We start from the raw sequence: 265,127 nt of genomic DNA on the forward strand, positions 1-265,127 counted from the left end.
ACATTTCATGACCTATTAGAAGATTGTGAGCCCAGGAAGTATGTACCTGCAGAAATCTCAAATTGTGACTCGCAGTGGAGGTGGAATTCAATTATGATTAAGAATATAGGTAAATGTTTCATTTTTTTTTTAAAGATGAAAACTAAGCCCCGGAAGCTTGAGTCATCTGGAGATGAACCAGTCGCAGCAAAGCAGTCTTGGTAATGGAGAAGATCATGTCAGCGCTGAGAAAAGCAGGGAGGGAGGCCTGAGCAAGGAAGCTTGGAGAAGCCTCTGGAGGATGCCCGGCCAGGGCTGAATGCTCAGAAATGGAAGGGAAAGCTCAGGAGATTATCACTGAATCAGTAAGTACAAGTATACAGGGCAGTATGGCTTGAGCAAACCAAAATGATCTTACTTCTTCTGTGATCTGAAGATGAGAGAATCTATAGGTGCAGGGTAAGGCAGTTTTACAAATAGAATAATTTTGGCCTGAGGAAGAAAAAGAAAAAGCATTTCAAGAATGGAAGCAGATGTATAGTCATGGACCAGACTGATTAGTAAAACATAAAAGGCAGATTAAAATTTAGTTTAATGAATTAAACTCAAGAGGAGAACAGAAGCTGCATACCTGTAACAGCCCTGTAATATTGTTACTCTGTTATTTTAGGTTAAAGCCAAGAATAAACTAAGGATGACAACAACAAAAAATAACATTTTGTTTTGTTCAGACAGGAAAAACATGGAAGGGATGCCTCTGCTTGAGATAAAATGGATGACTAAACAAAACTAATTCCCTTTTTTTTGGTCTTCTCTATTAGGTAAAAATAAGCCATTAAATGTAAGGGATAAAATAAACTTTCAAAGAGTTAACTGAAAAGATAGGTGAAGAAGCTTGTAAGAAAATATGTCCTAGCTGTCTAAAGCTTAACTTCTTCTTGCCTAGTAAATTTCTGTCTCAGCAAGGAGAGTTTACCAGTAAGGACTCTCAGCTAGAATCAGCATAGAGGGAGACGAACACTAAAAAACTGGAGGTGGACAGATGGAGTTCCAGTTTTTGCCTTAGTCTGAAACCAAGGCAAGAAACTTTTCACAGATACTGAACAAAATGAATAAACCTATTATTAAAATCACATCTGGGTACTTAGAAAAGGAAGACACAATTTTGTAGACATGAACCACAATTCACTAAGTAGTCATTTCCTTTGTTTTTTGACAATATTACAGTAGAGCAAAGACATCCAATAGATAAAGCTCATCTGCTGTCTGTTTGGAGCTGCATCTAGAAGTAAGGGGTCACTTTTTCCTAATCCTTCAGCTAAGGTGAGAGTGGAGGTACCTTTTTCTAATTCCTACAAAAGTGCCATGTACCCATGTACACAGGCTGCTACCCTGGGACAACAGATAAAAATAGGACAAGATAACATGTGGGTCCTCAACTGATAAGAATGTTCATCAGTAGCATTCAAATCCAGTGTCGGTTGGCAGAGGAAGGTACCTGAGAATGAGAACTTAAATGATGGCATGGCATATGGACCGGATTTACAGAGGTCATGAAATTGAGAGGTAGAATTACTCAGTTATATCAATGATACCCAACATGTCAACAAGCTAAGAGGTCTAATTTAACACAATAAAATTCAGTAGAATCACAGGTAAAGTGCTGAACACTGCATTGAGTGTAGTTGTCTAGTTCAGTGTTCTCCAACTAAACTTTTAACACTTTAAGGTTTTATTTGGTAGATTGTAATGTGGAGTCATCTGGGTAATACTGCTGCCATAGAAGCTCCAAGGATATACTTAGGGAAATACCGTAATTACAACAAAGCCATTAAACATCTGTCTACCTTGTCACTTGGGTGAAACCTTGAATTCAATTCTTGGCATCAGGGTTTGAGAGAGATGGTGGCAAAGTAAATCTCCTGAGAGCTTTCCTAATGGATGAAGAAAAGCTGATGGAGTTAATATGTACCCAGGTAAATTGAAGTATTCTCCTGTGGAATCAAGGCTAGGTGTATCCTGTAGATTCCAGAGAGCAGAATAGCAGATCTGTTGAGACTTACTGTAATGGGGTGGGCGGGGGCGGAGGGGCGGGGGGGCTTTGCACAAAGTGAATGTCATCTAGAGGCCAATTTGCAGGTCACTCAAAAGCAAAATTGTGTGGGGTGTGAGGGTAAAGGAGCAAATGACAGTCAGTACTACCTCCTTTGAAGAATTCTCAATCCTGGTTATACATTGTGATCATCTGGGAAGAGATTTTAAAATGCGGATGCTGATGCTCAGACCCTAACCTCAGAGATTCGGATTTGTTGTTCTTGTGTGGAGGTCCCCATTGGAAAGAATTTATTATAGCTCCCCTGCTGATTCTAAAGTTCTAGGTTGGAGAATCACTGAACTAGACTACTACTTGCTGAGAGGTTACGTAAATTAAACCAGATGTTTTTTCTAAAGTCTCTTTCAAATTTGAGAAGATAAATGGAAATTAACACTTATGGATTACATAATACAGCTAGACACTTTCACAATTTATTCTAATAATTGAATTAGTATATGTAAATCTCTTAGCACAGCGACTGTCTGATATGGTGTAGTTAACTCTCAATAAACATTAGCTATTTTTATTGTATCCTCTCCATAACTGTTCAAACAAGGTATTATATTGTTACACTATAGATGAGGAAACTGAGGCTCTGATGTTAGTTTTCCAAGGCCCACAGTAGTAAAAGCAAAGTTTGGATTTGAACCAAAAATTAGTTCCAGTTTCCAGAGCCCTATTCTGTCCTCGACAGGCCTTCCCTAAAGCATCAAGAGGTTTATGCAAATTAGTGATTTACCTGAGCGAACATCTAAAAAATTTAATAGTACCACTTCCTCTTGACCTGTTTGTAAGGAGTTCCTCTTAAATGCAATTTCTGAAAAAGAGAAGCATAAGCTAAGACATCCATATTTTTTTCCTTATTGGCCAAACAGAAGTGAGAACCTCTGAGGACAGGGGAATTGGATGGAGGTGCCCTTCAGAACTCATGGAGAAAAGCACTGCTCCCAGTAAAATATCTCCCATTCTAATGAATGGGTAAGTATCCTACAAATCTTTCACTTCTGTACAATCTAGGTCTGGTAGGTTACATGCACACACTGGGTGGAGGTGGAGGGGGCAAAGTAGTCCTGAGGTGATGGCCCTGATCCTACCTGACATCTCCTTGGGGCCTGGTTGGACCTGGCTGAGCGTGTTTGAGCACAGTGGCTGATTTTTGGAAAACAGGAGGACTCTTCTTCAAGAGGCTGTGGCTACCAAGGTTGCAAATGCTCCACCTGAACTTGGGTGCATGAGGGATCTCTCTCTCTCTCTCACACACACACACACACACACACACACCCCACCGCGTAAGATAAATTTCCGTTTGTGAGCTGCCTACATTAAATGCTTTGCTGACCTTCTATGATTAAAATCTGTTCCGTTTGCAGGGTTCGGTGCGCTTGGATTTAGTGTATTTTGTTGGTACAGTAAAAAAGAGAACTGCTTCTCTATAGGTGACCCCCCCCGCCCCCCCCCCGGCAAAGGCTTCCCTCCCACTACTCTTTGAGAAGAGAGTAAAACCGAATTCGAGAGAAAAGAAGCAGTAACTATTCGGGAGGAGGCAGACTGGAGTGGGCACCAGCCCTGGTAGTAAGAGTCTTAACGTCTTCCACGCTTTCCTCTCCCAGAGTAGTGTGGAAGCATCAGCTCCTCCCCCTGGGCCTCCAAAAGTTACCTTTCCTTTGGGTGTGATTCTCGAACCCGAAGCGTCTGAGTCCTAAGAAACTACAACAAGTTAGAGCCAAAGAGGCCTGGCGGGCGGGGGTGCGGGTGGAGTCCGGGCCGGGTGGCGTGGAAGGCCGAGCACAGCTGCGAGCAGCGAGTCCAGGGAGAGGAGGAGCGGGAGAAAGCGGGGCGGGCCTGCGGTCGGGGTTCGGCCGGGGGAGGGGGTCCCCGTTTCCCTCTCCTCATCCTCGCCTCCTCGGGCTCTGGTGACGTTGCGGTTTCCTCCCCCCTCCAGCGGAGCCTCAGCGCCCGCCGCGTCCCTCCCTCCGCCCCTTTCGCCCACACCTACCCGCCCGCGCCGGCCCGGTTCTTAGTAGCGCCGCCCGAGGCTGCAGCAGCGCATCCCGGGGCGCGGCGCCCACCAGCACCCATGGCGCGGCGAGGGCGCAGAGGGCTCGGTTCGGAGGGGGCCGGGAGCCCGGGCGCCCTGGAGTGAGGAGGACCGGGAGCTGGCTCTGGAGGCTGCGGAGGCGACGCCGGAGAGAACGAAGCCTCGGCTGGGAGCGGTAAGTGGAGGGGCGCGCAAGGGACGAGCTGGGGCGCGCGGCGCAACTTTCTTCTGGAGTTTCGGGCGGGTAGCCTTCGGGGCTGTCCCGGCGCGGGCGGGAGACGGAGAGCCACGTCCCCGGCTGAGAGCGGAACCCCGCGGGCTGCGCGCCCGGGCCCGGCTCGGCTAGGCTCCGAGAGAGCGCCTGACGCGTGAAGCCTGAGCCACGGGCTTCCCGGCGGCAGAGCAGCCTCGAGGGGCAGCTTTTCGCCCCTCCCCACCCCCTTGAACGCTGAGCACCGAGCCGGGAACACGGTGAGAACCTGGAGATCGCATTCCGTGCGTCGGATCTGGCCGGCCCAGCTGCGATTTCCTCGACGGTCCTTGGGGCCTCGGCTTCACTCTGCGGGGTTGGGTGGCACACCCTCGCGTCCTTCTTTCCCTCCGCACACCAGCCATTTGGGGGCTGGGAAGGTGGCGGCGGCGTGTGTGCCGATCCTGGCGCTGGCAACCCTACTTTGCAGCTGCGGAAGCCGAGGAAGAGCTCCCCAAGCCTCTCCCAGACGCTGGATTCCAGCACTCCTGGGCTCCGCCGGCACTCGGAGAAATTGTTAGTAAACCTCATCCCCGAGGCACTCCCGGGGAGGGGAGGGGGCGGGAGCTTGACTCACAGACTGGGAAGCTCTGAAAGCGATGCCACATGGGCTCAAGATCTGTCGGGGCTGGAATCTGAGCTAAGTTTGTGACCTGAGAACTTTTTCGTTTATATCGCTCCTTTAAGGCAGCAGCCTCCTCTTAAGCCGGCTGGCATTCAGATGGAAACCGAAGCCTTTGGTTAAAATCAGGAGGTGAACCTCACTTACCTGAAATTCTTTAGGTCAGGCAATGACGCTTTTAGTTCTAGGAATCTTCGTGTAATAAAGTTCTTTTAAAAAATTTTTTCGTTGGTCATGGTTTAGAAAGTCATGGTTTAGCATTGTTAATTAAATGCGTGAAAGATCTTCTCACTTACACATATTTTCAGTATTTTTCACATTATAGAATTTATACTTTCAGTAATTCCTTCAAGTTTTTTTAAAATTTCTCGGCCGGATGCAGTGGCTCACGCCTGTAATCCCAGCACTTTGGGAGGCCGAGGCAGGCGGATCACGAGGTCAGGAGATCGAGACCATCCTGGCTAACACAGTGAAACCCCGTCTCTACTAAAAATACAAAAAATTAGCCGGGCGTGGTGGCGGGCGCCTGTGGTCCCAGCTACTTGGGAGGCTGAGGCAGGAGAATGGCGTGAACTCGGGAGGCGGAGCTTGCAGTGAGCCGAGATTGCACCACTGCACTCCAGCCTGGGCGACAGAGCGAGACTCCATCTCAAAAAAAAAAAAAAAAAATTCTCAATGATAATCTCTATGTGAAATAGTGATACACAATGTTGTATAGAGTCTTCTAACCATATTACTAAATGGGATCACAAAAAACCTAATGTGCATGGAAGAAAATAAAATATAGGATTATCTGAGTATTTGTTTCATGCAAATACTTAGATTTCTGTATTGTGACCTCTTCCTTTGACGGTCACGATACAGATATAAGTTCTTTTTTGAAGTATGTAGGTAAAGTCTGTTCTAGTAAAAATGGAGAAGGTAACAGATTGAATTTGATGTCCCCATCACCTAGTGACCCCTCTGTGTGGGTTCAGCAAAAAGTGCAGGATAGTGCTGGTTACCTAGGTTGCATACAGAGGTATATGAGATCAGCCTTAGCTCTCTTGGAGCTGCTAATGCAGAACCTGAGAAACATCAATAAGCAGCACTTCCCAAGTTTGAGCTTGTGAAGAGTTATTTTTCATTGACTAATATATGACGTCAGTATCAGTTTTTATGAAGTTTTAGTTAAATAAAAACACTGGCCTACAAAGTACATTTTGACAGTTTAAAAACTACTGAAAGTACAGTCACCAAGTGAAGGAGAATTAAAAAAAAAAAAAAAAGGGGGCGCCGGGTGCGGTGGCTCACGCCTGTAATCCCAGCACTTTGGTAGGCAGAGGCAGGTGGATCACGAGGTCAAGAGTTCGAGACCAGCTTGGCCAATATGGTGAAACCCTGTCTCTACTAAAAATACAAAAAAAAAACAAAAAAAATTGGCTGGGCGTGGTGTCGCGCGCCGGTAGTCCCAGCTGCTTGGGAGGCTACGGCAGAAGAATCTTTTGAACTCGGGAAGTGGAGGTTGCAGTGAGCCGAGATCGTGCCACTGCACTCCAGCCTGAGCGACAGAAGAAGACTCCGTCTGAAAAGAAACTTTGACCAAGAGATACTTTGATAACAGTATAGGCAGTTGCCATGATGGGGTTATTAGGTTCCATTCTCGATCCTGCTAGATAGAGGCTGTCCCTCCTGATCTTGGGGACCTGTTGAAAAAGCACTGGGTGAGACATCAGCTAGGTTTGCTATGTGAGATCAGGACCATCTTAGTGACTAATGTTTGTGTGTACATCTGCTTTAGTATTTACGAAATTAGTTCAGAAACAGGCTAATACAGTTCCTTTTGATGAGATTTTATGGGCTCTCCGGTTCAATATCTGACAGTGCTGCCCTGAGAGGAGCCGGTGGTCATCCATGAGATGAAGCTCTTAACTTCGCAGATGCTTCCCAGTGCCTCGTTATAGTCTCTTTTTAATTTCTGAAAAAGTGCTTTAAGATCACTGATGAAAGTGCATTTTGCAATTAATAAAATGTTTATACATTTCTTAATGTTATTTGTGATACAATATTTTGGTATTTATTTATACTTGCCTTGGATCACACTGTGTTGCATGAAATAAATTGCATGATTTAAAAAAAAAAGAAATTGCATGATTTTCACTCAATAGTATTATTTCAATAAATAATTGTAGAGAAAAAAGGAAAAAATATTTAAATTTGGGTTTTAGTATATTGGTAATCTTTGTTTTCAAAAAGGAACTCCCAAAAGACTGGCATTTTGTGATTGTAGCATATATTAAATATTACATAACCTGAAACTTTCAAAGGATTTTTACCTTTACCGATTGTGTTGCATACTTCTGCCATGTGTAGGCAAGCTCCAGCCTGTTGAGGGTGTGGATTCCAGATCCTCTTTCAGAAGAAACTCCCAAAAGACTAGCATTTTGTGGTTGTAGCATATATTAAATATTACATAACCATTAGCATACTTGAATCATAAATACAGTAAATATTATCCTTTTTCACCACCCCACTGCCCCTTCCCCAAATAAAAAAAGAGAAATACTGTTATTGACTTAGGATGTGTTTGTGGCAGGCCTTTGAGGAGAGCCAGAATCTGTGGTAGAGGGAACTTCATTATAGTGGATACTATTATTCTGTTTTCTGAGGGGGCTGGATCTTTACTATTCTGAAGGAGTGGGTAGGGCACCTGAAGAGATTCAGTGACATAACCCTACTAAAAGAATGTGCCTGAGAAGAGGATAGGACAGTTCTTAAGTGCTTACTCCATTTCCTATTGTTTATAACAGAATACTTGAATCTGGATAGCTTATGAAGAAAAGGAATTTATTTCTTACAGTTATGGAGCCTAAGTCCGAGGTTGAGGGGCTGCATCTGGGGAGGGCTTTCTTGCTAGTGGGGACTCTACAGAGTTCCGAGGTGATCCAGGGCCTCACATGGTGAGGGAGTTGTTCATGCTAGCTCAGGTTTCTCTTCCTATGAAACTATCAGTCTCATTCCTGTGATTACCCATGAATCCATTAACCTATTAATCCATGAATGGATTAATCATTCATGAGGGTAGAGGCTCATGACCCAATCGCCTCTAGGTCCTACCTTTCAATACTGCCACATCCACATTGGAGGTAAAGTTTCAACATGAGTTTTAGAGGTGACAATTATCCAAACCATAGCAAATATGTTAAGGTTTTCTCGTGGGATTATGTTATCTTCCCCTATAGTGATTGCCAGAATAAAACTCTCTGGGAGCACCAAATTACCAGCAAATGTTTGGGTGACACAGCAAAATTCTTTATACTGCAAGCTGGTGTCCAACATGGCAATGAGGCAAGTTATATATAAGCCCAGAGTACTGAAAAGGAAAATTATTTTCCTATGAAATTCATATGGTGAATTAGAATGGGAAGTAGAGATTAAAATCCCAAACTCTTGAGGTGTACTGATCGATGCTACCATTTGATGACAACAATAATTAAGAATGTATGTTTCACAAAGTCTTCTCAACTCTAATGCCCCATTCTAATAGGAAATATGCTTTTAAAAATTTAACTGTTCATTAAGTGGATAGTATGTTTAATTGAAGTAATTTTTCTTTAAAGAAAAATCTTTCTTCCTAGCTACTTGGGAGGCTGAGATGGGAGGATCACTTGAGCCCAGGAGTTCGAGGCTGCAGTGAGCTATGGTCACACCACTGCACTCCAGCCTGGGTGACAGAGCAAGATCCTGCCTCAAAGTCTTTTTTATGTGTATGGTAAATAAATGTATCCCAAATTTCTATCATCTCACTTTAGTGTTTCACAACTTCTAGTTATGTGTAGAAGAGTGGCTTGATTAGCTGATGCTGAAGTCTTGCAGAAAAGATCAAAAGAGAAATAGAAGGTATTATGCATAGGATAGAGGGACCATTACTATTAATAAACTCTCGCTTATGAATTCATATGCATTTAGATAAGTGCAGTAAAGGAAAATCCCTGAACATACAGCTACATAAATACTTGCATTTTGAAATTGCCCAGTACTTTTAACTTTTTTTTCAAAGAATTCAAATATTTTAATACTTTAGCCTAGTAGAAATGGACAGTGATATAGAGCTAGTGTCTTACCCTCATTTTAGGGGTATGGAAATGGAAATACTAAAGGTAAAAGACTTGTCTTTCATTTTCAAGTCATTAGTGGTATACCTTAAATAGAAGATTAACTTAAATTACAGATTTAATTCTACTTTTATCCTTTGTGACTCCAAATTCATATTATTAAAGACTCTAACATTTTATTCTCCTATTGTCTACTTTATTATCCATTTTACTACTCACTACTCCCCATGAACTGTCAGCTCCCTAAAATGCTTATGTGTTTCCTAGACTAATGTAACTGGCTATTTACAGACCCCCTTTCTGCAGCCCCCTCCTCTTCCACTTCTGTCTATCTCTTCTCATGCCTTCTGAGGATTCCATTGTGGGGCCACTTCTAACTCCTGCAAAGCCCTGGGCTGATTGCTCAGTTCTCATTAGCTGGCTTCAGGATTTTTACCTTTACCGATTGTATTGCTTACTTCTGCCATGTGTAGGCAAGTTCCAGCCTGTTGAGGGTGTGGATTCCAGATCCTCTTTCAGATGCCCAGAAGAGTATAAACCTGCTGGAGGAAAAGTGTTCAGAGAGCCTGTTAGAGATCACAAAGAAGAAGGGAATGATTTTAATTTGGAAAGAGAAGAAAAGATTATTGAGGCGATCTGTTTATTTCTTCAATGGAGTAGTTTGTTCAATCTTTAATTCAGAATAACATATGAAATTTAATGTGTACTGATTACCGCTGGATTTCCTTCTGTTTGCTTCAGCTCCCTTGGAATATTTCACAAACACGATTTTGGTAGTGTTGTCATCAAATTTTAGTAAATAAGTCCTGAAAGAACAGAATTTGCCTTTCAGTAATATGTAGAAGCTATGAACAATACTGACAAATAAGCATAATTTGCTTTGGCATTTTATATTTGGGAATAGTTATACCTATTAGGTAAGTGTAGTCTTGTTAGAGAAAATATAACAAAAGACATATAGGCAGTTGGCTTTCAATGTCATGTATGTGACATATCCATTGTAGATTATTTATGTTCATCTGCTTTGTCCAAGACAGAGTCAGAAAGAGTTTTCAACTGAATGTATGTGTCTGCATGCAACCCCCACCTTTTGAGTTTTATTTCTGGACTTAATAGTTTCTCTCCTGTTAGTGCAAACGATAGCAGAATAATCATACATAAATCCCCAGTTTGTGTTTAAATTAGCATTCATGCTCTTTTAGTAGAAATTGAATAGGTATACAGTCAGTTTAAGAAGCTGTCCTTTAAATCTTTCCATTTGAAATATTCATAGAGTTTTAAAGTTGTGTTTGTTGCTTAAGTCAGGGCTTTTGCATTTTTTTATCATGTATAACAATAACAAACTTAGCTACCAAATAATAGGCATTTAATGCATACAAACATTATACCGCAACAAAGTTGAATCAGCATTTCCTAACTCTTAAAAAGGAATTTGTAAAGGAAATAGGCTCACCAAGCTTGTGGGTCTGTTATGTTTTTATTGATGAAGTACGAAGGCAATGTATCAGCCTTATTGTTGCTGTCAAATGGCTGTTGCAAGAATGATGATGTTTGTTAGCAGTTCCTGAAGTAGGTAGCAACATTAGTGTTCTGTAAGTTTCTTTTTGTAAAACGCAGTAATCTGCAGATGACATCGTGAATCCATATACATTGCTCATTTAAGGAAATAACTGACTAGAAATGGACACTTGTTTATAGAGTAGTCCTTTAGACTGGGGTACTGAAAGGGATTTCTAGAATTTTTCAATTTTAGAAATGAGAAATCACAGTTTCTGTCACTGAGAAAATTGCCTCAGTGATAAATACTCAGGATTTCATGATAAAAATCAGTAAGTCATTTAAAAATACCTTATGCCAAGGCGCACTCAATATCCGACATGGTGTAGAGCAGTAGTGAAGACCAAGGTACCTGGCTGTAATACAACCTTGTTTACCTTCTACACAGTTCTGACTAAACTTTTATTCTTGAAGCTGTGCTATTTTTGTCATTTTAATATATGTGAGGACAGACTATATCCAATGGATTTCTAGAATTTCACAAATTCTGGGGAAAAATCTTTTCCTGGGGCCTTTGCAGTTTGATGATATCATTCCAGGTGGTATGAATGGGGGCAGGCTCACCAACCCCATGGATAATCAGGCTTGGGCCAGCTGGATTTTGGAATCACCTGCAGTGTTTACATTTCTCCCAAGGAGGGTAGGGACCTGTCAGGAAGGAAAAAAGTAGCCTGAAAGGGAACGTTGAACAGCTGTTTTCCATCTTCCCTGAAGAAAAGTAGGGGGAAATTAACTTAAAGCAAGCATCAAGAAGGATTTATGGTAAATACAGGGAAGTTTTTCTGAATGCTTTTATCCTTTAGGATGGATTTCTGAAAAAGACCTTTGAATTATTTTCTGTTTAGAAAGGTTTAAATGGGGTTGCCTTGAAGGGATGTTAAATTTATCTTCTGGGACTCTAATTTATGACTTATACTCATTTGAAGTTGAAAATCTTAGAAATTAGAAATGATTTAAATATGTGAATATAGAAGAAAATATTTTAATGTTTTACATAAAAGATGACTTTACATTTTCTACTTGGTATTTTTATAAGAACAAAGTATTTATTGACTGGTTAAATATCGATCATATATAAGATCAATCTTTCATTGAGGTAAACATTGCAAAACTCCTCCATCCCCTGCTTAATCTGTTTTCTCCCAAACAGGTCATTTTTCCTCCATATTTCTCTTTTTTGTTTTTAAAAATTTTAAAGAAACACTTCATTAACAATAAATATTATCTATATTCCAGGTATACAACCTGATTATTTAATATTCATATGCATCCTGTAGTGATTGTCACAATCAAATTAATTAACACATCCATCACCACCTTACTGTACCTTAAGTCCCCACCCACATTTCTTTTTTATTCTAGATGACCTTGTTTTTTCTAAGTCTTGTCTTTTACCTTTCTCTACATCATTTTCTATGGTAGAACCAGACTGGTAGTGAAAGGGAAAGGATCTCAGTGGTTGCATGAATGTAGGGGGCATTCATCAGTCATGTGATTAAAATGCTTCTTATTGTAGTGTTTATGGTTAAAAACAATAATGGTGTTTTTATAAATAGAATGCTAACTTTATTTTATTTTTTTAGGAAGATGCAATCTCCAGCAGAATCAATCCCATGGTTTTAGACCTGTGGTTCTGTTTTTTCTCAATATCAAGATTAGGCTTATTGAAATTAAGATAGAAGTACCTTAAAAGCAAGTTCATTTTGATGCAGCATAAGGTGTTGGAAAATGCACTCTGAGCTGATAATGGGTCAGTGGGCTTGAAGGATGCCAAGAAATGGAGCTCAGCAAAGTTAATGTCTTAGGCATTTCGAGTTCTGCTTCAGGTTAGTCTTATAGACTATAGTTTTAAAGCAATTTCAAAATACTTTTCAACATTACCTTTCTCAAAAGAAACTGATTCTTGGGAACATTGAAAACCTCCAAAGTTATCTTAAGTAAGAATGTCTTTTGCTGGCCCCTTTGGTTTCCAGATTACTCTTTGTTCTCTTCCTCCTCTATCTTTACTTTAATTCTTCCGTAAGTTAGAGCTTTTGGTTTTAATGAGAACCCAAGAGAAATAGGGAGCAAAATAGGAATTGATCTGTTGCTGTTATGCAAGTTCAGTTTATTCCTTCTTAAACTATTGTGTGAAAATTTAAGATCCACCTTTTTTTCTAAGGAAACAAGTATTGTTCAGGGTGGATTCATCCCATTATCTATGTGCTTTGTTACAGTCCCAAGATATTCACCATTAAAATTTTTAGACTTCATGTGGCTTGCATAGAATTATTCTGTATAAAATTTAAATTAAGAAATGTCATTTGAGTGTCTGCTATGGTAACTTTAAAAGTTGAATTTCACCTCAACTTGTTAAATTTCATCTTGCAAATTTCAGATTGTTGGACCACTTCCAGTATCTCTTAAGAAAGGTTATGTATGGCAGTATTTGGACTACAAATTGCCATAAAATGATAAACCTTGCACATAAGGAAGTGGAGTTAGTGGTATTAGAGTGGTTATATTACAGATCCTTCTTTGTGTGCTTACACCTTTTTTTCTTGTTGGTGAAGCCACTGATGTTTGGTTCAGTGATTGCAAGTTTTAGAAAACATAAATCTGTGTTACTTGGGAATGAATGTTTTGATATATAACTTTTCCCAATGTACTTTTGAACTTGGAGAGTCAGATGAAAGGACATTTTACTTTAGTGATAGACATACTGAAAGGATTTAGTCATTGAGTAAGTATTTGCCAGGTACTTCTGTGTTTGAGGGGATGTCTAGGTGGAGGGAAGAGGGGAAGGCATGCAAGATAAATATAACATAGTTTCCAGCCTTGAGGAGCTATAAAATCTGGTTGGAGAAGAATAACTGAATATGAAACTTTGTGAGAACAATTAGGTGCCGAATGGACATAAATGCAGTAGGACTGCAGGAAGGAAGAGGTTCCAAGAACAGAAGTGGGAGAATGAACTGGGTCTCAGAGGATTTTATACAAAAAAGAGGAAAGGAGAAAGCGCTACAAGCAGATCAGCCAGCAGAGCAAAGGCACAAGAAGAGAAGCAAGCAGATATGGAGCAGCTGCCAGGTCAAGGAGAACTTCAGGGAAAAGTCTTGGGAATTCACTTATCTCCATTGATGACATTCTCTTTTTCTCCTTCCTTTCTTTGTATATTCTTTATTATTTTCCACAAGGGTGTTTGACACTACAAGAAAGACAAAGAAGTCTCAGACCCTGCCTCCCAGTTTATACCTGAGTTGGTGATCAAATCCCTTTTGGATCCAGAGAGGATTGAAATAATAAATGTGAGACAGGAAGATAACATGTATATTCACATAACTCAGTGTGCACATAGTTAGTACTAAGTGTATAGCAGAGACAGTGAAATCTGTACACATTCTTACCGACCCTTTTTTAAAGCCCAATTCAGATACTACCTCCTCAGTGCATCCTTCCTTCTTCACCTTAGCCAGAAGTGTCAGCTCTTCTGTAAATTTCAATTGTACTTTGTCATTCTTATGCAAATTTAATTTTATTTTAGTGTTTGTATAAATATTTATTCTATCATTTTATAAGATGATATAAGCACCTTCATGGCTGGCACCGTCCCTGAATTCTCAAAGAATATTGAGCAATGCATACATGGGTTCCCAGGGGAGATTGCTTATGGACGGAGTTGCCAAGAAGGCTTCGTTAAAGAGTGTTGTATTCTTTGAATGAGAAAAGTACCACGTTGGGTGTGGAGCAGATAAGAGAGAGTAATATAGGGAATAAAGGAACGAAATGTGAGTCATGCTGAAGCAAAGATGGGCAGGTAAGTCTGAAGGGGGAGTTTATGTAGAGAGGAAATGAGGGATGAGATTGAGAAGACAGGCCAGAGCTAGATTATGAAAGCTCTTGGACAACAGTGTTGCTCATTTTGCTGAGGGAAATACAGGCTCTTGAGTAGAGAAATGATATGAAAATGGTGGCTTTATGATTTGTAAAGATAGTTATTTCCTGGGTAATTTGCTCAGACTGCCTGAATTTATGTCTTCTTCATATTCTATGGGACCTTGGGTAGCTTAATTATTCTGTGCCTCAGGTTCCATCACCTCAAAAGGTGAAGATACAAATTATACAAGTAACTGCATTATGGGGCTGTGGTAAGGATTAAATTAGTCAATCTACGTGAAATATATAGCATAGTTCTTGGCACTTGGCAAGCACAATAAAGGCACTTTATTGTTCATTGGTGTAGATACTGTAAGAATTACAATGCTTACTTTACAAATGAGAAAATTCTAGAGCTAGGACTCTATTAGTTATCTGCTGTAACAAAGTACTGCAAACAAGGTGGCTTAAACAATAGGAGTTTATTGTCTTACAGTGGTGGAGGCTAGAAGTTTAAAATCTAAAAATCTGTCAGCAGACTGTTTCCTTTTGAGGCTGTGAAGGAGAACCTGTACCAAGCCTTTTACCAAGTTTCTGGTGGCTTCTCCCAATCTTTGGCATGCTCATCTTGTAGATGCTTCACTCCAATCTCTATTTTCATCTTCACATGGCATTCTGTGTGTGTGTGTGTGTGTGTGTGTGCGTGTGTGTGTGTGTGTGTCTCCAAATTTCCACTCTTTATAAAGACAGTGGTCATATTGGAGTAGGGGTCTGCCCTATTCCAATATGACCTCATCTTAACTAATTAAATCTGCATGACCCTCTTTCCAAATAAGGTCTCATTTAGAGGTTTGGGCGTTAGGACTTCAACATATGAATTTTTGTGGAACAAAATTTAACCTATAACAGACTGTAAGTCAAATATTTCGAGCCTACCATAACATGGCCATGATATGCCAAAAGGATTGTAGAAAAGAGGAGGAATCTGTAGGTTTATATGATAATCAGTTAATGAGCTTGTTGTCTCTTCTGTCTTCTTTCTGCCTGGGCCTACACCATTCCCCTATGTAGCCCCATTAATGGACATTGCCATAAGGGCTTTGGGATTTTGCTGTGCCCTCTGTTTCCTGAAAAGATATTTTGTTTTCTTCCTTCTTTCCAGCATGACATTCCCTGTGACTTATTTCTGTCTAGGATTAGAGATAAGGACATTAAGATAAATGAGACATTATACTTATACCACATACTTTCTGTCTTCTCTAAATTTGGATGATACGTCACTGTCCAAATGTATAGGTGACAAAGGAAGAACTGAATGCTTGTGGAAAGGGGCAAAAACTCTTGAAGTATCAATGGTAAGGATTTTACTGAGGAGTTAGTTGGAGATGATAAGTGAGTAGGTATGCAGCTGTGTGGCAAGAGAGAAATTGTTCCCCGCCCTACCCCCAGGCTTATGGTAGGAATTGAGGTAAGTGAACAAATAGGATCAAGGTTCCTTAAGTCACTGAGAAAGTTAGAAATATCCCCAGAGTGATAGAAATTACCAGTGAAGGTTTAAAAGAGTATATGGACAAATGGTGATTTCAAATGATAAAAGTGCCAGGAAAGTCACACCCAGAGTCATTTAGAGAATTAGGCTGTCTCAGGAATTGAAGAGGCTGTCTCCATGTTGCTTGTGAATTGGTAGGATGTGAGATTTGGCCTGCATGGGAGAGCGCAACTGGAGACAAGCTGTTATTGAAAGACTCAGTTGTTTCATAAAATCTGTAATTTGGAAGGATCTTAAGTGTTCCCCAACCCCACCTTATTTAAATTCCGAATCACCTGACAGGTGATCATCTAGTTTCTACATTCATTTAGGGCTAGACATAAGAAGAGAGTTTGAAAAATAAGCTTAGTACAAATGGGAGATTTTTTTCCAGCATAGACAAAGAGGAATTCCATTAGGTTTGATCAGAAGAGAAGTAGCTAGGGGGAATCTGGCTGTGAATAGACATGGGGTAAAAATGGGTAGGGTGGATATGAAAGTTTGGGTGGAGAAATATGCAAGCGAGAGAGAAGTATATGCCTAGATTAGGAGATGCCAAAAATGAGGCTAACACTATCAGAGCAGGATGCTAAGACAAAATGAAATAAGGACAACTTATTCACCTAGATAAGGATATAGACTCCGCATTAAACATTCATGAACTTGTGCATGCACACAGACATGGGCATTAAATATCTGGCCATATGTCAGGCCCTCAATTGGAGTTTTAAATTTTTTAAAATAATCATACGTATTAAACACCTTTCATATGCCAGTCATTGCTCTGGACAGCTTGCTTATATTATCATTCATCTTCCTTACAGTCCTGGGAGATAGATATTTCTATCCCCAATTTACAGATGTGGAACTGAGTTGGAATATTTCTGCAGGAGCATGTTATTTGTCCTGTGTATCCATGGCCATCAATTCAGAAATTATTCTCTTGTTCTACATAGTATATGTAGTCTCCAACAGTCTACTAGAGCTTTACTTTTCCTCAAAAATTATTTCCTGACTAGTAACATTTCATAGACTTAAATATACACCATAGTAAGTTTTTTTAGCAGAAAATAATAGCAATTGTATAGATGTAGAAGAAATAATAATTAGAGAGTATTCTTTTGAATTCTCTAGATAAAAGTTAATAGTACAGAAAGATTGTTTAAATTTGCAAATAGTAACACTAATCAAGTCCTTATACCGAACCATTAAATAATAATTACAATCCTTGGGAATGTGATTAGACATGGGGACATGAGGGAATCACTTTAAATTTCAAAACAGAGCAACCTAAATAAAAGTCAGCACAGAAACAGTCATTCAGCAGAAAGGAAGGCTTGGCTGGTCTGGACATAGACTAGGGAGAGTGTGAGGTGCCTAATCCCATGTAAGATGGGCCGAAAATTTTGAGGTGGCATTTAGAAAAAGACCCATAGAGGACTCATGAAAACTATCCTTGGAATGTCAGAAAATAATGAGAGACATTCAGGCAGTGGTCTGCGATTAGATGCATGTTAGGCATGCTAATAATGGGATGGCGAAAGTTGGGGGTAAACAAGTCACCTAGACCTAGCAGCCTGAGGTGGACTTAGTGGGAGCTTTGTGCCTTGGGGGAGGCTGGGAAGGCACTGGCCGTGATCACGGCTCTCTCAGAGTAACCTTCAGAGTTCAAACATTGTAGTACATTTTATCTGCATATGATTTGTCTTCCTACAAAAATTTTTATTGTTTCTTTTCATGTAATTGTATTTATGTAGCTGTATAACTATGTGTTTAGTTATCTCTGAGGATTTAAAAGTCTACGTCTTGACACAGTTAAATTTATCCAATTAATATATATATTTTTTAAGTGTTTACTAAGTGCTAGGTACACTTTTATGTGCTGGAGATATAGCAGAAAGCAAAGTGCCCTCCCGAAGCTTACATTCTAGATGGGAGAGGCAAGCACACAAAATAAATAAGTAAATTATATAGTAGATTAGAAGGTCATAAATGCCATGAAGAGAAATAAAACCCAGGAGGGAATTAGAGAATGGTGATGGTTGGACGTGGTAATGATGTCATTTAAATAAGGTAGTCATTGCGGACCTCACTGAGAGAGTGACATTTGAGCAAAACCTTAAAGGGGATGAGGGAGCAAGCCACATGGATATCCTAGGGCAAGCATTCGAGGCAGAGGGAACAAATGTGCAGGCGCTGAGGAGGGAGCACACCTCATGTGTACAGGAATAATAAAGAGACCAGCGTGGCTGGAGCAGAGAGAGACTGGACAGTCAGACATGAAGGCAGAGAGGCAGTATGGCCAGGTTGCTTAGTGCCTTGAGAGCAATGCTTAGGAGTTTGATGCTTATCTGTATGAGGTGGGAAGCCATTAGAGTGTTTTAAATAGAGCAGTGACATACTCTGAATTAGGATTGAACAGGATCACTCTGGCTTCTATGTGGAGAATGATCTTAGGGAGGTAAGAGTGAAGGCAGGTAGACAAATTTGGAGGCTGTTGGAGGCAAGACATGGTGTGGGTGTATGGTGGTGGTTAAAAGTGGCTGGATTCTGTAGGGATTTAGAGTAGAGCCAACAGAATATGCTGATAGTTTGGATATGGAGAGTGAAATAGGGAAGGGAGAAAAGGAGGGGGTGGGGTCGAGTCCAATTACTGGCAGGATTAGTTGCCAGTAACTGAGATGGGGAAGTCTAAGAAGGCAGTGCCTACGTCTTTGGGTTAACTACATCTATGTATCATTGTTTTACAAACCAAGTCTGTGGTATTCTGAGGTGATTATGATTCATAGGAGGACATTTGAAAAGTATGCTGGGATTTTAATGCCAAAGAACTCACAGGTTTTCATCTGTGAGACAAAAGTGAGAATCAAAAAAGTACATATAAAAATGTTTGGAAATGTTAAAGACAGCAAAAAAAAAAAAAAAGTAAATTTTACCACTGATGAGTACTTGAAGTCTGGAAAAATGAGGAATGCTTGTATATAAGTAAAGACTGTAGAAGAACTTCATGTGTAGTAATAAAAGCACCACTCCATATATACTCATCCAATGTATACAATTTTTATTTCAATCAAATGTACTGCAGCTACAGGTTTAATGCCCATAACTTACTTTCCAATGAACTTCCTTTTAGCCCTTTGCTTACCATCTGTATATTTCATTTTTGGAATATTCCCAAAGCCTTTAAAAATATATGTCAGTCCAGTATATTCTGCTTTGTCTTTTGCTTCAACAGCAACATTCTTTGTCATTTTTCTGGGCGTAAGTCAGAGAAAAATAGCAAAAGTTGACTAAAGAGAAAGATGTGGTGAAACTACCACATTTTCTCTTATAATGGAACAAAGTTTTATGGCAAGCCACTCATAATTCTAACAGGAACTTAGATGATTTAACTAAAAGGAAGATAAAGGGCATATGGATGGGGAAGCAGTCCCCAAGACCACCATCAGCCTTGGCAATTCACTAGAAGGACTTATAACATTTGTTATCGTCTGGTTATGCTTTAACACAGCCAAAGGATACAGATTAAACTTAGCAAAGGGCAAAGGCACATGGGGCAAAGCCCAGGAGAAAAAAACAGGCATAAGCTTCTAGGTGTCCACTCCTACTGGAGTTGTACTCACAGCAACAATGTGTGCCAACACATGCAAAGCGTTGCTGGCCAGGGAAGCTCACCTGAGCCTTGGTGTCCTGGGCTTTTATTGTAGTTAGATGTGACTGACTTCAGCTACTCACACTCCAGCCTCTCCAGAGCAAAGATAGGAGTTTATCATAAATCACCTAGTTAACTAAACTGTTACTGCCATGTAACCCAAGGCCTCGAGTGTATAAAAAACTCTTTATCAGGCAAAATATTCCAAGGGCTCGTCTCTCATGAGCTGGTAAAGGGCCAGTCCTGAAGACTTCTCTTGGGAATGTGTATGGTTTGAGCAACTCAGGTCTGCTAATATAACTCTTTCCCATATAACATAGTAGATCCTTGAACATTGTATTAGTGCTTCTTAGAGGCATTATTACTATTAGAGAGTAAACTTATAGTATCTTATCCTAGAAGATATGATATAAGGGCATACCAAAAATATACATAATGTCAAGAACGGTTTAGCTAAATTCATAAATGAGTGAACCAGATTAGATTGCATAAGTGAGGTTAGTAGTACTTTTTCTGTGGGGCACTTCCCCTGAAAATGTATAATCAGTGTCATGACTCATCCATAGGAGTTTGCAGACAAAGAGCTAGAGGAACGGAGAAACTAACCCACAAGTATATGTGATATTTATTGGATTCAGGAAAGAGGTCAAAAGGAGGAAAGTTACCCTGGAGGTTGATGTTGAATTCTGGAACAGTCTCAGGAGTCTGTTGAAAAACTGCAGAGTAATGAAACAGTACTTATGAAAAAAAGCATGACTTTGGTGAGAAAATTGGAATGGAAGAAAAAGGATAGGGAAGAAATGAAGATGATTTCCAAATAATTGGTTTGAGAAAATGTAGTGAAGAAGAAGTTAAGAAAGTTCTGATTGGAAGAATTTAGTTTTAGGTGTGTAAATGAGCACCTTAGACAGCAGGTTATGAGGAAGAACGTGGGAGTGAGCAAATGACCACGTGTGGCCATACAGTCATATTCTTGTGGGAAGTCCCAGGATTGAGACACTGCAGGCAGCTCGCAGGGAGAAAGGAAGTGAGGCATAATGGCTAAAATCTTGACTGTGACTCAGACACACCTGAAGTCAAAAATAAACCTGACCACTCATTGAACAACGCTGGGTAAGTTATTTCACCATTCTAAATCTCACTTTCCTCGTCTATTTCCAAAAAATTACCCATAAAATAATTTTGGGGATTAAATATGATAGTGAAATACACATTCTTTGCACAGTAAAAGCAGTAAAAATTTTCTGGGAAAAAAGCGTAAGAAGGATTTTCCACAGAGGTATTAAGAGAAGCAGGAGAATACGGTATCCCAGAAACTAACTTCCCAAAGTGTCAGGGAAGAGGAAGAGTGTGGTGTATTATCCTAGGTGGTGAGATTCTGGAGAGTGAGTACTAGGAAAGGGATACTGGGTTTTTCTAATGGGAATTTGAAAAAGGGCTTGGCCTGAGCAGCTTTAATTAGTATATTAGGGTTCTCCAGAGAAACAGAACCAGTAGATCCATGTCTACACCTACATCTGTTTATCTATATCTAGAATTGGCTAGATTATGGGAATTGGCCATTATGGGAATTGGCTTTTGCAGTTATGGAGGCTGAGAGGTCCCACAGTCTGCCATCTGCACTCTGGAGATCCAGGAAAACAGGTGGAATAGGTCCAGCCCAAATCTAAAGGCCTGAGAACTGGGAACACTGTTGGTGTAAATCCCAGCCAAAGAACAGGAGAAGACCAGTGTTCCAGCCCAAGCAGTTAGGCCGAGAGAAAATCTTCCCTCTCTTTTTGTTCTATTTGGGCCCACCCACATTGGGAGGGCAGTCTGCTTTACTCAGTTTAGTCTCTTCTGGAAACACCCTCATAGACATATCCAGAAAAGATGTTTAACCAAATACTTGTGTACCCTATGATTCTGTCAAGTTGACACATAAAATTAACCATCACAACTGGTAAGAAAAGAAGTCACATATGTAAACATCAAAGGGGGAGAATTGGTGATACAGAATTAAAGATATTTAATTTACAGATTCAAGGAGTTACATTGCCAGTTGAAAGATAATATACATTGGCATTTGTGGAAAGTGGAAAATATATTTTGATTAAACATCAAAATTTTAAAAAATTATATTTAACTTTATAAGTAATTTTTTTCATCTGTTGCATTTCATCAGGACCTATATTTCTGCATTTAGGATTTTTCGTGACTGTGTAAGCAAGTTTTTATCAGTATGGTGAATCAGTTAGCTTTATCTATATATAGACTTTGGTTGATGAAGAAATAGATTGGTAATTGCTTTTTTCCTCAGATCTGTTTGGTTACTTGGAATATTTAGCTGAAAGTTATAAATGTGCAGTTGAGCAGGAAGAAGAAGAAAACTTTTGGCATCAAATATTCTATATTTCTCAATTTCTCCTGAAGAGACTGCAAGGTTGAGAATAAACAATGCATTGTACATATTTTTAAAATAGCATTCTCTGAGTGATAGTTTTGTGAGCGTTTCCTCCTGGGGTCATGGTGCACTTCCCCTCAGTTGGACTGACCTTGATGTTCTCATTGAGAAGATGATGATGGCTGCTAGTATTTATTGAGCACTTTCTAAATCCTAGGCACCATTTTAATGCTTTAAGTATATCAGCTAGTTTAAGCCTCACAGAAACCCTATGAGGGAGGTACTATTATTTTATCCATTTTACAGAGGAGGAAACAGGAATATAGGTAAGGATGTGATGTGCTAGGATTCAAACCCAGGAAGTCTGGCTCCAGCTTACACCCTCAACCACTGATAGTGTTTTGAGGTGAATGATAACTAGCTTTTTTTTTTTTTTAAACACTTACTGTGAAGTGGTGAGGACTTTAAAGGTGCTACCTCATTTAATCTCCCAACCAGTCAGTGAGACAAATAGCATTTTATTTTAAATGAAGAAATAGGTTTAGATAGCTTGTCCAAAGTCATACAGTGACAAACAACTGTGACCCCATGCCAGCCCTCTTAACCATCTCACCAGTCTGCCTTCAGGAATCTATTGCAGGAAGAAAAATTTTACTTTGGTTTTCAGGAGCATTTTGTGGTTTGGTTTAACTGTTATTTGAAACTGTATAGGGTTGGGATTTAGCTGTTGGCTTCATTATTTTTATTCATCCTTTTGTTTAGTCAGTAACGCCACAAAAGTGTTTTCATGGTTAAAGCTATTGCTGAGAGAGCCATAGCTTGCCCTTCAGACCATTACAGAAAATCTTTTTAGAGAAACTTTTTAAAAAAATATTGCAAATTTTCTTTAGTGGCCAAGTTCAATAGGTTAAATAAATTGCTTTAGACTAAGGGAGACTGACTATTCATCTTTATTTTCAGGCAGAGTAATACAGTACTACAGTTTAAAAAAAAAGCCTCAGAGACATCATTTTCTTATATTTTTATTTATAGTTATTTAGGGAAGGTATAGATTTTCTTGCTCACTTTGTATGTTCAATGCCTAACATAGTTCCGGGATTTTATTTTATTTTATTTTATTTATTTATTTATTTATTTATTTATTTTTGAGACTGTCACCCAGACTGGAGTGCAGTTGGGCAATCTTGGCTCACTGCAACTTCCGCCTCCCAGCTTCAAGCGATCCTCCCACCTCAGCCTCCCAAGTAGCTGGGACCCCAGGTACATGCCACAACACCCAAATAATTTTTGTATTTTTTTGTAGAGACAGGGTTTCACCATGTTGCCCAGGCTGGTCTCCGACTCCTGGGCTCAAGCGCTGCAACTGCCTCAGCCTCCCAACTGCTGGGATAACAGGCATGAGCCGCTGTGCCTGGCCCATAATTCCTGGATTTAATAGTTTTTCAATACATAGTAGAATTTATTGGTATTTATAAGAAATTCTTATCCCCAGCTTGGGTAAGGAATTGATATTCCAATACTGGATCACAATGCACTGCAAAGCATAACAGGCAAATATTACTACTCTTTAAGCAATTCAGCATAAAAAATACACTTAATTATGCTCAATATTAACTTCTTCTGAAAATAATATCACAATAAAAAATTCTGAAAATAATTTAGGATAGTGTATTCTAAAACCATCATTAAGAAAATCAACTAAAATTGTAATAAAGAAATACTAACCAGAAGATCTTCAATTGTTAGACTGCTAGATAAGCTAGAATTTATTTATAGCTTATCTTAGAAAGTATAACCATTTCATTTTCTCTTTTGGCCTTCTGTAAGCAAAATTAGATGCCCCAGTACTCTCATAAGTGACTTTTGTACACTTGTATCTCTACCCTAGTTTCCCTTTGCCTCCATGAAAATAATACAGATTTTACCTTTTTTTCTACATATGAAATGATAACCAATCTCTGAAAAGCTGGATACTAATGGTTTGTAGTTTAGTAGTAACATGCACCAGGCTAACCTCTACCACTAAATTATGAATTTAGTTTGATAGCCACTACATTTCTCACTCAGGTGGTCTCTGGTTTATGGGGGGGTAAGCCTTCAGACTTGACATCAGAAAATGTTTGTGAGCATTTTAAACATATTTTACATGAATTATTCTAATATAAGGAAGTTATACAGTTATCATCACTGGTATAACAAAGAAAGTGGGCTTCACATTATATAATGAAAAAATGTAGTATCTTCGTGAAAACCTTTCAGGGGACAATGATAGAAATGTTCTTTGACTGTACAGAGCAGCAGTTAATAAAAGCCTGACCTAAAGTGTTTTTTTAATGTTGTATTTTAAGGCGGTGAACACTGTTATTATACATGGTATGGTTTTGCTGTGTGGCCTCAGGTTTCTAATTACTCCTTCAGCAGCATGTGCAAATTTTTGGAGGTTCCATATACGATCATTTCATATTGTGGATTTTTGTTTGGAAATTGCCTTTTAGGGAGCAAAAGTATTCTTGATTTTGATTAAGAGCTCTTGGTTTTGGCCAGGCACGGTGGCTCATGCCTGTAATCCCAGCACTTTCAGAGGCTGAGGTGGGCAGATCACGAGGTCAGGAGATCGAGACCATCCTGGCTAACATGGTGAAAGCCCGTCTCTACTAAAAATACAAAAAATTAGCCGGGCGTGGTGGCAGGCGCCTGTAGTCCCAGCTACTCGGGAGGCTGAGGCAGGAGAATGGCATGAACCCAGGAGGCGGAGCTTGCAGTGAAACGAGATTGCTCCACTGCACTCCAGCCTGGGCAACAGAGCGAGACTCTGTCTCAAAAAAAAAAAAAAAGAGCTCTCAGTTTTAAGATTTTCCTTTTTGTCTGATTCCACAGGCTTTACACATCAGGGAGTGTAATTTTAGGGAATGATTCTGCAGTACTGAAGCCATAGGTTTTCTTAGAATTTGACATATTTAAGAATAAGGTTAGATTTATTTCACTACAAAAATTTACCAAGGACATGTAAGGTTTTATTTTGGTATTGAGGAAACATTCTTCAAAAAATTATTTTAATTATGCATTTAATAAAACTGAAATCGAAAAGTGAGGAGACCTTTTAAAATATATGCATTTTATTACTATAGTTAAAATATGTGGCAACAGTGAAATAGTACATGAGACCACAGCAAGGTGTTCCCCAAGGCACTTGGAAGGTTTCTCTGAGAGTTAAATCCTAAAATGGATCAGAGAAGGCAATGCAGCCCTGTCTAGTATATCCTAATGCTCTCAGGCAATCAGGGTTTTCCTAAAATTTCACTGGAGGCCTGAAGGAGGAGGGAACTTGGACTTAAATGGAAGCATGAGCAAGCGAGTCACAGTGCCTAACCTTGGCAACATCTGCCTGTTTTCCACGGGAAAGGGTGCGACGTCAGGAACATTGGTCGGGTCTGCCTGTTCAATCTTGCCATGGATATGGGCACACTGGTTCTAGTGTGGGGGTTATTCCTAATCATGTAACTAACTATGGGGCCCATCCATTAAATTGAGCAAACTGGAGCAGCTGCTCTTAGGCTGAGCTTGGCAGGTGTGGTGGCAGGAGCTATGGGGGATGTACATTTCACTCTTGTTTTCTAAATATGATTACAACTCAGTTTTTAAAATTTTGTCTTTAACGATACCCCAAGGACATCTGTGACAGCTGCTGGCAATTTCAGCAGTCTCCTTCAAATGAAGTTATGGTTCAGCAGCCTCCTTCAAATGAAGTTATGGTGGCGATCTTAACTGGTCGAGTTGCCCCAAGTTCAGGGCCTTTCCCATTGCCTTTGTTCTGATTCTTTCCTTGTTCACCAGACAATTATCTAATAATTCACTTCCTGTGTTGGTTTCCTGTGAAGCCAGAAAATATTTCCCAATCTGCTTGACGGTAAACGAATATGCTGACATTCTGGTTTTTCGTATGTGAGAGGTAGGGAAGCCTAACATTAAGTAGCATCTCATCTCCAGGATGATCAACTGAGATACTGATGGCAGTGATGGAGCCAGGACCAGATCCTGGACTGAGGTTAACCTAACTGCCTTGCAGTGGCAGCAGATGTCCCCTAAATTTTAATGTACTCCTTCCATAATATAAATGTGTTACTAAGAAACAGCTTTCCAGCCAGAGACTGTGTTTCCCAGCCGCTGTTAGATCAGCAGGCCTTTCTCCTGACAGAATAAAGTAAGAAGTGGTTGCCTTTTGTATATGAAGAATTACATTACTGACCTTAGAAAGAAAATTTAGTTAATAGCTCATTTAATCTATTATTCTTTTCTTTGGGGCAAAACCTCTAACAAATACTTGAAAAATTTAAAGGGTCGTATACTTTCCTTTCCAGTGAGTGATGAGCTTACTATGAGTGATGTGTTGAAGAGTCAGAAGCATTGTGTTCCAATCTCAACTAAGTCTCTAATAAGCAGTATGATCTGGCCCTAGTCAGTTACCATCTGTGGTTCTTATATTTTTACCTGTAAAGTATGAAGATTTAGTTTCTTTCAAATAAAATATTTTATCAATAGGTTAATATAATCTTGCAGGTCTGAAACATCTTTTTATAAATATTATTGAGCTCTTCATGTCAGGTTCTATGCTAAGTGCATCACACGTGTCTAATCACCCCATGAAGCATATTTCATTTTGTGGATGACAGAAGGGAGGTTTTGAGAGTGGACGTCAGTTGATCAAAGCTAGGAGGCAGCAGAGCTGAGATTTATGCTCTTGTCTGCCCAACTCCATGCCCCATACTGTTAATCATTATGTTGTGTTCCTCAAATTTGGCACATATTATAAGAGGGTTTTTAAATCCATCTTAATTTGGGGCATGTTTTACTTTCTACAGGGTGATTTCTTTCTTCCATCCTTATACTTTCTCTGTTTTCTGAAGCCTGTAGAATTGAAAGAACTTTTGTACTACCATTTGTTTCATTCTATAAACAGTCCCAGATCATTTGAAACCCAAATCTTTTTTGAAACTTGATGTACTAGTTTAGTGTTCAGTTTTTTCTTCTCAGCATACTCTTCTGTGCTTTCTTTGTGTAAGGATGGCAAAAAAAATGGAACTTTTAATGTTATTGAACATTCTCACAAATTAGTTTGGTTAAAGGAAAGAATCTTGGCTTAGGATTTAGGAGGTGCAAGTTCTAGGTCTTTCTCTGAAATTTATTGTGGAACAAATAATACTATTTTGCTATATTAAGTTATTGAAGAGTAAAAGATCAAATATGTGAAAAGCATTTAGGATCACAGAAACAAAGTTTTTCTGTGTGACTGCTGAATCATAACAGCTGCAGTGGATTGTTGGAACCAGAATTACAGCAAAATAATTTGGGGCCTATTGTTGCTTTATGAAGATCTGCTTAAGGTAATTATAATTCATAATTCACGTGGCTTGGCCTGCACGTAATGCTAAACTTGGACTGCTGAATATATATAGGCAGAGAGATGATCAAATTGCTATCTGAATTATAGTAGTAACAGCGTGACTTTTTTTTTTTTAAAGACAAGGTCTCACTGTGTCACCCAGGCTAGAGTGCAGTGGCACAATTATAGCTCACTGCACCCTCGAACTCCTGGGCTCAAGCAATCCTCCTGCCTCAGCCTCCCGAGTAGCTGGAACTACCAGCACATGCCACCACATCTGGCTAATTTTTTTATTATTTTATTTTTGTGGATATGGAGTCTCACTATGCTGACCAGGCTGGTCTCAAACTCCTGACCTCAACTGATCCTCCTACCTCATAGATTTAGGAATGTTTTACTATCCAAGTTGTGTGACATAAGACAAATGAATGGGAAGAACAAGTGGATCATGAAAGTTGTAGAGTTAGAAGAGGAAAAAGAGAATTTCAGGGGACGTGATGCTCAATAGAATCATTCAGAAACAGCCTGAGGATTGAATTGCAGATAAACTACTTATTAGTAGCATCAGCTGCTGAGAGTCGATGGTAATTTTGCCATGTTGAAAATGCTATGCTCTTGAACTGGGCCAAGTGCAACTTAAAGATTTAAAGGGGCTGGAAGTGCTCTACTGTTTCTGAAACACAATGAAGTAGGGGGTGATCATGATCACCCCCTTGAGAGATCATGCACAAACATTTCGAAGTTCAGACTCATTTCTCCAGGACAGAAGGCACATTTCTAGATAGTGTGTGTGTTTGTGTTTGTTTCATAGTGTTGAAAGTGGGAGGGCTGGCCGGGCGCGGTGGCTCACGCCTGTAATCCCAGCACTTTGGGAGGCTGAGGCGGGTGGATCACGAGGTCAGGAGATCGAGACCATCCTGGCTAACCCCGTCTCTACTAAAAATACAAAATATTAGCCAGGCATGGTGGTGGGTGCCTGTAGTCCCAGCTACTTGGGAGGCTGAGGCAGGAGAATGGCGTGAACCCAGGAGGCAGAGCTTGCAGTGAGCTGAAATCAGGCCACTACACTCCAGCCTGGGCGACAGAGCGAGACTCCGTCTGAAAAAAAAAAGAAAGTGGGAGGGTTGGGGCTGACCATTCCTGTAAACTCATTAGCTTTTAATGCCCTTTGTTTCAGTAAGCATTTTTGGCATCTCTCAAACTATAGTTATTCAGATACCACCATCCATTTACTTTTTTTTACTTTTAAATTTAAATATATTTTAACAGGAGTTTTGCATATCTGTTGAAATCTCAGGTTTGATGTGGTATAGTTTTTCATAATGCACATTAAAATAAGTACGTAAAATTAATGTAAAGCCTGTCCATTTTTGGTCCACCTAAAATTATCTTGAAACACTCATTTAATTTTGGCTCTTCTCTTTGTACAGTGAGCACACACAATGTCTAGAGTGGAAGGTGAAAGAGAAAACGGAATAACTGGAAATAGAGATTTTTCAGTGAAATTTTCTAGACAGATTTAAAACGATGGATGGGTATTACTTCCTCTTTTAGGTTACCAGCCTAAAACAAGTTTGTGTTAGATTTTAGTTAGGTTTAATTTCTTTTCTTTTTAAACTAGTGGATAGTTTTTAGGCTACATAAGTTTCTAGGCTTCATACGTGTTTTCTCCCATTAGTTTCCTAGAGGGACTTTTTTTCTGGAAAGTTCCAAACTTGCCTTGGCTTTAAATAAGGGGGAACAAAGTTTCTCCATGCTTATTTTAGTGATGAGGTCTGCTGTACCAACTCCTAAGCCCAGGGGTTTAGTTCAGCGCAGCCAGCATGCTGCCTTTTAAATGCCAGATTCAGTGCTAAGCTCCATGATACATAGAGGAAGAAGGTTCTCACCTTCTGTGAGGCATTGCATGTAAACAACCGAAACAGTCCAGTGTGATATAGGTATGTGCCAGATACAGGAGAGATCAACTCTTTGGGTGAATCAACAAAAGCCTTAATAGCTGGGAGAGCACTGGGGGCTGAGCACACCGAGTGGGGCATGGGGAAGTTAGTACACCATTTGTGGTATTGAGAATGCCATGGTTCTCTCTCCTCAGTCTTCACAGATGATTGTTCTGCAGAATATCTGTGGGTTCTGCATTGGCTAACGTGGTATTCTGACAGAAATTAATATTTTAAATGTACAGTAATGCACAACCTTGCTGCTCTGACTCCCTTGCACGAATTCGAAGTAATAGCTAGAGAACCTTCAATAACAGTTGGCATGTTGAGATGGCATCCTTCCCAAAACAACATCTTAATGAGGTTCTATGCTTCAGGATCAGCTTTTCTGGTTTAAATATATTCAGGCATATCCTACGTAACTGGAAGCAATGTGGCAGAAGCGGCAGGGGTCATATTGTGAGTTTTGCTGAGTTAGGCATGTTGGCCCCGCAGTGTGAGGGACTCTTTGGAGCAGTCCTGAATATACAGTGATTCTGTGCCTGGGTGGGAGTGTTGTTGCATAGGGGAGGACAAAGAACATGATGAATTAACCTTACCCACGTTTGGGGAAGTTTGTACAGAATGTGAGATGGAAAAATTCTAGTTTCCATGTATTAATACCTTCTTACCCATATGCTCATAGCCGGAGCCACTCCCCTATCCACCTGAGCTCCCACACATTCAAAAGCCAGTAGTTGAGGGATCTTCCATTGCATGTACGTTGGGTGTATGTGGGGGTTTCAATTAAAGGAGAAAGTGTCTAAAACCCCCACAATGCTGATTGCGTTGATGACGGTATTCAGACTTAGACTTTTAGGGACTTAATATATACAGGATTTTTTTTTTTTAATCGTTAGCGGTATATTATTCTCTTTCTTTTTTTTTTTTTGAGATAGAGTTTCTCTCTGTCACCCAGCCTGGAGTGCAGTGGCGGATCTCGGCTGACTGCAACCTCCACCTCCCCAAGCGATTCCTGCCTCAACCTCCCGAGTAGCTGGGATTACAGGCACCCCCCACTGCGCCCGGCTAATTTTTGTATTTTTAGTAGAGACAGGGTTTCACCATTTTGGCCACGATGGTCTTCAAATCCTGACCTCAAGTGGTCCGCCCGCCTCCGCCTCCCAAAGTCCTGGGATTACAGGCATGAGCCACCGTGCCTGGCCGGTATATTGTTCTCTAAATGGAGCAAGGAATAAGCCCCTGGGGGGACTGAGCATTACCTCAGACCCAGCCATTTCTGTGTGCTGCCAGAGACCACACCCCTCCTCAGGCATAACCACAGAAGACTATTTCTTTTGGCTGGGTCTCTGACCTTGAAGGATCCAGCCTGCCAGCCGCCTTGAGACTTTGGGTGCTAGACATAATACTGGCAGAGTCCAAGAGTTATTTCTATTTCATATGTTTTATTTAGTATGGCTATATTAATTTTTTATTCATCAGAAGTTCTGCTCTTGAAATAAATGTAAAATGTTTTACAAAACCACTGCCATCGAGTTTCATATATAGGTAGAAATATAAAAAACTCCAGAATAAGGTAGCACCCTCAAATGATGTCTCATTGCCCTTTTCTTGGAAACACACACAGCAAGTTGAAAATGTGGATTGATCTTCCATATCTGTTAAATTATTAGTTTTTCTTCTTCTGAATATGATGAGGCAGTTTTTCCTTGGAAAAACAGTTTGTGTTCAGCTTGGGAGGTTGATTTTCCACCATCAGTTTCTCCCTTTAATAATTGAAAACCACTGTTCATTATTTACATAAAACTGTCTTTTTCTGGTCTGCTTTCTATAACCTTTCCCCTCTTAAGAATTTTAAGAATTCCCTGACTTTCCTCTGGGGGATTTTCTGCCTGCTTTATCCCAGATGTGGGACATTGACTAGGCTGAGGTTTTGGGGATTTTTTTTTTTTTTTTTTTTAGTGTTTCTACATTTGAAAGACGTTCTTTTAACCAGTGCACAAATCTGCCACTGAAAAAAGGGGCTTTGAAGAAAAATCAAGTAGTTAAGAAAATATGTGAACTTTGTTTACATTTCTCACTTATGGAATGACACCAAAATCCCATATGCCAAATGAAAAAGTAGACAGTACTTTCAGATAATAAGGGGAAAATGCACCCGTGTTATTTCAGCCTTTTAATTCTGGGATTTTATTCTCTGAATGAAAGCATGTCAGTTTCTGGTCCCAGTGGCACTGTGTTTGGTCTTCACTACATGCTTGCTGATGTCAGCCCAGGAAATACATGGGCTTGGCAGATGTTTACATGGCCTTTGTCTTCTCTCTTTCCACCTTCTGCTCACGTAAAGAGGATATTTAACCTTATTCATAATATTTTGTCTGCTTACAGATGTATTGATCCTAATCCCTGGTTCAGAAATGTTAGGAAAAGGAGATAAGTTACAGTGAAAGAGGCTGTAGTAAGAAATACAGGATTTTCTGTTTTTTTGTAACGTCTACTCAGATTCCCAGAAGATTGTTCATTACCAGCTTTTGGTTATTGTGGTTTATGTATTAATGTCTAAAAAAATATACAATGTAATGTTTTTTGCATGATACTATGTGAGAAGAATACCAAGAATAATTTTTTCCTTACTTGAACAAATATTATACATTTTCCCTAAGTCCAAAATTCTGTTTTCCATCATGAATACAATTCTGATGTAGTATGTTTAACTCTATAAAATCAGAACTTGTTTTAGTAATTTTCTTCCTAATTAAAATTTTTTGTTGTATTTTTAAAAATCTGAATTCATAAGCTTTATTTTCAAATATGGTTTCTACCTCTCATATGTTTCCACACCTGTGCCTTGTTCCCTTGGCTGACAGACGCTTTTTTTCCTTTTTATCTCACGTAGGATCTTTCGAAGATGGTTTGGCTGCCTTGGAGATTTGGAGATCTGATGCCACGATGAGGACTCACACACGGGGGGCTCCCAGTGTGTTTTTCATATATTTGCTTTGCTTTGTGTCAGCCTACATCACCGACGAGAACCCAGAAGTCATGATTCCCTTCACCAATGCCAACTACGACAGCCATCCCATGCTGTACTTCTCCAGGGCAGAAGTGGCAGAGCTGCAGCGCAGGGCTGCCAGCTCGCACGAGCACATTGCAGCCCGCCTCACGGAGGCTGTGCACACGATGCTGTCCAGCCCCTTGGAATACCTCCCTCCCTGGGATCCCAAGGACTACAGTGCCCGCTGGAATGAAATTTATGGAAACAACTTGGGTGCCTTGGCAATGTTCTGTGTGCTGTATCCTGAGAACATTGAAGCCCGAGACATGGCCAAAGACTACATGGAGAGGATGGCAGCGCAGCCTAGTTGGTAGATTTTTGTCTTGTTCTTCTTACTGTAGTAACTGCATTAGAAAGAAACAAATCCATATAAAATCTCAGCGGCCAGATCTTCATATACCTCTTTGTGTATGTGTGTGTGGGGAGATGTTATTTGTTATTTGTGTTGCCAGTCTTATGAATGGCCCTTAGTTTCAAAAGATGTAGTAACTTCCATGTTTAAAGTTAGAAGGAAAATATTTAGATGCAGCCTAATCTAAAGAAAAAATAATTTGCTGAATTGAGTAAAGAGTATCATCGTGATTGCTGAGAATTCTTTCCTCCATATTCAACATGCGTATATTACTATCATCTGGTGTTAGGTTTGATTGACCCCAAGTGGTTAAAACTTTTTGCAGCAAGACATTTCAAGTAATTAAGACTTACTTGCATTTTATGATCGTAAGGAACTAAATGTGAATGGGATGGGACTGACTGGCAATTTATAAATACATCCCCTCCAATAACCAGCAGATTTCTGAGACCTGTAGGAAAACCAACATTATTGTGTAATTGTGTGAGGAATTCTAATTACATAATAATTTAGTTTCAGAAGTTTAAGATTTGAGAACAAATTCCTGTCTTTGATTAGCTTAAATTTATTTTATTAATTTATAATTAATGCTTCATATGCTTCCAAACAGATATGGGATGAGTTGATTAAACAAGGGATTCTACAGATGTTTTTACTCATGCAATTTTTAAATACACATTTATGGTTCAGTTGCAATAAAAGAATTTACAGATTGTATGAATTTTTTTTTTTAAATTATGTAAGCTGCCTCTTGTCATAGGGCTAGAGAGAGCTCATTTTAAATGCTTAGAAAAAATCAGTGAATGCACCTAATGCTATGATGAATTACATCTTAATGTATCATAGGGGTGAAGGATGGTGGTTTGCAAGCTTTCCGATAAATTTCTGGAATTTTGTAATGAAAAGTATTATGCAAGAGTTGGCATTAAATCCATATCAGAGCTGATATTTTAGGCCTGTTGCTAAGTACATGTAGTCATTTTGAAGTTTATAATATCGTAGGTTGAAAACAATTTTTTATTTGATTTATTTTAAAGCTTAGCCATGTATGTAGTTGTTTCTGACTTTGACTGACATTAACTGATCTTATTTTATTCTTGACACCAAGAAAGAAAAGATGTATGAAAACTTATCTGATATTTGAATTACCAGACTACATTATCAAATGCTACAGTAACTTACTAATTGATTTGTTCAATTAGTTTAAAATGGCAACCATATTTACATTATTTAGAAAGAAACCTTTGTCATCTAGAAGGGTACTTTATCTTTAAAGTCCTTTTTGTTTTAGATGAGTAGATTTTGGCAAATTAAGAAATTGATGTAAATGTTCCAGAGATAGTGCCTGTAGAGAACGGTGTATTTAATCTCACAAGAAAGTAATGGACTGTGAAATACCATTTTTGATGGAGATTGTTTAGCACAATACAGTAACATGAGAATTGTACAAGACTAGTACAGTTTTCTCATTATAATGTAAAATATTCGGGTATATAAATACCAATGAATGAATGCTGCCATTAGGATGAGACTCCTTCTATGATAAGAGAAATAAATAACTTAAAAGAATATTATAATTTTTACATAGTTTCCACAAGTCCAGATTTATTGATCACTGGAGGTGTATAGAAATTTACTAGGGGTCTAGTACTTTATTCATGGCAATATTGATAGAAATAGGTATAACTCTAGGCCATTATCTAGTAAACTAAAAGCCAATTTTTGACTTAATAGAGCTGAACAGTTGACTTCTTTCTCTTGACCTTCAAGGTAAAATCTTGAGAATTTACCTTTACATCTGGTTTCTAGTTCCAAAAGTGAACTTGGCTTAGAAAGTTGAGCTACTTGAACATTTTGTTTTGGCAGGTACTGTTATTAAGTTGTGTTGTTTAATAACTTCACAGAAATTTTAACTTCTTAAAAACTACCACACCCAACCCCTAGACTTTTAAACTTTCATTTAGATTTATGGTTGAACACAATTACAATACAATTATATGTTGTAATAATTTAAAACAATGTTCAGTGATTTTACAGTTCAACTACCTCTGTTTCAATTGTTCCATTAAATCATGTTCTCACTACCTACCAAGAAGTATACAATGAGTATTGTCATTGTCTTAGGATATAATTCACCTATATTTGATTTCAGAAAAAACAAAAACAAAAAACTAGCTGTTATTTACAAAAGAGATCCATAATTAATATTATGAAAGTAAAAAAAAAACTTTCTACAATAGCTTAATCAGGCTGAATGCATTTGCCATTTTCTTTGAAGAGCATTTCTACTCTTTTGAAAACCAGTTACTAAGTTATGTTCATTCACTGATTCATTTGATCAACAAACATTTATTGAGCATCTACTGTGTATCATGCACTATGCTAGGGTGCTGGGGATTCAAGGATGAAGAAATAGCCCAGTAACTTTATAATTTTTACCTAGGGCAAAGGGTGCAAACATTGGGTTCTTAAAGCCTAAGCTAGGGATATTTTCTCTGCTCAGAATTGAGTATGTGGATCATTTCATAAGGAGTTTCCTTAGTTTTCATTCATGACTTAAACATTTGTATCATGCTGCACTCTAGTATGGTAAAAAAGCACCAACTCTGGAGAAACACCAACACTGCCTTTGAATCCCAGCTCCCTCACTCTTCAGCTGTGTTTTCTTAATTAACTTTCCAGATTAATTTTCTTTATTTGCGTGAGCATTAGTGTCCTGATGTATAATGTGGCAGTAACAACACTATCTACCTTATAGGGTTGCTAGGAAGATTAAGCGCAATAATCAATGTAAAGTACTTAGCACAGTTCTTGTCACGTAGTAAGCCCTCAGTAAATGAGAATGACAATAATGGTAATTATTGATGCTGTTCTTTTACCTACCTAGTACTTAGACCCTGTTTAGTTTATAATTTGGTATATGTAGGCTCCAAGGAAATAGTATCCATTTGAGATTTTACTAATCTTAATTGCTCTCAAAACTAGAACATCTGTTTAACTCATAAAATTTTCCCCTTGGCTTTTTCCATTAAAACATTCATTGATGCTCCCCTGGGCCCTTTTTAAAATGTATACAAGAATCTGATGTTAACATCAATGAAGAAAGTTTAGTGGAAATTAACAATGATGTGTCATTTGTCTGGTATTAAAAAGAAGTGCCTATGAGATATACATGCATACAAATTTATTAATGGGGTTTATTTGAATAGTAAATAAAGAGGTTAAAGTTCACCTCTATAGATTCACTTAAGAATCCTGAAGCAGAAAGGTTAAAAGGAAAATATTCAATTGTACTCTGTGCATCTAATAGCCTACAAAGTAGAACGGGAATCTCATAGATTTATAGTGATAATGGTGATTGAAAAATAACAGCATGCATTTTTATTGTGTGTGTCTCTGAGTATCCAGACAATTGGGCACCGCAGAATGATGAGACTAATCTATGTGCTTTATCTACTTTTTCAGAGGTGCTCGCACCCTATCTCAGAAGCTCTCCCCCGTTTCTCTCCCTTTTGCTAAGGAACACACATTCTTCATTACAGTAAAAGTAACAGAGTAATTTAAGCTTGTGCTGAACTTAGTTTTAAAAGTAAAATATAAAAAGATATTATTTTAATCCAATATATAATGGCAAAATATTCTTCATTAAAAATTACAATGGCAAAGATATCACCAATAATGTCTTTGTTTTTGCCCTTTTAATTAAGTCTTTTTCCCTTTATAAATCTTGCCTTCCAAATGAAAGCTAGGATTTAAGTTGCAGTTGGCTCTGTGTTATATAAAAGCTTTATTAGAGCTTAAAATGCACTACTTTTAGAAAGCTTTAATGAACTAAGATCATAAATCTAGGGCTGGTAACAATGGAAATATTTTATCATAGTTGAAGTGAGTTTACTTTTTTTGAAATAGTATCACCTGGGTATAAAACATACAAGTTCTGTATATGCCAACTGGCATAGGGGGCTATCCTCATTATTAATGGTTGCTTTCTGCATTCAATCCTTATATAGTTAAAAAAAAAAAAGCAGAATTCTAAATAACTGAAAATCATCCATCAGTTTTTCTTTTCTCAAGAGCCTAAATGATAAGGTAGGAAAATAATAAAAACAGTGCTTAGTAGAGATTTTAAAGAGATTTTTAAAAAATCAGTTTTCAGGATTTTGGGGGGTCAGCACATATTATTCTACTTTTCTAAAATTTTCATGACTTATTTCTACTGTAACTTTTCCCCTAGAAGATTAAGGAAGCATAAAATATTGTGCTTCAAATTAGAAGTAGCTGAGAAAGAAAAGAGGGGGGAAAGACTGGAGACATTGACTAGACAAGGAATGCGACAGTTGCTAAAAGGCATCTAAAACGCACCATGAGTGGGCCACAAGTGGACACTGAGGAGTTTGGTTGGTTGATTGGTTGGTTGGTTGGTTGGTTGGTTTTAGTAGCAAAGAAAGTAGGCTTAGTCAATTTTGAAGTTTACAGTGACCATAGGATCAGTTACTCTGTAGAACTGACTACTCTTGGCCCAAGGATCAGAAGGAAGTTTCCCATAGGGCTTTTATGAAGAACCCTCGCAGCCTTCTCATCCTTGCAGTGCATGTATGATGAATTGCACAGTGTTATTTCTTTACACCAGACTGACCTGAGAGCAGGACCATGCCTCTTTTGCTCATATGTGTATCCCTCGATGGAGGATCTCCAAAGCAAAGTTTACTAAAACCTTGATCAGGGAGGGAGTGGAGGTGGTGAAAAGGGTGGATATATGGGGTATCCCAGGCTACTTTTTTCCTAATCTAGCTTAATCCTTTGGTAGAATTTTACATGTGTAGAAAAATGAAAAGACTGCATGTCCACCAGGTAGCCTCCCTATGCATTATGAATATTAGCCAAGCTCTTGGTAGATGGATTGCTATGAGCTTAGCATTACACTCCTCAGCAAATTCTTAGTGATTTTCCGGAGCTAAAAACAAAACAAACAAAATGTACTCAAATAATTATTGGAAAACATTACAGATCCTGAATCACTTAAGAAAGGTGCAGTTAAGTTTACCATATTTCACTTAATAATATGGGAAGATGAATGCATTTAAAAGAGATTTAGGATAGGATTGTAACTAAGAGCACTTATTGTTCAAGCCCTGGTTGATAACATAGAATTATCCAGCATCCATTTCCAAGCAGCAGGCTTTTCGCAGCTCCTTGCCTTAATTTGTAAACCCTGAGGAACAGGTCTGCCCCAGTGGTCTTTGGATCTGTCCTCGCATCTTGGCTCTGCCGTTGTGTTAGCCACATGTCCTTTGACAGGTTCCTAACACTCTGTAAACTTGGTTCTTCGTCTGTAAAATATGGATTATTCCTCCCGCACAAGGTCATCCCAAGGATTGAATGAAGTAATGCATATAAAGCTCTTAGCATTATGTGCCTGGCACATAGTTTTACTAAAAAGTTTGTTATTATTACACAGAAATAGGTACGAATATATAACTTTATTCTTGCTAAGCTTCTTGGTACACAGTACTCCATTTTACCTATGTTGTCACTCTGGAGTTGTGTTTTTGAAAAGTATTTGTTGTGACTCATTAGTTCTCTCTTTCTTTATAGTATTTTTCCTTACTTATCATCAGACAGAAAATAAATCACAGAGGAAAGAAATTACTTCACTCTTGCATTGGAGCCAGTTAACTACAGGAAATCAGGAGAACTGGTGAGGGAAACAAAGAAAGTTGAACTTTTGGACAGAGAAGTAATTGTATTTTTTTTTTTTTTTTGCAACAGACTGAGTATTAAATTCTTGCCTGTGATTGCAAACTTCTGGATGGTGTCATCTGAGGGTGTATTTGCAAAAATAAAATATAATTATAAAATATAAAGAGAGGAAAAAAGAAAAATCTCCAGCATATTGAAATGAACCAGTTTCATTGCTGTACGCATGAAAATGAGGAGTGTGCCTGCCTTGCTCAGCATTGCCTGCTGGGCTTCAAGTGCAGTTCTCTGCAGCTGTTTCTCGGGTTTTTTACTTCTCAAAATTGCAACTTAAGACTGAGAATCAAAAGCCAGGAGGATGTAGCTGGGCCTCAACATGTGGAGCCACAGCCCTGTGAGTAAAAAGATCAGGTTTTCTTCTCATGACCTTACAGTGAGGAAGGCTGGGCAGCTTAGCCCAGAATACACCTGGAATCCATTAAAGTGGACTCGTGGAGACAAATGCTGGGCTGTCAGAAAACCCAGCCCCTAATTCCCCTGGCTTTTTCTCATTCATGTTTTTTCCTTTCTCTTACCCTTCCCCCTTGCTCTTTCTGCCTCTTTTTCTCTGTTCTTTTCATTCTGTTACCTAAGGGAAGCTATTCCCTTTTATCCTGCTGCAGAGACTTAAAAATATTATAGAAGGGTAAAACAACTTATGAGGCTTTTTACAACGATCAGATTCTTTAAAATTTACAGAAACACACAGCTATTGGGAATTCACTTCTTGAATGCCGTTTATTAAGCAGGTTGTTGCCATCAGTGTTACAAATGGATTATTGGGCAGGAATCAAGGTCAGGTGCCCTGTGGTGGGAGGAAGCAGATGAAGAGGACCCGAGGGAGAGGCATAGGCAGGTGTACAGATTAGCTGAGCAGCCCAGTTACAGTGCCACTGGACAGTTGTGTGATGCACAGTCACACCCTAAATAGGATGTTCTGCTCACTAAATTGTTATCGCTCAACTAATTGAAACTCTTCCCTATCTATTTCAAATGCAGGTGAAGATAAAGTTATTCTAATAATGCTTCTTTCTAACAATAACTTTAAAAATGTTATGACAGTTATAAATCATACATGATTGAACGGAAATCCGAAGTTAATTTTCTTTGTGAGATATGTTTATTGACTCTAAGATTCAGTATTGGTATGACCCTCAAGTCATCTCTGCGATGAATGACTCACTTTTGCTCGCCTACCTCTCACCCTTTCAGTGTCATTTGATACCTTTTTAAATGCAACATGGGCCGGCTTTCAGAGTTGTCAGAGGGAACTGTGCTCAAGGCCAGAGGAGTTCTCATCCCTCTTTAATTGGGGTATAAATCAGTGCCCCCACCCCATATGAACAAAGGCAACATGAATATATTGAGTTTCATGTAGTCTTTACAATCTGGGTCTTAAATTTTTCTAATATAAAAATCTGGCAAGCATGATGTTTGAATTTTGTGGATGTCTTGCCTCATTATCATAAGAGAAAATGTTAGTTGGCAAGTGCCGCATGTATGTCTGTATTCTCTTTCATTGATACTTCATAATCACTTTTTAAAAGTTGGCTTTATCTTTTGGATAAAATATTCACACCTAACACCACTTAAGATGTAGGGTCTTGCTGACATTAAGTTCATACTAATGATAACTTGAGAGTAATAATGACATGAGTATGCTCATGGAGTCCTTTATAAAGCCGGGTAGTTCCTTTTACCTTAGGTATCTTAAGAATGGCATTTTTACTTCTTCGTCTCCTTCTGCCATGTCCATTAAGGGAACACATTTCAGCCACACTTACCACAGTCTCTCTCATTTATCTTTCCTTTTCCTTTCCAGTGTCAACATGCGAGTTCTGGACAGCACAGGAGGAGATACAATAGTTGGGGGCCAGATCATTGCTTATCCCACATAAGCCTGTGGTTTAGAAAGCTTTGTGTTTAGAATGGCTTGGAAGGGATGACTCAGGAAAAAAAAAACTGGTTAGAAGCTTATAATATTAGTGTAGGAGGGAAATGAAGACCACAGTTAAAACAGTGAGGGTGGGGAGAAGAAAGTATAAATTTAAGAGACATGTAAGACTGAAAATCTACACAGAGATTGATCAGATATAGGACACTGTTTCTTAAAGTGTGAGTCTTTCAGCATATTGGGTATCCTTAAAAAGACAGATTCCTGGGTTTTGCCCAGACTCACTGAATCATATCTTCTTGGAGTAGGCCACAGAACCTGCATTTTTTAACAAGTCCTCTATATGATTCTTAGATGTACTAAAATTTAAATTGTAAGGGAGAGGGAGGCATAAATGATGGCCCTGGGTGACTGGTTGCATATTGATACCCAAATGAGATGGAGAATATGGGGAGGAGAGAGTGGTTTGTGGGAGAGAAAAGATGGTTCACTTTTTTACATGTCTTTTTGTGTCACTCTATTTCTTCTATCTACTTTATTTGTCTCACTTTGTTGATATTGCCAACTGTATGGACAGATGACTTTCAAAGTTCTGTCCCTATTACATTGCAAGGGCTCATAGATACCCTTAGCAGGTATCTTGGTGTATCGTTATTACTGTAACTTTTACGACCTCCTGGCCATATCTGCTTATTCTTACAAATTCACTATCTTCCACTTCTACTTGTTCTGTGGCTTCTGCACTGCTGCTACTATGCTAATTATTTACCCATAGTCATTTTTCTCTTCCCTCCCCTTGCTCTGTTCTTCACTCTTGCTACTCTATGAATGCATTTTGCTGTTGGTGATTCTGTCATTTTTGAATGTAAGTGAGCTCTTCAGGAAAAAGTACTTTTGATAAATAAAAAAGATCAATCTATTGTCACCCATCCAGAGCTTAGAGATTTTTTACATTTTTTCTAGAATTTTGTGATTTTTATTGTTTTAAAGCTTTTCACTGATAGGTATTTGTGTGTGGTCTTCCCAGTGGTCCAGTTGGACCATGTGGCACTGGTATTTTCAACTCTGCCTTCAATTTGGGCAGTAATGAGTTTGCAGACCAGCCCTGAGCTGGCCTTTCTGCCTACAGACTCATTTATACCTTGTCTTCCATCCTTCTCTCCAACCCTATCCAGACTGTATGATCCACCTTAACTTCTTCCACCATTACATGTTCTCTAGCCCCTCATCCATCCCAATTCTTATAGTTACTTTTTATTTAATTCATTGATTTGCAGTCATAACTGGGTTGCCTGGTTTTCTGACCAGGAGTGTACATCTTCTAGATTCGGCTCCAGAGAAACTTCTTTCTAGAAAACTTCCAGACTCCATCTTCTATACCCACCCTCCAGTGTGATTCATATGTTCCAAGGAACCCATGCAAAACTGTTATAGGTTGTTTTGCCTGCACTGCAATTCTTGGTTTATTTGTCTCCCCTACTGGCACATAAGCTTATTGAGGGTAGCCCCAGCATTTTTGGGGGTTCTAAGAGCCATATATGGTATACCTGCCACAAAGACACTAATTAATTATATTGAATGAATGAATGGATGGATGAATGAATGAATGACCTGTCTTATTTTTATTGAGAGTCTAAGCTTACTGAGAGCAGAAGTCCTGGATGTGTATACAACTTTGAAACTGATTTGGTGCCCTGCATACTGTGGCTGCTCATATTTATCTGGTCTCACTTTCACTCTGAAGACCTGCCTGTCATCAGCCATTTGTCTGTCAGCCTATAATCACAGAGACATTGTACCTTTGACCTACTTGGAGGCTAGTAGAAAGAATGTCAGGATATGACATCTTGGTGCATAGCTCAGCAGAGAATCTCAGATTACCTGGTCTTTGAAGTATTCCTCCTGCACCTGGCCTTCTCTCCTCCCTGATCCCTCGAATTTTGGTGTTCATCTTCTTACATGCATGTAATGTCCATATGTGCTCCTTATCAGGTAACTACAACAGAGTTTTGTTTTTATTCACTTTAAACCACTTGCTTCAGTCTTTGAAATGAATGGTGGTGCTGTTAAGCAAGGGGAAGCGATTGTTTGTTGGAGTTAAGAGCAAGGACTGTGGAGCCAGTCTGCCAGTGTTCCAATTACATGTATGAGCTGTGTGACCTTGAGAATGTTACTTGGCTTCTCTGTGACTCAGTTTCCTCATTTGTAATTTGGGGATATGTATGATATATACTTCATACTATGGAGGATTAGTTAATGAAACAGTACATAGCATAATGTGTTAACTATTATTGTTATCTTTATTACTTCACTTATATTTTGTGTTTTTATAAATTGATGCCAAAGGCGATTTTCATTTATCGATAAATGTATGCACATATTCACTTTATATAAGTTTATTGTATTTGGTTTTTTGTTTGTTTGTTTGTTTGTTTGTTTTTTGGAGACGGAGTCTCGCTCTGTCGCCCAGGCTGGAGTGCAGTGGTGCAATCTCGGCTCACTGCAAGCTCCGCCTCCCGGGTTCATGCCATTCTCCTGCCTCAGCCTCCCGAGTCGGCTGGGACTACAGGCGCCCACCACCATGCCTGGCTAATTTTTTGTATTTTTTTAATTAGAAACGGGGTTTCACCATGTTAGCCAGGATGGTCTCGATCTCCTGACCTGGTGATCCACCCACCTCGGCCTCCTAAAGTGCTGGGATTACAGGCATGAGCCACCGCACCCGGCCAATATAAGTTTATTGTATACTTGCTCTGTTCTAGGTATTTTGTTAGGCATTGGAGATACAAAAATTTCAAGTCGTGTTATGTATCTGTTTTGCCTGGAGTTGTTGGTCTATGGAAGATATAAATACTAATACTATTAGCATATTAATACTAGTAGTGGGATAAATGCTGTGACTGGGAAACTACAGTGTGTAATGGGAAGATCTAGGAATACTTTGCCCAACATTGGAGCGTCAGGGAAGGCTTTTCTGCTGAGGTTTGAAGGACAGATAGGAACCAGCCATGTGAAGGGGAAAAAGGAGCTGTGCTTGACTGTTCAAGCACAAGTAGCTGCTGTACAAAGGCCTGGAGATAAAAGAAAGCAGAGTGCTTTTGAGGAACTGAAAATTTAGTGTAGGGAGGAAACTAGCAAGTGTTGAGGCTTTGGGTAGAGATACAGATGCTGCCAGGCCTTCTCTACCATATAAAGGAGCTTGGACTTTTTTTTTTTACAAGTACCGTGAAGCCACTGAAAGGTGTAACAGGGCAGTGACATGATCAGATTTATGTATGTACGTTAACCTTTTCATTGAAAAATAAAAGTAGAATATTAATGAATAAATGTGTAGCTTGATAAAGTATTTTAAAGCAAACACCCTGGTAAGTACAACACAGGTCAAGAAATAGAACTTTGCCAGTCACTCCCTGAAGCCCCTTCATGGGCCCCATCCCAGTCCCAGTTCCCTCCCTTCCCACAAAGACTACCCTGATGCCCTGGTGCCTATAGTCGTCATGTTCTTGTGTTCCCTTATAGTTCATCCAAATGTGCATCTCTAGGCATTATCGTTTAATCTTGCTCATTTTTAAAATGTCTTTTAAGGCCTTAAAAAAAATCTACAGGCCGAGCATGGTGGCTCACGCCTGTAATCTCAGCACTTTGGGAGGCAGAGGCAGGCGGATCACAAGGTCAGGAGATCGAGACCATCCTGGCTAACACGGTGAAACCCCGTCTCTACTAAAAATACAAAAAAATTAGCCGGGCATGGTGACACGTGCCTGTAGTCCCAGCTGCTGGGGAGGCTGAGGCAGGAGAATGGCGTGAACCCGGGAGGCAGAGCTTGCAGTGAGCCGAGATCACTCCGCTGTACTCCAGCCTGGGCGCCAGAGCGAGACTCCATCTCAAAAAAAAAAAAAAAATCTGCAGTTTCCCTTGCATTCCTTTATTTTCTTCATACTTTACCTGTGGAAGAACCTGAGTACTTTGACCTGCATAACTTCCCACAGTCTGGATGTTATTGATTGTGTGGTAAAGTTCAATGAATAACTCTGTCCTTGGTTTTTCCTGCAAACTGACAGCTAAATGCCAAGGCTTTATTCAACTCAGTTTTGATCACTCATATGCAAGCATAGGTGGTGGCTGTTCTCTCATCAGGAGACATGAAATGGACTGCTGGTTTCTCATGTGACTAATTTGTCTTTTAAGAAGAATCTCGTTAGGGAGGCTGAGGCAGGAGAATCACTTGAACCCGGGAGATGGAGGTTCTAGTGAGCTGAGATTGTGCCATTGCACTCCAGCCTGGGCAACAAGAGTGAAACTCTGTCTCAAAAAAAAGAAGAAGAAGAATTTCACTGTGGGAGTAGATTGCCGATGTCAAACCAGGAAGTCAAGTAGGCCTTTGGTGTTTATCTAAATGAAAACCTAGAATAGGAAATAATTGATAAGTTCCAGTAATAAATAATTAGCATTCATAAGACTTGACAATTGTATTTGAGGGCCAAAGGAGACAAAGAATTTTCTTTATGGGATGGTGGGATCTCTCAGTGGGCTTCTAACACTTGGAGCTATTGAGGAATGCTAATAAAGGTTTGGATTTGGACATACAGAATTGAAGTGCCTGTGGGCCCAAGAGGAGATACCCAATTTATATCTCTCAAGCTTTATTTTTAGCTGCTTCCTGTTTGCCAGTGGTACATTGTAACTTAAGAATGTGTGTGTGTATGTGTGTGTGTGTGTGTGTGTTGTGTGTGTGTGTGTGTGTGTGTGTGTCTCAGTCATAAGAAAAAAATGTATTCAATATGAAATATGCTTTCAGGTACAATATATATCCTTTCTGTTGATGATAGAAAAATGTAGAAAGAAAGTCCAAAGAAGATCATATTTAGTTCAAGTTATCCTACTACAATAAATAAATGAAGAATAGCTGGAAGAATGAGAAGTCAAGGTGCTGATACAGCACTGCAGCCACGTGGGTGTCCTCAAATCACTTTCTGGAGCTGAAGCCAAAGAAACATTGTGTAGGCTGCACTCTGGGAGGAGGGCCTCAGCTTGAGTGAGTCGTGCTGCTGCTTCTCAAGCCGAAAAAGAAAAAAGGTTCCTGATGAAGTGTAGATAGCTATTAGGGCTTGTAACAACTTAGTGAGCAATTTTTAGTTCATATCTGTGATTCATTTACAGTGAATTCACTATTACAAGAAAAAATCAGGAAATGAAGAGATAATAAATAAAATCTGTATGTATTGCTAATATTTTATATTAACTTCAGCATCTTCCCATTCTAAATCATAATTTCTAGAAACCACATGAAGTTTACTATTTTACCTTTTTCCAAGAGCCTGTTGATATGAGAAATATTTTAAAGTATTACTGAATCCAGTTTGAATCTTTTTCCCTCTGCTTTTCTACTATAACCTGTCACTTGGTCAGAGAAGTTGGGACAATATGATTACATTCAGCATTTGGGATCAACTTTTATTTTCAGTATGACAGTAACTCTAGATCTAAAACTGGGGAATGTGTTTAGTGCCTGGGGCATATTGAAATTAGCTCACAAGTTTGGCTCATAATTTAAATGTATTTATTCTGTTTTTTTTGGCAACATAGGAGATAACTATACCCCACAACATCTTTTACGATTCACAAAGAAAAGTTCTAAATTGACTTTTGTCCACTCTACTGCCAAATTACTTTTATTTTTTTATTTTTCATTTTTTATTTTTATTTTTATTTTTTTTGAGACAGAGTCTCGCTGTAGCCCAGGCTGGAGTGCAGTAGCGCAATCTCGGCTCACTGCAGGCTCCGCCCCCCAGGGTTCAGGCCATTCTCCTGCCTCAGCCTCCCGAGTAGCTGGGACTACAGGCGCCCGCCACCTCGCCCGGCTAATTTTTTGTATTTTTAGTAGAGACGGGGTTTCACTGTGTTAGCCAGGATGGTCTCGATCTCCTGACCTCGTGATCCACCCGCCTCGGCGTCCCAAAGTGCTGGGATTACAGGCATGAGCCACCGCGCCCGGCCGCCAAATTACTTTTAAAAGACATATTCTTTGAAACTGTATTCCCAGGACAAAAAATAAATATTATGGGTTCAGGGTGTTGTCACAGGCATTATTTCATTATTTCTCTTGAATGTAAATGGCTTCAAAGCCAAACAAAATTGTTTTGGAGGTCAAGGGATGTTTTTCTTGTTTTTTTTTTTTTCCACACCATGACAAATTATGTTTTCCTTCCTGAATTGACTGAGCCCATTTAGTGTCTTCATGCCTGCCCCCTTCATACAGCACCATCTGCCCTCTACTTTGAACATTCTGAACTTCTCTGATCTCCTGGGTTCCTTCCTGATGATCTCACGGTGAGAATTTTGTCTTAGTCCTGGCTCCAGAACCTCTGCTGGGAAGTGCCTGGGCAGCCTGGATTTCAACACAGCTCCTCCCACTGAAGCAGCCCTCCATGCCAGCAGCATGCCTCTGATGGGTGGCTTATTTTGGATCACATTTACCCTCTAAGACAGTGTCTGAAACTTTTTCACTGTGACCTACAGTAACCAACAACCGAATACAGACATAACTTTTTTTATTTGTTTCTAGTTTTTAATTTTATTTTTGTTTCTAATTTTATTACATTATTTATTTTTATTTCAACTTTTAGATTTAGGGGGTACATGTGCAGTTACATAGTATGTATATTGTGTGATGCTGCGATTTGGGGTTCGATTGATCCTGACACCCAGGTAGTAAGCATAATACTCAATAGGAAGTTTCTCAACTCTTGTTTCCCTCCCTCCCTCCCCCATCTAGTAGTCCCCACTGTCTTTTTGTTCCTATATGTCCATGTGTACCCAATGTTTAGTTCCCACTTACTAGTAAGAACATGCGGTATTGTGGTATTTGGTTTTCTGCGTCTGGATTACTTTGCTTAGGATAATGGCCTCTAGCTCCATGTTGCTGCAACGGATGTGATTTCATTCTTTTCTATGCCTGCCTAGTATTCCATAATGTATATGTACCACATTTTCTTTATCCACCATTGATGGGCACCTAGGTTGATTCTGTGTTTTTGCTGTTGTAAATAGTAGTGCAGTGGACACACAAGCTGATGCACACATAACTTCAACTTTACATATATAAATATATAAATAAATGTTTCATCAAATAGCCCTTGCACTTAAATTTTGCCTTGTCCTCATTTTCTATTTCCTTCCATTAAAAATATGCTGATTACAACCCATTATATTCATTTCACAGCATATTTATAGTTTGAAAGCCCTGCCTAACATTCTGATAAATACAAAATTTTTCCAGAGAATCCCTTCCCAATATCCTTTCTTGGACATCTCCACTGAGGAGACCATTCCACTCTTTAAGATGCCCTCTTTATTCTATAATTCTAGTGTTTAGAGTGCTTATTCTCAAAATGTATTGGGAAGCATCTTTATTTCATTAAGAAACAGTACAGGCCTGTGATTAATGATTACATGTCAGGTTTCCAGGGCTGAATGGAATAAACTGTGCAGAGCATTATTTCCTACTGCACCCAGAGTAAAATCAGCCACAGTTCATTCACTGTTTTAAAAAGGCCTCTGGATTTTATGAAGCTCTGCATAATTTCAGCAAAACCTTTAAAAAGCAAATTATCAAAGAAAATTTTTGATAAAACATTAAAAGCAGGAATAGTGGGTAAATATATTAACCTTACTCTAAGAGACAGCAAAATATCATTTCACATATGCTAGCTCCTCCAGGCCTACCTCATTTTGGATTTGACATTTTCTCACCATGAGGGCAGCAAAAATTGGCGATTTGACTATGATTTTTGCCATTGTGAAAAAGTGTCCCTCATTATTTTGAAACTTCATTCCTCAAGTAATTCTTTGCTCTTTTGCCTGCCATGTTCTCAGAATATTAGGCAAGCGCTCTTTCAAGTAAATGGGAGTAACTGAGTGTTCAGGCAGCGACGGGAAGATGATGGGGAGGGTACGAGATGGCAGCAATGGCTGATCAGGTTTTTTAGTGTCGGTGTATTTGTTGCTAGGGCTGCTGTAACAAAATACCATAGACTAGGTGGCTTAAACCAACAGAAATTTATTCTCTCTCAGTTCTGGAGGCCAGAAGTCTGAAATCAAGATATCAATAGGCTTCATTCCTTCTGGAGGCTCTCTGAAGGAGAGACTATCCCAAGCTGCTCTCCTAGCTTCTGGTGGTTGTAGGCAATCTTTGGTGTCCTTGGCTTGCAGATGCATCATCTGTCTCTCACTCTGACACAGTTAAGTTATTTTCATTACAATATAGATCTGTTTTATTTTATAAATATGTGTAATTTTAATGAGGGGAATATCAAGTGTTTGCACATTTTTTTTTAGGCGGAGTTTCGCTCCTGTTGCCCAGGATGGAGTGCAATGGCGTGATCTCGGCTCACCACAACCTCCACCTCCCGGGTTCAAGTGATTCTCCTGCCTCAGCCTCCCGAGTAGCTGGGATTACAGGCATGCGCCACCACGCCCAGCTAATGTTGTATTTTTAGCAGAGATGGGGTTTCTGCATGTTGGTCAGGCTGGTCTCGAACTCCCGACCTCAGGTGATCCGCCTGCCTCAACCTCCCAAAGTGCTGGGATTACAGGTGTGAGCCACCACACCCAGCCTGTTTGCATATTTTAACAAGGCAAAAGTTATTGACAACTGAACTATATTGTATACTGTAATGACCTTTCAATGTGTGTACAACTCTTTGTTTTCTCTTAGATTCATAATAGCTTTTTGTTTTATTTGGTAAGTTTTTTATATGCTTATCTCTAATGACTAGCCAGACTCTCACCCAGTTGTGTAAGTTTTCTATCTATTCAAACAAGACATTCTTAATAAGACATTTTTTAAAAATAATTCATCTTTTTGAAGAAGTAATGCTGCAGCTTTTTGACATGCTAGGATGTGGATTGCTTGCAGCCAAGTCTGCTGTACAGCCATCTTTTTTCTTTTTTCTCTTGAATTGGATTCCTTGTGCCATGTCTTCTTTTTGATATACATCCTAATATAGGTGGAGATATTTTCCACTGGCTTCCAGAGAAAGCATTTATGAGAGGTAAATTTTGAGACCTTGGATGTCTGCCTGTGTTTTTTCTTCCCTCAGGTTTAAAGGGTAGCTTGGCTGGATATGAAATTATAGTCTGGAAATTGTCTCTCTGAGTTTTGGAGTCATTGTTTTATTGTATACTAGTGTCCAGTGTTGCTGTTGAGATATCTGACCCCACTCTTCCTGATGCTTTGAATGAAACCTGATATTCCACTCTGAAGCATTTAGGATCTTTTTTATGTTACCAGTGTTTTGAAATTACGGGATGATGTATCTTGTTTTGAGATGAGTCTGTGAACTGTGCACTTCATGGATTCTTTCAATATGGAAACTTATTCCCTTTAGTTCTAGCAGTTTTCCTTGATATATTTGGATCTCTTTTTGTTTCCCTTTTTTTTCTTTTTTCTTTCTTTTTTTTTTTTTTCCTCTCTTCTTTTTCACGTGTTTAACCTCTTGGGCCAGTCCTCTTTTTTTTTTCCTCTCCTGTTTTCTATTTTATTTTCTTACTTTTTTTTTGCATTTTCAAGGTTTCTTCAACTTTTCCCCCAGCCCTTTTATTGCACTTACTTTCCTGCTATTTTGTTTTCCATTTCAAGAGCTTCTTTTGTCTTGAAATTTCTTTCTACCTGCATGATTTAATTTCTCCCAAGCTGCATTAATCACTTTGTTCATTTGGGTCTCTTTTGTCCTATTATGGGATTTCATCAAATCTCTGGTAGTCCTTGACTGCCTAAAAATGCATACAAATGCTGTAACAAATTACCACATACTCAGTGGCTTAAAACAGCACAGATTGATCTTACGGTTTTGTAGAAGTGTAACACAGGGCTAAAATCAAAGTGTTAGCAGGGCTACATTTTATTCTGGAAGCTCTAGGGCAGAATACTTTTCTTTGCCTTTTTCTAGGTTTTGGAGTTCACATATATTCCTTTGCTTGTGGCTCCCTGCCTCCACCTTCAAAGCTAGCAACCTTGCATCTCTTTGATTCTTCCTCCTGGTCACATCTCTCTCCGACCACAGCCAAGAAAGGTTCTTTGCTTTTAAGGACCCATGTGACTAGATTGGGACCACCTGGGTAATCTAGAATAATCTCTCATCACAAGGCTTTTAATCATATCTACAAAGTCCGTTTGCCCCAGTGGAAGGTAATGTGTGCATAGATTCTTGGGGGACTGTTATTTTGCCTGTCACAGGTTCTAAACAGCTAATTGGCCATTGTGTGTGTGTGTGTGTGTGTGTGGAGTTTTTTGACTGCACTATAAGGTTGATAGTTTGATTAAATCTTTTTCATTGGGAAATACTTGGTGTTCAGAATCTTTAGATTTTTATTCTTCATTATAGACTTCTTGCCCTCCGGAGTCATGTTATATTTAAAATAGATGGCATATTTTTGATGTTGTGTGTTATAAAATTTATATTAAATTTTATAAGATAAATAAATGTGTCAACTACATACAATTATTATAACTGCTCAGTTCTTGCCCAAGCCAACATTTAAATATTATATTTTCTTCTCTGACAGGACTGGCCACTGTCCATCATCCTGGCTGCTCTTGCATGTTTATTTTTTTTTCTTAAAATCGTACTGACTACTGACAATTGCTAACTGGCAGTTGATGGCTTCTCACATGATCACTGGATGCTTGCATAGACATTGACTGAGTGATGACATCAACAAGTTGTCCAGCTGAACTTTTTGAAACATATTTTACACATACAGTTGTAAAACATGTTAGACATTTAAAATATCAAGCTCCTTTTTAAAATGGGTAAATATCATTAAATTATACTTTTCATGAACAATATAGGCAGACCTGGTTATTCCCTCCTATTGCCTTTCCAGGTTTTAAAATTTCTCCATTATAATATATTCTTTCAGAATTTGTCATTAGAATTTGATATGTAAGTGTATTTTTAACTGTAGTCCTTTGAGCTATGCCATTCTACCAAAATAGAGGTCTTGTTCCTAAATTTGAATAATTTTTACTTATCATGTTTCTTCCTCTCACCTTTTGTAGGTTGAATATTAGGGCAAAGTATACTTACTCAGTTACAAGAGGTTACAATTATAAATGTTGTTTGATTCCATTTAAATAGATTATGTTTGGGTGGCATGCTTGGATATTTGGGTAATAATACTTTATGTCATCGAAGTAAACATTGAGATAATGACATGGAAGCCTTTTCCAATTTAACAGTACTACTCTACATTTTATTTTAATTAACTTGTTATATTCCGACACTTCAATTCTTTTTATTTACAAATCATCTAGAATACTAGTTTCTGCTTTGGCATAATTGACTCCTCAGTATTCTGTTTGAGTGGGGCCAAGTTGACTTAAATTTTATATATTTTAGAATTTAATATTTGGGATATTGAATTCATGGCATTAAAATGAAATTAAGTGGTAATGTGCTGCTATATTAAATCCAGTGATTTAATTAATATAGTAATATAGATTGTGAGAGGAAATGGTTTTTTACATTTCAGAGCTCATAAGTTATTTTCCCTGAAAATGTCTTAATATACAATGAGTTCCCTTTCTGTCATACCGTTCATCCTTCTAGCAATTGTTTCCAGAAAGGGAAAGTAGTTTTGTTCCCAAAGTAGATATTGAAAAAGGAAAGCTCATTGTCCATTTCTGTGTACTCTAGCCCTGGCCAGTGTCAAAGGTAAACAATACCGGACACTAAAGTGGCAAAGATAAGTTTTAATCAGTAGTAACTATTTTAATAAGGAAAAGAGTTCAGCATAAACTGAACTGAACGTCAATCTGTACAGAGGTGAATAGGCATTTTAAAGGGAGGAGGGCAAGCAGGGGCTTAGTAGAGCCAGGAAAGAGAAAAATTACAAAGGGCAGTCAATGCCCATGTGATTAGGCCAGCTAATCACATGTCTGCTAAGTGGCAATTATCGAAGATAGAATTCTATCCTCCCACGGAGACTGGGAGACAGAGACCCTATCCTCAAATGTTGACTGGAACAAACAAATTTTTTTGGAAGCCTTGAGTTTCTTAGGCAGACACTTTCAACGGGGAGAGGGTCATCTCAGGGATATGACCTTGAGCTATTAGAAACATGTTAGTGTTTACTCTTCATAGAATGAGGTTGAGGCCTAGCCAAGAAGGCACAGAGGAGCCTGGCTAGAGTTTGATCAAGAAGACAGTGTTTGTTACTACCTTAAGGGGCCCAAGGTTCTGAATATGCAAACCAGAACCACCATCCCCTGGACCAACTCTACCTTAGAGTAGTACATTAGGTGCGCAGGCTCATCAGGGAGGGAAAGAGTTGTTCAGGAATTCTTCATGATTGGTGTCTCTTGTTCCTTGGGTGGGCCCTGAGCAACCACATGAGCACAGAATGGCAGTATCTCTTCTTCTAATGTGCGCCCCTTTTCTCAGATCTCATGCCTTGCTCTGTCTTGGTGTCATGAAAATGACAAGGCTTAGAACCCTTGGAACCTTCTGCCTAGCTTTTGGTAGAGCCACTGACTCTGGCATGTTCTGACTCAGTTCTTATTGCAAACTTGGTGACTTTCTTTGAAAGCACTGTTCTTCCCCTCACTAAGAAGTAAAAACCATTCTAGATTCAGATAATTCAGATAATTCTGGATTCCATTCTCAGCTTCACCGTTTAACTCTGTGGCCTTGAACAAGTAATCTCCTATCCAAATTGCTTTTTCACAATCTATAAAATGGGGATGGAATACCTAATGTTGAGTCAAGAAGTTGAAATGACATAATGTATGTAGAGGCTTGGGCACATAACATGTGCTTAATAGGAAGTACACCCCCCTCTCCTTTCCCTCCCTGTGCATTTTGCTTCACAATGCCAGTGCTAACCTTTAGCCACCTGATCAAACACTTGGAATATGGACGCCAAGCCAGGCCAGAGATTAGCTGAACATTCCCCTTGGATTGATGACTACCCACTCAGAGCCTCCTAGATCAAGTCTCTATCTTTCAGGCTTACTCTGGTCCTCTTGGCAAATGTCTGCCAAGACCCAATGTGCTTTACGGATGAGGCCTCAGAGGTGAGAAATCCACTTCCCTTTAGCTACATTTATATGAATTCCATACCAAATTTAACATATTACTAACATTTAATATTCATGGTTAGTTTTCACATTTAAAATAGAGGGAAAAAAGAATCACTACTGCATTAGTCATGTTTTTAAAAGGAGTCGTAATACATGACTGTCTTAACTTATTGGAGGTTGTTTCCAAATACACAAAGGTGTTTGGTTGAAAGTTAAATAGTTTTCGATCAAGTTACTGTGTTCAGGAGACTTTTAGAATGAATAGACTAATTTACATTTTTAAAATAGAGTTGACCTAATTCTGGCCTATTTTAATGGTGTGGCCAAGTGCACGTGGACAGAGGTGTGGCATATGTACAGTAGACACAGCTGCAGCAAAGCTGGCAAATGGGAAGCTGGTGGTGCACTACCCTGGTACTTTTAGAGTTTGCAGTTTCTAAGGAGTTCACTGTTGTGTTCTGAATGTAAATTTATAATTTTTGTAAAGCTTGTTTCATTTTAACTTAAATTTGTAGTTCCATAACTATCTACTGTATAAAATCAGATTTTAAACATAAATCTTCTACTTTATGAATTTACTAAGTAAATATTTTATAGGTTGGTAAAACTATAGTAATTCTGAAAATGAGAAAAAGAAGATGGATCATTTTAATGGAGTTCTCCTCCTTTGTTGGAAAGGTCTGACAAATCATAAAGTCTCATTTAAATACACTTTCAAAAAATATGTAGATTTGCCCACACTGTGGATCAAATCATGATCTTTGGAGCACACCTACATATGGAAAAGCCTGCTATAAAATTGTTAGGTTCTGAAAAGTACTAGGAAATAGGATTAATTATAAGGGGAATTATGAGTTCTCCTATTGTTTCTAGTATTTGTGTCTTGTATACTGTTGATTAATTTAAATAAGTATGAGTGATCTCTTGGCACATCTTTGGTTTCAAAGACCTAATTTCTTTTTATTCTAAGTGTTTATTTTAGCAGTATTTGTGTAAATGAAATAGACAGTTGCTATGAACTGAATGGGACCCTCCTCAAAATTCATATTGAAGCCCTAACCCCTTATGTGGAAGTATTTAGAGAAAAGGGCCTATAGGAGAGAATTAGATTTAGATGGAGGTCCTAAAGGTGGGGCTCTTGTGATAGGATAAGTGCCCTGATAAGAAGAGGTGCCAGAGAGCTTGTACTCTTGTGCACTCTCTCTCACGCTTGCCCTATCCCCACACCACACATCTAGGAAAGGCCAGGTGAGCACCCAGTAAGATGGTGGCCCTCTAAAAGCCAGGAACAGAGCTCTCACCAAAACCTGACCATGCTGGCACCCTGTCAGACCTTCAGCTCCCAGAACTTATAAAAAAAAAAATTTCTGTTGTTTAAGCTACCCAGTCTACGGCATTTTGTTATGGCAGCCTGGGCTAAGACAACAGTATACAAATTTAAATAATATTCTGTGAACCTTGCAATGTTAAATTTTAATCTTTTCACAGGCAATTATTTTCTATAGACTGTCTATATCAAAACTATATGAAAATTTTAAAAATAGAAGCATTTAATCACTTGTAGTTCAAATCTATACCAATAAAAATAGATAGCAACATTGTTTTTAGGGTTCCTTTTAATGGTTATTTAATCAAATAAACTGTCACATTTGTAGTGATACAGACTTCTTCGATTGACTACTATTATACTCCATACATAATATTTTAAAAAGCATTTATGATAATACAAGCAGTCTATCCATTTAAAATTGGTACAAAAATTTGAATTAATGAGACTGCTCAACTTTGGAAAAATAGTTATGGCTCATTCTTCTTTCAGAATCACAACTTAATTAATAGACACAGCACATCATGACCAAACTCTATGCCTTTCCCCACCAACATTCCACCCTTACACTCAGAAAATCAATAGCTCTTTCCTGTGTTGAGATTAATTTATTTCACATAAATTCACCTTTGAAAATATTCAAAGCATCAGTTTTTAAACTTTTTTGGACTTGGAAGCACTTTGTACTCTTAAAAATTAATGAGGACATCAAACAGCTTTGTTTATTTGGGCTGTATCTATCAAAGTTTACCATATTAGAAATTAAAACTGAGAAGTTTGAAACATTTATTTGTTCATTTACTCTATTTATATATTTTTAAAGCTCATTTCATATTAACATAAACATATTTTTAGGAAAAAATAACTATATATACATGTATATATCTATTTTTTTTTTTTAGGGACAGGGTCTCACTGTGTCACCCAGGCTGGAGTGCAGTGGTGCAGTCATAGCTCACTGCAGCTTTGAACTCCTGGGCTCCAGCAATCTTCCTGCCTCAGCCTCCTAAGCTGGGACTTCAGGTGCATGCCACCAGGCCCAGCTAATTTTTAAAAAATTATTTTGTGTAGAGACAGTTTTGCTATGTGGAACTCCTGGGCTCAAGCGATCCTCCTACCTTAGCCTTCTAAAGCACTAGGATTACAGACATAAGCCACTGTACCCAGCCAAACTATATTTTTTAAAACAAAAAATAGAAGGAAGGTGTTCTTTTACATTTTTGCAAATCTTATATGTCTGCTTCTGCATTTGATTTGTTGCTATGTGTTTTTTTGGTTGAAGTATATGAAGAAAATCCAGCCTCACAGGAATATGTGATTGACAAGGTAGGAGTATTTTAATAATCTTTTCAAATAATTGTGAATATTCTTCTTTGACGCTACACTAAAACTTGACTGGTAGTGGTTCCATAAAAATTAATTGCAGTATAGAATCTGAAGCCATGTAAATGAACTCTTCATACTCTTTTACATTAAAATCCATTGGCATATTTTACACTTAGGAGTGGCTGTCTTATCCTTGCATGGTTTTATAACATCATGCCTTTGTTATTTTGCATGTTTGTTCACTGAGTTATTTCAGTCTACCGAATGTTGACACATTTAATTATACAATATAAAAATCATGTTTGTTGATGTTCTCACTGATTTCATCACAAAAATCTTTAAGTATTGGTAAGCTCTTAAGCTCTTGGTAGTGGATGCAAATTTTCCAAAATTCTTATTTCCGGTCGAAAGTTCCAAGTTTGTCATTGGCAACAAAGGCTTTCAGCTTTCCTTGAACTGGCAGGCCTTCCTTGTTTATTTTCAAGAAAATTTCTACGCTAACACCCAAATCAAAATAACTATAATTTGTCAGTTGATCATTCTGTCACGTAAAAATGATGTTTCATGAAAAAACCCAGCTAGCTCAGCTCTCAACTCAGTGCATGACTTCTTTTGTTTGTGACATTCTTGTACTTTGGTACTCCGTTTAATCACATAGGATATTAGAAAGATGTATACTCAAAGAGTTGAGATTTTATAAAGATTAATCATTTTTACCACTTCATCAAGGACATTTTTAAATAAAATTGGCTTTAAAAATTAAACAACAACAACAACAAAAACCTGAGTGCATGGCAGTGCAAAATCATACAAGGACTACTAGGGCAGTTTAGTGCCCCTGCTTGGATTCTTGCTAAGGTTACAGCAGTTTTACTTAATACTGCTTTTGTACCATCAGTGCAAATATCAACATATAACATCTTTACGTTATTATGAAAATGATTCTTATCTGTGAATTCTCTAAAATGTGATAGTCTCGGAAGCCCCTCCCTGGGCCTTACTTTGAGAACAGCTGCTCTAAGGGGTGAAAGTGTAGTTTACAAAAGAGGAATAGCGTAAATATTTCCTCAATTAACCTCCTCTTAACTAACTTGCTAGTGAACCTAGCTTCCATTCCTTGTGTAACACGGTAGCTGAATGTCAGGACTTCTAGGTTGCCCTTTACTTTACGTTTATTTCTGTTCCCCCCAGTAGAGTTACTGGCTGAGCAAGTGTCAGCTGTATTTGTTCTCAAATCAGGTAATACAGTTTCCCTAATACCTGTAATGAGACAGTTTTAAGAATATAAAGAGATAAAGTGTGAGTTCAAAAAGAAAAAGCTAATATTTCTAGAACCAACCTAAAAGCTTTGGAATAACTTACTGTAAAAAAATTGCTGTCATGATATAGTGTGATTGAGATTTGTAGAAGATTAGGGAAAAACTCATAAAAATCTAGAAGGCTTCTGCGTTCCCTCACAGGTATCTTTAATTTCTTCCTTTATAATAAAGAAAACAAAGCTGGAAATTGTGGTGATGTGTTATGTGTGTTCTTTGCAGGAAATAACAATGAAACTCCATCTGTAGACCCATATTCGGAGAATAGGTTTGGCTCACCTTCAAAAGATTGGTGAATCTGTGTACACATGGATATATTTTAAGTTGAAGCACAATTCATAAATTCATGTCTGTCTGGTTTTTTAAAAAATAATTTCCCACTTAACCACCATTCCCAGTGAACTGATATATTACTGGTCAGGATCACATTGAATAAGATAGTTTCTCAGTTTCCATCCATGAACTAAGAGCAAATTTCCATTGGTTTTTATGACTGTAAAATATAGTCTCTTCCATTATTTCACTTTGTATCTAAGGCTGGGTAAGAGCGTTTTGGTAAAAGATTTAGATAACTTTTTAGAAATACAGCTATTACAGGTCAGCTTTTCTAATATAGGGACAGACCTAAAGGTGCCATAAACTTTTTTCTTTTGGGGTGCCCATGTTTCATTGAATTGGAAACTGTTTGAAATAAACAAACTGCATGTTGGGGCTTGGACATTTTCACATAAATTTGCGTAACATTTCATGAAGGATGAGAATTATATCAAATGTTCTGGTTATCTATAAAAATAAGCTTATTGGTTAATCACACATGTGAGGGTTTGCTGGCTGGTAGCGATTCATTGGCATAACCTTTATCATGGGTCGGTGTATATAGTGCCATTTATAGATGCATCATGACATGGTACAATGACACAAGTTGGGAAACAAATGACCTGGCTTCCCTGCCTGGCCCACCAGTCACCATGAGTCAGTGAAGATGATATTCCCAACTCCCTGGCAATGAGTGTGCAGTATGAATTGTTTTTCTCCTAGAAGTAGAGAATTCATTCACACTCTTATAGCCTGTTTACAAACAGTACACACACTGGCAAGCTGACTGGCTAGAGCAAGGGAGCTTTGTCTGTTACTAAATTGCTAAGAAACTCATCAATCTTTTTAGCACCAAACACGGAATGGTAACCAAACGCTGAAATTATTACTAAATATAAAGGGATCTCTCCAAATTCCTGATTTCATAATGATCACATAATCACTGCCAGCAGTGTGGCTGACAGTGAGTTATAGGTTTGTTTCTTCACTTTTTCCTTCTTTCTGAAAATATTTATTGAACATCTGCTGTGTGCCACACTGTTCTATGATTGGGAATCCAATTGCGAATACAACAGTGAAGAAAAAAGTCCTGCCCTTGTAGAACTAAAATTCTAGGAGGGGAAACATATACATAGACATATTCATACATATATTTACTAAAGGGAAAAAAGAAAAGGGGAGTTGAATATTATTTTGGAAGGATGATGAAATTCTGATAGGGTGACCAGGGAAGGCCTCACCTAGGCCATTTCTTTAGCGTAAACTTCTAAAGGAAAAACATAATCTGGAAGAGGTAGTCTCTCAGAACATTTTAAAGTATTTTTAAACTGAGGTCTATAAGGTTTGTTTGAGAGAACTAATACATCTTAACTTTTACTAACTTTAACTGAAATCCAACATTTCTTCCAATCATGAGTAGAGATAACCAATCTTGATGGTATTGGGAGGATCTGTAACAAAGTCACAGATAGGTATCACAGATATTTTCATACCACATTACAGTTGTTATAGACATCTCAAAATTTATGCTTGTTACCACTTACAAATTATAGTAGTTATTATCCCCGCTATTAAATGTTGTTATTTCATGCCTTAATTTTAAAAAGCCTGTATTATTATTTTTTAAATATGTGTATTGATAATTATATTTCAAAATAATAGATTTCCATGTATCCTTACATATTATGTCTTATGAATTTTAAAACATGTTGAGAAAGAGGTCAAGGCTTCGCTAGATTGCCAAAAGAGGTTCATGGCATAGAAATGTTAAGCTTTAGCTTCATCCCTAATTAAGTGCTTTCTTCTACCTCCCACAGGTACGGCACACGTTTGATTTGTTTCCCTCACTCAGAGATTACTCAAATACATCCTGAACAGATGGGAAGGGTTTTCTGGGTAATTCCTTAGAATTCTGATTGTGAAAGTTCCTTTGTTTGCTTCCTGCTTAATGCAAGCCACACACTAATTTGCAGAATAATATAGCTAGTCAAACAGAAATTTGGCTTCCTGGAAAATGACAACGTAATTCTTAACAGAAGATCAACTTTTAGACTTCTTAGAAAGGTATTTGAAGGACCTTTAAGGCAGTGCAGTTCAGTTTATGGGAAAGAGGGATGTAAAAATTCTGAGTTAGAATCAGCTCCCACTCACATTTGCCACGCTTCCCGCCATGGTGATGACCAAGTGGGTCTGTGCAGATTGAGAGGTCATGGATTATGGACCACGATACCTTCGCATTGACCAGCTATGGGAAATAAGAGGAAATACATATGTTCAACTGTCTTAGCAAGGTGGCCATAAGAATAGAACTGAGAGCATCTTATTCAAGTGAAAAGGAGGAGTAGGGTGAGCACTGGTTAAATGGGTACTCCAGAGAATTTTGCCCTGCCAACTCATGTTCTATGCTTTAGATCTCTTCTATTTAGATCTCTTCTAATACTACAAGAAGTAGTATTCTACTACTTCTTGTCATGAATAAAAAATCAAAAGTAAAAATTCTCCACATCTTGATGTTGCCAGAATCCTGAGAGAGAAAACTGTTTACTGTATAATTTTCACATTTTAGACAATGCTTGTTTCTAATGTGGAGGGAAGCCAGTTGTGTGTCATTAAGCCCTTGGATTATATCTTCAATTGTGCCCTTTAGTTCTGAGAAATAGACACTTTAGAAGTGTGATGAAAGCTGTGAGTCTGATGAACTCATTTCCATGATTTATTTTCCTTTACAGGTTGGTGAAAGATGCTCCTTGGGATGAGGTCCCGCTTGCTCACTCCCTGGTTGGTTTTGCCACTGCTTATGACTTCTTGTACAACTACCTGAGCAAGACACAACAGGAGAAGTTTCTTGAAGTGATTGCCAATGCCTCAGAGTATATGTATGAAACTTCATACAGGAGAGGATGGGGATTTCAATACCTGCACAATCATCAGCCCACCAACTGTATGGCTTTGCTCACAGGAAGCCTAGTCCTGATGAATCAAGGTGTGTGTGGACACAGCCAAGGTGATACCTGAGCTGACAGAAGTCATAGTTGCCATGTTGTGAGCAAAGCATTTTTATAACCATTCTTAGTACATGTTCATACTTGGATCCTAACTAAACCCATGAGATGAAGTAGTCCCTACAGTATCTCTTAGTTAATTGAGGGACATCTCCTCCTTATTTTCTGCTAGTATGTTAGCCGGCACATTATCTAATTATGGCTTATGATTATCCCAGAACAAATCCTCACAGCTCAGGGTCAGCGATAAATATTCATTTTTCCAGAGAATTTTGACAGTGAAGACAGCCATCCTGGAATAAGTGAAATTTTGAAAAGCTAAACAGATGGTTGGTTATTTGAAATGAAGATTTCCAGCACACAGGTGTGAATCATAACAGCACTACTATTTTTCCCTCTTAATATTTAAAACAACCAAACTGGATTATTTACATCCAAATTGGAAGCAATTTTTGTGGATTGTGCAGCTACTTTGCTTTAACATATTGCATAATTGCCAATAATACATTTTCTTTGTTCTTTTAACTCTAAATTACAACTTCTATAGAAATCTATAAATGACTGATTAAGATTGTGTTTAAGAAAAGCAGCTCTAAGATCACAGGGAATTATCAGAATATTAAATATATAATTGGAGCTTGGAAATCTAACAGAATTTAACTCGATTATATTCCTCATAAGAATTATTAATCATTTTGTTGATTATCCAACATCAGATTTTGCCCAAATCTAGCTTTCTCCCTTGTCACATCAACCAACCTTCACTTTTAATTAGATCTTAGAGGAAAAGAAACTAACATTAACTGAGCATATGCCATGTGCTAGTCTTTTGCCATATTTTATTCAGTTCTCACATCAACCATATAAGGCAGCTGGGATTTGGATCCACTTCTGGTCATCCATAAAGTTCAATCTCTTTCTACTATATTTTGTTATCTCTGTCAGAAGGGAAATTCCATTTATAATAACTTAAGCAAAATTTAATTATGGCAGTGAGTTTTCATGCTAGCTCCCCTTGTCCCCTACTCTCACAAAAACATAAAGAAAATTAAAACCTCAGGTCAGGCGTGGTGGCTCATGCCTGTAATCCCAGCACTTTGGAAGGCCAAAGCGGGTGGATCACTTGAAGACAGGAGTTCGAGGCCAGCGTGGCCAGCGTGGGGAAATCCTGTCTCTACTAAAAATACAAAAATTAGCTGGGCGTGGTGGTGTGTGCCTGTAATCCCAGCTACTCAGGAGGCTGAGGCAGGAGAATCACTTGAACCTGGGAGGCGGAGGTTGCAGTGAGCCAAGATCCCACCACTGCACTCCAACCTTGGCAACAGAGTCTTAAATAAATAATAAATAATAAATAAATAATAAATAAATAAATAGAAAGGAAAAGAAAAGAAAATTAAAACATCAAAATGCAAAAATGTGAGAATCCACTAACAAACCATTTATAAACCCCCAGGCCTGTGAAAAGACACCATCAGGAAATGGTGAAAGGATCCCTTAGGTGAGCCAAATTTCTGCTTCAGGTCTTAAATTTAATCTACTATAGTTTTATCTCCTTAAATAAATTTTTATTTATTTAAGGGAAGGAGTAGAGTTTATTTCTTCAGTCTTTGTAAATAACATTATTCCAAATAATAAGCAGTGACCCAAAATACTGGTTTGGATTGAATCAAAATATGTCATTTTGCCCTGGCAGGAATTTTCCTATGCATTTATTTTCTGATTAAAGTTATGGTGTCCCTGGCAGACACTCTTCCAGAGCCCCCACATAAGTACACACATTTATGACAAGACGACAGAAGGAGGTAGAAATCAGTTGGAAAGAAGACAGGTGTGAAATGTTTAAATGATTACACCGTAGTTACAGTAACCCCAGAGAGTGAAATAAAAGATACCATGAAAAGCGTTATGGTTAAATATAAAATGAGTATATTAACTTGGAATTCAAGACAGCAGTGTTCTTTCAGTAATTTTCTTCATGTAACTTTGAAGATGGATAGGAGAACTTATGGGGAAATTAAAGAACATTCCAGGCAAGGTATTCGGGTGGCAGAAAAAAAATATAGGGCATAGCTTCAGTTAACAATATCAGTACCTCGTATTCACAGAGAGTTGCAGTTTACAAAGTGTTTTGGTAGACATTGCCTCATATCTTCTGAAGAGGGTTGTTGTAAGGAACAAATAAAGAAATTTAGGTAATGTGGTATCCTGGGAACAGTGACCTGATTTTAGGCATCAGTAACATTGATATCTGGTGGGAGATGGAAGACACAAAGGAAAAGGATGAAGATAATTAGAATTTTAAACCAGAATGGTAGAGAATGGAAATTGAAAACTATCCAGAATATTGACACATCAGGTATGATGCTGGGTGGCAGAAGAGGCCAGGGTATGATGAACAGTCACCTCTGCATACCCAAGCCTGACAGCTGAGTTGTCCCCATTAGTCAGGAGCCAAGTCTTAGCCTGGGACCTGTGTTTAGGCCCAGAGCTGGTCGGACCTGGGCCTCTGGAAGCCCCACACCTGCCACATAGTAGGCCATGGTAGCGTGGTCAACATGTTTGTGGAAGTAAATCAATGTGGCTACATCCACACCAGGAGGCATTGGGCTTAATTTTATTCTCAAGGGTTGCATGTTTTAAAGCGAAACCTTAAATCTAAAGACCTAGGTTGAGATTAAAGTTGTGTTCATTTTTAGTCATGTGCCAGAGGTCTTGAACAAGTCAGCCTTTCTGTTTTGGGGCAATAATACATAATTGGGTTGTTAAAAGGATTAAGATTCTGTTCAGTGCTATGTAAGTTATAAATGTTACAGAAATATGAGGAGTTGTTATTGTCAACTAAGTGCAACAATTCTAGAAAGCTAGCATTTCTGAGTTAAAAGGTTTTATAACTTGTTATAGACTTAATTTTCAGTGGGGAGATTAAAATGTGACAGATGGAAGAATTGCTTGGACAAAATCATGTAGCTCATTTTTTGGCAGATTCAGGATTCCTAGTTAATTTTTTCATTATTAGTTTGCCTTTCCAGTGGTTTCTCAGCCCCACTGTGCTGCCTTTTCAGATCCTCTGGAATCTAAAGCACATAAAGGATAAGAGGTTGCCTTCTAATGACAATACAAATTGAAGACTGTCCGTTTAGCATTTATAATATGTGCGGGCTATTACAAATTCTATAAAATAATGATGCAAGTTTCGTGAAGAGATAAACTTTTAAAAATATTTTCAAGTATTATATTTTTAGGAACACTGAATAAAAATCTTAATATACAAATCCTCTCTTGCCAACGTAAAGTTATATGCATTTGTGATCTTACATGTGATAGAGTTTATTAAAGACTGGAAAGTGACTGATACTTATTTAAGGGTTTCTCTTCATTTATAGAGTCAAGAACTGTTTTTTTTTTTTGAGACGGAGTCTCGCTTTGTCGCTCAGGCTGGATCTCCACTCACTACAAGCTCCGCCTCCGGGGTTCACACCATTCTCCTGCCTCAGTGCCCCAAGTAGCTGGGACTACAGGCATCTGCCACCAAACCCGGCTAATTTTTTGTAATTTTAGTGGAGACAGCATTTCACCACATTAGCCAGGAAGAACTTCTTAACTTATATCATGGACCATCGCAAACCTGGATTACAAGATGTTATTTGTACACTGACAAGTTGGAGTTTTACAAAATGCGATTTGTAATATAAACTAGTTAGATAACTCAGAGGGTTTTATTGGCCATATTTTTGTTTATGCTTTGTCACAGGCTTTAGTCATTGCTTCCATGTGTTTTCATCCTTCAGGATATCTTCAAGAAGCCTACTTATGGACCAAACAAGTTCTGACCATCATGGAGAAATCTCTGGTCTTGCTCAGGGAGGTGACGGATGGCTCCCTCTATGAAGGAGTTGCGTATGGCAGCTACACCACTAGATCACTCTTCCAATACATGTTTCTCGTCCAGAGGCACTTCAACATCAACCACTTTGGCCATCCGTGGCTTAAACAACACTTTGCATTTATGTATAGAACCATCCTGCCAGGTATATAGTGAGGAGTCAGAAGTGTGAAAACATTAAACTATTGTAATTTTTTCTGATTATGAAAATGAGCTAGACTAGGCAGAGAAATTAGGTCCTTAGAGTTTGTCATATTGAAATTAAATAGATTTTTTTAATCAAAGAAAAATTGAATTCAAGAGTTGCATATAGCCAGAACATTTTGGAGGCTAATGTGTTTATGATTTAGGTATTATAAAGTTTGGAGGGTTATGGATTAAATACAATTTCTAGGCCCCTCAGTACTTTTTTTTAATATATCCAAACTTGAGTAATATATGAACTCATCTTCATCATTGCAAGCAAAATATAAACATTTGCGATTACCTGTCAGTTTTCCTTTATATGTGATCCCTGATCAATCCTATTTTAATTTTTGGTTTTCAGTCTTTTCTTTCAAACTACACAGACATGATTCAAAATGAAAGATTGCACCTACACATTTAAGTTGGATCTTTAGTATTTTAATATTTTATTGAAGTAAATAGTATAGTATAGAAAAGTAAACAAAAAATAATTGCTGTAAAACTTGTAATTTCTTTATTGCTGTGTCGTTTAGCCTTCTAAGAGAACTAGCTAAAAAATATATATACATGATTTAATAATGTATTCATTTCTAGAGAACTTTGTAACCTTTTTTAATTTCTAAAACAGGACTAAGATGTTAGAACAAGTTATAAAGGAAAATTTTATCAGGATACATTCCCCCCCTTCCTCTACCTTCCCCAAGGAAATGCAATTTTTAGATGGTGATTCTAGACCTACAACAAGTAATACAGTATTTAAATCTTTTGGCTCTGGTAGTATAGATACAGATTAATAGAATCTCCATTATTGGACTAGTTCAAAAAATATTGCAGCACATAAGAACCATTTTAAGATTTAGTTTAGACTTACATTCAAAAAAATATTGCTTTGTTGCTTTTTCTTAGACATGCAGGAGAGGCCTGTTTTGCAATTCGTCTTAGTAAACAAAGGCTACCTGAAGCAAGGGACCTTTAAGAGGTTTCAGTGCTTTGTAATTTAAGCTGAGATCTAAAGGCTTACTACATCAGGAATTGTGTTTGCCGTGAGCTGTGTCTGTGGCTACTTCCTAAAGTGGAAAAGACAGTATGAACATGTCTAAGAGCAGCATTTATATGTTTGTGTTAATTAAACAAACTTTTATTGAACATCTGTATGCCAGGCACTGTACTAGGCAGAGGATTCAAAGAGGAATAAAACACATCTCCTGCTTTCAAGGAATTCACAGACTAGTAGAAGATTCAGAAAATATCATTTTAAAATAAGGTATACTTACAAGATCGTTTACTAAATTATTAGGAACAAAAATATTAGCTGTAAATTACATAAATATAATTGTGGTAACATTTTAGAAGAGGTTCTATGTTAAAGCAATCTGTTTTCAACTACATTTCTCTTTTGTTTTCCTACAGTTGATACTCTAGTAGCAATTTTTTTGTCTGGCTGAGTTTTCTCCATGCTGCATCTTTTTTCATGAACACATGGAGCATATCCAGTCTTAGCTGCTTTTATTTTTCTTCCCTATTCCAAAAATGATATGTGGCTTTATGATCCTTGCATTTTCTCTTCTTTAACTTCCAGCAGTACATACTGGCAGGAGCTACTCCGGGAATTAAATTTTCTTCCTGTAGAAACTCAGTCTCTCCCCTGAACTTTATATATAGTATAACTTATACTTTATTGAAGCCAAATTGAAGCATGTTATTTTATTATCTTGGCCTAGAATGCATGTTGAGTTGTGGGAGAGCTAGTGTTCATTCCAGGTCCAGGAACCCAAACTGCACAAGAGGATGTCCCATGTATATATGCAAATATAATCATGTATAGCATGAACATTGGAAAATGAGAAAGGCACGGAATAGGTGTAGCACTAATGTTACCAAGGACAGGTTACCACATAATAAATACAAGCTTGCACACAACATATGTGGAAGACCTTTTGAGGGATTCTGATTAACTGGTCTGGAATAAAATGTGAGGATTGTGATTTTTCTTTTATTTTATCCCTTCCATTACACAATTCTAACTTGCAACTAGATTTGAAAAATCATTGTTTAGACCTATATAGGAGTATGAAGTTTTCAATGTATCTTAACTCTTTCCAACTTACTTTCCTAGGGTTTCAAAGGACTGTGGCTATTGCAGACTCAAATTACAACTGGTTTTATGGTCCAGAAAGCCAATTAGTGTTCCTTGATAAATTTGTCATGCGTAACGGCAGTGGTAACTGGCTAGCTGACCAAATCAGAAGGAACCGTGTGGTGGAAGGTCCAGGAACACCATCCAAAGGGCAGCGCTGGTGCACTCTGCACACAGAATTTCTCTGGTATGACACATTGGGCTAGCTTTAAAGAGAAATGGTACCCAAGGGTACTATTCATGCTATGCACTTGTTTTTTTTGCATTTAAAAAGAAAAACTAAAACACTTTTTAAATCTTTTCTCCATGCCACCTGAATATATGAAGTTTCAATTCAACTCATATCACTGTTTTTGAAACTCTTAGAAACTTTACTTTTTAAAAAAAAATTTCAACTTTTAGATATAGGGGTACATGTGCAGTATACCCAGGTAGTGAGCATAGTACCTAATAGGTAGTGTTAGAAACATTTCTTTATGTTTAACATCTAATTACTGTTTTCAGTTTTTGGTTCTCATATTAGAGATGTCCTACACTTGCACTATTTCATAAATAAGCATGTTTTGATTTTACATCATTTTTTGAAATCATATAAAACAAAACACAAAATTTAGACTAGGTTATTCTGATAATCACACCAAAAAAAGGTAGTAAACTATTTTGTTCTGGTAAGTGGAGCATTATAATCTTCTAATAGCAAAGCTGTTACTAAATTTTCAAAAGTGTTTAAAAGTGTTTGACAGTATTTGACAGCTTCACTTTGATAATAAAAGGACCGTGTAAATTTTTTTGCCTTAATCTTTTAAGCCCAGAAGGAGAAGCTTGGGTCTCCTTTTTAAAGTATTGCCAAATATGTTGTTGGCATCCAATAAGTTAAAATCAAAATTACAGGGAACTGATTAATCATTAATCCCTGATGTCTTTTCAAGCTGTTGAAATTTCCATTCAACTCCAAAACAAGCTTTCTTGTAGTTTGCTTCTCTTTATTCTTTTTTTTCAAAATATAAAAAATTAAGGAGGAAAAAATATTAGTAAAATGGTGTCTATAGTTTAACCAACAATTTAAGATTATTTTCATAGATAAACTAAATATATTAAGATGCAACCATCCTTGAGTTCTCTTACGAGTATGACGTAATTACTTAATAGTGTAACCCATAAATAAGTTACTCACAAATATTCAACCAAGAGAGTTCTATAAAGCTAACTACAGGATTAATACAATAGGTCAGATTAATGCTAAGTCTAACTTAAAAATCTGCTTTTATGGCAATATGCAAACTGACCAAAAACTGAGAGTAAGATGGCCAATTCAGCTTATATCTACACTTGTTAAATCACATTAATTAAGCCAACATTATACTAGACCTAAGTAGAAATATAATTTCTGATGTCTTGAAACTGAGACTCTAGAACAACAGATGAAACAGTCAATATCAAACACCAATAAGATTAACTCTAGGTGATTGATTCACTTTAGGGAAAAGTACATAGTGCCAAATATAAACATTTATCATAAATGAAAATAAGAAGTCATTTATTGTCCAAGAAGCATGGCAGTCATCTGCAGATTAAAACAAAACCAAACCTTTGGACCTGGCTAGTCGGTGGTAGGCACAATTATAAATCCCTCAATATAAGACAGTTTGCTGAAACTTCATCCATTTATATTCTGAGATGTGGTGTTGGCGATACATTTTATCTAATATGTGAAGTTTTCCTCTATTTCAGTTTATTTTTTCAAGGAAAAAAATCTTGAGGGAGAACACTTTTCAATACCAAACATTCAATAATATCAGTTACTGCAGAACTATACTTCATTACAACTCAAGGCTTGTTAGAGTCCAGATTCTAACATGGCATTTCTAGAAGAGGAGCCCCTCAACCAGAAATTTGGATGAAGTGCTTAAATCCACGAGGCCCAGTAGTTTGAATGGTCACTCTGACATCATCAAGTGAAGATGGTCCATGTAGAGATTAGAGCAGAAATCATTTCGGGCCCAAACCCAAGGATCACAAATGATAAATATTCCTCTTCCAGTCACCAAGGGTTTCCCTTTGTGCATACTGATTGTCCTTGGATATTTTCAGAAATGTCCCTAATACACCCCGCACTGCCAGTGCTCTGGGTAGCATTTGTGTGTCGCATCTTCCGCATTACCATGTTATGTGTTATTTTCACTGCCATCAGAAAACCATTTAATTTTAAAAAATTAATTTCAGGTATGATGCCAGCTTGAAATCGGTTCCTCCTCCAGACTTTGGCACCCCTACACTGCATTATTTTGAAGACTGGGGTGTCGTGACTTATGGAAGTTCACTACCTGCAGAAATCAATAGATCTTTCCTTTCCTTCAAGTCTGGAAAACTAGGGGGACGTGCAATATATGACATTGTCCACAGAAACAAATACAAAGATTGGATCAAAGGATGGAGAAATTTTAATGCAGGGCATGAACATCCTGATCAAAACTCATTTACTTTTGCTCCCAATGGTGTGCCTTTCATTACTGAGGCTCTGTACGGGCCAAAGTACACCTTCTTCAACAATGTTTTGATGTTTTCCCCAGCTGTGTCAAAGAGCTGCTTTTCTCCCTGGGAGGGTCAGGTCACAGAAGACTGCTCATCAAAATGGTCTAAATACAAGCATGACCTGGCAGCTAGTTGTCAGGGGAGGGTGGTTGCAGCAGAGGAGAAAAATGGGGTGGTTTTCATCCGAGGAGAAGGTGTGGGAGCTTATAACCCCCAGCTCAACCTGAAGAATGTTCAGAGGAATCTCATCCTCCTACATCCACAGCTGCTTCTCCTTGTAGACCAAATACACCTGGGAGAGGAGAGTCCCCTGGAGACAGCAGCGAGCTTCTTCCACAATGTGGATGTTCCTTTTGAGGAGACTGTGGTAGATGGTGTCCATGGGGCTTTCATGAGGCAGAGAGATGGACTCTATAAAATGTACTGGATGGACGATACTGGCTACAGTGAGAAAGCAACTTTTGCCTCAGTGACATATCCTCGGGGCTATCCCTACAACGGGACAAACTATGTGAATGTCACCATGCACCTCCGAAGTCCCATCACAAGGGCAGCTTACCTCTTCATAGGGCCATCTATAGATGTTCAGAGCTTCACCGTCCACGGAGACTCTCAGCAACTGGATGTGTTCGTAGCCACCAGCAAACATGCCTACGCCACATACCTGTGGACAGGTGAGGCCACAGGACAGTCTGCCTTTGCACAGGTCATTGCTGATCATCACAAAATTCTGTTTGACCAGAATTCAGCCATCAAGAGCAGCATTGTCCCTGAGGTGAAGGACTATGCTGCTATTGTGGAACAGAACTTGCAGCGTTTTAAACCAGTGTTTCAGCTGCTGGAGAAGCAGATACTGTCCCGAGTCCGGAACACAGCTAGCTTTAGGAAGACTGCTGAGCGCCTGCTGAGGTTTTCAGATAAGAGACAGACTGAGGAAGCCATTGACAGGATTTTTGCCATATCACAGCAACAGCAGCAGCAAACCAAGTCAAAGAAAAACCGAAGGGCAGGCAAACGCTATAAATTTGTGGATGCTGTCCCTGATATTTTTGCACAGATTGAAGTCAATGAGAAAAAGATTAGACAGAAAGCTCAGATTTTGGCACAGAAAGAACTACCCATAGACGAAGATGAAGAAATGAAAGACCTTTTAGATTTTGCAGATGTAACATACGAGAAACATAAAAATGGGGGCTTGATTAAAGGCCGGTTTGGACAGGCACGGATGGTGACAACTACTCACAGCAGGGCCCCATCACTGTCTGCTTCCTATACCAGGTTGTTCCTGATTCTGAACATTGCTATTTTCTTTGTCATGTTGGCAATGCAACTGACTTATTTCCAGAGGGCCCAGAGCCTACATGGCCAAAGATGTCTTTATGCAGTTCTTCTAATAGATAGCTGTATTTTATTATGGTTGTACTCTTCTTGTTCCCAATCACAGTGTTAGCACTGAAGCTATAAATTACCTGGTCATTTTGTGATCACAAGAGTCTAGCAAAAAAAAAATTTCTTTACCCCAGATTATCAGATTTTTTTCCCTCATATTCATTTTAACAAATTAAGGGAAGATATTTTGACACAAGAAAGCAGGAACATGGAGAAATTGGAGCAGGAAAAGAATTTATCAAAGCAATAGAAATAGCTTGGTGGTCCTATGGTGTTTTTGGAAGTATTTGGCATTGCTAATTGAGCAGTCCATATAGTACTACTTTTAGAAGAAACAAAAAGTCTGTTTTTTAAAGTAATGTTTTTTCTTATGAGAAAAAGGTTTAGATAGAATTGGGTTTTATTAATATTAATTTAATGCTATTAGCAATTTCCATATACTATATTATGGAAAAGACTGAAGAATACAATTCTGAGAAATATAAAAAAATTTTAATGGTATAGTTATGTTGAAAGATAAATGTTGCTAAGTCCTGGTATGATGGTGTCAGCTTCCTTGGGGAAGTACTTCTTGAGTTGTTTAACTAACAGGATCTTTTACTACAGATCTGGATGGCTATTCAGATAACAGCAAAAAATGATAGCAAAAGATCATTAAAAACTTAAAATATATTTTATTAGACAACATTTATCTATGAATGAATATTTCCTTGATGCTGGTCTCTGCACACATATACTTGGTTACTTGTATGCATTCACTGGTTGTTCAATAAGTGAGATGATTACAGATAACTTAATACTGTATTTTCCTTATATGGAAAACCGTTGTAGACCCAATAACAGCTAAACCTTTCAAAATAAAATATTTTCTATTATGAATGTTGATTTTCATACCAAAGAAGATGGAGAATCTAAAATTTGGATATGATTCTTATGTTTTTTTAATAGAAAACCTTCAAGTTTATTTTCCTAAATAAACATCATAATTGTAAATTTTCTCTAGTATTCTTCTTCTTTGTTCCATTATATTCAAAATGCATTAACATTTTCCAAAATTTTTGAAGAGAGATCTTTATTTGGACGTGTGTTCATTAAATATATAAAGTAGTGTTTAAATCAAAAGAAGTATTTTTCTCTGCTTATTAACCTTAATTGTTGTTTAAGCATATTTTAAATATTTAAAACAATAGCCAACTTCTGATATTTAAGTAGCACCCAACTTTTAAAAGCATAAAATTTTCAGTCAACTCCTCAGAAGGTAACAGCAGCATAGAATACTAGAAAAATAATCCATAGTTTCTACTTTAGCATAAGAAAATGATATACTTAAAAGGAACTTAATCATCATACATTCAGCATATTTGAGTCATATATTTCTCCTTTGAAATTGAAAATATGTTCAGCTCAAATTTTACAGTAAGGACACACTCACTGATTTATAGGTGTAAAGTAACAACAGTAACCTTTCCTCTTACTTGCTCTTTTAGTTCACAGCAATACCAGTATGTAAACGAAAGACGAGTTGGAGAAACTTATAAGTACCTTTCTGCAGTTCTAATTTGAACCTTCTTGCATAAAGAAAACACAAGGTTGACTTTTAACTGTGCTTCACTTATTATGCTTGGAATCTAGAAAACGACTTCTGAGGAAGTAATTTTTTTCCCCTCTCATGGAAAGTCTCTAGGGAGGATGTCATTACACACTGTTTAAAAGAATAATGTTTTCAAAAGAATAATGCTTCCGTTTGTCCTGCATGGATGCTCTTACTAGGATTTAAACTTGCTTTATGTGACAGATTCTCTGTTTACTTAACCTCACTCAACATTCCTCTCTTTTACTCTTTCTCACTCAAAAGAATGAACTGTCTGAAATGATCAAAAGGAAATTTTGAAAGAAAAAAAAAAGGAAAATTACTCTTTGAGGTTACCAAGCAAACCTGATCTCAGATCCAAACTGAGACATACTTTCTAACAGAGATGAAAAGTGCAAGTGAGTGCCAAACTCGCTTTTCTTTTGTTTTCATTAGGTTAAGGCTAGACAATACGTTAGTCACCACAGCATGATCTAGTGTAACATATTAATTCATTTTAAAGTAGTTTTTTAAAAATACGCATCTTTAAGACAAAATGAATTAAAATTATGTGGTTTTTTTTTCTTCTAATGAACTGGTATTTATTCCCTTAAAAAGAAACTTCCTCAGGCAGTGACTTAAGTGGTTAAGTGAAAAAAAAAAAAAATGCTGAAACAAATCACAGCTCTTCATAATGAAACATGTTTTTTTTATCAGGGATAGCTCATATTTGAGTAAAACTAGGGAACTTTTTGTAACTTGAAAACAAAGCAATGTTAAATCTCCCTTGAAACTGAGTAATCAATTATGGAATCTGTTTCAATGCTGCTCACTATGGCAGGAGTGTTTCAAGTTCATTGAATAATATGTGAGCTGTTGTTCAGGGGATTGGCAGAACTCTTGGTCCTAGCCTTAAAGAAAATTTGAGAATCACTAGCATACAGAGCTTGTCAGTGCAGTAAAAGTGGTATATTCCTGGGAAGCTGAGGTGGGAGTATTGCCTGAGCTTAGGAGTTCTATGCTGCAGTGAGCTATGACTGTGCCACTGCACTCCAGCCTTGGAGACAGAGTGAGACCCTGTTTCTCTTTTTTTTTTTTTTTAAGTATATTCCCTTGTTTGTAACTGATTAGCTTATTTCAGTTGATGGTAGATGAGACCTGTGGTGGTGGATGAGACCCAGAATCTTCAGAGAGAACATTCTTTTGAGAACGTTGTTTTAATTGTCAAAGTCAGGTGGAAGACCGTGTTCTGGAACTATTTTAATTATTAAAATGTGTCACCTAAGATAATGAATTCTTCCACAAATATTTTAGTCATAGTTTTTAAGTACCACATATTCTAAGGTTATCAGAAAATATGTCTTAACAGAATGTTTTGCATACTGAATAATTTGTTTTTGAAAAGGAAAATTTACATTTGACTTACTCAGTTTTTAAAAAATTATTTTTATTTCTAGAGACACAGTCCTTTCTGCATCACCCAGGCTGAAATGTAGTGGCATGATCATAGCTCACTGCAGCCGCAAACTTCCCATCTTAAGCGATTCTTCTGCCTCAGCCTTCCAAAGTACTGGGATTAGAGGCATAAGCCATCATGCCCAGCCAAGTTAAAATTTTTGATAGTTCACAAACCACTCACAAAAGAATCTGAAATTTCCCCAAGTGTTAAGAGAATGCAAGCTATGAAATGCTATCTTTGTAATCTTAAAAGTAAATTCATGTGTTTTCTTAAAAATATAGAACAAGATTAAAATGAATATAGTCATAGGTATGAGGGGCATGTAATTTATCTTCCAACTGGAGATACCTTTGAGAGTTAAAGGAGGAGCAATTAATTGTTATTCCAGGACAACAGAAATAAATCGAAATTATACTAGGTGAACTGGGACATATGGTCATCTTTGTCATAGCTTAATTCCGGAAAAAAGGAGTTAGGGAAGTGTGAAGGTCTAACTCAAAGTTTGGTGCTTTTTAAGCAAGTTTAAGGAACTTGAGATGACCTGATTGAGACTCCTAAATCTACAGATGAGGAAAGCAAGCCTCAAGCAAGGGGGGCCTGATCCTTTCCCTGTTCCCTGTGTATTCCCTGTCTGTGGCAAAGCCCATTGGCTTGATTCTCTTCTCTTTAGCTTCATGTTGAGAAGTAGTTTCTTTCTGCAGTTTATGTAATTTACTGGCAAAATGACGTATTTTTTTTCAGCCATGTTTCAGCTAGATATTTACTTTATGCATGTAATGTCAATGAAGTACTCATAAGTTTTCAAGAAATGACTGATATAAATCATACATTCCACTACATAGTCTAAATATTTAGTTTTTGGTCATCTATTTTAATATGTTCAAATTCTGTTAAGACGTAGTCACTATGTGAAGAATAAAAATAGGCAAAGTTGCATTATGACTTTTCTTCTTGTATATACAGTTTCCCTCTTGGTTTTGGGATTTTTTTAATTGAATTTTTATTTGGCATAAATTATAAACATACATGATTGTAAAAGTAAAATAGTACTAGAAGGCTTATTTAAAAAACAAAACAATCCTCTGTCCCTTCCCTTCTCATTCTTAGCTTGTACTTCCCAGAAGTAACCAATTTCTAATGCTTTGGCTGTTACATATATTGTGTACTTGTTTACAATAAGGTCTAAAACTACCTACTAATGAAGATTTAGCTCTCTTACCCATTCTTTATACTTCTTGGAAGATAATAGGTGCTATGGAGGGAAAAGTCAGGGTAAGGAGACTGGGAAGAGGAGGCCATAATTTTAAATGTGGTGATCAGGCTAGGCTTTATTGATGTCTCCACTTCCATTCTGTGTGTCATTTTGAAAATCTGTTTGCTGTTAATTTAACGGGGTTTTAGGAAGGAACTGAAGGAAATTTATATATTGAGTGCAGTATGTTTAAATGGAAGTCCCACATCACTTTTCAGTTGAGTTAACAAATAACGAATGACAATAACATATTTACAGAGCATCTACTATATGCCAAGTATTGTTTTAGGAACTGAAGATATGGTAGAGAATAGGAATAATAAAAGCTGGCCCTCGTATAGTTTATGTTCTAGTGGGAGCAGATAATAACAGTAATAGTGCAGGATGTCAAGTAGTGGTAAGTACCGTGGAGAATAAAGCAAGGGGAGGGGATGTAAGGTGATGGTGAATTGGTACTGTCCCATAAACAGTGGTTTCTGATGTGATTACTTATGATCAGACACTTGAAAGAAATAAGGGAATGAATCACAGGGACATCTAAGAGAGAGGAGCATTCCAGATAGAACAGCAGTTCGAAGGCCCTGAGCTCAGTATGTGTTTGTTGTATTCAGGACTAGGAGGCCAGTGTGGCTAGAGCAGAGTGGGGGAGGAGAGGGTGATAGGAATAGGATCAGATCATACATGCCCTCACAGACTGCAGCAAAGACTTAGATTATGAGTTGGGGAGTCAGTTGCAATGAACCGAGATGTGGCTGACTGCAGGAGGAATAAGTAGTAGGAAGTGGGTCCAGGAGGTTGTTTTAGCCATGTTAAGTTTAAGATACTTTCTAAAAATCCAAGTGGAGATGTACCAGCCTGGAATCCAGGGGCAGGCTCTGGCTGAAGATGTAATTGTTGGTGCCTTCTTAAAGGTTAAACAGAAATTTACTAGCTGTGTGAGAGGAGAAGTGCATTCTGGGTAAATGGAATAGAATAAAGAAAAAAGTACGAAAAAGCAAACCTGGTTCAGGAATTCTCCAGACTGGTGGTGTTGGCCCACAGGGTGTGTGATGGAGAATGGGTGACGATGAAACTGAAAAGGCAAGCAGGAAGGCTATTGTGCAGGACTTTGTAGGACATGCTAAGGAATCTGGACTTTATTCTGCCATGACGGCTGCTCAACCATTTTTATGCCTCAGCGTAACTGAGGGCTACAACATAACACCCATCACTCAACAAGCATGGCAGCAATTTTCGTGGGATAGGAAATGTGTATGGGAGCAAAAGGGACATGGGTGAGGGGCGGTGATGATGCCACATATACCTGTGTGTGTGTGAAGCTTTGAAAAATCCCTGAGATGGTTCTGATATGCCCCCCATATTCCATATGTTTACTCCCTGAGGCGAAGTGGGGCAGGGAGGGAGTACCCTCTACTTAGAAATCGCTGCAAGCAGTGGCAAGCCATTAAAGAATTTTCTGTTTAAATAATCAGATTTGCATTTTAGAAAGGCAATTTTAGCTTCAGTGTAGAGGGTGGACCCAATGGGGAAGAGGTTAGGATGCCATTTCCATAGTCTGGGTAGAAGACAATTAGCTCCTTGAATAAGTCTGGAGAGGGAATGTTTAACTCCTAGCCCACAGGCAAAATGTGTGGCCAAAGGAATGCATATTTTGTGAAAGTATTGATCAGAAAGATAATGAGTCAAGGATCCCTAATGGTATATGTGTCTGAGTCTTATTTATTGTAAGAAAAGCATGGTTGCCTGCCATGGCTCTGCTCCAGTCACCCTGACTATCCCTTAATAAGCCCGGGAAATTGTTCAAATATTTCTGCCATTTGTATTTTCAGCTTGCCTTGTTCAGGGACTTCACCTAGAATGGTATAGCTGGAGTACAGGGTGTGTATGTAGTGGCGGGTGATAGAAAATGAGACTGGAAAAGCAGACCAGGCTCCAGGGCAGGAGGGTCTCTTTTCCTCACTCCATTTAATTTAAAAAAGAGATAGTTCCAATTATATAAGCATTGTGATTAATGCAGGCAGTTGGAGTACTTTCTAAATCAGAAAAGTAAAAGTCCTGCTCCTTCTACATATCTCTAGAAATTTGTTATGGGGAAGTCTTTATCAAAGAATGTTCCTATGATTTCAGTAGAATTTCTTAAGAAAAGAGCTTCTAAAAACATTCAGTCAGCCCAGCACATTCCAAATTAAATAATGAGAATTGTGTTTAGTATTTATTTAGGAATTCTTTTCTGAACAAAAAAATGTTTTCAATGGTCTAGGCACTTCCTTTTTCTTCCAAAGAAATGGTAATAACAGGACACTAGAAGTACCTTTCTGTGTAAAGCGAACCTTGTCAGTTTTCCTTACTTTGTACTTTTCAGTCTCTGTTGTTTACCATTTTTGTCCAGGATCAGAGACCTCCAGTAAAATAAAAGGAACTTCTGTTTATTGCCTCCTTGATAATCTTGACTTCTAAACTCCTTTACTCCTCTCTTGAAAGAATTTGTTTTACTGACAAAAGAATGGATCCAGGTCATTTAGTAGAGTTCTGAAGAGAATTCTTAGAGCACTCTATATATTCAAACCTCCGTATTTTTTGATACAAAAAGGACTGATGAAAGGAAGACATGATTCTTTTGAAAGATTAATTCACAGAATTTTTTATCACAGTTGAAATATCAATTGCAATAACAACTGAAAACTGATTGCTATTACTGAACACTGCCCTTAGGTGGCTCACTCTTAGGAGACACAAAGTCACTGGACTACAATCCTTTAGGGCGGGGATTGTGTCTCTTGCTCGTTGTATATACATGGTTCTTACACAGTGCCTGGCATTCAAAAAATGCATTCAAAAAAATTTGGTATTCAAAAAATGCTTGATGAATTGACTGATTGACTGCCTGAATGAATAAATAAATTGGTGGATTAATGACTGAATGGAGTACGGAAGACTGTGGTCCCAGAAGACCTTAACATTGAGCTTGCTGCAGACTGAATGTTTGCCTCCTTTCAAAATTAATATGTTGAAACCTAATCCTTAATGTGATAGTATTAAGATGTGGGGCCTTTGGAAAGTGATTAGTTTATGAAGGTGGAGCCCTTGTGAATGGGAGTAGTATTCTTATAAAAGATACCCCAGAGAGGTACCTTGTCCCTTCCAACATGTGAGGCTACAGTGAAAAGATGGCCATCTGTGAACCAGGAAGTGAGTCCTCACCAGATACCACATCTGCTGTGCTTTGATCTTGGATTTCCCTGTCCCCAGAACTGTGGTAAATAAATTTCTGTTGTTTGTAAGCTACCTAGTCTATGGTGTTTTTGTTATAGCAGCCTGAATGAGATAAGATAGAACGTAGTTCTTATAATGAGCTAACATCACTAACCTCTCAGTTAGCTGTGAACTGTGGCCCTGAGAGATGCTCCAACTAGATCCTAGAGCTGTTTCAACACTGTCACCTCTGAGCTATGTGGAGGCCTAAAATTCAATCTCCAGGACAGGGTACATGTGAAAGACAGCTGTTAACAAGGTAAGCAAGCAGCTGCTTATATGACTGCTAAACACAGGGTGGTCCCAAGTGGGATGGAGAGCCCAGATTCCAAAGCACAACTTAAAATAACACACCGTTTGTGTGGGATGTTGTAAACTACCAGTAATCAACAGACTATTGCTAAGCTTCAGCCATTGCCCATAAGAATGCCTTGTGAGCTCATGACACTGTGCAATGGAGAAAGCATGGCCATGCCAGCAAAGCAGACTTCCTAGAGAACATAGGACAATGTGGTGTGGGTGTCAAGGGTGTGGGCAAGCAGTGTGGTTGGGAGGGTTGGTTATTCAGCTGGCTTTTCTGCCACACCTGCACACGTGGAGAGTCAACCATGGCACCTGTTGCCTAGTGCATGTTTTAAGAGTCTTATGGATGATGAGAGGACCTTTGCGAATTCACTACTGAAGATAGGTCATTTTTAATTAAAAAATAATTTGGATGTCAGAGGAAGAAGTAGGGAATGAAAGAATATTTTATAATTCTGTAAAAGAAGTTTTGTTTCTTAAATGGTATGTAATGAGCCCACATGCAGGCTTATTTTATAAAATGTGCTAAAATTCATAAAACATTACCTAGTCCAAGTTTACACCATTATTATGCTAAAGCTTACTAGATAGCAATGATAATAACAGCCTTACTGAAGCCTAGCAAAGTTTGAAGAAATTTATACCCATCTGCATACTGTAAGGAAGATAATAGCTACAGCCCCATCTTATAAATTAGGAAGCTAGGTTCAGAGAGGCTAAGAACTGTGACCAGAGACATACGGCCAACAGTAATTATGGATTAGAGCATAAAACTCAAAATAAAACAATGTTCTAAACTTGAATTTTAATTATTTAGAGTGCTCAAAATGCTACATTATAATCATTAAAAATATTGAGTTATAAGCATAGTTACATCAAAACTGTTAAACTTTCACCATAATTGTTTGCCTTTAATCTCATGAAACTTAAGTGAACAAGCAAAAGTATTGTCAAAGTAGATTATCTTTGTTAAAGATATACTACTGGGCCAGGTGATGTACCTCACATCTGTAATCCCATACGTTGTGGGGCTGAGGTGGCAGATAGCTTAAGCCCAGGAATTCGAGACCAGCCTGGGCAACATGGTGAAACCATGTCTCTTCTAAAAATACAAAAATTAGCTGGGTGTGGTGGTGCACACCTGTAGTGCCAGCTGCTGTGGAGGCTGAGGTGGGAAGATTGCTTGAGTCCCAGGAGGCAGAGGTTGCAGTGAGCCAAGATCAGGCCTCTGCACTCCAGCCTGGGCACAGAGTCAGATCCTATCTCAAAAAAAAAAAAAGACTACTGAACATCCTTACATTTTAGAAATTACTATAACTATTTGTCATAGTTTAGGATCCTGCAGCACAGCCTGCAGACATCATAAAATAATCAGTTGCAAAACCAGACTTCCGCTTTTTGTGTCTACTCTCATCTTGCACCCAAACTATGAGTCACTTTGATTGAGCTTCATAAACATAAAAACAAATTATTTACTAATATATTTATCTACAGTCTCCATCTCTTAATTTAGTATTGTTTCCTGGACTTTTAAGACTGTGTCATAAATGTTTGTGGTTTTTCAGGTGTTTGAAGTGAATGGAGTCATTGTAAAATGCTTTCAATCAGCTGACCAATGCTTTATATAACATAAACCTACTTTATCATCCTCTCCTAAAGAAGAGAAGATTTAGCTAGAATAATTATTAACAGAAGATGTGGAGATACAGAAGAAACTAGAAAATATTTCACAATCAATACATCTTTCAAGCAGTCAATCATTTGTCACTCATATTGCTTTTTTAAACCCAGCCTTACATGGAAGGAATAAATGGAACTCCAGTTTGGTTTTTCTTCTTTTTTTTTTTTCTGTTAAGGCAGATTTAAAATTTTTTTGGTTTACTTTTCATTGAATTTTGTCAATTCTTGGTCGAATGTATGTATGTGTGTGTTTTTTAAAGAGGTCATGCCTGTTTCTTTTTTTTTAACAAACTAGAAGTATACATTATAGAATGTTAGAATTGAAAGGGACCCCAAAGATGATCTAGTTCAGCCTTCCCATTTGACAGTTGAGGAAACACTTTGTCTGGCATTTCTTTACTTTAAGGAAAGTTGGGGCACTGCCAAAATCAACACTGCCTGCTTTGACTTTTCACTGCTTGTCCGACAAACCCTAGGTTGGGGGAGATATACAAACATAGACTCAAACAAGCAACATCATGCCATCAGCCATCATTCTGGTTGTTGTCTTATTCTTCCCCAAAATAATTTCAAGTCAACTATAGACATAAACACTTGAATTGTATTAATTTATTTATCAAATAAAATGGCGGATATTTTGCTTACTAAAAATCTGATTATTTCTTTGGCTCCTGGTTAGAAGAGCAAGTCAAATGTTAACAACCTGAGTACAATCGTCTATTACAAAACAGTGAATCAGCGCCCTCTAGCACATTTCTGAGTCACTACTTTTTAAAAAACCCTTTTAAAAAATGTAACTGAAACTAAAATATTCTAAACACTGTGCTGGGCTTCTCATACTATCTCATTTTTAATTCTCATAAAATTGTACAACATAGCTTAAGACAGCTCTGTAAGTAGACAAAGATAATATACAATGTAGTGAGGGCTACTTCGTGTGTGGGAAGAGAGTTGTGGTCAGAGAGCAGCTGACTCTACTGAGGGAGGCAATGATGAATGAGAAGAGGCCCTGGATCCCTGGGAGCTCCCCCCATAGTAGGAGAGACAGATCCCTGGAAAGGAATGTTGCAATAGGCATGTCAAGAACCATTGCACAGTTATTTCTTTTTAAATGGTGTGAGAGCAAAAAAAATAGAAATGCTAACTCTGGGGGTTTTGAAGATGACTTGAATGAAGAAGTTACATCAGACTGAGTATTAAAGGAAGAGAGTAGTTTGCCAGGTGAAAAACAGAAATGTCATTCAAGGAAGCAAGAAAAACAAGTGAGAAGGCATGGTATTGGGGAAGACTGTGATGTGTATGCACAGGAAATGTAAGTGGGTCAGTGGTGCTGGAAACCAGGGTGCATGGCATGAAGTGGGGTGGAGATGTGTGGAGCAAGTCTGGGACAAGCTCTGTGCCAATGTAGGGATATGGAAGTTGTCCTCTGGAAAACTGGAAGTATTGGAGGTTTTCAGTTGGAAAATAATGTAATTGGATTGCTTTCTTTCTCTTGCCATAAAAATTAAGAAATATAATCCTTAATGAGGAAAAAATAATAAAACATTAAAACAGATATAGTGTATAAAGCATAATTATAAACACCTCTGTAACATATAACATTGTGAAAACCCTTCATCTCCTCCCCAGTCATATGTCTTGGAAGCCCCAAAAATGATAACCACTGTCCTGATTCTTAATCACTTCTTTGTTGTTCCTTAGTTTTTTCACTTATGTATACATACTCAGAAAAGAGAGTCTATTTAGACTAGTTCTGAACTTTTTATAAATGGAATCATACTGAACATATTCTTTGTGTTTAAGTTTTATTGCTCAACGTTTTGTTTTAAAGATTCATCCTTGTTGATTGTTCCTGTAGCAATATTTATTTACATTGCTATATAGTATTTTCTTGTTTGACTATTTCACAGTTTATCTTGTCTGTTGTATATTTTTTCTTTGGTTTTTAAAATCATTCTTATGTTTATTTGATCAGTTTTTATGTTTATTACCAGTTCTTTTATACCAACTTTTTAAAAATAGCAATTATGAACAATATGAGCTTTTGTACTCTGTATCCCGTTCACATGGTGCATAACAGTCTCTAGGGTATACTCAAATTCACTTTTTAAAAGATTTTATTTTTCTATGAGCAGTTTTAGGTTCATAGCAAAATTCAGAAAAGGGTATAGCGATTTCCCACATACCTCCTGCTCCCACACATGCATATCCTCCCCCATTATAAACACACCCCGCCAGAGTGATATGTTCGTTGCAACTGATAAACCTACATTGACACATGATAATCACCCAAAGTCCACAGTTTATATTAGGGTTCACTCTTATGTACATTCTACATGTTTGGACAGATGTATAATGACATTTGTCCACCATTGTAGTATCCAGATTAGTTTCACTGCCCTGAAAATCCTCTAGGTTCTGCTTGTTGATTCCTCTTGCCCCACAACTTCTGGCAACCACTGATTATTTTACTGTCTTTAGAGTTTTGCCTTTTCCAGAATAGTTGTAATTATACAGTATGTAGCCTTTTCAGATTGGCTTCTTTCACTTAGTAATATGCATTTGTTTCTTTCATGTCTCTTCATGGCTTGACAGCTCATTTCTCTTTAGCATTGAATAATATTCCATTGTCTGGATGTGCAATAGTTTATTTACCATTTATCCATTCACCTACTGATGGACATCTTGGTTGCTTCTAACTTTTGGCAATTACAAGTAAAGCTGCTATAAACATCCATTTGACAGTTTTTGTGTGGGCATAAGTTTTCAGTTCAATTGAAATATCAATTGGTATCAATTGGATAGATACCAAAGAGCATGATTGCTGGATCATATCATAAGAGTATTTTAGTGTTGTAAGAAACTGCCAAACTGCCTTCCAAAGTGGCTGCACCATTTTGCATCCCCACCAACAACAAATGACATATTCATTTTTCAGGAAGTTAACTCTGACAGGACTGAGTGGCATAAACTGCAGTGAGTTGATGTAATGAGAATGTGGACCACATTCAGTGAGGTTGGAGAGAAGTCCACGCTGAGGGGTGGACCTGAAGCAGATTTAAGCTGCACAAGAAATGGAGTGGCATCACCAGTGACCCTGAGTTTTCTAGCTTGAAAGATTAATATCCTTATCTGACATCAAAATTCAGGAAAAATAAGTTGTAACATAAGCTGAGTTCTATTTTATGTTTGAAGTGATTGCTAGACAAATAAGTGAAGATATCTTCTAGGCAGTTAAAAATGCCCATGTAGAACTTAGGAAAGGGAGATGAATATTTGGAAATGTTAACACAGAGTTGGTTGTTGAAGCCATAGGAAAAGAGAATAATGATCATTACCAACACTTTTGAGCATTTACTATGTGCCAGGCACTATTAGAAGAATGTTGTATGTTTCAACTCTTAATTTTCACAGCAACCCAATGAGGCAGGTAATATTATTTTCATTTTACAGATAACTGAGGCACAGAGAGATCTATTAGCTTGCTCAAGGTCACATGTCTAGTCGGTGGTGGTGCCAAGAGGAGATTGTTCAGGGTTGTATGTGGAAAGTACCGAATTTTAGTGAGTACCAATATTAATGGTTGGGAGGAGGAGGGAGAGCCTATGGAGGAGGCTTGGATGAATAGTCATGGAGTCTGGAGGAGAGCCAGAGAGTGTTATTAGCAGCCACATTTAAATTACCTTAATACGATAAGTACTGCAGGTGCCTGGCACTACCAGAGGAGGTCAGGTATCATGCCAAAGTACAGTCACAGATCGTCAAGCTCTGAATCCACCTGTGAATGAAACTTATTCAAGATTGGTTCATTGCTTCCAAGAAAGAAAGGAGGTGAACTTTTAAAAGAAATCTAAAAGTAAAATATAAAAAAAATTTCTTTCCCTTGGGTTGCTTTCTCAGCTAAAGTAAAAAGAAAAATCCCTCCCATAAATAATTCAGTTATGTGTGGGTATGGAAAGATGGTGGACAATGGGGAGTCGGGGTAGTGGGGAAGAGAACTGTGCCGAGTAAACAAGACAAAAGCAGTTGAGCTGAGTAGGAAGGAGAACAGGAAGAGGTCTGGGACAGTCCCTGTTCTGCCCAGGCCTGCACCTCCACCATCCCCCCACTGTGGCTTGGTGACTCTCATTAAAGTGGATGGGAGTAGGTGTCCAGGTGGCCCTGCAGCTGCACCTGGAACTTAGCCCATGACCTTGTTTCTTCCTGGTGTTGCCTTGTTCCTCCGTGGATAAGCTACCTACTGTTTTCCACAGGGTTGGCAATTCAAGATTCCTTATGTTATTCTGAGCTGTGTGATGTGCTCAGACCAGCATGGCCTGTGCAGAAGGGCTCACATTCTGAGCTGAATAAAATAGGCATGGTGCTGGCTCTGCAGTAAGAGAAGATAAAATCTAAGCCTGCTTTTCATTCATTCATTCATCGATTCACTCACTATTCCCACAAATATGTACTGAACACCTACGAAGTCCTAGGCACTATGCCAAGACCTGTGTAACTGAAAGAGGATTAAGTCAGGTGTTATCTATGCCCTCTTGGAATGTATAATCTAGTGGAGGAGATGAACAAAAATTAACAAGCACCAAATGAAAGATAAAACTGCTACATGTAATAAGGAAAAAATGCAGCTAAGAAAGGTGAAGGGGTGGATGGGGAACTATTTAGAAAGACTGGTCATAGAAGATGTAGTGGAGACTTCCTGTACTCATCCATGTCAGGTTCTCTGCCTTTAAGGCATGGGAAAGAACCATACTTCCTCTTTCCATTGCAGTTAGGTGAAACCTTGTGGCTACTTCTGAACAGATATTGGTATTTGAAGCAGGGCGCTTTAGTAATTAAAAAACCCTAAAATATGTGGCATGGGCTTGGCAGTTCAGTGGTGGACAGCATAGAAATTGATAATGGAGGCTAGATAGATGACAATTCTTGTTATGTGGTGGTTGGTAAAGCCAACTTCTGTATTAACTTGGAGGAAGATTATGTAGCTAAAGAAAATACGACTCTAAGGGAAAGGGTTGGAAAATAACGTGTCTACTGTGTGTTGGCAACTACTAGCTTTTTTTTAAAGGAATATAAAACTATTTATTAACAACTGTTCACCAGTATTTACAATAAAGTAAACAATATACAGTTGAATAACATTCTGATTACTACAAAGTTGTTCTTCCTGGCTTTTGCTGAACCAGTAAAGCAAATTGAAGATTGAGCCTACATGTAAGGAATGAGTTGGGGTAAAGAAAAAACATGCAGGTCAATAGGTTAGATTACAAACGGTTGTTCACACATTTGTAACAGCAGGTCCTAAACTGCTAACATCTCTAACCATCTGAGTAGGTTTCTATGAGCCAAGTCTTACATATTCCATTCATCATGACCTTTTAATCAATGTAGCAACAGGGATTTCAACATTTTGTTAAGGAATGGCACACTAGGGAAATTTTTAAATGTTCATTTAATTTAGTTCTGTTTAGCTAGTTAAAACACACTAGCATTTGTCTACTTTCCTCATCTGGATGAGGAAACCTGCTGTGATGGCAGTGATAAAGTTTTTCCTTTTAGGAATTTTGCAAATAAACCACTGCAATTATAGATGCTTTAAAATTATCCAATTTAAATTGTCCTATTTAGAATTACTTATTTCACTTGAAATGTATGGCTTCAGGAAAATTTTCAATTTAACTTGAAGTGATTATCTCTTATTTTGCTCGGAATAATGGCATCTCAGAAACATGGGTTTACCTGTGATTTTTTGTTTGTGTGAATGCTTAAAAACAAACAAACAAAAAATTTACATATGCATTTTATGGATACACACACACACACAAAAAAAAAAACGTAAAAAATCTAGAATGGTCCTTAGGCTTGTAAGAACACAAGTTTTTTTTTTTGTTTTTTTTGTTTTTTTTTTGAGACGGAGTCTCGCTGTGTCACCCAGGTTGGAGTGCAGTGGCGCGATCTCAGCTCACTGCAAGCTCCGCCTCCTGGGTTCACGCCATTCTCCTGCCTCTGCCTCCCGAGTAGCTGGGACTACAGGCGCTCGCCAACACGCCCGGCTAATTTTTTGTATTTTTAGTAGAAACGGGGTTTCACCGTGTTGGCCAAGATGGTCTCGATCTCCTGACCTCGTGATCCGCCCGTCTCGGCCTCCCGAAGTGCTGGGATTACAGGCGTGAGCCACCGCGCCCGGCCAGAACACACGTTTTGATTGAGTAATGACTATGGACATTTCCCCCAACACTTAGAAAAGCTGTTCTTTAATGAAGAGGAAATAATATACCATGGGATCAAATGTTCTTTTCTGATAAAGGAAGCAACTACGGAAAGTTTTTGTTTGTTCAAAGTAACCAGTGCTATGGATTCAAAAAAACCCCCAACAACTCTTCCAACGCTACTTTCAAAGTGAACATACCAAACTTGATTTTCATTAGCATGTAGTTATTTCATCACACTAGTAAATCAAAATCCAAGACCCAAATTTTATATATATATAAATATATATATAAAAAACAATGTGAACAATTATTGAGCTTCATCTTCTGGACAAGAATGCCAAGTTAGTCTCTCTTCATAAAAAGCAATTACAATTTGAGGACACTTCATATTTGCCTCTTTCGCCAGCACCAAGTCTGCCTCATCTGAATCTTTCCATTTCATGAGAAACATCAATTCTCCACTGCTGTCTGTGGCACCAATTATTCTTTCAGGATCAAGACCTCTGGCAAATCCTCTTGGTTTGTCAGCAGCATGTCTTTTCTTCTTTGATTTGCTGTCATCAGATTCACTGTCAGATAAAGATTTTCTTTTTTACCATCTTTTTCTTTGCCAGCTTTCTGAGAGTTAAGAAATGCTTCAATCAATTCTGGACAATCTAAATTTTCTTCAGGTCCCCAAGTATTGTCGCATCTGTAAATCCCTTCCACTTCAGGAAATATTCCACTTTCCCATTCACTACATGTCGATCTAGTACTTTTTCCACCACAAATTCTTCAGGCTCTGCCTCTTCAACTTTTTTACTTTTTACCATTCTGTTTTTTTCCCCCATTTTTTGCAATGTAGTTTTATTGGAGGCCATTTTTTATAGCATACTTGAAGAGCTATTATTCACTGTCTCCAAGCTGCTCCAGGTCGCAGGTCTGCAGCGTCTCCGGCCCTGCACGCCTACCACTACTAGCTATTTTTTTTGACAAGGCTTTATAAACCCAAGAAAAGAATTGGTTGATTTGTTAACAAATATGAGAAGGAATGGAACTATTTCAGAAAATTGGGGCCTTGCAAAATTGGAAATCCTAACAGGCTTTAAACTCCAAATACTAAGTCAGAAATTGAGGAAGCCTTGAAAGATAAAGCCCATTAAAATAACCTGTGGAAAGGTAAAATTAGAAGTATGGTGTCTCCACCTATTGATAATGCCTTTCAATAGATTAAGGAATTTCAGGGCAGATAAAATTAAGGTATTCAATTGGATAAATACACACAGCAAAGATCAAATTAAAGTTGTGGCTTTTCCACAGAAAATCATAGACTCATGTATATTCAGGGTACCAGTAGTGGCAAGAGAGATATAAAGATAGGGAGACATGAAGATCTAGATAGAGAGGGAGGAAGAGACAGAGGAAGCTGGGTGGATAGGAGGACCAGGGAAAGAGGGACAGACAGACAGAGAGGGAGAGAGAGAGAGACACGGAGGATGGGGCAAGAAAGCAAAATGATACAGTATATCTGAGAACCATGTCTTGGAAAGAATGGTGGATATTGGCAAATACAGTTTACTGGAATCAAAGAAATAAGAAGCTTACTAACTTACCACTTGGCAAAAGCCATAAAAGTCCCTACCTTGAGTGTACAGAAATGTTCCTTGATTTTCAGGACTCTACTCTCTGGAAGGTCTTCTGTTATCTTCCTTTGCCATGTACTAATGGGCATATATTCGTCTTGGGGACTGTGTAATTCTCTTAGTGCATGTCCTTCTTACATAATGTCAGAAGACCATAGTCTACTTGGGCTTGTGATTCCTTTGACTGTAAATCTCTCCCAAATTTTAGTAAGCTTCTTATCTCTTTGATTCCAGCAAGCTGTATTTGTCAATAGCCACAGTTCTGAGCTATATTTGTCAACAGCCACAGTTCTTTTCAAGACATGATTCCATTCTTCTGCCTTCTTGCAAAGTAAATTTTCTGTTGTATACAAATGGATTGCATGAAATGTTCTTGCTTATCTTTTCCAATTAGTATGTCTTCCATGTCTTTTCATCCATACCAGCACATACAGGTCTACCTCACCTGTATGGATCTACTTTGTATTCTATGCACCAATACTACATAATTTATTTAAATAATACTCTACAACTTGACAATGTAGCAAGTTTCAAGTGATACATTCTTTTTGAGAAGATCTTCTATGACAGTTTATACTCTCCATAGAATTCATTTAAATTTCTGAGATTTTATAATAGTGTCATCTATAACTTGAAGAACTCAAAATTTTGTTTGTTTAAGTTATTTTTATTTTCTTCATTTTTATTCTTTAATCTTCTTTGTTATTTATTATTGTTCTCTTTGGAAATTCATATCTTTGATCATATATCATAAATTAGTAAAGGAAATTTGAGTTCAGGAGAACTGGAATTGTGACGATAAGTGTGCATTGACAACAAAGCTCTATCACACATTATCAAACATTGTGCTCTGCAGCTCTCATAAGAATGCAGACTAATGACATGACCCTGCTTGGAATATGACTGCTAGACTCTAATACAACATTAATCTTGGCCCCAAGACCCTCCAAAGAGAGTAAAATCAAGTTAAGATTCAAATATCTTAGGTACCATGTGCAAGATGCAATGCTAGATGCCAAAATTAACAAGTTAATTTACAAAATCTGACACTCCTAATCCCAAAGGGAATATATTTCTGAATGTTAAAATTTGTGGGTATATTCTGGAAATATATTGTGGATATATAAATTTGTGGATACATATTGTGGCTATCTCTCTCTTTCTATGTCTGTCTCTCTGTCTCTCTCTGTCTCTGTCTCTCTCATCTTTGAAATAAAAATTTGATTTGATGGGTGCTATGGTCTGAATGTTGGTGTCCCCACAAAAATCCTATGTTGGAACTTAATATCCAATACGATAGTATTAAGAGGTGAGGCCTGTTGAGATGTGATTAAATCATGAGGGCTTCACTCTTGTAAATGGGATTAGTGCTCTTATAAAAGAGGTTGAAGGGAGGTGCCTTGTCTCTTCCACCATGTGAAGACACAGGAAAGTTGCCACCTATGAGGAATAGGCTCTTACCAGACACCAAATCTGCTAGCATCTTGATCTTGGGCTCTCAGTCTTCAGTACTCTGAGAAATAATTTTTTGTTTATAAATTACCCCATCTAAGGTATTTTGTTATAGCAGACTGAAAGACTAAGACAATGAGAAAACACTGTTTCACCAAAGTTGCTAATAGACATAGGCCGTAAAAAGCACAGAAGGAAAACTAACTAGGACCTTTAATTGCCTCAGAGTGTCAGATGATGTTGATGATGGCAGTGACAACAACAATGGTAGCAACGATGATGTCAACAAAGACTTGGCCATATCTAGTTTCTCTAAGTTGTTAAGTCAAGTTTATCCTAAAGCGGCCTCCTTACATATCTTAAGTTCAGCCTAAAGTTTTCTCTGTAATGTAAGCAGACTGTAACCTACTGTTGTGCCAGTCAAGTTGTGGCCAATCAAAGAGGGTCAACTGTTCAAACTGTGTTCAAACAAGGTAAATGCCAGGCTATAACCAGTCAGGCTGTTTCTATACCTCACTTCCATTTTCTGTACTTCACTTTCCTTTTTCTGTCTATAAATCTTCCACGGGATTCTCTCTGAGCCTATTCTGGCTCAAGAGGCTGCCAGATTCATGAATCATTCTTCGCTCAATTAAACTCTGTTAAATTTAATTTGGCTATGGTTTTTCTTTTTACAGAGTTAAAATAATTATCTGCTGCAAGAACAAAAATCAGTGTGTTAATCACTAAGTACTTAAACTTTTGTGATAGGCTTAGGAAATTCACAGTAAGAGAGGAATAAAAATCTTTAAAAGGCTTTTTTGAAATATCATGGGATTGCCATTTAACAAATGACATCCCTGTGCCAAGGAAAGGGTCTGATCTTTCCCTCCTTCTGCTTTACGCCTCCATTGGAAAAACTTTTATAAACATTTAAAATATCTCAAGACAACAGCATGTTCCAGATTTTCAAATATGTTATCTAACACGAGCAATGTATCCACAAATTTTAACATTCAGAAAGATATTCCCTTTAAGAGTAGGAGTGTCAGATTTTGTAAACTTTTTAATTTGGTATCTGGCATTTCTTCTTGCACATGTTACCTAAGATATTTGAATATTAATTTGATTTTACTCTATTTGGAGGGTCTTGGGGCCAAGATTAATGTTGTATTAGAATCTAGCAGTCATATTCCAAGCAAGGTCATGCCATTAGTCTGTATTCTTATGAGAGCTGCAGAGAACAATGTTTGAGAACTAGCACACGTGAAGACAATTGCAAGACACTTTCAGATTCATAGCGTGTATGTGCATTTCCTTTCAAGAAGTTTCTTTTCCGAGAAATGTTCTGTAGTTTCTGAAACCCATTCCTGACATTGAAAATGACAGTGCTGAAAAAGAAAGTACTATAGTTAAAGGAAACCAAAGGGAACCCATAACCATTGGCTTTACACTGTGCTTAATGTGAGACTCTATTACTCATTTCTTTTTATTTTTTATTTTTGACCTCTAAACTTTTTATTGGCCTCCTGCTCCTCAAAGGGTCCCCTACTTCTGCTGGCTTAATGTCTCAGAACTTTGGTGTCATTGGTCTCAGACACCACTTTGCCATCCACTATCCGGCGGGTGGTGGTCTTTTGGATGGTTTGCATGGAGTTGCTGTTGTCCAGGGCATCACCAAGATCGAAGTCCTCGCCATCTTCCAGCAGGCGTTGGTAGGTGGCAATCTGAGCCTCCAGCTTGACCTTGATGTCCAGCAGGGCCTCATACTCCTGGGCCTACTGCTGTCCCTCTGCCTGGGTCTGTGTCAGCTCTGACTCCAGGTGCATCAGGATCCCATAGAGCTTTTCCATCTGCAGGGCATAGCAGGCCTCCACCTCCCTCAGGCTGCTTTCCAAGCTGGCCTTCAGATTTCTCATGGGAGTCCAGGTCGATCTCCAAGGAATGGATTGTACATCTCAGCTCTGTGCGCATCATAGCAGCTCCAACCTCGGCGGACTGCGTGGTGGCCACTGCGGTGCTCTCCTCAATCTCCTGAGACCAGTACTTGTCCAGCTCCTCTTAGTTCTTCTGAGCCAGCTCGTCATATTGGGCCCGGATGTCTTCCATGATCTTGGCAAGGTCCTGAGATTTGGGGGCATCTACCTCCATGGTCAGCCGTGGCAATCAGGGCTTGTAGGCCTTTTACTTCCTCTTCATGGTTCTTCATGAAGAGCAGCTCCTTTTTGAGAGCCTCGATCTCTGTCTCCAGCTGCAGCCGAGTGACATTGGTGTCATCAATGACCTTGTGGACCCCATGGATGTCGCTCTCCACAGACTGGCACATGGCCAGCTCTGTCTCATACTTGACACTGAAGTCATCAGCAGCAAAATAGGCATTGATTTGCAGAACGATGCAGGCATTGTCCACAGTATTTGCGAAGATCTGAGCCCTCAGGTCCTGATGGTCATGAAGTAATGGCTCCAGTCTCTGGCCTGGGGTCCCTTCTTCCCTAGGTGCTCCCGGATTTTGCTCTCCAGCTTCCAGTTCTCGGTCTCCAGGCTCCTCACTCTGTCCAGGTAGGAGGCCAGACAGTCGTTCAGGCTTTGCATGGTCTCCTTCTCATTCTGGATGCCTCCTATTCCTGCCAGACCCCTGGCCATCCCTGCAGCCAGGCCCCCGGATCCCATGCCACCCTAGAAGCTGGTGGAGCGGGACACAGAGATTCGGGAACCAGAGTCCGTGGTGCCTGCATAGACACTGGCTGCACTGCTGACCAGCCAGGCGATGAAGCTGGGTGTCTGGACGGAGCCCAGGGAATGGTAGTTGGTGGAAAAGGTGGAGCAAGTGGTGAAGCTCATGCTGTCCAGGGAGGAGAGCAAGAGGACAGGACTCAGGCTTTGCCGACTATGTTCTACTACTCATTTCTTAACAGCTAAAGCAAATCACAGGCTTTCAAAAGTGTAAAGACATTTAAAATATTATTTAGTCTACCTCTCCACACCATTAGGGTGTTAGTCAATTTCCATCAAGGGCTGAAATTCTGAGCAATATCCTCTCAGAACAGAGCTGGATATGGAGGGCTGGGAATCTTCAATAGACCCAGAGCTAGAACCAGTCAATCCAGTGGTGGTAGGAGTGGATGGCAGGGTACTAGACTCAAGGCCAAGTGCTGGGGAAACATTCAGGCTAGGAGGCAAAACCTGGACTCTCAATTATAGAAACGTGTACTAAGTTCTGAATGATCATTGCATGTGGGAGATTTGTGATTGGGAGAGCACAGAAGTAGCAAACCCAGGAGGTGGTGTTTAGAGACACAAGCTGACAAGACAGTATGTCAGGATGAAGCTCAGTCTGTGATAAGTTTCAGAGGCAGAATTGCAGACTACATATTCTGGTCTATGAAGCACCTAAACCTGACCTTCCACTTGCAGCTTTGGCCTCATGATGTGCCAACTTGCCTGTCATTCTCAATGCTCCCATAACTCTGGCCTTCTTTCCAACCAAGCTCCTTTGTACCCCAGACTCATTCAGATTAAATGTCAGTTTCTCATAGAGGCTCTTTCAGGACACTGTCTAACTCCAATTTATCCTGTGCATAATCTTTAGGACCCCTCCTTTCCATTTCCTATATCATCTTTACTATAAGTTCAAAGACGGCAGGATACCTGTGTCTTCTTCCTTGTTGTATCCAGCAATGCCAGGCACTTTTGATAGGTACCTGACATATTCTGAGTGTTTATTAAACATTTAAATGAATGACTGAATGAACAAATGAACTAATAACTGGTTAACAAATGAATTAATCTAGTTGGGGGAGGGGGCTGATAGATAAAACTTTCTGTAAGTAAACATATTTCAAACAAATCCTTGACTAAATAACAGAAGCCAGAGAAGAGAAGGTGATGGACTTCATTAGAGTCTTAATAAATGAAGGGAATGAAAACAGACCATAGGAATGAGGTGAAGGAGGAGATGGTGCTGATTAGATTGAGCCTCAGTGGATGATAAACTATTACAGCACAGTGGTAAAACCCTGGTATGGCTATCAGCAGGTAACCAGGAAAATGCCAGCCATCCCTCTTGGTTTGAGAGATGTGGGAGAATAAATTAATCTCACTCAAGAAGACAGAAGGGTGCATTTTTATTAGGTTTCAGTTAGGGGAGATTTGGATAAAGCCATCTGCACAAAGGTTGTGGATATAGTGATGTTTGTGCATGATGGAATATGGGAAGGGTGGAGGAGAGAGGACACATCTTAGAGTATTATGGTAGAGGTGAAGAAAATTCCAGCAGTAAGAGGAGAGTTACTCAAGGCATAAAGGAAGAAATTTATCTTGGGAGATGAAAAATTACAAAGATAATAGTCAGAGCAGAAGTGATTCGCTTCAAACACGTAACTTTGCTGCAAGTTGACAGGAAGCCTGGCAGTATCTGGTCTAATCTCAGAGAAGAGGGCCCCAACTTTCCTGCATGACCATGAAGACCCTCATCTGGGGTTGGCCTCTAAACACACAGAAAAAAGATATCTATTTACTATATCACTATGGAATGACAGCTTTTGGCACTAAGCTAGGCACCCTGCTGGTAGTGTTGGAGAGAGAGTAGTTAAGAAGGCAAGTTGGACTAAGAAAAGAATAATACATTTCTTGTCCATTCTCTAAAAATTCACTTGGTTCCATGGGCTACCTATTCTTCCCAGATAAAATAAGGCAAGCCTAGTGGATGGGCACCAATAAGAACGATTTCATTGTGAACTGCCCACCCAAGCTCCACATCCAGATACTCTCCTTGTGGTGAAGCAGACAGCTAAGGTGTACACCAATTCTCTTAAGGTAGCAGAGTCATTGAGTCAATACTATCCACTGAATTGATCCTCGGTTTAAAATTCAGAATTCAGTATTCATCGAGATTCTTAAGTTATGTACAATGTAATTATTTGTTGTCTATTCCCCAAATTGCATTTTAAGGGGAAAACTCTCACACTGATCATTCATTTAATAGACATACCCTATATGTAAAGGCACTTTACATATGCTACTCAATCTACTCATGTCAATAATCTTGAAAAGTGGGCACTATCATCCTTCTTTTACAAATAAGGATGCTGTGTCTCAGAAGGGCATACTTGTTAAACACACCACAGACAAGATGCACTTGACTTCAAAGCCCATGTTCTTTCAAGCACACCTCAGCTCACTCTGGAGTCACACAGAGTAAGGCTCAATATCACAGAAGTGGTTACAGTGTTTGTGTCAGAACAACGCTACCTTGAGAAAACTGAAGGTGGAGGAAGCAACGTTACATAGATGTAGCTGCAGTTTGAAATTTTGGGTTCAGCTAGTACTTGAACAATCACGTATCCCCTTCTGTGCAGATCAGCTTGGTGGTCAGAGTCAGAATTTTACCCTCCTCCAGGCATTGACAGTGTTATGACATATCTGAAAGAAAAGAACCTCGTATTGATGAGTAAATCAATACAGTATATTTGGTCTAATGTCCTGAAGGAGATCAGGCAGAGGAGAGAAGAGTCAGTGTGAACTAGGCTGGTGGTTCAGGCCAGGAGGGAGACAGAAAGGGTGCCGCACATCACAGAAGTACCAGAACTTGAGCTGGACTTTGCTGATTTAGCTTATGAAAGAGGATCCAGAAATTTGTCCTTGAATAATGTTTCCCGTAAGTAATCAGTTTTTTGATAATTATTTGGTTTTACTGTGATCTGGCTTAGTAACTACGGTGGCTGCAATAGAGGAAAATCTGGTATTTCCCAGTTTTTCCAACTGGCGGCCGTGGGTCAAGAAGGGTAGTTTCTTGGTTCGTTGTCAGATTGGTGGTAATAAAGGAACAAGGTCAATCTCCTGTCAGAGTTCCTGAACTGGGGGAGGAAGATAACTGGTGCCTCTACCTTTGGAACGGGGTGGGTCCCAGAGAGGTCAAGGGTCCTGGGAGTGTTTGTTTGCCTGGTTCTGTTTGTTAACCAGAGGTGGTGTGGCTGAAATGGGAAAGTGAAACGTGAGGAAGGTCTGAGAAGCCCTCTTCCCTTTAAAAAAAAAAGCTGCTTCTCGCAGAGTGGAAAGCCCTGGTCCCCATCCCTCAAAGCCATTTGACAAGCAGGGCAGCGAAGAGGCAGAAGGATCTGGGCCTGTCCGTGAGGCCCCGGGGGACGATGCTCATGCAGAAGTTTCGGGCGGTGCTGGACCTGCACCTCAAGCACCACAGCGCCTTGGGCTACGGCGTGGTGACCCTGCTGACGGCGGGCGGGGAGCTCATCTTCTCCGCCGTGGCGTTCCAGTGCCCGTGCAGCGCCGACTGGAACCTGCGATACGGCCTGGTCTTCTTGCTGGTGCCGGCGCTCGCGCTCTTCCTCCTGGGCTATGTGCTGAGCGCACGCACTTGGCGCCTGCTCACCGGCTGCCGCTACAGCACCTGCGCGAGTTGCGGATCGGCGCTGCGCGGCTCCTGGGTGTGCTTGCACCTCAGCGGGGCCGCCGCGCTCGCGCCCCTCACCTGGGTGGCCGTGGCGCTGCTCGGGGGCGGCTTTTACGAGTGCGCGGCCAGCGGGAGCCCGGTCTTGGCGCAGCGCCTGTGCCACGGCCGCGACCACAACTGCTCCGCGGAGCTGCCGCTGGTGCCGTGCAACCTGGCCAAGGCGTCGGACGTGCAGGACCTCCTAAAGGATCTGAAGGCTCAGTCGCAGGTCTGCCCCTGGCGCTGGGGGCGTCTGGGAGGAGCGGAGGGGCCGAGCTTTCGCTGGGCCGCTGGGGTGAGGGAAAAATCGGTGACTTTTCTCCAGATATACAGTACCCTAAGACAATCTAGAATGGCTCCTTGCATCTAATTTGCCGTCAAGCGAATATCTGAATAAAACGAATGAAAAGGAGAAAAAAGCACTCCCGTAGTATCTGGCACTGTACATGAATCGTGGAAAGTGGGAGTGAGAGTGGGCACGCCTACTCTGTGCCAGATATTACGCTAGGCCCTTGACCTCCTGCATTATTTTTACGTCTCACGACAGCTCTGTTGGGTGCAAAATTGCGGTTTTGCCATTACAAGTAATAGTTTCGTATCTCCACTGTATAGCGACTTCACTGAGTCTGAGTAAAGTTGTTTGCCCAGCCAATAGAAAGCAGAATTGTTACAATTAAAGGGGTCTATACAATAAAATGGGTTTGTCTGGCTCTAAAGCCACCACTGGACTTAGAAAGCTCAGAGGTTCTTTAAAATGAACACTTCTTTCCCAGGATTTGCAGAAATTCCACATTTTGAGTTCTAAGGGAATGGTATGGGCTCCTCCCTGGGCAGAATCATAGTGCATAACTTGGACTACAGTTGACTTTCCAAGCAAGCAGTTGTACTGGGGGGCTAGGGAGGTTACTGCGACACCTTACTCTTAAGGAATTAAGACCTAAAACCGTTGTTTGTTCATCATCATAACTGGCCAGTAGTTGAAACTTTATCTGATGATTTTTAAATTTCTTGTAAAAAAACAAGTAGCTAAATTACTATTTTGTTGTGTTTTCTTAAGGTGTTTGGCTGGATCTTGATAGCAGTTGTTATCACCATTTTTATGATTTTTACATCTGTCGCCCGATGCCTATCTCCAGTTAGTTTTCTGCAGCTGAAATTCTGGAAAATCTATTTGGAACAGGAGCAGCAGATCCTTAAAAGTAAAGCCACAGAGCATGCAACTGAATTGGCAAAAGAGAATATTAAATGTTTCTTTGAGGGCTCGAAACCGAAAGAATATAAGACTCCAAGCATTAAAGAGTGGCAGCAGATTTCATCACTGTATACTTTCAATCCGAAGGACCAGTACTACAGCATGTTGCACAAGTATGTCAACAGAAAAGAGAAGACTCACAGTATGAGGTCTACTGAAGGAGATACGGTGATTGGTGTTCCTGGCTTTGTAGATTCATGTGGTATAAACAGCACTCCTGGGTTATGACCTTTTGAATGAATAGAAAAGAAAGTTGTTTTGAATTATTGCTTTATTAAAAAATAAACATTGGTATTTTTTGAGTGCTTTTTTCTTCCAAATTGTGGAATTTTATATCTGAAATTAAAATATAGAGCTTAACCTCTTTATAATATTATTTAAAACAAACAAAAAAAGAAAGTGATTCATCCAAAGTAAAAACTAGAACTAAAAGAAGTCTTATATCCTTGTTCTAGAGTCCTTTTCAAATGAAAGACTTTTGGAGCAAAAACAGTGGCAGAACAATTGAACTTCAGACATTTCTGTTAGGTTATCTGATGTTAATTTCAAGTTCATTTTCTTGCCCACAACATCTTGTTAGGAACTTTAAAATTATGGCATTCTAGCTGGTTCTATAGCACAATTGATAGCACATTGGGCTCCTAGCTGAGCCTTTTGTGGTCATTCAAAAATTAGAGCATTTCATGACTCTAATAGGGTTACAATAATAAATTAATCATGCAAAGGAAAATAAACTTTGTAAAATACGAAAATTGGAAAAATAGTAAAGAGAATTGCAGGCAACAACTGTTGTTTTTAGTTTATAGCATCAGAGGAAAAGTGTTAAAGCTTATATGTTATGGTAAATTTAAAATAAACACAAAAGTAGAGAGGATAGTTTTATGAGCCTCCAAGTAGTTGTTACACAGCTTCAACAGAGTTGGGAAGTCAGATAAAACCAATACCAAACAAATAAACGCACATCGTGACCTGATTTAGATTAGGGGAGAAGGGATTTGGGAAAGCTTTTTAAAAACTGAATGCTGTAGGGTAGCAAGAAGGAGCATTTCAGTCATACTGAAAGTCATACTGAGCATTTCAGTCATACAGATAAAACCAATACCATACAAACAAATGCAAATTGTGACCTGATTTAGATTAGGGGAGAAGGGATTTGAGGAAGCTTTTTAAAAACTGAATTCTGTAGGGTAGCAAGAAGGAGCATTTCAGTCCTACTGAAGGAACAGTATGTGCAAAGACTAGGGTGAAAAAGATGTTAGCAGAGTTGAAAACCTGAAAGGCGACTGAAAAAAATGAGCAAGGGACTGAGTGTGCAGTGCCTGGAAACCATGAGAAGAATTTTGTTTTTCATCATATCAGCATTTTAGGAAGATGGTTTGCTTTTTTTGAGAGAAAAGGAATGACACGGGAAGCAGGAGAGCCAGGGTAGAAGGAGAGAGACTAATCAGGAGGCCACTACAGTGGAAATAGGTGGGAGTGAACTTGAACTGAGTGGATAGGGACCAAAATGGAAAAAGCAGATAGATTCAAGGTAGACTTTGTACATAGACGTGGCAGGATTTGTTGATAGAAAGTCTCTAAAGACTTGGTGAGAGCAATTATATCTACAGATAAAATTCTGTAACTTTATAATGCCAGGACTTTTCAGCGATCCTTGTCTTCCATTAGCTTGTCATTCCTGCCCATTCCCCAAATTTGTGGCTGTTTTCTGAATTTTAAAAAATGAGATATACAAACTTTAAACTATAAAATAATTGAGCACTCGTCATATTTAGCCCTCTTCCTCTTTTGCCAAACGGTTATGCTGATTTCTGTTTACCTTTCCTGCATAAGGCCGTTAAAAAGAACTAATCTGCAGGACGGAATATCCTGTTGTTGAGAGTCATGCGTAACAAGAACGTTGGCAGCAGAAACAGCGTGATCAGCTTTTTTTCATTCCCTAAAAGAATGCTTTTGAAAATCATATCATGCCTACTTTCATTTTTACTTCCTTTATTTCATTTCCCAATTGCTTCTTCTTTTTTCTTCTGAGACAGGATCTCATTCTGTCACCCAGGCTGGAGTGTAGTGGCAAGATCTTGGCTCACCGCAAACTCTGCCTCCCTGACTCAAGTGATCCTCCCACCTCAGCCTCCTGAGTAGCTGGGACCGCAGGCATGTGCCACCCTGCCCAGCTAATTTTTGTACTTTTTGTAGAAATGGGGTTTCTCCATGTTGCCCAGGCTGGTCTCGAACTCCTGGGCTCAAGCAATCTGCTTGCCTCAGCCTCTCAAAGTGCTGGGATTACAGATGTGAGCCACTGCGCCCAGCCTCCAATATCTTTTTGTACATTCTTTCCTTTCAAAACTTTTTTTATGTTCTATCACTTATACTTGCATCTTCAGTAGTATCATATTGTCTCCATTGTGTTGATTTATGCTCCACCTCCTCTTGCACAGTCTTTAATAATTATTGTGAAAATGTATATGCTTAAGAAAAAAATTGTAATGGTAGAGAATGGTGAGAAGTAAAATAAAATTACCTCATTCCTTTGCAATATATTCTTCTCAGAAGTAGCCATGTATAAACTCTCCGCATAACCTCTATCATAAGTGTTGTTCTGTAACTTTTACACATAAAATATAATTATTGCATGTCAGTATATGACAATTTACCTCATTTAAAAAATTGCTACATAGTATTTTACTGGTTAGTAGGATATTATCCCTTTTTTGTTAACCCCACCCACCAGCCCCCAAACACGTGCACACACATTCATAAAGTGTAGAAAGGTAAGCACTAAATTATCAAATGTGGTTCCTTCTGAGGACTAAGATTGGTGCAGGAATTTTTTTAAATTTCATGCACTTTTGATCTTTGGGGTTGTTGTAATGAATAGTAAATATTAAATGTATAATTAAAAAATTTTAAAAAGTAACCTTACCCTGGTGTAGAGTTTTACACTCAAAAAAGCAGTTTTGCATCGTTTATTTCATTTCATTTTCACAAGTTTCCAGGTTACCCATGAAACACCTCACTCACATTTACAAACAGGAATCGAAAGTTAAAGAGGTTACATTATTAATCCAAAGTTACATGTCAATAAAGGCAAAACCAAAGATAGGATACAGATCCTCCCTAGATGATGTAGTTTAATGTGGCCACTGGCTGTTTTTATTACTGGGTCAGATTTTTCCCTTCCTAGCTATGTGACTTTGTGGGCAGAAGAGATACAGATCTCCTTAGTGACCCTCAATATTTGACATTTTATCTTGAAACTCAGCAACTACTAATAGCAAAGACCACTTTGAATAAACACGGTGAGAATGAGACACAGTAAGTTATTTCTTGGTGGGAACAAGGTCACTGCTATTTGGCAGAAGTCACCACTCCTCTGGGCCTGGCCCAAACAGGCTGTATCATGGGCTAAAGAAGCATTTCTACACTCAGTATGTATTTATTTGCTGGTTTATCAAATTATTCTTCATCATCACCCCAGCTTTATGCTGTCTGGAACCCTTAACCTTTAAAGAGATTCAGATGCAGAATCTGCTATTAATATTTGCTGAAAAACAACCACATTGTTATAAGAGATGATTCTACATTGTATCAAGTACTGGCAAGATAATAACAAGGCTTAAGATTAAGATGGTCTCCTTGCTTTATCCAAAGCCATGGCTAGAAGTATCAATGCTCAATGAACTGACTAAAGAAGCAAGTCCTGAGGGGAGTATCTGAAAACAGAATTAGCCAAATACTCAAATGTCTCTGGCTGAAAAACATCTTGGAACTCTAAATTTCACAACATCCTGCATCTTATCTACCAGGTGGCCTACAATAAATTATTCTTCCCAAGACAGAAGACGGAGAAACCCTCCCTCTCTGAGTCAGCCCCAGCAGCAGCAGCCAGGGCCTGTTTTGACAGCAGCGCACTCCCACTGAGTGTTTAGCACACTTCACACACTAAGCCTACACCAAAAGCAAAGCCTTTAGTTGACTTAATTTTGTCCCTTCCTCTTCACTACATACTTATGAAATATCTCTTGTAAATTGCAATGTAAGGACTGTGGAATTGATCATATTATATTCTTATCCAGTGAAAAAGACTGAAATCAGGGCTGGCACAGTGGCTCATGCCTGTAATCCCAGCACTATGGGAAGCTAAGGCAGGAGAATTGCTTGAGACCAGGAGTTCTGAGACCAGCCTGAGAAACATAGCAGGGTTTTATCTCTACCAAAAAAAAAAAAAAAAATTATCTGGGTGTGGTGCTGTGCACCTGTAGTACCTAGTACAAGCTACCCTGGAGGCTGTGGTGGGTGGATCATTTGAGCCCAGGAGTTTGAGGTAGCAGTGAGCTATTATTGTGCCACTGTACACCAGCCTGGGTGGTAGAGCAAGACATGTCTCTAAATAAATAAATACATACATACATACATACATACACAAAATGATTTTTAAAAGATCCAAATCAAAAAAGGGTATATTCTTTCAAGATGGTTTGCCACAAGGACTAGAACATTAAGAAGTTCCAGATGAAAGGAATATCCTACAAGATCCGGCAATTTATTGTCATTTTAAAAATTATGAGAAATAAATCACAGAGAAGAGTATATGAAACATTTATGTACAATTTAATAATGATTACAAAGCAAACATCTATATAACCACCCAACAGTGGAAGGAAATGTACATTTCCAGCACCCCAGAAACCCCTGCCTCATACATCCTTTCACAATTCCAACTCTTTCCACCTAGAAGTGAAAAGTGATCATTTCTTTCTTTTTTCATAGTTTTACCACATAAATATGCATTCCTAAACTATCCATGCTTACTTAGTTTTGCTGATTTTTGAACTTTAAATGAATACAATCATGCTGTAATAATTGTTTTGTGATATTCTTTTTGTTTTTAAGAGATTAATCCATATTATGTCTAGGACAATTTGTTTATTTTGAACTGCTGTGTGGTATTTTATTGTTCAAATATACCATAATGTAGTCCATTGAACTGCTGATGGACAGTTGGGTTGTTCCCAGTTCTGGCTCTTATCAGCACTGCTGGTATGAACATCCATGGACTTGTACTCTGATAAACACGAGCAAGTGTTTCTTCGGAGTGTATTTCTGGGAATAAGTGGTAGCAAGAGAGTATGCACATATTCCAGTTTGTTATATCATATCAAATATAAAAGATTGTATCCATTTATACTACTATAAGAGTTCTCATTGCTTCTCACTTCTGCGACGTTTCGTATTTCTAGTTATTTACTTTTTGTCAGGGGAATATGTAATGGTATCTCTCATTGTGGTTTCAACTGACATTGCCCTAATCATTACAGACTTTAGGCATCTATACATCTCTTTTCTAGCCATTTGGATATCCTCTTTTATGAAACGCCTATTCAAACCTTTTGCCCATTTTCTATATTTAGTTTGTCTGTCTTTTCCTTATTGATTCATAGGATTTCGTTATTATTTCATTCACTTAAACCAACAAATATTTATTGAGTGTCTGATACATTCTGGGCATGTTCTAGGATATGTCAATGAAGCAAAATCAAAGTTCTGTCCTCATGGAGCTTACATTCTAGGGGGAAGCAGAGCAAAAAAGAGCAAACACAATAAATAATAATAATAATAAATAAATAATTGGGTATGTAAGGAGAAGATTAATACTATGAAAAAAAAAAGAAAAAGCAGAGCACCCCAGAAAGCATTATAAAGGCTGGAGATTGGAGAGCTGTTGCCCTCATGAGAAGTGACCTTTGAGCAAAGATTGAAGGGATGAAGGGTTAATCAAGGTGGTCTGAGAATGGCGAATTAGGAGACAGAAATAGACCATGAAGTCAGAGAGATAAAGGGGTTGGGGACAGATTATGTAAGCCTTTGGACCACTGTAAGCACTTTGGCTTTTATTCTGAATGAGCTAAACAACCACCTCACACGTTCCCTACAACAGCAGTCCCCAACCTTTTTGGCACCACAGACTGGTTTCTTGGAAGACAATTTTTCCACGGACGGAGTGGGAGTGGGTGGTTTCAGGATGATTCAAGTGCATTACATTTTTTGTGCACTTTATTTCTATTATTATTACATTGTAATAATGAAATAATTATACAACTCACCATAATGTAGAATCAGTGGGAACCCTGAACTTGTTTTCCTGCAACCAGATGGTCCCATCTGGGGGTAACTGGAGACAGTGACAGATCATCAGGCATTAGATTCTCATAAGAAGCGAGCAACTTAGATCCCCCACTAGATGCTGCCGATCTAACAGGAGGTGGAGCTAAGGCAGTAATCCAAGTAATGGGGAGCAGCTGTAAATACAGACGAAGCTTCACTTGCTCGCCTGTCACTCACCTCCTGCTGTGTGGCCCAGTTCCTAACAGGAACTGGTATCAGCCCATGGCCCAGGGGTTAGGGACCCCTGCCCTACAACACTTAAATGATCTGATGACTGAAGCTGACCATTGGACTTTCTGGCATAATCAACAGAAGATAAGAACATACTGACTTTAAAGACAAGAAGTGATGCTCCCTTTTAGAATGTAAGTAACCATAACCCTTGAGCTAAGGAAAGATACCTAAGACCAAATAGCATGTGTTACTGTGGAATTAAAGTCAGACGGTAAGTGTATGGGCATGCATGCGTGTTGTGCATAAGTTTCCTTATGGTACTTTAAGTACATTTTTTTATAGTTTGTTTTGCTAGGAGAATATTACATGAGGAACTTGGTTTGATAAAATTATTTATAACGGTGAGAAATGAACTTGTATATTCAGTAGTCACAGTTTGCTTTTACAACTGCAACTCACTTTTCAGTGACCCTCCTTGTCAAGTTTTGGGCCCTATTTAACTAATGCCCTCAGGGTCACCATCTGCTCCTTAATGTATTTACTTTCAACCATTCAAGAAATATCCCTCAGTATGTGTGGGGGATTGGTTCCCGGACCCTCCATGGATACCAAATCCATGGATACTCAAGTCCCTTCTATAAAATAGTGTAGCATTTCTATATAACCTATGCACATCCTCCTATGTATTTTAAATCATCTTTAGATTATTCATAATACCCACTACAGTGAAAATGCTATGTAAATAGTTGTTATACTGTATTGTTTAGGGAATAATGACAAGAAAAAAGTTTGTACATGTTCAGTACAGTTGCAACTATCGAAATTTTTTTCCAAATATTTTTGACCTACAGTTAGTTGGTTGAATCCATGGATATGGAGAGCTGATTGTATCGAGAGGAGATATGGTTTGTGGGAATCTTTATAATCCCATGATTCAGAGCTCAGACACTAGAGGCAGATAACACTGGGTTTATGGCTTAGCTTCTACTAAGGAAGTGCCTTCAAATGCCTCTCCAAATCTCAGTTTCAGCATTTGTAAAATGTGGAATAATCATATTATTTACCCAGATGATTTTGTGAGGATTAAATGAGATAATGCCTAGAAAATGCTCAATAAACAAAATTTATTGTTATTATTATAAGGCAGTAAGCTCAAGGGATCAGAGAAAAGGAGAGAAATAAGATGTTACTTCTACTCTCAAAGAATCAGTAGGCAAATATGTAAACAATTAGCCATAATTGGAATAAAAAATACACCCTCCCTTCCTTCTTTCCTTCCTTCTTTCCTTCCTTCCTTCCTTCCTTCCTTCCTTCCTTCCTTCCCTCCCTTCTCTCTCTCTCTCTCCCTCTCTCTCTCTCTGTCGCTTTCTCTCTCTCTCTCTTTTCTTTCTTTCTTTTTTTTGAGATGGTCTCCCTCTGTTGCCCAGGCTGGAGTGCAGCGGCATGATCTCGGCTCTCTGCAGCCTCCCTGCCTCGGGCTCCCGTGATTCTCCTGCCTCGGCCTGCCAAATACCTGGGATTGCAGGCGCACACCACCACGCCTGGCTGGTTTTTGTATTTTTGGTGGAAACGGGGTTTCGCCGTGTTGGCCAGGCTGGTCTCCAACTCCTGACTTCGAGTGATCTGCCCGTCTCGGCCTCCCGAAGTGCTGGGATTACAGACGGAGTCTCGCTCACTCAATGCTCAATGTTGCCCAGGCTGGAGTGCAGTGGCATGACCTCGGCTCGCTACAGCCTCCACCTCCCAGCCGCCTGCCTTGGCCTCCCGAAGTGCTAAGATTACAGCCTCTGCCTGGCAGCCACCCTGTCTAGGAACTGAGGAACGTCTCTGCCCGGCAGCCCCGTCTGGGAAGTGAGGAGCGCCTCTGCCCGGCCGCCCATCGTCTGGGAAGTGAGGAGCGCCTCTGCCCGGCCGCCCATCGTCTGGGAAGTGAGGAGCGCCTCTGCCCGGCCGCCCATCGTCTGGGAAGTGAGGAGCGCCTCTGCCCGGCCGCCCATCCTCTGGGAAGTGAGGAGCGCCTCTGCCCGGCCGCCCATCGTCTGGGAAGTGAGGAGCGCCTCTGCCGGGCCGCCCATCCTCTGGGAAGTGAGGAGCGCCTCTGCCGGGCCGCCCATCCTCTGGGAAGTGAGGAGCGCCTCTGCCCGGCCGCCCCATCTGGGAAGTGAGGAGCGCCTCTGCCTGGCCGCTGTGCAACCTTCCAAGTGTGAAGTGACAGCCTTCGTTGTAGAATGAATGAAGACAGTGGCACTGATTATATAACACCTTGGCAGCTATCTCAAGTCGTTGATGGTGGAGGTATTGGAATTATAGAAGAAAGCAAACACACAAATTTGACTAAAGGCGATTTTGTGACTTCTTTCTATTGGCCCTGGCAAACCAAGGTTATTCTGGATGGAAATAGCCTTGAAAAGGTGATATATATATATATGAACGTATCTGATTTTTTTTCCCGTATAATTCTTACTTTGTGCATTTGATATTCAGTTGTGTTTGTAATCACGGAAAAATAAATGCATATATTTTCTTTTAAAAAAATAAAAAAATAAACTATAATAAAAGAATAAGCAAAGTGTTTTCAGAATACAGATCTGCCTAGGAATATTCACATAAATTTTATTAAAGAGGAAATATTTTAGCTAAGGCTTGAGAATAAGTTAGATTCCAATAATCAGGGCTGAAAAGTCAAGTCTACTGAAAGTCTAACCTCATAAACTTGCTGGCTACCCAGAGCCCACAATGAAGGTCCCTTCTATTACAGTCTTACTGAACAGTGCTTTCTAAAACATACTACTCTCTCATTACCCCAATGTCAGGTCTGGGATTTTATTTTACCCTATTTACAAGCTAATAGTCTATTACTGTATCATGAAAATTGGCAGAAGAGATGAAATGTCTAGCCCAGTGACAAAAATTGTATTAATCACAACAGCACAAACAGCATGAGTATGATGTTTGCATTGATTCCCCTTGTCCCTAAGCCCTACAGGGGCAACAGAGATGGCTAAGATGGATATTTGCACACACAGCAGGTTGCATTACTGGAGAGAACAATGAGCTTGGGGAACTGCCATTTTGTAGGAACTAATAATCAAATCTGCTGTTTGTCCAAAAAGGAGACTTTACATAATCTCTTAAAGTTGCTTGCTGCAAACAGAACTCTAAGAAATGGCCTGGGTAAAAAGCAGTCAGAGCTTTGCAATCTTGGCATATGGCAAGACATGTGAGGGTGTGAGAGACTGAGGAGAACAATCTTCCAGCTGTCACTATTTTCCAAGTCCTATTTCAAATCATACTTCCTCATCAGTGTGTGCCCCAACTGTATCAGTCCACAGTAACTTTCTCCTCTGAATCCTATGACTTCACCTCTCAAACTTACTGTAACACTTGACCATAAACCTTGTTGTATTATGATAAAACTGTATGTTTCCTCTTTCCAGCATGATTTTATAACTTCTGAAGATTTTTTAAAATCTGTTTGTAACTCACACAAAATAGCGACAAAACTGATAAAAACATGTGAGAAAAATTAAATGTTTTTATTTTAAGAAGAAAAACATTTTTAAGTATCACAAATACTTCCTGAAATTTTGAGACACAGATATATAACCATAGACAATAAATCTGAAACCAGATGTGTCATTTTGGTAAATACATTATCATTCCTAGACCTCAAAACCATGTGAGAGTGTTCAGTGTTCATAAATCCATGCGTTCATAAATCAGGTGATTGCTAATGTTATTTGTTGGTCTTTTTTGTATGGCATTCCATTTCATAAAGGCAGATTATATATAGCACTATAAAATTATATAAATATATTTCATATTTTTCTTATATATAGTAAAGCAAGAAAATTTAAAAAACAAAAACAGGTTTTTTTTCAATATAGTATTCACCAACTTAGGAGTTATTGATGTTTCCCGGAACACACAGTTTGGAAAATTGTACCTCAGATAATCAGAGGCAGATGGCCACCAACAGTTGTTTAATTTACTTCACGATATTCTTAAATCACATAGTCTAATTCAAAAAAGGCAACTTAAATAAACTCACATCTGAGATACGGTCAAGTTGTAGGGCAACTTATTTCAATGGCCAAGCAAGTAGATGGATGCATAGAGGATTCCTTAAGACATGGTTTATTTCATGGAGACTAGATCATCTTGCATCTAGGCATCTTTAAAGATACTTAAAAGCACTTGGAGAGAGGGCAGTGCATAAAATCAAAAACAGATGTTTTTCCTCTTAAAAATCAAAACAATCCTAACTTCTTTCTCTACTTCCAGCTCTGCTCAATATTTCTTGATGAAACAACTGTTCCTATTCAATTCATATATAATCTAAGAGGACTAACTTTAACAAGTCCACATTCCTAAACTTTTATGTCTGCTTGCCACTGTTCATACCAACAGAATTCCACAGTCTTTCCAGGCTGCCAGGCACATTTATCCCAGCTAGAAGCTGCCTAACTTTCCCTGCAGATGTATGGTAAAGCTCACTTTTAAAATTGTCAGTTTTATTTTCTTAAAATCTACACCAGGCCGAGCACCGTGACTCACACCTGTAATCCTAGCACTCTGGGAGACCGAGGTGGATGGATCACAAGGTCAGGAGTTCAAGACCAGCCTGGCCAACACGGTGAAACCCCATCTCTACGAAAAATACAAAAATCAGCCGGGCATGGTGGCAGGCGCCTGTAGTCCCAGCTACTCGGGAGGCTGAGGCAGGAGAATCGCTTGAACCCGGGAGGCAGAGGTTGCAGTGAGCCAAGATCAGGCCACTGCACTCCAGCCTGGGCGACAGAGCGAGACTTTGTCTCAAAAAAAAAAAAAAAGAAAAGAAAAGAAAAAAATCTACACCTTTATTCCATATCCTCTATATTCCCCCTCTGATTTGAGATTCAACAATTTAGACTTATTAAAAATAGTGCTTGGTAAATATGATCATTGGCAATGAGTAATATTTGAAAAAGGTACTTCTGTTCAAAATTGTTGATTTGAAAGTATACGTTTTATCACAATAAAAAAAATTAAAGGGATCTTTTTTAATGGCATAAAGCAAGCACAGAACAAGAAGGGGAACAAAAACAAACACAATTTTGGAGAGGTAGAAAGTAGATGGTGGGCGGGCCCCGTGGCTCACACAAATCCCAGCACTTTGGGAAGCCAAGGTGGGTGGATCGCTTGAACCCAGAAGTTCGAGATTAGCCCAGCCAACGTGGTGAAACCCTGCCTTACTAAAAATACAAAAATTAACCGGGCATGATGGGGCACACCTCTAGTCCCAGCTACCGGGGAGGCCGGGTTGGGAGAATCACCTGAGCCTGAGAAGTTGAGACTGCAGTAGGTTGTAATCTCCCCACTGCACTCCAGCCTGGGCAACGGGAGTGAGACCTGTCTCAAAACAAAAACAAAAACAAAAAACAAACAAAAAACATAGACAGTAACTGATAATTGGTCTAATAGACCCAAGGAAAAAAAATCTGAAACCCAAGCCAGAAGTGGAAAGAAATAAGCAATATGATTTACACCATGGAATCTGTAAAATTCTCAGGAATTAGCAGCACCATTCACCTCTAGATATGGGGCTGGAGGTGGAGTTAAAAGCAGAATTGGTTGAAAACCTTTTTAAGGAAAATTGTCCCTCAGATATCTGTCCCTGTTCCACGCAGCCAAGCAACTGCTTTTCCCTACCCTAGCAGAAGATGGGAGCTTTAGGCTCTGGATATAGTTTTTCAAAAATATTTCTGGACTGAGAGACAATAGGTATAACTGAAGGCAGGGAAACTACATTGAACCAATGGAAATTAAAATGTACATACTGAAATTTTATTTCCCCAATTCTCTTTCCTACCTGGCTTGCAGAATGCTGAAATTAAGCCTATATTCTCCAGGAAAGGGATCAGAAGGCTCATTTCTGATGAGTCTTCATCAGAAATTTGACTGCCCCCAAAAAAGTGACTTCAAAAAAAAGACACATCTTGAAATTCACATTTAAATTGCCCAATTTATCCTATGTTGAAGCCCATAATCTACAAGCTCCATCAAAGTTTACATTTTATCCAATATAAGTGGATAGCCAAGGAGCTCCAGAGATTTGAGAAAGGTATGAAAGGCAGAGACCAAAACAAACAGAAAGACAATTACTTGAAGGAAACAGAAACTATGCATTTTAAATAAAAGTTTTTTTAAAACTACCATTAGTGATTTTAGAGTTATAAGAACAGACATCATATGTAAAAAGTAAGAATAGAATGTTATTTTAAAACACTTAGAAAATGCAGTAATACTTGGAAATTAACAACATGATAGAAATTACAAATGTAATAGAAGGTCTGGAAGATACAATTGAGGAAATCTCTCAGGAAGTAAGGGATTAAGATAAAGAGATAGAAAAGAAACAAAAGTAAAGAAAATTAGAAGCCCAGTCTAGGAGATCTAACATTCTACTAGTAAGATTCCAGGAGAAAGCAGGGAAGATGGAGAGAATAGGATAAGAAATTATCAAAGAAATAATTCAAATGGAGTAGCATGGATTTCTAGATTGAAGAATTCCTTTAGTTAATCAGTACAGAGGAAGGATACAGGCACATTGAGATGCATCATGGTGCAATTTTGGAGCACTGAGGATATGGAGAAAATCCTAAAGTTTTCCAGAGAGAAAGAGTGGAACAAAGATAAAGAATCAAATGGCATGGAAATTCTGAAAAACAATTGGAAGCTAGATGATCATATGCTTACAAACTTTATTTCTTATTCACTGTTTATCAGGAAGTTAGTAAAGTATGCACTCTTTTGGAAAAGTGAGTACACCAAGAAGGTGAAGTAATGGGATCAAGGAAACAAGGGGCCCCATACAAGATACGGGAGAAGGAAATCCTTAAGCTGATGGTGAAAGGAAAGCACACTACATGATGGCAAAATCAGCTCCTCTGTAATACAATTAGCCCTATATCTCAAGAGTTAGAGAGGAAAAAATTTAAAATTTTCACTTGATTTTAGTGTGGAGAGTGAAATGGAGGTGGGAGTAACTGGCAGTTACTTCCATTACCGCCAGTGGTTTCTAACCACTTAGAAGTAACTTCAAGAATACAGATGAGGCCCTCAACTAAGGGGCAAAGGAAAATCAAAATGAATTTAGGTTGTAAGATTAAAAGAACTTGGTGACAGATTGGATGTAAATAGTAAGAGAGAAAGGGGTCAGAAATAAATAGAACGTTTTAGTTTTGACAATGGGGTCATTAACTAGGAAATGAAATTTTGGAGAAAACAGAGATTTAGCAGGGAGAAAAGGAAATAATGAGTTAAGTTTAGAGCACACCAAATACATGCTTATGGGACACGTAGTTGCAGTGACTATTAGGGAATAGCAGCAGATGGGTGAAGAGGGTAGAGAAGAGAAGTTTTCTGTGTAAAGTCTATGCAGGGAAAACATCTACCTTGAGAAAATGCCAACCGTAGAGCCACATGCATACCACCATTTGTGGAAAGTAAAAGAATTATAGGAGACTGAAAGAGATTTAGAATTAGTAGCCAGCAGAAATACAGGAGAAGAATCAAGGCAGAGATATTTCTCTGAAGCCTATCAAGAAGAAAGAACCAAGGAAGGAGAAGTCAGGATTGTCAGGCACTGTAAAGAGATAAAAACAGACTAGGAATAAAATGCTGATTTTACTGTAATTAGTGACAGTAAGTCAAGTTTCAGTAGAATATGGGATTAGAAACCAGATTGCAGTCAACTGGGATGTATCAGCAAATGAAGAATCAACAAGCATGAGAACAATGGGTGCCAGTCATTAAATACCTAATCTTTCAAAGAAGTATTATAGTATTGTGCCATTTTACTTGAGGGAAGGAGACTTGCTTAAGGCCACTGGGCTAGTCAGTGGCAAGGTAAGCATTTTAACATAGTATTGTCCAGTTTCCAAACTGGTAATGCTTCTTCCACAATATGTTTTCTTAAAGTTTGCCAGTGAAAGGATGAAGGAGACACTGGTGGACTGTTAGGAAAGAATTGTCAAGGGAATGTCCTTTCTAGAATGGTAGAAACTTGAGCATGCTTTCAGGCATATGAGAAGGAGCCAGTGGAAAGGGAAGAGAGATAGGTGATGAAGGTCACTGAAGACCTAGTAGGAACTAGAGCACTCATGTCTCTCTAAGAATAAGCAATTCCATATACTAGTAATTATTCAATTTGCTCTTCCCTAAGATTTTCCTCATGACATCAAATCAACCTTTCAGGGCTCATAATTTTATTAATTGGAAAACATTAAATACTTTACATCATCTTGAACCATCTTTGGTCATAAAATTTTATCTTTATAGCTTTTCCTATAAAGTCTGCCATCCCAGAACTAGAAAGAACTGATCAAGATTACATGGTTTCTGTTTCGGTCTCCAACCTAAATTTGCCACAAATATTCCTGCCTATAAAAGGTAGCTACTAGGAATATCATCAACACTTAGTTTAATTATGTTTAACTTTAGCTAATAGAGAACAAATCTTTGCCAAAAGACACCTGGCTGAATTCATGCATAGAAGTACCATCATAATCAATTGCCAGGTCTGGAAACATGATATTCTTGATAAAGAATTGCCCTTTGAACTGTCTAAACTTGAGCAACCAGTATTGGGACTTTTTCTTCCATTCATTCACTTTGATTTGATATCTTCATGGGGGACTCCACCGAGCAGGTGTTCAGAAAGGTTTAAAATGGCATTTTTTCACCTGTCTAGGGTGCGAAAAAATGTACTGTTTTGACATGAAGTTCTTCCAGACTGTCTAAACATCTTAGGCAGCCCCAAGACAATCACAGGAAAGGTTCTGGGGGGAACACTGACAGTGGGGGAATACTGCCAGTGGGAGTAGAAATTTTCTTCTTTATCTCATTTTTTAAGCACCCCTAAAGCAGTAAAAATCATCTCTGGTCTATTTACTTACTGGCTCCAACTCTTGTGCTGCTTTATCTGGGGGTATTTTTTTTCAATAGTGGCATTTGTCAGCTTTTCACATTTCTTTGACATCTTTGGGACAATCATTATACAAGTCTTGGTAGTCCTAATATGTGGCTTTCTATGGCTTTCTTCAGTGGTCATTTTTACACATTATGAGCATTTTTAGAATGCTCAAAACAGTATACATTTCCACGTTCTAGATACAGGAGTACTTGGGGAAATTTTGTAGCCACAAATCCGCTCGTTGTTTGGAAAAGTTCCCTAAGTTGGCCTACAATCAAATCACCCATCTCCTTGGAGACACAGGAAATTGTACTTATGATCTGTGGGGAATCTCAGGTAAGCATGTCTGGGCAGGCTATTATCCCCATGTTAGTGCCATTGTGAAGAATCATTCATTAGAGCACAGGGAAGTAAAGGTCGTGTGTATTTTCTTCCCAGGCATTTGCATGATCATGCACTCTGAAGGCTAGGTTATTTTCTACTCTGAGGGGTTAAGTGCTGAGAGTAGGGACAGTGTTCTACAGCACAAAGTGTCCTCATCCAGCCTCTGTCCGCCTCCATCTCTACAAAGACCTTGAATCATGTTTCATAGGGAAGATTAAGGCCAATGGTCATGAGCTCAATCAGCATCTTCCCCAAACATCTCTAATCCAATTCCCTTATCTGCCCACTTTCAACTTCACCATGCCTTTCTCAGGAGAAAGGGTAATCTTTATGCAGGTCAGAGTCAAACCTTTCTCCTGTCATCTTTATCCTGCCCTCTCCCACTTCCTCACAAGTTATTCCCTCTCTTTTATGTTTCAAATGCCTGAATTCTTAAGGAAAACAACAACAACAAACTAAAATTAAAAGAGCAAAGAGCCCAACCTTGCACTCAGTGTCCATTTACAGTCAAGTACCTTAACAGAATTATCTACACATAGGGTCTCACTATCCACTGACTCCTCTATTTTCAATGAGGCCTCTGCCTCTGCCACTGCCCTGAAATTGCTAAGATACAAAGACCTCCTCTACACCAGTTCCAACATCCCTTTTCTGGCCTAACTTGATTGGTTTTCTGGGGCATCTAACACCTCTGACCCCTTTATTTTCCTTGAAATTTGGCTTTGGTGTCACCAGTTTCTCCCCTCTACATCTCTGGCTGGAAGTTCAGCCTGACTTGTACTTTTCTTATGGCCCCTTGAATGGTAGTATTTCTCAAGATTCTATCTTTGCCCCTTATATTTTCTCAAGTCCATATTCTGTTTAGATCTTACCATCCACCTCCCCTGCTGTTACTATTGTTTATACACTGATGACTCCGAAGTCTATCTTCAGTTCAGACCTCTCTTCTGAGCTCCTGGTATTGTTTGGATGTTTCAAAGGCACCTCAAACTCAAAGTATTCCAAGCTTATTAGCTGCTTCTTTTTAGCTGACTTCTCCTCCTGTGGTTCCTCCTCTCACTCAGCCCCCTAAGCAAGATCCTCAGGAGCCATTGCCAACTCCCTGTACTCACCAGCTGCACATCTTAATGCACTTAAAGCACTGGCAAGTTTGGTTTCTTTGTAATTTCACAGCTACCCCCACTACAAACTTAATGCCTCACAGATTGTTGAAAATTAAATGATGTACCACATATGCCTGGCGTCTGATAAAAATGTTAATTGAATGCAAATCTTAAAAATCAGCACTTCCAGGTGTTTGAATTGCTTGGTATCCATTGGGAATTAACATTTCCTCTTCCATATCATCAAAGCCTATGTGATTCACATGCTACACAGGAACAGCAAGTCACTAAATACAGACTTTCTGGCTTTAAAGATTTGTATCACTGAATGGTTCCGGAAATGAAAGGGTTGTTCTGAATTTAGAATCCTTAGTGACTCCTGATGTGATTTAGGATTCCAGTGGAAATAGGTGTAGCAAGGGCCTGAAATGTATAAATTTTTTGACTGTTTTATTTTGAGAGGTACCACCAATTCAAAACTGTGTCTTCTCCCTGTGGAATCTCCCTTTTCTAGGTCTTGTGGGCTGAGTAGTTGCACAACATAATACAACCTTCTACTCTCTTACTCCTGTGAACGTTTCCTTTTTGTGAAGAGGAGAGCCGTGTAAATACAAGTTTTATTTCATTGAACATTCAACCACGTGAAAATGTAATAATAAGTAATTAATTTTTTTGGTATTCTCAAATACATTACAAATTATCTGACCTATCACATATTTGTCATACAATGAACTTTGTTGCATTGCTATTAATAGAGATGAGAGAATCAGAAAATTAGTTAGTTTGGATCCTGTTAATTGCAGGTAACAGAAACCTGACTCTATTCTCTTAATAACACAGTAAATTTACTAATGCGAGTAACTAAAATTCCAGAGGCAGGGCAGGCTTTTCTTCTCTTCAACTCATTCATCCTCCTCATCCTCCCTATGTCAGCAGGAACCAGAGCCGACTATTTCCACAGATAGAATAAGAGAGGAGCGGGGTGGTGGGGCAGTGGGGTGCAGAGAGAGACAGAGAGAGAGAGATCCTCTTTCCACAACCATAGAGTAAAAATTGCAGTAATTGGGCCATGCCAGAACTATTGATTGTTGTCTGGGCAATACTATGTGTGGACTGGCTTAGATCTGGATGGCAAGGAAGCGGTTTTAAACTGGGAATGAGCCACCTGAAGTAGATGTGTTGTTTAATTAAATGGTGGCTCCTATGGAGAAATGTCATTGAATTAGAAGAGGGGAAGATATAGAAAGCTAACAAATGTCTATTACATGAAGCATAATTAAAAGAAAATGGAAGAGGAAAAAAAAGAGAAAGTAAGGAATTCCAGGAAACTTCCATGGAAGAAAAGAGAAGATTCAGTAGTGGCCACAGGGCTCCTAAAAAATGGAAGACAAAAGAAACAGAAGGAATAAAAATAAAGATTTTTTTAAATTTTACTTTAAGTTCTGGGATACATGTGCACAATGTGCAGGTTTGTTACATAGGTATACATGTGCCACGGGGGTTTGCTGCACCTATCAATCTGTCTTCTAGGTTTTAAGCCCCACATGCATTAGGCATTTGTCCTAATGCTCTCCCTCCCCTTGCCTCCAACCCCCCAACAGGCCCTGGAGTGTGATGTTCCCCTCCCTGTATCCATGTGTTCACACTGTTCAACTCCCACTTACGAGTGATAACATGCAGTGTCTAGTTTTCTGTTCTTGTGTTAGTGTCCCTGCAAAGGACATGAACTCATTCTTTTTATGGATGCATAATATTCCATGGTGTATATGTGCCACTTTTTTAAATCCAGTCAATCATTGATGGGCATTTGGGTTGGTTCCAAGTCTTTGCTATAGTAAATAGTGCTGCAATAAACATACGTGTGCATGTGTCTTTATAGTAGAATGATTTACAATCCTTTGGATATATACCCAGTAATGGGATTGCTGGGTCAAATGGTATTTCTGGTTCTAGATCCTTGAGGAACTGACACACTGTCTTCCACAATGATTGAACTAATTTAAAATCCAACTGACAGTGTAAAAGCGTTCCTATTTCTCCACATCCTCTCCAGCATCTGTTGTTTCCTGACTTTAATGATCACCGTTCTAACTGGCATGAGATGGTATCTTACTGTGGTTTTGATTTGGATTTCTCTAATGACCAGTGATGATGAGCTTTTTTTCGTATGTTTGTTGGCCACATAATGGTCTTCTTTTGAGAAGTGTCTGTTCATATCCTTTACCCACTTTGCGATGAGATTTTTTTTTTCATGTAAATTTAAGTTCCTTGTAGATTCTGGATATTAGCCCTTTGTCAAATGCGTAGTTTGCAAAAATTTTCTCCCATTCTGTAGGTTGCCTGTTCACTCTGATGGTAGTTTCTTTTGCTGTGCAGAAACTGTTTAGTTTGATTAGATACCACTTGTCAATTTTGACTTTTGTTGCAATTGCTTTTGGTGTTTTAGTTATGAAGTCTTTGCCCATGCCTATGTCCTGAATGGTACTGCCTAGGTTTCCTTCTGGGGTTTTTATGGTTTTAGGTCTTACATTTATGTATTTAATCCATCTTGAGTTAATTTTTGTATAAGGTTTAAGGAAGTGGTCAAGTTTCAGTTTTCTGCATATGGCTAGCCGGTTTTCCCAGCACCATTTATTAAATAGGGAATCCTTTCCCTATTGCTTGTTTTTGTCAGGTTTGTCTAAGATCAGATGGTTGTAGATGTGTGGTGCGATTTCTGAGGGCTCTGTTCTGTTCCATAGGTCTATATGTCTGTTTTGGTACCAGTATCATGCCGTTTTGGTTACTGTAGCCTTGTAGTATAGTTTGAAGTCAGGTAGCATGATGCCTCCAGCTTTGTTCTTTTTGCTTAGGATTGTCTTGGCTATATGGGCTCTTTTTTGGTTCCATATGAAACTTAAAGTAGTTTTTCTAATTCTGCAAAGAAAGTCAATAGTAGTTTGATGGGAATAGTATTGAATATATAAATTATTTTGGGCAGTATGGCCATTCACAATATTGATTCTTCCTCTCCATGAGCATGGAATGTTTTCCATTTTTTTTGTGTCCTCTATTATTTCATTGAGCGGTGGTTTGTAGTTCTCCTTGAAGAGGTCATACACGTCCCCTGTAAGTTGTATTCCTAGGTATTTTATTCTCTTTGTAGCAATTATGAATGAGAGTTCACTCATGACTTGGCTTTCTGCTTGTTTATTATTAGTGTATAGGAATGCTTGTGATTTTTGCTCATTGAGTTTGTATTCTGAGTCTTTGCTGTAGTTGCTTATTAGCTTAAGGAGTTTTCAGGCTGAGACAATGGGATTTTCTAAATATACAATCATGTCATCTGTAAATAGAGACAATTTGACTTCATGTCTTCCTATTTGAATAGACTTAATTTCTTTCTCTTGCCTGATTGCCCTTGCCAGAACTTCCAATACTATGTTGAATAGGAGTGGTGAGAGAGGGCATTCTTGTCTTCTGCTGGTTTTCAAAGGGAATGCTTCCAGCTTTTGCCCATTCAGTATGATATTGGGTATGTGTTTCTCATAAATAGCTCTTATTTTGAGATGTGTTCCATCAATACCCAGTTTATTGATATTTTTTAGCATGAAGGGATGTTGAATTATATCGAAGGCCTTTTCTGCATCTATTGAGATAATCATGTGGTTTTTGTGATTGGTTCTATTTATGTAATGGATTACTTTATTGATTCGCATATGTTGAACCAGCCTTGTGAAGGAGAAATAAAATCCTTTCCAGAGAAGCAAATGCTGAGGGATTTTGTCACCACCAGGCCTGCCTTACAAGAGCTCCTGAAGGAAGCACTAAATATGGAAAGGAAAAACCAGTACCAGCCACTGAAAAAACACACCAAAATATAAAGACCAATGATACTATGAAGAAACTGCATCAACTAATGTGCAAAATAACCAGCTAGCATCATGGTGACAGCATCAAATTCACACATAACCCATACGTTTAATTGACCTTAAATGTAAATGGGTGAAATGTCCCAATTAAAAGACACAGACAGGCAAATTGGATAAAGAGTCAAGACCCATCAGTATGTTGTATTCAGGAGACCTATCTCATGTGCGAAGATATACATAGGATCAAAATAAAGGGATGGAAGGAGATTTACCAAGCAAATGGAAAGCAAAAAAAAGCAGCGGTTGAAATCCTAGTCTCCGATAAAACAGACTTTAAGCCAACAAAGATAGAAAAAAACAAAAAGAGCAATACATAATGGTAAAGGGACCAATGCAACAAGAAGAGCTAACTATCCTAAATATATATGCACCCAATATAGGAGCACCCAGATTCATAAAAGAAGTAGTTAGAGACCTACAAAGAGACTTAGACTCCCACACAATAATAATGGGGGACTTTAATACTCCACTGTCAATATTAGACAGATCAAAAAGAAAATTAACAAGGATATCCAGGACTTGACCTCAGCTCTGGACCAAGCAGATCTAATAGACATCTACAGAACTCTCCACCCCAAATCAACAGAATATACATTCTTCTCAGGACCACATCACACTTATTCTAAAATTGACCACATAATTGGAAGTAAAACCCTCCTCAGCAAATGCAAAAGAACAGAAATCATAACAAACTGTCTCTCAGACCACAGTGCAATCAAATTAGAACTCAGGATTAAGAAACTCACTCAAAACCGCACAACTACATGGAAATTTAACAACGTGCTCCTGAATGACTACTGGGTAAATAACGGAATTAAGGCAGAAATAAATAAGTTATTTGAAACCAATGAGAACAAAGAGACAACATACTAGAATCTCTGGGATACAGCTAAAGCAGTGTCACGAGGGAAATTTATAGCACTAAATGCCCACATCAGAAAGCAGGAAAGATCTGAAATTGACACCCATACATCACAATTAAAATAATTGGAGAAGCAAGAGCAAATAAATTCAAAAGAAAGAAGAAGACAAGAAATAACTAAGATCAGAGAAGAACTGAAGGAGACAGACATGAAAGACTCTTCAAAAAAATCAATGAATCCAGGAGCTGGTTTTTGAAAAGATTAACAAAATAGATAGATCACTAGTTAAACAAAGAAGAAAAGAGAGAAGAATCAAATAGACACAATAAAATATAATAAGGGGGATATCACCACTGATCCCATAGAAATACAAACTATGATCAGAGAATACTACAAACACCTCTATTAGATCAATAAGAAAGAAAATTTACAAGGATATCCATGACTTGAACTCAGCTCTGGACCAAGTGGACCTAATAGACATCTATAGAACTCTCCACCCCAAATCAACTGGAAAAAGATTTCAACAAATAAACTGGAAAATCTAGAAGAAATGGATAAATTCCTGGACATATACACCCTCCCAAGACTAAACAGGAAGAAGTCGAATTCCTGAATAGACCAATAACAAGTTTTGAAATTGAGGCAGTAATTAATAGCCTACCAACCAAAAAAAGTCCAGGACCAGATGGATTCACAGCCAAATTCTACCTGAGGTGAAAAGAGGAGCCGGTACCATTCCTTCTGAAACTATTCCAAACAATAGAAAAAGAGAGACTCCTCCCTAACTTATTTTGTGAGGCCAGCATCATCCTGATACCAAAACCTGGCAGAGATGCAACAAAAAAAGAAAATTCCAGGCCAATATCCCTGACGGACATCGATAGAAAAATCCTCAATAAAATACCGGCAAACTAAATCCAGCAACACATCAAAACGCTTATCCACCACAATCAAGTTGGCTTCATCCCTGGGACACAAATAAAGATTTAATTGGGAAAGACAGAGAGGAGGGAGAACAAGAATTACCCCAGAAGTTTTATTTCTTAACTTTTTTTTTTTGTGAAGGGGCTCCAACTTTCAATTTGTTTTGTTTAGCTCTTCCTTTCTAATGAAAAGTAAAATTTTTCTAATGGTTGTTGTGGCTGTGCCTTGTTTTCAATGTTAAGGTGATGCTTGCTAACTGAATAAGAACTGACCATTTCCTTCTGAGATCACACACTGGTACATTATACCTGCTATATCCCTTCCTGTCTGTTGGTGGTTTGTCATAGACCCTACTGGTCGACCACTGGTTATGTCCAGCTAAAGTTCTGGAACGTTTATTAGGATGAAGAAATGCAGACACTGGTCAGATTTTTCAAGGAATATGCAACTAAGTGGAGTAAACAAAATTTGGCTTTTTCTCTTAATAAGAAGGATACAGAGTCTTTTGTCACATGAAGTTTCCAGAGCTGGGAGGATGCATCCATCACAGACTCCTCCAGTGTTACTGAAGAGATATTAGCTTCCAAAGCTGGTGAAGTAAACTGAAGTATAACAACCACCCAGAGTCTACAGCCCAGCAGGAGACACTTAACAATGGCACTTAACATTTACTGTGTTAGTTAACATTTAGCAGATCTTTGTTAAAGTAGTAGCAGATTTTTCTTAAAGTAGTCTATGGTTACAAAAGTTTTAATATCATCCTCTTACTTCAAGCATTTGATTTTCCAAATTTCTCCTTTTGTCTCTCATAAACAGGGAGAAGAGGAAACTTTCCACTTATTCACCATCATTCATTCCAACTGCTAAACAGATCCAGGCTCCTAACAGCTAATAAATGAAACTGAGAGGTTTGAGAAGACAATAAATAAGTCTACAGGATGCTAAGGGAGGTATTTCTGATTCCTGGCACCTGTAAACAGTGAACAGACAACCAAAGGAGACCTCCTCAGTTAATAGCTTGGGCAATACCTGGTGTAGTCACTTAAGAGCATTGCACTACGTCTCTGCCACAAACATTTCCTCCTCTTTTGCTTTGCTGAGGTGACGAAAAAAAACTCTGCTTTAATCAAGGTTTCGGGTTCAGAGTAAAGGCTTTTATAAAATAAAAATATAAAATAATATAAAATAAAAATATTATATAACCCTGTAGTTATGCTGTGTAGTTATGCTGTGTAACTTCCTCAAGCCCTTTATCAGAGAAACCCAGCTTTACACAATGGTGATGAAAACACACTTGGAGCCCAGGGGAGGATGTGTAATCTCTCTTTATTGTTTCTATGCGTCACCGCTCAGTTGGTGGAGACAGAGCATTTCATGGGTCTCTGACAGTCTTATTGCCCTGGTTTTCTTTGATTTTTTTCTTTTCTACCCATCTCCTCTCTTTCTCTCCATGGTACTGGACCCTCTCCATTCATTCTTTGTGTCAAAGCTCAAGGAGATAAAACAAATCTTTGACTGGGAATTCTAGACCAGTGCCATCCATTAGAGTAGCCACTAGACACACATAGCTATCAAACATGTAAAATGTGACTAGCATGACTGAATTTTAAATTCAGTTTAATTTTAATTAATTTAGATTTAAAAATCGAGGCTATTAAACACCACTAAACACAACTTTGTTATTTTGGTAGAACTACATTTCACTCTAGCCTTTGAAAATTTACCATGAGTTGAGATGTGCTAAGAATGTCAAATACACACGGGAGTTCAAATACTTAGTATAAAAATCATATAAAATGTCTCATTAATAATTTTTATATTGGCCAGGTGTGGGTACCTCATTCCTATAATCCCAATACTTTGGGAGGCCAAGGTGGGAGGATCACTTGAGGCCAGGATTTAAGACCAGCCTGAGCAACAAAGCAAGACCTCCATCTCTACCAAGAATAGTAATAATGATATTTATTATGATAGATAATAATAACATTTATTACTATATTACTATGTTGAAATAAAAATTTTTGGATAATTAAAATAAATGATATATTATTAAAGCTAATGTCACTTATTTCTTTTTATTCTTTAATATGGCTATAAGAAAATATAAAATTCTATAGGTGGTTCTCATAATTCTAATATATTCAATGCCAAGAGGCTCCCCTCCTTCCACGGTGAGAAAAACAAGGGATGGGGAACAATCCTCATCCTGAAGCCATCATCAGTTCCAATACCCAGCATCACTGAGCATACCAGCTAAGCTGTCTTCAGCAGGGTGGGGAACAAAGACTTTGGGCCAAGGGACTTTGGATGATTGGGACAGGAGAGAAAGAAGACGAAGGTGTAGACAGGCAGGAGAATACTCCAAGGCCTGGAATATTTTCAGGATAGCTAGTTGGGTGCTAATTTAAGAGGGAGGGCCTTAGACATGAATATCTTGGGTTCCTTGGAAGAATGCATATATTATAAATGAGAGAGGCAACTGAGCAGAAGATGGAAAAAATCCTAAAAAGAAGCTTTAGGATAGATTGTAGGCAAGAATTCTTATGGAGGCATCAGTTTAAAATACATGACATTGTGATATTCCTTCTAATGTCAGATATCTTCTTCCAGATTCTATTCCTGGTCTTCTGTGGAGCAGGCTTGAAGGTTCTTCCACTGATGCCTCAGCTGTGTGCCAACGACCCTATTTCCTTTATGCCTATTGCAATGTCCTTTTGAAGAGACAGTTGAGTAAGTGGAGAACAAAAAATTTCCCTGCAGTGTTCTAAAGTCCAAAGATGTAGAATTTCAATGGTCATTTATATCGTTTAAACCCATTGGTACAGTTTTAGACCTTTATTGCATCCAATGCCCTGATTTTAAAGGGGTGGGGAAACAGAGAGAGAGAGAGAGAGAGAGAGACGGGGAGATTATGTGCCTTGCCCAGGATCAGTCACTACTCAGGATCAGCTGAAGCCCCTAGAAACAGAACTGGACAGGGACTCAGAACAGGCTCCTGAATCCTAATTGACGTCTATCACGAACATATCACTTATACCAGTTTTATTTATTTTGATTATTTTTTAATTTTTATTTTTTGTGGGTACATAGTAGGTATATATATTTATGGGGTACATGAGATATTTTCATACAGGCATACAATGTATAACAATCACATCGGGTAAACGGGGTATCCATTACCTCAAGCATTTATCTTTTCTTTCACAAACAATCCACTTATAATCTTAATTATTATTAAATGTACAAAAAATTATTATCAACTGTACTTACCCTGTTGCACTGTCAAATACTTGATCTTATTCATTCTTGTACTTTTTTTTTTAAAACAGGGTCTCACTCTGTAGCCCAGATTGGAGGGCAGTGGCACAATCATGGCTCACTGCAGCCTCAACCTCCTGGCCTTAATCAATCCTCCCACCTCAGCCTCCCAAGTAGCTGGGACCACAGGTATGCACTATATATATACATATACATACATATATATATATATATATATATATATATATTTTTTTTTCTTTTTTGTAGAGACAGGGGTCTATGTTACCCAAGTTGGTCCCAAACTCCTGAGCTCAAGCAATCCTCCCACTTTGGCATCCCAAAGTGCAGAGATTACAGGCTTGTGCCACCATGCCCGGCCCAGATTTTATTCATTCTATCTAACTATATTTTTGTACCCATTAACCATCTCCACTCCTCTTGAAACTACCCTTTCCAGCCTCTGATATCCATCATTTTACTCCATATCTCCATGAGTCCACTGTTTTAATTTTACCTCCTACAAATAAGTGAGAACATGCAAAGTCTGTCTTTCTGTCCTGACATATTTCATTGAACATAATGACCTCTAGTTCCATCCATGTTGTTGCAAATGACAGGACCTCATTCTTTTTTATGGCTGAATAGTACTCCATTGTGTATATGTACCACATTTTCTTTATTTCATTAATCTATTGGAGGACGCTTAGATTTCTTCCAAATCTTAGCTATCGTCAATAGTGCTGCAATAAACATGGGAGGGCAGATATCTCTTCGATATACTGATTTCCTTTATTTTGGGTATATACCCAGCAGTGGGTTTGCTGGGTCATATGATCATTCTATTCTTTGTTTTTTGAGGAACCTCCAAACCATTCTCCATAGTGGTTATACTAATTTACATTCCCACCGACAGTGTACCAGAGTTCCCTCTTCTCCACGTCTTTGCAAGCATTCACTATTGCCTGTTTTGGATGAAAGCCACTTTTAACTAGGGTGAGATAATATCTCATTATAGTTTTCATTTGCATTTCTCTGATGACCAATGATGTTGAGCACCTTTTCATATACTTGTTTGCCATTTGTATGTGTATGTCTTCTTTTGAGAAATGTCTATTCAGATCTTTTGCCCATTTTTAATTGGATTATTAATTTTTTCCTATGGGGTTGTTTGAACTCCTTATATATTCTGGTTATTAATAGCACAAGGGTGTCAGATATTTAGTTTACAAATATTTTCTCCAATTCCGTAGGGTAGTATCACACTAATTATAACTTGTACTTGCAATTTGGGCTCTCTGCAGAGCCCAGTAGATTCTGGGCTGCCTTGTACGCTGCCCTTGTGTGCCAGTGGTCTGGTGAAGATTACTGTGTATTTAATTCAGTATATTTGAATTTTAAATGTGTTCTGGTCACAAAGAAAACATCCTTTGGAAGACTTTTTAGAGGATGAAAATGCTAGTAGAAATTCTTAATTAATAAGCTTTGGGGTAAGAAAGTATTTTTAAAGAATATTATTTATCCTTTATTTTAGAGGTTTTCTGGCCTGACCATCAAGCAATATTTCATGAGAAAAGGAAGGAATTTGGTTGATGCCAGCTATATTTAAACTAAATAAATTAAAATAAATTAAAATTAAATGTTATTTATAAATGTTTCAAAATTATCGTTGAATAAATAGCTTGACTTGGTGATTACAAATCAAGGGTAGCGTCAGAAGGCTAAAGCTATAAGCCAAGCTAATACATGAGAAAAATCAAATCATATTTTTTTAGAAATATGGAATTATTTATTTAAGGAATGCAATATATAGTCTCTAGAAACTACTGTCTATATATAGGAAACTCTATGCTACATCATTTCATTCTTTTTTTTTCAGCAAAGAGATAAATACACAACTGTTTGTATTGGTGCTGCTTTTTTTCCCATTACCATACGCGAATGGAATGAACAGCTTCTCTGAGGATGCATAGTGTAAGATGTGGAATTCCTGCCTGCTATCTTATAAGGAGTTATTTGCATATGAAATTTTGTGGACATGAGATTGAAAATGTGTGATTTATAAGCAAAAGAAAAAAAAAAACCTTTAAACCTTCATGCCCTGCATTTCAAATTTCTGGCTGATTTATAAACCTTTCAAAGCTCATGCTATGAAGCAATTCAAAATTTTTATGTCTATACATGTTTAGCTAATATTAACTCAACTAGCCACCCTGTGGCATTTTCCGTGCTATTCTTCATTTTTTCCGTCTATATTTTTTCTCGTCTCGCTTTTTTAGAAACGTTATTCCTATTTCTGTCACACTGTCACCTTTTAGTCTGTCTTGCAAGAATGTAACATCAGCAGCCAAATGAACCTAGGAAAGAAGAAAAAAACAGGCCTGTGTCATTTAATTAAAAAACAAAAAACTAAATTTTTCTGTCTTTTTTCAGCTTTCTTTACTTTCCTTAAGAAATGATTTTTAAAAAAGCTTATTCGTGGATAAAGGGCCCTTTACTGAGTGTCCTCCAGAGATGGTCCAGCTGTGTGTCAGCTCTGTGGTGTGAATCTGCAAAGAGAAGGGTGGTCCAGGCCAACTAGGATGACTGGGACACCCAGACTCTGCCAAGCTTAGCTCACTGTGCAAGGCTGAACTCTGGATCCAACTTTAGAAGAACACAAATTCCCAGCTCGGAGATAGCCTTGACCAAGTGTGCTTAGCCAGCAGAATTTCCAAGAATAAATGGATTCTTAAATGATTGCTCTCAAACAGATTTGCCATAAATCATTCTGTCATTAGCTAAATAACATAATCACTTATCCTAACAACATTTAGCAGTCACTTATGGCTTTGAGAGCTTTGAGTATAATATCAATTAAATGAATTATAGATACAAAATTAAAGATTGAAATTACAGACATGAATATTTGATACTCAGGCCTTCTTTTTCTCTGTAAGGTATTTCCCATTTCCCAGGCACTGAAGTAAGCAGGGCTTACTCCTTTATTCATTAAAATGTGTCCACATAAGAGCAGCATGATATTGCTGACCTACCCCCAATAGTGTATTTGCTCAGAGTTATTTTGATTTATTGGGGAAAATAAGATAAATAAGCAAAAGCACCTAGTAAAAGCAAATAATATGTGAAAAATGTCCACGTGTAGCAGGCAATTAATTGATATTTATTGAATCTTACCTGACTTAGTCCCCTCTCTCACTAAGAATTCCTTAGCTAGCCAGCCTCAATTTGTGAAACCATTAGTGTACCAAATTATCTGGCTCATACTGGGCCTGGCCTTGCAATGACTACCATTTAACAGAGGATGTAGATTGCACTTGGAAATACAGAAGCAACATTCATCCTCAACTTTTTCTTCCATAAGATTTTTTAAGTCTTTGTCAAAATTTAACAGAACATAAATTAAATTAACAGGGAGACAATGCTGAAGCTATTTGGATATTTGGGGACACATGAGGTCTGATACCAGCTGTCATTAAGCAAATATAATCAGCTGCTATTTATGAGAGTGGAAGACATTCTTATCCTATTATTGACTTGGTTTTATGGTTTTTCCCTTTGCCTGTAAACGCTCATAATGCTTTCCCACCCCTTCCTTGATCTCATGGCCACCGACTATAGGACAAGTCTAAAAAGATGCTAGGGTAGAAGCATGGAGAATCTGTGTGAACAATACATTATTTCTATTGTTTTATGCGTTTGGATTACTTGTTATTCTATTTTCCCCTAATTATCACAAATAATTTAAAATTACATGCATGCCTCATTATTAGGTAGCTCAATACATGGCAAGACTTTGGTTGCTATCTGGTTCCACCATTCTTAATAGCTAAGCTTCTGGGAAAATGAGACTTTGTTGACTACTACCTCTTCTTAAGCTGTTGTTGGCTCACAAATCTATGACAGATTCTCTTCTTTTCATCCACTTTCCCAAAGGAGCTTTTACCAAGGCCCTCCTGGGTCTTTTGGTTCCTAAATGTTGTGAATATTTTCCAGGTCCGGTTTAACTTAGACTCTTTGCTGTACTTGTTCTTATTAATCACTCTGTCTTCTTGAAATGATCTCCTCTCTTGTTTCTATGACTCCTTCTTTTCCTACCTCTGATTTTTCTTTCTTGGTATCCTTTTCAGCCTTTGTGCTCTCTGTTTAACCTACTTATTATACTTTATTGCTTCCTACGGTTCTGTTGGTCCCTTTTCTTCTTGCTCTACAGACTCTGCCTAGGCGTTCTTTTCCAATTCTAATGCTTCTTCAATCCACGTCTCTCTGTGAGCTCCAGACACGGATAAACAACTGCTTGCTGGATAGCCTCACTGGCGTGTGTTAAACACCTCAACTCCAGCAGGCTCAAAATTGAACTCCTCACTTTGTCTCTACCAAGCCCAGATGTACTTCTCTTGGTTTTGTTCCTCTTGGTTTAATAGTACAACCATTTCTACAGGTTGCTCAGAAATTTACAAATCATTCTTGAATCTTTTTCTCAATTTCGTTCCTTTCAGCCAGTTCATAACCTAGTCTTATCTGTTGCATCTTTTTGATGTTGTTCAAATGGTCTTCCTCTCCCCATTCCTGCTGTCAGGGCTTTGTTGTGGTTTTACCTGAGGTTACCATCATAACTTCCAAAGTGCCCTAATCCTTTACTTCAGCACTGTTCCCTCTGATATACTTTCATTTGGTTGATAAAGAAACGAAATTCCTAAAACACAAATTTCAAAATATTATTCTACTGTTTATAAACCTATATTGATTTCTGTTGCTTTCAATATAAAAATCTGAATTTCCAAGCTTGTCGTATGAATCCCTTTTCTTAAAATCAGCCTTCTGGAAAGAATTTAAGCCTCCTTTCTCATGACAATCTGTCTCTCAATTTATATGTCAGTCATACTGAACTAATTCAAGTTCCTTGTTCCTTGAGTGAAACATTCTTTTTGTACCTTTGGATATGCTGATTCTTCTACCTGTTATATTATTTTTCTCCTGCTCCTCTTACCAAGGCTTTTATCTAACTCCTATTTTTCCTTCAAAAGCCAGTTTAGAGTTTCCTTAGGAAGTCTACAAAGTTTTTCCTGCCACAGGTCCTCTCATAGCCTTAATTATACTTCTTTGTACATCTGACTTTTCCATTAGACAGAAGATTCTTTAAAGGCAGCAACTATGTCTTGTTCATCTGTGTATACTCAGTGCCTGACACTTAGCAGATACTAATAACTGTTTCAGTTAAACCAATGAATAATTCAGGTGTAAAATCCAGCCTCCACAATGGCCAATGATCCCTGCCTCCTGTAATTCACGCCCTCAGGTAGTACCCTCCTACATGACACCAGGGTTGGCAGCATAAGTGGCCATGTTGTGATTAGATCTACAAAGAGGTCCATGTGGCCAGGAACTTCATGAAGCCTCCTGCCAACTGCCAGCAAGGCACTGGGGCTGTGTGAGTGAGCTTGGAAGTGGATTCTCCAGCCTCAGTCAAGTCGCCAGAGGTTGCAGCCCTGGCCAGCAGCTTGACTGCATGTGTATTAAGCCATGAAAGACTCTGAATGACAACCACTTAGCTAAGCTGCTCCCAGATTTCTGATCCTCAGAAACTGTGTGAGATAATAAATGTTTGTTTTTTTAAGCTGCTACATTTTGGGGGTAATTTGTAACACACCATTAGATAACCAATATACCCAGCAAAATGAATTATGTATATTGATTATCTTATTTTAGTCTTAGAAGGATTAAGAGATTCTTCATTCATTCTTCACTTATTCAACTTTACCATTTCCAAGGCACCTCTGATAATCCCACAGAGCAAGTTGCAGTAGCACAGAGAAGATCGCCCAGCAGGGAGCTCTTCCACAAACTCCACCAGAGGATTCTTGTCTAGAATCAGGGAAAATTCATTTTTGCTTGAATTGTTACAGGTCACACTTGGTGTAATTCCCAGGTACATCTTGAAAGCAACCTGACAAGAAGAAAATAAAACTACCAAAACTTGGTCTAGAACAAATAACTATTAGCAGACTAAACAAATACCCTGCTCTAGGCATTGCAGCACAATGGTTAAGCACATGGAGTCTGTAGTCAAGAAGTCCAGCTTCACCCTTAGCTTTGCAATTTATTGATCCTTTGATATGAAATTTTTTAATATTTTTACTTGTGAGTCACTTCCAAGATTGCCAAATAGGAACAGCTCCAGTCTATAGCTCCCAGCGAGATCAATGGAGAAGGGTGATTTCTGCATTTCCAACTGAGGTACCTGGTTCATCTCATTGGGACTGGTTGGACAGTGGGTGCAGCCCATGGAGAGCGAGCCAAAGCAGGGGGGGGCATCGCCTCACGCGGGAAGCACAAGGGATCAGGGTATTTCCCTTTCCTAGCCAAGAGAAGCTGTGAGTAACTGTACTTGGAGGAACTGTACACTTCTGCCCGAATCCTGAGCTTTTCTCACAGTCTTTGCATCTGGAAGAACAGGAGATTCCCTCCCTCAGGAGATTCCCTCCCGAGCCTGTGCCTGGCTTGGCAGGTCCCATGCCCATGGAGCCTTGCTCACTGCTAGCACAGATGCCTGAGATCAACCTGGGATGCTGAAGCTTGGCGGGGGAAGGGTGTCCGCCATTGCTTAGGCTTGAGTAGGCGGTTCTATGCTCACAGTGTAAACAAAGAGGCAGGGAAGCTTGAACTGGGTGGAGCCCACAGCAGCTCAACAAGGCCTACTGCCTCCTTAGATTCCACCTCTGGGAGCAGGGCATATCTGAACAAAAGGCAGCAGACAATTTCTGCAGACTTAAACGTTCCTGCCTGACAGCTCTGAAGAGAGCAGTGGTTCTCCCAGCATGGTGTTCAAGCTCCGATAACAGACAGACTGCCTACTCAAGTGGGTCCCTGACCCCCATGTAGCCTGACTGGGAGACACCTCCCTATAGGAGCTGACAGACACCTCATACAGGCAGGTGTCCCTCTGGGACAAAGCTTCCAGAGGAAGGATCAGGCAACAATATCTGCTGTTCTGCAGCCTCCATTGGTGATACCCAGGCAAAGAGAGTCTGGAGTGGACCTCCAGAAAACTCCAACAGACCTGCAGCTGAGGGGCCTGTCTGTTAGAAGGAAAACTAACAAACAGAAAGGAATAGCATCAACATCAACAAAAAGGACATCCACACCTAAACCCCATCCGTAGGTCACCAACATTAAAGACCAAAGGTAGATAAAACCACAAACATGGGGAGAAACCAGAGCAGAAAAGCTGAAAATTCCAAAAACCAGAACACCTCTTCTCCTCCAAAGGAATACAACTCTTTGCCAGCAAGGGAACAAAACTGGATGGAGAATGAGTTTGACAAGTTGACAGAAGTAGGCTTCAGAGGTCAGTAATAACAAACTTCTCCTAGCTAAAGGAGCACATTCTAACCCATTGCAAGGAAGCTAAAAACCTTGAAAAAAGGTTAGACGAATGGCTAACTAGAATAACTAGTGTAGAGAAGAGCTTCAATGACCTGATGGAGCTGAAAACCACAGTACAAAAACTTCATGAAGCATACACAAGCTTCAATAGCCGATTCGATCAAGTGGAAAAAAGGATATCAGTGACTGAAGATCAAATTAATGAAATAAAGTGAGAAGGCAAGATTAGAGAAAAAAGAGTGAAAAGAAATGAACAAAGCCTCCAAGAAATATGGGACTATGTGAAAAGACCAAATCCACATTTGATCAGTGTACCTGAAAGTGATGGGGAGAATGGAACCAAGTTAGAAAACACTCTTCAGGATATTATCCAGGAGAACTTCCCCAACCTAGCAAGGCAGGTCAACATTCAAATTCAGGAAATACAGAGAACACCACAAAGATAGTCCTCAAGAAGATCAACCCCAAGACACATAATTGTCAGATTCACCAAGGTTGAAATGAAGGAAACAATGTTAAGGGCAGCCAGAGAGAAAGGTTGTGTTACCCACAAAGGGAAGCCCATCAGACTAACAGCGGATTTCTTGGCAGAAACACTACAAGCCAGAAGATAGTGGGAGCCAATATTCAACATTCTTAAAGAAAAGGATTTTCAACACAGAATTTCATATCCAGCCAAATGAAGCTTCATAAGTGAAGGAGAAATACAATCCTTTTCAGACAAGCAAATGCTGAGAGATTTTGTCACCACCAGGCCTGCCTTACAAGAGCTCCTGAAGGAAGCACTAAACATAGAAAGGAACAACCAATACCAGCCACTGCAAAAACATGCCAAATTGTAAAGACCATTGACACTATGAAGAAACTGCATCAACTACTGGGCAAAATAACCAGCTAGCATCATAATGACAGGATCAAATTCACACATAACAATATTAACCTTAAATATAATGGGCTAAATGCCCCAATTAAAAGACACAGACTGGCAAATCGGATAAAGAGTCAAGACCCATCAGTGTGCTGTATTCACATGCAAAGACACACATAGGCTCAAAATAAATGGATGGAGGAAGATCTACCAAGCAAATGGAAAGAAAAAAAAAAAGTAAGGGTTGCAATCCTGATGTCTGATAAAACAGACTTTAAACCAACAAAGATCAAAAGAGACAAAGAAGGCCATTACATAATGGTAAAGGGATCAATTCAACAAGAAGAGCTAACTATCCTAAATATATATGCACCCCGATTTATAAAGCAAGTTCTTAGAGACCTGCAAAGAGACTTAGACTCCCACACAATAATAATGGAAGACTTTAAACCCCACTGTCAATATTAGGCAGAACAATGAGACAGAAAATTAACAAGGATATCCAGGACTTGAACTCAGCTTTGGACCAAGTAGACCTAATAGACATCTACAGAACTCTCCACCCCAAATCAACAGAACATATGTTCTTCTCAGCACCACATCACACTTATTCTAACATTGACCACATAATTGGAAGTAAAACCCCCCTCAGCAAATGTGAAAGAACAGAAATTATAACAAACTGTCTCTCAGACCACAGTGCAATCAAATTAGAACTCAGGAGTAAAAACTCACTCAAAGCCAGAAAACTCCATGGAAACTGAACAACCTGCTCCAATGACTACTGGGTAAATAATGAAATGAAGGCAGAAATAAAGATGTTCTTAGAAACCAATGAGAACAAAGACACAATGTACCAAAACCTCCACGGCACATTTAAAGCAGTGTGTAGAGGGAAATTTATAGCACTAAATGCCCACAAGACAAAGCAGAAAAGATCTAAAATTAACACCCTAACATCACAATTTAAAGAACTAGAGAAGCAAGAGCAAACAAACGCAAAAGCCAGCAGAAGACAAGAAATAACTAAAATCAGAGCAGAACTGAAGGAGATAGAGACACACACAAAAAAAACCCTTCAAAAAATCAATGAATCCAGGAGCTGTTTTTTTTTTTTGAAAAGATCAACAAAATAGATCTACCACTAGCACAACTAATGAAGAAGAAAAGACAGAATCATCAAATAGACACAAAAATCATCAAATAGACACAGAAATACAAACTACCATCAGAGAATACTAAAAACACCTCACACAAATAAACTAGAAAATGTAGAAGAAATGGATAAATTCCCGGACACATACACCCTCCCAAGACTAAACCAGGAAGCAGCTGAATCTCTGAATAGACTAACAACAGGTTCTGAAATTGAGGCAATAATTAATAGCCTACCAACCAAAAAAAGTCCAGGACCAGACAGATTCACAGCCAAATTCTACCCAGAGGTACAAAAAGAAGCTGGTACCATTCCTTCTGAAACTATTCCAATCAATAGAAAAAGAGAGAATCCTCCCTAACTCATTTTATGAAGCCAGCATCATCCTGATACCAAAGCCTGGCAGAGACACAACAAAAAAGAGAATTTTAGGCCAATATTCCTGATGAACATCAATGCAAAAATCCTCAATAAAATACTGGCAAACTGAATCCAGCAGCACATCAAAAACCTGGAATGCAAGGCTGGTTAAACATATATAATCCGTCACATAAACAGAACCAAAGACAAAAACCACATGATTATCTCCATAGATGCAGAAAAGGCCTTCGACAAAATTCAACAGCCCTTCATGATAAAAACTCTCAATAAACTAGGTATTGATGGAACGTATCTCAAAATAATAAAAGCTATTTATGACAAACCCACAGCCAATATCATATTGAATGGGCAAAAACTGGAAGCATTCCCTTTGAAAACCGGCACAAGACAAGGATGCCCTCTCTCACCACTCCTATTCAACATACTATTGAAAGTTCTGGCCAGGGAATCAGGCAAGAGAAATAAATAAAGAGTATTCAATTAAGAAAAGAGGAAGTCAAATTGTCTCTGTTTGCAGACGACATGATAATATATTTAGAAAACCCCATCATCTCAGCCCAAAATCTCCTTAAGCTGATAAGCAACTTCAGCAAAGTCTCAGGATACAAAATCAATGTGCAAAAATTGCAAGCATTCCTATACACAAATAACAGACAAACAGAGAGCCAAATCATGAGTGAACTCCCATTCACAATTCCTACAAAGATAATAAAATACATAGGAATCCAACTTACAAGGGATGTGAAGGACCTCTTCAAGGAGAACTACAAACCACTGCTCAGGTAAATAAGAGAGGACACAAACAAATGGAAAAACCTTCCATGCTCATGGATAGAAAGAATCAATATGAAAATGGCCATATTGCCCAAGGTAATTTATAGATTCAATGCCATCCCCATCAAACTACCAATGACTTTCTTCACAGAATTGGAAAAAACTACTTTAAATTTCATATGGAACCAAAAAAGAGCCCGCATAGCCAAGACAATCCTAAGCAAAAAGAACAAACCTGGAGGCATCAAGCTATCTGACTTCAAACTATACTACAAGGTTACAGTAACCAAAACAGCATGATACTTGTACCCAAACCAGATATATAGACCAATGGAACAGAACAGAGGCCTCAGAAATAACACCACACATCTACAACCATCTGACCTTTGACAAACCTGACAAAAACAAGAAATAGGGAAAGGATTCCCTGTTTAATAAATGGTGTTGGGAAAACTGGCTAGCCATATGTAGAAAGCTGAAACTGGATCCCTCCCTTATACCTTATACAAAAACTAACTCAAGAGGGATTAAAGACTTAAATGTAAAACCTAAAACCATGAAAATCCTAGAAGAAAACCTAGACAATACCATTCAGGACATAGGCATGGGCAAAGACTTCATGACTAAAACACCAAAAGCAATGGCAACAAAAGCCAAAATAAACAAATGGGATCTAATTAATCTAAAGAGCTTCTGCACCACAAAAGAAGCTATCATCAGAGTGAGCAGGCAACCTACAGAATGGGAGAAAATTTTTGCAATCTACCCATCTGACAAAGGGTTAATATCCAGAGTCTACAAAGAACTTAAACAAATGTACAAGGAAAAAACAACCCCATCAAAAAGTGGTCAAAGGATATGAACAGACACTTCTCAAAAGAAGACATTTATGCAGCCAACAGACATGAAGAAATTCCCATCATCACTGTTCATCAGAGAAATGCAAATCAAAACCACAATGAAATACCATCTCTTGCCAGTTAGAATGGCGATCATCAAAAAGTCAGGAAACAACAGATGCTGGAGAGGATGTGGAGAAGTAGGAACACTTTTACACTGTTGGTGGGAGTGTAAATTAGTTCAACAATTGTGGAAGACAGTGTGGCGATTCCTCAAGGATCTAGAACTAGAAATACCATTCGACCCAGTGATCCCATTACTGGGTATATAACCAAAGGATTATAAATCATGCTACTATAAAGACACACGCACATGTATGTTTATTATGGCACTATTCACAATAGCAAAGACTTGGAACCAACCCAAACGTACATCAATGATAGACTGGATAAAGAAAATGTGGCACATATACACCATGGAATACCATGCAGCCATAAAAAAGGATGAGTTCATGTCCTTTGCAGGGACATGGATGAAGCTGGAAACCATCATTCTCAGCAAGATATCACAAGGACAAAGAACCAAACACTGCACGTTCTCACTCATAAGTGGGAGTTGAACAATGAGAACACGTGGATACAGGGAGGGGAACATCACACACCGGGGCCTGTCAGGGGCTAGGGGGCTAGAGGAGGGATAGCGTTAAGAGAAATACCTAATGTAAATGACGAGGTGATGGGTGCACCAAATCATCATGGCACATGTATACCTATGAGACAAACCTGCATGTTGTGCACATGTACTCTAGAACTTAAGGTATAAAAAGAAATAAATAAAAATAAATACTATTTTTACTTGTACAGAATATTGTAAGAGGCTAATTTTCTGTGGAAATAATATGGTTTGTAAAAAATTACATTAAATCATTATTTTCAAAATCTTTTTAAAAGATACATATCCTTTAGGGGAGCAAGAAATTAAAATACTATTAATCATCAACATATCAGCTAATACTTGTCACACTGATACTAGCAAAGTATAAAACCCTGGATTAGAAGGGACCCAGGACACATTTGCCATGACAGTATGTTGACAGTCAAAGCAGAGGATGCTAGGGGCAGATTAGACCCAAGAATACATTTTGGGAAGTGGAGGGAACAATTTTGGAGTAGCTAGCCGTTATCTGTGGTCTCAGTCACCTGTGGTCAAGATAATTTGAAAATGTTAGATAGAAAATTCTAGAAATATATAATTCATAAGTTTTAAATTGTGCTTCTGAGCAGTGTGATGAAACCACTCACTGTCCCTACTCCATACTGCCCAGAATGTGAATCATCCCTTCGTCCAGTGTATTCACACTGTTTATGCTATGACCTGCCCATGGGTCACTTGTTAACTGCCTCAGTTAGCAGATTTTAAAAAAACATAATATATACGGGTTTGGTACTGTCTGCAGTTTGGGGGTCTTGGTTGCAGGTATCCCCTGTGGGTCTTGGTAGCAGGTATCCCCTGTGGGTAACAGGGGACTACACTACTATCAAAGACAAGTCTCTAAGGAGCAAGTGGTAGTGGTGGGAGGCGCATAAATGAATTATAAAGTAACTTCGCAAAAACATCTGCTGTTTTACAGTGCTTGAAGAATTTTACAATGTGGAAATGGAAGAAATCTTGCAGACTGTGTCTTTTAAGGCCTTAGTTTCAAAAATAAGTAAACTGGTGTTCAGAGAAGCCAAATCACACTGCCAAGACCATGCTATAACTTAATTCCTTGGCTCCTAGTCCAAGGCATTTCTTTTCACAAAACACACAGGCCTGGACTTTGAAGTTTATTAAAGAAATTTTGTCAGCTTGATATGTTGCCATCTTTCAAGTGCAGAAATTAATTAATTTTTAAAATTAAGAGCTGTGTAGGAGAGAAATGGAAGCAATTTTCTTAAATTACTTATAATCAGAAGGACTAGGAGATTCCTTATTCATTCTTCATTTATTCAACAGACACTTCTTGAGCACCACCAGTCTGGCACAGTACCTGGCACATAGTGGGAGTTCAATAGCCATTTGCAAAACAAATTATAGAATGGGCATCTATTGACTGAATGTTTGCCAGATAGACAAGACTAGGGGTCTGGGGGGAAGTGAAAAAGACATTCTAGGTAGTGGGAACATGTCATGAGCATAAAATACCATGATGGGGTTCAGGGAAGCTCTACATCTATCAACTTGTGAGCAGTTGTGAGCCCCAAAGGTGTGAACTGGCTAATGCAGAATTCAATTTCGGTTTTAGAGGGATCATTTTCTTGTCAGCATAGAGGATGGATTTCGGGTTATGGATGGGAGTGAGCATGAGGTCAATGGCTGAGATACTAACCAAAAAGTTACTGTTATACTAAGCCTAGGAAAGAAATGATGAGGACTCTTCTCATTTTGACTTTCCTTCAGAACTCAAACTCTCCCTAAACTTGCCCATGTAAAATGCATATATCCCAAATCCTAAAATTTGATCTCCAACACTAGCCAGTTTAGGAAGATAAAAAAATGAAAGGGGGAAAGTCGAAGGCATTCCCCCTAAGAAGTGGAACAAGACAGGGATGCCTACTTTCACCACTTCTATTCAACACAGTGCTATTAATAGAAATCCCATCCATAGCAATCAGGCAAGAGAAAGAAATAAAGGGCATCCAAATTAGAAAAGAGGAAGTCAAACTATCTCCATTTGTCAGGATAATCATATATCTAGAAAACCCTAAAGACTCCTCCAAAAGACTACTAGATTTGATAAATGAATTCAGTAAAGTCTTAGTTTACAAAACTAATGTACCCAAATCAGTAGCCCTGCTATACACCAACAACAACCAAGCTGAGAGCCAAATCAAGAACTCAATCCCTTTTATAAGAGTCACAAAAAAAAAAAAAACCCACCGCTGAATATACTTAATCAAAGAGGTGGAAGATCTCTATAAGGAGAACTATAAAACGCAGCTGAAAGAAGTCATAGATGACACAAACACAGGGAAATATATGCCATGCTCCTGGATTGGAAGAATCAATATTGTGAAAATAACCATACTTCCCAAAGCAATCTACAGATTCAATGCAATTCCTATCAAAATACCAACATCATTTTTCACAGAATTAGAAAAAAAATCCTAAAATTTCTGTGGAACCAAAAAAAGAGCCCCAACAGCCAAAGCAATACTAAGCAAAAAGAATGAATCTGGAGCCATCACATTACCTGACTTCAAATTATACTACAAAGGTATAGTTATCAAAACAGCATAGTACTGGTACAAAAGTAGATACATAGACCAATGGAACAGAATAGAGAACCCAGAACCAATTGATCTTTGACAAAGCATACAAAAACACAAACTGGGGAAAGGACACTGTATCCATTAAAAGGTGCTTGGAAAACGGGATAGCAACATGTAGAGGAATGAAACTGGATCCCTGTCACTCACCAGATACAAAAATCAACTCAAGATGGATCAAACACTTATATCTAAGATGTGAAACCATAAAATTTCTAGAAGAAAACCTAATAAAAACTCTTCTGGCCATTGGCCTAGGCAAAGAATTTATGACTAAGACCCAAAAAGCAAATGCAACAAAACCAAAAATAAATAAATGGGACCTAATTAAACTAAAAAGCTTCTGCACAGCAAAAGAAATAAACATCAGAGTAAACAGGCAACCCACAAAATGGGAGAAGATATTTGTAAACTATGCATCTGACAAAGGACTAATATCCAGTATCTATAAGGAACTCAAACAAATCAGCAAGAAAAAAACAAACAATCTCATCAAAAAGTGAGCAAATGACATCAATAGACATTTCTCAAAAGAAGATATACAAATGGACAACAGACATGAAAAAATGCTCAACATCACTAATCATTAGGGAAATGTAAACTAAAACCACAATGAGATACCACCTTATTCTAGTAATAATGGCTATTACTAAAAAGGCAAAAACAATAGATATTGGTATGAATTTTGTGAAAACAGAATGCCTGTAGAATGCTGGTAGGGGTGTAAATTAGTACAACCTCTATAAAAAACAGTATGGAGATTTCTTTCTTTCCTTCTATGTATTTATTTATGAGACAGGGTCTTGCTCTGTCACCCAGACTGGAATGCAGTGGCATGATTTGGCTCACCACAACCTCAGCCTCCTGGGCTCAAGCAATCCTCCCATCTCTGCCTCCTGAGTAGCTGGGACTACAGGTGCATGCCACCGAGCCTGGCTAATTTTTTTTTTGGTATTTTTTTGTAGAGATGGAGATTCACCATGTTGCCTAGGCTGGTCTCGAACTCTTTGGCTTAAGCAATCCACCTGCATCAGCCTCCCAAAATGCTAGGATTACAGACGTGAACCACGGCGCCTTTCTTTAGTTCTTAAAGAAAGAACTTTAAGTACTAAAAGTAGATCTACTATTCAATCCAGCAATCCCACTACTGGGTATCTATCCAAAGAAAAAGAAGTTATTATATATTTTTAAAAAACACACCCGCACATGTATATTTATTGCAACACAATTCACAATTGCAAAGATATGAAACCAATCTAAGTACCCATCAACTGATGAATAGATAAAGAAAATGTGGTGTATATATACCACGGAATACTACTCAGTCATAAAAAAGAATGAAATAATGTCTTTTGCAGCAACTCGATGGAGCTAGAGGCTGCTATTCCAAGCGAAGTAACTTGGAAGTGGAAAACCAAAAACTGCAGTTCTCACTTGTAAGTGGGAGTTAAGCTATGGGTACATAAAGGCATATGGAGTGGTATAATGGACTTTGGAGACTCAGAAAGAGGGAGAGTGGGAAGGGGGTGAGGGATAAAAAAATACATATTGGGTACACATACATATCCAGTGATGGGTGCACTAAAACCTCAGAATTCACCACTATACATATGTAATATATATTCCATCCATGTAACCAAAACCCACTTGTACTCCAAAAGCTATTGATATATTTATATATAATTTTCATATATATTTATATACATGAAAAAAGAAAGCAAATCCCTGTCTTCCAAATCTCAAGTCATAGCAAGTGAAAAAAATTCATCATAAAATTCTAGGTTTGGAGATTTGATTTGTCTCCTGATCAATCGGCTGAAACCGCTTTCTGTTAATGTTGATTCCTTACACTGGAAAATTCCTAGACTATTATTTGTATGAGTGATAATTTCTTTTCTGATTTTCAATCCAAACCACATGGAAAGAATGTTAAAATGGAGCCTGTGCACTTTGAATTTATTCTCAGCATTTAGGCTGCAGTATCACAGCCCAATTTCCACCAGTAGGAGGCATTATCTAAACATGTTGAGAAATATTCATTCCTAAGGAATGACATTGTTTCCTTATCTGGCTCAATTCAGTCTGAGAAGAAGGACTGTTGTTTCTGATGAAGAAAGAGCTCCACCCTCGGCCACTGCCACAGCTGCTCTGCCAATAACAAAGGCACAGCATTTTCCCTCTTTGTGCATCTCCAACATGGATGCTTTTCAGGGCATTTTAAAATTCTTCCTTAATCAGAAAACTGTTATTGGCTACAGCTTCATGGCTCTGCTGACCGTGGGAAGTGAGCGTCTCTTTTCTGTTGTGGCTTTTAAGTGCCCCTGCAGCACTGAGAATATGACCTATGGGCTGGTTTTCCTCTTTGCTCCTGCCTGGGTGTTACTGATCCTGGGATTCTTTCTGAACAATAGGTCGTGGAGACTCTTCACAGGCTGCTGTGTGAATCCCAGGAAAATCTTTCCCAGAGGCCACAGCTGCCGTTTCTTCTACGTCCTCGGCCAGATCACTCTGAGCTCATTGGTGGCTCCAGTGATGTGGCTTTCTGTGGCTCTGCTCAATGGAACTTTCTATGAATGTGCCATGAGTGGGACGAGAAGCTCAGGACTCCTGGAACTGATTTGCAAGGGTAAGCCCAAAGAGTGCTGGGAAGAACTTCACAAAGTATCTTGTGGCAAAACTAGCATGCTACCTACTGTCAATGAAGAACTGAAACTGTCCCTTCAGGCCCAGTCTCAGGTAAGAAAAGACAAACTCGCCTTTTTCTCTCAGCATGAGCTTGAAGTATTCTCTTTGTGCTCCTTTTAGTCAGGGCTGTCTATGTCCTGTCAGAATATTTTGAAACTAAATGGAAACTGAAACATGATGCAGCATTGGGACTATCTCAGGAAAAGCTTTTGAAAGCCTGGATGGCTCAGTAAAGTTGCTGACCGGATTATCTCTTTTCCGGTTCTGAAAAGAAAATATCCACTGGATTGTCCATATGTAAATACTTAAGTATTTTAAAACAGTCTCTCTGGGTCGCCCTTGTAAATAAATAATGCCTAACACTAAATCATAAATTGAGTGTTAATGGCAGAGCTGTAATTAGAAATTACTGCCTTCTATCAATTATTTACATTCAAGTTGGTTTCTCAAACACACACATATATTATTCATCTATTAAAATGTAGCTGAATGAAATGAGTTATTACTTTTCAAAGTTGCATGTAATATAATTAGTGTAGAGATTCTCTTGAATGATTTCTGGCAACTGCTATCTCTGTGTATAAAAATTGTCAAGATTGAGAAGAATTTCCCTTGTATGGTAGGAATCAGCAGTTTTTAAATAGCCTTCTGTGAAAAAGTGACCGTACTCTCTAGGGAGATTATGTTTTATACTCTTTGTGCTATACAGCTAAAGGGGTTCTTAATTACTTCAGAAGCTCAAGATTGGGGCATTGTTTTATTTAACAGAAGGAAATCATATCTTTACCTAATTGATGCAGGGAAGTAGCCTGTCATTCCTCCAGGCACATGAACACAAATCCAGATGTACGGCCTGAGGAAGGACTGACTTCGCATTTATAGGTAGTACGAATGCGTTCCCAAAAGCAAAACAAGCATTAAGAGTTGATAAGCAGATCCACAAATTGTCAGGAATGCTATCTGTTTCAGAATAAAGGCACAGAAATAGCATTATTTTACTTTTTCAACAAGGATTTGCCTTGGTAACGGCACATCAAGGCAAAATCTGTTTTTAAAATCACACACTCCAAAGCTGGTTGGCAGTAAAGTCATAGTCTTCATAAATTGATAAGTCAAAAAATACTCCAAAACAAAATCTTTTCTTTAATGCATAAAGCACATTTTAGATAAAACATATCAGGCTCCCAAATGTTTTGTGTCTTTTACTGAAGAAGGGTATATAACTTACAACTCTTATGATAGAATGATTGATTTATGGTTCATGTCCTCAGGCAGCAGGCTCCATTCAGTCAGGGGCAGGCCCAAACACTTATCATTATGTGAGCTTCTCCTCTCTAAACACAGGCACAAGGAAACCATGCACATCATGTCATAGCTTAGGCTGAGCACACTGACCTGCTGATTCTTCATCAGAATGAGAAGGACCTGGGGCTGATTCCTGTGGGAAGATGCATAAGGAATGTAGGCAAGAGGAGTTGTATCAATAGCAGGTGCTGACTACAGAGGTTCAGATAGGCAGGAGGCAACATATAGTCCAGACCAATAATAGTTGGACATGTGCCTGGAGGTGGAAAAGAACACTCATCCATGGATGGGGCAGATAAACAAAAAATCTAGCTGGATGACTATTCTTAAGGAAGATAGAATGGAGTAGTGGAAAGAGCTCAACCTTGGAATTGTCTGGCTTTGGGTTTGTATGCTGACATTACAAATCACCAGCTACGTGACCTAGAACTAGTGGTTTGACCTCTTTGAGTCCCAGTTTTCTCATGGTTAGTGGTAATATCACCTACTTTGGAGAGTTGTCGGAAGATTTAGAGATGATAGACATAAATGGGCATAAAGCTTCTGGTACACAGTAGGTGTTCCAAGTCAATGAGGAAAACTGCCAGGGTTTGGGGGAGGACACATGCAAAATATGACACTATTGAGGGCTGGTATGGAAGCATCCACCACGCTCTAGTTTGACTCTGGGTACTGTGAATTGAGGGAAAGCATCGGTCAATGCAAAGGTCATGTGAAAGGGGGAAGGGGACCTGAAGCTGATGGAATAGTTTCTAATTCAGCTGGAACTGGCTCAGATACTGAGATGAGATGGCATACAGAAGCCTCAGCTGTGGAAAAAGAGGAAGATAGATGATGAAGGAAAGGGGAAGATATAAGGTAGCCAACCACAAGCCATTCAAGGACTTTCACATGATGGAAGTTGTGCCTCACTCATTAATTATAAGTACAGAAAGATATTATGAGTTCAGTAATACATTTATGTAAGTGCATATACATTTGAAGAATAGCAGCATATAATATTAGCTAAAACTTAATGAATACATGTGTCCAGTATCATTTCATTAGCTCCACCAAATTACCCTTCAAGGTGAGTAACCCCCATTTCACAAGTGAAGAAACTGAGATACAAAGAATACACATAGTAAGGGGAAAGTTTAGATTTAAACCTGAGTAGTGCCAGTCCAGAGTTGGCACAGAGGTTGATACCCTTCACAAACACTCTATATCTGAGCCAAAGTTTGGGAACTACTGATTTAAAACTTATTTGTGGTTTTGTTATGGTCTGAATGTGTTCATTTGTAGATTATTATTTCTATTTTCAAATAGGCCCATCTGCTAAAGAATATTAAGGATTATTTAAACTAAATGTCAAGAGACACTTTGAAAAAGATGTTGGTTTTCCAAACATAAAATTAACAAAAATTCTGTGAAAACAGAATTAGAGCCAAAAAAGTCAGAAGATAATTTGAGCTATTTAAACTTTTGCTTTTAAGATCCAGGGGAGAAAAGCTGAACCATTTCATATTCAGGAAAGAGTTTGTTTTTTCTAATTACCAAAAATCAAGACAAATCATTTTCAAGGTTTTTTGAAAATGATCCTAATTTTTTCTCAGCCTTTATATTCTTATACCTTCAGCTTCCTGATTGTATCGTCTGTCTCCCTTTTCCATGGACAGTGAGTAATGACAGAAAAAAATTAGTCTCTAGCCATGTATATACATTTATCAATGCCTAAAAATGCCTGGCTGAAGAGCTGGTCATTTGCTCAAATGACCACATTTACTTATGCACAGAATATTTTCCTCTCAGAGCTAATACTATTTGAGCTTGATTTCTGTAAGTCTTATGTAATCTATGCTTTGTACTCTTTTCTATCTGCCTGCCTTCTGGTTATTTCTTTGCACCAGCAATGTTGGGGAGGAGAATAGAGATTAGGCAAACACTAACTTTATTTTGAGTTTACCTAATAAATTCAAAAAGTGAGTTTAAATTGTTTAAAAATTAAGATGAATGATTTCAAATGAGGTATGTCAGACAGTGGTAATAATTTAGCTATACACTTCTCAATAATACCCCAGCTCCCTAAATGACTTTGCTTTTATGTGTACTCAATATTTCTTTCTTCTTAAGATTCTAGGATGGTGCCTTATTTGTTCAGCATCTTTCTTCTCTCTGCTCACCACATGTTATGCTCGCTGCCGATCTAAAGTTAGCTACCTTCAGCTGAGTTTTTGGAAGACATATGCACAAAAGGAGAAGGAGCAGTTGGAAAATACATTTCTGGACTATGCCAACAAGCTGAGCGAGAGGAACCTGAAATGTTTTTTTGAAAACAAGAGGCCAGATCCTTTTCCCATGCCTACGTTTGCTGCCTGGGAGGCTGCTTCAGAGCTGCATTCTTTCCACCAAAGCCAGCAACACTATAGCACCCTCCACAGAGTGGTGGACAATGGTCTGGAACTTAGCCCTGAGGATGATGAGACGACAATGGTCCTTGTGGGTACTGCCCACAATATGTAGCTCATCCACCATCACTGACTCATGGTGTTGAGTGGTATGCTCATTCTGGGATCCTCCTAACGTATCACCAGCAACCTGTGTATCTCTGTATTTTCTTGCATTTGGAGTATCTTTACAAGACAATAACACAAAGGAAACTGCTTTGAAGCTCTCAAGTGGAGCATCAGGGTGTGCTCAAATTGATGCTGAGGGGTGACAAAGGTGCTCTTGCATTGGTGGAGAGGGGCTCAGTAGGCCCAAATGTTGCTCCAAGATCTAAGATTTTATCATTCAACAGACAGACTCATGTGAGAGGGCTCATCATTCTCTGTAAATATTGGTTGCAGAATTTAGGGGCAGAAGCAATGGCTTGTGAGTGAGCAAGTTACTCTTAACATAGGTTGCCCTACACAGTGACTCCTGCAGTGTGATCAGCAGGAGTCTCTGTCCTACAAATCTATCCTTTTAAGGATGTATGAAATTCTGGAATTCATTCCCTCAGAATCTGAAGACCTCAGTTCTCAAAAATGACAAGTTGCAAGAATATGATACCTAAAATTGAAAGTTTTTCACATGTTTTCACTGTATACTGAAAATACGCCCCTGGAAGCAGGGCTGCATCTTAATTTTTGTGGGTTTTATGTACTTTTGCCTTTGCAAACCATTTCCTACATTCAAAATAGTAGTAACAAATATATATATATATACAGAAATATATGTTTATAACTGCATTGATAAAAGGTGAATATATTAGCATTTTCTTCAACCTAAAAGTTTATGTATTTTCTTCTGATTTTAAAAGAAATTAAAAATATTTTAGTGGGCCCTTACAAGTATTGTGGTCCTTAGGCACAGTGCTTACTAGGCCGTGGGTACGTCTTAGTGCGTTTGGGCTACTATAACAAAATATCATAGATAGGTGGCTTATACAAAATAGAAATTTATTTTTCACAGTTCTGGAGGCTGGGAAGTCCGAGGTCAGGGTGCCAGCATGGTCAGGTTCTGGTGAGAGCAATTTTCCAGGTTGCAAACTGCTTGCTGACTTCTCAGTGTCCTTCCATGGTGGAAAGTGCAAATAAGCTCTCTTGAGCATTTTTATAAGGCACTAATCCCATTCCTGGAGGCTCCACCTTCATGACCCAATTACTTCTCAAAGGCTCTGCTTCTTAGTACTATCAGCTTGGGGGGTTAAGATTTCAACATATGAAATTGGGGGAGACACAAACATTCAGACTATAGTAGGGTAAATTGACCTTGACTAAAGGTCTGGGGACACTGTCCAAAGCAGTACTGGCATAAAACTGTATTGCAGTCTTACATTTATCAGAAATAATGCAAATCTTGCATTCTACAATGTACTATATCCACATTAGTATGTACATATATATTTGTATGTGTATATGTACATAAATTCTCCTTAAATCTCTGAGAAGAATTGTGCTTTAAAAAAGAACCATGTTTTGTGCTGTGGCTCATACCTTACAGTGGTAGTCCATGTCTCCTAGTTTGAGGAAGCTGAATATTAACTTCTTATTAACATGAAACATGATGGCAAACTGAATCCTATAAGTATAAGACCCAGAACATATCTATGTTATTGTCGTTTACAAGAAGAAATATGTATTTGGTCTTTCTTCCTATTCCTGGTGCAGAGCTCCTAAAACCTTTGGGACCTCCAAAGTGATGTGTCTGTTAGTATGCGAATGAGATGACTGATAGTTAGGGGCTTCTGAATGGTCTCAGAATGGGGTCTGGTTGCCAGGAGAACCAACCATGTGTTTAGAGGGTTGGAACTTTCAGCCCCACTCCCAGACCTTGGGGAAGGAAGAGGGGCTGAAGGTTGAGTTGATCACAAATGGATAATGATTTAATCAATCATGCCTAAAAATAAAGCTTCCCATAAAAATCCAAAGGACAAGGTTCAGAGAGCTTCCGCGTTGCTCAATACATGAGGGGTGGTGTGCCCAAAGGGGCCGTGGAAGCTCCGTGCCCCTTCCCCCAAACCTGTTCCTGTGCATCTCTTCTATCTCACTGTTTCTGAGTTATATTATTTTATAATAGACTGACGATAGTAAATAAAGCCCTGTCCTGGGTTCTGTGAGCTGCTCTAGCAAATGATGAAATCTGAGAAGGAAATCATGGGAACTTCTGCTTTGTAGCCATGTCAGTTGGAAGATGTGAGTAACTTTGGAACCTACCGCTTGTGACTGGTGTCTGAAGTTGGGGGAGGTCTTATGGGACTGAGCCCTTAACCTGCTGGGGATCTGCACTTAATGCCGATTAATGCCAGAATTGAATTGTATGATATCCAGTTGGTATTAGAGAATTGGCCAGTGTGGGCGAAAACCCGCACAATTGGTGGCAAGGAGTGTTCAGTGTTGAGTGTGAATGTCAATAAAAAAGGTTTGTTTTTTCTACATACAATATCTTTGGGAACTTGGAGGTACAGGGTCAGACGTCTGTGTGTGTATGTGGCAGGGACAGAACAGGGATTAGGGATGCGAGGGGGTAGAGTTTTCAGAATAAAGGGAGAGAAAATTCAGCAAAGAGTTCTCCTTCTTAATCTTTCTTGAGTTAAAGTTTGTCTGCCCTTAAGTGTCTTCTGAGCTGGAAAAGACACAAAGGAACTGGCCGATGCTGATGCCTCTCTTGCAGTGTGTGAGAGGCTGAAACAGAAGTTCTACAGAAGTAGGTTAGCTGTAAGGAGCTGAGGATTGAGGAGTCATATCTGAGGCATATTCCTGCCACCCTCAAGTCCAGGGACTTTCTGCACTCAGAAAACTTACGCTCATGACAATGACTGCCTCATTCAAGAAAATCCAAGCTGACTGGCAAGAAGCCAGCAGCCTGGGTACTTGTTGCTGCAGCTTAATAAGTAGCAGAGGAGCTCATCCTCCTCCTCTGGAAGAAGCCACTTAACAGGTTCTCATCCTGACTTCTAAATTCCTTAACAGTCCTTTACTCAGGAATAAAACAAGTCCAAGAAAACTTATCTGTCCCACAAATAGTCCTGGAGGCAGTGGAGTAAGATAGGGAGAGGAAATTGGTGTCTGCTCTCGAGTATCCTGAGGGAATGGGTATCTAGAGGCAGCAGGATGAACTGGCTTTGATAGCAGAGACTTTAAAATGTGTGGACCATTAGTTGTCTTTGGATGTGCTCCCTAGAGGCTGCGCCTGACACAGGGAGCTGTGTATACATGATTTATTAAAAGGAAATCCTCTTAGGAGAAACATATTAGCAGGATAAACACAAGAAAAAATGCAGTTACAAGTGGAGTCTCAATCAATCCCACAGGAAATTCTGGGACTTCAGCCTCAGCTTGACCTATGGGGGACTCTGGAATGTCAGCTTTCTCCTGATCCCAACTGTGCTCTGGGGCTTCCATTGCAGCCAAGAGAGAGCATTCCCCAGAAAACTCCAGGTGAGGAATCTCCAGTAGTCCAAGGGTGATCCTCCAGAGGAGGTTACACCGCAGAACTGGGACGTTGGCACCCTGAATTTGGATATCTAGAGAGGGCATCCAATGGTCATACTAATGTCTGCCATAACAGTCTCTTCTAGGTCTAGAATTGAAGCATATGGAAGGGTGCTTGCGCTAGAGCCAACCCAAGCCCAGGCTGACTCCCTTTTTATACTTCTAATTTTCCCTGAAGATCTGGTCTTCTCCCTACCACCACTACCCTATTATGTAAGAGAAAAGGATTCGAGAATGCTCTTGAAAAGAATGTGATGCTTTCCCATACAAGGAATATACTCAAGGAAAAATTTCATGGCACAAAATGCTGATTCTGTCCAATTTATCCCATGAATAAATTGAGTACACATATATATGATTTTTTGGTTTTTCCTGTGCAGTTCCTTCCTTTTTTCAGGCTAAACCACTTAATTCAGCTTTAGGATACATTCAGCTTATGCATATCAAATATAAAGTGGGGGAAAAAAAGGTATTTAACAAAGATTCCAAAAATAAGGCATGGCAGACAAATCACTACATAATTCTATGCATTATACCTTAAAGTAATATATTATAAAATATATGTGTCCAAAGCAACTTTTAAAATTTTTATATGGTTTTCTACTTGAGATCTTTAAAGCATCACTGAAAAGGTATACATTTAACGAGAAAACGATGACATTATTGATTCAAATTAGTTGTTTCAAAGCCTGATGATCCACTGATTTACTCTAAAAACTGGTTAAACCAATCCAGAAGTCACTGGGTAGCAGAAAACTGCTACTGCTTCTCACATGATATATTTCAAGTACTTCAACTATTAACTATATTATTCTATTTAGACTTTGGTGGTTCCAAATTCTCTAAGGTAATTATCTTAATTTTCTAATATTTCCCTCTCATTTTTCTCTCTTATTTTAAATATCCCCTGTTGTACAATCCAGGGGATATTAATTTCCTTTGTGGGTAGTGCTTGGACTTCTCTGATTTTAGATCCCAAAATCATTATGAAAAAGCTAAGGCGTTGGCATGAGAGGTTGGATAGAAAGCATCTATCTGTGTTTATCAGTAACTCTCAATGTTGGCTGCACATTGGAATCACCTGGGGGCCTTTGACAATCACAATGTCTGGTCCCATTTCCTGAGAACCTGATGTAACTTTTCTGGGTTAGGGCTTGAACATTGAGATTTCTTTTAAAAGCTTCCTAGGTGATTATAATGTGCAGTCATGGTGAAGAACTACTGATTTTTTACATAGGGAGTCAGTGAAGGTGGTGAGGGGCTGTGAGCTTGAAATATTGGAAATGTTATCTGGATTTCAAACAGCAGAGTATGATAAAAATTAAAAACTGGCTCTCCAGGAAAAAAGAGACATCCTAATATGATGTATTTGCCAATATACCATGGGTTTTCTTGAGCTGGGATGAACTTTCAGAAGTTTTACAGTGAGCATTTTTTTTTATGAATTTAAATTGGTTCTAGCTAAGCAATTTTGGAGTATCTTTGGTGTACCTGGGTCTCTCATTTTAATAAACATAACAGTGGTATGTTAGTCAGGGTTCTCCAGAGAAACAGAACCAACAGTACAACAGTATATATACATACATACATATATATGTGTGTGCATGTGTGTGTGTCTGTATGTCTGTGTGTGTGTGTATGCATGTGTATATATATATATGTTATATATATGAAAGGTGATTTATTGTGGGAATATATATTATATATAACAAAATAAAACAAATATATAACAAAATATATGTGCTATATATATATTGTGTGTGTGTGTATATATATATATATATATATATATATATATATATATAAAGAGGATTTATTGTGGGAATTGGCTCATGTGATTATGAAGGCTGAGAAGGCCCATGACATGCCACCTGTAAGCTGGAGAATCAGGGAAGTGTGTAGGGTGGCTCAAGTCCCAGTCTGAGGGCCTGAGAACCAGGGGAGTTGATGGTACAAATCCCAGAGCCAAAGGCAAAGGAACCTGAAGTTTTTATTTCCAAGGGCAATAGATAAGGAGAAGATTGGTGACCCAACTCCAGGAGACAGAAAAGACTGGTGACCCAACTCGAGTGGAGAGAGAGAGAGAGAGCAAATTTGCCCATCCTCTCCCTTTTTGTCCTACCCAGGCCCTCAATGGACTGTATGGTGCCTGCCCAGGTTAGGTGAGGGCAGATTTTCCTTACTCAGTCCACTGATTCAAATGCCAATCTTTTTTGGAAACACCCCCACATACATACCCAGAAATAATGCTTTAATAACTATCTGGCTACCCCTTAATCCAATCAAGTTGACATCTAAAATTAACCAGCACATGTGATAAATTAAATATGGTTCAATGGCTCCTTCTGGCAGATGTAGTCGTGTTATCCTCACTTTAAATCTGACTTTATGAACCAATAAAATATGGCAGACATGAGGCAGACTGTTAAGCAGTATCACAGTTTATGCCTTGGTCTCTTACAATGTTGCAATGCTCAACAGTCTGGTAAAAGCCACTACATAAGAACTGCAATTACCCAGGGACTACCAAGCTCTGAAGAGGCCCAAGCTAGCCAGTGGCAGGAGAGAGAGAGAGAGATAAAAAGAGAGAGAGAGAGAGATCCCAATGGCTCCAATTGTCCCAGATATTCTAGCTTAGGGGTCAGGCATGTGAGCAAAGGAGCCATTTTAAACATTCAGGCCCCAGTGTACGTGACATGGAGAAGAACCAGGAAGTCCAACCAACAGTGAGAACAAAAGGCCCCAGATCTATGGCCCTAGTCAAATCATTGCAGCCATCTCCAAACATTTGACCCACTCCAGTGGAGGCTGCAGGCTTTGTAGAGAAGTCCTTGCTATGTCCTATCCAACTCCATGACCTCAAAAATCATGAGCTTAAATAAATGTGTCTTTAAGCCACTGAATTTTGGGGCAATATGAAGCGATAGAACCTGAACACTAACATGAAAATCAGAATTTATAAAAAGACAAAAATTACAGGCAAATTGTATTTATACATTTATACATTCTCCCTATGCATAGAGAACATTTTCTTCAATAATGTTTTCTTTTTCTTTAGGTTCCAGTTAGCAGTATAGCATCTACAGCATGATATGACAGATGCTGATAAGTAGCTCTCTAAAATCGCTCCACCAAAGCTGGAGATTCACTTTTAATTATTTTTGGTTAAATTTTGTTTGAAAGGAACACAAACATATTATTGGGAGGAGTAACACATTAAACTATTATTTGTCATTAATATCTAGGAAAAAATAGCAAGTAAGGGTTTCAGACTAGGCTGGCCTTCAGTAAGCTGGAAACAGATTGTTCTTCTAGTCTTGTCTCTCAAAATGTTATCTTCAGACTGTCAACATCAGTATCATGATGAAGCTTGTTAGAAATGCAGAATCAGACAGTATCTAAAACCTGTTGAGTCAAGCCTGCCGTTTAACATGATCCTAGCTGATTCTAGTTCAAGCTAAATTTGATAACACTAAGGCAGTGGTTCTCAAACTTTAGTCCATATAAAAATCATCTGGAGGGCTTATTAAAATGTGGATTGCTGAACTCCACCCCCAGAGTGTCTGAGTCAGTAGGTCTGGGGTGAGGCAAGAGAATCTGCATTTCTAACAGGTTCTCAGGTGATATTGATGCTACTGGTCTGGGGACTACATCTTGAGAATAACTGCTCTACAGCACAGAGCAGGCTGTTCTGGGGAAGGCAGGCTGTAAGAAACTCAGAATCCTGGGCTGCACTCCAGATCTACTGAATCGGTCATCAACCTGTCCAAGACTTTGGGGTGCCTTTCCATTCATTCAGGGATACCTTTCCACTCATTCAAGGATACCTTTTGTCCTTTAGGAATATTTTAAAGTTTACTTCACATAAGTTTTACATGTTTCTTGTAAACTCTATTTGTAGGTGTTTTCTTTGTTCCTATTGTAAATGGTTTCTTTTTTCCACTATATCTTTCTAAGTGATTGTTATCTGAGTACATGAAAAGCTATTGTCTTATGCTTATTAATTTTATCCCTCTACTAATTCTTTTATTGTTTATAGGGCTTTTCAGAATTTGAAAGTAAACATTTTGCAACCTTTGATGACAAAATGGATCTAGACAATAAATAATGAATTCTAAACTATTAGGTGAAAGTAGAATGGGGTCAGACCTATGCAATTTGAAGCCACTCATCTATATTAGCATCAAACCAGATACTACGTGCCTTATGAGTCAAGGCAAGAATAAGTACATAGTACAACCTGTGAAATATTGTTTCCTAAAAAGCTAAACCTAATCAAGTATTTAGACATTACTGCTAGTTTACAGGAAATGTGAGCAACAAAAAACAAGGCAATTAGCACCACAAGAAAACAACCAGGTATATCTAGTTCTAACAGAACATTCCATTTTACAGATGACTCTGTTTCCCCACAGATTAACAGTATTAAAAAAGGAGAATAAAGGAGATATAAGTGACTTAATAACCAGATATGCTATATAGACCTTATTTGCATCCTGTTTCCAACAACCAACTGTAATAAGATATCTTTGAGATATTTAGGAAAATATGAATGAATATTAGATGATTTTTAGAGAATTATTAATTTTGCTATGTGTGATAATGCAGTGCTGGTTTATGTTTTTTAAAAAGATCTTCAGTTAGAGATGTATATTTAAATATTTATGTGTGAACTGCCATGATGTCTAGAAGTTTCTTTAAAATGCTCTGGAAAAAAGAAAGTTTAGGGAGAAAGCTGAAAGATGAAATAAGATTGGCAAAATATGGAAACTATTGAAGCTGGATGGTAGGTACATGGAATTCATTACATTATTCTCTTTACATTTGTATATGTTTGAAAAATTTCATAAGGTACACAACAAAATAAATGATATAGTCACCTCAGTTACTTTGCTGAAGTTTTGTCAATCACCTCCTGCTTAGCTGGAGTTTACCTTCTAGTATCATTCTCAGCAAAGGCTCACAGGAATGCTATTCTCTGAATTCTTACATATTCAGCCTGTTGGCCTGTTCTCGAATTGAAGGACAGCTTGTCTGGTTCATACTTTCTCTACGTGAGTGTATTGTAAGCGTTACTCCATTGTCTTTTGTCATTGAATATTGCTGAGGTGGCCACAGCCTGATGTCTGATGCCATCTTTATTTCTTTCTTTATTACTAACACGATGTTTTATCCTATATTCTCATTGGTTTCTTTATCTTTCATGTCCAAAAATGTTAAATAAGCCTTCAGGTAGGTCTTTTGGAACAATTTTTCCTGCCACAAGTTTACTCTTTCATTGTGGAGAATCATTTTCTTATATTTCAATAAAAGAGTTGGAAAATTTTCGACTTATTTTCCTTTCTGTGTTATATCATTTTCAAGAAACTATATTGTTTTGAATTTAAAACTAAACCACTCCTATATTCCTATTGGAATTTCATTAATTTAATTTAAAAAACTAAGTTAACTTGAAGTCTTGGCTCTTGTTTCATGTAAGTTTCACAAGCATACTGGGAGGGAGGTATTACCTTTTCTATGTTTATAAATAAAATGCTAGAGTCCAAAAAGTCTAAGGTGGTTAAGCCACTGTTAAGTTATTGAACATCAATTTGGACCTACATTTGTCTAATCCTAATTTCCATCACACAAATTCTGCCTCATTTTAGTATATTCTTGAGTGTTCATATAATTTTTCAAAGCATGTTCCCTCATTTGTAAAATGAGGATGTTGAATTAGTACATCTCAAAGTCTCAACTCCGTTGTCCTAAATCTTACAGCCAGTAGTGTGTGAATTCCCAGCCAATTGGATTCTTAGTGTCCTCTTGGGAATAGAGGTCTATCTCCAAGTTTCCTGGCCTCTGTCTGGGCCCCTGGATTCTTTCCCATCCTGAACAGCTTTTCACCTTGGGTTTCTAAATATTTAGGATAGTTATGCTCAAACTATGCTCCTACTGTATCAATGAAGTAAACTTTTCATTTTATTTTTTAAAAAATTTCCTTAGATAAAAATGACAATTGATATAGACGGAATTTTTAGCAGTGGAAAGTTTTTTTTTTTTTTTTGAGACAGAGTCTCGCTGTCACCCAGGCTGGAGTGCAGTGGCACGATCTCGGCTCACTGCAGGCTCAGCCTCTCAGGGTTCACACCATTCTCCTGCCTCAGCCTCCCAAGTAGCTGGGACTTCAGGCGCCCGCCACCTCGCCCGGCTATTTTTTGTATTTTTAGTAGAGATGGGGTTTCACTGTGTTAGCCAGGATGGTCTCGATCTCCTAACCTCGTGATCCGCCCGCCTCGGCCTCCCAAAGTGCTGGGATTACAGACATGAGCCACCGCGCCCGGCCAGCAGTGGAAAGTTTATAAAAGATTTCAAATAGTCCCCAAACTTTAATTTTTATATATTTTAGAGTCCACCTTTCTTTCTGTCTGGCCAACTATCTTTTTATAATTTCAGGTTTCCTGTACCTACAGCCACAACAATGCCAGAGAGAAATCTTCACAAGTTTTAAATTGCAATGAAAACTGAGATTAAAATGGGAAAATGAATTAATTACTTCACCTAATCACATTCACTGGATCATTTCAAGAAATAGGATTAAGTCAGCAAAGTAAGAACTCATGATATTGAGTAACTTTGCTTAAGAACAGTACCTTAAGATATATGCATTCTTTGGCAGTTTATAACCTATAAAATGGTGACTAGTTGCATTGTAAAAACATTCTGTGCCTATATTTTATCATAAAGAGATGTGCTTCTGCAATCATAATAATTGCTGATGGTTTCAACAGAACACAATTATTTCTCCCAGGGGTTTTGTTGGTATTTGTGTCACGGAGGAAACATGAGGGATAGTAATCAGTGTTTTAAAAAGGGTTACTTCCTTAAACAGTTGGCTAACTTATGAGTGGGTTTCACCGACCCTAGGCATGATGTCAAGCAATTAAAGAAATATATGCTTACAAACTGATCGATTTCCATCTTATTTTGAAAAATATCCTCAAAAACACAGCCTCTTTCTCTACCTTTTTCCCTATAGACAAGTTTGTTGTCCCAACTAAAGGTGAGATGGACTTTGTTTCAATCAAAACTGTTCCACTTTGATCATATCTCTCTAGTGTTTTCCACTTTTTTTCCAAATGGATTTTTATTTTATTTGAAGCACGTAAAAGACATAAAAAGAGAGGTAAGTAGGAGAAGAATTTGGATGGAGGGTCTGGAGGCGTGGCAGCCTTAACCTGCAGCCTCACTTCTATAGGAATCACCCTAGAGTTCTACAGAACACAGTTAGGAAACTCTTGTTCTAAACAGTGGAGGCCAATTAGGATCACTTGGAGAGCATTTAAAAAGTTCTAATGCCTGTGCCTTATTCCCAGAGACCACAATTTATTGGGTCAAAAGTAAGTTCTGAACGTCATGATTTTTGGAAAGCTCCAGGTGATTCTATGCAGGAGCTAGAATTGATAACCCTTGCCCTGGAGTATCACTGAGAGGTCAGGGCAAGTCTGAACCAAATCTTCCTTCTGACACAAACTAAACATCACACCAGGCAAGGATGGCCTGGGATTTGGTGTTCCTGATGTGTCTCTGAATCCTTAGACCCAGACAGATCTTGCTTTAGGGTTTTGTTTCCCAGGGTATTTACTCCATGGTTTTCTTTTCTTAATAAAGAATTTTATTGTAAATAGTTACATTAATAAAATGTTCCCAAAGCTATTGCTATTTTCAATCCACTTAGGTTTGTTTTAAAGGACTTAAGAATATGCCACCCCAAAATATTGCCACTTTGACATACATATTCATTATTTTGACTTAAAGGCACTTGAAAAGCAGCAGTCACAAGATTGCTCTGACCTTCCTGCTGTTTCTTAAAAGCAGGAGAAGAAATTCCCATGTGAAGGATATCCTCCCTGTACTAGAAAGAAAGCAACACTCTTATCATCAAGGAGGGGCAATTGAGGCTGAGAGGATTCTGTACAGATTTTATTAAAATAATTCTTGTCTTCTCGCCTCCCCAAATAATTTAGCTGCCTTTTCACAAATTACTATTCTTTGTCCAATTCAGTAGGTAAGTGTTCAACTCCTTGGGTCTCCATTTCTTTATTAAAGATTCCCGGCCAGGTGCGGTGGCTCACGCCTGTAATCCCAGCACTTTGGGAGGCCGAGGCGGACGGATCACGAGGTCAGGAGATTGAGACCATCCTGGCTAACACGCTGAAACCCCGTCTCTACTAAAAATACAAAAAAATTAGCCCGGCGTGGTGGCGGGCGCCTAGTCCCAGCTACTTGGGAGGCTGAGGCAGGAGAATGGCGTGAACCCGGGAGGCAGAACTTGCAGTGAGCGGAGACCACGCCACTGCACTCTAGCCTGGGCGACAGAGCAAGACTCCGTCTCAAAAAAAAAAAAAAAAAAGATTCCCATGCTATGTATTAAGTAAATGTGTATGCTTTTTTTCTATTGATCTGTCTCATGTCAATTTAATTCTCAGAACAACTTTAAAAAAAAATCCTAAGAGGATAGAGGTGAAGTTTTACCTTCCCTACAGTTTCATAAGTCAGTTTCACATGAGTTTCATCCAAATAACTTAAACAGCAGAAATAAAACCAATAATCTTCCGTGCAAAGGCAGGGCAGCCTAGATATTCATGTGCTGGGATACCCGGAAGATTCAAAACTTGTCCCCTAGAAGGGAGAGCATTTGGACGAATGCCTAATGCATGCAGGGCTTAAAACCTAGATGACAAGTTGATAGGTGCAGCAAACCACCATGACACATGTATACCTACGTAAGAAGCCTGCGCATTCAGCACATGTATCCCAGAACATAAAGTAAAATTAAAAAAAACTTCTCCCTTAGAGCATTTCTAGTAACAGAGCAAAAATGACATCTATATGCAGCCAGATTTCTTGTAAGTCCTGATTATGAACAAAAATGGAAGATGGACATTCATAAGGAAGGTGAGAGGCAGTGCTAAGTTATTTAGTGACTTGCAGAATTTACTAAGAATCAACCCCTAAGAGATTCTTCTCTGTGATGAAAGAAAAAATAATATTATGCAAATGCAGTCATAATAAAAGTTTAAGGGTAATTCCCCTGCAGGTGCTTTGCCTTCATGTTGGAACTCTGCCATAAACAGTGGATGTGGCCTTCTGGGTTTGATCCAATCAGTCTCAAAATCCACAGAGCTTGTGGCTGTACACATATGCTTTTCCACAAAAGAAAATTTCCTACATTTTTCCTCTTTCACCCCTCCCAGAGGTACAAAGCGGAATAGACCAAATGGGTGAGTGATTACATCAGGCAGTTCTTGCCTACTCAGTGGGGAGAAACAAGCCTAAGTGGTTATGCTTATTTAAACAAGTTTCATATTTTTAATAATCTATCTGCCATATTTCTGGCCCAAATTGTAAGATGTCTTAAAATAATTTATAAATTGCTTTTGCTGTGAATATTCATCATTTTTTAAATATTGAGAATTTTATTACCACAAAGAATTTTTCTTTCCTTTTAATTGATTTCTGCTCCCTTCTCTACTCAAAACTGCTACTAAATAGGAAAATGGTCTGACATTCAGCTAACTGTGATGCCAGCCTTCTCTGGAATGTTGTGTTGTGTTGGGCTGTGACTTCCATGGAATTCAATTCCTGTTTACCAAGGGCTCCCACTTATTTTATTTTAATATAGTATGTTGAAAAGAGTGGAAAAAAGAAAAGCAATTCAATAGGCTCTTACAACTAGGTTTTGAGTTAGCCTTCGAAAAACAGTACCAGCAAAGAAAGACTTTATTTTTAGGCTTATCTGATGAGCTTCCTTTGTTGTTGTAGTTGTTGAGGGATTAAAGGGATTAGTAATCTTAGGAAAATGTCGACAATGAGGCATATATGGTGCTTTTACCCTTGGGTCCTCCCCTGCCTACACTGTGCTGAGAACTGCTCTCTCTGACCGGGTCTCCTGTGTCTACCTGGTTGGTTGTAGACCTGCATTCTCCACATTTGTCCCGACTCTTCAGGTTAATAACTGAGCCTTTCACTTGGCTTTGCTGTACCCCTTCAGCTCTGTGCATGGTAAGGAATGCCTGGGTTGCAAATCTCACTAGATCCTGGGGATTCTGTTCCATTCCAATACCTGGGTTTCCTACTTCAATCTTTTGGCTGGGGTGGGAGGCATGTACAATAACAGCTAATTTCTCAAATATTTATTTACATGTTATTCTAAGATAAGACAGTGGCGAGATATCAAAAAATTTTAGAATCTTTGTAACTAACAGAGTCACAACTATTGGCTGTCTGATGGAAGTGAAATATGGGGTAGCCTCCATGCGCCCTCCTGCTTCCCACCCTACAGTTAGGGATTCCCTGTCAGGTTGCTTTTGGTAGAGAGAGCACTGTGCTGCTCGAGGTAAAGTAGACTGGAGCTGAGTGGAAGTTGTCTACCATTTGTATCTGCCTTCAGTATCTATGTGAAGAGCACAGAATCCCCTCTCCATGTGCTGCAAGGCAGAAGTTACATGTCATCTGGTGAGGTTGATAGACAGTTGCAGTGATGTGCCTTCAGCCCTCATGAGGTGAATGCAGCATGAATGAGTCACTTTTTGAAAGGACCATTAGCAAAAATCAGTCTCCACAATATCAGTGAGAGATTTTAACCAAGTGAAGGGCAGCGATTGCACGAAAATGAAACAGGTTCCAGGCCTTTTATTTTATGGCCCCCAGGCTGCATTTCTGAGCCTATACCGTTAAGTAGGTTGTTGTGTGTAACAGAAGGAGTGCGTGCGGAAGAGAGTTGAGGAATGGAAAGCAACTCTAAAACTGAGGTTTACATATTCAGCCTAGTAAAAGAAAGAACATTCAGAGGACAGGAAAAAATGCCTCCCCATTTTGTGCACAGCATTATGATGGCAGCAACATTCAAGTGTTGTGCATTGTACTGGGTGCGTTACATCTAGACTTAGACGCAAAATTGCGAAATATGGTAACTTTTCGAGAAGTATTTGTTTTTAAGATGCATGTTATTTAGAAAATGAAGGAAGCCAAATATAATCAGAACAAAAGAAATCAAAGTAAGTAAAATACAGCAGCATAAGGTACAACACCCACCCCCCCGCCCCACCTTTTTAAGAGAAAGGAAAAAACAGCCTAAGATATGTTACTGTCTCTGACTTGAATGCCCTGGTTTAAGTTCATTTTATCTGGGCACTTTTCCTATTCAGATTAAAAATCAGCTTGGTAACATTCTTTGAAAAAAGAAAACACACAGAATGTCAAGAGAAAGGACTGAAAAAGACTTAGAAAAAAGAGTAACAAAAGAAAAAGCACCACAGGATTAGATGACCAGAGCAAACTTTTGTAATTTGTTCCTTTATAAGAAGTTCAAAGGGAAACCTAATACTATCCATTGTGGCACAACATCATTTTTCTTAGGAGAATTTAGTTATCTCCCTTCAACCAAAGTGTTCCTCTGAGCTCACTGTTCTGAATAATGTCTGTCCCACTCTTGCTAATGGTCTAAAATATTTACTTTGCATTAACAATGTGGTTTCACTTGACTGCTTCCAAGTGCAGAGTCATTTTATTTTGAAGTGTTTGCTTTCTTTATTATTATCTGCAAATGTATAACAAAGACAGTTTTGTCTACTTCAATACCTTACAGTTAGCATACTAAATGGAGTCTGCAACACTAGTTATTTGCCCCAAATTCTAGCTCTAAAACAAGGAAAAACAAACACCAGCATCAGTAAGATAAATCATGCGAGCAGAAGATTCATAGATAAAGTGAGACTCATATATATATATATCTGTTACTAATTTCCTAGACAAGAAGAACAAGAAATTTGTCAATTACTTTGCCCTGTTTTGGAAAATCTTGGAATGTTTTTCATACCCAGATTCCCTTCCTGAGGGGCCCCCTGTGATTGCCACGTTCTAGCTTATTATCCTGCCATTCTGGCCACAGTTAATGGATTAGGGTGGGCATTTTGAGCCTGGACAGTCAGTTCATAGTTTGGCTAGGGCCCTGGAAGTGACTTAGCATGAAACTCTACCTAACACAGGGCTAGTGATTGGCTGGACAGGTTAAAGACTCTCTTTTTGGGACTTTAAATACGAAACATATAGAGAAAGTCACAGTTTGGGTGATTGGGCAGAATGCAAATGACACCCAGAGAAAAGAGAGTAAGCAGAAGTCATGAGGCAACAAAAACTGTGAAACACCAGAAGCAGTGAGGTGGAGAGAAGGAAAAGAAAAATGGAAAGATATTAGTAGGTAATTATAAGAGCAGAACAAGCAGAGAAGGGTTGAGTCATGAAAATGGGACAGGACTGAAGTAGAGAACCACAAAGGCTTGCTGCTGAGGGTTCAAGATAGACTAAAACTGTAAGGATTTTCCAATTTTTGTTCTTTCATGGGGTCTGATTATCATGTCCCAGAATATCTCTACAATAAACCCTGAAGATCTGACATAAACCAAATGCTGGTAACCTAAAGGAGTCTACCTAACACAATTTGGCTCCGTGATGAATTTTAGGATAATTTTCAAGCATTTTCCATAATAATATGAAGTGCACTATGTAATGATTTGGTTGCCTACTTAATATTTGCATTTTAAATCACAATTTACCTAAGAGTAGCAGAATGAATATCCCTCTTCTGAAACCTTCTACACTCATATAATAAATAATGGAAGAAACAATACTAAATATATAATTTAATATAATTATAATTTATTTATCTTTAATTTTAAAATATAATATAATAAACAATAATGGAAAAGACAAATGTTTCAATAAAATTATCAAGTTGAGGCCAGGCGCGGTGGCTCACGCTTGTAATCCCAGCACTTTGGGAGGCCAAGGCGGGCGGATCATGAGGTCAGGAGATCGAGACAATCCTGGCTAACACGGTGAAACCCCGTCTCTACTGAAAATACAAAAAATTAGCCGGGCGTGGTGGCGGGCGCCTGTAGTCCCAGCTACTCTGAGAGGCTGAGGCAGGAGAATGGCGTAAACCCGGGAGGTGGAGCCTGCAGTGAGCCGAGATTGCGCCACTGCACTCCAGCCTGGGCGACAGAGCGAGACTCTGTCTCAAAAAAATAAAATAAAATAAAATAAAATTATCGAGTTGAGTCCGCTGTCATTATTTAATAAGAATCAGTTATCTTCCTGTTCAGGATCCTATCGCAGTTTAAATCTTGTTGTTGTGGATTTGTTATTGTGTTATTGTGAACAATCAGGTACTTTCAGAACACTGATTTTCAGTGTAATGAATATTGCTTGAAATAAGAGGGCTGCTTCTGCATGTGGTGTTAGTATTGAGCAGCCAGGGTAGGAGTCTTTCATTTAGAGACAAATGTGGACCACTGCCCCCTTCTGGACAGACTAGGAGGAGCAACAGGGTGTAGATGTGAAAAGTTCAAGTATTTTCTAAGTTCACTTCAACAATATTTAATAAATGTCAACAGGTGTGGGTTTACCTGGTGAACCAAATCCCAAGAATGCTATAAATGATCCCTCCTTTGGAAAAACTTACAGATCTGATGGGGAAATGAAATCGTAAACGAAAGGTAACTTCACTGGCTAATACAATAAAGAATCAAATTAAACAAAATTTACTAGTATTATCATAACTTTGGGAAACTGTATTACTTCCACTTTTGTGAAACAGGTTTGCTTTCTTTAGATGGAGACTGGAACTATGTACAAAATAAGCTGGTCAACAGCAAATCGTTGGAAGATCAACAGGCACAAAACACAATAAAATTGAACTTCACAAACTGATTAAAACATCAAACTAAAATTCAGACTTACGTTGCTCTGCTTTCATAATAAAGATAGGTTAAGTAAGGTTAATCATGGGTTCCCTCACCTTTACAAGGTTGCTCTGTCATTTTTGCTTATCTTAACACTACAACTCTTGCTTCACATAATGCAAACTAATTATCTCCCTTTGGCACAGAAAGACCTAATGAACGTTTCAGAACGTCAACTTGGTTAATTTAAAGCCTATGAGACCCACTGGCAGGCTTTAAGTCTAAGCCCCCAGCTACATCTTTCACTGGGTGGTAGCTTAAGGGCCAGTCTGCCATTTATCCTTGCGTATCACCACCTTGGGCTTCCAGGGAAGAACGTATAAATTATTGGCAGGTGATATTCTGGAGTTCTTGGCCACAGTGTCATTTAACAGCACTTCTAACGGCAATCAAATAGAGACAGTAGATTTATAGTCATTGGACGGATTGAGAAAGGGAAAATAGATTTGGTTGTAGAAGAAATTCGTAGGAGAAAAGAGGTAGTGGTTGTATTTAACAAATTTCACAGTATTTAACAAAAAGTCTTTATTTCAGAAGAAAAGTTTGCACACTGAAAATTGTGCTCTTCAGCCTATTTTGTGTCTTCGGTGGCAGGAAGTTGACACCACTCTAGCAAGAAAAACACGTGGCTTCCTTTGCCACCTCTTCCTTCCACCAGACAGCTAGAGTTGCACTGAGTGGCCAGAATAATTCCAGCGTGAGAGAGCAGGTAGGATGGGGTCAAACATGAGCCCACCAAAATTTAAAATGGCAATAGAAATGTAAGTAACAATCAGGATGGCTCATGCCTTCTGTACTGGTTGTCAGATTATTGCCTCTCAGCTTAAAACCTACTGTTCACTGCTCTGCTTGTAACGCTAGAGCTCCATCATGCAGACATTTCTCCTTGGCCAGAAGAAGGTGCTGCAGGGACACAGCAGGAAGAAAGGGCTTTTCTTCTGTCTCTAGCGTGCCTTTTGTTGGCTTGCTCCTGCTGTGAATTGTGACCGGCAGAGCACAGAATACCCAGTGGCCTTTCCTTCCTAACTTGCTGCTTCGAGCTTATAGTTTTCTTACTGTCCCCATCAGCCCACTTACACCCTAATGGGAGTTTCCTGATTGCAAGGTTTAAACCATTCTTCCCTGCCTGCAGTCTGAGCCTAGCAACGCAGCGGCCTTCTCCACTATCCAGTCTGTAATCACACTTTCCCCAACGAGATTTGAATCCCAGCCTTAAGAAGTGGAACTCTGTCTAAAAAGGATTCCTCCTTTGGGTACTCACTCTCACCTATAAATTCTGTAGTGCGGTTTTTTTTCCCCTTTCTCAGTAGCTAATTCCCTATAAATAGCTAATAATGTTTTATATTCAACCTTTCATTTTGAAATGATTGTGTGATTCCTGTCTCCTGACTGAAACCTCTCTGGCTCACCTTCCAAGCTGTGGGACTCCCCTCCGAAAATGTCTAATAAAATCAGATTTGGATATCCTTGTTGAAGTGTCAAATCAGTGCTTCAAATCTGTATTGGAGATTGGAAATCTATAGCCCTCACGCTGTCTCCATTCTAAAGCAGCTCAGGAGTTTTGGCTTGAAATGTTTTCATTCGTCCTATAGATTCAGTCATAGCAGTCTTGTGCATTCAGATCAGAAGCAGAAGAAAAAAAAATATGACTAGTATGATTTGCTGAAATTTTTCTGTGTACACTCAACTCTAATCTCAAATGGACCATTTTATTGAAATAAAAATGATTCATCCACTGGGAAAAAAAATTCTATTCTGTTTTCTCTCTGGATTATGTGCCTAAATCTTTTGCCCTAGAATTTATGCTTACAAAATTCACCACTTAGATTTACTTCCCTGCTTTAGGCACCCTCATTCATATTGCTTCCTATGACCAATTCCTTGATTTTTTATTACTCATCCCCCAAAATCATTGCTCACATTATTTAATGAAGGTAAAATTTCAATCTATACTATAAAAGGAAAAGTTCTCTTCTTTTGCTTTCCAGAATTTCCAACAAGTACAGTATATTAGACGTTGATTTTTTTAACCTAAAAATCAGGATTTCAAGTTTTTTAAGTATTTTTATGCTGTATTTAAAAATCCCTTCTTACTGTGACAACAAAGTAATGTGATATTTACACTGAAAAATGATAAATTCCCCCACATCCCTCAGAGTAATCATCATATTGACATGGACCTGAGAGCAAAAAGCTTCCCAACTTTGACAAACATAATTTGTGCAAGGCCAAGGAGTTATAAACACTGTCAGTAACTAGAAGGTATGGATGCTCTGCAGGAGGCTTTGGAAGCTAAATTCACCACACTCAGCAATTTATGATTATAGTTCAATGTGCAGATGATAGCTAGTGAAAGTAATACCTGAAATTCAGGAGAATGACAGCTGAAAGAGGTCTCTTCTGACAAATATGGAAACCGAAGTTTGGACAGCTTAAGCAACTTGCTTAGAGTCGCACAGTAGGAATGTGGATCAGCAGGATGTGGACTCTTCCTTTTTAATCTCCACTACATTGGACATGGTTAGGCCAGTGCTCATCTACTGATGATGATCACAGCTCCTTGTGTCCAAATTACTTTCAAAAGGCAACATTATTATAATTATTGTCAAGCCTAGCCTTGATAATCATCTTGATTTAAATGATCAAGTTTATCTCTAATTAGCTTCTCCTAATAACAAAACTATTTTATCATAAATGTGTTTGGAAACCCTAAAATATATTTTGTATAACTAAGGAAGTTTTTTGGCTCCTTGACCAGAGACAGGTGCAATTGCATTTTCTACTTTCCCTTATAATAAACAGAAAGACATATAGGTCTGTAAGTAACAGTTGAATTACCTAATATTTCATTATTACAACTAAAATCAGCTATGGTAATTCTACTGCATATTACACATTTTCATTTAGACCAACTACAAAATTTTTCTCAGAACAATTATCATAGTAGAAAAATATCTTTAAAGATATATTTTAAACAGTTTGTGGAAAAAACACTAGAATAAGGTCAGAAGAATTAAATTCTAAGCTGGCTTTTCTTACTATGTGTCCATGGTGATAGCAGATAAGTCTCAATTATTCTATCAGTAAAATCGGGCTAATGATAGATGATAGACATTCTTTTTATTTCACAAGGTTCTTCTTATAAGGGAAATACAGGTAATAGGTAGGAGTTACTTTGAACTTTTATAAAGAAAATATCAATGCTATTAAAATTTTTTAATATCATGTTATAACGCTGCTGACTTACAAACGTTCAAAATAAATTAGTATGTCTTATTTAATATTTGTAGCTGTACTTTGAAGTTACTACTACAAAAAGTTAAGCTGTATATTATAAAATTTCGTTTTAAGAATGGATGAATTTTAATGTTGTAGGAACGAGACTTTATAATTAACTTGGCATCTTTTTTTTATATAAAATGCAAGGCCAACTAAAGATTTTTGCCTTCAATGATTTGGCCATTGTCATGGGATTTCTTTTCAGACCACTAGATGGCGCAATTTACGGTCTACTACTTAAAAGACATCGTAAGAGGCCTAATGACAGACCGACCTCTTCTTTGAAGAAAAAAACAAGTGAGGGAAACAAGACAGAGGAATGTTATGAATACCTGAAGTTACACAGTCCTTCTCTCCCAAAGGCAGAGGTGTGCAGAGTGCAGTGTAAGTTCAGGAAACCTGTTCCTACATGTAGTCTTTTTACTAACTCAGAGGCAGGGATCACTTCTCCTGTCTGGGCATAGGTTTCTTTATCTAGTCAATTCTCTTCAAATGCATTCCTTCTCTCTCTTTCCTTCCCTGGAGACAGGACAGAGATCATGAGTTTTATGGGTGCCATTGTCTCTAGGTGCTCAGTACTTGAGACGGATGATGATGGTGTTCAGTAGAAGTGTGTGGTCTGAGAGGGCAGTCAAACAAATTTTACAGCCATTAGGTTCTATTCCTGACTCTGCCACGCTCTGGGAGCAGCATGTGACTACAGTAAACTTCTTCTGAACTTGGCCTAGTTCTCTGTAAAACTGACTGTATCATTTGACATCTGCCTCCTCTGAGGAGAGTTTATAAGGATTAATGAGATAATGCTGCCACAGGCCCGACGTTTGAATAAAAGCTGCTAATTATTAACAAAGCTTCAGTGGGCAGGTCCATAACTAAAGTCTGACCTTTCATCTTTGTCAAAGTGCTCCTGAAATGGGTGACATTAGTGCTACAAGTAAAGGAACATTTTGTTGGAGACGTAAAAATGATCAAGAGGAAGGACATCAGGCCTTTGAAGGAAGGTGTGAAGAGCAGGGACAACCGTCCTACACTAGAGAAGGGTGAAGGTGATGAATATTCTCCTCATTGACAAGAAAGAATCTTGCATAGGAGTGGAAGTGGATCTTTTTCCTGTTCACTGAGGACAGAAGACACAGGAAGGAATTCATCAGAATGGTTGATAAGACATGAAAATCTTAGAGAAGGAATATTTGGAAAGCAGATGTACATTTTTCTAATAGGGGAGAATCAAACAGACTTGTTTCTAACTCGGTGAAAATTGTGTACCATTAGGAGGTCAAATTTTGTTAGAAGCTTCTTTACTCTTTTAAAGACAGAATATGGTTTCTGAATATAATTTCTAAATGGGGAACATTCTGGGTTTTTATCATGGGTCTTTTCCTGCTGAGATATGAATTCATTTTCTTTCCTATGCTCTCCATAGAACATTTCTTACTCGATTCCTCTTCAACCTTTTCTTTTTTAATCTGGAGCATTTAAAGAACTCTTGTTCTGTTTCCACATATTGAAGACTTCATTGTCAGGTAAAGCGAGTAGTTCCTCATGGAAGGGACTCAAGGAGCCCTTACATGCACTGGGCAAGGTGAGGAGCATTCCCAGGCTACCTCCTGCGGAAGAAAAGCAACTTCCTAAGGGGTCTGAACAAAAGACTGCTTTGATTCCTTCTTCCTCCTTCCTCCCCTCTTCCCTTCCTCTTTTCTTTTCTTTCAACTAATTTTTATTGAGTAACTACCCACTAAGAAGTCCTACATTAGGCCCCACATAAATATGTACTTCCTGTTGGCATATTTTATTTGGCTTTCACCTCTGTAATTTTCCTGTGGCCAATAGAGAATGGAGAATATCCTGGTCGAGGACCACAGGTAACAAGAAAGTTTTACGTGAGACTTTTTAGCCACCTCTGGAAAGGATTTATATGGGATATTTGTTAGCAGCTATTTTGAAGTTAATCACAATAATTTTTAAAAGTTATCGTTTTTATTTTCTACTAGAGAAGCCTTGTTCCTTTACGTTCTTCTGATTAAAATGAATATGCGGAATTATCTCTTCTGAGTCTCTTCAGAAGCTTTTCAGTGGTTTGGATGTTGCCCTCAGCGCTAAGAACAGACAGTATGAAAAAACTGGAGAATCCTCCCATGTCACTGCACTATTCTAACTGGATCAGTCAATATTCTGTGGGCCAAGGGCATTTACGGTATTGAGCATATTTCAGATAATCTCTGACCCTACATGGTGTGACAGAATGTAATTCCAGCTTCTCAGCAATGAGGTTGTATATGCCTCTACTTCCAGTTGGTTACTGCTCTTTTTTCAACAGATATTTTTTGTTCTGTTAATCATCTTCTTAAAAAAACAAGTGAATACATTAATAAATGGAAAAAGATACATATACAAACATATCCAGAGGAATGAAAATTTTTGCTAGTTGTGCTAACATATCTTTAGAATGAAGTCTCCAAATTGCCCTTGAAATTATTCTTCAAATGTTCAAAGCCTAATAAACAACCTTAAACACATGAGTCAGGTTTAATTTTCCACATTATATAAGTTTTCAGATTATTGGTCAATGCTCTACCGCCTTATTAATTTGCAAGACAAAGTCTTAAATCTTTCTTTTTTTTTTTTTTTTTTTGAAACAGGGTCTCACTCTGTCACCCAGGCTGGAGTGCAGTTGCATGATCTCGACTCACTGCAATCTGCACCTCCCAGCCTCAAGCCATCCACCCCTCTCAGCTTCCTGAGTTGTTGGGACTACAGCTGTGCCACCATGCCCAGCTAATTTTTGTATTTTTTTGTAGGGGCGGGATTTCACCATGTTGGCCAGGCTGGTCTCGATCTCTCGATCTCCTGAGCTCAAGTGATTTGCCCACACTAAGCTAATGGGATGAATTTTGGCAAAGATCAAGAGGGAGTCATTCTCAAACCAATCTATCCTCATTATAGAGAGACTGTGTCTTACTAATCAAAAAGCCTAGGGGGCTACCGACTAGAAGTGCAACAAAATGCAACCATCTACATTTATATATTACAAGTATTTAGTTTCCATTAAAACAGCTGGTATTCTTGTAGTATTGCCTATAGAATTAGTTTCATTAAAAAACGTTTTATTTTATTTTTCATACTACTGTTTTGGGATCTTACTTATATTCTGACAATATAAAAAGGGACTTTTTTTCCCCAACCTGGTTAGTGGTATGATAAACTCATTGTGCTAAGGTTGGAAGATACTCGGATAACAGTTTCAACCACATTATTCACTAGCCATGAAATAATACAAGTAATAATATAAGTAAATGGAAAAATCTTTCATTTGGATTGTATTTTTAATGTAGAATTCTTTCCCACATATACTATTATTTACTGTTCATCATATTATTTCTAGAACTTAATTTTCTTATCTGGAAAATGGGGATAGTAACTCCAATTCTGCCTACTTCAGAGGGTTACTGTGACAGTGAAAGACAAAGAGTATGTAAAACTCCATTTAGGCTCAGAAAGCATGATGGTATAGAATGACAGCCATTCATGCACAGTCAGTTTGGCCGTGTATAACAATATTAAGGACTAGGAGAGAAAAAAAAAAATGAGACTGACTTAATTGATCAGTTGTGTAAACCTGGAGACATGCGTATCTTCTGAGTCTCCCACAAATTAACAACACTACATTAATAACCATAGGCCAAGATTTTTAAAGGCTGGCTAAAGATGCATTTTCCAGTTTAATTTCTAATAAAATTGAGCTAATCCTGGATGATTCCGAGTTGTCTCCTATGTATCAGGGCTATGAGAGTTCTTAGAACAAATATATTTACAGGAAGTTCTGTTTTTCTCTTGGGAAAACAATACTCTGGGAATGACTAAACAATATTCTCTGATACTACCACAAACCATCTCCCTCCATGTGCTGAAAATTATCATAAAGAAACTGGTTTGGGGCATGCATGTTTTAAGTTTGCCCTATTACACTCCCCTTCTGTTTACCTTCTGGAAATGCTTTTTCCACTGTGAGACATACACTCTACACACTCCTGTAGTCAGGAAAATCTATAGTTGCTTAAATGCATCTTTCAGTTCACAGTAGCTTTATCTCTGTGCTGAAATAAAATGCTTTTCAATCTGAATCTCCTTTCTCAGCACCTAAAAATGAATGCAGATGGAACCTGTCCAATCCTAGCAGAAAACCACCAAACTCAAAAAGAGTCAGAGATTTTTCAAAACATTTTGACAGAGCTAAAAACATAGTTACCTGGGCAATTATGTCTGTAATTTCTGAATAACTATGGCATCTTCCCACACAGGATCGAGCCAAAAAGTCTTCCACAAGCCTCGTTCCAATGCCGTAACCCCTGTGGATGAAGGAAAGACTGAAAATTCTAAGAAATTAGTGAAGTGTATCAGTTTTTCAGAAGGGATTTGTGTGTTTAGCACTTGTGCAAGTGAATCACAAATCAAACCAAATATGACGAGTCAAATGGCTTTTGGCTGTGGGCTTCTTCTTCGTCCCATGCACCACAAAGAAGACACAACACACTGAGGAAATATTAACTGGTCTACAAGCAGAAGAGTCTGCCTAGAATCAAGACTTGCCCAAACTTGACAATATAAATTAAAATTAAGGAAGGCTGGTGTCTGTAGCCTAATGTTTCTCAGTGGCAACTAATTTTCTCATCATTAGCTATTGATGGAAATCAAATGAGATCCTAGCTAAAGTGTCTGCTACATGTGTGATACCCGGATGCTCGCTCTTCTCTTAGCATTGTTATCAGGGTAGAAGGGCAGGCATTTCCAGGATGGGCTCTGGAAGGAGGAGCAGAAAAAATTTTTGTTGTCAGTGAAAGTTTCGGCAACTTCAGACTCTGAAGTTTACTAAGTGAAAAACAGCCAAGTTCAGAAAACTCATTTTTCATTCCAGGGAAACAAACTATGGGATTGGGGGAAGGTATTGTATTATCTCCACCCCGAGAAAATAGCTCTAATAGTGCCTGAAGTACAATTTTGAAAACCTTCGATTGAGATGTGATTATACATACACTGAATATGTAGCTAAGTTGGCTGAGCACACACTTTCAACAAGATAAACTGAGAAATGACTAAATTTCCCAGAAGGATACAAAGAAAGGTCAGAATCTCTGTCTTATAAGAACTTGCAATCTAGCTGAGAAAATGTGACCTTCAAGGTGGAAATCAAACGGAATACTATTTTTGCCAAACCTCTATCAAAATTGGTCTTTTAATTTCACAGCCACATGTACATAGACAAGTGAAACGATTTCCAATGGAGCCACAAAATGCCCAACAAGAAACCACAGTGTTCAGAGGCAATGATTACTCCAGAGGCTCTAAAAAGAGATGAAATCTTTGGTGACTAGGTGGTTGGAGGGAGACAGATTTGGTGTGAGAGTGCTTATGAATTCAATGAATCTTGTGAGATATCCTATTTATGTTTCTGAGTGGATAGAAATATTCAGTGTAGCTTCCTTGACTTTAGAGAAAAATGGTTTATAATTTCAGCCAAGAAGCTCTCACTGGAAAGACTTTTAACAATCAAAATGTCTACTTTACAGAAATAGTTGTATCAGGATTAAAAAATATTTCTAGTGTTTTCTAATTATCACTTTGCATATCCACAGCTCAGCAACTGGGAACAGTGGTCAGAAGCCAAAACATTATGAGCTGTGCTATATCTACACATATTGTTTTGGTAAAAGGGTATGTTTCTGCAAAGTAGATATTTTATAAATTAAAAATGTAAGAGGCTCTCAGCAAAAGCTATTAAGGAAATCTAAATGTGAATTTTTTTCTTAAGATCTTTCTGCAACTTCTCAAAAATTTATTCTTTAATATTTCATTCATATTTGTTAAATGTGTACTCAATTAGCTAACCAAAGGTATTTTTTTAGTCAAATAAGTGAGCTTTTTTATTATTCACAGCTTTTTCACAAAACAATGCAAGTTTAACATAAGTCAAATAAAATGAAGTAATTTCTGGAAATGCTATGTCAGATGTTTAAGTGTGACCTAGTGTAAAATAACCTTAACATTCCTCACAGCTATAGAGAGTTCAGCTAACGAAGTGACTGAAAAATCTATAGGTGGACAGTTGGGCAGTTCTCTTCTTTGTGAATGCCCTTGCTAATTAAGTAGAAATGCAAAAAAAAGGCATGTGTACAAAAATAAATTAGAATTTTTTTAAAAGAAAAAGAATATGCATACAGAAAGAAGAAAAATGAGAGTTTTTAAAAAAGACTTTCAATCTTTATGTTGTCTTTTTCTGTATTTCAACTGAAAATACAATGAACCCTTTTAAAAAGCTCTAAAATGTTAGGCTAAATTTCCCCTTCAATCTGCCTAGATAAATCTTCTAACCAGTACACATTTTCCAGTCTTTCCTCTGTTAGAGTCCTCTTCAGAGTTTATAATTAAGAAGCTCAAAAACCATTGACAGATGTTTTATTGTTTGGCAATCATCTGATGATCGCATAGTTATTCAGAGAAAATCAAAAGGTGGAATTTGTGCAGGAGGAATCTCCAACAGTAAAGACAAAGAGAATGGGTCTCATTTAAAAAAGAAGTGAGTTTTTCTACCTACTATGTTTTTTAAGAAAAGCTTAGTAATGATTAAAAAAATTCAAACAATAAAAATGCTATCTTAAACAAAATAAACTCTCCCTTTAATTCACAATTCCCATTTTCTCCATCTTCCCCTGAGAAACTATCATTATGAGTTTCTTGCATATCTTTCAATAGATGGTCTGTGCTTGTGTAAGCATATATTTATATTGGAAAGAGCTGTGTTAGAACAAAAGACTTCTGAAAAGAATAAAATTTGATGTTCCCTCATGTTGGTAATAGAACAATTTCAATTTTACCACATCTTTTGCTTATAAGCGACTCTTAAGTCACTTAAGAAATGATTTCTAACTAAAGAGAAAACATCCCACACTTGATATTTGTAGGAAAAAATTCCTTCCTATTATCTTATTCTATCAACCCAAATGGCACTTGTAAGAAATTACGTTCAGCTCTCAGATGTGATTAATTGAGACAGAAGAGCAGCTGGTGAAATGAAGCAAAGGAAGTCATCAGAGGCAGAAAGAATGCAGGTGATATAAGAAACAACAGACCTTCAATAAGAATGAAGGACTTCCACTTACATTTTATCTAAATATTGGTTCACATCTTCATCCTTCTCATAATCCTTACACAGCTGGGCAACCAGAGCTCCATAGGTAAGGACAAAGAGATCTTTATTCTGGAGAAAAAGGGATAGTTTCTTGTTATAGGCAAGTTATGACAGTATACCACTGTATTTCTTTTTTTTTACAAAATCTGGTTTGAAGTAGCCTTAGAAGTCATCTGTACATTTTTTCCTTCCTCCTACTATTGCAACAGTTTGCACTTTTGAAAACAAATTATATTCACATTTGGATACATTGATGTGAGGTGGGGGAGAGAGAGCTGTTAAATAAAATGAATTTCTTAACATGAAAACATCTTTCTATGCATTTGCTTACATGATAACTTGCAATGTACTTTCATGGAGGACAGTTTTTTAAAAATACTAATTTCTAACATAAATTTCTGTTTTTCTAAAATATATGCCAACCATGTTTTCAGTTGGAAGCAAGAATTGGATAAGACTTCTCAGGAGGCCGGGCGCGGTGGCTCACGCTTGTAATCCCAGCACTTTGGGAGGCCAAGGCGGGCGGATCACGAGGTCAGGAGATCGAGACCACGGTGAAACCCCGTCTCTACTAAAAATACAAAAGAAAATTAGCCGGGCGTGGTGGCGGGCGCCTGTAGTCCCAGCTACTCTGAGAGGCTGAGGCAGGAGAATGGCGTGAACCCGGGAGGCGGAGCTTGCAGTGAGCCGAGATTGCACCACTGCACTCCAGCCTGGGTGACAGAGCGAGACTCCGTCTCAAGAAAAAAAAAAAAAAAGCACAATCCCTAATGGCTCCCAGATCTGCCAAGGAGACCTTCAGGATAAACCCAAATGTAGCAGCAAATTTGTGAGTTTCTTTTCTTTTTACTTAGAGAAAAAAGGGGAATGTGATATTTCCTTATAGGTCTCCAAAATATGTCCCATTTTTAGAGTGAATTATAAGTGAAAACTAAAACTTAAGACAATTTAGGTTTGGCTTAGGATTTTTCCAAGAACCTAATAATAAATCACAAGAAATGCTGGTAAATTATCAATGAAAAGTCTGCTCAACATATAAGAGCCACAGCAGAAGACAAAGTGCTGCCATGTACTAATGCTACAGCATAAAGATAAGCAAAGGTGAAGAAGAGAGAGAGAGAGAGAGAATGATGAGATTGTTGTGACTAGCAGTAAAACAAAAGAATTTGAAAAAGAGAAAAGTAGAAAAAATTATACTCTACCTACATGCCATGGCCCCAAAATTGTGTCCATTTATAATTAAGGCCAAACTGAAATAATGGAATTTCTTCTCTGTCCCCAATGGGTGGGCACTATTATATCTTGAAACCTATTTTATTTCCAGCCAAATTTCTGGTTCAGTACCCATGAAGGCCAGCTTTCTCTATTCTACTTCATGGCCAAGGACTATACCTTGAACTACTTGTTCAATTGGGTCTCAAATCCATACCACAGATGCCAGGAAAGGTCAACATAAGTTTATCTTCATAGTTTTTAAAACAATAAAAATAATCGTATGATTATCTGAAAGAACATCATTAACTATTTCAGTAGGTTATGAATGTATCAGGATAAAACTGTATTTTAACTGCTTTATAAAATCAAATGATTTCAATATAATATGAACTATATACCATGTATTTTTAGCACTTGAGAGTCCCACAGGAAAATAAATCAAGATCCCAGAATGCCAGAGGAGATATCTGCAGGCATTTCAAACTGAAGTATGCCAGTTAGTCACTACAATTCTAAACACCAAGTCTGAAATTACTTAATTATATCAAATGCCCATCAGTCTCTTGAAATAATTAACATAATTTTAAAGTTAACAATGAGTTTTTGTATCTGTAGCTTCTTAATGACTAAAACTATAAGAGAATATTAAAGAATGTTATTTAAAACTAATCTGCAAAAAAATAAGGTTTATAAATAAATCTTAACCGGGAATATGTAGAAAGGATAATATTACATACCAAGTTAAAATAACACTAGGAAACATTTTTAAAGGCAATCCTTTTTTGATGACCTATTTCTATTCAGTGTTACACATATCAACTATATACTGTATATATATACATACCTGTATACATATATATACACACATAAATACATACCTGTATACATATATATATATACATACATATATATATAAGTTCCTATTTCCTGAAGTATGAAATACAAAAAATTGCTAATATTTTCATATTTTCTGTCAGAAGCAAAAAAATTGACACTCGTATGGATATAATTAGTCAGAAAAGAAGATCTTAAAGTCTGTATAAAGAATTGATTATTCTTTATGTGGGAGATAATCATAATTATTCCTAGATGTGTTATTTATGATTCACCCCCCTGAACACTCTCTTTCCTCCACTAAAAATTCTTATAGCATCACTTTTTAAAATAAATCGGAAATCACTCAAGAAAACATTTTCTCTGAAGTAGAAAAATCTCTTTGTAGAAAGATCTTACTATTTTATGGTATTCTGGTCTTCGGTGTACAGGGCGAGACATAGTGCTTGACAGATGAAGAATATGATCTTCAATTTCTCTTCTTTTGCCTGTTTCTTAGAGGTATATCAGTCCATGTCTTTTTGTTTTGTTTTTGTAAGCTCTTCCTCGCTTTGAGAGAGGAGTGCTGCTTCTGCACTCTACTGCTTTTGCTCTTTGCTGAGCTGAAGAGGGAAAAAAACCATGAACAACAGGATTGGCTTATAGCCACGTAACTTGCCATGGATCAAATAACTGCTTTATTTGTAAGGATGAATTGTAATCTAGAGCCATAAAAGCTGATAATGTGAAGTCAGACCTGAAGCACTGAGACACAAAAACTTCTTTAGCCCAAGGGAGTTCAAGAGTGGTGTTTTGTTCTCATGCCAAGACATTGTTTTAAAATCACAAACAGAAACCTTCGCAATCCAAGATAGATCTGAATGTTAGCATTATTCAGTCTTGGATTGATTGTTGTAAGAATTAGAGAGACAAGATCAGCAATCTGTAGGTAATAAATCCTGAGTTCAAACCTGATCCCTTAACTACACCAATGGTTATCACACTGTCCCCAAAACCATAGATCCCTATCTTGTGTGATTACAGTATTCAAATATATCTGGTAACATTTTTTGCTTTTCATTAGCAGCAATCAACAACATTAAGGAGTGATATAATGGGCAATATTTTCTTACAAAACTGTTGTTCAAAATGGGTGCTCTACAGTATAATAATGTATAATGATTCTGGTAGAGAAAGTAAGCCCTTAGCTTTCTTTTGAGAGTTCCAGAGACGTTAGCTATTGAAGGCTCTCTTTATTTATGCAGAAATACTTAAAGTTCAAATAAAAAATCCTTTCACCTTGACAACTGCAGCGTGCAGAGGAGGATCAAAATCTTTCCAGAAATAGAAGTGGAAAACTCAGTTTAGGGAAGTAATTTTCTACTATTTTTAGTTCGAGTCCATTAGTCCTATTTGTTCTGGCAAATTCTTGCTATAAAGTGACAGATTCAAGAATACTCCGAAGAAAAGTGTGGTGTAGTTGAAAGAACCTAGGAGGATTTGGAAGGCTCAGTTGCAGCCCTACCATTTACCGGCTGTGTGGCATTGGGCAAGCCATTTTATTGCTCTATGGCTCAGTTTCCACATTTGCAAAATGGCAACAATATCACCCACCTCACAGAATAATTGTGAGAACCAAAGTGACGAGATGTGCTGTAAAACACATTAAAATGCACTATATAAAAACTAGTTACTATAGGTTATTCTTGTGGTTGGATAAATTGAATGGAATTCTACAATACCTAAGGTATTTCCATCACTGCATATGTTCTGTGACACTATGATCTCAGGAAAATTAATTTCACTTGGTTGTGGGGTATGGGGTGGAGAGTTTTTCAGTAGCAAATAATAACGACTTATATGTATATCAAATTTACAGTTTACAATGTGGTTTTCATTCTCTTTATCTCATTTTAATTCAAATACAATCTGTGAAATAGTACTGTAATCGTGGCCGTTTTACAGGATAAGAATCTAAAAGTACAGAGGTTGAGAAATGTATTCAAGGTTATCTGGATGTTGGCAACAAGAAGGGATTTGGACTAAATTTGATGGTTCCAAATCAAATTTATTTTGTACTGCACACACTCTAATTATGTTAGAGCAAACTATTTTAGAGGAAGACTCACAAAGCTTACTAAGGTGCAGTGACAGCATGTCGCTGGGTCAATCTGTGGGCAATCCTGAGTTCGAGTAAGATACCCCAGAGAATAACATAGAAAGGGCCTGTGTGCTTGCTGCGAGGTGATGGCGGTACTGGAATTAATCTCACTAAACTCTAATGGCTGTGGTATGCTCACATTAGGGCCATTGGGAGAATTCAGGATGTCATTGGGTGTATTAGAAAAAGCCGGCTTTTACTTCAGACTGACATGGCTCCCCTCTGCTCCATGACCTTCCAGTCAAGACACAGAGCTTAAGGAAGGAACAGAACCCCTGCCAGGTGCTACTGTACAAAGCACAACCTGCACGACCACGGCTGTACTCACCATCACAGGGGACACTGGTTTGCTGGTTTTCAGACTATGAAACCTACTAGTCTTCAGCAGTTCTTAGGATGCAAGTGAGCCCTGTGTTCCCGACTCCTTTTTTAATGTAAAGGTACTCCTCCCTTAAATAGAAGAAAGCACAGAGATGATGTTTCAAGCAAGTACATGATCTACAATGTCTGCCCTGGCAGCCAACTAGGAAAGAATTATTTCAAGATAATGCATAAGCAAAGTTTTTCCTGTTTTACTAAGAGTTCTTTAGGCTTGTTAGGACTAAATTTGGAACTGGGGTTAGGAGAAAGACACATTCTTCAGTCTGGTAAAACTGCACTGTAGTCAACGAACCCAAGTAAGTGGTGAATTGAGCTATGCCCCTATGCTGGTCCTTTGGGAATACGTGGGCAGCAGAATAGACACTTGGGAAGGTGCTAATAGAGGATGATATCCACTGATCTGTGGGTTGTATGATCACCCGCAAACTATCAGAGAAGGCAAAGGTCTGAATGTCCCTAAAATTTGTGTGTTTAAACTTAATGCCCATTGTGGTAGTTTTAAGAGTTGGGGCCTTTGGGGAAGTGATTAGGTCATGAGGGTTCTGCTCTCATGAATGAATTAGCACCTAATAAAAGGGCTGGAAGGAAATAGCTTAGACTTTTGTTGCTCTTCTGCTATGTGAGGATATAGCAACAAGGTGCCATCTTGGAAGCAGAGAAGAGCCCTTGCCAGAAAACAATGCCAGCACCTTGATCTTGTACTTCCCAACCTCCAGAACTGTAAGAAATAAATGTCTGGTGTTTATACTAATCTGAAGTATTATAGCATCACAAAAGAACTAAGAAAATTGATTACTCATAAATGTGATAATTCACAGTCATTAACAAGCACTACAGATGAAGTGATTAGTTCTTTCAACAGTAAGCAATAGTAAAACTTGGGAATTTATCATCTACAAACTCCTTTACAGCAAGAATTTTACAATCCAATAATGTCTTCTAATCAATCTATGCTCCATCCTTTCCTACATAATTCCCTGAAAGAATGGTCTACAATTTCCTTCCCCACTTCCTCACTCCCCATATACAGATGCTTCTCAATTTGTGATAGGGTTATATCCCAACAAACCATTCAGCAGTCAGAATGCATTTAATATACCTCACATACCGAGCAGCATAGCTTAAGCTAGCCTACATTAACATGCTCAGAACACTTACATTAGCCTACGGTTGAGCAAAATCATCTAACAGAAAGCCTATTTCATAATAAAGTATTGAATATCTCATGTAATTTATTGAATATTGCACTGACAATAAAAAACAGAATGGTCGTGTGCATGTTTGATGTAGGGTTTCTCCTGAATGTGTATTGCCTTCACACAATTGTAAGGTGGGGACCATCTGTACTTTAATTAAGTTCATTTTTAAATATAAAATTTTAAACATAAGGAGGCCGGGCATGGTGGTTCACATCTGTAATGCCATCACTTTGGGAGACTGAGGCCAGTGGATCACCTGAGGTCAGGAGTTTGAGACCACCCTGGCCAACATGGCAAAACCCCATCTCTACTAAAAATACAAAAAAATTAGCCAGGTGTGGTGGAGGGTACCTGTAATCCTAGCTACTTGGGAGGCTGAGGCAAAAGAATCGCTTGAACCTGGGAGATGGAGGTTGCGGTGAGCCGAGATGGTGCCACTGCACTCCATCCTGAGTGACACAGTGAGACTCCATCTCAAAATGTATATATATGTAAAAAATAAAAACAAAATTATAAGCCTAAGGAAAGATGTGGCATTTACTATCAAGCTTTACTGAACATGTCACTATATACCCTGCAGGCTTTGCTTTTTTAAATTTTTGTGTTGATACATGATATTTATGAGGTACATGGATAGAATATACAATGATCAAGTTAGGGCATTTAGGGTATCCATCATCTTGAGTATTGATCATTTCTACGTGTTGAGAACATTTCAAGACCTCTTTTCTAGCTGTTTTGAAATGTAAATACATTATATATTATTTATATATACAAAACTCTCAGACAAAACTTGCTAAGCTTGTTCTTTGTATATTTTATATATTTTCTGATATTTACTTGATTGATTCATTTCCAATAAAAGTATATTAAAAATATCTCTCCAGCCAGACATGGTGGCTCACAACTGTAACCCCAGCACTTTGGGAGGCCGAGGTGGGTGGACCACCTGAGGTCGGGAGTTTAAGACCAGCCTGGCTAACATGGTGAAACCCTGTTTCTACTAAAAATACAAAAAAATTAGCTGGGCATGGTGGTGCATGCCTGTAATCCCAGCTACTAGGGAGGCTGAGGCAGGAGAATCGCTTGAACCCAGCAGGCAGAGGTTGCAGTGAGCCAAGATTATGCCATTGCACTCCAGCCTGGATGACAAGAGTGAAACTCCATCTCAAATATATATATATATATATATATATATATATATATATATATATATTTCGAAATATATATATATATATTTCCATATATATATACATACACATATGTATACACACACATATATATCCATAATTATAAGAATTTTCTTTATAATTTGATCAGTTATTGCTTTATATATTTCAAAGTTATGCAATCACAGACATACAAGTTGACAATTGCCAAAATTATTCCTCGTGACACTTTTTAGTTAAGTTTTGCCTTCTATTAATATTGTTGTTCCCATTGATATGTATTTCAGTACCTTTATTTTCAAGCATTGTGTGTGGTATAGTTTTGAGAGTGTCACTTGTAAGCAGCATGACTCTATTTTTCAGTGACTTTGTAGGTAAGTTTAATCTACCTCTGGAATAGTGGTTAAAAGCATGTGTCAGACCACCTGAGTCCCAATCCTGGCACTTCCGTTCATCTGTGTGTGATGGGCGGAAGTGCCAGGGTAATTTTCCTGGGTAATCTCTCCACACCTCAGTCCTCTCATCTATAAAAACTTTGAGGATAATATTAGTATCTCATCATAGGGTTATTGTAGGAACTAAATAACATAAAGTTCTTAGAGCAGTGCCTAGTGTCAGTAATTGTTAGCTGTTGAAAAAAATTTTTTGTTGTGATTATTGATGTATTTAGTCCCATTTCTACCATTATTTCCTGTTTTCTCTTTACCATCCTCTTTCCCTTGTTTACTCTCTCCTTTTCTGTCAATATTCTCTTTGTATTTCCTCTTTTTTGAATGATCTATGCGTTGGATTTCCATTCTTTTAGTGATTACACTTATACCCCTGAAGCCACCAAATAAATCAATATAATTAACATTTCCATCATCCCTGTCCTAGTTGTGTTTTCTCAGATTTTGTATTTGTCTATTTGGCATCCATTAATTACAAGGTCAAATAATGGCCAAGTTGCTTACATCTCCCCTGTGATCAGAGCCCATACTCTGAACCACTTCCTTATCTAATTCTCATATACCAAGCCAATATTTACCCTCCCCTAAATAAACTATGGCCAGGTCATGGGCACGTAGGGCTAGCCTCTGTGCCCCAAAGCCTATCAGAATTGTTTAAGCTAGACCCTAAGTGTTTTCCCTGCCCTGCCTTGCCTTTTCCACAGAGTGCCCAATAAAGGCTCTAGCTAGGCTTTCCCTGCCTCCTTCTGTCCCCTGACCAAACCTGATGCACCCCCGTGACCTTATGTGACAATAAATTATTTAAATGGCATTGGCCTCTTTGTGTTGTCACTCAGTCACCTCTCTAAATTAAAATTCCGCGGCACAAGTTCATATAACCCTAGAATTACAAAGGGATATTTCTCATATTCCTTTGCAATCCCTCTCCTTATCCCTACTTCCAGACTTCCTAGGCAAGCACTGGTCTGTTTTCTGTCAGTATAGATTAATTTACATTTCCTAGAATTTTACATTAAAAGAATCATACATTATGTACTCCTTTTCCTGAATTATTTCATCCAGAAAATTATTTCTGAATTCATTCAAGTTATTGTATTAATATATATTAGGTTGGTGCAAATGTAATTGTGGTTTTTGCTATTACTTCAATTGTTTTATCCTTTTTTTTGCTGAGTAGTATTCCATTGTATGAATGTATAATACTTTGTTGATTCATTCCTTTGTTGATGAACATTTGGGTTGTTTCCAGCTTTTGGCTATTCTAAATAGGGTTGCTATGGACGTTCATGTGCAAGTTTTCATGTGGCTATGTGCTTTCATTTCTCTTGTGTAAGTAACTAGGAGACACATGCTTATGTTATATGGCAGATGTATGGCTACCTTTTAAATAAAATAACAATTTTCCAAAGTGGTTACTCCATTTCACATTCCCACCATCAGTGTATGAGAATTTCAGTTGCTCTGCCTCCTTGCCAACATTTGATATGGCTAGTCTTTATTTTAGACATTTTAGTAGATATGTAGTGACATCTTATTATAATAATATATTGCCTTAGTTGTATCTTTTGAAATAAAAATTAGTTATTTCTGAATTGAATGGACTTTTAAAAGATTATACTTGTGCCCATCATTATTTTTTGCTCCTGTGTCTTTCCTTGGGGCTCATTTTCCTTTTTGCTGTAATATATCCTTTAGTAATCCTCCTAATGAGGTTCTGTGGATGGAAAATTCCCTTAGCCTTGATGTGTCTTTATTTTGCTCTATCTTGAATGATAGTTTGGCTGGTACTAAGCACTCTGAAGATAATGTCTTCTGGTCTTTATTGTTATTGATGAGAAATCTGCTGTCAGTCATTGCCATTCTTTTGTAGATTATCTGTTTTTTTCTTTCTGGTAGTTTAAAAGAATATCTCTTTATTTTTTTACATTCTGCAGTTTTATTCTGTGTTTAGTTGTGCATTTATTTCTCTTTATATTGCTCAGAATTACCAACATTCTTCAGATATAAGAACTATTCTTTGATTCTGCAAAGTTCTCAGTTATTTCTTCTTCAAATATTGCCTGTCTATTCCTTCCTTTTTTCTTCCAGAACTCCTACTAGACAGATTGTGTAGTTGCTTAACTGTTTTCAAAAATAATTATTTTATTTCCTTGTCTGTACTGCATTTTGGGTGAATTTCTCAGTACTACATTTCCTTTCGTATTTAACCATGTCCAGTTAAAAGTGTATTTGAGAAGAGAAAATGTATATCATATTCACTTTTTATAAACCCGGTCAAGCCTAGTTCAGTGCCCTTTATATAGAAATTCTATAATAAATATTTACTGGTTAAATACACACAGAAAACATCTTACTTTTTGTTTATAGATATATCACTTTATTAAAAACCAAATATCGGCTGGGCGAGGTGTCTCACACCTGTAATCCCAGCGTTTTGGGAGGCTGAGGAGGGCGGATCACGAGGTCAGGAGATTGAGACCATCCTGGCTTACACGGTGAAACCCCGTCTCTACTAAAAATACAAAAAATTAGCCGGGCGTGGTGGCAGGCGCCTGTAGTCCCAGCTACTCGGGAGGCTGAGGCAGGATAATGGCGTGAACCTGGGAGGCAGAGCTTGCAGTGAGCCGAGATTGCGCCACTGCACTCCAGCCTGGGTGACAGAGCGAGACTCCGTCTCAAAAAAAAAAAAAAATCACATTTTCATACAACAAAAAGATACATATAAACAAATCTGCAACTTAAATTTTCAAGCAGCATATAGCAATATTCTGTCAATGCAAGCAGATTTAAAATTTTTATGCAAAGTTAGAATATTTTGTTGTGATTTGGCTTTAGGGGCATCTAGCCTTGTTCTTTCCTTTGGGAAATCTTTTGAGCTCTTCTAGCAGAACCCTTAGGAACATTCCAGCCAGCCCTAAATTTCGGATTGGTCTAGTATTTAATAATTTCCATTATTCATTTTATTATAATTTTATGGTGACGAGATTCTAATCTAGTACAAGGTTAAGAATGTCTCTGTTTTGCTTTCAATGCTCTATTTGCTGGTGCTCAGCATTTTGTGTCATACAAAGCAGCACATAGAAAGATGGAGGCAGTCTGCTTTCTAAGCAAGCCACCCTACTTTTATTATAGTAAAAAAAAGAAATTCCCCCCTTCACTCATACCTAAAGGAACTCTCCCTCAATTTCTTTCAGCTGTAATCAATCTGAGCTCAGCGTTTTCAAAGTACACAAGGAAAGATGCTAGAATCCTTTAAACATGTAAGGATATTGGATCACTTGACACAACCAGTTAAACCAGTAAGATCCCATAAAATGGTTATAGCTGGTGGAGTCTAATGATCAGAAAGGGTCACAAGCTGATTTGTGTAAGAGCTTCCCAAGATGTGCCCAACTCTCAACAGTATTGTGTCTTCTCTGCAGAGAAATGGAATATTTATCAATTCTTTAATTGCAGCCTTGACTATTGGTGGGCAACAACTCTTCTCCTCTTCCACATTCAGCTGTCCTTGTCAGGTTGGAAAAAATTTCTATTATGGTTCTGCTTTTCTTGTCATTCCTGCCTTGATCCTTCTCATTGCTGGCTTTGCTCTGAGAAGCCAAATGTGGACAATTACTGGTGAATACTGCTGCAGCTGTGCCCCTCCATACAGGAGAATCAGCCCCCTAGAGTGCAAGCTGGCTTGCCTTATGTTCTTCAGCATCACTGGGAGGGCAGTTATTGCTCCTTTAACCTGGCTGGCGGTGACCCTGCTGACAGGCACGTACTATGAATGTGCAGCAAGTGAATTTGCATCTGTGGACCATTACCCAGTGTTTCATAATGTCAGTGCCAGCAAACGAGAAGAGATCCTAGCTGGGTTTCCATGTTGCAGATCAGCTCCTTCTGACGTGATCCTAGTAAGAGATGAAATAGCTCTTCTGCACAGATACCAGTCACAGGTAAGTTTTTAGAATTTTTTTTCCCTCTGCTATGTTATCCTATAGAACTACGGTCAATGGAAACATTTCAGATTCCTACTGCTTCTCATATTCTCTGATTACAGAACGCAATACTAGATGCTGTTCATCAAAGTGAGTTCTACTGAGCAAATATATGTAGTTAGGATGTTGGGCTTTGGAGTCAGCAGAACTGAGTTTTAGTCTTGCTTTGCCACTTATTAACCTGCAAAACCTTGAGTAAAATGGGGATACTAATGGCACCTACCACATGGGGCTGCTGTGAGGAATAAATTCCCAATATGTCTGGAGTACTTAATATGATTTCTAGAATCTATATTAAGAACAATAGATTTTAGATATTATTATGAATATTATTGCTATATTAGTAAATCCCATTCTCTGTATATATATTCTTAAATATACATTCTTATATATTACCATCTCATCTAAAATTATAAGAAGCTTAATTATGATGAAAAATAACTCCAGTTGTGATTCTAAATTTAGTGTCTATGGATAGGTTTATGTCCGAAAGTGAGGTGGAGTGGGAAGAAAGCCTGAACCCTACTACGTTTATAGGTTAAATTTTAAAAGTGCTATTGTGCATTTTGTCAGTAGAAAGAGTGACACTGCTGTCATCAATTTCTCCAAGGGATTTGAGGAAAAAACACATTTTGAAATCACCGTCATATAGTAAAAACATGGCTTTTTAAAACCACTTATTGCAAAGACATGCATATTTTTCGACTGGTAACCTTAGAGTTATTACATTTCAGAAATGCTAAAGTTATTTAGTTGGGAAAAGCTACTATCAAGACACAGAATATCAAGTTATTGCAATATGGCCCAGTTTTTAAAAAGTTAGAAATACCATTAGATATGCTCTGTCTTAACTTTTTTAATACTAGCCCTAATGCTCAGACGAGCTATGTAAAAATATGTGAAAATTCAAAAAATCAATAGAAAAATTATAACTTAAAATAATTTTCTGGCTTAAGAAAAGCTAAAATGTAATACACATTGGTAAGATTTTCTTAAAGTCAAAACAAAATGTGTTATTAAATGCATACACAGATTTCTGTGAAAAGACAGCTTTACAGTTCTGAGTACCTTTGCCAGTAGATTATTTGGTTTTGTGACAACAAAACTTACACTTATTGATGTACTTATCACATACTGTATAAATATTTCATATCTTAATTCTAGTCCTGATAATATTGAGAGACTGATATTACTACCCCATTTTACAGATAAGTAAATCAAAGCTCAAAAAGTTTATGTAACTTGTATAATTCAGGGCTAATAAACTGGATCAAGATATCCCAAGATCATGCTATTTCCATTTCACTAGGCCATCTTCTGTGACTGTCTCAATCACATTTCAGGAATATACATTATTTTTCAGTTAGATTTTTGTGAGTTGACCACAAAATCGCCTTGAATTCAAATCTCTTCTTTGCCCATGCCCCATTCTAAAATATCTTCCTGACATTAACTTCACTCCATTTCAATCTACCTTCTAGATATATGCCAAAAATATCTTTCTAAGTGCAAGTTGAATGATGAGATCCCTTCCCTACTGCATATAAAGCCCTTCAGTGATTTTCTACTAGGCTAAGAACAAACCCACTTTCTTGGCATAACACACAAGGCTTCAATATCTGGCCCTTGACCACTTTTACATGACTCCTATGAGCATGTGAGTCCAAATGTCTTGAGGTTCTGCCAACTATTCATGCTATTTTTCTTGACCTTCTTAGAACTCTCTTTACCTTCTTGCATTTGGTGAACTTCTTTTTAATAATTTAGGCTCTTGCATTATCTCCTCTGGGAAGTATTCCCTGATACTCCTTTCCCTTAAGTGAGTTCATTCCATTGTGCTTCCTCAGGTGCTCTGATTACTCATATCAAAAATTATCCCGTTGTACCATATTTCTTGGCTTGCTCATTTGTCCCTTTTTAGGCTTAAATATTATAGAGAAAAATGAATGCATCTTTAATTATTCACATCTGAATAATTCCCCATAACCAAGCACATGTATTACACATGGGGGAAGGTTAACCTGGAGCTCAGTAAATGATCATTTATAAGTTAATGGGCATCTGGGATGGCTTTTCCTCCACCATGCTGGCCCCTGTTTAGTCAAATGGTAATAAATATCACTTTGTAGGTTTTAGCCTCCATAGAGTACAACTATCCCACTGTGCACACACTGGAAACTTCAGGCCTGTTGGTAAATCACAAGATGCAGAAGAGGCCTTCACTACCCAAACTGTGGCTGCATACTGCTAGCGTCCCTAAATATGTGGAACTTACCTCTCTCACTTTACATAAGAAGTGCAAAATATTGAAAACAGTAAAATGAAAAGAAAAAAAGGATTCTAAGAATAGAAAACAGTCATTTGAGTCAATCTTTAAAAGCCAACACTAGTCTCAAAAACTAGTTCATTTTCCTTTTAAAGCATGTTTCAAAGACACATTATGAAACTGGTCAGCAAATGATTATTTGAGGACAAGGGAAATGAAAAGGAAAACAATATGGTACTACACGGCACAGTGACTATGCTATTTATTTTTAATCTTTTTTTTTTTTTTTTTGAGATGGAGTCTCTCTCTGTCACCTGAGCATTTTTATGGCATGATCTGGCTTCAGCACAACTTCTGCCTCCTGGGTTCAAGAAGTTCTCGTGCCTCAGCCTCCCGAGTAGCTGGAATTACAGGCATGTGCCACCATGCCCGACTAATTTTTGTGTTTTTAGTAGAGATAGGGTTTCACCATGTTGGTCAGGCTGTTCTCAAACTCCTGGCCTCAAGTGATCCGCCTGCCCAACCTCTCAAATTACTGAGATTACAAGTATGAGCCACCACACCCAGCCAACTATGCTATTTATAATACATTTAGAAACATGAGTCTGTTCACTGACTTGCTTTTTAGCTGCAAAAGATAAGAGGAAAGAGCAATTCAGGAAGAAAAATCAATGAACACCTGTTGGTACATCATTGAAGATGCTTTAGAAGGTTACTATTATTATGTATCATATCATTTTCATCACCATCATTTTCAAATACTTATTAAACACCCAAAGAATGCATAGGCCTGTAACTGATAGTTGAGAAGTGAGGTTGAACTAAAAGCAAAGAAAGGTATGTATCATACGTAAGGTTAATTGGTGGGTTATAGCATCTGTCACTTCAAGGACAGTACTTAGAATCCATTCCAAGTTAACTGGTCAAATTTCTCTGTAACTCAAAAAACAAGTTGAAATGGCTGGGCCTATGCCCTCCATCAGACCTATTTCCAAATCATATCATTAGCACGTTGCTGATATACTAAAGATGGGAAAAGCAAATTTTATGCCCATATTTTAGTTCTTAGGTTTGTAAGAATCCCTCCTCCCATGGCTGTTGCTTGAATATTTGATGTATTGATATTTTCTGTTTTTCTTTTTAATAATGATGTGAAGATGCTGGGTTGGATTTTGATCGCCTTGGCAACCATCGCTGTCTTAGTCTCCTGCTGTGTGGCAAGGTGCTGCTCTCCCTTCACCTCTCTGCAACGTTGCTACTGGACCAGCCACCTCCAGAATGAGAGAGAACTCTTTGAACAAGCAGCAGAGCAGCACTCTCGGCTCCTCATCATGCATCGCATAAAGAAGCTATTTGGCTTCATTCCCGGGAGTGAAGACATCAAACACATCCGTATTCCTTCTTGTCAGGACTGGAGAGATATTTCAGTACCCACTCTTTTATGCATGGGTGATGACTTGCGAGGTCACTATAGCTTCCTTGGAAATAGGGTGGATGAGGATAATGAGGAAGACAGATCAAGAGGTATTGAATTAAAACCTTGATTACAGCACCTTTCACGAATCAGGTTGCTTAGCAGATACTTGGCTTTTATGATCAGGGCGTTTCAATGTAATCTCTTCATCTTTTTCTTTCTCTCTGATATTTGTTTATGTAAGTCCATCTCAAATATTATTTCTAAAATCAATTTATTAGATAATTGTGCCAATCTCTTGTTTTGAAATTTTGCCAATGGTCTGGTAATGCCTAGAGTGGAATGTGAAGTCACACGGAAATTTGCATCTTAGTTCTGTTACTTAGTCGCTGTGTGAAAATTAATATTTCTGAGTGCTATTTTGTCATCTGCACATTGTAGCTACCTCCTAGACCTATTATGAGAATTAAACATGATAATACAAAATGTTTAGCACAGTGTCTTTCACAAAAATAGATGCTAATAAATGTTACTTTCTCTCTTTCTGTTTTGCATTCCATGTCTTCTATCACTATTTTCCCTGCCTCTATTTTCTGGTTTTATCAGTTTCTACCTTTATATAATATCCAGAACTTTTCACAGCCTCCCCCTCTTTCTTCAGACCTAAATATCTGACCTTTTGAGAAGCAGGACAGAAACCCCTTCCTAATCCGGTAACATGTGAGGGAGAAGCCGGTGCAGGAAGGCCTTGAGTTATCGTACTATAACCTGGGGACAATGATATATTATTGTATCATTATTAGTATCCTGTTACTTGTAGCACCTCCATACTAGGAGCATTTTTATGGCCACTACATATAAAGTTTCTTCTAGAAAGCTTCTCCACTGTGCTCTACTCCAGAGATACCATTTGTACCTTTTCATTACCAAATTGCACCTTTGCACTCAAAATCCATTTGTGAAACCAAAACTGCAGTCTGTACTTGTATATACATTATCTGTAACTACAAAAGAGGATAATTCCTGCCTGACGTTGCTCTGCCTGGCTTTACTAAATGCAGCCTACAGTATCTGGACAATTTTCTAATTTATCTAGATTATTTCTGTGACATATAGTGACTCGTGCCTGATTTTTGCTACGTTCACTGAAGCAACTTGCTCATTAGCAAAAATAAGCTATCTGAGGGCATTCTGTCTATTTATTTCCTTAGTCAAAACAATGCTTACTTGACAGTGGACCAACTGCCAATAGTCAACCCAATTTTCAAGACTCACTTTCAAGGAGACCAAGGAACTTGATTATACTATCTAAAATGCAGTCAATTACTTGGTAATCTACTTTTACACAATTATGGAAGGTTTTATTTTGTATAAAGTTCTGGGTCCTTGAACTTAATAGGAAGAAGCAGAAAATGAATTTTTAAGAAATCAAAATGTTTTCAGGTTTCGTTTTATCCTCCAATAAGAGACTGCATATTGTAGTTCTTTGCTGGGATAGGAGAACTGTCCTGCCCTCACCATACTCATCTGTCATTTGACCTTGGACAAATCAGTCCATCTCTCTGGAACCTGGATTTTTTTCACCTATACAATAAAAGGGATGATAATATTTTACCTCTTGGAAGAAAAGAACTGAACTAAATAACTGCTTAAGATCTCTTTTACATCAAGTACGATTTTTATGTTTATGTTTATATATATATACAGGTCAATATGCATACATTTTTCTAAAATGGTAGTAGACCCACGTTGCTTCTCTTGGAAGGAAAATGTCCCCAACTCTGAATCTGAGCTTTCTCTGAAGACATTTACTGGCATTCCACTTTTAAAAGAATGTTAATGTACTGACCTTTTTCAAGTCATCAAGGAAAGCCATTCCAGTTTGTCTACTAACTCTACACTCAGTACTGATATGGCATTACATGAAGGATGTTAAAAATACAAATAGAAGTATGTTGTGGAAGGCAACTAGGGTTCTAGTTTCACGCTGATACAAATGAGCTGTGTAAATATGGAATGTCACATCTATTTTGTTCCCTAAGTTCCGCTCCAGTTCTAAAATTCTGTTTCTATATACCCGATAATTTTTTATATTCATCTGTATTGGAACATACTAGTTAAATGAACACTTTCAACCATGCTCAGAATTAGTTTATTAGTTGTCAGGAACTATACCACAGTAAAGACTCTTCAATAAGACTTTTGGTTAACAACAAAATCAAAGAATATTTGAAGTTATAGCATTACATCATCAGAAAGAAGATTAATAGTTGTTTATACCCTAATACCAGGAAACTATTTCCACTAGCTTCTGAAGCCCTTTCTACATCAAACTCTTTTAGTGTATAATGTAAAAATTTTATATTTTGAGCCAGTTAATCATGAGCTTCCCCTATAACTTTCTGGCAAAGGATTCTAAGCATTCGTTGGCTCTTCTACATGGCTTCAGAGTGATTTATAGCATCTATGTGAACACTTAAAAGGTAGTACACACCCCTGGGATTTCATCTTACAGTACATTATCTATCTCAGATCAAATAAATTGAATTTTTAGTATTTTTTTTGGGGGGGCTATGGTCCATAGCATTTTTTTGTTTCACAGCAAGTTAAATGAAACTTTTTCATTAAGAACATGGTACTCCCTCCCTTTTATGCTTAATGGATTTATGTAATTATAAAACATATAATTAAAGTCAATTATGTGCTAATACTACTTTATATTTTGCTACAAAATGCTTTTGGCTACCACATCAAACCCTGGAGCTTGACATATATAAACCTGCTCCTTTCTTAATTTCATTAGCTCCTCCACGGTCCCATCATGACCTAAGTTGCCACCTTCCCAGGAGACAAATACACACCAATGTGTAGATGTGTTTTACTCAGCTTTCTTTATGTTTTTCAAAGCTGAATTGTAGAACCGCATTTATACTCTGTCCTTCTCTGTGTCTCTTTTCTCTGTTCTCAGTCTTCCACTCATTTTTTGTAGAAATTCTAATGCATGATTGTAATAAACAACAGTGAGATTTTGCTAGTTGTTTTCTTGCATTTGGTTTGTATCACAAAGGGAAATCACATTAATCCTATAAAAGTTTGAAGTATCATGGCCAACCAAAGATCTTCTGAATGCAAGACTAGCTAGGTATTTGCTATCTTGAAAACATAAGGTGTGGAGATATAACTTTAACTTCTAAATAGAGTTTATGGAAATTTAGTACCAGTCAATAAAGAACAGATACTGGCAGGCTGAGGAGTGTAGACTGCTACACAACTGGCTTCTTGAGCTGGGAGGCATAAATCCATAAATGTGACGTCTGGACCGAAGAGCAATAAATGGTATTTCCAGAGAGGCAAACTGTATTATTCCTGACCTGATTATTTTTCTGCAGTAACAACCAAGTATGATTAAGCTTCTGTAATTTCAGTATACCAGAACTTCAGAAACAAAACAAAACGCATGAATTTCAATTATGGTTTCCTCTGCTGCCACCCAGTGGTCAAAACAGGTGTCTGCACCCATCTGTGGCGACAGTAGTAGCAGTAAAAATAGTATGTAGTGCTCAATGTATACCAGTTACTTTTAACAAATTATCCTAGTTACACCTTTGGACACGTGACAAATAGTCACCCATTAGAAAGTAACTTGCTGAAATGACATTAAATAACATTAATTCTTTATTAATTCATTGAGTAACTGAGATACAGAGAAGTAATTGAGATACAGAGAAATTGAGCAATGTGCCAAGGGTCACGTAACGGTTGAAGCCAGAATCCAGCCCTGGATCCTGCACTCTGCAGCACTGTGCTGGAATACAGCAATGAGGTACGTTATCAATCTCCCAAGGCCTTGTAGGTGTTAGGAGGATATTCCTAATACTTCTGTCAATTAATAGCTGAAACATCCTGGGCTCTGACCGTGTGTTGCCTTATCACATAAGTTGCTCTCTTTCCACCTACATCATACCTGCACAAATCAGGGCCCACTTTCAAGGCACTATGCTTCTTAGCAAAGTGACCTGTCCACCCTCACTGGGGCATAACGTTGGACCTGATCTCCCCAACAGCCAGTGGCACTGATTCTATTAGCCACAGACTAACCACAAACCTGCTCTGGAGTATCAGGTGTTCTCTTTCTCTTGCATGGCATGGGCATGACACTACTGTAATCTGTCCATTTATTTTCAGTAGGCCATAGTTATGAAGTGTCAAAACAGGGATCAGGAAAACACCATCTCCTATCATTTATGTTGTCTTGCACAAGCCAACCTCTCTGGGACTTCAATTTTCCCCTCCACGAGAAAGGACAGGGTGGTTAAATTGCAAAGGTGATTGATTAAACCATTTTGAATCACAGACCCCTTTGACGAGCCATTCTGGAGAAGCTCTTTTGAGGACATATCCAGGGCATACATATAACACCAGCTCACATACCTCAGAGTTCTCAATACTGTGGTAGGCTAAATAATGGCTCCCTGAGGATGTCCATACCCTTGTCCCTGGAACCTGTGAATGTGACTCAATGTGGCAAAAGAGACTTTGCAGATAGATCAAGGTAAGGATTTTGAGATGTGAAGATATAATCCTGGATTATCTAGATGGGCCCAATGTAATCACAAGGGTGCTTATAAAAGGACTGCAGGAGGAATCCGAGTCAGAGAGAAGGCAAAGTGACAACAGAAAAGGAGTGTCAAAAAATGTCAGAGTTATGCAGCCTGAGAAAGACTCGATCAGCCATTGCTGGCTTTGAAGATAAGGGGGTCATGAGCTAAAGAATGTGGGCAGTCCCTAGAAACTGGAAAAAGCCAGGTAATGGACTCTCTCCAAGAGCCTCCAGAAGGAACACAGCTCTGCTGACACTTTGCTTTTAGCCTACTCAGATCTGTGTCTGACCTGTGCCAGAAGAGTAGTAACTATGTACTGTTCTTTTAGTTACAGAATTATAAAATAATACATTTGCAGTGTTTTAAACCACTAAATTTGTGGTAATTTGTTACAGTGGCAATAGGAAGCTAATATACAAGCCAATACACTTCAGGAGCTTATGAGCCCACAAGCCTGTTGAATGAGACTCCCTGGATTAAGACCTCTAGGTCATTTCTAACACAAGCATCCTGATTCTATGTGTGCTGACACTCTGCCTTGGGCAAAACTGTTGCTCCTGGAAAACAAATATATCTATGATATAATATTTTATGAATAAAATTCAGTGTGCTCTAATATTTTAAAGTGTGCTAAAGTGCAGAAAGAGCTGAATACTAACTTTATATGCATTTATGGATGCTTTACCTTAAGCTGCAAATAAACATTTAAATATATTTTTCTTCTGTAGTTGCCAGTTAGTGGCATCAACAGAACTATTTACTATAAATTATTCCATCATGTAGACATATGCTGGCATTTGAAATGTGAGGAAGCAAATGCGAAAGCACAATCAATCAATCAATCTCTGGATCTACATGGTGTTTTATTGATTGCACAAATTTCATAAGTCGATAATAGGTGGCCTATTATTGATAAGTTCATGCCCGCCATCATTCTTTCATATTGAAATAACTTGAATTTGGAAAAGCTGCCTACAAAATAAGCATCTTTAGTCCAATGATGATTTAATAGATCCTATGCTGTCCTGTGAGACAGGTTTGTATTTCATGGGGAAGATAATGCAAAAAGCAAAATTCATCCAAGTTATTACTGGCAGAGCTAGGATAATAATTTAATATGCTATTCAGTACTGCGTGCCATCAGGGAGCCTGATGTTTTGAGCTCCTTCTGGGAAATTGTCTGGGGCTCACTGGCACGGGGTGCCCTGAGCCAGACCAGACTGTGGGGACCCGTTTCTTTCCTTCCCCACATCCCTACACTCTTCGACCCTCTTCCCACAGTGTGGCATGCCAGGGGTGTTCTAGCTGGAAGTGCCAGCTCCCACCTGCAGCCCCGGAGCCGGCGAGGTGGTGGCAGCAGCAGGTCCTTTCCTTGGTGTGCCGCTGCACTGGGCCCATGGTGGTCTCCACTGTGTGCCGCGAATCAGGTCGTCCTCTGGGGTGGTGTGTCTACTGCCAGTGCTCTGATGGCTTTTGAGGGGCCTTACAGATTGCTGCCCCTTTCTGGCTTCAGATCAGTGTTGTGAATCTGTGCTCTCTTGGGTTGGTTAAGGACATTCCCTGCACTGGAACGGAACTGCTTGTCTGGCGCCACCCCTAGGACCTTCTCCAGTCTTCCCACTTGGTGGCCAAGTGTAGAAGGTGGGGTGCAGCGACATTAAAAGAGACATCGTTTTAGGAATGAAGTGATTATGGCCTAAGGCATTCAAGAAAAGACATAGCCGGAAGATGTGTAGTAAATTTAACTGACTGGAAAATAGCCATTCCCATTTTCCTGCATACTTTGGGTAAAATTTCCATCTGTGGTCATCAATAAAGAACATTCTTTGAGAAAGACTTTGGAAGCCAGTATTCAGGAGCAGCAGGATGAATGACGCAGCTTAACAAGTAATGATGTGACCAGCATTACAAAAAAAGGTATTGGGATACTGCAGACGCAAGAAGAACGATTTTGTTTTGCTAGAAATGACAATGAGCCACGGGATTGTGTGTAGCAGCACTGCTTTTTTTTTTTTTCTTCTAAATCATGGTGAGAGATATGAAATTAGACAGCAGTGCATTTGACAATAAAGAACATGAAGAGATGGCTCTTCTTCCTGAATAGGAAGAGATGGTGCCTGGACAGTATAGAGAATCTTCAGACAAACTGATTAAACAAAAAGAAATGTATATGTATTGTCACAGGCTCCTTCAGGTGCTGCTCTACCAGCTGGAAACCTCTGTGGCCAGTGGTACATCTACTTGAGTTTTGCTTGTTCCTGCTGGGCTCGTTCAGCCCACTTGGCCCAGCAGGCCGTGCTCGTTTGTGCTACCGGCCCAGATCCTATGCCTGCCGAGAGTGAACCAGGCGCGGAGCGGCAAGGGGTGTGTGAGCGAGCAAGTACGGGGTCCGGCCAGTGTACACAGCAAGCAGGCCGGCTGCCGCAGCGGGGCGGGTAGCACCTGGCACCGTCACCGAGCGAGACTGCGGCGGAACCAGACATACCGCAAGCAGCTTCCACTGTGGACACGAGCGTCTGGACGAGGGGAACGCGGTGGCACCCAAAAACTCTGAGATTCCAGGAACCACAGAGCTCCAAAGAGGGTGTTACAATGTGTCACAGCCCTGGCTCAGGAAACCCCGAGGTCTGGGCTTCCAGAATGGCCACAGTTGTTCTCTCCCTCTTGTCATCTGCAGTGTGGGCAGCGGGGATGGGGGGCATGCTTTGAGGGAGTGTGTTTCAGCCCCTTTGTGGTATAGGTCTTTCAGTCTCACCACCCCACTCTGGCCCGGCCCTGCGGCTGCTTCCCGTCATATGGGGCAGCCGCCCGGCACTAGCAGAGGGTGGGAGGACTATAGTGTTAAAGCTCTGGTTTGGGGACTCCCAAGATCTAGGCCCCCAGAAGGGTTGCCGCTCTTCATTCCTGCAGTCCGGGAGCATATCACCACCCACAGCTCAGCAAGCAGGCCAGGAACATGTCACAGCCCCTTTAGCTCCCGCCTGCAGTTCAGCAAACCGGCCAGAAAAGTGTTACAGCTCCTTTTGCTCCCGCTGTTCAGCAGGTCCTGAGTTCTTGTCCTTCGTCCAGAAAGAATGAGGTTATGCAGAAAACTGAAAGGTGAGCAAGGCAGAGAAGAGCTTTATTAGTTGATCGAACAGCGCCCAGCGAAGAGGACACCCAAAGTGTGCAGCTACCAACCGCAGACAGGTAGTCGCCATGAGTGTCTAAGCCGGCCTGAGCCCAGCAGCTTTTATGGACTCAGAATGCAGGAAGAGCATGCTGATCGGTCCATGGACAGGAGGAAATGCATGCTGATTGGCTCATGGGTGGGCCTAGAAAAAGCACCACTTAATTGGTCCAAAGGTATCAAGGAAAATCTCACTCCAGTTAGGGACTTCACCTGGAACTGGTAGCCCAGCCCCTAGGCTTCAGGCTGTCCTTGGCTTGAAGACGGAGTTTCACTGGGGACCTGCCCCTTCCCACCTAGGAACCTGTCTACCTCCCGCTGCCATCAGTAATTCTCTATTATTTATTCCAAATCTTCATCAATAAGTCATTATATCTTACAAGGGCCCATGAGTTTTAAAAATACATTTTTAAATACAATTAAATAAGATTGTTCATAGAGACAGGGACTGCACAAAAAAGTTTTGCCACCAAGACACTACTTACCTTAGGGGTAACCCCAACTCTTCACTGTATTTTCTCGAAGGAAGCCATGGAATTGATGATTTACATTTAAATTTTTCATTTTAACGCTCATGTTTTCTTTCTATACATTTAAAGTCATTTATGTTGCATTTCACTAACCCTATCTTCTATATCTCTTTTGCTCCTTCGTTTTCTTCTCCCCATGCCTCAATCCTTTTCACATCCAAAGCAAAGGTAGGGGTTTGTGGAGAGTGGTGAAGAGGGAAAGGAAAAGAGGGAGGAAGAGGAGGAAAGTCAAAGAACATCAAAATGGTTATTACTAGGGTAGGAGGAAAGGAACATGTGCAAACTTTATTTCTTGTCTTCCCACCTTATACTTTGTTCTTACATGCAAGGCAATGCTGGAAGTGTAGCTCACTTAGACCTAGTGTTGTCCCTGCTTTGTTGTTGCCCAGAATTGAGGCCCCTATCTGTTACATAGTTCAAGAACATTATCATCAAGACTGTTAGGAGAAAAACAACTCCATGCATAAATACTACTTGTATGAGTTTGTTTTCACACTGCTATAAAAAAAACTACCCAAGAGTGGGTAATTCATAAATAGGTTCAATTGACTCACAGTTCTGCATGGCTTGGGAGGCTTCAGGAACCTTACAATCATGGTGGAAGACAAAGGGGAAGCAAGGCACGTATTACATGGTGGCAAGAGAGACAGTGGTGAGGGGTGGGGGAAGTGCCACACTTTTAATCCATCAGATTTCGTTAGAACTCACTATCATGAGAATAGCAAGGGGATGTTCACCCCCATGATTCAATCACCTCCCACCAGACTCCTCCCCTGGCACATGGGGATTACAATTCAAGATGAGATTTGGGTGGGGACTCAGAGCCAAACCATATCACTACTCCTTTAGCCACGGCACCTTGGGTCAGAGAAGTTAACTGCTAACTTTGAAGTCTATACAAAATTGACTCCAAAATAAATATGATCTTGAGGAATCATAGGCTCTTACATCTGGAGAGAATCTCAGCGATCGTTTTACCCAACTCCTTCATTTTATAGATGGGGAAGCTTAGATCCAGAGAGATTGTTTCTTACCCAAATTTATAAGACAAATTCATTGTAAAGACCTATAACCTAGCCTTATAATCCCCTGGTCCAGTGTTTTTAGAACTGTACCACGTTACCAGTCTTTTGGTAACCAGTCATTCATTCACTCAGAGAGTTAATATTTTCTAAGTGCCTAGTCTGTTTAGCTACTGCCTTATGTGCCAAAATACAACAGTAAACAAAATTTCTACCCTCATGGAACTTACATTCTACTACAGGGAGAAAGAGTATAAACATAATAAATAGTGTAATTTTAAAGAAGCATGGGAAAAATGAGTTAAAGGGGATAGGTAGTGCTAGGAGTGGTTGTAATTTTAAGTAGGGTGGTTGAGTTGGGGTAACCCCATTTAGAAAGTGACCTTTGAGGAAATACTTGAAGGAAGGGGGGAGGTGACACTGTGGGTATGGGAGGAACAGCATTCCAGAGGGAACAGCAAGTGCAAAGACCTTAGGAGGAAATCCTGCCTTGCATGCTTGAGGAACAGCAAAGAGGCTAGTATGGCTGGAGTAGTGGAGTAGAATAAGAAGAAAGACCTGAGTGAACACACTCAGCCTCCTCGCCATGTGATGGCCTGTGCTACCTCAGTACTCTGCAGAGTCCCCACATGCAAGAAGGTCTCATCAAATGTCCCCTTGACCTTGGAATTCCAATACTCCAGAACTGTAGGAATTAAAATTACCCAGTTTCAGGTATTCTGTTATAGGCTTAGTCCAGAAAATGGACTAAGACAGAGAAAGAAGAGCTGTGAGGGTGAGGGTCAGGAAGCCAGATTCTCTAGGACTTGTATTATAAATACATGGTTTTAATCTGAGATGAGGATGGGGCAGTTATGAGCAAAGGAGTGATATGGACTGGTTTACATTGTAACAGAACCACTCTGGCTTCTGTGTTGACTCAGAGTAGACTGTAGGCCAGGGAAGTGAGTTAGGCTGGAAAGTATTACTGAGATTCACTACCCTTGAAGAGATTTCTGTTCAGAGTACACAAAATTAAAATTTTACATGGCTCTTTGTGCTTGTGACTGGTAAAGTCTTTGAGATACCTGAGTAAATGAAACATTAGCCACATGAACTGTTTGATAATTAAAATTAAGCATGAAATAGGAAATTCTCAACACTGGAGTTTCCAAGAGTAGTGTGATTGCCCAGAAAACTCACAGGCACAGAAAAGTAAAAATAAACATCAAAATAATTTTTAAAGGCTGATAGCATTAGTAAACAGCAACTGCTAATATGCATTACCTGCAGAAGAAACTAAGAATACAAATAAGATGAATCTCTTAGGGACAATTTCATTAGCAATAAAGATGAACGGAGAATAGCAATGCTTTACAATATGGTATATGAATTTAATTACCAGTAAATAATATTTATATGGAGTTTACAAAACATGCTTACACATTATTTCATGTCATCTGAATTATAAGCTTATGTATCTTGCAAATGACTAAGACTGGGCTTCTCACTTCTGGTTCCAGATCCTATGATGGCTGTAATAGTCAGTTCTCACGCTGCTATGAAGGAATAACTGAGCCTGGATAATTTATAAAGGAAAGAGTTTTAATTGACTCATAGTTCTGCATGGATGAGAAGGCCTCAGGAAACTTACAATCATGGCAGAAGAGGAAGTAAACACATCCTTTTTTCACATGGCTGCAGGAAGAAGAATGAGTGCCCAGCGAAGAAGGAAGCCCCTTATAAAACCATCAGATCTTCTAAGAACTCACTATCACAAGGACAGGATGGGAAAAACCGGCCCTGTGATTCAACTATCTCCACCTGGTCCCTCCCAGGACACGTGGGGATTATGGGAACAATTCAAGATGACATTTGGGTGGGGACACAGCCAAACCATATCAATGGCTCACACCATTTGCCTACCTGCAGAGCTTAAAACACACTTGGTCTATAACATCTCTACGAACCAATTAAAAATGAAACACTAAAAGAAAGTCAATTTGCCTCATGAGAATTTTCCACAATTTCAGTTAAGGGACTTGCTGTGTTGTGTTAAGCATGTGTTATGGTCAAAATGAAATTAGAGATCCACTAAAAAATGCTTTATAATGCTTATGTAGGTGTGACAAAGATTTGTGTGTTTTCTTGATTACAAGAGCCATCTCCCGTATCAAAGTAACACTCTTAAGCATTCTGAAGCATGTATGGTTTATTTACAGTGATACAAAAGGTTTGAAAAGGATGCTTTACCAAAAGTTTTGTTAATGAAATAGGAATGCAAATAAAGAGGTACATTCACTGGATTGCAATTGGCAACCAAAAGTAACCTTTTTCTAACGTAAACCTTGTATGTTTGTTGCTTTGCTGCATCTCATTTCTTTTGGTAGGTTGTTGTTATTATTCTGTTAGGAGAAAAAAACTTAATTTTGCTTGATTTTCTTTGATCTAGGAGTCATTTAAAGATGTAATGCCACCTTCCTTGCCAAATTTGATTCTGTCTTCCTCACTTATTTTGGTCAACAGAACTTCATCTTTCCAGTTCTTCTAGCCAAAAATCATCCTTGACTCCCCACTTAGGACTTATGCACTAGCTGTTTCCTCTGGCAGCTCTTTCCTTATAACAAATCAGTATAATACCTCTGAACTGAGGCGATCTAAAAAAAATGAGCAACTTATACTTGCAAAGTTACTTTATGTATTTTATTTGATTGTCATCATAGTTAGCAGACTCCACTTTTTTCATTAAAGTTTAAAAGAACGCCTGAAATCAACCCTTAATACCGTAAACACGGTATCAGTATCAAAGTGTTCCTCTGCTATAGGTAAGCAGCACTCCTCAATAAAAGATCAAGGTGCCTTCTGGTGCATGGGACATCACCATTTCAACAAGAGAAAACTTCAGAGGCTTCATCATTAGGAATCTTTCATTTAAAAAGTGTTCCTCCCACTATACAAGTGAAACCAGCTTTAATACAGAGAAATCAAAGAAAAATACAGAAAAGCGGGGAACAGCTTTCGAGTAATTTTTAAAATTTTCCATTTTTTCGACTTAGCAAAATAATACAATAAAGGAACATGGGATCCTTTATTATTGTTACCATAGTTTTTAATATTATTTTCATAAAGCTAACCATGTTTATTTAGCCATTTTCTTAGCTTTTGCCATCATGGTTCTTTGAAAATTTTCTTTGTAATTGCTGCAATGATTTTGGAGATCACAGATGCATGCTACTTGCTCAAGTCTATTCTTGGAAGTCGTATTACCAAATTAAAGGTTCTCAACATTTCTCGGGGTACTGCAATTTTTACATTGCATATGATAATTGTTATTACTGAGATCTACATTCCTTTCATCAATTCACAAATACACAATCACAGACATCCTGAGATCTATCATACGTCCAGCCGCGTTCATTTCACAAAATCAGAAGTTAAGCCTAAAGATCTGAACCGAGAAGCCGGACCTCCGGTCTACTTCTCCCTCCTGGATCCACCCCGACTTATTAAGCAGTTAGGCCGACCCTTCCATACTCATTCAAGGCAGTGCAGAGCTTTTGCTCCCCTGCCCAGAGGCATCTACACTGGTCCCAGCCTCTCGTCCAACTCCCGTAGGACGCCAAGCAATACGGAGTTCGAGAAGCTCAGAAATCTTCTGAGCCCCACCAGTCCACACTAGGTTGCAAGCCCGCAGCACCTACGCCACAGGGTCAAACCGGAAACCAGAAAAGGTGAAGGCACCGGACGCCCGTCGCCCCGGCCCGGCCACCAGCGACACTATCCTTCACTGGCGCGCAATGCCGGCCTTTCAGCCCCGACTCATCGAGTGAGGATGCCGCGCTGAGAGGCTTCTTAGGCTCAGGCCCTGCAAAGTCCAGGAGCCGGCTGTAGGTGTCCTTGGCGAATGCCAGACCGCGCGCACCGTCCCAGCAAGTCCCGGGCGAGTGTGGGACAGGCAGCAAATCAGTGCCCCCCTGGCCAGGCAGAACGAATCGAACGTGGAAGTAGGGAGCAGGCGGAGGCCGGCGCGGAGCTGTAGCTAAGCAAGCCGGGTCTGGCTTTGAGCCCTGGGCCTTCCAGCCGGGGACTCTGCGCTTGCGCCCGCCTGGCCGCCGCCCGCTCTCCCGGCGCGGCAGCTGTCTGGGCTGCTGCGCGCCGCCTAGGTGTCTGGACGATCCATGGGCAAGAGCAAGGGCCACGATGACAGATTACGGCGAGGAGCAGCGCAACGAGCTGGAGGCTTTGGAGTCCATCTACCCTGACTCCTTCACAGGTGACTTCCGCGGCCGCAAGCCTGCAGCCGCCCCGAGGTGGAGTAGGACAGGCAGGAGTCGCCGCAGCTCTGGGCCTCATAGGCTGGGGTGGAGAAGGGGACCTTGAGGCCGCGCGGCCACCTTGCCCTCCACTCGTCTCAAGTTCTTCAGTCACTTACCAGCAACCCAGTGACTTTTTCTCCTCCTCTGCTTGTTCCCGGAAATCTAAAAGTCCGGGTGATGCTGGAGGGTGTCAGGCCTGAAAATTGAGTCGGGATTACTTTGGTTTCTGTGTAACCTACAGCAACCTGAGATTTATAATACATTAAAAGATACTCCAAGTGAGATTCGTTTTTCCTCAGCCGCAAGGATGTTAGTTTTCACATTTTCACCTTTATTAAGGTAGAAACTTTCTCATACGATGCTGTTTTAGTTTATAGGATTCAGGGTGCTGTTTTCAGTTACTCAAATCGGTTTTGAGAGTAGCATAGTCCCTGAAGTCTGTCGGGTTTCTTTTCTTATGAAAAAAAAAAAAAATCTGGCATTCAGCAGAATGTCTAATGGATAATGTGGCCCAAATTTCCGTTCTGCTATAAATTCATAGATTGTTAGATTGGAAGGGAGATTAGACATCATCTATCCTGGGGCTCCTGCTACAAGCCAAGGTCATGGGGGTTCAGGAAGGCTAAGTGGCTTGCTCTGGACTGTCCGCCAGCGAGTTAGCGGCAGGGCTGGTACTAAGAGTTACGTCCGGAACGCTTGCCTGTTCTTTCACCTTCCAGACATATGGGACTTGGGACTCAGCTCCAGCTGAGATTGAGAGAGCAGAAGATTACTTGATAGGTTGGGCTAATGTAAGATATAATGAGAAGTTCATTAGGTATAATTTAGAGGACGAGATTTCTCTATTAAGCCATGCTTCGGATGATTATAAAAATGCTACATTACTATATCAATATGTGTCCTCTGAGATTTGAGAAGCGGTCAAATAAAGCCAATATGAGTGAATAGAACCTAGGTGTGTGCATTTACATTCCCCATCCTTTCCTTTGAGTGTTGCCTATCGTTGATAGTCAGAATTTATAGTGTAAGGTATATTACTTTAACTTATAAACTCCAACCCCTCTCCCTTTCATTGTTTAGCTTAGTTTTCTTGGCTCCACCTTTTGACCACTGCTTGCAATGGTAGCAAATTTTGTTCTGCTTTGCCAACAGGCAGATGTCTCTCAGCTATCCCTGTATAGCTCCAGTCCTGTTCATGTTCTCTCTCACCAGCAGTACATCTGTGCTGTGAGGATGTTAAGGGGATGAGTGAAGAGGGGTTTGAGAGTGTCATTAACTGGGTGAGTGTGTATGGAGTCTGGCTCCCTTCTCTATCCTTGCTTAAATGTCTATGTCTAAAATAGAATATAGGGTCAGTTGTTGGATATATTCTTAATCATGTTTGGTCATTTCCAGTACTTTGGAAACATACTAGGTATGAACACTGTAGGCAGATGTGTTCAAGAAAGCAGGATGTGCTATTCTTTTCATTTCTTTGGACATAAGCTATCCCTTGCTAAATCCTATGCATATAAGCATTTATAAAACTGATATCTTTTTTTTTGTTTTTAACCCTGAAATAATCTTGTGGTTATTTCAAATTGTACTAGGCCCTGACAGCTCTGGTATAGTTCACTATGTGAAATTCTTATCAGATGCCCAAGTGCTTGAGGATTCTGAGCCAGGGTAATAAAAGACAATTTATGAATCTTTTGATGCATTCAGGTATTCTGCACTATCAGATGAGCCATCTATCTCTAACTCCTGTCAACATTTCTACAAGCTTTGCAATAAATAAATTAAAATGAGATGTCTTTATTTATAGTTCTTAGGAACTTTGCCTTCCTAGTGATCATGTTCTTTATGAAACCTCTTGGGGAAAAGGCGGAGGACTTTGAAATAAAATGTTTCCATGTTTGATCTTTTAAAATCTTGGAGATTTGCAAGATTTTCTGTTTTATAGCCTTCTTTTGTATTTATGATTCCATACTTTTGTATTCTCATGCCAGGTTTAAGAAAGAGATCTTGCTTGTGTCAGTTGGCCAAGGAACAGTAAATGGGAGTTTTGTAACTTCATTTTGAATCACATATAATTATTGAATTTGGTTAATGCTCAATACTATTAATGAAGGAAACAGATATACTTTTTTTTTAATGGATGACTGAGTGCTTGACAAAGAAGCATTTGTTAAGTACACGTGACCTCGTGTGGGTGCTGAAGAGGCACAGTCCAGCCCATAGACCTAGGCACATAGATTTAGCCTAACCTCAAAATTAATTGCTTTGACTATTTGCAAAGAACTTTGGTCCAGTGTTGCATTTGTTGTGATTATAACAAATCATAATACAATTTCTTCTTTTTGCCTATTCTGTAGCTTGATTGCACATTGATCCAACCCTCCTAACAACTAGTCTTCCAAAATATAAATGGACTCTCCTGATACCACATTCTCCTTCAGTAGTGCTTCACTTGACAAGGTCCTGCTAAGGTAGTAGAATTTGGTTATTTCAATTTATGTATTGAAATCTCTGGCTGTGGGGAGTTTTATTGAAACAAATTTGTCGGCATCAGGTTAACCAAAAGCCAAGTTTCCTTAATTCTGTTTGCCTTACAAAGAGGAGTACATAATCCTGTATTTCTTTGTCAGTACCTCTAAGCTGCAGCCATTCACATTTGACAGTTATAATTGTATCTTGAGATAGGTAAGAAGTCATCTTGTAAAAGCAGTTTGTTCTAAGTCATACTTTTTGAAAGGTCAGACACTCCCTAACAACCAGAGGTACTTATTTTAATATGGGCTCTCTCGTATTTTGTGGAAACTAAAGGTAATTTGTGTATCTCTTAATGTACCTTTTAGCTGCTACCTCTGTTATCCCTGTTTTTGACAAATCTTTAATTCTGTCAGTTTCACCACCATCTGTCCCCTAACATCTCTCCTGTCCTTCCTCTGTGGCCAACAACTAACTTTCTTTCTTTCTTTCTTTCTTTCTTTCTTTCTTTCTTTCTTTCTCTTTCTCTCTCTCTTTCCTTCCTTCCTTCCTTTTCTTTCTTTTTTTTCTTTCTCTCTCCTTCCTTCCTTCCTTCCGCCTCCCCTCCCCTCACCTCCCCTTCCCTTTTTTGAGACAAGGTCTCACTCTGTCACCCAGGCTGGAGTGCAGTGCCCCAGTCAGCTCACTGGAGACATGGACCTCTTTACTCAAGTGATCTTCCCACCTCAGCCTCCAGAGTAGCTGGGATTACAGGCTCGCAGTACCATGCCTGGCTAATTTTTTCATTTTTTATAACAACAGAAGTCTTGCTTTGTTGCCCAGGCTGGTCTCGAACTCTTGGCCTCAAGCGAGTCTCCCGCCTCCAGCTCCCAAAGTGCTAGGATTATAGGCGTGAGCCACTGCACCTGGCCCAGCTTTACTCTTTTTCTCAATTTTTTTTTTTTTTTTTGAGAGAGAGTCTCCCTTTGTCGCCCAGGCTAGAGTGCAGTGGCACCATCTTGGGTCACTGCAACCGCCATCTCCCAGGTTCAAGCAATTCTCCTGCCTCACCTTCCCAAGTAGTTGGGATTACAGGTGTGTGCCACCATGCCTGGCCAATTTTTGTATTTTTAGTAGAGACTGGGGTCTCGCTATGTTCCTAGGCTGGTCTTGAACTCCTGGCCTCAAGTGATCCACCCACTTCAGCCTCCCAAAGTGCTAGGATTATAAGCGTGAGTCACCATGCCCAGCCCTCAAAAGTATTTTGAATTACTTACAGTGGTGGAAGTCTGGCATCCTTAGTGAAGACTAATCTTTCTTCTACTTACCCTAACTCACAGTAATACATGGTAATGGGATTAGTCCTTTATCGGAACTTAGGAATTATCTATTTTTGTGAATCCAATTAAGTAACTTTCCCATCCCTATTTTAGTTACTGCCCAACTTTGAAATATCCCTTTTTCTGTTTTTAAAAAATACTTATTTTAATAGGATTAGGTTCAGCTGTGACAGAAAACTCCCAATAACATTGGTTTTTAAAAAGGTAAAAATGTATTTTGCTCTTGCACATATAAGAGAGTTGTGGCAGCTCTATTTCAAGAATTCCTCAGGTACACATCTTCTAATGTAGCTCTCTGTCATCCCTAAGATGTAGTCTTACAGTCATGGCCAAGATGGTAACATTCCCTTTCCAGGAAGTAGGATGAATAAAGGAAGGAAGAAAAACAGAGAAGTAAGAGATGGCAGTTTCTTAAGGAAATTTCCTGGAAACTGTCAGAGGGCATATCTACTTCCATCTTTTTAGTGGGAACTTAGTCATTTGGTGAGAGCTAGCTGGAAATGAAACTAGGAAATGTAGTCTTTATTCTGGGTAGTCAGTATGCTCAGTTAAAAATGGCATAACTTAAATAAGGGGAGAGTGGATATTGGGGGACTCTTAGCAGTACTTCCCAAAATCTTTTCTTTGCTGTACTTTCTTCACGTTTTTTTCTCTATAGTGGCAGCTTTATGTAGTGTCCTTGGACAAATCACTTAGCCTCTCCAAGCCTTAGTCTCTGTATCTGTTTAATGAGAAATAATGTAAGTGAAAATACCTTATAACTTATAACTGTAAAACAAACATATGATACTCTTTACTAGAAATACCATCTTAGTTGTTGATTTTTCCACTAACATGGCTTCATAATTTCTTGTCTCTTTCAACTAATTTTGATTTCCACTTTTTTTTAGCTGCACATGGGCGTTGCCACACCTTGAAAATGCCATCTCTAACATTTTGGCCTCTGAAAATTACTCCTTCCCATAACATTTGTACCCTGTAGTTCTTTTGTTCCCATGCTTTTATTGAACATGTGTCTCATGATTTCTCATGGATTGATAGTTCATCAGTTTCTTTCTGGTCCATTTTGCCTCCCTGTTCTAGCTGACTCCACAGGTCTGGCAGTTCACTAGTATTCTTGCTAACATTCCCATATCTTTTGGTTTCCTCATTTACCAAATAGTTACTATATGCATTTTTTTAGGATCTCAGCTTGGGGAAACAGACATCAGATAAATTTAGGGAGAGGGGACGGTCTGAGTTGTTTCGGAAAATTTAGGAGTAATGACAAGTTAACAAGTAAATGAGACTAGGGAAAGGGTATTCCAGCCTGGGACCCACATATACAGAAGCAGGACTCTAAGGGATCAGAATATGTTCAAAGGACAAGTGATTTGGGTACTGCTAGAACATGAAGTGAGAAGTGAGAGTCATGGAAAATGAGACTTGACCAGTAAGCAGGGACCACGTCACAGAGGGCCTTGTCAGGGACTTAGATGTGATCTGACAGGGCAATAGTTCATTGCCCGTTTTATTCCCACACAGAAATACAGTGCATATTGTAGACACTGCCACATCAGACTCAGATTCTAATAGGTAGGGTGACTTCACAAATAAAATAGACTTCGAGTTATGCATATTTTTCAGTGTGTTGTTTGTGATTCTACCCCTTTCTCACAACTTATTCCAACATACTGTATATGGATAGGGAACTGCTGCTGTAAGCAGGTAACAATGTGATAAAATCTGCTTGCTAGGAAACTGACAAGAGACAGTGGGCAGGATGGGGTAGAATGAGGAGAATCATTCTTCATCTGCTCCTGAAACTCACTTCCCTTGATTTTCATAACACTGTTATCTCTTGAGTTTGTTATTACTTCCTCTTACTTTGTTTTCCAAATTGAGAATTCCTTAAAAAGCTTACGTTGGCTTTTATTTCTCTGTGTTACATTTCTGATGATCTCATTTAGTCTAATGGCTTTAGCTATCACCTCTGTGTAGATGATCCCAAATTGAATTAAAGCCCAGCTCTCTTTGCCACCATTCGCCCATTTCTGATTGCACGTTCAACACTTCTAACTGAAAGTCCTAAAGTGTCCTTAAAATATATCATGTCTGATTTTTTTGTTACTACTCATTTTTGTTAGTGGCGTCACATTCTCAGCCTGCAGCCTGCCAACTTAAAATACCATTATCACCATTTCCTGCTATTCCCATTGCTGCCGACCTAGTTCAGGACCTCATTACCTTTGCCTGGATTATTGCAATAGTGACCTAGTTTCATACTGCCTGTAGTCATCTCCCTCCTTTCATTTTATGTGCTGTTGTTAGATTTGTCTTCCTATGTTTTGAGAACAATTCTGATCATATTATTGCTAAAAAAAAGATTGTGCACAACTAAACTTTCAACTGTATTTTCACCTAGTTTTCTTCACTCACATATAAGTTCAGCAAATGGGATAATTTCTTATTCCCTATATATATCTTTAGCTTTCCCACCATTATGCCCTTGCTTCCATCGTGCCTCAAGTGCGTTTCCCTTCTCCATCTCTGCTTGCCAATATGCCACCCATGATTGACAGCCTAGGTCAAATGACTTTCTTGGAATTTCTCGGCTGGAAATATGTTTTCTTTCTAAATGATGCTCTATATAGTTTATTCTGTTTGTTCAGTTACTACCTGATAACCTTGGACAAATTATTTAAAAGCTCTGTATCTCGGTTTCCACATCTGTAAAATTGGGGTGATAGTATATTTAATTATTTTTAAGACATACTTTACACTTAACATCTCTGAAATATGAACTTTTCTTATAATCAGTTACATGTCGGTTTAGTTGGCAGCTTATTTTTCTTTCTTAGTGGTACATAAAGCATATCTCATACTTGATGGCATTGAAAATTTAGTGAATTACAGTTATCGTATAAATCATGGTCTTGTGCCAGAAGTACAGGATTTTCGTGTAAATGCATAGCATAGCACAAGCACAAAGTGATGCTCAATAAATGTTACCTGTTGTAATTGAGTATTGGTTACCCCTGACCTATAACCTCAGGGAGTCCTAGAAAGTGGTAATAAGTTGGAATGTCATTGGGCTGATTCCTTATTTCTATAGTTGCAGTCTTTAGATTTCATCACTTGTAAATGTTAAAGTTGGTCATGAAAGGAAATAAGAATGAAATACATCAACTATATTTTACATATATTTGTAAAATATAGACAAGCCCAACCATATTATGGCTCTATTATAATAACCTTTCGGTGGGCTGAAACTGTTTTCAGCGTGGGCCGGACTACCCAAAACCTATTAAAATATGAATCTACGGAGTCTTTTATCTAACACTTTGCTAGTAATCACAGGTGTTCATCATTTCTTAAAGTACCTTAAATTCAATTAAAATGAAGACCTCTATCTTGAAAATAATTGGGTTTTGGGGTTTTCTTTTTTTTTTTTTTTTTTGAGACAGAGTCCTGCTCTGTCGTCCAGGCTGGAGTGCAGTGGCGCAATCTTGGCTCACTGCAACCTCTGCCTCCCAGGTTCAAGTGATTCTTGTGCCTCAGCCTCTGGAGTAGCTGGGATTACAGGCACGCGCCACCACGCCTGGCTATTTTTTGTGTTTTTAGTAGTGATGAGGTTTCACCATGTTGGCCAGGCTGGTCTCAAACTCCTGGCTTCAAGTGATCCGCCCGCCTCGGCCTCCCAAAGTGCTGGGACTACAGGCATGAGCCACTGTGCCCAGCCAGAAAATACTGTTGATAATATATATTTATGATGGCTTTAGAAAGTTCCCAGGTAGGAAAAGTTGAATAGTTTCCATGATTACTTCTTCAGTAATCCATTGCTCTTTCATTCTGAAAAAGTCTGCAGAGCTGCTGCCAACCTTGACAAGTACCAATGCTTCCTGGACAGGGAGTGAGGCATAGGCTTTTCTCATAGGTTTAGCAGCCATCCCTGGTGGCTTGAAGTTTCCTTGTTTACTTTTCAAATGGTTCTGAGTACAAGTTTTCTTCATTACTGTTTTTCCTCATTTCATTCTATTCATTTAGTTCTTGTTTTATTGGGGCAATATTAATTGAGTTTGTAGATACTGCCAGATACTGATCTAGGAGCTCTCATAGAGTTGTTATAGCGTTCTTGTTGAGGAATAGATAATAAACAGAGATTAGTATTAGATAGACATAGGCTATAAAATGACATACAAAGCTTTGTTATTTATATAAATGTTGATTTACGTGTCTTGTCTTGCTTAGTAAATTACATGCAATCTGATGTTTACATTCATAGCTAATTCATTTTATAATTCTATGAAAGATGGTAGAGGCTTAGTAAGCATATGTGAAAGAAAGTTTGGTTTTAGAGATGATGTAGAGAATGACAGCAAGAATTAATAAATTAATTGTTGTTAATAAACTTTAACAAATTGGTATTTACTGTTTGTCATGGAGATTCTGAGTTATGTCTCACGATATATAAGTATAAAAATCAGTGAAACATGAGTATCAGTGGGTAGTTTCAGGTGAGAAACATGAAACTCTTTGCCATTATTTTTGGGATTTTTTAAGAATGTAATTTTCCATGTATAGGTGGAGATTTTAAAATAAAAGGTAAACTACCTCATTATTTCAGTTGACTTGGTAAAACTCCAAGAGGATTATCTACCATAGTTACTTCTTTCCAGATTAAGGACAACCCTCCATTTAAATAGAAAGTTGATGGTAATTTTATCATTTCAGTGTTCTGTTCAGTCTGTATTTGTGGAAATGGAAATATAGCCTAGGGACCAGTTTCCAGGACTGGGTACTGATAATTTGCTAATAAGGAAAAGCATCTGCCTTAGAAAGCATTTCAGTAACTTCTGTGTGTATTTTCTTGCAGTATTATCAGAAAATCCACCCAGCTTCACCATTACTGTGACGTCTGAGGCTGGAGAAAATGATGAAAGTAAGTCTCATAAAAAATACTTGTGGTTTTTCTAAGTTTCTCAGGAATTTCACTCATTCTGTAGGCATTATGCTGGATATTGCCATGTAGAGGTGCTAAGGGGCTGTTACGAATCTACTATGAATGTTGTATATTTCTAGTCAGAATTTACTGTGTGAACATGACTTCTAGGGAAATAGAGAGGAAATTAATGAAATATAGTCTGGCACAGTAAGTTTAGTTTTTAAAAGTGAAATAGTAATATTAATAATGCAGCAGATAAAAAAAGGTAGGAGACTTTTGTTCAAAGCAATACTTTGCGTGCAAACATATTTCAGTGGTTGTGTCGTTCCTTTGAGTGACTATTATTTTTTCATGGCTGTTTTTCTCTTTGAACATTTAGATTGTTCACTGGACATTTGCTGTTATAAATGGGGCTGGATATACGTCTGTCTGCATGTTTCTGTCTCTTTCTTTTGAAATAACAACTATAAAAACCAATAAATTAAAATTAAATAAATTAAATTTGGAGGTTGGGGGAATGGTATCTGAAGTTTATTTCTATTTTTAGTCACATTAGTTGATATGGTAATTTGATAAAAAGGTTATGTAAATTAGAACTAACAACCCTACACATTTTTTTGCCCCTTTGAAGCTAGTAAACCTAAATTCTGCCAGGAGCAGTCATTAATAGCCAGCTTTTATGGTATTACTTGATAACTCCAAATCTGTCTAGTATACTTGAAAATGAGGTTTGCATTCACACATTATTGAAATCTGAATTAAAAGGATATTGAATACATTTATTTACTATCAAATTGATAACCAATATACTTTTGCAGATTGGTATCTAAAAATTTTTCTGTAATGCTTTAAAGCATGAAATAAATACTATACTGACTGTTCTTCAAACCATTTAAAATTTTCCTTTGTAAATAAGCCAGTAGCATGATTTGGGCTTCATATGATGCCATTATGGGTTCCAAAATGGTGTGGTGATGCTCATTGGTAAATAATCCAAATAAAATTTTCTTTAAGGTTACGCTGAAATGAAAAATATAAAAATTTCTTGTGAGAGCTCCCATATTCTGAATAATAGCTTTATTAGGAGCTAGTAATAGCTCTATGAAATAGGTGTACTGAGTGCATTATCCACCATACTTTCAAAATTATTTCTTTGAAACTGAATCCTGCATTGTACTTTTTTTTCCCCAAAAAACTCCTTTTTAGTGAACAAACTAGTAGAAAAGTGGGCAAAGGGCATTAATGTACAATTTCTAAAGGTAGTATTAAAAGAACAATCTCACAGGTAATTAAAAATGCAAGCTAAAATATATCCAGCAAATTATTAGTATTGGAAGACAGCATTATGCTGTTTGGAATATGAATCGAAACACATGTTCAGGAGAACTATTGGAATCATGAAGCAGGAGACTTTGAAAATGTTCATATTCTTTGATACAATGACTACTGTATTTATGGGTATCTATTCTAAGCACAGTATCATAATACAAAATAATACATACAAGGATGTTTATAATGTCATTGTTTCTATCTTAACTAGTAAACAGTGACATAAAGTGGAAATATGATTGTATTGAATAAAGACTTGGAAGTATTCTCATGTTATTTTTGAGATTTTATATTTATATATGAATATGTACATTTTAAGCAAAATTTTATCCATCTATGCATAAAATTTTGTCTAAAATGTAAATATATGCAGATAAAAATAATGTAGTTTTATGAAATATTTTTAAGATACTTAAAATATACCAAAATGGAAATAGCGATCTCTTCCTGATAATGGGATTATTTGTGATTTTATTTTTCCATTATTTTATTCCTAAATTTTCTCTACTGAATGTCTTTTACTTATAGTAGAATCAGTTTATTTTATTTTTTTAAAAAAACTTAGTTATTTAAATGGTTAAATGCATTTTAATATACCTGCATGGTGAAAATCAATTTGCAACTATTTACACTAAATGTTAAAGAATATTCTCAGGATATAACGCACATGAAACAAATCCAGTATAAAGCTCTATTCATAGAAAAGAGGAAGAAACTAATTTGCCACAATGATAAACTTTATTTTTTAAATTTACTTTTTAATTTTTTTGGTGAGAACATTTAATATCTAATCTCTTGGCAATTTTTAAGTATACAGTGCATTATTGTTAGCTGTAGTAATAATGCACTACAATAGATCTGAAGTTATTCATCCTGTCTTAAACCTTTTATCCTATAACTGATATCTCCCCATCCCTGATATCAGTTATAAAATATCTTCTTTCATGTATGATTTTATTTATTTTTATCTTCTCCCTTTTTTCTAGTCTAGCTGTTTTGTTAGACCTTTTCCATTGTTTTTCTAATGTATTTCATTTATTTCTGCTCTGATCTCTATTATTTTCTTCCTTGTGCTGATTTTTTGTCCAGTTTTTTCTTTTTCTAGTTCCTTGAGGGGCATGTTAAATTGTTTCTTCAGATCTTTATTTTTATTTGATTGTAGGCATTTATTGCTATTAACTTTCCTCAGAACAGCTTTTGCTTCAACCTGTAAGTTTTGGTATGATGTGTTTCCATTTTCTTTTTTTTTTTTTAATTTTTAAAATTTTAAATATTTTTTAGAGACAAGGGTCTCGCTCTGTTGCCCAGGCTAGAGTGCCATGGTGCTATCTTAGCTCACTGCAGCCTCTAACTCCTGGGCTCAAGCAGTTCTCCCACCTCAGCCTCCCAAATAGCAAGGACTACAGGCACATGCTGCCACTCCCAGCTCAATTTTTTAATTTTTTGTAGAGACGGGGGTCTCACTCTGTTGCCCAGGCTGGTCTTGAACTTCTGACTTCAAATGATCCTTCTGCCTTGGCTGTCCAAAGTGCTGAGATTACAGGCATAAACCCCAGCGCCTGGCCGTGTTCCATTTTCCTTTGTCTCAAGATATTTCTAAAGTTCCCTTTAAGTTTCTTCTTTAATGCATTGATTGTTTAAAGTCTGGGAGGTAGCAGGAACGGTGAGATGCTGGCCAAAGGGTACAAAGGTTCAGTTATGCAAGATGAATAAGTTTGGGGATCTGATGTACAACATAGTGACTATAATTAATTATAGATAATACTGTATTGTATACTTGAAATTTACTGGAAGAGGTGATCTTAAGTGTTCTCACCGCATACACACACACACACACACACACACACACACACACACAAATCATAATGATGTGAGGTGATGTTAATTAGCTTGGTTCTGATAATCATTTCACGATATATATGTATATCAAAACATCACATTGTACGCCTTAAATATATACAATTTTTATTTGTCAAGTATACCTCAAGAAAGCTGGGGAAGAAATAAAATGGAAAAAAATATCTTGTTTCACCAATAAAACTAAAAATGTGTTAATAAAAGAAGAAAGGAAAATGCCAGAAGATACTGTTTCTTACTGACCTCTAACACTTAATCTTTTGTAATTTTTGGTTCATAAAATTCCTTGTTAATATAACATGAAAAATAAAATATCAAACCTGCAAATTTTAAAGTGCTTTTTTTCCCCGTCCATGAAGAGCAGCATAAATTTGTATTGCTTCATCAAAATCAGTAGATTTTAATAATATAAAATGTGAGTTACACAAAAGATGGCACTCTGGGAAAAAGGTCATTGTGAGTAATAAAAAGTCTTAATAGAAAATGTTTAGCACTACTACTTAGTTGCAGACTGCCTGGTGGAATTGAGAACTCAATGGCCTGTGCTGCAGAGAGGCACCTTGCACTGACACGCCCATAAGAGTTTTACTTCCGTACAAGTGTGAGATCTGTAAATTGACACAGACTAAAAGAGTGAGTGACAATATATAGATGAATTAGGTTAAAAGTTTCCCATATAACCTTTTATACTCTCGAGGTCAAAACGGTGCCACCCAGCCACTAATTAGCCCTGCTGACATTGTGTGGATTCAAATATAGATTCGAGGGCTACAGCCAGATCTTCTGCAAGTAGGAACTGGCTCTGGTAGAGGCTGAAAATGAGCATACGGTAGTACTTTTTAAAAATGTGTTGTATTCAGTGCCTTTTGTTTATCTTAGGAAAGGTTTTTAAAAAGTGACGTTTATCCACCCTCTTTCTCAGAAATGCAGTCTGGTAAAATACCAATAAGTGGTAAATGTGCTTCACGTGTAAGTGTGATTTTTGGTATTCCCATGATTTGTTTCACTTGTCTCTTTGTGGTATGTGTTGTTTACATTAGTGATTATCCATCTGGTCTCTTAATAACCTTTTCTTTGTAGGAAAATCTATTGTGCTACTTTTTACTGATTCAGCAAAGATTATCTACCTCTTTACTTTTAACGTATTCACATCAAACTCTTATCTTGTGTCTTAGCTGTCCAGACTACCCTCAAGTTTACATACAGTGAAAAATACCCAGATGAAGCTCCCCTTTATGAAATATTCTCCCAGGAAAATCTAGAAGATAATGATGTCTCAGACATTTTAAAATTACTATCATTACAGGTAAGGAAATAATGATTTTATGTTTTGTAGCAGCATTTATTGGCCTTAAATATTACATATTAATTTCAAGAGTTAGAAAATGCTATTGTGTAAATAGAACATTGACCAAGCGGAATTCATGTTACATAATCACAGAGCATCTTTATTTTTGTTTCCTACTGTCCCTTTAAAATTTGAGTAATAGAATTTGTCCCAGTGCCCCTGCATGAAACTCAGTCAGCCCCATGGCTTTTTCCCTCATGTCATTAGTGATAAAAAGTCCAACGGGTACTTTAAGTTGTAAACAGTGTTTTGATTTGGTTTTTAGAATGCCTAGTCCCATATGTAGCTACAATTTTCAACTTTTTAAAAAAATTAAAACTTCTTCCGTCTCTGACTTTTACATGCTAGTTGCCTGCAGTCTGGGAAAAAGACTGGTGATTGATTTTTTTTCTTCCATCTCTCATCCTCCTGAAGCTTACAGACAACAATAATGGCTTATGACCCCTCTATGAGGGGAGGCTTGTGTGGAAATAAAAATGGATATTTAAAAAAGTTTTTACTGGATTAATTTTATTGGGGGATAGGCTACCCGTAATCTGGGCTTGGCAGGTATTTAAAATATACTCATGCTCGGGTAGAGAGTTTTCATGGGGTTCTTCAGAGTAGAGAGTAGGGAGGGGGTAAAATTCTTACTCCACCATCTTAAAGTCAGAAGTCCTACCTTTATTTGTTTACTCTAAGAAGAATTGACAGAAAACATATCTCCACCTTAGATGTGACTTACATATTCCAAAGACCAGTGGTCACCATAATGTTGATGTTATAAAAATATCTGGAGCTGTTGGCCGGGCGCGGTGGCTCACGCCTGTAATCCCAGCACTTTGGGAGGCCGAGGCGGGCGGATCACGAGGTCAGGAGATCGAGACCACAGTGAACCCCGTCTCTACTAAAAATACAAAAAATTAGCCGGGCGTGGTGGCGGACGCCTGTAGTCCCAGCTACTCGGAGAGGCTGAGGCAGGAGAATGGCGTGAACCTGGGAGGCGGAGCTTGCAGTGAGCTGAGATTGCGCCACTGCACTCCAGCCTGGGCGATAGAGCAAGACTCTGTCTCAAAAAAAAATATATATATATATATATATATATCTGGAGCTGTTGTAAAATGAGGAGTGAAAGAAGATATATCAGATAGGAATTTTTGCTGATGTTGGGCCCTATTCACCTTGTTACCTTGCATGAAGTTATGCTAATTCTAACATCTTTTTTTATATATATATATATTTTTTTTTTTTTTGAGACAATCTTGCTGTCACTCAGGCTGGAGGGCAGTGACATGCTCATGGCTCATGCAGCCTTGAACTCCTGGGCTCAAGTGATCTTCTGCCTCAGCCTCCCAAAGTGCTGGGATTACAGGCATGAACTACCTTGCCCAGCTCTTCAACATCTTTTAAAACATTGCAGAGAACCTGGGATGGTTATGCTATATTCAGTCAGTCATACCTTAATGTAAATTATTCAGTCTAAGTGAATTTTTCCATGTTTTTAGTATTTTATTTGTACTCAAACTGTCTCTTTTCAAAAAGGCTGTTTTGATTTATTTGACGCCTGCCTGAGCCTCAGGTGTGTTCAGGGAGTATTTCTCCTTTGTTTTCCAAAAAATAATTGTTACAATTTTCTGGTATCAAAATAATAAATTCATATTACAGAAACTCAGAAGATACAAAAAATCATGAAGAAGAAGAAAATAAAGATGATTTTTAATTGTACCAACCATGTATAATTAATTGTCTATTAACATTTTGGTGTGATCTAGTGTGATACTTTTTTTCCTTATGGTTATATACATAGTCCCCCTCTCCCACCCAAGTCAGATCATTTTATGCATAATGTTTTATAACATCCTCTTTTTCACATAATATATGTGAGCATCTTTTCATTTCAGTTAAACATATATGAGTCATTATGTTTGGTAATCGTATAGAATTTCATTGTATGTATATGTAATTACTCATCTTTTTGTAAAACAATTTACAATTGTCTTTGTTGCCTGATATATAATTAACAAATAATTAAGAATTAGTATATAATTCTTTCAGCATTCTTATATATCACTACTTGTAAGTCCTTAGAGCAGGTTCTGTTTTGTACTCCTAGTGCCCGGCACATAATAAACACTCAAATGTTTGTTGAATAAATGAAAAGAATGAATTGCTGATGAGTATGGTGGTTCAGTGTTTCCTGAAAGTACTATTGCTGTATTAAAGGGAATGCATACTTAATAATTTCATACATATTGCTAATTTGGCCTTCAAAATGGTTGTGCCAATTTATGATCTCACCGTAGTCATTGTGGTATCTGTTTTCTCACATTTGCTAATACAAGATATTTACACTTGGACATAAAATGATGACAAGGTGAAAATGGAATGTAATTATAATTTGCATTTTAAAAATACTAGTGATGTGGAACTAGTATGACTTCCGAGTTATCCAGTTTCCATGTGAATGGTTATTTTTTTGCTTTTCTATCGGAATACTTAACTTTTCTAAAAGATAACCTACTTTTATTGGATATGAAAGTTTTGTTATTGAAATGTGTCAGGCGTTAGGTTGAGTGAACAAGACAGACACCATCCTGGGTCTCATAGATTTTTTTCTCTGGTGAGTAGTGTGGATTAGCAAATTGGAAATCATTATTCTGTATGAAAAATGCCATGACGGAATCTTATGAAATATAAGATTATATGGGTTGACATAGACAAAGTTCTGGAGAAGCTTCCAGGAGTAGCTGAGAGCTGTAGGAAGAGTTGGCCAGGAAATAGAGTAGAAGAATTTCAGGATAGAGGAACAAACTTGTTAAAGGATATTGAGGTGAGAGAGAGCAAGTGATTGATTATTTCTCCTAGAACTTCTAGTCATACAAAATTTATTGAACTTAGGATTTGAAGTTGGTGGTGATAAGTGGTGTAACTAAAGAGGCTACTTTCTTCTTTGAAGGGTCTGCTAAACATTCACAAAATATGTATTGGGTCCTGATTGGTTTGCGAAGCTATGAAGGGGTCTTAAGCAAGAGACTGACTAGATCAGTTTGTGGTGCTTCAGTTTATAAATTGATTAGTTCTCTCTGTGACTCTCTGTCTCTCTCTCTCTCTCTCTGTGTGTGTGTGTATGTATGTATTGAGTGGTCAGGGGAGGTTGATGTTAGGTTTTAAGATTGTAGCTTTTAAGGAGACCAGTTAGGAGTTTCTTGTATTCCAAGCTGAAAATGTTGGAACTCCGGGCTAGGCTTATAACAGTGTTGATGGACAGACTTAAATGACGTTTAAGAATAGATAAGTAGCAGTGATGGAGCTTATGATGAGATGGTGATGTTCAGGCTGGGTGGGTGGTGGTGTGATTTGCGGAGATTGATAATCCAGGATAGGTTTTGAGAAGATGATGATGTTTTTGTGTTGAGATGACTGTGGGACATCAAGTCACTGCCCCAAAATAGTCAGTTTTAATATGGGTTTGTCACTCAGAAGAGAGGTTTGTTTAGTCATAGATTTAGGATAGTTAGTATAGAAACACCACAGAGAAGCCCTAGTGAATTGGATTGTAGGAGCTAGCTTGAAGCCTAGTACTCATAGAGGGCCCAGGAGATGCAATACCTACTCAGATGCTGCTGAGGCCAGCCCTGTCAAAAAAATGCCTAGTAATTTCTGCTTCTAGCACTGAGATTCTGGCTAGTATATTTTGAAATTATTTTTGTCTTCTTTATTGGAACCCTATCTTGTTATTTTTTTCTGCCTTCAAATGACCAACTTCCTAATAGCCTTTTGAGTTATATCTTTTTCATGAGTTCGAGATGCTTTTATATTTGGTTTTAAACCATTTCAAATCTAAAGAAAAAAAGGTTGATATAGATAAACTACAGTATTTCTTACATTCTTTATTATTATATTATTTTAGAAATCACTCTGGCCTCAAAATGCAGTTCATTGTCATGGCTCTTAAAATAGTCAGAAAGAACTAAAATACTGAAAACATTTTGGAGAAAGGATGTTACTAGTTACTATAGGAAACAGTTTTCTGAATTTTACCTGTATGATTATTAAACAGAATTTGCTGAAACACAGTATCTGTTTCAGATTGGATATGGCACAGTTACATGAATTTTTAAATAAGATATTGTTATTTATATATATGCTCACTTAAATGATCTTTTATTGAACTGTATGAATATAGAATATAACCAAATTAGTAATTATTATAAATGTATGGACTTTTATTTTTCTGAGAGTTTATTCCTCATCACCTTTTTGTGTTACATAGGCTGAAGAAAATCTTGGTATGGTGATGATTTTTACTCTAGTGACAGCTGTGCAAGAAAAATTAAATGAAATAGTAGATCAGATAAAAACTAGAAGAGAAGAAGAAAAGAAACAAAAAGAAAAAGAAGCAGAAGAAGCTGAAAAGGTATATTTAAAAGCCTCGTTTTCTTTTATTATTTCTTAAATCAGTTTTCAGTTGCTTGGTTGGGTTTTTTTTAATCAATAGCAGTATTTTTTTTGGAAATCACAAAAATAAATAAAAGTAAATTTTAGCAAAGTTTGACTAAATTTGTAGAAGTCCCTGATTTGGTTGGCAGCATAGCATGAGTAATGAATGATAATCAGTAAAAAGTTAGTAAAACTCATGCAGATAAGACTAAGAAGTATAAAGATTTCACCTATGATGTAGAGCCAGGGGTGTCCAATTTTTTGGCTTCCCTGAGCCACATTGGAAGAAGAAGAATAGTCTTGGGCCATACATAAAATACACTAACAATAGCTGATGAGCTAAAAAAAAATTGCAGAAAAAAACCATGTTTTAAGACAGTTTACGAATTTGTGTTGGGCCACATTCAAAGCTGTCCTGGGCTGCATGTAGCTCTCAGGCTATGGGTTGGACAAGCTTGGTATAGAGTTTAGAATTATAAATCCCCTATACTACAGTGAATTAAATAGTTACTAAATGTAAAGAAAACCTCATATTTTGAAATGAAGTGATAAGGCAATGATTTAGTATTAGAAATTGATGTGTATTCAAAACATATCAGTATTGACAGTGTATTAGTTCGTTTTCATGCTGTTGATAAAGACATACCCAAAACTGGGAACAAAAAGGGGTTTAATTGGACTTACAGTTCCACATGGCTGGGGAGGCCTCAGAATCATGGTGGGAGGTGAAAGGCACTTCTTACATGGCAGCAGCAAGAGAAAAATGAGGAAGAAGCAAAAGCAGAAACCCCTGATAAACCCATCAGATCTGGTGAGATTTATTCACTATCATGAGAATAGCACGGGAAAGACAGGCCCCCATGATTCAGTTACCTCCCCTGGGTCCCTCCTACAACACATGGGAATTCTGGGAGATACCATTCAAGTTGAGATTTGGGTGGGGACACAGCCAAACCATATCAGACAGCAACAACTTTCTTCTTAACAATGAATAGCTATGGTGGTAAATACAGTGAATACATTGCATATTATCTTTGTTTTTTGTAATAAGAATAAAAAATGGACTACTACAAAGTATGTTGCCAAAACCAATGAGAGTAGCCAGTGCAGGCAGAAGTCAGTTTAAATATTTCAAAAATTCAAACATTAATTTTTCTGTTTTTCTTATAAGGGGTTATATTGATTTGTTTAAAAGATACTGTCAGGATTTATTTGTTAAACTGCTGTTTCATTAATCTGGTGACTTTTTTTTTTTTTCCTAAGCAATTATTCCATGGTACTCCAGTTACAATTGAGAATTTCTTAAATTGGAAAGCCAAGTTTGATGCAGAACTCTTGGAAATTAAAAAGAAAAGGATGAAAGAAGAAGAACAAGCAGGAAAAAATAAATTAAGTGGTATGATTCCCCTGCCATTCCTGTTCTTCCTAAACCCTCCTGTATCATTTTTTATATAGCAAGAGGATAATTTGGTCAGATTTCTGTAGAAAATAATATACATAGGCATCTAGGACAAAAAGAGAAAACGTATCTACCAGATGATATTTCTCCACTCATAATTCGTAATTAATTTTTATGGCTTATCTTTGATATAAGTATTATAATTGCTAGATCCTGTGATAGAAGGACATTCAGGATCATGTCTTAGAAGTAGTAGAGTCAAACCCATTTGTTCTTCTAGTACCCCAAGGCAGACTGGGTTTTCACTTGTTCCATTTTAATGCAGATACGTTTCATATGCCACTTAGCTACTGAATAGATTCAGAAATTTATTGAAATTCACAGAAAAAGAGGTTTTCAAACTTGCTTTCTAAGTGTTGTAGTGAAAATGGAGAAAAACTATGCCGTTTGAATTAAACATACTTATTTTTTTTTTTTTTAGGGAAACAACTATTTGAAACAGATCATAATCTTGACACATCTGATATCCAGTTCTTGGAGGATGGTAAGATAATATTAGAATTCCACATGTAGGACAGGCACAGGAGCTCAAACCTGTAATCCCAGCATTTTGGAAAGCCAAGGCAGGAGGATTGCTTGAGCCCAGGAGTTTGAGACCAGACTAGGCAACATAGTGAGACCCTGACTCTATTTTAAAAAAAAAGAAAAAGAATTCCACATGTATATACTGTAGTCTCTTTAATTTTGAACCATGAAAATCAAACTGAACTTTATTTATTGTACATTTTTCCTCCCAAGGCTGTTAAAAAATACATTTTGGAGAATAAATTTTAGTGGTTGACTAATTTATACATTTGAAATGAATGTTGTAATTCTATAGCAACATATATTTTAAATTTTTTGATAAGCAATATCAAAGATAGAAATAGACAATGATGATCACACTAGCCTCTCACATCTGGTAAACCAGGTTATTATGACTCAGGTGACCTGTTTTCTTCAAATTTCTAGTATCATAAATTTGTGAAAACTATTCTATGGTCTGTCATGGAGCTTGTAAAAACCTCATGTTTAACTCCTAGCATCCCCTCTCACCAGACTTTCATATGACTCTTGCTGTATTTGGAACATCTAGTCCCTTGTGCTTTTCTTCTACCACCTATCCTCTTCTCTTCCATCTATCCATCATCGATTCATTCAGAAATATTTATTGCATTGTCCTGGCCACTGAGGATACAGAAGAGTACAGTATGGGCCAGTTCTCTCCCCTTGGGAGCTTATGGCCTACATGTGTTTTCTTAAACTGGGCTCCATGCTCAGTCACACCTTTGATAGCTACTGAATTAGCCAGAGTTCTGAATTACTCTAGAGTTCTGTACTTCATTAACCTTTTGTTGTGTCTGTCTTGCCAGTTGGGAATCCTTTAGCTTCTGGCCTTTCAGCCTTGTTCTGGATTACCTTGCTGAAGAAGGTTAAGAAGCAGTATTGATATAGCTTACTGCCAAATGCTTTCTAATCTAAGCTAGGCCTTTACTGATAGGCAACATTTTAAAGTTTTTGATACCTTTTCCTTTTCTGATTTAAATGTTTTATCATTTTCACCTGGATTTTTGTGGTAGCTTCTTATTTCCCTAAACCTCTTCTTCTCCTAGTGCCATTACCTATTCTATAGTCACTCCCTACGAGATGGTATTTTTAAAACCCATATTTAATCATAAAATTTTTCTCCTTAAAATCCTTTGATGGTTTCCACTGCTTATAGGGAGAGAATGACCTACACAATCTTTCTCAATCTGGCCCTCATCTACGTTACTTTCAGCTATTTTTTCTCAGGAATTTCATCATCCAGTTAGAATTATTCAAGGTCTTATATTTTCTCTCTGCCTTTGTGTATACTTCTACCAAAAATTGCTTCATCCTGGCTCCTTTTCTTCTTGGTGGATTCAAATTTATCATGAAGATATTTCAGACTTCCTTTGCTCCATGATGCCTTTGCTATGTCTCCTAGACAGAGCCAGTTATTCTTTGGCCAGGACTTAATTGTATTATCTACTTCAGACACACTGAAGAGTGAAGATGTTTAATGCAGAGCCTGGGTACTATTTCCTATAGGCTTTAGACATTGTAACTGAAGGCATACCATTGGTTAAAAGGGGAACTGGGTGAGAATGAAGATCAAATCAAATCAAATCAATTAATTAACAAGTATGGCTGAGCTTTAACGATGTGTTTATCTACCACTACTGGAAGAGATAACTCCTCATACAGGTCCCATGATCAGTGATAATCAATTTTCTATAACCAGGAGAACATATTATCTTTGTCTTCAATGTGTAACATGCTACATTATAAATTCTAGTAAGCTTTTTTTAATAACTGGATTTTTAGACTATGAACTGGAAACATGAAGTTGCTCTTAAAATTTTGGAGTCTCTACTGACCAATACAAATCATTGTTGATAATTGTAGTTTGGGATTTCATCACTCCTACCTCACATGCAGATTTACAGATTTCTGTTTGGTAATGCCAATGAGTTTTATCTTTTATTTCTGAGTATAAGACTAAAAGTGATTTTTTTTTTTTTTTTTTTTTTTTTTTTTTTTTTTTTTTTTTGCTTTTGCAGCTGGAAACAACGTGGAGGTAGATGAGTCTTTGTTCCAAGAAATGGATGACTTGGAGCTGGAGGATGATGAAGATGATCCAGACTATAATCCTGCTGACCCAGAGAGTGACTCAGCTGACTAATGGACTGTCCCCATCTGCAGAGAGGCTTGACTGCCACAGCATCTGTGGCTATGCTCAGAGGGTTTTGATTTTCCTTTCTTTTTTTCTAAGAAAAAATTATTTTCAGGAGAATATTCTTCTGATAGCTTTCATCATTGAACTTAATAAACTGACCTTAAAATTTCAAATATAAAATGTTCAAGGCTTCTTACTGGTGAGCACAAGGTTACGTATTTAAAATCACCTAGTATTTGAGAGAGATCCTGCCTGTAACACCAAGACTTGAAGGTAGGCTGCTGCTGTGCACATGAGCGAGTTTATACACAGGAAATTGGAGTAACTTGGAATTTCTATGCTGGAGACTTTGGCTACTTCTGGATTTCAATTGTTATATGAAGTGTGAGAAAACTGAGGTGACTAGCACATTAAACCATCCAGATTCTAGCCTCCAGGCACACTAAATTTAAGTCTTGACAAAACCAGGAGGCCATATTATGATCAGGAATAAGATGAAGTTTAGCCTTCATTTTAGTCCATTTTGTATTGCCGTAAAGGAATATCTGAGTCTGGGTAATTTATAAAGAAAAAGGTTTGCCAGGCGCGGTGGCTCATGCCTGTAATCCCAGCACTTTGGGAGGCTGAGGCGGGTGGATCATGAGGTCAGAAGATCGAGACCATCCTGGCTAACACGGTGAAACCCCGTCTCTACTAAAGACGCAAAAAATTAGCCAGACGTGGTGGCGGGCACCTGTAGTCCCAACTACTCGGGAGGCTGAGGCAGGAGAATAATGTGAACCCGGGAGATGGAGCTTGCAGTGAGCCCAGATCGCACCACTGCACTCCAGCCTGGGCGACAGAGCAAGACTCCATCTCAAAAAAAAAAAAAAGTTTATTTGGCTCACAATTCTGGATGACGGGAAGGTTGAAGGTTGGGTGTCTGCATCTGGTGAGGGCCTCATGCTGCTTCCACTCATGGTAGAAGGGGAAGAGGCACTATGTGTGTAGAGATCACATGGCCAGAGAGTGAGGGTGGAAGTGCCAGGTTTTTTTTTTTTTTTTAAAAAACTAGCTTTGGTGGGAACTCCCTCACCCCTGTTCCCCACAGGAAGGCATTAATCTATTTATGAGGGATCTACCTGCCATAACCCAGACACCCCACTAGCCCCCATCTCCCAACACCATCACACTGGGGATTAAATTTCAACGTGGGATTTGGAGAGGACAAATATCCAAACCATAGCAGTCTTACAGTATTTAAATTAGAGTCATTTGTGGAGTTTCTAAAAGGTATGCATTCCTAGGCCCCTCTCAGGTTAGATTTATGAACACGGATCCCCAGTCTGAATTTTAAAACAGCAAAATCTCATACTGGTTCTACAGATTATTCTGATGCACAATCTGGATTAAGAACCACTGTCCTGTAGTCGTGAAGTCTATATATTTTGGTATTTTCTTTACCTCTTTTCTAATTAACCAGTCTGAAGGAGTTTGAATTTTGGGGATTGTAGATTGTCTGCAAGAGAAACACATTAACATCTGTGCACATAGAGTCCTTTGTAATAATTTGGGATGATTGACTTTGTGGCTCCAGGTAGGAGAGCCAGGCTTCATGAAAGTTATTCAGTCACTACAGTTTTGGAGGACTGACTCTTAACCCCAATAGGAAATCAGTTGTGCTATTTTAAATTCATAAAGCTATTATAAAGAGCTGCCTCCAGTAAAAAAATACATATGCCACATACCCACAAACAGCAATATTAATCCTTCATTATTGGAGTTAGACCTTATAATCAAAAAGCAAATTATTTAAGATAAAATTACCATTGAGGAGTTTAATACTTTTCAAGGAATCTTCACGTCAGCCTTGATCCCAGACCAATAGAATGGAATAACAACAGGAATGTTTAGCATTTCTATGCAGAGAGAAATCCAAAAGTTTGTCCTATGTGAGATTTTGCTTTTCCCATCTTTTTGAAACTGATCAGCAGATACATAAGAACCTGGAAGAAGCTGCTCGATTAAGGTTTAAAAAAAAAAAGCAATTGTTAGCAATGTGGTGCTGAAATCAAGACTTAACTTTGAAGTGTCAGGAATGATAACCTCCCATCCACTTCATGTGATTTTTAAAAATATGTTTTATATATTTCTCCAGGTATTAAAGTGGATGTCCACCTTTGCCATTTCAGAACCTAAAGGCAGAATCTAATGATAAAATGAAGACAACCTAGTTGTCTTCTAATAACCTAGTTCTAATAATATTCTCAAATATTTTCATCTAGAGTAAATATTTACTGTTGGCTTTGTATTCTGGGAATTAGCCCAAGACTATGCTGCTCAAATGGGTGCAAATATACTCTCAGGTTGCAATAGCATGACTAGTGGTATTTGAAGCAATAATTGTTCCATCTTGGATTATCGGTTTTGCTCTTTGATTTGGTAAAGTTTTTGTTTTTCTACTCGTGCCAGTTGTATTAAAATGTTACTAGGTTAAAAACAAACACAGATATGTTTATTCATTACTGTATCCCTGTAATAATGCCTGGCATGCAGTAGGCCCCTTATATTTGTTGAATGAATGAATTATAGAATAGAGTGCAAAATTAATTCTAATGTATTTTAAAGTAAAGCATGAGAGTTCAAAGAAATGTCGTATTTGCCATCTACAACTTGGAATAATGTTCCTTGATCCTGCTTTACTTCATGCACTTTTGCCAGCAGAGGTGGATGCCTTAGGGAAAAAGTTGGATAAATGCTGATCTAAGGCAACACGTCTAAATGGTTATGTGAACATTTCCCAGTTGAGGTAAAACTAAGAGGAGTGATAATAACATCTCATCAATTTAAAGGACAAGTTCACTGATCGTACTGTCATACTCCAGAGATACATGTGCCAAGAAGCAAAGAGATGCACTCTTGTATTCCAGAAAAAAGATGATTTGTAAGTGTTCAGTATTTGTGTGGCAGCCCTTTTAGGTGTAATGAAGTGTAACAGAAAAGTAAGTGAACTACTTCACATAGCTCTCAATGTTTGTCTTTCAGAGGACATACGAGTCAGGCAGCAGAAGTTGGATCCGTTGTATGATTGTGTGTCAAAATGAGAGTCACACACTTCAAGAACTGTAGGAACTAATTTTAGAAAAAGACTCTTCAGAACAGATGACACATGAAATGTGAGTTTATGTAAACATGTAAATTTGAGTAGCATTAGTTTGTTTTCTGTTTAGGAACTGTTTCCGGGTGACAAAGATGAAAGAATGCTGCCAGAAAAGTATATTGTTAAATTTTCAGGCCTCCATTGGTGAAGTTTCAAGTAACCTTTCGCTTAAGTTACTTGTGTCAGAGGATGGATGACAGGGTCATTTAAATTGTTGGACAAAGCCATGAAAGGACTTTTAAAATTTTGTCATAAAAATAGCCAATGATGTTTTTAATTTTACATCTAAAACTAATTTGCATTATCCTGTGTTAGTGACTGAATCTCAACTCAGTCCTCTTTTTCAGTTCAACTTTTGACAACCTTATTTTCATTGACACCATGGACAGCACAGTAAAAAAATACACAAATTTCCTTTGCAGTTATTGATATGGAATGATCACTTTAAAAGAGCCATCAAATACGCCTACATATTGAGCCACTCTTTATCATTAAGGTGAAAAGTTCATTCGTTTAAGGTATTTGAGTGCTACTATGCGCCAGCCTTTCTTTGTGATAATGTTAATGTTTTTTTTTCCCTCCCCTCCATGAAGGGAAGAAAAAAAAATTAATTCAGCCATGAATTTTAATATTCTGGCCAGCACCTTATCCGTTTGTAGCCATGCCAACAAATTTATTCTGTGATAGACCAAACTTACAAAGTCACTCTGCAATTTTAGTAAGCCCCATTCCCAACATGAGTGCACTGTCCACGGTCCTGAACCATCAATGCTAAATGGTATTTAGTTGTTGATCTTCATCCTGTCATGCAGCTAAATATTCCAGGAATACTGAACCAAGTGAGGAGAAAGATAGCAGTGGGTTGCTGCAAAAGAGGTGAGGGGAGGGGAGAGATAGCAAGTGAGAAAAAGAGACTAGTGGTGATGTTTTTAAATAATTGAAGTAAAAAAGAGAGAGAGAAGATGTTCTACTCAGTCCACCAAAGCTTTTTAATTTCCTTACATAATTAACATGATGAATTTTTAAATAATTGTTATATTTAGTTTTGTTCTTCCACCTTTTGGCTATTTCTACTACATATTTACTTATCGTAAAAAATACTTCTAGACCTTCCTCTTATAGCTATTGCCTATCTCTACCTTTGCAGCTGTTCTCCTTTAAAGAATAGTCTCCATTAGTTTTCTTGACTTTGTCATCTCCCTGCACAAAGATGAAGGGTATTTAGCTCTGAAAATCCTTTACTGTTGAATATTTAGATTGTTTTCAGTTTTTACATAATGAACAATGAATCATGGGATTATTGGCTGCAAATAAATTGGAAACGTAAAAGGAGTTTTAAGTTTAAATTTTTTAAAAAACAGGTAAAAAGAAAATATTTGCCAAAGATTAAGGGTTGCAAAGCTACCTCATGATGCACTCTTATACCAATACTAAAATAAAACTTCATAACAACAAAATTAGTGATTGGGAAATTACAATTTTGATGAACTTGGCATTTCAATCAAAGTCATATTTGCCACCATTCTCTCAGTAGCTTTAGGCCAATTTCCAAATTGCTTTTGACAAATTAGTTTTATTTGTTTATATTATATTATATATATATATATAATATACATATTTAAATTATATTTATAATTCTTTCAGTCAGATTTCCTGGAGAACAATAGTTGTTAGGTGCCTACCGGAAAATAGGACTAGAAAGTCATGTTGGAGCCATATTGTGGAAGGCCAAGGAAGTAGGATGGGAGCAAAGGTCATGTCAATTGTATATCAAGCTTATATTTTATGCAAACTAACCCATTCCTACCACATATATTATTGAAAAATTATTCACCTGCTATTTTATCAATGTCATTTATAAATTAAAATTTTTCTTATTATAACTATATCTTAAAAACACCAATAAAATTGCCAGATCACTGATATTCCTGCTTTCATTATTATAAGATAATGTATCAGTTCTTCAAATACACTTTTGAGTAGAAGGATGGAACTGAAAATTGATTTGGGTTTATTTAAAAGAGAAAGAAACCTTTCAATAATCCTAAATCTCAGATTTTTAATAGCATTTTTATTGTTTGAGTATGGCCAGTTTCCTATTTATTTCCTATTTCTTATTGTTTGACAGTGCCCATTTATGTAGGAAAATCAAAATGGGAAAGTACATTAGAAAACTTATAAACCCTTCAACTTAAAGATGTATGATATTGGTATCTGGTTGCATAAGTTTCTAGTCAGAGGTTTTTCTAGTCATTTCTGTTCAAAAGTGGGATCCACCAGAATGTACACGTGATGACGGACCTTGTCTGTCTGTTCCCCAGTTTATTGTTACTATGAGAATAATGCCTAGCAGAGAGCAGGCAGTCTGTAAATACTTGTTGAGTGTATAAATGAATAAGTCGTTTTGTACTACTGTTCTGTAACGTACTGTGATTTTTATTTTATTTTTTTGAGATAGGGTCTCACTTTGTCACCCAGGCTGGAATGCAGTGGCGTGATCTCAGCTCACTGCAGCCTTGACCTCATGTGCTCAAGCCATCCTCCCACCTTAGCCCCCAGATTAGCTGGGACTACAGGCATGCACCACCACACCTGGCTAATTATTATTATTATTGTTGTTGTTTGTATTTTTTGTAGAGATGGGGTTTCACCATGTTGCTCAGGGTGGTCTTGAACTCCTGAGCTCAAGCAATCCACATGCCTCAGCCTCCCAAAATGCTAGGGATTACAGGCATAAGCCACCACACCTGGCCCCTGTAATTTTTAAAATACACAATTTGTCAGATATATAGGTTGGGATAAACGAAAATGTGACAAAAGGAGCGTCCCTCTGCCAATTTAGAAATATGCATAAAAATACTTAAAGATACACGAAGCTTTGGGAAATTGCCATACACACACTCTACCCCCAGTATACCAGTATTTTACAGATTTTAAAACCAGTAACAAATATTTATTTACAATACCATTCTGCCTAAAATTTACCTATTAGCCAGATTGCTTCATGCATTTGGTCAAATTGCATTTAGTCAAATTGTTTTCAGCCAAACCTTATGCGCACATGCTAGCCAGTGGGATTATAAGAGACAAGAGATGTAGCCTGTCTTCTTGAGGTATTCTCATATTTCCAGGCACATAAATACAGTATTGAATGAAAATTTACAGGATGCTCCAGGGTCACAAAGGAGGGACATCTAAGTTAACCTGGGATTGGGATGGCCCAAGGAGCCTTCTCAAAAGAAGTGCTTGAAATGACCAGTTGAAGGGCAGGAGCTATGTTTTATTTGACTTCATATTTACTGCTTTGTAGATAATCTATACCAAATAATTATTGGATGAAATAATCATTGAAATCTGAAATAATTATTCATGTAGTAATTTATTGGATGAATAAATGAAATCAAGTTGAAGATGATGGGAACATATTTAAACTGTTGTATCTTGGGATTTAAGCTGGATGAAAAAATAAGTCAAAGGAAGCATTTATGTGGGGAGAAATGGAAGCTACATATCTCTTTTTTAAAATCAAAGATTATTCCTAATGGAAAATAAGGAAAAGAGAAAATTTGAATTCTAGGAGATTGAGATGGGAGAGAAGCATAAGAGACTTAGGTTTCTGAGAAGTTCTTTCAGATAATGACAATTCAAGAGTGGTTCTTTGAGGTAGGAGATGGCTGAAATGGGGCAAAAATAATAGTTATTTAATAATATTAATAAGTTATGAGGTTAGAATGTTGAGGACAGGTTATATAGAGGACATTGAAACTGCCAAAGATATGGTAACTCGGATATGTTAGTTGGTCTTAACTCAAAAGGTAAAAAGACAGTCATAATCTTATATTCCTGTAATTTGCACCAGATTTAAACGATAGAATACTGAGCTCAAAGACTCAGAAATGGTTTATTTTGATTAGATGCTTCCCAAATGGCATTAATATCTAAAGAGAAAAAAAGAAAAAGAAAAGAAAAAAAATCCCAACAAAACTTAGATTTTTCAAGATACGAGACTATTGCGGCTAAAACTATGCAAAAAAGATAAAAAAAATATTTCTACACTTTCATTGGAAAGATGAATTGCATGTGCAGGTGGCAAGATGAATGTGTGCAGGTGACCTAGCCCAGGTAGTGGTCTCAATGTGAATGCTTATGCTAAATATGTCCCTAGAAATAAATATACTGGATTAAAATGATCCTGAATTAATTCATCTAAACATTAAAATAACTGGCTTTTCTACTTCAAACACAATTTTGCTTAGAAGATCTTTCAATACTGAAGCAAAGAAGTGGCCTTGGGGCTCTCTATCGGTAGAAATCTGGGATAAAAATGTGTGTGTGGGTGTGTGTGTGTGTGTGGTCAGAATGTGGAGTTCAAGCCACTGCATCTGCAGTGAGGAAGAAAGGAAATGAGTTGGGTTGGGAATGCACCTAATCCCCTCCAGTATTAAAAGGTGGAAAAATGCCAGTGAAAGTTCAAGGTTCAAGATTATTGCAAAGGTGGGTAGGGTTATTAAATCACATATTTAAATAACAGTGCAGTGCAGAGCCATATTGGAGCCTGAAGCAAAGGAAAAATTTGTGTTATTTAACATTCTGATGTTTATTTTGTACATCACAGATTTTACATTAATTTTGATTTTTATAAATACTGCATTAAAATATTATTTCTTTTGATTAGTGAGTTTTAGTGCCTCCTTAAAGTTTGCACCTGAGACCAATGCCTCACTCACCTCACCATAGTCCTCAGCAGATCAAGAAGACTTTCAGGTTCCCTGACCTCCATCTCCCTGACCATTAGGCAGAAAGGCCTGTAAATGGAACCACATGGGGTTTCAGGCAAGGGAGTCTTAATTGCTGAAATGATAGTGCTCAATGGATGAACAAAATGAAGCCATGTTATTGCTGGCCCCAAACAGATGGTTAAACGAACTATCTGTATGATAAAAGGACCTGAAAATCACTGGGATGTGGGCTGTTGCTACATGCCCAAGACATTGAAAAATAGGTTATTGATTTTGGTCACATCCAGTCCAAACATATCTAAATGTGGTAGAACCATGAAATTAAATTGAATTATACTCCATATATGGTGGTTTTGTTTATATGATGGAACTTAGGCTGTTTTGAAAATACAGATCTAGAACATGTTTCACCTATACTTTTGGGATAAAGTTTTTTGGAAACCTTCTTGATAACTCTTGATATTATTTGGGATGTATTTTCTGATGTTTAAATTTTATTTTTAAGATGTCAGATGGATTAATCTCTAAAGTTCCTTGTAAGAAGCTAGGATCTGTTACTAAAGTTGTTTACAAGATAATTATTTTCCTTTTAAAAGGTAAAGCCATGAAAATAATGTCAAAGGAGAGAGTTAGGGAGATCTTCAAAGGTATGCATTTAATGTGTTGTTCCTTTCCTTGCTACTATCAACTAATTTTATGGGATTCTATTTGAGATAGGAAGTATCTCTGTGCATGTGTACTTTTTATATAGGAGGGTTGGGGTTTTCTCTTTCTGACACTGACACTCAACTGATAATGAACCTCCACACTTTGAGCCAGCCCCAGGGAGCTTGAGCACAAGAGAAAAAAAGATAGTGAAGATTTAACATTTAAATCTTAATATTTTAGTTCATCACTGAAATTTGACACATTGCTTAGTATGAAGATATATGATACAGTTGATCAGACTTGTGAAAAAATGATGAGAATTGGAATAATAGGCTCTTTAACTGTGGAAGCTTGAAAAAAAATTCTTGAAGCCCTGATTCTCAATTTCCTCATCTGTAAAATTAGGACAATAATACTTCCTTAATATAAATAACTTAGAAACATTGATCAACTTGTTCCAAATTGGTCACTTACCAGGGAAGGAAGTTTTTCAAGAGATTTTGTCTATAAATCCCTTATCTTTCACATTTCACCTATTCCACTTAACCCTACACAATTAACTTACAGTGAAGAAGTATAATCCTTCCTCTTCTTTTTGCCATTATTTAAAAATATATATATATATAAATTCAAGAAAAGAAATAAAATAATATTTTGATATGCAGACTGTACCTCACTCAGCTACAACTGCATAAATGCTGTCATGCATTCACATCTGTGGCAACAAAACGTTCTCAATTTAGAACAATTCTGAAGGGCATCACAGCTCCTTAGCTCCCTATTCAGATTTATCTGTTGTCTCTGTTGTAGCTGCATTGTAGTTCAACTTTTGACTCTGCCCAATCGTGCTTCTTTGATTTCCTCAAAGACTGTTCCTAAGAGTACTTCATCTTCATGTAAATCTGAGACTACTTCCTGGGGGAGCCAAAACTAAAACATCTTATAAAATGATTTAAATCACCAAGGTGACTTAGTGGCAGCAGAGCAGTAGATCAGAACTAGCTAAGGGCACAGTTTGGAAGGATGAGTCTTGAGCTAGTGCCTTTGGCTAGTGCCCATAGACCCCAACTATTGCTAGAGAAAGTGATTCTAGGTGGGCCTTGGAAATGTGTGGGAGCACATATCTATACAGCAGCACCTCACTCTACCAGCACCAATTTACTGTGTTAGTCTATCGTCACACTACTGATAAAGACATTACCAAGACTGGGTAATTTATAAAGAAAAATAGGTTTAATGGACTCACAGTTCCACGTGGCTGGCGAGGCCTCATAATCATGATGGAAGGTGAAAGGCACGTCTCACATGGCAGCAGACAAGAGAAGAGAATGAGAGCCAAGCAAAAGGGGTTTCCCCTTATAAAACCAACAGATCTCTTGAGATTTATTTGCTAGCACAAGAACAGTTTGGGGAAAACTACCCCTATGATTCCCTGGGTCCCTCCCACAACACAAGGGAATTATGGGAGCTACAATTCAAGATGAGATTTGGATGGGGACACAGCCAAACTATATCACTAATGTACCTCATGAAATAGCTAACAAAATATTAGCAAATGGAATCTAGCTATTTAAAGGATTATTCAGGATGGTTAAGTGCAGTGAATCACATGAATACAAAGTTGGTCTAAACATCCAAAAATTACCTTTATGAAATATACAATACAATGAAGAAAATATAATAGCATCATATTAGGCAAAGAAAAGTTACTTGACCAAATCAAAACTCAATTTTGATATAAAATTCTCAGCAAATTAAGATAGAAAGGTACTTTGTAAACCTGATAAAGAAGATCTACAAGAAACCTACAGATAACATCACACATAACAGAGAAAGACTAATGCTTTCCTCTCAAAGTAGGAAACAAGGTAAGGATCATTCCTATCATTTTTATTTAACATTAGGTTTTACCCAGTGCAATAAATAAAATAAATAGAAAATAAAGGCAGCCAGTTTAGAAAGGAAGGAATAAAACTCTCTTTATTCTCAAAAACTTAATATTGTATTCTCAAGATGTTTACAAAAACAATTCTAGAAATAATTCTTAGTAAGATCATGAGGTACAAGAATATTATATTTCTGTATAATGATAAAAACAAATTAAGACAAAATGCAATTTGCACTTAGCACCAAAAAATAAAACACGTAAGAATAAACTTAACAAAAGAAATGCAAAATCTTTACACAACAAAATGTAAAACATTAGTGAGATAATTTAGAGGATCAAAATAAATAGGAAGATTCATCAAGACCAGGTGTATTAGTCTATTCTCATGATGCTGATAAAGACATACCCAAGAAGGGGAGATTTACAAAAGAAAGAGATTTAATGGACTTACAGTTTCACGTGGCTGGGGAAGCCTCACAATCGGTGGAAGTCAAGGAGGGGCAAATTATGTCTTACATGGATGGCAGCAGGCAAAGAGATCTCATTAGATATATTTACTATCATGAGAACAGCATGGGAAAGTCCCGCCACCGTGATTCAATTACCCCCAACCAGTTTCCTCCCACAACATGTAGGAATTGTGGGAGTTACAATTCAAGATGAGGTTTGGGTGGGGACACAGCCAAACCATATCATTCTGCCCCGGCCCGTCCCAAATCTCATGCCCTCACATTTCAAACCCAATCATGCCTTCCTAACAGTCCTCCAAAGTCTTAACTCATTTCAACATTAACTCAAAAGTCTATAGTCCAAAGTCTCATCTGAGACAAGGCAAGTCCTTTCCACTTATGAGTCTGTAAAATCAAAAGGAAGTTAGTTACTTCCTACGTACAGTGGAGGTATAGGAATTGGGTAAATATAGCCATTCCAAATGGGAGACATGGGCCAAAACAAAGGGGCTATAGGCCCCATGCAGTTTCAAAATCCAGTGGGGCAGTCAAATCTTAAAGCCCCAAAATGATCTCCTTTAACTCCATATACAAATGGCCAACAATCATATGAAAAAATCCTCAACTTCACTAATTATCAGGGAAATGCAAGTGAAAAGCACAATGAGATACCATCTTACTCCCACAAGAATGCCCATAATCAAAAAATCAAAAAATAATAGATGTTGGCATGGATGTATTGAAAAAAGGAACACTTCTACACTGCTGGTGGGAATGTAAACTAGTACAACCACCATGGAAAACAATGTGGAGATTCCTTACATAACTAAAAGTAGAAATACCATTTGATCCAGCAATCCCACTACTGGGTATCTACTCAGAGGAAAAGAAGTCGTTATACAAAAAAAGATACTTGCACACTCACGTTTATAGCAGCACAATTTGCAATTGCAAAATGTGGAACCAGCCCAAATGCCCATCAATCAACAAGTGGATAAAGAAACTGTTGTGTGTATGTATATACACACACACACACACACACACACACACACACACACACACAATGGAATACTACTCAGCCATAAAAAGGAATGAATTAATGGCATTCGCAGCAACCTGGACGTAATTGGAGACTATTATTCTAAGTGATGTAACTCAGGAACAGAAAACCAAACATATGATCTCACTCATAAGTGGGAGCTAAGCTCTGAGGATGCAAAGGCATAAGAAGGGTAAAATAGACTCTGGGGACTCAGGGGAAAGGGTGGGAAGGGGGTGAGGGATAAACGACTACAAATTGGGTCCAGTGTATACTGCTTGGGTGGTAGTACTCCAAAATCTCACAAATCACTAAAGAACTTACTCATTAACCAATTACCACCTGTGCCCCAAAAGCCTATGAAAATAAATTTAAAAAAAAATTGGGATAAACAGAAAAGAGCATATTTAACAGCCATCTACTGGGCTGAAAAACTACAGACTGCAGGTGCCATAGAAGTTCCACACCCGTGATACCACTGCCCTTTCCGGGGATCCCCCATGCTTGAGCCACTGTGTTACTGGAAAGCAGTCCCAATCCAGATGCCAAGAGAAGGTTCTTGAACCTTTCACAAGAAAGAATTCAGGGTGAGTCCATAAAGCAAAGTGAAAGATAGTTAATTAAGAAAATAAGAGAATAAAAGAATGGGTACTTCATAGGCAGAGCAGTGGCATGGGCTGCTCGACTGAATATACTTCTAGTTATTTCTTGATTATACGCTAAACAAGGGGTGGATTGTTCATGAGTTTTCTGGGAAAGGAGCAGAGATTTTCCAGAACTGAGAGTTCCTCCTCTCTTTAGACTATATAAAGTAACTTCCAGACATTGTCATGGCATTTGTAAACTGTTATGGTGCTGGTGGTAGTGTCTTTTAGCATAATGCATTATAATTAGCGTATAATGAGCATTGAGGACAACCAGAGATCACTTGCATCGCCATCTTGGTTTTAGTGGGTTTTGACCAGTTGCTATACCACATCCTGTTTTATCAGCAAAGTCTTTGTGACCTGTACCTTGTGCTGACTTCCCATCTCATCCTATGACTAAGAATGTCTAGCCTCCTAAGAATGCAGCCCAGTAGGTCTCAGCCTTATTTTACCCAGCCCCTATTCAAGATGGAGTCACTCTGGTTTGAAAGCCTCTGACAACTGCATCACCCGATCACACAGAGAAAAACCCCACAGTCCCCTCTGACTTCGGCAAGCACAGAGAACTGGTGGGTCCCAGGTAATAATGGATTGCCTGGTGACTACCCTTTGGTGCTGACTGTCCCTAAGGGAATACAGAAAGCACAGCTTGCCAAAGCCCCCTTTAGGACAAAGGAAACATGAGTATAAGTGCCAGTAGCTGAAAGGGACACCACCAAGGCCCAGGAATGGACTTGGAGAGAGAGTCATGTCTTGTCTTCCACCACTCCTCACCAGAACACTGCTTCAGATGCACTAAAATAAAAATAGGCAAATACGGTGAGTAAGAGTCTATCTGCTGGCTCTCACTGTTAAGTGCTACCAACTGGAAGGCAGCCTGAATTGTATCACGAAACAAAATTACATTGCTACAACAAGCAACATCTTAGAAAGCCACTGCATGAACCTAACTGCAAACAAGGAACCTATACAGAGCCTTGGCACCCTAAAAGCACCTAGAAATGAAGCCAATTGATCAGACATCATATACACCACTGTTGTATCTCTAAGGGGACAAAGATTTAAAAATAAAGAAAATCCATCCAAATGATAGCAAATTAAAAAAGAGAGAAGAATCAGCTATTTCAGATGAGAAAAAACTAGTGCAAGAACTCTGGACATAAAAAAGCCAGAGCATTTTATCATCTCCAAAGAACCCCACTAGCTCCCAAGCAATGGATCCTAAAAAAAGAAATGTCAGAAATGACAGACATAGAATTCAGAATATGGATGGCCAAAAAACTCAACCAGATTCAAGAGAAAAATTAAATCCAACAAAAAGAACCTAGAAAAATGATCCAAGTTTTGAAAGATGACATACGTTTATTAAGAAAGAACTAAGCAGAATTTCTGGAATTGAAAAATTTATGACAGAAATTTCAAATTACAGTTGGAAGCCTTAACAACAGACCAGACCATGCAGAAAAAAGAATTTCTCAGTTCAAAGACCATTCCTTCAAATCAACCCAGTCAGACAAAAATAAAGAAAAAAGATCTTAAAAAATAAATGAAGCCTTTAAGAAATATGGAATTATGTAAAACAATCAATCTTGTGATTCACTGGCATTCATGAGAGAGAAGAGAATGTAAGCAACTTGGAAAACATATTTAAGGATATTGTCTATGAAATTTCCACAAGCTTGCTAGAGAATTCAATAATACACAAAAAATTCAGAGAACTCCTGTGAGATATTACACAAGATGACAATCCTGAAAGCATATAGTCATCAGATTTTCCAAAGTGAACATGAAAGAAACAAACTTAAAGGCAGCTAAAGAAAACAGCCATATCACCTATAAAGGGATGTCCATCAGTCTAACAGCAGACTTCACAAGAGAAATTGTATAAGTCAGAAGAGATTGTGGGCCTGTATGTAGCAATCTTAAAGAAAATAAAGTCCAACTAAAAATTTCATATTCCACCAAACTAAGCTTCATAAATGAAGCAAAAATAAAGTCTTTCTCAGGTAAGCAATCACTAATGGAATCTGTTACTACCAGACCAGCCATATAAGAGATGCTAAGAGTTCTAAACACAGAAATGAAGGAACAATATCTGCTACCACCAAAACATATATAAGTACAATGCCCACAGATGCAACAAAGCAACCACACAATGGAGATTACAAAGCAACAGCTAACAACACCATAACCTCACATAAAAATACTAACCTTCAATGTAAACACTCAAAACACTCCACTTAAAAGACACAGACTAGCAAATTGTATTTAGAAAACAATATCCAGGTCAGGAGAGGTGGTTCACGCCTATTATCCCAGCACTTTGGGAGGCGGAGTTGGGCGGATCATGAGGTCAGGAGTTGGAGACCAGCCTGGCCAATATAGTGAAACCCCGTCTCTACTACAAATGCAAACAAATTAGCCAAGTGTGATGGCGGATGCCTGTAGTCCCAGCTATTTGGGAGGCTGAGGCAGGAGAATTGCTTGAACCCAGGGGGAGGTGGAGGTTGCAGTGAGCCGAGATCGCACCACTGCACTCCAGCCTGGGCGACACAGCAAGACTCTGTCTCAAAAAAAGAAAAACAAGATCCAACCTTCTGCTGTCTTCACAAGACCGGTCTCACATGGAATGACACTCACAGGTTTAAAGCAAATGGATAGAGAAAATAGCACACAAATGAAAACAAACAAACAAACAAAAAAAGCAGGATCCCTTTTTTTCTTTTTCTTTTTTCTTTTTTTTTTTTTTTGAGACAGAGTCTCACTCTGTTGCCCATGCTGGAGTGCAGTGGCACCATCTCGGCTCACTGCAACCTCCACCTCCTGGGTTCAAGCAGTTCACCTGCCTCAGCCTCCCGAGTAGCTGGGACTACAGGCGCGCATCACAATGCCCAGCTAATTTTTTGTATTTTTAGTAGAGACAGGGTTTCACCATGCTGGCTAGGCTAGTCTTAAACTCCTGACCTTGTGATCTGCCCGCCTCAGTCTCCCAAAGTGCTGGGATTACAGGCGTGAGCCACCGCGCGCGGCCAGGATCCCTATTCTTTTTTTTTTTTTTTTTTTTTTTTTTTGAGACAGAGTCTCGCTCTGTCGCCCAGGCTGGAGTGCAGTGGCGCAATCTCGGCTCACTACAAGCTCCGCCTCCCGGGTTCACGGCATTCTCCTGCCTCAGCCTCTCCAAGTAGCTGGGACTACAGGCGCCCGCCACCATGCCCGGCTAATTTTTTTTGTATTTTTAGTAGAGACGGGGTTTCACCGTGGTCTTGATTTCCTGACCTCGTGATCCGCCCACCTCGGCCTCCCAAAGTGCTGCGATTACAAGCGTGAGCCACCGCGCCCGGCCAGGATCCCTATTCTTATATCAGATAAAACAAACTTTAAACCAGAAACAGTATAAAAGGACAAAAGGAAAATACATAATGATGAAGGATTTAATGCAATAAAAAATTTTATACACAACCAGCATTAGAGCACTCAGATGTATAAAGCAATCACTACTAGATCCAAAAAAAGACTTAGCCTTTTTTGAAGTCCCTCCACACAATAATAGTGGAGGGACTTGAACACCCCATTGCAGCATTAGACAGATCATGGAGGCAGAAAACTAATGAAGAAATTCTGGACTTAAAGTCAATATTTGATATCTACAAAATAGTCCACCCAACAACCACAGAATATACATTCTTCTCATCTAGACATGGAACATATTATAAAATTGACCACGTGCTCAGTCATAAAGCAAATCTCAAGAAATTTAAAAAAAATTGAAATCATAGCAAGTATCCTCTTGCACTACAGTAGAATAGGAATAGAAATCAATACCAAGAAGAACTCTCAGAACCACGCAAATACTTTCCAAGGATGGAAGGTAAACAATTTGCTCCTGAATTACTTTTGGGTAAACAATGAAATAAAGGTAGAAATTTAAAAATTCTTCGAAGCAAACAAACATAGTGACACAAAGTACCAAAATTTCTGTAATGCAGAAAAAGCAGTGTTGAGAGCAAAATGTATAGTGCTGAACACCTACATCAAGATGATAGAAAGATCTCAACAACCTAACATCACACCTAAAGGAACTTGAAAAACAAAAACAAAGTAAGCCCAAATCTAGCATATGAAAATAAATAATTAAAATCAGAGCAAAACTAAATGAAATTGAGACCTAAAAAAAAAAACAAAAAAACATTAAATAAAACCCAACTAAACAAAAGGTTGGTTCTTTTTTTTTTTTTTTTTTTTTTCCAGACAGGATATTGCTCTGTCACCCAGGCTGGAGTACAGTGGTGTGATCACAGCTCACAGCAACCTCTGCCTCTCAGGCTCAAGCAATCCTCCCACCTCAGCCTCCCAAATAGCTGGAACCACAGGCCTGAGCCACCATGCCTGGCAATTTTTTCTATTTTTGGTGGAGATGGGGTTTCACCATGTTGCCCAGGCTGGTCTCAAAATCCTGAGCTCAAGCCATCCGTCTGCCTCAGCCTCACAAAGTGCTGGGATTACAGGCGTGCGCCACCACACCCAGCTGAAAAGGTTGGTTCTTTGAAAGGATAAAAATAATCAATAGATGGCTAGCTAGATTAACAAAGAAAAAAAGATCCAAAAAAACACAATCAGAAATGACAAGATGGCTTTACAACAGATTCCACAGAAATACAAATTATCCTCAGAGGCTACTATGAACATTTCTAAGATAATGCTTCCCTTGTAACCCTTTCAACTCGTGGCAATTTTGTTTCTCACTAGTGGGGTTTTGCCTTCCTTTTTTCTTATTGCTCCTTTCAGATTATTAGCCTACTCTCCTCCATAAAAACACTCAGTTTTGAGTTTCATGTCATCTATCCATATCACCCATTATCTATTTATTATTATTATTATTATTATTATTATTATTATTATTATTATTCCTCTTTTCCCTGAGACAAGGTCTCATTCTGTCATTCTGTTGCCCAGGCTTAAGTGCAGTGGCACTCTCACAGCTCACTGCAGGCTCGAACTCCCAGGCTCAGGCAATCCTCCCACTCTAGCCTCCTGAGTAGCTGGAACTACAGGCACGTGCCACCACACTTGGCTAATTTTTTAATTTTGTACAGACAGTGTCCCCTTATGTTGCACAGGCTGGTCTCAAACTCCTAGGCTCAAGCAATCCTCCCACCCTAGCCTCCTGAGTAGCTGGAACTACAGGCATGTGCCACCACGCTTGGCTAATTTTTTCACTATGTAGACAGGGTCCCCTTCTGTTGCCCAGGCTGGTCTCAAACTCCTAGGCTCAAGCGATCCTCCCACGTCAGCCCCACAAAGCACAGGAATTATAAGCATAAGCCATAGCACCCAGACTTCATTATCTATTCTTACTGTAATTAATAACCAACTCCTAGGTCAATCCTCTCATTTCTCAAAGATTTTAGCCCCTTGATTACGGAAGGATAAAGTAAGCACATACCATTCTATTATTCCCATTAATTACAACTAAAAACCCTGAGTAAAATAAACTATCAGAAGATTCCAAAAGGTGGAGAAAAGTAGGAAGACTGGCCAGAGATCACAGAATTTTAGGAATAACCCAGTGGTGAGTTCTCTGGGGTTTTCTCCTCCCATCTTATATATCCAAATCTGGCACTAGAGAAATCTACACTTGGAAATTCCAACGTGCCCAGACTTTGAAAAGCCTTAAGAAGGGTCTTCTCTCCCTAGACAAAGACTAGGAATACAAAGGCCCTGCAGAACCAAATCTATTTGTACTCTACCCACTCTACTACAGTCAAACCCAAAGAAGAAGCCACATTCTGCCTCCTGCACACTGGGTACTGCAGAGCCAACGTGTTTCAGCCTGTTTAACCGTCCCTACTCTACATGAGCACAAACAGAGGTGGCATCCCATCCCCCACCACACACACTGAGCCCTTTTAAGACTGTGAGGTAGAGTCCTGTCAGTCATCCCCACCCTGCATTAACAGGAGCAGAGGCAGCGCCTGTTTCTCTCTTTCCCATTCTGCATTAAGTGAACAGTTGCAAAGAGGTTGCACACACCATCCCCTCCCCATTACAGAATGAGGTAAAGAGTACACAGAGGAGTCTAAATGGGGTTGGAGGGTGAATTTTTTAAATCTGTGTATAAATTACTAAGCAAATCCTAAGTGACTCATGTATAAAATCAAAAAGAATCAACACAACAAAAGCTGTGAGAACTGAATTACTGGGTGAATATGGCTCATATTTTAAATTGACCTCTAAGTAGCACATAGAGAGGCAGACCAGAATTTTATTTCCTAGGTTTTGAAAACTAAATTGACTTTCAAACTATAGCTCACAAAATTGGATTGGACATGTGTTACGAGTTTAGGAAAGTTGACTGCCTCCAACCGTATTTAGACACCTCTGTGTACTCTTTACCTTGCCCAGAAGATTTATGTAGGAACCAGAGTCTCAAAAAATATAAATATCTAGGATAAAATCCAAAAGTATTTGTCATACCAAAAACCCAGGAATCCTCAACTTGAGTGAAAAATGAAAACAAATGCTAACACCAGGATGGCACAAATGTTGGAATTCTCTAACAAAGATTTTAAAGCAGTCATCATAAAAATACTCCAAGAAGCAATTATAAACACCTTTAAAACAAATGGAAAAATAGAAAGCCTCAGCAAAGAAATTAAAGATATAAATAATAATTTAAAAAATTTCACAATGGAAAAATATAACAAATTTTTAAAAACTCACTAGATGGGCTCAAAAGCAGAAAACAAAAGAAGAAATAACCAATGATCTTGAAGATAGGTCAATAGAAGTTATATAATTTAGCATCATAAGGAAAATAGATGAAAAAATGATCAGAAACTCAGGGATCTGTGGAAAGGCAACAAAAGATCTAACATTTATGTCACTGGGGCAAAAAACAAAAGAATGAGTGTGAAATAGAAACACAGTTTAAAAAAAAATAGTGGCTGAAACATTTTAAAATTTGGTGGAAAACATATACAGATTTAAGAAGCTGTGTGAATGCCACAGAAAATAAATCCAAAATCAGAAATTTAACCTTAATATAACATCATACAAAGTATATTTTCTGACAATAATGGAATTACATATAAATTTAATCACAAAAAAATAAGAAAATCTCCAAACTCTCAAAAATTATATAACACACTTAAAAATAATTCACAGCTCGATGAGCAAGTCTAAGGGAAATTTTAAATAGTGTATATTAGACTGAATTAAAAGGAAATGACATATCAAAATCTGTTCGATACAGCTGAAAGAATGTTTAAAGGGCAGACACTTCTCAAAAGAAGACATTAATGTGGCCAACAAACATGAAAAAAAACTTAACATCACTGATCCTTAGAGAAATGCAAATCAAAAACACAATGAGATACCATCTCATGCCAGTCAGAATGGCGATTGTTAAAAAGTCAAGAAATAACAGATGCTGGTGAGGTTGCAGAGAAATAGGAATGCTTTTACACTATACGTGGGAATATAGATTAGCTCAACCACTGTGGAAGACAGTGTGGCGATTCCTCAGAAATCTAGAAACAGAAATACCATTTGACCCAGCAATCTCATTCCTGGGTATATACCCAAAGGAATATAAATCATTCTATTACAAAGATACATGTGTACGTTCATTACAGCACTATTCACAATAGCAAAGACATGGAATCAACGTAAATGCCCATCAGTGATAGACTGGATAAAGAAAATGTGGCATATATACATCATGGAATACTAAGCAGCCATAAAAAGGAATGAGATCATGTTCTTTGCAGGGACATAGATGGAACTGAAAGCAATTACCCTCCGCAAACCAATGCAGTAATGGAAAACCAAACACCACATGCTCTCACCTATAAGTGGGAACTGAACAATAAGAACACATGGACACAGGGAGGGGAATGACACACACTGGGGCCTGTTAGGAGGTGGAGGGTAAGGAAGGAGAGCATTAAGAAAAATAGCTAATGCATGCTGGGGTTAATACCTAGGTAATGGGTTGATAGGTGCAGCAAAACACCATGGCACATGTTTACCTATGTAACAAACCTGAACATCCTGCACATGTACCCCAGAACTTAAAATAAAAATAAAAATGTAAAAAAGAATGTTTAAAGGGAATATATAAAACACTAGACACTTATGGCCAGGCGCGGTGGCTCACACCTGTAATTCCCAGAACTTTGGGAGACCGAGGTGGGTGTATCACTGGAAGTCAGAAGTTCGAGACCAGCTTGGCCAACATGGTGAAACCTCATCTCCACTGAAAATACAAAAATTAGCTGGGTGTGATGGTGGGTGCCTGTAATCCCAGCTACTCAGGAGGCTGAGGCAGGAGAATTGCTTGAAACCAGGAGGTGCAGGTTGCGGTGAACCAGGATTGTGCCACTGCAATCCAGCCTGGGCAACAGAGTGAGACTGTGTCTCAAAAACAAAACAAAACAAACAAAAAAAGCAAAAACAACCGAACACTAGACACTTACATCAGAAAAAAAAAAGAAATCTCAAATCAATAATCCACGTTTCCACTTCAAGACACTAGCAAAAGAGCAAAATAAATACAAAGTAAAGAGAAGAAAACAAATAAGAACAGAAATCAATGAGATTGAAAACAAAAATAATAGAGAAAATAAATAAAACCCAAAGCTAATTTTAACAGTATCCAGTAAGATTGATAGACTTCCAATAAGACAAAGAAAAAAAGAGAGGGCAAATTATCAAAATCAAGAATGGAAGAGGAGATATCACTACAGATCCCACAAACATTAAAAGGATGAGAAGGGAATGCTGCAAAGAACTCTGCAAACATAAGTTCAACAACTTGGATGAAATGCATAAAATCCTTTAAAATTGCAAACTACCAATATGCATCCAAGATGAAAGAGATCATCTGAACAGTCCTGTAACAACTTAAAAGTTTGAATTTGCAGTTTAAAAACCGCCTGAAATAGAAGTCTCCAAACTCATACAGTTTCACTGTAAATTTTACTACACATTTAAAGAAATGACACCAGTTCTACATAATCTATTCCAGAAAACAGAAAAGGAGGAAACACTTCTCAACCCATTTTATGAAGCCAGCATTATATGACACATAATACAAAAGTGAGAACATAAGTAGGCTAAGAGCTTTAGTCTTTATCTTAGGAACAGTAAGAAGCAAATTTAGGATTACTAGAGTCAAAGTCAAGATAAAGCTCTGGACTGAAAATGAAGCAGGAATAATAATGGACACTTACATTGTTCCTTTCAGTTGCTCTTCACTCTTAAACTGGAGAGATAAGCAAGCTATGTCTGTTCCTTCATGCGTCTTTCTCCTGGCACTACTACCCTTCTCTGGCTTGTCTTTCTTTTTTTCTTTTCTTTTCCTTTTTTTTTTTTTTTTTTTTGACACAGGCTTTTTTGACTCCAGCCTGGGCAACAGGCTGTCGTCCAGGCTGGAATGCAGTGGCACGATCTTGGCTCACTGCAACCTCCGCCTCCTGGGTTCAAGCAATTCTCCTGCCTCAGCCTCCGGAGTAGCTGGGATTACAGGCACTCGCCATAATGCCCAGCTAATTTTTGTATTTTTGTAGAGATGGGGTTTCACCATGTTGGCCAGGCTGGTCTCAAACTCCTGACCTCAGGTGATCCACCTGCCTTGGACTCTCAAAGTGCTGAGATTACAGGTGTGAGCCATCTTGCCTGGCCCTCTGGCTTGTCTTTCAAAGAAAGAACACAAAAGTGCTGGGATTGGTGAAAAAAGACAAACTGCTTGGAATTCAGGTGTGAGCCACCACACCTGGCCCTCTGGCTTGTCTTTCAAAGAAAAAAAAGCCTCCATTACAGTTTGCCAGCTGCAAGGGAGAAATTAAGGGGGAAAAATGCTAACTTCTTCAACTCTTGCACCAATATAATTTATTATTCTAGTTTATCTTAATGTTTTGTTTTTAGAAATCCAGGCATTCTAAACCCCAGACATTTGACTTTAAAGAGCCTCTGTACCAGCAGAAGTTATATTCAATATTTTGTGTGTGTGCACACAGTTTTTATCAAATTATTTTAGTCTGTGATTCCCTCACCACACTGAATGGAGGAGTATTATGTTCTTCCATGAAGTTAGAATTTAGAGCAACATCTTGCTAAACAGAAGCTATATCAATGTAAACTGTCAAATGCCAAGTATTTGTTGGTATATTTAAAAAGAGAAATACAAAACAATTAACATTAAAGACTTTAATTAATGTATGGTTTATAGTTAAGTCCAGATATGCTCCAATCTTCTATACCTTCTTCATGTTGGAGACTGTATACTGTAAATGAATAGTCATAATCTTGAACTTAAATCATTGCAAAATTATGCATTTACATTTACATTATCAAATAAAAATTATATTATGCCAATATAGTTTAGTGTTAATTTGAATTTCAATTATTAGAAAACGGGTAACCCATGAATTGTCTATTTGTAAGTTTTCTGCATTACCTTCTCCTCAAGTATAATATGCTGCCTAATCATCAGGAGATTCCTTATAAGCAGGAAGAATAAAACTCAGGACTGCTTTGTCTATTCTCCGAGTCTTTAGAGTTGGTTGGTTGTAGCTGATGCACGCTAAATGTGAGGCTTGGGCTCTCCTGGTCAGCACACTGGGGTCCCATTGTTACCTGCACCTCCAAGATTACCAAGGTCGGTCTCTTCCTCCCTCTCTACCCCTCACTCTCCTTCTCTCCCTCCCTCCCTCCCTCCCCTCCTCCCTTCTTTCCTTCCTTCCTTCCTTCTCTCTCTCTCTCTCTCACACACACACACACACCCTCCACACACACGCTTCATGAATACACTGTCGTCCCTCCACTAACGCACGACTCGCTCCTCACAGCACAACTTGGATCAGTCTCAGACCCCTAAAGGTCTCTCGCATGGGGTCGCCATTCTTCCTACTTTGTGCTCAAGGCGCAGGACCTGGAGTTCTCGGTTTCCAAGCAAGACTGGTCGAGTCTAGGTCGGATTGGCTGCGATAGAACGAGGGGCAGGAGTTATACCGAATCACAAAGCTAGGATTTTCCTCTCTCTCTCTCTCTCTCTCGCTCGCTCGCTCGCTCGCTCTCTCTTAGTCTCCGCCCTCGAATCCTGGCAACAGGCGCGGTGTGTTTTTCCGAGAGGAACCCGGCCTGGGGTTGCTATGGAGATAGGACGCAGCAACTCACAGAGCAACCAGAACCCAGAAATCGCTTAAGAGACCGCGGCAAAGTAACTTAACTGAATTGCCTTCTTCCATATTTTCACGCCCCTTTCATCCAGAACATTTTTTTCTCGAACTGCCTCCATGGAAGGCTCAACCTCCCCGAAGCAAGAAAAAGAAAACCAAGAAGAACTAGGGGAAACAAGGCGGTCATGGGAAGGAAACACAGCAGCTTCTCCCCAATATTCTGAGCCTGAGTCGTCTGAGCCCTTGGAGGCGAAGCAGGGGCCAGAAACTGGACGCCAGTCCCGAAGCAGCCGTCCTTGGAGCCCGCAGTCTAGAGCCAGGACGCCTCTGGGTGGCCCCGCGGGACCAGAAACATCATCACCTGCTCTTGTCTCTCCGCAGGAGCCCTCTTCCACTCCTTCTCCCCTGGCTCCGGCCAGACAAGACCTCGAGGGACTACCTCAGTCAGAGAGGACCATGAGTGTGATTCCTGAAGCTGGGACACCTTATCCTGATCCTTTGGAACAATCATCTCATAAAAGAGAATCAACTCCTCATCACACAAGCCAGTCAGAGGGAAACACCTCTCAACAGTCTCAGCAACCCAAACCCCACCTGTGTAGACGAAAGGACGTGAGCTATAACAACGCTAAACAGAAAGAGCTGAGATTTGACGTTTTTCAGGAGGAAGACTCAAACAGTGACTATGATTTACAGCAGCCGGCGCCTGGGGGCTCTGAAGTGGCCCCCAGCATGCTTGAGATCACCATTCAGAATGCTAAGGCTTACCTGCTGAAGACTAGTAGCAATTCCGGCTTTAATCTGTAAGTCTCAGAGGGAAAAAAGATAAAAGTTTGGCAAAGCAAGAGGGTGTGTGAGTATCTCTGTGTAAGAGTGTGTTTCTGTGGGTGAATCGAAATATGTTTGAAAGATTGTATTAGTAAAAGAGAGTTAATGACATAACTCTGGATCACATGACTCAAAACAGGTCATTAATGGAGATTCTTATACCTTCTTTTTCTTAACCTTTTTTTCCCTTTTCCTCCAGCTTCTTTAAAGACCCTAGGCACACAAAAAAATAAAACTTAGGAATTATGGAATCTCGGGCTTGAAAGAGACCATAAAGACCAAAGTCCAAGCATCTCTCCAGGATGCTTGTGAAAAATAATTGTCTACCAGTGAAAGCAATCACATGTCTCTCATCTGTAGATGCTATTGCTTGCATGGCTTTTGAGTTCCCAACCCAGGCGGTGCTAGGGTGACCACCATCTCAGTTTGGCTGAGCGCTAGAAGTTCTTTATCCTAAGAAACCCCTTAGTCCTCGCAAACTTGGAGAATTGGTCACTATACAAGCCACCTGGAACACATGCCATTTTATCCAAGTCTCTTAAAATGTGATGATCAATAGTCTACATATGTTCTGCCCATCCCATTATAGCTTTAATTTTAGAACTTATGACATGTATAGATTTTTGCTTCCAGAGTTACATAATGATAGGGTCAATAGAATTTTAGGGCTAGAAGGGCTTTTGGAAAACATCTAATACAACTCATTTGTTTTTGTAAATGAGGAGACCAAGTCATGGAGAACCTAATTTGCTCAAGATTCCAGTGGCTGACAACACTTACCGACTCTTACCTCTCCATCACTAAGCTCCAGCCCCGTGGCTGTTCCCTCTGCCCAGAAGGCTTCTTTTATAAGTCTTTGTCTGGCTGGCTCCTCATTCCTCAGAACTCAACTTCCATGGAACACTACTGAAAAGCTTATTCTTTTCCTTCATAGCATTTAATGTCATTTATAATTTTTTATACAGAGAGGTAGATAAACTTATATTTTAATATCTGACTCTCCCACTAGATTGCAGGCCCCCAGAGAGCAAGGACTCTGAATTTTTTATACCACTATATACTTAGTGGTAGCACAATGCTAGCAACTATTAATTAAGAAGAAATGAATGCTTTTTCTATTCTCTTACTCTACAACAACCAACATAGAAGACTTCTTGTTGTTGCTGTTGGTTTTGTCTTTGTTTCGAGATGGAGTCAGCTCTGTCACCCAGGCTGGAGTGTAGTGGCGCCATCTCAGCTCACTGCAGCCTCTGCCTCCTGGGTTCAAGCGATTCTCCTACCTCAGCCTCCCAAATAACTGGGATTACAGGCGTAAGCCACTGTGCCCAGCCTCAACACAGAAGACTTCTGTGACAAAATGTCTGGGGTTCTGTTTTCCTATCCACAAGCAAGCAATCACTTCTGCAGTGGGCACCGACTAGGTGTCCTCCAATTCAATTCTGACATGTCCACCTGGAGATAGCATCAGATCCCACAGGTTGAGGGCTCAATCCCACAAGACTGCCCCACACTTCCAATGCCAATCACAAGCCCCAGGCTGATTAACCTGTGCCTCTGACCAAGCAGCTATAAACCAGGGATCCCACAACTCCCTCTTTGGGTTTGACTAATTTGCTAGAGTGGCTCACAGAACTCAGGGAAACACTAACGATTACTGGTTTATTATAAAGGATATTACAAAGGATGCATATGAAGAGGTATTGGGGAAGGAGTGCAAAGTTTCCATGCCCTCTCTGGGAAGGCCACCGTCCAGCAACCTCCATGTGTTCAGCTATCAGATGCTCCCCTAAACCTGTTCTCTTGGGCATTTTATGGAGAGGTTATTGGATAGGTATGATTGATGACTGCGTCTTAGAAAAGGGGTATAATCTAATGCTAATAGACTGAGTGGGGAAACCCAGCAAGGCCTAACCAGATTCTTCTTGGCCTCTCTGTGGAGCATTCTTTCCTCCCTGATATGGGGCAGGACCTCTTTTGAAATGGGGGTCTTATGACCATCAATCAGACAAAGTAGGTTAGAGAATTTCATTATGGCCAGACATGGAGAAACATTAGAGTATATACTTTTAGTTTCTAAGGCCTATCTTGGGGATAAATGAAAAGCGGTGTGAGACTTATGAGTCAGAAACTGTGGATGAAAGCCAATGTATATAAATCATAATTCCCAAGTTCTCACCATGATCTATTGGGGTGCTTCCTGATTAATCAGTAAATATTAATTAAATGCCTACTGAATCTACAATGTGGCAAATATTTACAGCTATTACTAGGCTTTAAGATATATGAGATATAATTTTAAAGTCTAAGGAATTAAAAAATTAATGTATGATGTGAGAAATCCCATGAAATGTGAGATCAGTTTGAAATATTATTTATTAGTTAATTTTTTTTTTTTTTTGAGATGGAGTCTCACTCTGTTGCCCAGGCTGGAGTGCAGTAGTACGATCTTGGCTCACTGCAAGCTCTGCCTCCCAGGTTCATGCTGTTCTCTTGCCTCAGCCTCCCGGGTAGCTGGGACTACAGGCACCCGCCACCATGTAGGCTAATTTTTTTGTATTTTTGGTAGAGACAGGGTTTCACCATGTTAGCCAGGATGGTCTTGATCTCCTGACTTCGTGATCTGCCTGCCTCGGCCTCCCAAAGTGTTAGGATTACAGGCGTGAGCCACCACACCCGGCCTATTAGTTAATATTTTAAACTACAATTTACTTAGGCTGCAAGAATGTAATTTGCTACCCCATAGTGGACTCTACTTGAATTTTTGATATAAACTTCTTGTCATAATGCCCTATGTTAGATAGCAAGCATGAATTTACAAACTGCTAAAATTGCAAAGGAACACATTACAAATACTTGTGAGTTCACTAACAATTTAAAACTGAATGTGAAAACATGACAAAATTTTCTTTATTGAATTATTTTATAATCGATATTACTTACATATCTAAATTTAATTTTATTTCCAAATGCTGTCTCTGAGGTAATGTGAATATCTTCCATAATATTCACTGTTATCCTCTAAGTACTTTAGTGCCTGCAGTTTAAAATTGTTTAGTAAAAGATTACTTTAACTCCATCTCTTATATGCAGATCTAATTTGACAGCCATAAAAGCTATTTTTCATGGCAATTTAAACAATCTTTGACTGAAATATGGAATCTGAAAATGGTTTTTCATCATTGAACTAACAGGCTGTAGGAAAGAATTGCTTCCTCCTTTTCTTCCGTTTTTTAAAAATAAATTATTACTCCTCCCAATAGAAAAAACTATAATTGTAAATTAAAACCTAATACACATATTTCATAATTTGACACAAAGGCATTTTCAGGTGTAGACTTGAATAAAGCACATATATATATATTATATTGAAAACTGAAAAATAAAATGAAAATTTGGACGGAGAGTCCCTGATTTGATGCCATCCACAGCTGCTACCAAAGCAAATCAAACCCTTTCATTATTAACCCAGCTATTGCTCGATAACCAGCAGTGTTTTTAGTCTGGAGGCTTCTCCATGAGTTTTCTTTTTCTTTTCTTTTTGAGACAGAGTCTCACGTTGTCACCCATGCTAGAGTGCAGTGGCACAATCTCGGCTTACTGCAACCTCCGCCTCCCGGGTTCAAGTGATTCTCCTGACTCAGCCTGCCGAGTAGCTGGAATTACAGGTGCCTGCCACCACACCTGACTAATTTTTTTTTTTTTAATAGAGACGAGGTTTCACCTTGTTGGCCAGGCTGGTCTCAAACTCTTGACCTCAGGTGGTCCACCCACCTCAGGCTCCCAGAGTGCTGGGATTACAGGCAGCCACTGCTCCCGGCCTTCTCCATGAATTCCAACAGTGCATGAATATTAAGGAAGCTTGATGAAGTTTTAAAGAAACTCCTAGTCAAAACATTTCTGTTCATTTACAAGAATTATTTGAGGAAGGAATTTTATATTCTTCAAATACTGTATAATATTTTTAACTGCCCTTTACATTGATCTCCCATATAATATACATATTTTTCTTTGACATTTCTGAGGTCATTAGATAAATATAGACATTAAATGAAAAAGAAAAAATGAAAAATATAGCTTAGGTCAATTAATAGAAAGTAGACAATTATTGAACAACTATTTATTTTGTTTCACTATAATAAGAGAGGAGATATATAAATTCCTAAGCTTGGCTGTGAAGAACCTACTGCAGTTGCTGAATAGGAAATATATAATGTATAAAATTTCAGAGCAGCATATCATTGTTCTCAGAAAGAACTCCTCTGAACTGGGGAAGGATGATTTTGGGGAATGACTTAAGTGCTAAGTCCCTAAGAATGAAAGGAGTTTTAAATTATTTTTTGAGAGAAATTATATATATGGTTCACAGCAAGCAAAAGCTCCCAGGTAGAACTTAGCAAATGTATGAAAGTAATCTTTATTAGAACATCTAATTGAACTAATAATTAGAAACAAAGTTGGAGAGATATGATGCGTATCCACCAGAGAAGCAATTTATACAATTTCCACATTGAACAGAGGAGTTTTTTCTCAAGAAAAGAGCACTTTAACAGGACACGAGGACGCTTTGACAAACATTTTGGCGTCTTAAAATTCACTTTGTAATTCTGGTATTTGAAAAAGCAAACACTAGCAGTTATATATAAAATGTAATTAATTACTGAGAGGATAGAGGCAATTTCACTAATTCAGTTATGAAGTAAAAATCCAGGGTAGTGTTTCTAATAGAATAGAACAAAATATTACAGTGTATCACATTTCAATAAAGGTAAGTAATATTTAATGGCACTTTATTTGTTGTGTGTAAGTGGATGTTACAATATGAAATGCAAGATGGTCTGAGAAGCACTGAAGTAGACAATTGGCTTTGAAAATAAAATGGAAAGGAAGAGAACAGATCTTAAAGACAGAGTCAACAGGATTAGAAATCAAATTGGATTTGGTGAGGGGAAGGGAAGGGGAATGGAAGAGAAGTTATGATAAAAAGTGAAAAATAATGTTAATCACTTTTAAATATATAACCAAAAGATTGTAATTTCAGAAATAAAATGTGAAAATGTACCTGATGTGGAATATGTATTGTGCTCTAAAATGTTTTTCTTTAATAACGTAAACATCCTTATCATATTGGAATCATTTCCTAAGGAAAACTCTAGGATAAGTTATTTCTGGCATAGTAGAAATTACCTTAAGTGTTTATCCTCTGAAAATCTCTGAAGACTTCAAGTTAATGAAGTTCCTTAAAAACAAACTGAGTCTGCAAATAGTTGTTCAATAATTGCCTACTTCCTATTAATTGACCTATTTTTTTTTGTTTTTTTCTTTTTCATTTAATGTCTATATTTATCTAATGACCCCAGAAATGTCAAAGAAAAATGCTTCTTCAAATGCTCTTGACATGTATATTATCTGGAATTTTCTCTGTTTGGATAGATATGATCATCTTTCTAATATGTTGACCAAGATATTAAATGAGCGTCCTGAAAATGCTGTTGACATCTTTGAAAATATTAGCCAAGATGTGAAGATGGCACATTTTAGTAAAAAATTTGATGCATTCCAAAATGAGAATGAGTTGCTTCCAACATATGAAATAGCAGAAAAGCAAAAGGCTCTTTTTCTCCAGGGACATTTGGAAGGAGTTGACCAAGAACTGGAAGATGAAATAGTAAGTCACTACTATAAATTTTAATAATTAAATCTTAGGATTTTATTTGGGACGAATGGCTGTGGCTTTAAATTCATATCAACTGTATTTTATAGCTTTTTTTGGTTTTTTTGTTTTGTTTTGTTTTGTTTTGTTTTTTGTTTAGACAGGCTCCCAGGCTTGGAGTACAATGGCGCAATCTTGGCTCACTGCAGCCTCTGCCTGTCAGGGTCAAGCAATTCTCCTGAGTAGCTGGGACTTCAGGCACGTGCCACCATGCCCAGCTAATTTTTGTATTTTTAGTAGAGACGGGGTTTCGCCATATTGGCCAAGCTGGTCTCAAACTCCTGACCTCAAGTGATCTGCCTACCTTGGCCTCCCAGAATGTTGGGATTACAGGCGTGAGCTACTGCACCTGGCCCTTATAGCTTCTTACATAGTATTTACATCTTATTTTTAAAAAATATCTTCAAGCCTTCTTTAGTCAAACTCATTTCACACTGCTCATTCCTTGATTAGGGATTTCTTGTTTTTTTCATACTGTGTTTTAGTATTTTGCAAGCTATAACAGATTGTTATATGTTTGTATGCTAAGCTTCTTGACATTAGAGTAAAGGATTTCTTCACATTTTATATTCTCCAAGGTGCCTGGTACAGATCTGGATGTATAGCTATTTTTTGCTAAAGATTTGTTGAATAATGAATAAATGTTAGATAATTAAAAATCAGGTTTTAAATCAAGTTCCATGTTTATTAGAAAATTTAGAAGCACTTCTAATATCATTTGTATTTTCTTCTAAGACAAACTCCTTATATTATGACTTGATATTATGTATATTACATCGATGGGACATAATACAAGAGGAGAGGAGTAAAATACTTTTTAAAATCTTCATAGACAAAATTTTGAAAATATTTGGGGTAAAAGTTGGTGACAGAGGTTGAAAAAAGCTATAATTAGAGAATAAAATCTAATACATCACAGAAATTTTAACTTCAAATATTTCAAAATAGTATTGGTTATTCTGTTTCCTAAATACTCATATACTTGTAATTTGTACACATCTGCTGAACTTATATTGTGTACCACTAGATTATTTAAGATGGGTCTATATACTTTCAAATTTGATGTTTGGAGTAAGGTATTTTCAAAACAGCGCTCTGTCAGGGAAAAGATAAGAGACAGTAGATGCTTTCTCTAGGCTAAGCAGCCTATGAGGAGAGACCTAACTGATGCAGTAAGATCTGTAGTACTCATACAGAAGGAACAGGTGATAGGTGTCAAGGAGTTGACATTGGACAGTTTCAACAAGGTGGCAGTTGGTTATGTAGCCATATCCAGTGATGATGAGTCTGGGAGCAAACAGCATATGGAGATGAGGCAGATAGGGAGGCATTCTCATGCAGGAGTTAATCAAAGAAAGTTCAGACTCCAGGGTAAGAATGGATGCCCTTTATAGGCACAGAATTACAAGGTAGGGCTTTGCATCCTAAAACTAGGATACGGGTTGAGAATACAAATAAGCTGTTTTGATCATGGGACCTGGGCCCTTTAACTAGATTCCATACATCTTCCTAATAAGGGATAAGATTGACTTTAGAGCCTGGAACAGCTGAGTCATCAGGTGAAGATTAAAAGCTCCACCTCAGAAAGTAAAAAGATGCAGGAACAGATAGAGAGACAGGTCCCTCTGATGCATTGAAATATGAGCTATATGACCAACCCTGTCCCTGACTTATATGTTTAGAGCGTTCATGTTTTTATTCCTGCCTTTGACCACACCAGAATTTGTTTGCTTAGTCTTCAGCATTCATTTATTCATTCACCCATTTATTCATACACAATGTGACTACTGTATACCAAGTACTGAGATATACATGGGAAAAAGACTTTTCTGACTTTAAGTTGCTTGCAATTTAGAGAAAGGCAAAAAAGACTGGAAAGCCATTTGATTAGTGCAATAAACAGACAGCCTCATATGATGGAGTAAACATGGGCTTTGGAGGTAGCCAGATCTGAGCTAGAATCCTAGTTCAACTAGCTTGCTAGTTGTGGGATTTTGAGCAAGAGGCTAAACTTTCCAAGCCTTAAGGATAATCAAGTGGCAAAACCCTGAGGGATAGAGGTAGTATATATAAAGAATTTAGCTTATAATAGGAACTTAATAGTAGCAATTGTTATTATATTGTTTTGACAACACGATAAATGACAGAATGGAACAACTAACTCTGCTATGGGTAATTGGGCAAGGCTTTGTAGTGGAGGTAATATTTCATTTGGGCCATGAAGGATAAGCAGGAGTTCACCAGGTGAAGACTCTTAGAAATTAAATTCTTAGAAAAAAGAACAATAAAATAATTAGGAGAGATTATTTAATGTTTGGAAAAGTCGAGTGTGGGTTTGAGGGAGTGAGTGACGGAAATGAAGCAAACAGAGTGCTTAAAGCCAGACTGTTCTTTGTGCATTGGTAAGTAACTTCTTTCTTGTAAACAGTAAGAAGTTTTTAAATAGAGAATAGCATGATCTGACTTTTGGTTTAGAAAGTTAACTCTGATCATAATATGAAAAATAATGAAAAAAGAAAGGTAGAATGGGGCCAGGAGGAGAGCGTTAGAAGCCTTCTGCTGTAGCGCAAGTAGTGAGGATGGTGACTAATACAGCATAAATGAATACAAGAGGAGGAAATAATGCCAACAAATTTTTATGTGCTAGAATCAATAGGAATCTACTTAAATATTGAAGGTCAAGGGAGTCAGAGGAGGCAAGGATGACCGAACTTTCTGGTGTGAGAAACTGAGATGTCACTGGTGAAGAAAGAGTATATAGAAAAAAGAGAAAACTTTGAAATAAATGTGAATTAAATATTAAACTGAGGTATCTTTAGAATACTCAAGTGAAATTTCTCAGAAGTGGCTAGAAATATGTGTAGAATATGGGAGAAAAGTCAGAGTTAGAGAAACTTTAAACAGCCACTTATCACTTGAAGTGGTGTGAACTCTTCCAAGCATAAAGTGTTGAGAGATGCGATAAGTGAAAAGGATATTTTGACAACATCGACATTTGGAGCTCAAGAAATAAGGGAGCAATTAAAGAGACTTAAGATGAAATAGTTCTAGAGGGCCAAGTAGGATCAAGAGTGAGTGGTACAGCAAATGTCAAGGAAAGACTTTTGCAGTCCTACATCAAGGCAATGAGGATTTTAAAAAGTCATTATACTTATTTTGACACTACAATTATAAGAGCATATCATTTGTAAGAATAGCAGAGCTCTCAAGTTCTTCATGTTGAGGGTCAAGGTTTCTCTTGCAAGTTATCTTGACCTATAGTTGAAGTTCTTTCCTACTTTTTCACAAATGTGTTTCTTTTTTTCTTTTTCTTTTTCTTTTTTTTGAGACTGTCGCCCAGGCTGGAGTGCAGTGGCGCAATCTCAGCTCACTACAAGTTCCACCTCCCGGGTTCACGCCATTCTGCTGCCTCAGCCTCCCAAGTAGCTGGGACTACAGGTGCTCCCCACCATGCCCGGCTAACTTTTTGTATTTTTAGTAGAGACGGGGTTTCACTGTGTTAGCCAGGATGGTCTCGATCTACTGACCTTGTGATCCACCTAGCTCGGCCTCCCAAAGTGCTGGGATTACAGGCGTGAGCCACCATGCCCAGCCTTCACAAATGTGTTTCTATGGTCCATTTGAGACTCTGCTTATTCATTTCTCTGTATTTCTTTTGTGGAATTTTTTAATTTTTCTCATCATTTTAAATTCAAAATAACGTATTATAAGTAGAAGGAGCATCTGACTACATTATGTCTTCCAGTATAGACATGAGCACTTTATTATATGTTCCTTTTATTTATTCCACACATTACATTATACAGGATACTATATTAATTTTTAGTGATCCTATAATATAAAACCATGCACTTAATAAATGTTTATTATTTTTAAAGATATATAGTAATATAGACACATGTAAAACCATATTTTGTTCTAAATATATGTGTACATAGTTATTCTACATCTTATTTTAGGATAGTAAGGGAGTCACTTAAATATTTTTTATAAAATAGGAATGTTGAATTTTTATTATTCATAGTAATTATTAAACTTTCTCTACCTAAGATATACACATAAACAAGGTAGCTATTATACATTAATGAGTATAAGATACAAGAAAAGCTACATTTATAAATAATGAGAGAAGAACAGAAATTCAGGAATTATCATATTTTGATCTAAATCTTTTTGTTTGTTTTTTTGAGATGCAGTCTTGCTCTTTTCCCTAGGCTGGAATGCGGTGGTGCAATAGCTCACTGCAACCTCCGCCTCCCGGGTTCAAGTGATCCTCCTGGCTCAGCCTCCCAAGTAGCTGGGACTACAGGCACGCACCACCATGCCCAGCTAACTTTTGTATTTCTAGTAGAGACGGGGTCTCACTATGTTGGCCAGGCTGGTCTCGAACTCCTGATCTCAGGTGATCCACCTGCCTCAGCCTCCCAAAGTACTTGGATTACAGGCGTGAACCACTGCGCCCAGCCAATTTGATCTAAATCTTGAGAGAAATGTCAAAGAAGTGGTGGAGAAAGTAGAATATCGAGATACATAAAAAAGACAAGGGAAGCAAGCATTTGTCCTATCGATAAATTTTAACCACAGCTTCGTTTCCCCAGGCAGAAAACGCTCTTCCAAATGTAATGGAGTCAGCTTTTTATTTTGAACAAGCTGGAGTTGGTTTGGGCACAGATGAGACATACCGCATATTTCTTGCCCTCAAGCAGCTTACTGACACCCACCCAATCCAAAGATGCCGCTTCTGGGGAAAGATCTTGGGTCTGGAAATGAATTATATTGTAGCTGAAGTGGAATTTCGTGAGGGGGAAGATGAAGAGGAAGTGGAAGAGGAAGATGTAGCTGAAGAGAGGGACAATGGAGAAAGTGAAGCTGATGAAGATGAGGAAGATGAATTACCAAAGTCCTTTTACAAGGTCCCACAGGCTATACCAAAAGAAGGAAGTAGAACAGGTGCCAACAAATATGTCTATTTTGTTTGCAATGAACCAGGAAGACCATGGGTGAAGTTACCACCAGTTATACCTGCACAAATTGTTATTGCAAGAAAAATCAAGAAATTTTTCACTGGGCGATTGGATGCTCCCATCATAAGCTACCCACCTTTCCCAGGAAATGAGAGTAATTATTTACGAGCACAAATTGCCCGAATTTCAGCAGGAACCCACGTCAGTCCTCTAGGATTTTATCAGTTTGGTGAAGAGGAAGGAGAGGAGGAGGAAGAGGTAGAAGGTGGGCGAAATAGCTTTGAGGAAAACCCTGATTTTGAAGGCATCCAAGTGACTGATCTAGTAGAATCCCTATCCAATTGGGTTCATCATGTACAGCATATTCTCTGTCAGGTAGGAGCTTTGCAATTCTCAATCTATCAGGTAATTAGGCATATATTCATTAAATTGTCACTACAATGCACAAAGACATACAAAATAAAGGCCTTTGGACTCTATTTAACAGGCAGGAAAAGAGATAATTAAAAACACAGCCAAAAATGCAGAGTAATATACAATTGCCAGTGTCTATATAATTGTCTATATAACTGAAGGTCCCAGGGATCTCCAAACAGACTTTATTTTCTATTTGAAAATAAAACACATTCTTCTACGGAGCATTTGACAGATGATGTACAGATTTAGATTTGTGTGTTCTGAAATTACTCAATTTTTTACATGTTTAATATAGATGGGTACATTAATTTTGAAAATAGTTCTTTAATTTTATCTCTATAATACATGTAGCTTTTATGCCAAGAACAATAAGGGATTGTAACAAAAACAAAAAAACAAGGAAACAGTGCTATATAGCAGTTATGTAACACCTATTGTGCCAGGCGTGTGTGTGTTTGTGTGTGTGTGTATAAGATTTAATCTTCACAGCAACCCCATGAAATAGTATTATTATCCTTAATTTTCAGATGAGGAAATTGAAAGAGAGTCTAGGAAATGTGACAAAAGGAACATAGCTAGTAACGAACAGAATCAGATGTGAGGCTGCACAGAATGGACCCAGTGCATCCACTTAACCCCTGTGCTATATTACCTCATCTGCAGGTAGAAAATCTTCGTTATACTTTGGTCTAGATAAGAGATACTCTTAGCTTTCTCTACGTAAGAGTTAACTAAATGAGACATTATAAACCCTAAACCTCCATAAATAATCTTACCACATTTAAATGTTACTGTTAATAATAATAAACATAATAGCTTTAGCTCTCTCAACATAAATTATTTACCACAAACCAGTAAAATACACTCTTACCTTTTTCACTAAGGTTCTGCTAATTTTAAAATATAAGTGATAATTTTAAAATACACATTCTGTGACTTCAAGAATTTGGCAAATTCTTAAAATAAATAGCACGGTCCTTTCCTTGAAACAACCTAGATCAAAATAGCACTTGGAAAATGTATGTAGAATGAATGAATGAATGAATAATTGATTAAATTCCCACAGAGTGACACTTCATCCTGATCAATTTAAATGAATATTCTGAAATTTTAAGGTCCCCATTAGACTACTAAATCTTGCAACATTCATTCCCAGGGTCGCTGTAATTGGTTCAACTCCATACAAAAAAATGAGGAAGAAGAAGAGGAAGAAGATGAAGAAAAAGAAGAGCCTGACTACATAGAACAGGAAGTGGGGCCTCCTCTTTTGACACCAATCTCTGAAGATTTAGGTTATTTTACGTAACTATTATCACACACAGACACACAAACAGTATAATATACTGTGTGTGTTATATAGTAAATATGAGAGTCGGAAACCTCTAAAAAGTGGACAGGAGCCAAGGTCTCATCCTCTTCCCATTCATGTTCTGGGATGATAGGGAGTGAAGAATGTAGCTGGCCACATCAATGTTCTCTGACAGAGGTTGAAGGAGTCATGCAGACAGGAAACATAAGTTGGCTGTAGCGCTTTCTGGAAATGCTGACAATTGTCTCCTTTATTATTCTTGTCTTGCATTCTGCAGACCATAAACAAATGACATAAATATTCTTGGTCCTGGTTTTTAAAAACTTTACTCTCATTCCTATATTCTTGTTTCTTTCCCTTCAGTTTTGGAGTGTTTGTGCTTGCAACCCTTGATCTTATTCATATTAATGATGTACCTTTCATTGGGCCATCAAATATTACTCACTCTACCACGTTAGCCTCCTTTCCCTTAATAAAAATTCTTGTCTTGGTTGCAAAAATGGAGATGTATATTTCAAATTCCATTGTCCAAAACATTCATGAAGTACCCTCCCGATTTTGTTAAACTGCTGGTGTTTTTGTTTCTATATCAAATATGTGTGTATCTGTGTGTGTGCATGCATGTGTGTGTGTGTGGATTTATAAAAATAGCTTACACAGTAGATTCTTGTCTAGTTAGGAATTAAGCTTTTGCATTTCTCTTTGGGTTCCAGAGATTCAGAATATACCCCCCTGGACAACACGGTTATCCTCAAATCTCATTCCACAATATGCTATTGCAGTCCTTCAATCTAACCTTTGGCCTGGAGCATATGCCTTCTCCAATGGCAAGTAAGTATCTGACCACTTACAAAGCCATTTCTGTGATTAGTTAAGCTCTGGAAATTATAAATAACCACTAGAATGTTAAGCAACTATCGTTGTTTCTTTGTTTTGTTTTTTTCTTTTTTTTTTTTTGAGACAGAGTCTTGCCCTGAAACCCAGGCTGGAGTGCAGTGGCATGATCTCGGCTCACTGTAACCTCCGCCTCCTGGGTTCAAGCCATTCTCCTGCCTCAGCCTTCCCAGTAGCTGGGATTACAGGCAGACACCACCATGCCCAGCTAATTTTTGTATTTTTTTTTTTTTAGTAGAGACAAGGTTTCACCATGTTGGCCAGGCTGGTCTTGAACTCCTGATCTCATGATCCACTTGGCTTCCCAAAGTGCTGGGATTACATGTTTGAGCCACCATGCCCAGCTGCTACTATCGTTTTAACTCATCTTTGGCATATTATGTGTGTGTGGCATAAAATTTATTAAAATAACATCTGTGATACACAATAAAACATCAAATTCAGGACATTAAGTAGTAATTCAGACTTCTACCCTTTCATCTTAATTATCCAATTTGTTGAAATAAAATATGGTTTTTCATCAATGATTATTTGGGTAATGACTTATTCACTTAGTAGATTAATGGAGGTATTTCTAAGCAGTGTTTAGTTTAAATCTCAGATCATTTTTGTTGGAAATCTTGATAAAAGATAATTAAAATATGATTTAGGCCATCACTTTCAAAGGACTTAAGATCAAGAGGACACTAAAAATAATTTTATCTCTCACCTAGAACATACTTCTATTTGTCTTATGTTTCCATTTCTTTCCTAATAACCCAGTGTCAGAAGCTTAGCTTATCTGGAGAGAAAGCTGAGTGGCCAGGTGTTAGAGTAGCCATTAAAGCAAGAACAAGCTAAAAATGAGAGTTAAGCCTTTAATCATTTACTGTGATAGTATAAGCAAGAGAAAGCTTTGACATCCCCCTGTTCCATTTTCCCCCATGGAATGGCCCTCTAGTGGAGAGTCAGGTGGATCAGCACAGATATGGCTATCATAGATGTGGAGGTGCTGGGGTCATCTCATTGACAAGGGAATCCTCAAACGGCTCCTGCAGTTTTACAGACCTGGAGACCAAGAGGAGGATGAGAGGGCTAGAAGTGAAAAAGTGCTGAGCACAGAGAGCAGAGAAAGGAGGGGCTGGAAAGGCCTCTGCTGAAGGCCTCAGATAAAGAGACCTAGGAACGGAAGCACCTGGTCTAGGAATGCAAACATTGAAGAGCACGACTAGCCAAAGGGGCCAGCGTCCTTGACTGCAACTTCCCATAAAGACAGCAATGCATTGTACTCCAAGTCTGATGTGCCAGATAAACTCTTTGTGATTGCCTATGGTCATGCCTAAAAAAAGTAACACATAGGTTTCTAACCACAAGCCCAACTCCTTGCCCGACCAAGAGTTTGCACGGTTAGCTATTTTTAAATCTTTCTAACTTTGTGGAAGGTAGTAACTTTTTTTTTTCCTCCCCTGAAAATAACTGAAGGAAGAAAGGCTTTTGCTTGTGGTCTAGGTGTAGGGTACATTTTAACAGTGTCTGGCCCCATGGTTTTTTTTTTTTTAACCAGCTTAAGCAGTTTGGATGAAAACAATTCCCTGTAGTAGAAGAATCATTGAGGAATATTCCACTTCTAGCATTTTACATGTATTGCTTTTTTAAATTATAGGACCATGATATTCTAAGCACTTTAATATTACAGGAGGGTCAATTTTTCTGAGAAATTATATAATGATCTTTTTTCTTTTTTATTTTTTTTTACTTATAGAAAGTTTGAAAATTTCTACATAGGCTGGGGTCATAAGTATAGTCCAGACAATTATACACCCCCAGTTCCACCACTAGTTTATCAAGAATACCCCAGTGGACCAGAAATTACAGAAATGGATGATCCTAGTGTGGAGGAGGAGCAGGCTTTCAGGGCTGCACAAGAAGCAGTTCTACTCGCAGCTGAGAATGAAGAATCTGAGGAAGATGAAGATGAGGAAGATGATTATGACTAATAAACATAAAATTAGCCTGATTTTATGTGACACTGATACACACACACCCCTTATATGGGACTAATTTTACACTTTTCTGTGCATGTGTGTATATACATACACATGTAAGAAATTATTCAACTGCAAAATGTCAATCTTGAAAATATCAAGCTTGAAATTTCATAGATAGAAATATTAGCATTTTTATTGAAAGATACTCACGGGTTTTCCAGAGGCTAAATAACATGCAATCACATAATTGTTCTGAGGGTTATGGATAATGGAATATGTGCTTGTACATTCTTGTTTTTAAAAGGGCTCAGGTTTCACATGGTCCAGGTGAGGTAAAACAAAATAAATAAGTGAGTGGTCTCAGGTTTAATTTGTAACATGACAAACACTGGAAGCTATAACCCACAGGAAATTCTTGGAAACATCAATATTTAAGAGTGTCAAGGGGTATGAAGACAAAAAATATTGATAGTCACTAGAGTAATGTATTCTTAACCTTTGTAAGAACTGATCTCAGCATATATTCTTAAACCTTTGTAATTACCTATGGTGCAGACTGTGATATTGTGTGCAAACACTGTATAGCATATATATTCATTTTTCCTGCTTGAGATAGTATCATAATTCTGTCACCTGCTTAAAGCTGTAGAACACTCAAAATTTTTTTTTTTGAGACGGAGTCTCTGTCGCCAGGCTAAAGTGCAGTAGTGTGATCTCGGCTCACTGCCACCTCTGCCTCCCGGGTTCAAGCGTTTCTCCTGCCTCGGCCTCCTGAGTAGCTGGGACTACAGGTGCGCGCCACTACACCTGGCTTTTTTTGTATTTTTAGTAGAGACGGGGTTTCACCATGTTAGCCAGGCTGGTAAATTTTTAACTCTTTTGTTACTTCTCAAAAAGTCTTCTCAGACTCCTCTTTCATCCTACAGAAATTGATTTGAACTGATTAGGGAAAAATGATTTGCTTTGCACAGATATGGTTAGCTGGAGATAGCCAGAGACTTGACTTATATTTTCTAGCACTACTTCTCTAAAACATTATTTTCCCTCAATAAAAAAGCATTTTTAAGTCCTATATGTACCAGATATACCTGTGGCTATGACTAAAAACTAGGCACTACTCTTGAAATCATAGAGCTTTCATTGAAGACAGAACTATAAAAAGGTAAATAGAAATGTAAAATCAATTGCAATTTAGCAAGTATTGTGATACAAATATTACAGGTAACACAGAACAGTGCTTCTCAAATTCTATGGTAAAGGAATTTTGGTAAGTTAAAAAATAATTCCAATCCATTACTGTTGTTTTTTAAAAATAAAATGACGCGGCAGTTCTCAACGTCTGTACTTACCTTGCCACAGACCTTCAGTTTGCAGATCACAGATCTGCACTTGGAGTAACATTACTGTCAAACACTTAAACAAGGTGCACTGAATTCAGATTTCAGCAAGTCAGGAAGCAAGCCACCAGGTGGAGTGCTATGGGAGAAGGTTCTTGGTGGCATCAGCTGCATCCTGGCAAAGGACTTTTGGCTGAAAGGAATGAAATTTCAACCGCAAGAAGTGGTGAGAGATGAGCCTGTAGAGGCAAAGAGGGGCTAGAGTGTGTGGAAGTCTGGATTTTACCCATGAACAGTGAAGAGGATTACACTAGAAAGTCACACAAATATTTGTATTTGAGAACATTTTGGCTACAGTGTAGATGGATGAGAGAGAATCCAGACTTGAGACAAGACCAGTTAGGAGGTTATCACATTATCTAGGTAACACAGTGGCTCACACCTGTAATCCCAGAACTTTGGGAGGCCAAAGCGGGTGTATCACCTGAGGTCAGGAGTTCGAGACCGGCCTGGCCAACGTGGCAAAACCTCATCTCTACTAAAAATACTAACATTAGTCGGGTGTCATGGTGCATGCCTGTAATCCCAACTACTCGTGAGGCTGAGGCAGGAGAATCGCTTGAACCTGGGAGGTGGAGGCTGCAGTGAGCCAAGATTGCACCATTGGCACTCCAGCCTGGGCAACAGAACGAGACTCCATCTCAAAAACAAAAACAAAAACAAACAAACTAAAAAACAAAAAACCCAGGATAACTGCAAGGGGATATAAAGTAGAAAACTGCACCTGGTGGCTGAGGTGGGAGGATTGCTTGAGCCCAGGAGGTCAAGTGAGCTATGATCGTGCCACTGTACTCCAGCCTGCGTGACAGAGCAAGACCATGTCTCAAAAACAAAAAAAAAAACTGGTTACCAGTCTGAAGGACAGAACATTAGGAAAGATGGTTTCCAGAATTAAATTGGCAATACTATTTCATTCTTGAAGTGCAACTTTCAGTCTTTTTTGGCATACCTAAAATTCACAAAACTTCATTCATGTTGGTTGTTATTCATTTTTTCACGACATAGTAGACATGTTCTTTTGTGTTGCTTAATATCCATTTCATTACCTACCCTGATTTCCTTTTGAGGAACTGCCTCTGTCCCATTAGATAGTCTCATGCCAATCAGATGTAGCCTCTCTGGCATCTAAATTATGGGCTCCTAACCAGATTGTTCCTTCTATAAATTAGACCATATTCTAGTTTCCACAGTTGGCTTCGTTCCAGCTAAGTTCTACCCATGGACCGTGAGCTTCTGGTAATTTTTTGATGAATTACACTGGCCAAGATTCTTGATTGCAACCACACGTGGCATATCCAACAAGAAGTGGAAAGTTTCTTTTCTACAGAACACATTAAACACAAGATTCTAAATCACAGTTGTATAGTTAGTATAAACACTTAATAAAAGCAAATCCTTGTTTATAGAACTAT

General features: G+C 38.4%; 8 protein-coding genes, 1 long non-coding RNA gene and 3 pseudogenes across 16 annotated transcripts; 8 read left to right on the forward strand and 4 right to left on the reverse strand.

Moving 5' to 3' along the window:
- The first annotated feature begins 4,068 nt into the window (after positions 1-4,068).
- DSE (dermatan sulfate epimerase) lies at positions 4,069-78,469 on the forward strand. Of its 3 annotated transcripts, none has more exons than XM_030809597.1 (6): positions 4,069-4,287; positions 32,270-32,734; positions 60,508-60,761; positions 64,569-64,808; positions 66,966-67,173; positions 69,210-78,469. In XM_030809597.1, exons 3-6 carry the CDS (start codon positions 60,653-60,655, stop codon positions 70,966-70,968), a joined length of 2,316 nt encoding a protein of 771 aa, XP_030665457.1. In that variant the 5' UTR covers positions 4,069-4,287; positions 32,270-32,734; positions 60,508-60,652; the 3' UTR covers positions 70,969-78,469. The 3 variants fall into 3 exon arrangements, with proteins under 3 accessions (XP_030665457.1, XP_030665454.1, XP_030665455.1); XM_030809594.1 differs by having other exon boundaries at positions 4,094-4,287; positions 32,270-32,738; XM_030809595.1 differs by lacking the exon at positions 4,069-4,287 and adding an exon at positions 12,432-12,461 and having other exon boundaries at positions 32,270-32,738.
- Positions 4,092-4,727, reverse strand: LOC101175795 (annotated as a pseudogene).
- Positions 78,470-86,919: 8,450 nt separating the features above from the next.
- LOC101179635 lies at positions 86,920-87,492 on the reverse strand (annotated as a pseudogene). The gene has a single exon (XR_004029338.1). The product of XR_004029338.1 is annotated as a chromobox protein homolog 3 pseudogene (transcript).
- A 3,747-nt stretch (positions 87,493-91,239) lies between these two features.
- Positions 91,240-92,526, reverse strand: LOC100596787 (annotated as a pseudogene).
- Positions 92,527-95,286: 2,760 nt separating this feature from the next.
- On the forward strand, positions 95,287-97,679 carry CALHM6 (calcium homeostasis modulator family member 6). 2 transcript variants are annotated; one of them, XM_030803288.1, is made up of 3 exons: positions 95,287-95,341; positions 95,780-96,362; positions 97,191-97,679. In XM_030803288.1, the coding sequence occupies exons 2-3, from the start codon at positions 95,832-95,834 to the stop codon at positions 97,611-97,613; spliced, it is 954 nt and encodes a 317-aa protein (XP_030659148.1). In that variant the 5' UTR covers positions 95,287-95,341; positions 95,780-95,831; the 3' UTR covers positions 97,614-97,679. The 2 variants fall into 2 exon arrangements, with proteins under 2 accessions (XP_030659148.1, XP_012361500.1); XM_012506046.2 differs by lacking the exon at positions 95,780-96,362.
- Positions 97,680-116,200: 18,521 nt separating this feature from the next.
- TRAPPC3L (trafficking protein particle complex 3 like) lies at positions 116,201-174,689 on the reverse strand. The gene is made up of 7 exons (XM_003255605.2): positions 174,478-174,689; positions 172,001-172,098; positions 169,093-169,192; positions 128,885-129,070; positions 124,083-125,480; positions 118,772-118,774; positions 116,201-116,214 (listed from the first exon to the last, which is right to left on the reverse strand). The coding sequence occupies exons 1-5, from the start codon at positions 174,517-174,519 to the stop codon at positions 125,361-125,363; spliced, it is 546 nt and encodes a 181-aa protein (XP_003255653.1). The 5' UTR covers positions 174,520-174,689; the 3' UTR covers positions 116,201-116,214; positions 118,772-118,774; positions 124,083-125,360.
- On the forward strand, positions 140,010-146,845 carry CALHM5 (calcium homeostasis modulator family member 5). Its single transcript, XM_003255606.4, has 2 exons — positions 140,010-140,572; positions 143,939-146,845. Exons 1-2 carry the CDS (start codon positions 140,033-140,035, stop codon positions 144,326-144,328), a joined length of 930 nt encoding a protein of 309 aa, XP_003255654.3. The 5' UTR covers positions 140,010-140,032; the 3' UTR covers positions 144,329-146,845.
- CALHM4 (calcium homeostasis modulator family member 4) lies at positions 172,800-190,109 on the forward strand. Of its 2 annotated transcripts, XM_004087635.3 has the most exons (3): positions 172,800-172,858; positions 183,291-183,357; positions 186,823-187,209. In XM_004087635.3, exons 1-3 carry the CDS (start codon positions 172,800-172,802, stop codon positions 187,207-187,209), a joined length of 513 nt encoding a protein of 170 aa, XP_004087683.1. The 2 variants fall into 2 exon arrangements, with proteins under 2 accessions (XP_004087683.1, XP_030659155.1); XM_030803295.1 differs by lacking the exon at positions 172,800-172,858 and having other exon boundaries at positions 182,138-183,357; positions 186,823-190,109.
- Positions 190,110-199,578: 9,469 nt separating this feature from the next.
- LOC115834448 lies at positions 199,579-200,078 on the forward strand. The gene has a single exon (XM_030809599.1). The coding sequence runs from the start codon at positions 199,586-199,588 to the stop codon at positions 200,057-200,059; it is 474 nt and encodes a 157-aa protein (XP_030665459.1). The 5' UTR covers positions 199,579-199,585; the 3' UTR covers positions 200,060-200,078.
- A 286-nt stretch (positions 200,079-200,364) lies between these two features.
- RWDD1 (RWD domain containing 1) lies at positions 200,365-222,680 on the forward strand. 3 transcript variants are annotated; one of them, XM_003255610.3, is made up of 9 exons: positions 200,403-200,653; positions 201,849-201,976; positions 203,051-203,164; positions 209,340-209,405; positions 213,770-213,900; positions 218,195-218,338; positions 219,625-219,757; positions 220,242-220,304; positions 222,385-222,680. In XM_003255610.3, the coding sequence occupies exons 6-9, from the start codon at positions 218,213-218,215 to the stop codon at positions 222,504-222,506; spliced, it is 444 nt and encodes a 147-aa protein (XP_003255658.2). In that variant the 5' UTR covers positions 200,403-200,653; positions 201,849-201,976; positions 203,051-203,164; positions 209,340-209,405; positions 213,770-213,900; positions 218,195-218,212; the 3' UTR covers positions 222,507-222,680. The 3 variants fall into 3 exon arrangements, with proteins under 3 accessions (XP_003255656.2, XP_003255658.2, XP_003255657.2); XM_003255609.4 differs by lacking the exon at positions 201,849-201,976; XM_003255608.3 differs by lacking the exons at positions 201,849-201,976; positions 203,051-203,164 and having other exon boundaries at positions 200,365-200,653.
- Positions 222,681-223,330: 650 nt separating this feature from the next.
- Positions 223,331-227,025, forward strand: LOC115834449. Its single transcript, XR_004029339.1, has 2 exons — positions 223,331-225,423; positions 225,525-227,025. It is a non-coding gene; the product is annotated as an uncharacterized LOC115834449 (long non-coding RNA).
- A 19,177-nt stretch (positions 227,026-246,202) lies between these two features.
- On the forward strand, positions 246,203-262,863 carry RSPH4A (radial spoke head component 4A). The gene is made up of 6 exons (XM_003255612.3): positions 246,203-247,032; positions 252,488-252,722; positions 257,366-258,106; positions 259,305-259,440; positions 260,171-260,288; positions 262,093-262,863. Exons 1-6 carry the CDS (start codon positions 246,347-246,349, stop codon positions 262,325-262,327), a joined length of 2,151 nt encoding a protein of 716 aa, XP_003255660.2. The 5' UTR covers positions 246,203-246,346; the 3' UTR covers positions 262,328-262,863.
- The last annotated feature ends 2,264 nt before the right edge of the window (positions 262,864-265,127 follow it).

The sequence above is a fragment of the Nomascus leucogenys genome, chromosome 3 (assembly GCF_006542625.1).
Source record: "Nomascus leucogenys isolate Asia chromosome 3, Asia_NLE_v1, whole genome shotgun sequence".
In the NCBI taxonomy this organism is placed as follows: Eukaryota; Metazoa; Chordata; class Mammalia; order Primates; family Hylobatidae; genus Nomascus; species Nomascus leucogenys.

Bases quoted from the DNA above. Each gene is read 5' to 3' on its own strand.
- DSE (XM_030809594.1), top strand. From the start codon at position 32,323: ATGAGGACTCACACACGGGGGGCTCCCAGTGTGTTTTTCATATATTTG. The intron at 32,739-60,507 runs GTAGATTTTTGT...TTTCCTTTACAG, and splicing joins ATGGCAGCGCAGCCTAGTTG to GTTGGTGAAAGATGCTCCTT. The intron at 67,174-69,209 runs GTATGACACATT...AATTAATTTCAG, and splicing joins CTGCACACAGAATTTCTCTG to GTATGATGCCAGCTTGAAAT.
- CALHM6 (XM_030803288.1), top strand. From the start codon at position 95,832: ATGCTCATGCAGAAGTTTCGGGCGGTGCTGGACCTGCACCTCAAGCAC. The intron at 96,363-97,190 runs GTCTGCCCCTGG...TGTTTTCTTAAG, and splicing joins ATCTGAAGGCTCAGTCGCAG to GTGTTTGGCTGGATCTTGAT.
- CALHM5 (XM_003255606.4), top strand. From the start codon at position 140,033: ATGGATGCTTTTCAGGGCATTTTAAAATTCTTCCTTAATCAGAAAACT. The intron at 140,573-143,938 runs GTAAGAAAAGAC...TTTCTTCTTAAG, and splicing joins CCCTTCAGGCCCAGTCTCAG to ATTCTAGGATGGTGCCTTAT.
- TRAPPC3L (XM_003255605.2), bottom strand. From the start codon at position 174,519: ATGTCTCGCCCTGTACACCGAAGACCAGAATACCATAAAATA. The intron at 129,071-169,092 runs GTAACTATGTTT...TCTTCTTGTCAG, and splicing joins TTACAGACATAATTGCCCAG to GTTGCTTTCAAGATGTACCT. The intron at 125,481-128,884 runs GTAAAGTTGAAT...CTTCTTTCCTAG, and splicing joins TCAGAGGTGCCTTGGAAATG to GTTCATTTGGCTGCTGATGT.
- CALHM4 (XM_030803295.1), top strand. From the start codon at position 182,800: ATGTGCCCAACTCTCAACAGTATTGTGTCTTCTCTGCAGAGAAATGGA. The intron at 183,358-186,822 runs GTAAGTTTTTAG...AATGATGTGAAG, and splicing joins TGCACAGATACCAGTCACAG to ATGCTGGGTTGGATTTTGAT.
- LOC115834448 (XM_030809599.1), top strand. From the start codon at position 199,586: ATGATTTTGGAGATCACAGATGCATGCTACTTGCTCAAGTCTATTCTT.
- RWDD1 (XM_003255608.3), top strand. From the start codon at position 200,581: ATGACAGATTACGGCGAGGAGCAGCGCAACGAGCTGGAGGCTTTGGAG. The intron at 219,758-220,241 runs GTATGATTCCCC...TTTTTTTTTTAG, and splicing joins AGGAAAAAATAAATTAAGTG to GGAAACAACTATTTGAAACA. The intron at 220,305-222,384 runs GTAAGATAATAT...TTGCTTTTGCAG, and splicing joins TATCCAGTTCTTGGAGGATG to CTGGAAACAACGTGGAGGTA.
- RSPH4A (XM_003255612.3), top strand. From the start codon at position 246,347: ATGGAAGGCTCAACCTCCCCGAAGCAAGAAAAAGAAAACCAAGAAGAA. The intron at 252,723-257,365 runs GTAAGTCACTAC...TCGTTTCCCCAG, and splicing joins AAGAACTGGAAGATGAAATA to GCAGAAAACGCTCTTCCAAA. The intron at 258,107-259,304 runs GTAGGAGCTTTG...ATTCATTCCCAG, and splicing joins TACAGCATATTCTCTGTCAG to GGTCGCTGTAATTGGTTCAA.